The sequence below is a fragment of the Strix uralensis genome, chromosome 7, assembly GCF_047716275.1.
Source record: "Strix uralensis isolate ZFMK-TIS-50842 chromosome 7, bStrUra1, whole genome shotgun sequence".
Lineage (NCBI taxonomy): Eukaryota > Metazoa > Chordata > Aves > Strigiformes > Strigidae > Strix > Strix uralensis.
Genome location: NC_133978.1, coordinates 8,634,043 through 8,922,400, shown reverse-complemented (window position 1 = coordinate 8,922,400; position 288,358 = coordinate 8,634,043). Strand labels below are relative to the sequence as shown.

Here is a 288,358-nt window from a genome sequence, read left to right as displayed (position 1 = left end):
TATAATAGCCAATTGTAGCACGTCTGATGCATTTGGGAAAAGTTAAACCTCACTGTGCCCCCAGCACCAGTGACCTGCAGGAATAAGAAATCTGGCACTTCAAAAAGTTGTGCCACAGAATCTTTGCATGTGTATTTGTCTAATTTCTGATTTTAGGCTGAGTCACTATGCTGATTTCACTAAACAGACCCCATAACTGTCAGAAATCTGAAACTGCACCAGTTCCCAAGAAGAAACTAGGGTTGGAGATGGATCACAAGCTGAATGCAAGTCAGGGGTACCATGCCATTGTGAAATGGATGGGCACGCTAGTATCTAGCTACAGAACTGAAATCTGCAAAATGTCTGTTCTTCTCCATTTGGGAAGGCCTTTGCTGAAGTGCTGCCCTACTTTTGGTCAATGAGGGAGAATCCAGTGAAGTGCTAAAGCGTTTCTATAGTAGGCAATACATAAATTGCATAAACAAATAGTTCATTTTTAAATATTTAAAGTGACATCCTTATTAGGTTGCAGTACTTGTTGCATCAAAAGACCCCTGTTCAAGCACCTGGAAGACTCCAGTTTGGACAGGAATGCAGGAGTTGAAAATCCTGTGAGGAAGAGTTCCAGAACAGAAGTTGTGAGGGTTTTGGTGGTCATGTGCAGTGATTTTTGTTTGTTTGTTTGTTTTGGTTTTTTGAGAGGGAGCTCTGAACAAATGAGATAGTAAGTAAGCAATAGAAGTAAATTCTGGAATGTTTTGGCAGTGAAATTTAGGGGTAGTAACTATTTCCTATCTTCAGTTCAAGAGACATTGAAGTCTTTACAGTATTCATAAAGAAATAGTTACAAGGTATTAAGCAAGTAGCTGAAAGAGACTGGAGATGAGAATGGGTCATAAATTCAATGCAAGTGAGCAGTGTTGTTCTGCTATGAAGGAGACACACCGAGATATATAAACAGACCTGTAACATGCCAGATTTGAGTTATTACTTCCGCCTTCCTTGAAGCTGTGAAAGACCTCAGCTAAACTACCCTAATTCAGGTGATGCATTTTCAAGAGAAAACTGAGGGGATAGAGTGTCCAGAGAAGAACAAAACTGCTGAGGAAAGAAAAAGGGGGTGCTGTGATTTAGTCTAGAGAAGAGAAAACTGAGGAGAGATGGAAATGGCCAAGTGTTTAGGAAGCTGTTACAGGGAGGCCAGGAATAGCCCATTTCCTGGTCCCAAAGCATAGGAAAGGAAGTAAAAGGTTTAAACAGCAAGAAAGATTGCAATTAGATGTCTGGAGACATATCTTGATAGGAAGAACAGTGAAGAACTGAAATAGATTGCACAGAGATGTCGAACCTCCATTGTCGCCGGCTTTTAAGCACAGATGAGGGAAACATCTGTCAGGAGTGACAGCAGTTTAGCTGATCACACTGTGGGGCAGAGGGCTGACTACAAGATCTCTGGAGGTTTCTCCAAGTCTTACCTCCTAGGGCTCTAAGGTTTATTTCTTTATTAGCTGATCATTGTCTTGAGTCTCTGAGGAAGTCTCTTGCTTAAATTAAATCTGCTTAATTTTACTTCCAATAGGGTTCTTAGAGGAGGAAATTGTTCTGTTTTCTGAATGCTTGACTGCAAACTGTGGATAATTATGACAGCCTTATAGAGAGATCACAACATGTGGCAATTAACATACATGTTGAAACAAATGGAAATGATTCAGTTTTACATGTGAAACAAAAAAAATCTGATTCTGGCATAAGTGAAAGCCTGACTCTTGCCGATCAAATGCAAGAGGGGAAAGCCAAATTTTCAAAACATGATATGTGATAGAAGGTACTAGCTATAGCTCAGTAAGGGTGTGAAGGAAATGGATAAAGGAGTGAAAAAACAGAGTATAAAAAGATTAGCTCTCCAGTAAAGAGCCAATATGATTGCAGAAGCATTAAAATCCCTGCAGGAGATTTACTGAGGACTCTGCCCTGGATTAGAATTTGATATAAAATAACTTAACTGAAGTCATACAATTTCTGTGCCATTTGTAGCTGAGTTAATAGCATATGTTCCTGGAGGATTACAGTCAATGATTAAGGAAATTAGGTTTTGTTTGAATTTAATTTAGTTGTATAAAGCTGCTACAATAATTTACAGCTTTGATATTTAATATTTAATAACCCAGACCTTTAAAGAATCCGAGATATAGCAGTGTCATTATATATTGAAATATTATCCCCATAAGTCATTTATATTTGCTAGTTGATAAGAATGTTCATCAACTAAATGGGCTCAGCAGAAGCTACTTGATAAAAACCAATGCAGTTTTACAGGTGGTGGTGGTGGGGAAATCTTTCTGTATCTGTTATCTACTAAATCATAATTCACTTAAAGAACTTTGCAGCCTCAGTTTCAGTGATCATAAGAATATACCTCTTGATAGTTTTCTTTCATCCGATTTCCTAGCTTTTGGCTTCATGAACGTTACAAATCCTGTCTCTTCTTTCTTATAAGCCTGTTTCTGCTGCTCCTCCCTTCCTTTTTGAAAAAAAAAAAAAAAAAAGCTTTCCTCAGTCTCCAGTTTAGCAAGCCATCCTGCCTCTGTTCAGAGGAAAGGAAGCATGTAAAAGAACACCCCCATCTGAAAATACAGCCCCCAGTATTTTCAGACACCTTTCTGTTTGCCACTAAGTTTATAAGAGCCACAAGATGCGGTCTAAGTCCCATACTGTACCCATGCCACCAGCTGTAGAATCCAGTCTCAAAAAATACTTGTACAAGCTTAAAATCCAATGTGCACAACTGCACCATACAAAGGAAGAGAGCAAAAGGCTTCCCAGTGGCCAGCCTGTTCTCATTTTCTCTTTCCCCTCTATAACCTGGACATCATTTTCACTCCATGCTTCCCTTTTTGTGCTTGCAGTCATTTCTCTCCTCTCTACCTCTTTCTTGGAGGATGGGGCCCATCAAACGGTTGGCTGCTTTGGATAGCTACCACCTATTGTGGGCCACTGCCTTCCAAGACATAGATCTGATTCAGGAGAGTGAGCTTGGCACAAACTTCAGTTCATATTTTAGTGCACTGTGAGTACAGCCTTTTAGAAAGGAAGGTGAAAGCACTTACTACATGGAATTGTCACTTATTAGCAGGCACGGGTCTACAATGAGCACTAGGCCCCTGGCCACAGTGTCAGATGGTGCGAGCTGGCAGAGCTCCACTGGCATCAAAGCTTCTGCAGCCCCAAAATATGGCACAGAGGTGTATGTTTCCCCCCTGTTTAAAGCTGGGGGAAAGCATATGAGCAGTTTAGAGCTCTACAGTTATACATCTTTTCTGTTGGTTTTATAGTTCAGAAAAAAAGCCTTCTGGAAGGACCATTTTTCCTTAAAGAATTAGGAGGGAAAAAAAACCCAGTTTCAAGTATTTTATTAGGGTTTGTAATTCTTTCTCCAGTCTGGGCGTTCTTTTTAAGAAAACACAGGAGTTGTGCAGCACTGCATATTTCAAAGAAGAATAGAAGCAACCTTGTTCTGCAGGCACTATTTCAACCATGGTTGAAGTGGGATAGCTAAAGTTACAAACGCTGAAAAACCATAGCATTCATCCTCAGCAAAGAGGAGGACCTTCAATTTTTGGCTAGGAATCCTTTGAATGGTCTTTCTAGTTATTCTCTCTCCTGTTTTCTAGTGTAAGAATCATGTCATGACCCCACAGGAAAAATGTTCAGGTTTGCGGCACAGTGAAATGGTGGCTGGGTACACATTCCTGGTGCAATTATTCCTAGTGAAAAGGTCATCCCCCTTCATAGATGGAACACTAGGCATACAAGCAAAATATTTCAGGCTTTATAAGACAGTTGTCAAGAAAAGTTTGTAAGCTGAAAGCTAATGGCATTGCTTTTGTTTACACTGTGGGTACCTCTGCATAGTATCTTATAATTCAATTCTTCCTCTGTGATTTGAACTCGCTGGCGTTTCTATGAAAGTAATTTTTATGGCACTAAGTCTAAGCTAATGGGTCTGAGGCCAAGCTAATACAACCAGTGTCTGACTGTACCTTGATTTCTTTGGGTATGGTGTCTTGGTAATTACAATCATTTGCCTCTGATAAACTCAAAGCATAACTGAGTTTCATTAGTTGGCAAAATGTTGAATATATATAAAAAAAACCCCAAACTGTAATGTTAATACTGGGTACATGAGAAGTCAAGTCTCTCACAAAGCCAGGCTGTATCTCATTGGAGGAGTCGTGGAATGACACTGGCCTGATAAAATGTCTCTGTTGATATTTTTTTGATGTTTTCCATGATATGAAGGTTGTGTGTAGGCCTTTGCCATCATCACTCAGAACAGTTAAACAATGGTACGTGGCTATGGCCCTAATAAGCTACTTTCCTTCTGGGAATATTGGGGTCCATGATGACCTGCATATATGTGTATGTATATTTTTATGTATATATTTTGTCTGTCCCCTGACATGTTCAGGATTTAATGAAGAAAATAATACTGAAGCTGCATACAAAACTCCTTAATATTTCTACAAGCTAATTTGTTAAGCTGGTTTTTTAGTCTCTGTGTTGGAAAGGACTGAAAGATTGGACTGTACCACAGAATACAGGTTGGCAGATTGGGAAATTATTTCATGAATGCAGACAAGGGGAGGGGAAGCGTGTAAAGAAAACAACACTTCCCTCCACAAAAAAACCCTCAGTCACAATCTGCTAATCATATTCGTCATCACTGCAGTAGAAATATAATGACATGGGTCTTTGTCTGAGAGCAAGGCTTCCATAAAGCTGTCAAGATGCTTAATTATGTTCTTCTGTTGCATTTGACTGTCACAGACCTGCTAAGTAAAAAAAAAAAAAAAAATTAAGAAGTATGATTAGCAATACTCTTTTCAAACTGGAGTACTGTACTGACTTTCCTGTCCTCTTGTTATCAGGGAAAACTTCCTAAGGACAAAGATTTCTGCTTCTTTGTTGGTTGCAAAATATATTCAATTTTACAAACAAGCTTCTTCCCAAAGGCTGCAGTTTCTGAACAAACCATCTGCTCAATCATTTTATTTCCTGGCAAAAAGAGAAGCTGAGTGCCAGAACTTTTCTCTGTGATGTTTACCCATAAGTTATTAATACCTATCTGACACCCATAGAGATTTTCAACTTTTTTCTTTTATTGAGTAAAACAATATTGTTGAGTTGTCTGACAATATCAAAAAATAAGTGAGCATTGTTTCTGATCACCCCCACTGTACAGCTAACAATGCCAGCTTGTTTATAAATAATGTCATCTGTTGCCTCCTCTTGAGTGCTTTATCCCATTGACTATACTTCCCTTGTCCTTTATTTGAGACATCTGTCTCTGCTGGTCCTGGTACACATAATGACTTGAGAGACTTGAATAAAGAGAGCTTATATGGTGTAATAGGCACGTACAAATATCTTCTGGAGTTTAGACTCAGTAATGTCACATTATGTTCCTAGTGGTCTTTAAACTGCCTTGAAGTCAAATGTCATTTCTGAGTACTGCTGATGGGAAAAGTCACACATGGAAAAGTCAGTTTAAAAAACAAACAAAAAAAACAAAAATCCAACTAACAATCCCAGCAAATGGCTACTAGTTTTCACGAATTTGCTGAGTCTGATAAAACTCTTTTTGAAACAGCAAAACTTTACTTGACAGGAGAATCTTCAGTATCTGACAAGAAATACTAAGAAAAGGTTTTAGACTGAGTTTTGTAATTATCGGCTGACTTTTCCATATTTAGAATATACTAGTAACAGCACTACAGGATTCAAATGAGAAGACAAAAGGAAGGATCTGTTGTGATAGGTCTGGCATGTGTTTAGGGCAGCTTTACTCTCAAATTCCGCAGAGAAAAGTTTAAGAGTACATCAGAGTATTTACCATACTAAATGACAGTCAGAGGACAAAACCAATAAAGTCTCATCAGGCTTTCTTTCCTGTTTTTTTTTTTAAGAGCAAAAATTAACTATTTCATCCAAGAGTTTCCACTGCTGGCTTCTGTTAACAGTTTCAGTGGGGGAAGATAGTCCTATTGCTTTTTGAAATATCTTGATTAATACTCTCCAGTACCTCTGTTGACTAGGAGCTGTGGAGTCCCTGCTCAGGAAGTTTAATTGGAATCTTCTAATTTAGTGTTTTAACATTAACTTTGTAAAAATCAAAGTTTATCCTAAAGGTAGTATATTTTAAGAAATCCTACTAGTTGATTCTCTTTGTCTGTAATTGAATCAGAAAACAAGGGCGCTTCTATAACAGGATGCATAAGATTCTGTCAGTTTTCTACTTGAAAGTCCCTTTCAGTGTCTCAAAGACTGACAACACAGTTTTGACATGCTGTTGGAGGATTTGAGGAGAGAGATAACTTGTTCACAGAAGGAGTTTTTATTATTTTGACTGCGCCAAGTAAAACCAAAATCTTTTAGAATAAGTTCATTAAAATGTAGAGATCAGCCCAAAGAGAGCTGCTGTATTCAGAAGTTCTACAAAAATGGGCCACAATTAGTTACATGAGGAAAACTTTGCTTTATAATTACAGCTAGTCTGTGTGTCTTGAGTTTTGTGTGTTTGTTTTGGGTATGTGGCAAGGTTTTCTTGGAGTGTGTGTGCTTATTTGGTGGGGGTAAGAACCAGAAAAAAAGAGGTGAGCAAGGACATTGGAGGCTTGATCAAGCTGTCCAGAACTACTTTCATTGCACAGAGGTAGTATATCATATGGTAAGGTACGTTAGTTTGAAATGCAGCCAAAAATGCCTAGAAGCTCAGGATCCTGATTTACAGTACTCTAGGAGCTGAAGTCACTTGGTGAATTCTTTCAGTCCTGTGGTGAGTCAGGATCTATTTAGTACTTGAGAATATTGTGAAATCGTGGTCTTTTCTTAAAGTATGTCTAACTCTGGCAGGAGAAAACTTTGCAACTCTGAGATTCAGAAAAACCTTTATTCTTTAAATTCACAGAATGTGTGGTGAGGATCTGGATCCTGATCTTTGTAGCAGGGAATGCTGCCTTCTGTGACCCTGAATTGCCATGACTGTTGTAGAAGTCAGGTAAAGCTTACTCAGCTGTGGTAGATACACAGGAGTACTGAATAAAGTGAACCACTGGTGCTACAGAACTGGAAATTGAAATCAGTATGCCAAAACAAGCAGTAGTATGACAAAGTGAATGGCACATGAGCATGTGACTTATAAATTGTAATTTGGCATACCTGAGGAAACATAATACATGTAAATAATGTCCACATTCTGAGATACTGATGTTGCAATTTAGATGGGTGGTGCAGTAGGTTTGGACTGCTCCAGTTTCTGCATAAACTTTCTATATATATTTAGCTGGTTAACTCATCTTTATGGCTTGACAGGTGGCTTTTTTCTTTCTCTTAACTGTCTTATGCATGTTTGATGGCAACAATTAGCTACAAGTCTGAACTGTCATGCACAAATGAAATGGATAGTTTCCAAATATAATACATTTCTAGAATGGAGAAGGTTCTACCAAAAGAAAAAAACCCCACAGGTTTTTTTATTACTCATTGTTGTCATTATTTATTACATTGTACTTGTTTATTATATTGATAGCACAGTATGAGGAGGACTACACTGGTACTTCTCATGTTTTGTCATTGTATGTTAAAAGCTTTCTTGTGAGACCATTTTATTCTGCACAGTATGTTTAATGAAGCTATCCCAAACTGTTTTACTGCGGATCACCCATTCAGAGCATGAAAGGATACTGGGACTGTGATTTGAAATAAGATGCAAAGTTTAATAAACTTCCTGGCTGTTGCTACTGACTCTGAGAAGTAATCAGAGGAGAAAGTAGTTGTTCTAGCTGTAGAAATCAGGTGGTGTTAGTCTGTAATGAGAGGTCAGTCAGCTAAATTAGGAGCACCAAAACAGGCACAACTGTAAAGGAAGAAGTGAACCTGGACAAGGAGAGTTAGACTCTGAAATGACTCATGTGTTGTATTGTTGCTGCAAGTTCAAGAATATTCCAGTGTGGTGGCAGGATATGCATTCTTGAACTTGTAATAACAGTCAGTTCATGAGCCTGATGAGGAACCAGAAAGAAAAGATGTGGCTGAGATTTCAGATCAGGCAGATTTGAAACTGTATTGGAGATGTTGAAGGGCAGATTTACAAATGTAGCAGGGGGTGAAAGAGGGCGGCATTGTTTAGGGTTATGTCAGTAGTGAAGCATCAGTTAATATATCTAGCAATAAATGCAGTACGCTGTGCAGTATCCTAAAGGGACGTACTACCTACTCTGGAGGATGTGGATAAACTGTCCGCCCATTCTTGGCAAGCTCCATGGTTTTGAAGTCCTACATACCAAGGTTACAAAACCGAACATTTAAAGAATGAGGCATTTGGGAACTGAAACCAGAGCTGCATTATGCTGTAGATAAATATGTTTACAATCAAAGAGTCGAGTAAAATAAAGACAAAAAATAGAGTAGGTAGAGTTGATTTCTTATAATTTGGAGTCCCTGACTCTTCCTTTTGTATTTCAAGGCAGTTACCCAAAGGGAATAGAGAAGTCCTAGGATCACTGATTCAGTGCTAGCAGAGATGTTTTATAAACTCAGCTGGGGGAGGCTGTTTGGGGGTGGTTTGGGGGTTTTGGTTTGGTGGTGTTTGGGGTTTTTTGCTACCAGAGGTACTGCAGGTTCATGCAGGCCCTCAAACTCATCCTTTTCCATCTTCCTTCTCAGTAATATGAATAGCTTTCTAGTACCAGCTTTTTAAAATGTTTCTTTCAGTAGTGCACCTGACCTCTTCAATCTGTCACTACCAGAAGCTAGTGAGGGGGGAGGAGGTTATGCCAACACTTACTCTTGATGCCATTTACCTCTTAATTTGCATGAATATCACATTCCAAAATGAGGATTTTCTTTGTTTTAAGAACAAGATATTTAGTCACCATTATCCATGGATCATACACTAATAAAACTGGTGAGAGAAGAAATGTCACAGTAAAGCATATTAAGTAAGGGATACTTCATGGAATATGGAAAATATCATAAGTCAAAATAATTAGCCTTGAAAAACTGGCAACTGTTATTGCTATAAATACAGCTCCACCAAAGAGGTTAAAAAAGATGTCTCCATGGAGGTATTTAAAGGTATTTTAATACTTCTGTCACTACAGTAACTACACTCCATCCGTGGGTGCAGCCATAAAATGTTCACATGTGTGAGAAGAGCTAAATATGAAATATCTAATAATAACAAACTTAGGCATCTTTCTTGTGCCAGGTATTTATTATATAAAAAAGAAACATCCTTTAAAATATAAGGTCTGTATCCCTGACAAACTTGTAGGGACTTAAATTGGTGGCTCTGAGTGGGTTCATTCCATTTCTTGCATTAGCTTCCAAGGGCAAGTTGTTAATGTAATTTTGATCTCTTATATTTGCATGTAGGCAGCTTTGAGCCCTTGCAGCACGGTAGGCAGAGCTGGTCGATGGGTGTTGAACAGGGGCCTGTTCTAGACGTGATGTCTGCACGAGCAAAGCTACCAGCATAGGAAAGGCAGATGCACAGTAAAACTTTGGCAGAGAAACCATTGCTATGTCATGATGGTGTCTACTGGATTGAAAGTGGTTTAATGCATTGTTGCGTGCTGGTCTGAAGCCACTAAGGAAGGAAGCTAAACATCAGACTAAAAATAGGTAGATAAATCAAAAGCCTCTTCTGGCTCTTGAGGAGATGTAGACCAGGAAACCCCTGCAACTGTCTAGAGAAAAAAGCATCTGAGTGTAGCTTTGCTATTTGTCACAGATGATGGTGTATCACCCCAGATATTCAAGGGCAGTCCTGTATTTCCAACATTACATGTAACGAAGTGATCGGTTACTGTGAAATTACAGGCTGAGTCTGCACTGCTAAACCAGAGACCAGTTTTCAAACACTTCCTTACAAATAAAACACTTCTGGCCAAGTTTGATGATGTAATTGAAGCTTCATATTGCAGTCCTAGAACAATCTGGGTTTGGGCCAAGAGGTGAGACTGAACATGTCTTAGTAAAGCTGTCAGGATGATCCTATCAGGGAGGGACTCACCCTGATCTTTGACAAGCAGTCTTCAAGCTTAAGCAAGTCAGCTAGTCTGTGGCCTTCTTGGTGGATCTGGTGAGAGGCAGCACCTGCAAGTAGAGCAAACCCTTTGCGCTCCAATCCTTGTCCAGCTGTTGCCTGCAGAGGACTGGACTGGGTGATGCTATGAAGGTGATATGTGTCCTATCTGTCTTTTCCTACATATGACCAAGGATGGTGTCCCAATACCATGCCATGCCACAGCAACATGGCATAGTTAGCTTACGGTTGAAGAATAGATGGGAGAAGCTAAACTTGAGCAAGGTGGCAATGACTCCAGTTAGCTGACAAGAGCATCTGTAGATGCCCTTGTGATGAGACAGCTTTGTAGGGGAGCTCAGCAGTACCTCACCATAAAGCCTGGTGAGTCTCAGAAGCTCCAAGAGCACAGGAGTCTCCTCACTACCATGGGCTCCCTAAGCACATCAAGCCATCTTCTCCAGCATACTATTTGATACTGAATCAAATTCAGCTCCTCAGTCCTTCTATTTGGAGATCCATGGCTTAGGCTTAGGCCTGCTAAAAGGCAGCTGACAGCTCTGTGGTTGACAACTTTCTCCTCAGACCTAATGGAACATTCTTATGATCAAGATACAGGCCTGTGCCAGAGAGCAGGCTTTCCAAAGGGGGCAGCCTAAGACCATGTTATAAAATTCCCCAAGAGCTAGGGATCTTCACAGATATCATATCCTGCTCCAAGTGCAAAATACATCTCTTTGATCTTGGTTCCTCTAAGATAAACATGTAGCTGTGTGAAGTTTTTTCTTTTAATTTCCTACCAAAACAAAACACTTCATTGCAAATGCTTTTCCCCTTGAGGGACGAGAGTACTAATGACACATGACAGATGTTAGTCATGGTTGCTTCGTACACTACTGGAAGGCACTTGGGTGCTACAGAGATGTTTATGGCATAAGAAGTTTTAGAATAATGCCACTGAGCTGACGCTAGTATTTAAAGTTAATCACTGGCTTTCAGTTTTTTTTTAGCCACTGAGTTGACAATTATTTTCAAGCCATGTGAAGGGCAGATCTCAGGCAGGAAAATAAGTTATTTTCCTGCCTGAGATCAGTGCATTAGTAATAGATGATTTATGTTCAAGGGAATTTGAAATCCAGTCCTTAATGGCGAGGTATGAGAAGTGCATGTGTGTGAAGGGAGAGAGAAAATTCAAAGAATTACTGAGGGAAGCGAGTCTCTAATGTTCTTCCCTGGCCTACTTACAGTTTTGATAAAGATGCTAATGGACCTCTATTGTGCATGTATCTATTTTGATAACCATAATGCAGGGAAAAAAAGCATTAAGTTGAAGTGCTTCTTCTCCAGGGTATTTAATGAACTGTTCTACAAAAGCTAAATCTGGGCTCCTAGCTTAAACACTGGCTTCAGATACTAAATTCTAGATATTGCGCATGTAGCATGACCCTTGTCAGAGAGGAGTTTAGGGCCTCTAATTTTCACCTATTACAGCCATCTGACTGTACGTAGGCTTTAGTTTTATTTATTATAGACTGGGTAAATGCAAACACAGGCAAGATCCTTAGCATCCCAAAGGGAAGTTCCCATTGTAGTCACAAGGTTGAGCAATTCTTATATACAATGTAGTCTATACTGCATCTCTCTTTCCCAAAGCCTTTCAAAAGAAGATGGCTTAGCTACTAGCTAGCTGATTTGGACTGTTATTTTGGTTGAAGACATATAGCACAAAGTTTTGCATGCCTCGGCAAGAACATCTGTTTGGCAGCTGCTTCTGGTTTCAAATCAAATAGCACATCCTACTTCCCCACTGTTACTAAGAACTGCAGATGAGAGGAGTTAGCTGTGGCGTGCTTCCAGTTCTGTTTTGTGATCAGCTTACACACCAATGGGACAACCAGTAACGCATAGAGCACTTGCCAAGCTTGGCTTTTTAGCTGTCAAATAATCCACAATGTGAAATTCTATAAGAAAATTGAGTATATGGAGAAAGAATTTCCAAGTGTGTTTGAACTGACCATTCATTTCCGTGTTTTGAGAAGATAAGACCTCATCCAGTATCATGGAAGACACTTGAACATTTCTCAAGGCCAATAAATATTGAAGCAGGTCTTTAAATGCCCTGTGAAAAATCTGTTTCCTCCATATAGAATGATACAGTGTTGTTTGCTATTCTTATTTATCCTTTGTAAGCAGAGCTATCGCTGTAAAAAGGCATTGAAAAAAAGGACTTGTTGCTGGGAGTATTTTGATTTTGACTTGTTACCACATCCACAAGGACTTACTGCATGATCAAGGGATTTCCCAGGTCCCAGCTTGTAACAGCTCATAGGCAGTCCAGGCAAGAGCATCTCCCCCACTGCCAGCAGGGCTGTGCTGCCCCAGGGACTGCGGGCTGGGCAGGGCAAGAGTGAGCAGGGTGCTGAAGTCGGTGTCACTGGGCCTTGGCCATAAGTCGAGCCCAGCTCCCTCCTGCGCTGGAGCTATGGGATCACAGAGCACCGAGGTTCCTCTTTGTTCCAATCCCACTTGGCTCTAAGGTCTATCTGCATCATTTGTGACTCGTGGCTGTGTGAAACTTTTGCTGTGCTGGCTGATGCTGTCAGCAGTTATGATCATCCTTCTGCACTCTGCTGGGGTTGCTGTATTTTCATGCATGAAAACTGCATTTGGTATAACCTAACTCCTTCCTTTAAGTACTGTGTATCTAACCAGATCTTTGCCTGCCTAACACTAGGAGGAAGGAGGAATCCAAGACTGGGAGATGACTAGGGAATGGAAGGTGATTTAGAGAGAGAGAAGGAGGAGCTGGGGTGAATCTCCATCATATTTGCTATACATGGGTATGAACCCCAGTGCTATTGGTGCATGGTTTCAGATACCTCTCAGGTGGTACATATGAAAATATAGCAATTTCTGCCATGTACCACAGCTTGCTTGAAAAATACAATATTAAACGGTCTGTGCAATAATTTGGGAGTAAAGACTTTTTTTTTTTAAAGAACAAGAGCTGATATAGCTGATTTGCCCAAAGACCAACTGAACAAAAAAATACCACTGTTCACTTCTTTGGCTGTTGTAAGGAAGCACTTATTTGTCTAGTTGTTTGCTAACAGTTGTTTCCCCAGTAGCTTGAGTTTGTTTACCTCCATGAACCTCCTGAAAGTACAGTAACTGCAGAAATGGGTAACAGGTAGCTGAATGCAGCTTCTTCCACTGATTTTGTTCAGCCTCTGAGAGAAGTACTTGCTGTTTAAAGGAAACTTCAATTCAGAAAAGATAGGGATGCATACAATGGGATTGGGATTGAATTTCAGACTATGAGATTAGGGTAAATGTTATAATTAAAAGTATTTTAAAACAGAGCTATCTCTGCAACCAATTAGCAAGGGCTTTTAATTGGTGGGGGCATATCTTTAAAGACCTCTTCTTTAATCTTTTATGGTAATCAGGCTTTCACATTTACAATTCAGCAGTGTTCTCCATACAAACAACTAGTTAAAATTCTTAATTAGATTATAGTGACTATAGGAAAAAGTTGTTCTAAAAGTAAAATTACAGACTGTTATGCTGTACAAATTAGCACAAAGTAGCTCAAACCAAATTATCCCTGAGAATTTGCAATTTTGAGCACCTGCTATTAGTGCACTTGCTAAAATTTTATCAATTAATCATTACTTCCTTGAATAACAAGAACAAAACTGAATGTTGTGAATACTGTGAGAATGACTAATTGCTAGTGGTAAATTGCTGACTAGCTCTATTGTTTCTACTTTAAAGATTTTTCAGAAATGTGTCTATCAGTTTTACGAATGCATAAATTAAGCTAATGTACTCAGGATCAGTTGGATTTTTTTTTGGTTTTAGCTGGTAGCATCTGTTCTCAAACTGATCTAAGTTTCAGAGACTTTCAGAGCATGAACTATGTAACAGAACATTATTTTTACCTTGATTTCTTTTTCTCTTCTCTTTTCCAAAACAGACCCTAATCTCAGACTCCTAAATCCTAATGCTAGGAGACTAAATCAATGGCTTTGTGAATTCTTTCAAGTATTGGGTATAGGGTAATTCCCATCATCTGAAAACACTCACCTTTGACATGTGAAAAAATATTTACTGTTGTTAACATCATTGCCTAAACTTTCCTGTTTGTCCCAGCTTTATGGAACAGAATTCTCCTGATTCTTTTCCAGTATATAAATTAATATATGAGGGAGTATTGGGCTACTGGTGTGTTTTAGCCTTTCACTTTTCAAGAAGCCTGTCTCCATGGGTCTTAGACATTCTGAAAAAGTCACTGAAGTAGAATACTAAATAATGGTTCAATAAATGATGTTATTTGAAGCCTTTTTTTTTTTTTTCATATATATACTAACTGGGGGTTGGAATAGATCTTAAATTTTGCCAGTTCAGGAGTGCTTTTAGTCCTGTGTAATCAGAGGCATTGCAGCTTTAATATAAATTGGAAAAATCTAAATTGGGGAACACGTCATTACAGCTGCTGAGTGAAACAACAGCAGATGACTAAAATACATGATACTATGTTACCAGATTCATAAGAAATATAGGAAAATCTGGAAATTATCAAGAGATACATGAAATGCTATGAAATAGACAGAATTGTTTATCTTGGCTGTTCTGAGATGAAGTCACTACATGGATGGAACAACTCTGAAGTGGGGCTTGTGAAAACTGCCAGAAATTAAGATTTCACAAAGTTGGAAAAAAAGGTTGTAAATCAGCTAGCAGGAGCAGGAAAAAAAAAGAGGCTAGATATTTTTGACATGCCTCAGAGATGTAGAGAAGTTAAGGGTGAAAGAATCTCCTCATTCCCAGACCATTGGAGCTGTAAGGAAGAACCACTTTCTGATAACCCTTTAGCTTCCTAGAGAAACATGTATTCGTAAATTAAGTTTTTACTATATTACAATTTTTACTATATTGCTGATGAACAGGTAGTGCTAGTAAATATTGCTTAGATTACTTAGTCCCTTAAAGTAATATGGAGACAACAGAGGAGCAGCAGAAAACATGTAGCTACCATTTAAAACTAACCTAGCACCTGAAATGTTCTCAAAGCTTTATGAACATAATAGAAGAGAGAATAGTAGCCTTTGTCCTAAATGTTGCAATTAAGAGCCTTGATATGGTGCTGTGGAAATTCCTACTGAGAACTGTTGGTGAGACAAGCTTAGTGCCTTTCTATGAAGCACCCACTCATTTGGAGCACTGGGCTTCCAAGCAGAAGCCCAGCTGGAGACTGTGCTACTGCAGACAAGGATGGCAGGAAGGGAAGCAGGGAAGTTATGTCTGCAGGGCCTTTCTAGGGAGTAAAACCAGTAGGTTCTGGACCACTTCTCTCTGGTTTTTTAGACCTTAACCTGGGTTGAAAAGGAAATTAAGAGCAATGGGGTGTTTCTGTGCAGTTACAACAAGGCAACAACTGAAGTCAGGCTTAAGCAGCCATGTCATTTGAAGCCATGTTCCTCTTTTCTAATGCTGTTCTGTGCAAAGATCCACGTATCTTTAGGATCCTGTCAGAACAGGTCTGCTGTAATGAACTCTCCTTTATGATTAATTCCTACGTTGCTTAAAGTGACTATTTGAAGGCAAATATAATGCTTACCTGAGGTGCTTATCGTGTTCCAATAATATATACGCACCAATTTTAATTATTCTGTAATACAGTTATAGAAATTAATCTAAATACAAATACTCTTCCCCTCTACTCCTCTCTCGTGAGATCCCCCTGCAGTGCTGCATCCAGCTCTGGGGCCCCCAACATAAGAAGGACACGGACCTGCTTGAGCGGATCCAGAGGAGGCCATGAAGATGCTCAGGGGGCTGGAGCACCTCCCCTGTGAGGACAGGCTGAGAGAGTCGGGGTTGTTCAGCCTGGAGAAGAGAAGGCTCTGGGGAGACCTTGTAGTGGCCTTCCAGTACTTAAAGGGGCTACAGGAAAGAGGGAGAGGGACTCTTGATCAGGGGGTGTAGGGATAGGATGAGTGGCAACAGTTTTAAACTGAAAAAGGGCAGATTTAGATTAGATATAAGGAAGAAATTCTTCCCTGTGAGGGTGGTGAGACACTGGCACAGGTTGCCCAGAGCAGCTGTGGCTGCCCCCTCCCTGGCAGTGTTCAAGGCCAGGTTGGACGGGGCTTTGAGCAACCTGGTCTAGTGGAAGGTGTCCCTGCCCATGGCAGGGGGGTTGGGACTGGATGATCTTTAAGGTCCCTTCCAGCCCAAACCATGCTATGATTTTATCGGGAACTTAGACTTGAGGTGTGTGAACCATGGAGATGCACACTGGAGCTCTGCGGGGGAAGTCTGGTAATCACCACTACAGAGGTAGCCATGTAATTCATGAGCATAGTGAGGGGGTCACTAGCAACACCCCTAGGAAATGCAATGAGAACAAAATGTTGGCATCATGAAATGCAATATTCATCAGAGATTTCCCTTGATTATGTCTTCTGTGATTGATAAACTGGCCACAAGTATAGTTTCAGCAAACAGCAATGAAAATTACAGAGCACCTGATGATGATCATGCTCAAAAGCATAAAGATTTTTGCTGTTTCTCTTGCTGACATTTCCTTATCTCCCAGGTTAAAGGCCAGGTACTTCTGACATTAAAATTTTCTCCTTTCACACCTTATCAAACATTAGACAAACTGAATTTGTGTTTTTAAATGAGCCATTTGTACAAGGTGATTGTGTGCCTGCCCTCTCCTTTTCAGTAGCCTCAGGGTCTGTAAACTTGTTTTCTGCCTTTCTCTCCCTGTATTGACCTCACTCTTTCACTGCATACCTTTAGCAAATGAAGCTGGTTTATGTATGATACAGCGCTGAAGCCTAAGAAGAATCTCCCTGGTTACTTTGATACACCCCGGATCCCACTGATATTTGCACACTGCTGCAAGTAATAAATAGCTTTGGTCATGATGGGTGACTGTCACCATAACTCTTACTCACCTGAAGCTGCTACCACACCATAATGAAAAAAGTGGGTGCCACTGCCTCTGCTCAAAAGAAGCAAAAAATCTGAAATCATTGGGATAGATGCTGGACATAGCAGTGCTGATTTTAAAGAAGTTGCAGTGATTGACATGAGTATATAACCGCATAAGGATATATAGGTCACCAGGGAGCTGATGTATCAAACGCTTCTAGGCATTCTCTTTGGCAGTTTTGTTGACCTAGTTGGGAGCAAATAATGAGGAAAAATAAAGTGATTCAAGTGACCACTGTGTGACACTTTTCTCTGCTTCTCACTTCTCTATATTTACACAAATCATCAAATATTTAGTTTTAGTCATTTTAGATGCCTGTTCAGTCCCTTCTCTTCTAAACATGAGGCAGGAAGTGTCACAAGAGTAGATATTTCTCATGAGAGTTTCAGCATTTCCCCATTTGGACTTGGTTGAAAGCACTGCTACAAAAGCTATTCTTGTAATATTGTCACTAGACACTTTGCCAAAATCAGAAAGAAAACAAATAGGTATAAAAATATTTCCCCAACAATTGTAATGCATGTTCACTTTTGCTTTAGGTTTTAGACCAACGAATGCAGCTGCTCTCACTTTACTAAGCTAATTCCCCACATTCTGACTACTATAGGCTTCTCTTTTTAAACTGTGCTGCCATGTGGCTGCATTTGAGTTATGCTCGTAGCTCATTTGGAATGAATAAATTGTAGTTGAGAACTGGCCCCAAAATGCAGTACTAGAATGAGAGCTGTGCTTTGCTTTTTTTTTGTGTGTGTGTGATTCATACGCAGGGGGGAAAAAAAAGCTACATAAATGTTGGTGGGCACATACCCAAATATCAACTTCATGTGCCAATGCTTTTCTTGTTCAATTCTGTTTCTACTGATCTTGCAGCAAGTGGTAATATAAGAGTTCTTGTGTCTTCCCAGCAGACAAAGGGCTCACCTCTCTTGACACTACACCAGCACCTCCATTTCAAGTCATGATAGGAATGTAATTGGCGTCAGAGGTAGTTATGGTCCTCAGCTAGCTGGCCATACATTCAGATTAGAGCTAGTTGGCGTACGTTAGAACAGCCCCATCTGTATGCTAGACTGCTCCAACCCAATCTGTTGAGATGGATTGATCCAAACCATTAAGGACTGAGAGCAAACTCTTCTGCCTGGTCAGAGAGCATCTGAGTATGAAGGAAAAATTGTTGTACTTCAATGATTTGTTGAGAATATTCCTGATGGCTTGCAAACAATCATGTATAGGTTACCATTCATATATATGTTAATATTTTGTGAATCTAACCTCTGGAGTTCTTTCAAAAATTGCAGTGGTGTTTGTATCAGTTTTAGATTTATACAAACAAGTCTGTTTTTTATTGTTCTATACCAAATAACTGTTAGCCCATTTTAACCAAATTTAATGGAATGATGGAAGTTAGAGATCATCAAGTTTTTACGTATTTTGCCAACCAGAAGAAAATCTGTCATGTCACTTGCTAGATACCAGGGAAAGTCACGGAAAAGCAGGAACAGCTACAACCAAAGCTTGCATATACCTTCCTAAATACTGAAGTCAATTAATCACAACACACCAATCTTAAAGAAATCAGTTTTTTACCCTGCTAGTGTTCCTTGGGGCTGAATAAATTGGTTTCATAATTTCTGATACTTTCTGATCTTTTTCCTGTGATAATTAATTGTCGAAAAGTTGTTTTTCACAGAATGTCTCTTGGAGAATGTCAATTGCTTGGTATCACTATGTCTGAATTTGTGGGAATTTGAAGCGGTCTTTGAAATACTGTTGTAGTCGCTTAGGACACATTTCAAAGGCTTCCACGGCTCTGCAGAGACTGAAGTACATGACTTACTGAGCAAATGTAGCTCATGCTAATTGTCTGTGGACCTTAGTTTTAGCAATATATTGTGTTTCCTGCTCAGAGACATCAGTGTAGTCAATAAAAAGCTGGTTTCTTTGAATGTAGGAAATAACTGAAATCCAAAATTGGATATTGTTATAAAAGACATCTTAGGAACCCCACAGAACAAACGAGATTAGGTTATGTGCACAGGCATTGTTAGAGGTGACTGACTCTATTCCTTTCCCGAAAAAGTTTTACTTGCACACATGTGGTGCTAAGTAATTTCCTTGTATCATTCATCCATTTTTCAATACAGATTGGTCTCATTAAAATTGGCTAGTGAGAGTTAATATGGCAAACTCTTCTAGAGAAATATGTTGCTGCATGTAAACAGGCAGTCTTAGATCTGCCTTTGCTGGCTGGCAAGGCAAAAATTCCAAGTGCTGTGTTCCAGCAATAACAATTACACTGCATACCATGCAACAATATGTCATCACTCCTTACTTACAGCAACAGGGTAAGGCTCGCTGATATTACCAGACCTCTGAAAATACCCTGGAAATGGTTAAATTTCACAAGGACAAACTCTATTCCACTGTACCCCTCCAAGTCATAAACAACAAGAATGTTGTAATTTCTCAGGTGAGAGTCAAACTGTGGTGAGTGTCAATATGATTTATAGATCTTGATTTGTTTAGGCAAAGGGCAGTGTGTCTTTGTGTCATGTATAGGTTGTGCATATCTGCAGAGACAATCAGTATTTGACTTTACACTGTATTCCTGAGTAACTCCATGCTCGGTACTGTTTGCCTTTAGCAAACATTCTTCACTGTTTTGCATTAAGTATTTCCAGTGATTGATAGTTTTCTTGTTCCAGGATTGATAAATGTGAATCTGCTTTTCATCTTGGCCTAAAGGGACCCTTGATGGAGTGGAGCTTTTAGGGTTGTTTTTTCTATAAGCTTTGAAAAGAGACTGAAAGACTTGATGTTGAGTCACTGGGGAATGCGAGTTATAATGTGTGGCTCGGTCTATCACTCATTATGTAGCATAATCAACTAAGTGACCAGTTCTGATGGGAATAAAAATGCCGTCAGTTTTCTCGGAGAACATCAGTGGATGAATATCCTTTGGCATACTTCTAGTCAAACTCCAATCTGAGAAACAAACTATGCTGTCTTTATGAGTGAGGAGCAAAGTCATGGGAGGCTTGTAGAGAAGCAGTGTAAAAAAGAGCAGTGCAGAGAGGGCGTCTGTGTGCAGATCAGAGCAACCATTTTGCCAGGTCTTCAGTGGTAGTGGTTTTTGAAGTCTTCACTAAGAATAGTGATTTGAAAAGCACATCTGCAAGTTTAGGTATGTGTGAGATCTGTAAGTCAAACCAATGGGGTCTGTCCCCATCTGTATGTTACTGAGAAGGGAGCAATGAGGGAGGGCACACTGATACAGGGATTCCAGCACCAGCCTACAATGCACCTGGGCAGTGATTCTAGTTGTTGCCTCCTTGGCAAAAGGCGACTCCAAGCCTGACTGCTGCTTTCATCCTCTAGCTGTGCCCTGCTGTGTTTGCCTGGATGGCTCTGGAGCTCCAGGCCCCTGTTGCCTGCTGCTGTGTGAGGAAAGCATCCGGAGAGCAGGCCTGCAGCACCTCAGCTGTTCTCCCTGCAAGCCTCTGCTGCCCCTGGTCATGGTGGCCAGCCCAGCTGTGCTGTGGACCGTCACCTACTTCCAGAGACAGCTTGAGAATAATAAACTAGGAAAAATATGAGACAGACTTCTTTTGAATGTAAGGGCAAGGCAGATAACTGAGGTTCCGCAGTCCCTTGCCCAGAAGGAACATTTGAGGTATATAAGTATGTTTGGGGACTGTGAGCTTTTTATTTGTTGCCATACAGGGTTCAAAGGAAAATGACTTCTATCATACCCTATATGGACTTGTGTGACTTGAAAAAATCAAACAACAAAACCATCAGGAAAAAACGTAAGCTTTAACATGGTTAAAAAACTCCAAAACAAAATGAAAAGGGGTCCATATATCTGTGCCCTAAAACTGAAATATGCAGGCCCTGGGACATCTGAATACAGTTTGGAAACAGTGTTCAACATAAGAGGAAACAATCAAATAAATAAACATTAAAGCTTAACATATAAGATAATTATTTAAACCAAAACATCTAGGAAAACTCTAGCAATGAAAGTGTTAAGTGAAAGTGAAGGGAGAGCATTTAAAGGGAAAAAAAAATCTCTTATGAAGTTACCAGGATAATAATCAAAGCCTTCTGATGATCATATAGCTTTTGCATCATAAAAATGTAAATTAAGAGTATTTATCGCTAAGCCAATTTAGAGACTCAGCTGAACATTAAATACACTGTTACACTAACAAAAGAAAGTTAGCCATGTCACCAGTGGAGAACAACTATAATTCTTTAAGCTGAAAGTGGCAACTTTGCCTAATACCTGTAACCTCTTCCTTCTGCTCTGATGGATTCTGCTTTCCCTGCTGGCCTAAGAAATCTCACATCTCTTATTGTGAATCAGGAGGGAAAAAAGCAACCAGAGAGGGAAAAAAGTTGATTATACATATGAAAGAAACAGTGAGTAATGTGGCTGCTGGTGACAGTAGCAAAGTCAGAATATAATGAAAGGCTTAGTTTCAATATAATGCAAATGATATAAAACATATAAACAACAGGACCTGAAATGAAAACATCTTGAAAGGGAGCTAGGCAGGGGTGGGGAGAGAGGGAAAGAAAGTGTCTGATATGTACCATACTAGCTTAAATGGAAATGTTCCCCAAACTCATTCTGTTTCTCTTGTTTGACTTGTTCATTTTTTGGTTTTGTTTTTCCTTTTGTCCTCATCCTTATTTTCTGCTTTAACTTTGTGTTTGGAAGGAAGCAGTTATTACTGTAGTACTGTGATTGCCTTCTTGAAAGAGAAAAACAGCATATTAATGCAGGAGATACTCTGAGCCAAAGGAACCATGGTTATTGTGTGTGGGAATAGTGAATCACAGCAGCTGAGCCAGAAAACTAATATACATGTGTTTCTCATTTCCCAGATGAAGGGACACCTTTTCAGGTACTATTTGAATGGCAGTGATTAAAGAGGATTTAAATGCAGGTACTCCAGTTTCCTGTATACAATGGTGGATATTAATTTGTAGTGAGTATCTTGCCATCCATTAGATAGCAAACTTGTGTGCTGTGGAAGGAAAAAACATCTTCTGAACCCTTTTCAGTTGTCAAATACATGTCACGAGGTAAATAAAAGTTAAAGAAAAAAGTACTGATAGAAGTTATAGAAGAAATTTTATACAATAGGCATCTCAAAAGACGTTTTTGTTTTATGTAGCAGTGGCATTTGAATTTCTCAAAAAGCCATTTCCTTAAAATATTGGGTCTGAAAAACTTTTGGTATGGAATTTTAAAAATGCATCAAAACTGTGAAGTTTCACAGTGGATTTTCATGTGGGGGACAGGGGTTATTTAGATATTTACTTGACGAGAAACTAAGTGATGAGCTGCTTTTCATTGCAAGGAGCAAACATTGTGATCAAGGAAAGGAAAGACACATTTGCATTAGAACTAAGTAATGTCTGCTGTTATTGACTTTAAATCCAATCCAAACAAACAAAAATATTTCAACTATTATGTCTTAACGCAATACTAGTAGGGGAGCATGTTATATTTGCTATTATTGGCAAGCTGTGAAATAACACTTACAGATCAATTCATGTTACTTTAAACAAAATAGTTCCAAGAGACACTTTTAAAAAATAATTTCATTCCAACGTGGTACTTTTTTCTCTATAGCAATTCTTGCTAATATGTTTTTATGTTGGCATGGAAAGGTAGACTTTGCTAAAAACAGCATTGCTAAGGACAAGCTTTCATGCATGTACTCACATACATGCAAAATCTAATTGATTATTATCAGAAATAAGTTTAATACCACAGAAATCAGGGCAGCTATATAAGATGAAACTGGGAGGTGCCGCCCAACCCTTAAGCCTGTGAATAGAATCAAAAAAAGTAACACAAATGTGAAACACTGTCAGTCGGACTTTCTGTAGGTTTATGGTAAGAATGGCCATTTATTTGCATGCTTTGAGGTATCTTTTGTTCCCATGCAGGTAACATGGAGCTGGACACACTGCACTGTCTTTGTCCATCCCAGCACCTGACCTAGTAACCTGATATTTCCTCTCCCTACACTGACAAGGTGCTGAATTTATCCCCACACAGAGTGATAGCTCCTCTTTCTGTCTTTTGAGTTTTGGGGTTTTTTGTTGTTGTCCTACCAACAGTTCAAGTCTGACAAAGGCTCCTATATAAGTCCATCACTTCTTGGCCATTCATGATTTGAACAAGTGCAGTTCCAGTGATTCAACTGACCTTGCTCAGGCTGCGTCCCACGACCCAGGATGAATGTGGGCTGCCTAGTGTGCTACCATCCCAACTTTTTCTGGAGACTGAAATTTTACTATATATATCACAGAAAAGTGGAAGGAAAGTCCTGTTTCAGGACTTTTTTACTTCTTTTTTTTTTTTTTTTCCTTCCCTTGTAGCCTTTACCACTTTCCAGAGAAAAGAAGTTAAAATGACCAAAATGAATCTCTTGAAAGCTTTAATCAAAGTATTGGAATGAAAACAGGGAGCTTTAAAACTCAGAAGTCTTATCTGCAGGAGGCAGCTAATATCATCTATTCTTTAAAAAAAAAAAATTCATATCAAACTGTTGAAGTGAATTTTCTTTGGGAAAGGAATTAAAGCAAAGTAATAGCTTAGGGCCAAATGCACTCCTTTACATTCCTTGATTTTACAGAGAGGCAGGGCAGGTGCAAAGTAGGTGAATGATTACAGAAGATAAGAGCAGCAGTGGTTCAGGTCTGCGGCCTGCCATTTCATCTCAAGATCCAGCAAAAGCCTCTTGCTCTCTCACCTTTGATCTTTTAACAGGAACTAGGGAGGAGAGCTAGGGGTAAGGATATTGAGCATTTCTCCTGCAGATTTTAATTGCAAGAGCAGCAGATCCTGTTCCCCCCAAACTCTGTGGGGCCATTTCAGTCCTGTGCCTTTGGAGGGGAGATGAGGAGGGATGGGGGCTGCTGTGGGAGGCCACGCAGAGCCCTCTGGACAGTGAAACAAGCTGAGAGATACCAAGTCCTGCCAAATGGACAGAGTAAAACTGGAGCTGTGTGTGTGCAGGATGAGAATGTAGGCTAAAGTTACTGTAATGATCTTTGTCTCAAGATCATCAGTAGCAGATAAAACAGCTCATGGAAATGTGATATTTAATCAAATACCCCAATAGTTTTGGTTCAGTGCAGTCTGTATTTGGCTAGGGAGCACCATGCTGAACTAGTTATCCTAAGCTTGTGTTTTGTGCACTGCAGCTTAGGCAGGCCAGCAAATAGCTCAGTAACACCACCTGAAATATCCTGGCATATATCTGACAGCTCATTGAGAGAATATCCTGTAAAACTGATGACCTGACTCCATTACTCACGAATAAAATTGAGTTGGTGTAGTGAGGTAAACATTGGTTAAGGGTGTTTGGATGCTTTACAGGAAATGAAATCCTCTGCATATATGGCAATATTTATTTTACATTTTGTGTGCTTCAAAAGGAAATGAGCTCATATTTATCTTCTCTCTATAGTGAGAGAAATAGAGCTTCAGAGAAAGTACAGCAGCAGTATCCAAAAGTTTTAATCTTAAAAATCTCTATCCCTGAATCCCTGTTGCCTTGCCCTACACTTATGCTTCTGCATAGGATGGAGAGGGCAAAAGCTCTGAGATGCCCCTTCTGCTTACAGGCTTACTTGCTGCAGTGTTGTTGGGGGGAAAATGTGGGGGAAGAAAGAGTGTTCTTGCTGAGTAAGGAGCACAAGCTCATTCCTTTCCTTGTTTTTAGCAGTGGAGGCTGGTGCTATAGTCCAGGCACCACCTTCAGGAGGGTGGGCTGGGAGGGGAGCTCTGCTGTGGTGGATGGGCACAGACAGTATTCCAGTGCCTTGCACCATGCCACATACCGCTGCTCTTACGGAGGTTTACTACCCCAGTGGCTGTGATGTTGCCTTGGTCAAGTTCTGTGCCCCACATCTCTAGTGTGGATTGCCCCAACACAGGGATTTCTTTTTGTCTTTAGGGAGCTTTCATAAGCCAGCTCACTTGCCACATTCCAACAACAACAAAACACAGCTAAAAAAACTAGACTTCATAAACCATTTCTGCACTTAGCTGGAATAACTTACCCTCTTGACTCTCCTCAGCTGTTTGGCCAATAAGACTTTTCTGGATGCATCTTCAGTGTCATCAGAAATAAAAGTACATAATATATCAGGCGGGGACATAGACATCAGGTAAGCTTGTGACAATTCTGGACATCATTTGGTACGTGAATGAAATTGATGTTCGTTCTCACTAATCAATCTAAATAACACAGTAATACGGAAATAGGAGAAAGAAAAAAACAATTTTTGTAATTTATTTTCTTCATTTCCATCTTTCTGCATTAGAAATTAATATCACCTTTAAATACCTGTCTTGATCTGGTCCTGCTTAAGTGAACAGCTAATCGTAAACTGGAATGGAATATAAGACTATTTCTTATCTTGAACTCATTCATATACTGCACTTTATTCCTCATTCATATGACCATAGTGCCCAGGGCCTGAAATCTTTTCCCCAACAAAACACAGTTATCCTGTAGAGCAAGCTGTGCTTGAGAAAAGTTTGCAAGTTTGGATCTTAAAATGGAAAGCAATTAGTGGAATGGAAAATGTTTATAGAGATAATTGGGTAATTTGATTTGTCAGATATGTTAGAGTTGAATGACTTTTTTATTTTTCCTTACTGTAACACTCAAAAATGTGATAGTGGAGAAATTATCTTATGCTGTTTCTTTATTCCTAGCTCAATAGTTGTTTGAGCTGCAGAATTTAAAAAATACTTTCTCACAGAAAGCACTTATCTAACATATGGCCATCATTGCTGCAGTGACTGAATGCTTCATAAGCATAAATTGACTTTATTTTCATGATAGTAGCACCCTGAGCTGAGAAAGTTTTCAACCCTACTAAATAGGTGGGAAAGAGGGAGAGAGAGGAAATGAAGTGCTTTGCTTATTTTCCTCAGCTATCTGTTGCTGAGAAGCCAGTCCTTCCTTCCTTTGTCTATAAAGGGGCTGTGATTTTCATAAATGCCAGGAGGATTTTCCTCTCTATATGGTGGGGGAAGCTATGACAGGCCATCAGGGACATGGAACAAAAAGCCATTACTTTAAAAAGGGAATATTGACCCTGGTGATGGTATAGGCAAATGGGGCTGTAAAATATTTGGCCATTGAGGCTCAGATTGAAACTGGACACATTCCAGTTTAACCAGGTTTAGTGTTATAATCAAGTAGCAAACAGGAGCTAAGGCAAAAGAGATGTAGCTCATGCTCTTTTTTCCCTCCCAGCAGCACCTGCTGGCTAGTATTTTTCTTCTGATATTTTTTAGTCTACCCGCTATATTAAAAACATACCTTAGTTAGACTCTACATCATAAACCTTACCTGGTGGTTTAGCAACCGCTGTCTTAAGCATGAGAGTGAGGCATCTTGTCCTGGCCACGTGGAAGTGCACAGAGCCCAGGTGCATGTCCCAGTCACTCTTAGCCAAAATGCTGATGTCGGCGTTGCACCCAAGGACACATCTGCAGAAATGAAACAGTGCAAGTGGAATGTGTTCTGCATGCTACTGAAATTTGTTACTGAGCTCCTTTTATCTTCCAAAGAAAAGAATCTGGCCAAGAGCCTTCATGTTATCATTTTAAACAATCCACCACAAGAGGATGATCACCAGCTAGAGTTTCTCCTTGTGGCCAGTGGACTGAGAGCATTTGACTGTACAGCCAGTGTTTTTATAGTATGTCTTTTCTATATAAAAATAGGAGTACTCAGCATCAAATAGCTGTAATTAAGCACTTTTATATTTTTTTCCTGAAAGCTCTAAAGTATATTAGTATATATATATCCAAAATGTATTATAAGTAGGTTATACATTTGTTTCCATTATGCTAACAACATGTTTTCTTTAGGCCTCTCTTCAACTTTTCTTTTCTCTTCATAGCAGCTCCTAAGCATAACATGACTCTGTTTTCCAACCTGTCTGTACCATGGGTTTAATTTTTTTGTTTCCTTTGCTAATGAAAAGAAAAATCAAATCAATTTTATCAAGCTACTGGTAAAGTACAGAGAGCGTTTACTGTAATTAGGACATTGCATTACAGAAGTGATCTAAAGAATCCTGTTAAATGTCATTGCTCTTAGCAAAGAAACTGCAGAAGTTGAAATGGAAATGGAATTTTGAAAAGGAGAGTTGAGTGATTTACTTAGCTGTTCAATCACGTTCACTGATGTACTCATTGAATTTTAATTTAACAAGTTGGGTTTTCTTTCTGCAGTAAAAGATTAGGAGAAATCTTTGATATAAACCAGGTAATTCTACACTTGCCTGCTCTTTGGCAGCTGTTATGCCACTCTCCATTCCTTTCAGCAGCTGGCACAATGAAGGTAATGACAAGGTGCATGATGACCAATACCTTCATTGTCTCGTTTCCTATTGATTTCATGTGCCAGATTTTTCAGACTGCTACCGAGTAAACCCAGTGCTGATTAGTCTAATTCTCAATCCTTTTCAAGTTTACTTTTAAGGAATATAAATTTCTTTCAGAATAAGTCCAGTCCTTCAATCTTATCTATATGGATGTAGCCTGTGTCATTAATTCATTGGAACTAGGTGCCTGTGCTCTTGGACGTAAGAACTGCCACTGTTGATTGGATTACAAGATTGGAGCCTAAATAAGAACCCCTGTATTCTGCAGAGAGGAAGTATCATATGATGAAGACCTGCTCATATATAGCACTATTTGGGAATTAATCTTGCAATCAAATTGAATACAGGATTAGCTCTGAAGCCCCTTTCTTATATCTAACACACATTACACTAACCTGTATTTCTAAGAGCCAGGCAGCTCCTTCAGAAAAGTGTAGTCATTATTCAATTGCTATGACTTGGCAAAAATACAACAGTAAAGGCTTGTTGGCCCTGGCTCCTCCTTTTTTTGCTTCAGAACTGGTGAGAGCAAACCTGGCCTGTACTCAAGACAGAAATGATTACATAGTTCATGGAATCATTCAGACAAATTTATTTTGCTTATTCGTTCACCATGCCTGCTCTAGGCTTACTTGAACTCCTCACACGTTGGCTGTATGTGTGAAACCCCTTATTCTGCAGAGAGGAATTTAACCTTCTGTTCTTACTTTCCTCCGTAAGATTATATCCTCTTGTTAGCACAACTATGTAGCCACATAAGAGCCCCTGGGCAATGTACAATGTGGAGGTGGTGATTTTGTTTAAAGTATTTTATTTTTTCATCCCTTATAGAAACATTTCCTTAGATGCCGAACTGTCTGTATTTTATAACATAAAATCAAATGCAGGTTGGGTTGTGAAGGAACTTATCCCTATAGACATAGAGTACAATACTGAATATATCAACTGTATCTCTCCTCAATATGTGCAGAAAGGATCAAGCAGTTCTTTAAAGTTCAGATCCTGAAATCGATAAATTTTCATCTGCCTCCATCTGCCCTCCCCCACCTGCTATCTAATGATCTCTAAATATCTTTAGACAGAAATGCATTGTAGTATTTTGGACTGACCTGGTTTGAGGATAAAGTACACTCTGCAGAAGACACAGGAAAAGAAAGTGAAAAGAACACAAAGGCAAACATTCAGGGGTGATCAAACATACCATATTTGTAGACGGACAGGATGTCAGGGTGAAATAGATTATGAAAGCATTAAGGTCTGGCAATTGAAAAGAAAGTAAGGAGTGCTTTTGATACTTAAACATTGAAACTTTATTGAAAAGGGGTTGGGGTTGTAATGAAAACAACATCTGGCTGTGATTGCTAAAACTTGATTGCAAGAGGGAAAACTGAATGATGTTATCTCACACTGATTGACATAAAAAAAACTTGAAAAAATGGACATTAAAAAGGAAAGTTAGACAGATGTAGCAAAGCAACAGCTGCTGGAGATGGACAAGCTTTCCCTGGAGACACATTGCCAAGGAAAAATAAGAGCCTTATTCTGATTGCCTGCTGCTACAAATCAGCATTAGCTCCACTGAAATCAAACTAGTTGTGCCAGTGCAAAACTGGCATAAGATCAGAATCAGGTATTGAAAGCAAAGCAAAGTGATAGAATACAGCAAATTTCTATCAAGAATCTAATTAGCTTGTCATTATTGTCACATGTAGCTGAGTTTGTAACCAGGTTTATTTTTAATGATTGATGAACTTACTCAACTATTGGCAGCATGGTCAGGTGTTCAACCAGGTGAAACACTCAGAGGACTATTCCAGACATACAGAGCAGAGAAAATGATAGGCATGGCTTCCTTCTGTTGTACAGTATCTCACTGAGAGAAAATTGGTGCTTACCTAGTCTCAGGGATGTTTGGGGACAAGATGGGGGCAGAAGGAAGATGACTCAAACCTGCTGTGCTCTTCATCTTGTTGAAGACTCCTCAGCAATAGTTTCCACTGATGGAGGGCGGGTGTTCCCCAAACCAGGGTTGCCTGGCTTTGAGACATATCCAGATCTCCAGATCTGGCGTACTCTCTAAGCTCTGCAGCCCAACATGCTCATGCCTCCAGGCTGGAGGTGCACAGGTTCATGGCAGAGCCATCAGTCAGGTTCTGGGTGTGCTGCTTGGACTAGAAAACAGGCATGCCAGCTTTCTGCTGTTATCAGCAGTTACAGAACTGACACTGGTATGTGCTTTGTTGAGCTTCCCCCAGTGTGAGGAACTCCTCATGTGTATAAATTTCATCCCCAGCTGAGTTAAAATAAATAAACAAGTAAATAAAGCCTGCAAACAAGAAAACGTGCTTGCCAGCCAGCCTTTCATATTACATTTTTCTAAAGAGTTCTTGCATTTTATAGGCAGTTTTTATTTTTCACTCTGAATTGCGACCATGTGTTAAGGGAGAGCAGTCTCTTAACACCTTTCTTAACTTACTCTAAAGAGTATGGGTGGGGGCCACTGCATTCTGGTGAATAATCCCTTATCCTCTACATCACGAACAAACACTGGCTGTAAAACAAAGAATTAGAAGTGACTGTGAGCAGACTTATAAATCTGTGGTAGGGAAAGGGGGATATGACAGAATTAGAAAGGGACAAAGTATCGGAAAATCACAATGGATTTCCAAAATGGTCTTTTAAGAGGCTGCTGTTAAAGCAAATGTTTTAAGACAGTGTTTTGGTTTTATGTGACACAAAAATGAATGTGCACAGAGCACTCTGATGCAATTCAAAGAGGGTGGGAATAGAAATGGTTGGGAGAAGGTTGATACTTAGAGGAGAATTTGCATGGTCTGCTTTATACAGCTATCTTGCATTGGTAAAACTGAAATCAGGAACACACACACGTGCCGGTTCCAAGTAACTTATTGTGTCTTCTCTCCTACTTACTGGAAAACCATAAGGACCCTAGAGAGGCTAGCCCTCCAGCATGAGCGCAGAAAGTTAGCTGCCCCAAGCAGTGACAGTACCCTATTAGTGCTGCCCCACAGCACAGAATATAATGCCATTCAATTTTATCTGCTCTCAGAGAAAACACAAGATTAAATAAGTCTCACCATTGCTAACTATTGGCTCACAGAAGAAAGGATGAATGCGCTGCTTCCCTTTCTCATCAGGCAGTTAACTGCATGCTTCCTTTGCCAACTATATGTACTTTGTGCTTCAGCAAATTTCTTTAAGCTGACAGGAATAGAAGTAATGTGTCTCATCAATTGGGCTTTCATCCTGTTTCATCAAACTTCTTAGGCTTTTTTTCCCCTGGCTTTCTGATTTGTTTCTGAATCCATCTCTTCCTCTTAGACCTCCTCCAAAGAGCATGTTGTACAGTGGTTTCCTTCTACAGAAACTAGATTTATGGGATTTATAGTGTAGGGGAATCTGCTTTACAGTAACCGTTAGCCCTTGGGTATCAACATACGCTTTCTATGCTAAGGAAAAAGAAAATCTATTCACTTTTTGTATTGTGTGCTATTGTTCAAAGTGTGGTATCAAGATCAAGGGGGTCATCAAACTGAAAGCTATCACGTAGTGCTTTCTTGCTTTACAGACAGAATAATTTCCAAACAGATTATTGGCCCTGGCAAGAAACAGCAGAAGTGTGCACAAACACTTAATAAAAAATTATTTTCAGGAAACTAGTATCATCCAAGTAGTTCTGAGGTTTTAAGTGGTAAGGCAATGGCACAAAATTAATCTCCTCCCAATTTGAATCCATTTATGCTAATTGATTTTAAATCTGTTTTGTAATATCAGGAGGCGGCAATCATATCTGGAGGCCTGGGACTTGTGTTGGTTGTCTGTAAGTCTGCCCTTTCTGCTTCTCTGAACTCAGGAATTCTCATCTTAAGGTTTTTATCACCTTCAGAGAAATGTGCTGTAATTGGCGTTTTTCTAGGGTGGGGCACGCATGTGGGAATCTGTTGGCTGGTTATCTTAGAATGTATCAAAATGGCCAAGTGTAGGTAGGGTGTGCTTTCCCCACTGCCCAAACTGATGCTGAAGCAAATGCCAGTCTGGAAATCATAGATGGGTTTCCTCTCCATGGCCCTGATACCAAGCTGGCGCAACTGCCTGGAACTGACTTGCATCCAGCTGACTTGAAGTGCAACCAGAACTGCCTGTTTCCATAGATCTACCTTTGCACTGACCTTACATTGCTCTATGGTGGAAATAGGCCATTTTGATAGTGAATATTATTCATACAATGATATTTAAGACTCCATATTCTTTCAGACATTGCACGTTGCCTAATCATTTTCTTGGCGTTACAGAAAACTCCTTTTCTCTTTAACCATATATCAAAAGTACCTGTTTCCAATGAATTTGAATTCATGGTTCACTTGATCTTCATAGGAGTCTAAAGAAATGGTGGCTGCTCTTGAAGCATAGTTTCAGTATTTAGTTGCAATTCCAGTTTATTACAGCTGGTGTCAGTCATAAATTCTCTCAGGATTTCATCCCTAAGTAGAAAGCTCATCAAATTACTGATTTCCATTCACTGTGTTTAGTGTTTGCATCTAAAATAGTTTAGAACCTTGTAAATAGGTTCTAAGCAAAAATTCAGCTTAATTTCAGCAGGCTTGAAACACGGAGATGAGCCTTGCAAGACCTATAACACAGTCACCCAATGTTTGGAAGTAGTTTATTGCTTCTTGCTTGTCTTCCGTGTCATGTACTTGAGGTTTCACCCCTTTCAGAAAGTCAGCATTTTTCTGTCTGCCTGCAACCATAGGGACTTTTTTTTATGTGAGGGTAGTGACAGATATTGTGTCAGATTTCATTTGATGCTGCAGGGTTATCATTGGGGAATTTACCTGTGTGATGATCTAATTATTGTTTTAAAAAATTATTTCTTAAAATTTATCTTTTGTGGCAAAGGTTACCCCTTTTATTTCTGAGCAATGTATAAAGTAATGAATCCTTGAGCTGGCCTGGAGTGTCTTGCTTATATTTAAACATTAGTTGATAATTTATGCATCATGTAAATCTTTACATAATGAAGTGGTTTGGCATTCATCTCATGCAGTTATATTTGCTTTTTGATGACAAACTAAAGTGTCACCAGTGTATGTAGCATTCCAAGTGCCTTCTACCATTCCAGCCTGATTTGCTTCAAACTTGTGTGGTTGTATTTCAAATCAGGAATATAATATTAAAGCATTTATTGGAAATACCAACTTCTGAATACTTAACCCTTCCCAACTGGAATATCTGTGGGTTCAGTGTGGTTTTGATGTAAAGAAGTGCTACTTTCCTATTGTCTCTCAAAGGATTTGCTCCCTGTTATTCCACAACTGAATCTGACCCTCAGTTTGCAAGTCCCCACTCTTCTTTCCTTCTCATATGCAATGATCTGTGACAACGGAAATAATGTTCAACCTTGTTTTGTCTTGTTAACAGCATGTGGTTAGGATATTGTACTGTCATTTCAGTAATATTTTTACACTTGTCCCCTACTGTCTTGGCTTGTTGCCAGCACGGTGATTTATGCTTTGTTTGCCTCCAGATGTGATTATTGCTTTTCTTTCCTGGATGGGCTATCTGAATGAATTCTTCACAGATTAAAATGCTGGAGCTTTCAAATCAGGGACTTGCTTAAACTAATTTTCAGTGAAAATGAGCATAAAAATTCCTAAAGGAACAGAAAACACCTGGACAAAATTTTGATTTCAATAAAAATTTTGAAACTAAATTATCTTGGCTTTGAATGATGATGTAAGCTAGTAGAGATTCAAAATATGTAACCTCATCTTTTTAATAAAGGGAAACTTTTCTATGATATTTAGTATGTTTAATAAAAACTCACACCTTGATGGCCAAAAGACAGCTTAAACAAAACCTTTTTAGAAGCCTTTGATTTCTTTCTTCTTTCACTTTAAAAATTACTTTAACACCCACTCTAAGGTATGCTGAACTTCAAGGAAGTTAGAATTTTATATCCCTAATCAGTGCTGTATTCAGAGCACTTAACCTTATACCTTCTGTTTTGTGTAAGACTCCCTTTTCCCCCACCTTCCCCGTGTATCTGCAGACAATAGTTGACATAAACAAGTTAAGATCAGGTGTGTTCGAGGTGAACACAGAAGCAAAGAAAAGAATTATGAATTTAAAAAGCTATTAATTTTTATCCTTCTATGAAGCCTTCCCCAATAAACATGCTCCTGAGTTTCTTGGTTTTAATTGTGTATTGCCTCTGACTTTGGTATGAATGATATACAAGCATAGTTTTCCACAAGATGTAACAAGAAAATGAATTATTAATTTGGAATACATATGAACATCTTTAGAGAAAATGACTTGAATTCAGACATCTGGAAAATGAAAGTATTATGTATTGACCTAGTGTAATTTGCTATGATGCTAGTAATTTCCTATTCATTTGCCTTGGTAGCAGTGAAAAGACTACAGTATTTAAAACCAGAACTGTTCGTACTATGGTATTTAGAGCAGTACTCCAAAACCAAAAATGACTAAGGAGAACCACCGCAGCTATATCTGATCAAGCAAGACACGTTCCAGTTCTGTTGCTTTTAAGTGTACAGGGTCAACACGAATTCATTTGCGAAGGCATCTTTGCTTCTGTAGCAACATGAGGCAGATCACCTGTGTAAACTGATACCAGTTAGTGCTAAAATGCCCCACCATCTACAAGTAATCGGTGCTTTTTACAGAGTGATTGTACCAGTTAGCCTCTGAAAGTCCCTGACCCAAGGCAAAAAGGACTTTTAAAAATTAAATAAATAACTGAAGAAAAACATGAAATAGCAATGTACATGTCTAGCTTGCAATTCTTTTTATTAACAGAACTGTGTGCCGCTTGTTCTTTAGAATCTGTTTGCACTACCTTCAATTACTTTGAGAGCTGCTCAGATCTGGCCTCCATGTCATTGTTTGTATCGCACAGAAACATGAATCAAGTCTGTCAGTCTTTTGATGTGTACGCCAAGTCAACAGTGCAGTCATTGTAAGTACTTATCAAAAACCCCTCCGTGTTTTCTACCAATGAAGACAGAACGAATTTTGCCCCTTTGCTTGTTTTTATCACTCTGTGGAAGATTCCTTTAAAAGTGACATTTATTTGTCAGCTGGAAAAAAATAATCTTGTCAGGTGTTGTTCTAAATTATAGATTCTGAGATTTATGAAGTTTACATTTTATTTTTCACTTCAGGACATAATGTCTCAAAAAGCATAAAGTAAATATTAGCGCTCGCGTTGCATTTTTATGTTTTCTTGCTTTGGCAGTTACCTTACAAAATTCCGCTATTTGTGAGGAATCGGATCTAGCAATAGTCCTTACAGAAAGCAGAGGTTTGGACAGGTAGACATTTACTGGATCCCAAAATACAGATAAATACAAGCTATCCTAATCTCTTTATAGGAGAATATTAAGCTGACATTGTCAGTTTAGTTTCATCAAAGGAATAAATGTCCTGTTGCCCCAGGGACTCCAGGAAAAGGTATTTTGAGTTTTGGTCATTATGCCAGGCATAATAGTCTCTTTTCTTCTGAATCAGTGTTATGGTCTTAAAATAGGAGAAGCAGTAGCATACAGAAAATAATGTATCAAAAACCCCATACCCTTTAATTTGGGTTCCCTGTAATGGACAAAATCTCTGAGACAAGATAAAACTGTGGTAAAATTCCAGCACTGGAAATTAAGAAGTCTTTGTTTCTGTATCTAATACTATTAATCTGGCAGCTTTCATTGGACCCACAGGTTTGGTTCTACACTTTTTAAAGTTCAAAGCAGTCCTAATTGAATAGTTGATGCTGGTGTCACAGTTTAAGACCAAATGACAGTGCAGAGACTAAATGGATTCAGACACCAAAACACTTCGGTCATAGATATATGCAGTTTTTGGAATGACACATCTTCCCTGTTCTGTGGAAGAGGTGGCACAGTCCAGGAGAGAAATAAACAGCTTAGCTTAATCATTCCAGCCACGACACGTATCCTTCTTTAGTTATGACCATCCTCTTCCTTGCAGGCAACCCCAGAGGTTGAAGAGATGGTTCCAAGATCTGTTGCGGGGCCGTGGGTTCCCTGGTTTCTCTCCCTGCAGGACTCTACGTGCTGTGAGTAACAGCATGGGGCAGAGAACACCTGATTCTCGGCTGGCTCGTTCTTGTGCTCAGAGCCTGACGACTGGATCAGTCTTGCTGGTGCTCACAGTCTGCTCCTCTCAAAGGCTCCCCACCATAAGTGACTTCATTCTTATAACTAGATTACTCCCTTATGCTATAGGGTTAACCTGTTACAGCAGGTTATTTTCTTTAAAACAGGTCTGCAGTGAATTTCTCAAATGTGTACTCATTCATTAGGTGCTAGATATTAACCTTAGAATTACTGTATTTAGTTCTTACCTACAGCCCATTACTCTGATAGCTAATAATAACCATCAACTGTCAATTTTTTTATCTCTTTTATTACATTTAAAACAAACAAAAAAAGCTAACTGCATTGCAGCTAATGACATTTGCCGTAAAGCTTCAGCTGTATGCTTAGTGAAAAAATAAAAATCAACCACACCACAACCACCCCCACATCCCCAGCCCCACTGAAACAACAACAAAAAACCTTGTGGCTTTATATATAATGCAAAGATTTCTCAATTGGATTTGATCCAATTTATTTCCAGTAAGTTTCACAGTCAGGAGAAAAAAAAGAAGTTACTCTGTTTAAAGCATAATAAAAAAAATAAAATTTAATGGATTCATTTGCATTTTTCTATCAGTTATCTATGATTCATACTTACATCTTGGAATACAATACATAGATGAGTCATCCAGAGAAACAGCCTCTGCATAGGAAATTACACTGTCATTTTAGAGTAACACCGCCTTCCCAAACTGAAACAAAGATGGGCAACTAGTAATCACAGATAAATCTCCAGAGTTGGAGTACTTGTTTAGAAAACCTACTCCCCTCTGTGTATGCAATTCAGACCATACAGAGTACACAGTTACTAGTTCCCCTTAGCTCTGGTGGTCCTGGGACCCCCTCAGGCTCACCACTTCAGCTTGTGTTTTTCTAGGAACAAATCATCTTAAAGGACAGCTTGAACTTTGGTGTCCTGACTGACCCTCCTTCCAGGGCTGTTCCTCTCTCTTGGAGCTTTGTGTACATCTGAAGTCAGGTAGCTAGGTGTCAGACTTCATGTCTGGTACATGCAAACTGTTACAGAGCACACGCTTAGCAGTCTTTAAAGTGGCTTGCTAAGAACAGCCAAGTCAGATGTATGTGCCGTGACAAGGTCCCCCTGAAGTGGAACTGCTGGTGTGACAGCAAGTGGCTGTCCCAGATTCAACAGGAAGCTGAGCCTGAAGAACTGTGGTCATAGAAGCCCTCTGTCTAGGGAGATGGAATTCCTACTTCTAATATAAGACCTTTGATGAAGCAGTGTCCTTTGTACGTTAATGTGTCCTTTTAAAATTTCTGGAGGCTTGGAGAGTAGTCTCTTGTTCTCTTCTGTATGAGATCATCATTCAAGACAGAAGGAATTAAGCCCAAGAGCTTCCTAGTTTATCCAGGATGCTCTGAATATTCCTGAATGATGGAAGTGGGAAAGAGAGAGAAAATATCATATCAACAGCATCTGCTGACTGCCAAATGTGTTGTAATTCCCTAGCCTTTTAAATAAATGCTATTCATATGCATTGCAAAGCCTGCAAGAGGATGAACTAAACATACCAAGATTTGAAGCTCTGTACTCAAGAGCCTGGATATCATTCAGACTGTGGTTTCCAAGTCCAAATATGAGTAAAACGCAAATTTTCCCAAATCCTGGAAACAGACTGCACACCTTTAATCACTGGTATATAGTTTACCTGATTAGTGTTTTCAGAGCATTAGTAAAACTCACAGAGGGAAAACAGACATGAAAACTAGAGTGTATGCATGAAATATCAGTGATTATGTTATATATGCATCTGAGAATTGTACTTTATTCAAGTCAGGATCTAATCCAGCTCCCATTAAGTCAATGGGAATTTTGCCAATGAAAACAATAGTAACAGGATCTGGCCAAAATAATTTAATCCACCCTCTTCAGCTGCTGTGCTCACAGCAAGAATGTTGCCATTAAGAAGTTTATATGGACATAAATATTCACTTTAATTTCCTAGAGTTTGTCTACTTGCTTAAAATTGCATTTGTGATTAAAAAAAGAGCAACACAGTGTATTATGGCTGCATTTTAATCACTATACATTCAGGAATAAATAGAAAAACAGCTTAAATATTTTATACAGATTATATTGCAATCTTAAATTAACAATTCATTTTGGAGTTGTTTATTTCTTTTTCTTTCTCTGTTGGTTTATTTTTCTTCTGTTGGTTCAGGTTTCTAAGCTACTATATGAGAGTGACTGTGATGGGTTAGGATTTTTTTCTTCTATAATTGCATTCTGGAAAATTGTCACTATGCATGTTGTATCACTGAATCACATCTTGCCTCGTGCTGTGATTCCATTCCAAGAGAAGGAAAGGTTTAGGGGTGTATCATACTGAGACTATGTTTAATAGGCTGCTACAAACCTTAGGAGGATGCGAGACACTAACATGGGGGAGTCTCCAATAGCTGAAGAGTTTTTGAAAACAGTATTCAATGGTTTACAAAACAAGACCCTGCTTGTTAGTGCTGCCCATTGCCCACGAACTTCATTAGGAGCTGCCCAGATTGGGAATTGCTCAGGTTTACTTCCTTATCTTAGAATTTCCTCAGGAGAAGATGCCTCGTTTGGGGACCTGGTGGTTTGTCCCCCTGTGCCTGGCATCTGTTCTGAGCTGACTACACTTGTGTCATTCTGCAACTCTATGCTCTTCTTTTCCTCCCTTTCCTGAGTACCACACCGAGTTCTGAGCTGTGAAAACACTGCAGCTGCAGTCAGTCCTTCACAGAGAAAGTAAGCACTGACATGCTCCAATACAAGCGTCAAGATTTCGGAGGAATTTGGGAAAATGGAGCTCTACTATTGGCTGGACATAGAAGGGAAGACCTTGGGAATCTGTAGGGGCTGACCCGGAGTGGAAATGGGTGAGCTGGGGGCTGTGCCAGCTGCTTTTCCTGCTACCAGGATACTGCCTCACTTTACAACCCGCACCGTGCCCACCCACAGGCACTAGTGCAGGGATCAGGTACATCATGCCTCCTGAAATTGCCACTGAATGCATTCGGGATTTGCTTTGTTGCCATGACAGCTTGGGAGTGAAAGGAGGCAGAAGCAAACCAGACAGTATGCACAGTGGTTGCCATTTAAGAGTAACCATGTGTCTAACAGTACCTTGCACTTACATGGCCATTTCCTGTTTTAGCTAACTTCAACAAGGAGGATTAACTGTATCTTCCATGCTTCTCTTGCCTCTCTTTCCTTTTTTTCTCTTGATGCCCCCACAACCTTGTGATATCATCTTGTCCTTTGTTACTAAAATTAAAAAGTCACCAAAACTTCAACTCTTTTCCTCCTCCTGCCTCCCTTCTCTTTTTCTTCTTTCAGTCTAGCTGTACTTACTCCTGTTTCTGAAGCCTTGAAAATCTTTGGAGGTTAAACTAAGGCAAAAATGTACCATGAATCCATTTTAACATCCCTGTATGGCCCCACAACGATGTCTAGTATTCTAGTTCTTATTAGGAAACCTGTTGATTTTTCTGTCTTAGTTTTATGTACTAAGCAAAAGAAAACCTTGTCACTGAAGCCTAGGCCAGGTGGAGGGGAACGCCGGAAGCAATAACGTGCCTGCAGTGTGTGCCGTTGTATACACACGTTTTAGTTGCCCATTCATGCTACTGAGAAACTCTGTATCTAGACCCTACCTCCTCACAGGCCAAACTTCAAATTCACTTTTGGATTTGCTTTGTTTCTAATTCTTGCCAAGGTCTTGGATGTGGTCTTGGTGGTGGTATCCAAACCCTTCTCTCTGCCATTTCTGCTGACTTTGACATTGTGGCTCACTTTTGCTTTCTCCTCATTGTCTAATCTTGGTTTCTATGACTATCTCTGTACTGCAGTGCAAAGATATGTGCATTAACTATGTATTTTTTTAAAACATTGATATTATAACTGTAAAGGCTGTTACCCAGGAAATATTTGGATCATTTCACAGTGGATATCTGAATCCTATTAGTGGGTAGTGAAGGTTGCAAAATTCTCATACTCTCTCCTAAAAATATTTGAAAGGATTTTATGTGTGTCTCTGCAAAACTGCTCAATTCTGCATTCTGAATATCTGGTTATAAAGTTGATTGTATATTAGATTTGGTTTATGAAAGAGAGACAGTGAGAGTCAATGGATTGAATTAAAATCATGAATAGGAAACGAGATATTAAAAAATTCCTCCTGGATATACTGTCATGAGTTCTGTGACTGAACATGATTTTCTATTTATATTTAGTGAATTATTTATTCCAGCAGATTAATTACAAAGATGACTGAAAACAAAACAAGATCTCTCAACATATAGTTGCTTGATTTTGGGGGGAGGCAGAGGGTGTTGGTGGGTTTTTTTGATTACCTAACCTATTGAGAGAAGCCATGAATCTTTATTATACTACTTAATGGTCTGGAAACACATTACAACAGCATAGTAGCTTATTTATAGCTATATAAACTTGACTTACTTTTAATGAGACATTTGCATACAATTATTGCAATCACACTGAAATGGAACAGCTACCTCAGCACATTTTTGAGACTTCGAATGAAGAACTCTGAGGATTTCCCTTTGCAGCCGCTGGAAAAAGTAAAGTTCTGACCCATTCTCCAGAATGCGGTGCATGCACTACCACTGTTTCTGGGAGGAGGGAGCCCGTGCTGTTCCAGATTAAACTGTAAACACCGATTCCCCTGAGAAGTCCAATAGGCTCGTTGCAAAATATGAGTACCTAATGTTTTCATGGATGTCAGCTCTCATAGTAAGTCTGTTTTCTATTTCAATTAATATTTTGCATAAATCAATGTCTCAGTAAAATAAGCAATACCAGACTGAAAAGAACACAAGGCAACTGTAATTAAGCCACATGTTTAGTAATGTGCTGAACAAACAATGGAAAAAATTACTCTTTGGTTACTAAATCAATTGTAATCAACCTCATTCCGCCCACTCATCCACCTCTATGAGGGGATAATACAGCTGTAGATATCAGGAACAAATCCAGCAACTAAATTAATAAAACAAAATTGGTGGTTCAGCTACACGTGTTGGCATGAATGTATTACTCCCTACAGCTTTATCTCTACAAACATCTTTTTGCTCCCAGAGGGCACTTTAAAATACATACTATTAAAATAAATATAAAGAAATTACTCAGCCTTATAATTATAGCATCTTTTAAGAGTTTCTCTGCCTGTTGCCAAATAGTTTGAGATATGATGGGTTATTGCTAACAAACTATTTATCTCCAATAGTCAAATATAACCTATGTGCTTATATTGCTTTAATCTATATAAAGTGAATAAGGCTTTCAGATTATCTGGTGTCAGTTTGCTGTCAGGCAGCTTGTCAAGCTCAAAATAGTTGCATAAGATAGGGGATTCAGTGGTGCAGTGCTACCATCAAATGGTATGGGATAACAAGTCAATATGATTCTGCCACTTTGATGGAAATACAAGATAGTACAGGGTCATCATTCATCAAACCTTCCCTAATAGATGTGGCAGAGGAAAGACATTTCCTGCCTACCAGAGTGAGAAAGAAGATGCAAAGGGGTGGGTTTAACATCTTCTGTAGCCTGAAGCCAAAAATTACGTTCTTGTTAGCTACGTGGAAGGCTTGGCAACTGGTTATGGCTGCTGGCTGTTCTGCTGTGGTCTATTGTTTGTTCCTGCCAAAAAGAAGTGGTGCTGATAACTAGAAAAGCATAAAAAAGTGACTGCTCCACGTCCATGTGTTTGCAATAAGGTGCAAGGCAGCATCCTTGCCACAGGAGAGGGAAGTCATTGTTTAAGGCAGTGATACTCATGTACCCAAGGCAGCTCTGCTGTGCCTGGCTGGAAGCTAGTGTGAACAGAACTGGACCAGACTGAACCCTGACATTGATTTTAAAATATGTCGTAGCACACAAACGTTGGTGGAACACATACACAAGCTTTTGTAATCCTTGCTAACTGCCACAAGGGAAAGTCGGCTGAGTTACCAATGGCTCTTGATTTGGTTATCTGGAAGATTGCAGTATTCACGTATGGTATGAAGTGTTTGGGAATTCATCTCGGGTGAAAAGCATGTAGAAAGTGTGCTTTTATCTTATGAACCTGTAACTATTAGTCGATGAACTGTTTAAAGAGCTAAGTAGTATTTAAAAATAAAGGACTTCCCCTACGCAGCTATTTGGTAGTCTTCAAAGAGCAGAGATGGCTTATGGGCATGATAGAGAATGAAAGAGAGAAGCAAAAGTGTCCAATTCCTGGGCTGAAATTCCCTGGAGGTGCTTCTTCAAAAAGGAAAAATCCAGATCCCCAGAGCCTACTCCTAAAAGAATACAAAACTGCATTACTTTTCTATATTTCTTATGTAAGGTTCTACTAATCAGGATTTCCTGGATAAATGAATGTCAGCTAAATCTTAATTTTTGTGGGCTTCCCACAGAGTAGCGATTATTAAATCCAATAAATACCTCTTAGAAATATATATATGCAATGCTCAAAGAGTAATTCTTATTGTAGGAAAAAAGCTTTACAGCTTTACTTGTGGTTTATAAATATTAATGAAATAATTTTTAGTAGATCCTTGTGAACTTAGAAGAAATCTAGAAAGTGTATGTAATTATTACATAATGAAATCAAGAACTGAAGGAAGTGGAGACAAATCTTGAAAGAAAATTTAAGTTTGCATGACAGGTTCACATACACACCTTTGGTGATTTTGCAAAACACTCTGAGGTCTAAGTTACATTAATGCCTTGATGCTTTTGAAAATCTTGGGTGTCTACTTTTATATTGAAACCACCTTTCAATTCTGTTAGTGACTTGAACAAAACCACAAAAGTGAGTGGGAGACAAAGTTGAGCTGGAAATGAAAGTGCTTTTTTTTTTTTTAAGACCATTCTGCCATAACCAACCTGTGTGTGTGTGTTGGACTGATTTTGTTCCAGCTTTCTTGACTCCAAAGATATACAAATGTTGCCCATCTAACTGTCTTGAGGTGCCAGTGGATTCAGCTTTGAATATTCATGAAATTATGTTATAAGATCTGTGAATGACAGTGAGAGACCAGGCACAATCACTGGACCTTGTGATTATATGCAACCAAGTTAGCCTGTGCTCTCATGCACCTGCTTTGGTGATAGAGGCTACAGTAACAGCTGATCTTCAGTGGGAAGCAGAATAGGACAGGTGCCCTACAAGCCCATTTAATTCTTTCAGTGTTGTTATCTTATAAGGTAGTTGGAATAATATAGAGCATCCAAATAACCCTGGCATTGCAATGCAAAGCTACTTCCTTGGCACAGAATTCCTCTTCTAGGGAGGGATTTGGGTGCAATCATGGAGATGCTGCTGCACTAAGGAGGGACAGGTTTACTGATGAGAAGCAGCTGGCCAAAGCAAGAGCCCAGATAAATACCTCTTTCTGTACTGCATAGGCATTATAAGCAAAGGGTTAATGATAAGTCCAAGTATTCTCAGCAAACCTGAAGTCATTCCAGAGTGAACAGCAGCCTACCACTTCCTTCATTCCACCTCTTCTTTATTGGCAAATGGAGAGTACGTGAAATAAATATTGTGACCATATGAAATGAATCCAGGTGAACCTGTATCTACAAACTTGCCATATGGCAACTTGTTTGAGATGTCAGTTCTGTGAGTTGGTAGAAGCGGTCGCATTTGGTTTGGTGTCATCAGCTGGCAGGGGGCCAAATTTACTGCTAGCAGTCATTTACTGTTATATTTACAAAAGCAATGCCAAGGAGTGCTCACGCAACTCAGCTCAGGGAGGCTGAACGGGATGTGAGTCAGACCCTGAGTCAGCTATCCTCCAAACAGCCAAAAGCTGCTCTACCGTGTACTGCTGCCAGTGCACTTGAGAAGCGCACGCCACTCGAGGGACACGGGTTGCTGCTGGGGAAGGGGATGCCTGAGGAGCCGTTACACCCTGTTCCCTGGCACCCTGCTGGTGGGTGGCTGGAGGGCCACTGTACCACAGCTCCTCTTGGCTTTCTCAAGCTGTGCTTCAACCCATTTAAAATCTTTGTGTCCTATGGTGGTACAGGCACCATGGAGTGAGGGATGCCCAGCAGAGCCTCTGAGTCTCTCCCAGCTAGACTGGTGGGCTGAGATGCGGGGTATCAGCTACTGCCTAGGAGTGGAAATGTTGTCCTACTGAAATCACATAAAGCTCAGTGCTCTTACAGTGTGTTTATATGCATTTTAAGTAGAGTGGATCAAACGGAAGTAAAGGATAAAGAGAACAAATGTTGACTTCATCAAGATTTATAACATGTCAAAACCCAGGAGGAAAATTTGCAGTAATGATCTAGCGGATGAAAATAAGTTGCTTTGCATTACTAATGGACAGTTTACATTACAAAGCCACTATCCCATATTACACAATACGCATACATTATATAATGTCCTCCCTATCTTGAGTGGATAAAAAAACATTAGCACAAAGCCAAGAAGATTTATGGCAAGAATGAATCCCTCTCTATTACTCTTTTCCGACTAAGTTTCTGTAAGTATTTCTATCACATGTGAACTACTTCACTGGCCAAGCTAATTCCTAGAGTAACTCCCTTGGCTCCAGTGGAAGCACTCCAAAGATGATTTTGTAGCTGTACACTAAAATAGGTCGTACATCGAATAGATGGATGTTATAAAACAAAGTACTCATACTAATTGGCAATGACATCATCCCATCACCCCAGAACAAGTGGATTGCTTCTAGCCTTCATTACAGCTATCTCTATTACAGGCCTGTCATTTCTTTCTTTTCTTTTTCTGTTGTTTGTATTCTAAAGCAGTTAGCTCCTTGAAAACTATTTTTCCTTTCATCTGAAGACAGATTGTACTCCTGCTTATATTTTCTGTGTTACTAGAAGCTAATATGACTTTGCTTGTTCTGATAGAAGTGTACCATTGTACTTATACTGCCTGTCACCTTGCAACTGAAGATCTCAAAGCGCATAACCAAATCTTACGCCTCATAACACTCAGAAGATAAACAGGTACTTTTATAGATATTTGATAGACAAGAGAAGTTAAAACTCTGTCTTGACTTGAAAATGTTAATGGGTTTAGAGTGCTTACATGTTGGGTATGGTCCTTGTACATTCACATTCTAGTTGTTCCTTCTGGTGGAAATCTGAACGTTGCTTGGTGGACTGTGCATCTGAATGGACTTCATGTTGTGGGTGGAGGTTACATCAGCATACTGACAGTTTGTGAATGGTCCTGGATCTGCTGCAACAAGCTGTTACATTTCTTCCTAACATGTGTTTCAGATCACTGCAGAATTATCACATCATCATACCAATGATCAATGCTCTTTTGAATCCAAGAGGGAACCAAATATAAAAGGTAACTGCGCATATGCACAATTTCAGAATTTTAAATGGGAGTTGCTGCTAAAAGGCTCATAGGAAAATTCTGCTACATACTGAGGTGAGAAAAATGTCTTCATAGTTTTAAAATTTCAAATCCAATTTTTCCAGAGAGCTCAGCAGCATTAATCAAGATGAAAACAACCCCAAAGTTGTGTTAATTATGCATGTGCAAAAGTCTGGGAAATGTGGGAAATCTTGAAGTTTGATGTCCTAGTTAATATTTAATTTCACTGACACACCCTCATAATTAACAAAAAGCTATATTGTGCCTGAAATTTTTAAAATGCATATGGACTGACACTAAGTATGAACATTTTCAGTCTTAAAGGAATAAAACTGAGAAAATGGCAAGCAATCAGAAACAAAAGTTACATTACATGCCTAACTATCGTATCTATAGTGGCCACTACTACTCCTATTATAATACACAAGAGAATTTGAAAGCATTTAGATTTGCTTTTTCAGCTGACAATCTGCCGCAGGTGCTGTGCTATTATAAATAACTATTCAGCTGTTATGCATTATTGTCTAAATCACCATTTTGAACCTGAAGTATAAGCAGTACAACCCATAGATCAAATCTAAGAAATTGGCTCTTGTTTACAATGTAGTTATTTTAAAGGAAGAAAATACCCAGGAAATCAAACTCGCAAAGAATTTTAATTATGCTGCTTGTTCCTAGGAGCAGTATTACAGTTTTACATTCCAACACTGTGTGCATGGGAAATGAAATACACAACACCTGTTAACAATACGTACTCTGATGAATGCTTGGCTAAAAATTGGTTTCTGATTTTTTTTTTAATTATATAGGGTGGGGAGAAGGAAGATTGAGCCTGTTTTTTCCATAGCCAGACAAATATTATCAACTTAGTGTAATGATTTACATTTTATTAACATCAGATGAAATCATATAAAGATTTTTTTGACTGATACAGAAATAATTATGATTACTATTATTACATGAGTGATAATGGGATTCATGAATAGCAGCAAAAGGTATAGGTAAGACTGGAAAAATGGTTTCCATTATAAGCCCCTACTTGCAGCCTCTGATTTTTAGTTCTCATTTGGCATCAAAATTTTACAGGACTGAGTTCAACTTAAAAAATGCTTTATTTGGTTTGCATTCAATTTCTCTATATTTTCAACAAAATAACTTTTCACTGTGGCCATGAGAAAAAATATTTCTCTTATACGTATATAAAACATCCAGTTACAGTTCATACTTTAAAATGTGGCAGAGGCAGTTAAAATTTAAATAGTCATTTATCAAGAGTAATGTCTTTGGCTTGGGTAACATGGAAAAGCTAGTTACCAAATAGTAACGTGTCATCCCTGTGATAATGTAAAAGCAAGAGGTAGAAGAAAAATTGTGCTTGATAGACACAGGAGATAAAACTTAAGTCAGTTTTGTATAGGAAAGCCTATAATCATCTTTTGAAGCTAAATCTGGTTTTGGAGCTTGATCTTCTTTTCATCAAAGGGAGTTTCAAAATTTACATCAGAGGAAGTAAAGAGGAAGAAATCACAGTATCCCTGATCCTCCATTTTTGGGACTTGCCATTTTTACTGCATTCAGGTTCTAACTGGTAATTTTATAAATAAGTAATAGCTCAGTCCTACTATCCTTGTGTCCTGAACTCCTCTGGATTCTGCTGTAGACTGATGAGCTGCTGTCCTGCTCAGGTGGCTGCAGTGCTGAGTTATAGGAGCCCTGGCAAGGGATGACAAGGGGTGGGTGCATTGCTCGTTCTGAGCAAACCAAAGGGCTGAGGAGACCAGCTGGAAATATTACTCGTGCAGCCTAACAAAGCCGTGTGCTTCTGAAGACAAATGCTTTCACTGCAGGGTTCCCAGGGAACAAAGAGAGTCATGGCCTTTACAAAGTACACAAATGGAAGAAATACTTGTATACAAAGTCTGACTCACTGCTCATGTAAAGAATATGACAAACTTCTTAGTCTAATTCATTAACTCTAAATAATGTCCTTTCAAATGCCATCCCCAGAAGCACTTTCTATTGGAGCTATTTTTTCTCCTTTTGCCACAGATTGTTTTTAAAGAATTATGGGAAATGACAACAGTAGAACCAAAGTTCGATTTTTCACAGATGAAACTACAAAATACATGGAGTAATGTAATCCCTTCAGACAAGTGAGTAAATTATATCTTGGTTGCAACAGTGCACCACTTGCTGAATATCAATATGTTCCCTTCTTTAACAGCAAATATTATTTTTACTCTAATGTAAATGGTTCTGAATGTCCCTGGCAGTATACGCACAGATGCCAAGCAGCATTAAAACTCGAGCAGAATCTCACGTTTCGTTTGCGAGGAAGAGGAAGACTGTTCACAGATGTTAAAACAAGGAAGATGATTCATTTATACTGCTTTACCATAATGAAACTCGATTAACTTCTATCATCTTCCTTCAAATTTCTCTTTAAGTAAATGAGAAAAGCATAAGCTCCTGTTCAAGGAACATTGTCCAACAGTGCACTGAGGTTTTCATTCTGCTTCTAAATTTCCTGGGATAAGCATGTGAGTAACTCTGCTCCCTGTGGACCAAAATATGCCATTGTTCTTTATAACTCAACAGTCACAAGTATCACCAGAGTATGTCTGGGTGCTCAAGCTGAGGGAAGGACTGGTTGGTGTGAGCTGTGCCCCACCTCTGTCTTCCTTTGAAGTCTGAGTTCCAAGATACTGAAGAACTCAAGAATGGGTTAGACTAATTAGACTTTCACTCTCCAAGAGGCTAATTTTAGATTCTGCGTCAACTAACCCAATAAATTAATAAATATCTTACAGAAGCATTTGACCCCAGTTCTAGAAGAAATCCATGAATGTTCCTTATGACATCACAGGCAGAGCTAGTGTGCAGTTAAAGTGATATTCTTAGCACAAATATATGTGCTGGCCTCAGGTCCTCTGCTCAATGAGTTTTATTTTTACTAGGAGTAATATACTTAAGCTCTCTAGAGCTCTGCAAATTCATTTTTTACATGCAACTACATAATCTTTTTGGAGTGAATATGGACATTAACTCCTCCTTGCAGCTCTCTATAAACATCTGCTTGCACAGCAGATATTTCAAATTCAGAATCCAGGAAGGAAAGTGCTCCCAGGACTGATTACTGAGTTATATACCCTTTTATTTTAATGTACTCTGCCAAGATGAGTCTATAACCTCAAATGAGTCAGGGAAGAAAAGGGGAAGGGCAATAACAAACAGCTTCATCGTAATTTTAACCATATTGCCTAGTGATCACAGAATAACCTTTATGCTTAGATATTTAAGGAGACTACATGGACGCATTCTTCCTGAGCGTGCTCATCCACTCATTGGGATTTGTACTCTGTGATTCCAAGTACACAAGGAGAAGACACACGTGCCATCTACCCCAATTTTATTACTTGGTTCTGGTGGCAGGGACGCTTAGGAGTTTTTGCTAGACTGCACAGTGACAAATATCACTCTCTTGAATAGACCTCACCCTGTAAAGTGGTGATACGCTTGCCATACTGACTCTCCAGGTATTGCTGCTGTAGCTGTGATCCTGCTCCAAGACATCACTTAAACACTATGTTATGTCCCAGTAATTCAGGCTTGCCAGTCCATTTTAAACAAGTAAAGAAATATCGAGACACCTTGGAAGCTGTTTGTGTAGTCCAACAAGCAAACTGTTCACAAATATACAAAGAAAAAATACAGTCAATTTAAACTGAAAATAGTAACAAGCTTAAAGTTGCACACAGATCCAGGCTGGCATAAAAGTCAAAGGGCTTTTTTTTTTACAAAAGATGGTTTCGTAAGCTCCAGTATACAAGCCAACTTGTGTCTTGGGTAATTATAGTCTCTCTATTGAAAATCCCCTGTAACTTCAGCTGGATGTATTTTTTCACTTACTGCCCTAAATTGTTATACGTTATTCTAAAAGCTGGTTAACATCATATGGAGAAGGTGGCAAAAAATCAATAGAGCTTCACCACAAAGACATGAAAGAAGTAAAATATGAAATCTCTGAAAGAAATGATGTTCCCATTTGGGGGCAAAAGGGCAAGGACAATGGAATCAGTGAATTTATATTTTTTCTCAGGCTTTGCTACGTTATTAAGATGTAATAATAGTTTCAGGCTTTTACTTTACACAGTTGTGCCTTTCTATCTTCTTTGGTCTGCCAACAGAATGAAACAATAGTTCAAACTGAAAAGTCAAGTTTTGACTATCAAAATGAAATTTGAAGACAGTTTGCCCAAAAGATGAATGTCTTATCTTTTCCGTGGAGTTTAATATTCCAGTTCATGCAAACTTGTCAAGATTAATGGTAGTTTATATCTTTAGGAAATACATAGAGGAGATGGGAATGTGAGCTCAAAATGTAGCCTGAAGAAAGAATACATGCACATGTATTATATAAAAACAATACTTACATATATATGTTTAATATATAATATATATTTTGTATAATATAAATTCATGTAAAATTGTATTTAACAACTTTTATCTCTGTTTGCCATTATAATACATTTTGTGGTTCAATTTGGGTTATTCCTTCTGGTAATTTTCCTTCCTACATTAATTGGCAGGTTCTGTACTGAACAGCTTGTCCCCCTGAAGAATACAGCTCTGTCAGTGAAACAGTGCCTTCCTACACGCTCTCAATAAACCCGAAGACCTACATTAAGCTTACATTAAATGATTTGTTTGTTCATTGTCACCAGTGTACTCACAGCTGTATAAGACATAGAAAGACAATTCCTGTCCCGAGGGGCCTGGAGTAACTCAGTGGTCAGTGCTGTTCTTTTTGTCTCTTCTCCTGAATTTGGGAATTCTTAGTGGACTGTTCTGGTCTGAATGTTGACTGTGAGGACTCCTTTAGATCTACAGAGGTTTTGGTTTTGTTTTAGCAGTTGCTGACCTTGGGGGGGTAGGTAGTCTGAAATACCTGCACTCTATTAATATTGCTTTAGCTTGTGCATCAGGTCTCATAGTTTAGATTCTTGAAATAAAAGGTATCTAGAGGGGAGAAAATACTAAGCTTTCTTAGTTCCTATTGATAGCATACTGCAATGTTATATGCACATTTACACCGCTTCTACAATGTAAGACATAGTAAGGGACCGTCTTGAACTACGGGGTTAAATAAATTCGTATTTCATCATGAAGTTCTTGTTGGCAAGAAAAAGTATAGGTCCCTTGGAGATGGACTACATGTCCTTTTGAGGCTTTTCTATCTAATTTTTAGGATTTCTATGAACCTCAATTCAATTTCTTGGCACTAGATACAGCAGTTTTTGGCTAAGATCAAGAATAGAATCAATCTAATATTTGCTTTCATCCTCCATTGAGCCACTTCTCTTTATGGGGAGAGGATAATGGAATCATTGATAGAGTACATGTTTTACTTCTTTCATTTCTCTGTATGCATATTGTTTTGAATAATTGAAAATTTATGATTTATTAAATTTAACTTGTACTTTCTTATTGCTAGGCCAAGTACTAATGTTACAAGTCTGTCAAAATCACTATCAAATCGTATGGAAATGTTGCCTACCTATTAATTAAACAGACACGGAGAGATTCTGAGCTAGATTGTATTGAAGAATGGTGAGCTTGAAGCAGCACCTCTCCCTAAATAACTCAGGACTCTGTACATCCTACTGCTGATACACTGAAGCAGTTACCCTCATGTATCTTATTTTAATTGGATATTGCCTGAGAAACAACAGAATTATCTTTTTGTTTTAATAACAAGTTTCTCTGACAACCTGGGATTTATAGGTTTCTTTTTCTAGTACGTAATCATGCCCTGAATTTTTTTCTGAAGATATATGATATGTAAACCAGAAGAACCTTACCTAGGGGGAATACTGTTCCCTGGATAGAGTATCTGCAATGAATGTTATAAAGGAGCCAGGAGAAGATGATTAAGAGCTATGTTAATGCACCTACATACAATAATGCATGATCCTTATTAAGAGCCATGTAGCACTAACGTACTGTTGCTTTCACAAATTACCCATTTGTTACTAAGAGGGTCAAATGCAAATAGTCTGTGCAGGATCTCCATACGTGCCAGTGTTTTCTTGATCCTTGTCCCACAGGGCAAGAATATAAGCAGTTTGTTGTCATGAGAGCTGTCAGCCAGGGGAGCTATATGTCCACCTGATGTTGCAACAAGCGAGACTCCGCTAGGAATTTCCATCTGCTTTTCGTCCTCAATTTGCCTACGTATAATTATTGTGCTTGGTGATGCTTAACTAAAGGTGAATGGAAACATGTTTGCAACTGAACATTTTCATAGCATCTCCATCAATAGGAGGATGTGGTGGCAATAGGCTTGGAGTTTACAAAAACTTTGCTTTTTAAAAGAAGGCTTCTGAAAATTAATTCCTTTTCTTGAATTCATAAACTTCATCTGCTGCTGAAATGCAAGGATCTCTGCAAATGAGTAACAAAATCAGACTGAATCACCTTGGTTATTAAAACTTAGAGGGCTCAGTGAAATATTTTGGAGCCCTCTTGCAGCTGCTGTTTCTGTTCCAGTTGCAGGTGGCCTGCACCATCAAAACCCTGTAAAGCTTCATGTGCATCTGTGACCTTTCTTCCCCTTCCAACATGGACTTGTGTGATGCAGGTGAGCCTGCTCCCTCCCCAAAAGATGTAATATCATGAGGAAGAAGAAGGTACGTCTAGGAAGACAGCAGTGTAGTCCATTGTGCAGGGAGCAGCTTGGAATTGCTTATATTCATGATTCACTGCATCATCAGTAAAATGAAAATCTGAGGACTTGATGAAAATTGAGGAGAGCAACCAGCTCTTCACCCAGCCCCTGCCAGGGCTGAGTGTAAGTGAGCCACGTGGTTATCTTTAGTAGGTAAGAGGTTGCCCAGGCACCATGAGCTGAAGAGCTTTAATCAAAGACAGAAAGAAGAAGAGGAAAGCATTCCCTCTGGGGTACTCATGTGCTGGGTGATACCAGCCTTGGCAAAATAACCTCAGAAACCTGAGCTCTGGTTGCTTCTCAGGTAAGTAGAAGAGCACTTATTGTGTAACACTGTGTAAATCCAGATTTTCAAATATGGTCTGTTTAAATTACACATGCTGGAACAGACACTTTCAGGGAACCTTTGCATCTAATGCAGCTACACCAGTGGAGAAGGAGGAGCTCTATATAGCAGGAGCTGCTCTTCTCCTCTGACCTTGAGTGACCATTCATAGAAAATCTACTGTGGTTACCTGTAATAGGAAAGGACTAGATCAGAGTTTTAAAATCACTACTTCTGTGTTGCACTTAGAAGTCCTACATTTGAAGGAAATTAAAAAGCTGCCTTAAATACACATGCATATAAATGTAAACATGAAAGATCCACATGAAATTAGAAGGAATGGCTTAATACCACTGTTGAATCTTCTTTTGTTGCTGTCTTTTTTTATATCTAACCTTTGTGACACTGACTATCTAAAAATTTAAATTGAAAAGTAGGAAGTTTAGGAGCTCATTACTGGAAATGTGGGCTGAGCTTCAATCAGTGCTCAGCTTCAGTCACCCTGCTCAGTGCCGGTTTTGTGTAAGAAAGAATACAGTTCTTTAATATTGAGTAAGATAAATAGAATTAGCTCCTTCGAAGGGCTTTGAGCATCCATGTCTTTTACATTGAAAATGTTCATGGAAGTCAGTGGGCATTTTCAGTATCAGAGGAATGCAGGGTTAAGTCCAAAATCTACCTGTTACTGACTAGGTCACATCAGAATGAATGTACACGATGTTATATTGCATCCAAATCTCACATTTAATTCCCCTTTTTTTACACCTTACTGCATGCAGTGCTTGCAGCCCTGAATAATGTTCTTATTTGGTTAGATTTATATACACAGTAAAAGGGGAAGTAACTGCAGCTGTACTGCTGTCAGCTACAGAGCATGGCACAAATTGTAGGTATTCGCAGTGTGGGCTCTACATGGAGCTAAGCTATTCTTTGAAATACTATGAATAATTCCACAAAACACTGCAGGATCCAGCTCTCTGAACCTCATTCAGATTTCTGACTCCTTTTGGTAGCGCAGTTGGTGTTCGTGTGTCAGTGAGGGTCAGGATGTTTGTGCAGGAAGAGGAGTTACGTACATGTTGAATCTCACACTATAAATCAGAATCTTAGTGGGTAATGGGCAGGTTCTCATCTCTTGTGACCCAGCTAAGACACAGGTATTGCACTTAGTGGTTTGCACATTTTAAGAAACTGATGATAACAACCTTCAGAAAGTGGCAAACTGCTCAGAAACAGTAGCAGACCTTGAAACAGCTGCAGAAATCCCAGGATGTCCTTGCTTTATGTGGGGCACTGCAAAGAAATTGTTTTGTCATACCGGCTCCCTCAGCACATCAATAAACTTTGCAAAATAAGTTAGCTGCTTCTTTGTTCTCATTATTGTTCACCCACCAAATGCTTGCATTTTATTTGATCTTGCAGGTAAGCGCTATTACTCTGAATTGTTGCTGCTGCTGCGAGTCTGCATGCAACACAAAGCTGACAAAGAAAATGTTTCAGCATAGCTTAGTTTATTAGCCTTCCAACTTAAAAAAAAAAAAAAAATAGGACAAAGAGGAGAAACAAGAAATACTGATGTATATCGTAATGAAAATGCAGTTCAGTCTCTAAGTCTTCTTCCACTTACTATAGTTTGTAAATGATTCCTAAATTGTACATAAAATATGAACATTTGAGTCCAGTTCCTTAGCTGTGCTGATTTACACCTGCTGGCATCTGAGATATAGCCACTGGTGCATTGGACCGAACTTAAGTTTAGGTATTTAGTTTGAACACAGTTTTCAAGAAGCTGAAAACACTGGGATGTTGTTAGGGTAACTGCGGGCATAACTGCATGACGCTGTCCTTATAATTGTTATTCAAACAATGCTTACAGTAGTTACTGGCGCTATTTGGATTAGGAAAATGGTAAGATCTAAACTAAAACAGGCATGGAAACATTGCTTCATGGTGCATGATGTTCCTAAGATGTTGCCTCATAACGTCTCTCCACACAGGCCTTGAGGCGACGGTGAGTGGATGGGGAAGGCAGACACGGGCATTGCCCCTGAGGTGGCACAGCCCTCGGGGCGCAGGAGCGCCTCAGCCCTCCCCTGCCGCCCTCTCGCCCCGACTGGTCTCCTCACAGACTCCCTGGCACTGGTTTTAAGTACGCTCCTGTGCCCTCCTTACAACCGCCACCCGGGATGTCTGTTGTGTGAACTGTGCGCTTCTTCGATGCCGGTGCGACAGTGGCTGACTGGACGCACTGCAAAGAACCGAGAAGATCTGGAGGAGCCGTTCGGCTGACGGATCCCCCCTCACGCAGGCTCCTTCCTGCACAGGGTGCCACTGGGTACGCAAGGGCCCGGATCCTGCATCCTGGGCAGGGGCTGTGATGGCGGCCTGCCCCGAGCCCCATGGGCGACGCTGGCCTACTCTCAAGGCATCCGCTATAGAGGCCGGGCACGCCCCTGCTCCCGAGGCACCGCCGCTGTGCCGGTGCTGCACAGGGGGCAGCCTGCGGAGGGGAAAGGCCACCTGCTGCCCTCCACCTCGCAGCGCTGCGGCGACGGCGCCGGGCAGCCAAGATGGCGCCTGGCCAGGGCGAGAGCAGGCGACCGGGTCCCGGCGGGGGGGGGCTCCGCGCCCCGCCCCCCTGCCCGGGCCCCGCCCCCGTTCCCTGGGCGACGGCGACGCCGAGCCACGGGCAACATGGCAGCGCCGGGACAGGTACCGCCCTCCGCGCGGGTCGGCGGCGTGCGGCGGGGCTGGGGCAGCGGTGACCCGCCGCCTTCGCGCCCCTCTTGTTCTATTTTAAATGTCTTCACTAAGCTTCAGAGAAGGTAGAGAGGGTGGGGTGTCACAAACGCAGCGGGAGTGTGCGGACGCGTGTAACCTTCGTCCCCAAGGGAGAGACACCCGCCCGCCCCGGCGAGGCCGCTCCTCCGCCAGAAACCGGCCCGAACGGCGCCCGGGAGCGCCTCACCCACACCCTCCCCACCGCGCTCGTCAGTTTTCAGTCGCTTGCGGACTCTCATTTTTAAGCGTATAATTATTTCTGGGCTTATTCGTAGGAATCTCCGAATTTTTGATTGTTGAGGGGAAGGCTTACGGTTTCCCTTCAAAGAGCACCGAGGGGGTGGAAGCAAGCTCACACCTTGCTTCCAGCAGCAGCACGGTTGTATTTCTCACCTTTTGTTGCTTTAGATAGCCAGAGCACTCTAGAGGAATCCACAAATCCCCATCATTCTCTTTAATATTTGCTTTTTTCCTTGTCTTTGCTCTCCTCCATTTTTTCTTTTTCTTTTTTCATTGCGTTTTTTGACTTGGTTGACAGAGATGTGATTTCTGACAGTCAGGCAACTCATCGCATGCTGCACGTCAAAAGGAATAGAAGAATACAAGTTATTCCTCCCAAGAACGTATGAGGTGTTGCATCAGCTCAGAATTTCTCCCTCAAGCCTGTCTATATAGTTGTAGCTACTACGAGATAATTTTCTTCTGCTTGAACTGCTTTGTTGTCTTAGATGGCCGAGGAGTTATTCTCAGCCCCCATAATGGTTGCATCTGTTGGCACAGAGCTGCCCTAGTGATTGTCGGTACAAAAGCTTAACATTTACGTTTCCTTAAATAAATCGATCCTCTTACGTGTGAAATGTATTATCATGTATTCTAAATGCTTTATAAAAATATATGTATCTTTCACAGTATTCTCTGTTAGTGTTCTCTGTAAATGTTTTGGCAGTAGGAACAGCGTAACACTGGGGTAATGCAGTGAGATCATAGTGAAAGGATACAAGGTGTACTCTATGGGAAACAACAGGCTGTCAAAAATATATTGTACATCCATTTGAAATGTGCTAGTGACATTTTTGTCATTTGTATGGCTTTATAAAAGGAATTTTTAGAGAAATTCAGTCAACCTTTTTTTCCATGTGGTTTTTGTTCCTGATATATTCAAGTTTGTTCTAACACAATAGCTTACCTTTGTGATATTTCCTACTGTAAACTCTGCGTAATTGTGCGTTTTTATAAATTAAATTATATAGTCTCTAGTTTTGGCTGAAGCTAGCTTTGCATGGTCTATATGTAAGCTGCAGGGAACACCGTATTCTGCCACTGGTTTTGTTAAATTTTTTCTTCGGTCTTGAGACAATTCCATTTGATTTAAATTGAATACTTTTGTAATTGTTCCGACTTGTAATTACTTTCAGCAGAAAGCATGTTAGAAAATCTGAATCCTGATCTTAGCAAGTCTTGCCCTCCTTTATTTTTAACAACGTTTTTTCCAATAAGTAGTCTGCAGCTGTGAAAACATCAGTAAAGTTTAATGTCATAATACATTTGGGCATCCATAAATCTTGACGTTTGGATTGTGTCAAATATTTGAAACATATTTTGTTATTAAAAGGGCACTATCAGCATCTGTTGTTTACAATGGTCTCTGAAAGCTTTACTTCTGTATAGATTTTATCTTTTGCGTGACATATCTGCATATTTCTCTTTTGAATTTAGTTGAAATTAGCGTTACCATTTTTATTTTCTCATTTGTTTGACAACAAAAGAAATATTATGACTAAAAATAGCAACTATTGATTTTAACTTCCCATTGTGGGAGCGGACAAGTGGGGCCTTTTTAAAACAAACAGGAACAGTGGATGCATTTCTGCTTCTGCCTTAACTATTTATGTAGACAGCTTCAAGATTTTCTGCTTCTGCTGAAGTATTTGACAGCTTGATAACAAAATGCGTATAATAATACAAATAACAGCCTGTGTTGCTGGTGTGGGGTGTTGTGGTTTTTTTCTTTCCCATTTTGATTAAAGTTGTAACTGATATGCAACACTCTTTCAGGGTACATCTGTACTGCTGTCAGCAGTATCACTCAGAGGTAGCTGAGCTAGCTTTAGATGAACTAGCTCAGATTCTGGAAACTATCTAGCTGTGGCAGCAGACTTTTGTCCAGTCTAATTTCCCTGATGGAGTGAGGACAGGAGGATCTTGGGTTCCTTACACTTAGGGTATTTGCTATATTTTAAGAGAGCTGGTAAACTATTCCTTTGTGAATGTATTTTTGCAACTCATGATTTTGCAACGCATGGTGTTGTATTGTCAAACAAATGCAAATAATAACATCTTCAGCCACTGCAGAGGGCTCGTTCCTCTCCCTTGTGAAGACAAGCTTATTGTCCTTCAGGAACACTGGTGCTCATTTCCATTGCTGTGTTTCAAAGTTTTTTCCACTCCGGAAAGGCCCTCACCAAAACTGCAGGTAGTGGGGCATATTTTTTCTAGCCAGGGATGACTCACTTGGGATTTGGGTTTTTGAGAGATTTCTTCCCCACCCCCCCAAACACAGAGGGTTTTTTTTGCAATTTGCTATTAAACTATATCACTTTTCTGCTAGTATTTTCTTCTTCATGGTGGTTTGTGAACATTGGCGGAGAGATTCAAGGAAGCTCTTACTCTTTTGTTTTAGAATATCTGATTTGGTATTTTGATTTGATGCTGTTGACAAGGGTTGCCCAAAGCATTTGGAGTAACATATTGAACAGCCAGAAACATACTATACATTCAGAATAGCTAAAAATTCTTTGAAGGAAAATAAACCAGTAACAAATAATTCTCTAGTAGTAGTCTGTATTTAAATAGGTTAAGTCCACTGCTGGGAGTGTGTATTGGTAGGATTGGTTTGGGGTTTTTTTTTCCAAACACATGAGGATAGTGTTACCAGAATTAACTCACCTTGTATTACCTTGGTCAGTCTCTACAGTTAATGGTAAAATGAACATTCTTTGACATCAGTGAACATGTCATGACAGCAATCAGAAGACAAAACAGTATTCAATCAAAAGTATTATAAGCTCTTAGTCATGTGTGTGCAGAGGTTCTGCCCAAACAGAAACTTTCCACAAATATGGGACTATTCAAATGATTCATGGACTCTCAATACTTTTTAAAATTACATGAAAATTGATAATTAAAAAAATTAATTTTCTAAACTACGTACTTTCTCTCCCATAGTTTCTCATCAGTCATTTGGAACAGTATTTCTTATTATCTGATACCTGTGCTTGTTGTAGTGGGCAGTGGTGCCACAAATCCGTCCTTGTCACGAGCAGTAAGAAAGATACTAATGCACTGGTGGGGGGTGTTGCTGCTGGGACTGTCGTTACAGACGCTAGGTGATGAAATGGTGAAATGGGAAGTGAACACCTTGCCATGTAAACTGTCAGATTTTGATGTGCAGATTACAGAGCCATATCTGCAGTACTGACTCATGACAGCTTGAATATCTCTTAAGTTTAAACTGCAAACTTTAGTTGGTTAAAGAATATGTTTCTAATGCTAGAGGACCTTTAAATGTATTGAAAGAGATTATAGGTGACTGAGTGCAAGGCACCTGGAGTTATTTTTAAATTAATTTTTGTAATCTTATATAGTTTATATATTGCTGTAATGCCATGCTACATACTAAGACTTCAGCAAATTTTCCTGGAGGTCCTTCTTGCTGTGTTTGTAATTCAGAGAATGAGATGAGCCTTAGCATCAGCATGTTAAATGTGCTGTACCTGTCGATATGATGTAGGATAGAAAGCTTCATACTGTAGTAAGCCAGGTACATACTGGAGGCAGGAGAAAATTCCTTTTTGGACAAGCTTTTTCTGACATGATGGATGTTGCCTGATACCTTTCAAGAAGCAGTGAGGAATTAGTTTGGATAAGATTCTTGGGAATTCAGGTAAAAAGTTGCTTTCTAGAATGTTCAACTTTTTGCCTACTAACCTGCTTCTTACAGCACAAGATGTAAGCAGTCGGAGGAAAAAAAAAAAAACTGTTGATGCACCTCTGTTTACATGACTACTGCTGTGATCTTGAATGGTGGAGGTGTGTTGTGCAGGTAGTTGAGAGTGTTATGGGAGGGTCTTTGTTCTTACTCACACCTGGCCTGTAACCACAGAGGAGAAGCTGGAAGATAGCTTGATGAGAAAAAACCACTATGCCTTGAACTTTCTTATGGTTTGGTGGTGGTTTTTTTTTTTTTTTTTCTGATACAGTGCTAAATTGCTCATGCTATACTGATAAAGTCCATCTGGGGTGATACCTGTAAAATGTTAATATTTTGCCTTATTAAGAAGTATGGTCAGTAAGGTGTTGACTGACTGACTGGTAATATACCATTTATATAACAGTGCAAAAAATACATAGTAAAGTATTGTATGTATTGAACATCCTGAGAGAAAGAGATGAACAGGTATTATTAGTTCAGTTTCCAAAACATCGGTATCAGTTATTCTTTTAATTCAGCTCTTGCTGCTTCTAAAGAATCTCTTGTTCAACAGGTTTCTAACACCACTGGTCGCTTCAGGAAAGCATTCATGTTTTTCCTAATTATTCAAAAATATCTTTCAATAATTGTATAATACTAACATGTTGAGCTATTAATTATTTTTTTTTTTCCTAGCTAGGGCATGCATCTTACAATTATATCAACTTTACTGAATGTAGGAGTACTTCTTTTTATACTGTATGAATTATTGCTAATAAAGCAAAGGTATATTAATGTCATGCTGTTAATGATGTGAAGGAAGCCTTTATTTACTTAATTCCTGTTCTGATGAGACATTGTATCCGAGACTAACTTCTTTACAGTTGGGAACAATAATTTTTCATGTTAAAGTTCAGGTGAAAGTACTCTAGTACTTAATTGGAGGGAAAAAAATTAGTCTGTCCGCTAAATGTTCTTTGTTGCTCTCAAGTCTTGTTTCATCAGTCTTGAATGTTGTAATTCAGCTGGTCCGAGTTTTAAGTATATCTTGCAGTTTGGCAGCAGCAGGGGGAGTAGTGTACCTTTATTTGGGGGCTCTCCTTGACCAGTGCTAGAGTTTGTTAATTATTAGCTCAGAACAATGCTGTTCAGGCTCAAAAATCAGCTCATGTTAGGAAATCTTCCACTTTCTCTCTCTCTAGGTGAGCTAGAGGTTATTCTGCAAGGTTTGCCTTGCTGCACTTCTGTAAAGCCCATGTCCCACAGATGTAGAAGTGTATCTGCTACGATTGCGTTGTGATCAGTTTTTTGTGGCCTGGTGCAGAAGCAGGTCGTGAGGCTGGAAGGGATCTCTGGGGGACATGAGCTGGTTCAGCTGCCTGCTCAGAGCTGGGCCAGCACTGAACGCGGACCGGGGCTTTGTCCAGTTCGGTCTGGAAAACCTGCAAGGATAGAGATTCTTACACCTTTCTGGGTAACCTAGTCTAATGCTTAATTATCTTCATAGTGAAATATTTTTCTTTATGCTGTTCTGTGCTAATTTCTATTCTATTCTATTCTATTCTATTCTATTCTATTCTATTCTATTCTATTCTATTCTATTCTATTCTATTCTATTCTATTTTCATTGTCCCTTGTTCCCCTGCCATGCACCTCTGTAAAGAGTCTGCCTCATCTCACATTTGATAATGTGCTTTGATACCTTACTTTGTTGCCTACATATTCTATTGTAAAATAGGTTTTTTTCCTACTGTTTTATTTGCTTCATAGATTTCTCCTTGAAGTCTCTGGTCAAATGTTTTTGGTCAGTGACACACACTAAATAAAGTATCATCAAACGTTCCTATTTTTTGTAAGATCATTGCGTTGTTGGATCGTGCTCAGTTTGTTATCCCCTATAACACATACATCCTTCTTTTTCTTATAAGGAACTGCCTTCTGTGTTACAAATATACTGACCTTCCCTGAACAGTAGTGTCAGATCCTTGTATGTGTATCATTGTGTGGGAGCAAACATCTTGGACTTTTTTTTTTTCTGGTTAGGGAAGGAGTCAGTGTAGACAGTAAATTTGAAAATGCAATCAAGTAGAGGGTGGAGACCAAATATCATGATAATGTGTATGCATACTCATAATATCTTAAGCAGAAACTGATTTTAGAATTTAATTCGTGTGCAATCTAGTATCAAGTTGGTCAAATCTAGATTCATGGATTTTTTTGCACCTTTATATTTCCATTGTTTTTACTTGAAAGTTAATTTAATCTTGTGCTGCACATAATATGTCACTATGTTCCCACATGAATTTAGAATAAAAAATACTATTTTCCTTGTATTTGCCTAGCTTTTCTCTAGTGAAAATGTGTTAGGCTATTGTGTTGCTGCCATATCATTATAGCTGTGTTACATTTTTGGCATTTGTTGAATTAATCCCTTGCATACTTCCTCAAAATAAAAATGTTATTTAGATAAGTTATTGGCATACTAAAAGAAACCTTTAAAAATTATATTCCTATATGCATATGTGTGTGTAGGAAGAAGACCGAGATCAGGATGCCATGGGTGGAAAGAAGACTGTTAATCGGATGTTTCTTTCTCTTTCCCAAATTACTGCTTTGTCAGAACAAAATGTAGAAGGAGTTCAAAGGTAAGTGGCAGTGATAACAATGCTAGAACCAATATAATAATGAAATAAAAATTATAGGCAATGTTACATTTCTTTTGTGATGGCTACGTCACTAGTCTTTAATTGTTCAGTTAAATCATTGATAGTTAATACGATTCATGAAAATCAGGAGGAAATACTGTTGATCTCAGATCCACTTTGTTTTACTGTACTTCCTATATCTTGCTTTTTCTTTGACTTCTTTTTTTTTTTTTCCCACTGATATTTCACATTGATATGGTTTCTGAGTTTGCAATAGCATTAAATATGCTGTAAATGAAATAGTAAGTTGTAAATAAGAACAGGCCAATACTGAGCTTTTTTTGCAAGTCTCGCTTGCTAACTTTTTTGCTAAAACATTTAAGGTTCTGTACTATAACATGAGTTATTGAAAAGGTTTTAAAAGTTCAGAAAAGGATGGAAAGCTTAAGGAGGTATTAATAGGTAGCCGTTATGGTGCACTGGGGAGGCAGCCAAAGACTTCTGACGTAAGCCCATACTGTCTTTCCTGTAGGAACACTCTCCCTTGTTATTAGTGCTTCATAGCAGGTACATTTAGGAGACCAGGAGTTCAACCTGAGACTCTAGACTTGTACTTTAAGGATGGGACTTTTCAGAAGTACCCGAATTATTTAGGAGCACTTGTGTCCACTAGGAAATTCTTAGTGAATTGAAAGCCAAAGGGCTGGTTCACTGGACTAGTGGGGAGGGAGGTGTATGAGGGAATAGGAAAATCCAACTTTGTCCCTCTGAATAGATAAACCATTTAATAGAGATTAAAATATTATTCCTGAAATATAATCTCTTCCACCTATTTGTCACCGTTCTGAGGAAAAAAAATGGTTCTCTGGGATTTTTTTTTAAGAAAACTGGAAAGAAAATTTGTTCCCATCGAATAATGATAAAAAAAAAATCATTTACTGTTTTCTCTTGCACGATAGGCCTCTTATTTTAGACGGAACTGAAGCATACAGCTCACTGGAGACTAAAATGTGCTTAATGATGCAATTTATTGTGAAACTTTCTCATTAAGATTAATAAGAAAAGCACTGAAAGATCGTACGTTTCTTTTTAGTCTCAGCTGATCACATATGTATTTTTATATATATATTATACAAGTGGATCGTAAAGTATATACTGCATCTGACTGAAAAGCGGATAGTTACAGGATATTTTATGCACTCTAAGCGGTTTAGCAGCAGCATTGAAATTTTTTTAATTTACCACAGTGCATCGTGTTTATACACAAGAGCAGTTTGAAGGCCACAGCTAAGGTTAGAAAATCAGAATACATCTGATTGTATGAGTATGAGAATTTTGATGTCCTGCGGATGGAGTTTTATACTGCTGTCCGTCTCTGTAAGACTTAAGCACCTTCTGTGAAGGAAGAAATAGCAATCAGGGTAACTAGGAAATCTAAATGCTCCATCATTTCCCAATCATTTATAGATACTGTTGTCAGTGACATGCCTTACAGAATATTGAAAAGATGGGTACTGGCATTGTTAGCAGCATCAGAGAAAATCTAAATCCCTGAGAAGCTCTGATTATGAAAACATAGAGTTGGCAGAAGCTTCAGAAAGAGAGGATATGGACTGTTTCAAACCTTGGAAAGTTCAGCTGGCCACGTTCCACTTCTATTTCAGTACACAGTTAAGTGTTTTTAACCGACTTGCATGTGTGCAGCCATACAAATTTGTTATGCAGAACAAAGGAATACATGTTTTCAACAAAACTGATTGGATTATATGCTTTACTTTGTTAGCTATTGAGGCTTTAATTAAAAAAAAAGAAACTCATCTTACTTGGCGGTGTATCTCTACTGGTTCGGTGAAAACCCTGAAAAATTAATGGTTGCCTATGAGTAGATCTGAGATTAATGCCCTCCTTAGGAAGGAATGAGAAGCAGGGGGGTGAAAAAAAGACTGCTCTTTTAGGGGGGACAAGAAACTGCGGTCAGAACTGGCACCTGTATCATCAGGTATAGTTAAAAAGACAAGGATTGCTTAAATGTAAAACTTAACTACTTGAGACATGGCTGAAATTATATCAGAAGAACTGCAAACTGAAGTACTAGCCCTGATCCCCCCTCTTCATGTGGAAAAATGTGCACAGTTATTGTAAAAGACATAACTAATTCTGTGTTTGGATAGAGTAGACATAAATGTGTCAGCAACAGCGTGGTCTCCTTCAAGGGAGTGTATTTTTTCATTAATTTTTCAAGTAAAAGTAAGTGGAAAAATTTCCACAGTGTGCCAATAAAGTAGGATGAGGCTCTTCTTAAATGTCTTGACCATTATGAAAGTGGAATTTGAACTTCTAAATATTTTAGGTACTTTCAGTAATTTTATATTATATTATTTACATTAATTTTCAAATGTAACTTTTCTTCAGAGGCTACATGAAAAATAATCTTGAAAGAGAAGCAAGATCTTTTTAGTACTGTGAAATTGTCTCAATCTGGGTGAAAGAGTGGTAGTAGAAAGTGGAGACTATTTGTTCCATTTCATCCTACAAACCCCTTCCTGAACAAACACTGATTTTTCTCGGGGATTTTCAGTGTATTTCTCTTAGTTTTTTGTATGCTCTTATTTTTGTTATTTCATTAATCATACCTTAACATTTCACAGAATCACAGAATCGTTTAGGTTGGAAAAGACCTTGAAGATCATCCAGTCCAACCATTAACCTAACACTGACAGTTCCCAACTACATCATATCCCTCAGCGCTATGTCGACTCTATTTAAATAGTGTCTGTTAAAACCTCTAGGTGTTTGTTTATTTTTTCAGTTGATATGTGCTCTGATCATAAACATTCATATATAGAAATTGGTGTAGCTAAGTTCCAGGAAGATATTTACACATATATAAAATATAATAATAGTAAATATTATAGATATAATTACAAGCAGACTAGGCTAAACTTTGGAATCTGTAATTTATTTTTTAATTTTATTATGTTACTCTGCAATTTATTCTAGAAAGCTGGAAGAATTTCTGGATTTTAAACAATTAAAGACATCTTTGAAAGAAGCTATTTTGCTAGATTATTATACTGCAGGATTTTGGTGGGCTAAAGAAATGAACTTCAGTCTTATACAGCTCTCAGGATTCATGGATCTATTAAATTTCCTGTTGGAGAACCTCAGTGGTAAGTATAATTAAAAATTGTAAAATAAATATCTGAAGTGGAAGGCAAGAATGTTTTCCAGTCATTTTAATAAAGCGGTATTTAATTACAAGTAATTGTAAAATGATTTATTTTCCTCTTGAATGTTGGCATGTTATACCTTGTACCTGAAAATAATTCCTGTTGGCAGACATTAAACTTTTGCTAGAGAGAACTGTAGTCTTTTTAGGAGAATATCCCTCATTCTTTGTATGTACAGTATGTGGTACAAAAGGACCAGGTCCTGAAGAGACCTCATCTTTGCTATGGTAAAATAAATAATAATTACAGTAGAGTGAGAGCAAGGAGCTCCTGAATTCCAATTCCAGCTGTCTCAGTGACTCACTCACTGTAGCCTTGGGCACATTTCTCTGCTGTTTGAGATATTCAGTACATCCTGTAGCATTACAGCAGGTGAATTACATTTATTTTGTCCTTGGAGGTCAACTCTCAGGCAGCTTTCTATATGGCAAGTGCTCCACTTCTGGCACAAAATATATCAGTTAACTAAGGACTGGTGAGGGAAGTAAACTGGCATCACTGCTGAAGATGAAAAATGACAATGAAAGGACTGTAGCTCCTGTGGCTATGAGGAAATTTGCAACAAAGCATGTAGCTTGGGTCTAGTGGGAACAAAATAGCTAGAAAAAATGCTAGCAGCATCCTCTAAAACCCATTTTTCAGAGATCACAATGCTTACTTAACATTCACTTTGAAGGTGATTATGTCGAGAAAAGTCCATCCCAGAGGAAGAGTGAAAGGACACAGCAGTTCCATTCAAAGAGAAGATGAATATTTAAAATCAAGCTCATAATAGTTATTATACTCTTTCTTTCTAATTTAATTCAAGGGCCTTTCTGACTTGGAATTTTGACAGAATATGTACGTGCTTGATGATCATTGGAATTCCAGTTGTCCTTCCTGTCTCCAAAGAGAAAGTATCTTAACATATGCTAACTATATTAATATAACAATGGAGAAGAATGGAAACATGTCAGAAATTAGTTTTATGAGACTGTATGTAATGCACATGTACTAGACAGGCTGGTAGCACAACCAATTATTAAAGCTGTCTGACGTTTTTCAGGAATGTGATCTTAGTTTCATAAAGCCTTGCCAAACTTTAACTCTTTAAGCTGAAATTTTCCATGGCAGTGTCTGCCTCTGATTAATTTTTATATATAAAATTACAACTAAAACAGTTCAATGGGCTTGCAGACAGAGGCTGTGGAAAAAAAAAAAAAAAAGTATTATTTTTGTGCCTTTTTTTTAAGAGCTCTAATACCCCTATGCTTTGAAGTAAAGACATAAGGTTTGGCAAGCAAGTGTTGTGAATTTGCTTTTTGCTGTCCTGTGAAAATCCATTCAGATTTGGCTAAGATACATGGCTTTTAGGGAAAGAGAATGCAGTTTGTGAATGCTTACGGAAGCCTTCTTGTATTTTCTTCACAGCTAAGTTCCCTGAATAGTCCATCTTATAAAGCATGCTGTAGCCCAGGGCTGAGATGAATTTCCTTGTAATTACTGTTCTCAGCTGGTGCAAGTTCCAAGACCAAACATTTCAACTAAGAGCAAAATGCTAATGTCTTCTATATTAATGACCATTTGCTTTCCTTTCCCTACACTGGACTCAAGCACCCTGGAGAATTAAACTGGTTTGGTCATAATAGCAAGTATAGCATGGAGCAGGAAGAATGGATTTAGAGCAGGAGGGTAGTGGAAACTCATTTAAGGTTGGTAAAGGAGAGAGGAAAACTGAGGTTTGGAAACTGGAGTGTTTGGTTGTTTGGGAGCCAGAATGAATTAATTACATGATTTGATTCATCCTCTATACATTAAGGGTAAAGTGCTCCTTACCTCACAGAAGTACTGTGAGAGCCTTCCTGAGAGGTAACTGGGGCTGAAAATCAGGTGTGCAGAGGAAAGAGAAAATTTGGAGTAGCTGACAACAGAGCTGGACCTGGGCATTGTGACTTCTCATGATCTTGTTATGTTGCTTCACTTCCCTGCTAACTATGATATTTCTGGTTCTATTACTCTTTCTTATTTCCCATGGCTTCTATTTCCTCTGCATTCTCTGTATTTCTTTCTTGTTTCTTCCATTATGGTTATTTATATTGTGCTGCCTCTGTTACTGAAAACTGAGGTGAAATTTTCAGAGTTTTGATTGCTGTACCACTAAAGGGCAAAACTATAAAGACCAGAGTCTTGTAAGTTTTTTAATTTGTTTTCTGTACACAGAACCAAGGACTGGATCAGTAGAGAATTAAAACAATAAGGAAAATAAATCTATTTCACCACTGGTGGATGTTTCCCCATTTTCTACTCTAGATTTTTTAGACTTAGAAGGAACAAGTAAATTGTGTTCAAAACTTTTTTTTAAACTCTGCGATGGTTCTGGTGATGGCACACACTGTACGCAAATCAGAAAGATGAATCCTTTCTTTTTAAAGGTTCAGCAAACTGATATGTTTCAGATTTTCCTCTTCATCAAGACAGTTAACAAAAAGAATGTAAATTTTAATTCAAAGCTGTTTTGGCATTTGGTTTTGATTTCCAGGGTAAAAATGTAATTGTCTATTTTGGGGGGTGCAAAAATGTCTTCAAGTTTGATGATACACACAAAGTATTATGGGTATTCATGTTTAATCGATTATAACTGTAAGCACTTAAAAAAAAATTGGTTACCCTTTTTAATATCTGTTCCTGTATTAATGGTTTATGTTACAAGGATCATGGTTAGAAGAACAATCTTTTACAATACATAAACAGTAGTAAATTTATTTTAAATATAAGCATACTATGCAGCTTAAATTTACATACTCTTCTGCCTGTGGTTATCTCTACATAAGTTAGAGGCCAAGCCGTAGTATCCTAAACACCCGTTACTGGGATCCTTACATTATGAAGGTGGATTGGTGATTTTATGATGGAATTTTAATGCACATTTTATTGATAAGAATAACGGCAACAGACAAAAATGTTTGACTGCTGTTGCTTTTTACGTTTCTACATAACTCATAACTTCTTAAACGTCAAGAAGTCTTATAATTAAAATAGACCAAAAAAACCCCACCCTGTCATGTTTACACTTAGTTTTTGTTTTTTGGGCTTACTTTGCAGACAAACATATGACCTTAGTAGATAATTTAAAAGAACTTGGAAGAGCACTGGCTGGAATAGGAGAAACTGATTCAGAAAGAAGTGGTGACTTGAATTTCTTCAGCATTGAGCAAGCCAAAGCAGTCATTGATTACTTGAATATCAGGTATTTACTTCTACGAGATCTGTTATTTCTTATTTGAATAATTTAACATGGTGGGAAATCAGCTGATAAAATAAGTTGAAATTATTTAATTGGACACGTTCGTACTGTGCCAACATACTGCACGCACCAAACTTTAAGATATTAAAACATTAAAAAGAAGAGAGGATATGCAGATAGCAGTAAAGATCTGGCCTCAGGTGTCAAAGCCCAGGAAATAAATTTAGACTGAAAGTTTATTAAAATGTGAGATTATGCTGAAAAAGCTTCCTTGTGGGTTTTGTTTTGGGTGATAAAAGGAAAAGAGGAGAGTGTATAAAAAATATTCTTGGTTTGCTTTTAAAACATTCTGCTTTTAGAATCCAGCTGAACAAAATCCTGGGTCTTGTCTCTAGCCTTAAGTATTTGTCTGGCCTTGACAGCTGTAGTGGACTTTAAGTGGTTTGAAGTTATGTACTTTACAGAATTAAGGCTACGGTCATATATGAGTTATAAAAAATGTCTCATTTCAAAGTTAGCAAAAGTTCAGTATCTACATGAAAAGGATTTGTGGCAGGTCTCAGCTTTTAAACAAAGACACAGAAAGAGGTACAAACAGCAGTAATTCAGTAATTTATCTGAGAAAAAAATTAAGGGTTTGATAGCAGCCAATCACACCTCTCCATGTAAAGTTTTAACTATACAGTAATGTGTACAGACGTTTCTCCACTGAAATGCCATAATTAAGACAGTGGCTACACTCATATACCGCTGTTTCCAGTACATGATGGAAAGAATGGTTCTCAAGCTGTTGTATCACCTATGAATGTCGGGGACAAGGAGATGGAAAACGGAAAAGGTTCTACTGTAATATGTTCTTATACACTGAACTACATCTGTAGCCCTTCAGCCCATTTTCTGACCTGAATGGTGGTTAGAGGGAGAGATTTTGTGGCAGATGGGCATAAAAAGTGAGTGAGGTCATGACTGATCCATACATTGAATTGTTGGGAATTTTCTGACTCTTGCTAGGAAAAGTTTAACACATCAAAGAGGGTTTTTTTAAGTGTTTTCCTGGATGCAGAAAAGTATTTCCTCTTGAAGACAGACAAAAATACTAGGATAGTTGATAGCCTTCCAGTTTAGGGTACTCGGATTCAGACTGGGGATTTAAACCCATCACGGGCAATTTCTCTTACAATTGGGTTATAAGTTTGTCTCTTTCTGCTGCTCTCTGATTTTTTTCTTTTGCTTCTTTTTCATGGAAAATATAAAAAACTTCAGGTTCTTCCCATATGAAATGAGAGCATCTCTTTAAATCTTGAATTTCTGTAGTCAGGGCAAACCAATGTCCTGCCAAGTACTAGCCTTAAACTAAAAGGAAACTTGGCATTTAAGATGTCTCACTCAACTTCTTTTACTTCTCCTTTCCTGTCTCTGTCTTTTGTATAATTGTTTGGAACAAATATTCTTTCCAAATACCATGTCTATAGCTCTTGTATAAATTATCCATTGAGAGATATCTTGTCCATGAAGTAATTCCTTCACAGACACAAGAATTTCATCCAAGAGATTAGGTGCTCCATCCCACCACACCGAAGTATTAACTGGGCAGGAATACAATCAAGCCACAGGACTTTTGCAGCAGAATGGTATTTTGGCCACCAAATATGTGGTTGTATGTTCAAACTGCTCAATTTATTACAAGTACTTGCTGTTGCAAGGTCATGGATATATACACATACACTGAAATGTGTCATATGTGTCCAGTTTATACAATCCATTATTTCAGTCATTTGAATCTTTTTTTCTAAATAAGAACTAGATCAGCACACTTGTGTGGGTGTATTTTGAACTTTATGAACTCAGAAATAGGTTGACTGAGTTTTATTACAATTCAAATTAATGTATTACTTCAACATTTTTTCTTGTTCCTCACTTTTTTTTTGTTTAATTTTAAATGATAGGCCTATAGCTTTTTTTTCTACTCAAGGTAGTATGACATGTTTTAGTTCAGATCACATCTTTACAGATGAGCTATAAACCCGTGGGATTTATAATGGAAATGGGGACAAATGCTTAACCACATTGGCACAAACTGTGCAGCAACTATAATGACACCTTCAGGTTTGGTGGAAGGTGACAGTTATCATCTTTTTATCTTGTCTCCTTGGGCAAACACACATCAACATCGCTCTTGACATTTTGTTTCAGGAAGCAGTGGAGCTAGGGAAATATGTCATTGTTAATCACCTTCAGATTCTCATATGACATCATAAGAGGGTCTATTCTTAACAATCTTACTTGTATGAGTAAAATTATTTTTGTGTAATTACTAAAAACAGTGGTATGGAATTTTATAATTGTTCATGACAGATACAAACAAAAAAAAATTTTATATAATGCCTGATAGAAGAAAAAAACCTACACTGTTGTTTCAAAATAAATACTGATGTATAATTTACATGGTTTGATTTAAAGAGCATTAAATGGAGGAATTCTTTCTCTGATATAGGATTAAGGGTGCCAGGTTGAAGAGAGTTCTATTTAAAAATAAATAAATAAATAAAATATAGAAATGCCGAAAGTAATGACATATTTTTTTGAATATTATAAATTATCTGTACCTGTAACATAGTCCATAAAGAACATCATAACACATTCTAGAGGGGAAGGGGAAGAACTGATTTTCAGGTGCTGTAAATCTGGCTCCTTTCCAAGGCACTGGAATAAATATAAGAAAAGAGTTTGAAATGTTAAGTCCTGCCAATGCAGTTTGAAAAATACATATCTTATTTCTTCTGTGTGTGTGATGTTCATAAAATATTTTTGTCTTTTTCAAAGACAAAAAATTTTTTGCCAAACAATAGGTGTGTATGTGAGGGGACATATGTATTTTCATAAATTGGCATGAGTCATTTCCGGGTAAGTCCTCAAATCTGCTTAAACATAATTCCTGCATCTCCACTGAAACACGGCAGGACTTTTTTGATGAAGTACTGCAATAAAAATGTACTGCAAATGAAATGGCAAATATTGTAACAATTTAATTAATTGCCTATGTGCTTTGGGTTTGGGGGAAGGGAACTTGTAGTTTATGGTAACCAAATTTCTCATGCAGGTTGGTAAACAAATTTGTTTTTTAACTAATGGTAATTGAATGACTGAATTAAATATAACTGTAGAATAAAACTTTTATATGGCACTTAAAGAGCCAAATGTTCAGTGAGGCTGCCATAATACTTCTCACCAAATTAGGAAATGCATCTGTACATATGTGCAAAAACGTCTGTGCCTATTCGGGTGAAAATGTATTTGAAAGTTTCACAGATACACTTTGACTAAACTGCTGGAAGATGTAGTGTTGTCTTGTGAGAGAAGCAGGCCCTGCCACCATTTTATTCTCTTAATTCCAAGCTGCTTTCGTGAACTGGATGAACCACAGTTGTACATTAGTTGGCACTTCAGCACTGCTGAAATTAGAGCAAATCATCTCTGGTCTGCAGTATTTCGTGGAACCTCTGGTACTGTGGCAGTGGCCTGCGCAGCATGTAAGTACCAGTGGTGATTCAGGGAAGGACAGTCAGCTAAAATAATGTGTACAGAGCATCAACTCCCGCAGCTGGCTTCCCCATTGCCTCCCAGAGCCAGGATTGTATTTCGGACACCTCTGTCTCACTGCAGCAGCCTCTGGCTTTGCACACAGCTGGGGAAAAGCCTCAGCGCTGTGGGGCAGCCAGCCAGAGCGGCCCCTGGAGAGCCATGGGGAGCACCACATGTCAAAGAGCAACCTGTGCTGGGTTGTGTGGCCAGACACTGGTATTGTAAACACGCTTTCATAGCATTAGCAAGATACCCTGCAGCTAGTAGCAGGGTCTTTACCATTAGCTAGATAATTGCGCATGTTGGGTGTAGTAGTTACTTTCATAGACCCATAGAAAAATTGAGGTTATAAGGGACTTCTGGAGGCCACCTAGTCCAAAGCCCTCCTCACAGCAGGCCTCACTATTCCAGATGTGACCTCGATAGTGCCAATCGAAGAGGCATTGCTGTCCCAGTTGATGGCTGTCTTAAGAAAAGAAGCTGTGTCCTGTCCTTAGCCAGAAAGCACAGGAACCAGTTACAGATATCCCCTGCAAATATTGCTGTATCTTTCATGGGTACGTCAGGCAGTAGTGCGATTAAACTCCTGGAATCATTCTTCAACCTGGACTTGCTATGAAATCACAGAGCAGTGTTTTAAATCATATGTCAAAATTACGTGACAGAAGCCAGAAGTTCTGTACCATGATTTTAAGAGAACAAGTAATTGTAACAGATAGACTGTGACAAACCAAACCTTTGATTAAACAAATGTCATATCATTGATCATTAGGAAAGGGAACAAGAAAAATTATTTAAAACATGTGAAAAGGAAAGCCATATATGTTTTAAGGAAGATAAATATTTTAGGCTATTGAGAAAGTCTACTTAAAGTTACTTTTGTTGTAATAAACAAAAATCCAGTGTGCCAATCTAGTTTTTTAGTTTTTCTTGAGGAAATACTACACTGATTTTGAAACATGACCTTGAGAGAATAAACGCTTCCATTCTTTATTGTTTTGGTGTTCCAAGATCAAACTTGCTCCCTTGACTGGCAGCCCATCCTAGAATCTGAAAGCTGATTTGGCTTTGTTTCCTTCTAGTCCACTATTGCTGATATTAAAATCATAAGTATCCTGGTGATAAGTGTTTCAGGAATTACTTTTTTCAGAGTAGAACTTTGTCTTCTCAGAGTTCAATTTCATAAGGACAAAGCAGTTGTATCTTTAAGTATCATACTGTATTTTCTACAGCCGTCTGATAATAAATCCTCTAAATTAAATATTCTGCATATTGTACCTGAAGTTAAACAGTCTTTCTTCTTAGAATTTGGAGTATTATCGTGCTGGAGAGTAACTCTTAGTTTAACAGAATTTTTAATATAGTTACCTCTCCAAAGATTTACAGCTGTAATAGTACTATATTCTCTTGTTTTCCAGCTTATTTAAACACTATAAACTATATGAATACCTCTTCCACAGTCATGGAGAAGAACTTGTGATAAGTAATGAGGTAAGTCGTTTATATAGATGGAACTCATTATGCAGAGTTATTTAATGAGTGCACTGTGGCATATGTTTTGTATTGCTCAAAGCAACTTCATGTCAACATTACTGCATTACTAACGTAAAATGGCTGATTAAAGAATACAAGTTAGATGTTTTGATCCTCATATTCAAAATTAATTTTGGATTTCAAAAAAGTCTAAATGCATTGCTTGGTTAAGATGTTAGTTGTGTTAAATCAGGAATACTTTTGTGTATGTATTTTTAAGTTGATGCATGTAATTTGAATTAGAAATGCATGAGTCTGACTATTTTAAAATCAGCAATCAAAATCAGAAAAGGTTGTGTACCAAGCCTGGTTTGACCACAGTCCTAATATTTATGTATGCATGTGTATGTACAGAATTTTGTTTCTACTGTAGCCACCAACAGCTAATTATACTGACTGTAAAGAAAAAAGCTAGCTAGAAATTCAGACTTCTGAAAGCTTTCAGTTAATTATAGTGAATTGGCTTGACTGTAAACTTTGTCATGTATTCTAACTTATATGTGAAAAAATACATAGGAAAATGCATTGATGGAGGATGTGGCCTTTAATCAAATGGAATGGACAGATTCAATTCATCAAATAAACCTTCTTTTAGCCTGACTCTGCATTTTGAGAATATATGTTACAATACATTGAAAAGGATTTACATTTATAATTTATATTAGGAGACAACTGGTTGTTCAGAGAGACACAGTAGTGGAATTTTTTGATGGCACTTATATTTTAGTTTATCAGTACACAGTGAAGTTAAAACTAATGCACTGGAAAATTTTCTTTACACTTTAAGCTGGTGGTTTGACTCTATTTCTTTCCATGTTGCTTTTAAATAGCCATATGATAAAAAAGAAGGACTTTTCTTGACATGGATGCAAATATTTGGAAATTATTCTCACCATTTGTAAGGTGGGTTAAAATTCCACCTATGGTGAAATCAGTGACAAAACTGTTGTTACATAAGTAGAGCAGGACTTCAGCATTACTGTGGGTTGTTTTTTTGTATTAGCTAATCAGATCAATGGCTGGTTAGCGCTTTCTAATAGGTAAAATTATTTTTAATGAGGCTTTGATTAAGTAATTTCTTGTGTAAATTCGGGTAATGTATCTTATCAGTTGTAGACTAGCTTAGCAGAAATGTCTTTGTGTTTTCTTAAAACCCATTTCCGGGTGGCTGAGATCACTGTGCACCGTCCCAGCCATGGAAGAGTGGTTGCTCTGCACAGTCTGTCTGCTGGGGAGCACCACCTCTGCTGAGGGTACCACCTCCACTAGGGAAGGGCAGAAATGAGTGTCTGTGAATTACTTTGGTGATGATTCATCAAAGGAAGAAGTGCAATCTACAGTTATAACTGTCACAAAAACCTTAATGACAATTTTTAGCCATAAGTCTTTTACAGCCATTTCTTACCTATGCGCCAGTTTGGTTTAATCCATCTGTTTTGTATTCTGAGTTCCATGGCAGAGAGTCTTTAATTTGTCCAACCACCCTGCAATGCCCAAGCAAATCAATGCTTATATTCCTGTAGAGTTTATTTTGATAGGGTGATACATTGTTTTTCAATAAATAACAGTTTAAGGCATTGAAGCTACACATACAAATTTATGGCATTATTTGCCCTTGTTTTATGTGTTAAAATGTGATAAGACATGAACACAACGTAGAGTTCAAGTTCTTTTGCTACAAATTTGTTATATTTAGAAATGCTTATCCATAAAGGAGAGCATTACCTTCTGTGTTTGTGGGCCCTTGGATGGACAGCTCAAACCCTGACAAGTTAGTGGGGCTGATGTGGTTTGGTGTGTATAGCTACGGCAGAAGCACACCTGGAGTTGCATGCTCTGCAGTGCATCTGCTCAGGGAGCAGAAGGGGGCAGGAGATCGACTGGGAAGTCTGTGTGCTGAAAGTACGCGGTAAGTCTGTGCTGAAAGGCAGACTGCTGTCTTGCTATGTAGATCAATGTTTTACCAAAAAACCCCAAACAAACAGCCCATGTAGACATACCATGGCCCACAGCTGGATGTGATCCTTACTCTAAGCTGAATGTTGCTAATGTCTAAAAATGTTTCTTCTAGCTCCAGCAATAAAAGTCTGTTCTTTTGGAACGGGGGACTGTAAATTGTAATGGCCAGATGTGCCCAAATAACAAGAACCATGGTCTTCCAGGAGCTTAGCTTAATTACAATATTATCTCCTTTCGCAAATGAAGACTCTGAGACAAGTCAGTGAATGACTTACTTTAACTGAAATGATTTGCTTCAACTGAAATGTCTTCTTTTATCTCAGTGAGTAAATTTGTGCTCCACATGTGCTGAAAGTATTACCTACTGAATGAAAGTCCAATAGCCTAATGAGAAGACCTGCTTCTTTAAAAGAGATGCAGCTACAACAAATAAAAGCAGTACTTAGTGTTGTAATGGATATCCTTTTAGAGAGACTGCAGTATGTGTTTCCCAGAGAAATCTTATAGCAATGGATTGTAAACTCATTGGATTTTATTTTTTCTCTAGCACAGGCAATTATACGGTGTTCTAAATCAGATTTCCTTTTTGATCTTTCACTGCAGTTATTTCCAAATGACCCTGTCATTTCCTATGTAGAATAAAATCAGACAAGAAAAAGGAAAAGACTCAAAACTGAGTTAGATTATGCACAGAATAACTGTGGCCCTGCCACTTAACAAAATTTAAGTTACTGAAATGTGGCACATAATTAGTGGAGCTTCACAGTCTGATTAATATTCTGCGTTTGATGCAGCTATCATAATAGAACCACCTTTGTAAAACACAGACAGTATTTAAGTCTTTGTTTTAAAAAAAGTAACAAACGCCTGGCTAATTTAAATATATTTTTACATTGGCTAAAGCCTTTAAACCAAACTGCCTGAGGTGATCATATTGCCTAGGAAAAAAAAAAAAAAAAAGGTTAAAACTGAAAGACATGAATGCTTGGTTAGATGATAAAACACACATCATACATCTAACCTACTTTGGCAGTATTTAAAATTTAAAACTTGCCTTTCCAGCTATCAAATCCCTTCTCCTTCATTCCAGATCTACAAAGACCTATATATTATGTATGCATGAATACCTGTTAGAAAACATGACGGTACAAGGAATTACTGAGAAGTCTTAAGATTGCCAAGTAAAGTCGTTGCTTTTTTTCTGTTACTATTATGAGCAGTTCCCCACATTTAGAATGATTACAGAAGAAGCAGTGCTTTAGCTGTTCTGTGGCTATGATCCAAAATAAAATGCGTGTAGTGCTAACACACCAATGTTCTTCAGGAATATTGTTGTAAAAGATACTGGTTTTTTCCTTTTGCTTGTTCTGGAGGTTTTACTCTCTAGCTGTGATTTAGTACACCTGTATTAGCCTGCAATTTCAAAGAAAGCAAAAGGAGTACAGACTACATCTTGATGTGCAGGGATTCAGTGGAGCAATTCCTATTAACACACGTCAGATCTTATAAGAAAGGTTTAAATTGTTAATACATGAATTTTGTAGAAGTTTTTATTCTTTTCTGTTTCTATGTTCAGTTAATTTATTTTGCTTTGATAGGATGATATATTACAGCACATCTTGTATTTTTTTTCTCACATTTACAAATTGTACTTTATACTGCAGTTCATGTTTTTGCTGCTCTCTGTTGTGTATTTTTGGATGGAGTGAGGCTAAGGTCTTTTGGGATTATGTCTGCTTTGAAACATTTCCTAATAAAAATAATGTGGTTGGTAAATCTAGTTTTATTCCTAGTTGCTTTAGCCAGCCTGATGGAGTAATCTGCTATTTTATGGCCCAGATGACTAGCTAAGTTTGACTTCTTGAAATAGTAGTGTACAATGTAATTTTCTTTAGAGATGTCATAGTGGGTCAGGTTGCAATAAAAATATCGAAGATTAAGTTTAATGGCAGTGCAGATTCAGTATTATAGCAGTCACTAGATATCATCTTCTGTACTTAGAGTTCCAAAACAGTTTCCATTAATGCCTTCTTTCCATGTACTCCTTACTTTCTGAAACATTAAGCTTTCGGACTATGCCTGGTCTTTATCCAATTGTGGGTTGGGCTTTTTTTTGAAAGTTTGAACAAAATCCCTTCTGTGTTTGAATTTAAGTGGGTGGATAGGAAGAATATACTATTTGAAAGCTAATAAAGCTTTTTTTCTGATGGCAAAAGACCCGAAGTCTGGGATTTGACTTTGATATGTAATCCTCATTAGGTGCTGCGTGTTTAGATTGGTTAATCAATCATTGTTTAAACAAATTTACTCAATGATTTCTTGAGAACTGATTTTTAAAGATGTATAAAACCAGAACATTTCCATAAGCATATCAGTTCACACTAGAGAGACTCATTCCCCAGCTAATGGAGTGTATGCTTTTCAAAGCTTGGAGTTTTCAGATATTTGTAATGCTTAAAAACCACTGAGTTGATTTTTTTCTCGCTTTGTTTTGTAAATATCACCATGGCAAAGACATCAAGACTACTTTGAAGGAAATAAGAGCATAGGACTGGAAGGGACCTCTTTAATTGTCAGACCTATGCCACTTTCTCGTAGGAAAACATATATAATCCTCTTCAGAAACTTGTCAAGCTCCATTTTAAAAAGTTAACTTTTTTTGTCTTTGCTCTTCCAGATAGAAAGCTGCCCTGGTGCCTGGTTTCAGTAATGGTTATAAAACTTCTAATTTCCAGTCTAAGTGTATTCATGACAAGCTTATGTGCATTTGTCCTTGTGCCAGTTGTGCCAGTATTGACCTTTAGTTCTTGTTCCATCCCCAGTGTTTATTTTTCTAGTGTATAAAGAGACAGCAATCTTACTGTCAGCCTTCATTTAGCTAAACTAGAAAAGCCAGCCTTCTCTAATATTTGCTTTTAAGGTTGGCTTTTGATACATGCATTCTTACATATGTACCAGCCTCTAGTCATCCTGTTGGCCGCCTTCTATAGTTATTCCACTTCAGATCAGTTTTGTTTGAACATAAGTGACCAAACTGACATAATATTGTGGCTGAGATAAAAGCAAGGCCTTCTACAATATCAATAGTGCTTTCTTTTTCTCTATTGGGAATAGCCTACACGATAGGTTCTAGAAGCACATTTTATACCTGTATCATGTGGCTGTCTCATCGTAGGTCTGATATTCTGGTTCTCCTTTATTACTGTATTTTCCAGCTGAGGTACTCCCAGTGCACAGTAGGTTTTAAAAAAATTATGTCCCTACAATGTCACCTCACCATTTGTCATTGACTACAAGAGTGAATAGTCTTCAAGGTCATTTCCCATCTGTATGTTATTCCTACACTCTCATGAACTGATCATCTCTCACATTTCTTTTGTCTAGAAAATTAGTTATCTTATTAAATAAACTATGAAATTAGTCTGGCATCATTTATCTTTGATAAGCTGATGTGTTTCATCCCATTTTTCTTTAATTTCCATGTCCTTATTTATTTTTTTCTTCAAAACATATTCCTCAAGCCTTTACTGCTATGAAGATCAAAACTACAGCTTCAGGAGTAGGTTCATTATTTTACAATTATGAGTGTTTAAAACTAGCAAACTGGTACTTGGTCTTTTGATGTCTGAGGGGAAGTTTTTGATGTCCGTTACAGAAGTGTGTAGTACTCAAGACAGGATTACTGAAGTAAGCGGCTGGAGAGCCAGTGGGTTTTGTGACAAAAATCACTGATACTCAGCCACAGCTTGCTATGGCTATAACCAGAGACATCTTGAAGGTCTTGTGATTAGCCTGAATGAAAAGTGGAGCCTTCTGGAATTGTATACAGAATTACTTGAAATATTTTAAGCATATCTTGTGCAGTAGAAACTGCCCTTGTTTTTCAAAGATTGTCTTTGGTATACTCAGTTGCCAGTAGTGAAGATATACTGACCTTTAACAGTTACATTTCCGTGTAGTCACACGCTGGTGGCCTTCTACAGCAATTTTAACATTCCTGAGTTTTGGTAGCTGAACTGTGCTGCCCTGAAAGCCAGTGAGAGCTCCACAGAGTTAGTGGAATTCATAAGCTGGTGCTGAGTAGTTTTACAAATCTTGCTTTAGAGAATCACTGACAAAATGTTTTTTTTAATTATTTTCTTAGGAAACATCAAATACAAACCAAACCTGCTTTTTAATTCAGTAACATGTGTGAAGTCATGAAAGTAAAAATTTAGTCAGAAAAAATGCCAAATACCTGACATAGGCCTTCATACTGCCTTCAGTATGCTTGGCACTATGGTTCTGACCAGGCCAGCGTTTAAACAAGTGCCTCTTTTTAAGCACTTGGGAACTTTTATTTCAATGGACCTATTCACATACACAGAGTTAAACTGAGAAGTGACTGAGGTCATATTGCTTAGCACCCTGGAGGATGAAAAGCTAAAGACACTCGAGCAAAAAAAAAAGTTTTGAAGCTCATCATAACTTTTTATTTCAGTTGTACAGTTCACAAAGCACCACATTTTTTGACTGTATGATGTTAAATAGGAGAGAGAGAGGAAAAAAACTTGAATTGGCAGTAAAACATTTCTGGAACTGTGCAGGAATTAATATATACACAGATGTGCTCTTGTGAGTTTTTTATTTATTTAGAAAGTGGCTTGATTTCTGCATGCTTCTGCATGTGTGTGTAAACGTACATAGTTCTGATAACAGCAGTAATGGCTTACTTATTTGTTGGAGTGCAGGTCAGCTAGGAATTGTAGGCTTTGACTGGAAGGACAGACAGTATATTAATGACAGCATGTTTCTGCTATTCATCAGAATGTTGTAAGATCCAAATGACTAAGTGCTATATCAGAAAGCTATAGCACACGTTTAAAAATATTTATCAATCAATATGTAAATTTTCATGGAAGACGATGAGATTGGCAGAAATGTATTGACTTGGGGAAATTTTTAAGTGGTTAAGCAAAGTACCTGAAGGTAGACTATTAAGATATGAATTTTGTTTTACTTTTCTAGTATTCCTGAATAGCTTGCTCTGTTGATGCCCTTTGGGAGTTCTTGTTTTATTTGACCAGCATAAAACAAAATAATTGGACCTTAGCAAAGATCAGTAATTTTCTTTCATAGAATATTCTGAGATTTTTGCAGTTTGATTTAATTCCAGTTTAAAACAAAAAATAAACACTTTTCACAGAATTGCTATTCTTACATGTCTCTGTTTAAACTCCTTCACACCAAAGCAGTGCTCTTGAAGACCATTTCAGAGCCCAAGCTCTATCCTGGCACCGTACAGAGTAGTTGGCTCTGCTGGAGCAAGGCCCCCATGATTCTGGGGTCTACGATGTGCCCTCAGCTGTCCATAAGGTGTATTGTTGGGGAGCCAGGAATCCAGAAGGCAGGTTGCTAGGTCAGCCAACATGGCAAACTATGCTGGGCGAGCTTTTTATGTAAGCTGGTGAGAACCAGGTAGGCTGCTGCTGGCACATTGGTGGAAAGGAATTTACGCAAATTCTGTCCTAATTTTTTATGTAGTTCAAAGAACAACATTTGTAAGGAATCTGCCAAAAAAAATTGAATTAACCCAATGCATTATGTCAGCTGCAGAACAATACTATTTTCAGTGTTAAACTCTTCCGTGTAACATAGCATGAATCAAGAAGTTATTCAAGAAGGTGCTGTGTTTCATTTATGTTTTGCTGGTTCAAATTTAGCTGCGCTTTTTTTTTTTCTTTAAAATGTTTGCCAGCAGGTACCATTTTGGTACTTGCCGGTCCAGTGTGACTTACTGGAGACTGGTTTGCCAGAGCAATTGCTGTATTTCCAAAATTTACAGCATCATTTTTGTTAATTGGCAGACAGAGATCCATGAACTTATACTACAGTGGACAACTGGTTTTGTACTCCCTACCTTTATCTGCAGCTTTTCATCATCTTGAAGATTAAATTGTATTCATAAAAGTATCTGTGGAATGGACAAGTGATGTGATATTTCATGGGAAGGTATTCCCATGGGTGAATATTTATGTATCAAATTCATACATCTTGTGACCTTATGTTATGAATAACATGTTGACCTTATTCATATAAATAAACAGCATGACATTTCTTTACTGTGATGATTTATAATCAATATACATTTTTAGAAATTTATATCCTTTTAGTTGGTGTTATGAGGACAAGTATCTTCAAAGTCTAAATAACACAGTTTTGCAATCCTTTAAAGTCCCTTTTTAAAATGCACCAGAAAGTTTGTATGTTTTCTAATTTCACCTTGAATTTTACAACTTGTCATAAGATACAACATAAAGTATTTTTACTGAACATTGGATCTGATGTATTTGAATATTTAATTCATAAAACGTTATTTTGATTTCCTATAAATATGCTAGCTCAGCAAAATGCAGTGTTACTAATTAGAAAGCTGAGTTTTATAGGATGTCTGGTTGGTATGTGAGGTAACTTATATTGCTACTTAGGCTTACATTTAATAAACCTTAGCTAGGAAAATTGTTTAAATTTCAAAGAAAAGATAATAAATAAAATGAGGGCATAGAATATTAATGTGAACTGTGCCTTTATTTTGTTAAAGCATTCAAAGTTAAATAGTGGTGGTCTGTTAACAATCTAGGGCTATTTGGCAAGTCTTTAAACTTACTCAATAATCAAAACATAAAAGGACAATGGAAACTTTTCACAATAAAAGAAAAAGGAGTTGAGTACAGAAAGCAAACAAATTATTCTCTGCTTTTTCTTGGTGAGGAGGTGAACTTTATAGGAAGGGCAGCAAGCTCTGAGTTAGAGTTGCCTTTTCCTGTCTTTGTTATAAATTACATCTGTCTGTGAAGAATCCTCTCCAGTTACTTGGTGGTTCATGGCTACGGGGGAGGTGTGCGTGTCTATCTGGAATGGAGCAGAGAAAGACAGATTGGGGAGAGCTTTCGTTCAATTTTACTGTTTTGTTTTTTTTTTTTCACTTAGGAAAACGCAATTTTTTGCATTAATTTGCTTTGCTTACTAAATATACAGACGGATAAAATTCCTAAGATCCCAGCTGTGTAAATAGAATATTAACAAAACAACTGTTTTCTTCAACGTTTGTATTATTTGTTCTTTGTAGCTTGCTAGACTTTTGGAAGAGTTGAACACTGTTTACGTTCAGTGTAATCCTTCAAAATGTTTTTATTAGGGCTTAAATGGGGAAAACATTTGGCAAAGGGATGGACTTTATCCAAAACATAATGCTCAATTCTTTCATGAGACTCCGAATACACTGCAACAATATTATGAGGCACCAGAAATATGGGAAGAAGTTGCCACATGGTACTGGAAGGAGAGCTGTATACTTGGGCTTAGTGCACTCTTTGTCCTCCTTTCCCTGTACCTAGTGAACACCTAAAGAGAACAAGCCGAGGCAGCCCATGTGCAGCTATGCAGATAAGAGAAAAAGGGGCCATGACCAGGTTACTATACCATTTCTTTCACCATTTGATCCTGAAGCAAGACTCATTTACAGATTGTTAGCGACAGAGCAGAGGGGAAAATTTTGTACTTCCAATCCCTTTTCTCAGTGTAGTCTGATTGCCAGTTCCCACCACCTCAAGCCCACTGAGCTTCACTATCTCTTGTAGTTCTGTTTTGGGAAATAGGTTCCTATCTGTAACTTTCATCAGTCTTAACTAACTTCACAATTTGTGAGTCTCCCTCAAATCCACTGCATTGCTTATAGAAGCTAAGACTTCGTTATGTATTTCCAGCTATTGCACTCAGCAAACCAACATTGAATAGGTGGACTATATTGTATCTCCTCAGGGTGGGCTTGAGAAGACAGCAGCTGGAGCCTTTTAGAGTGCTTCATGATTAAGACTATTATCTGAAGTATTTTATGGTTTGGCTTGCCATTGCACTGTTGAAAATTTGGTAGTGAAGTCATCCTGAGTCTCCTCTTGACCAACTTCAAACAGCTGAGGAGGAATACTTAATTGTTTATACTTAATGTTTGCTTTTTTTTACTTGTAAGAGTGGGCAGAATCTTTGGCTGACCTTAAGATGCTAAGGTGGTGAGTATTTGTATGAACTTTATTTGCCTTTTTTTTTCTTCCCAGACTGATTTCACCTTCAAATTTTGTCTTCATCTCAGATTGCAAAGCTTATGCCAGAGGCCGCATAAGTTCTGCAGAGTTACACTGCAGATGGTGCTGTGTCCATGATAAAACCCAAACAAACATGGATGTTTTCAGCTGAAATACATTAACATTTGCTCTCTACTTTTTATGATGAGTGGTCCTTCTGATCTTTTTGGTTGGTTCTACAAGAATCCAACAATATTGTAAAAACATATTGCAAAAAATATTGTTACTGCTCTCACAACACAGAACATTTTGCATGAACTACATGCTAATACATGTAATACTCTATTTTCTTAGTGTTAGAATTCATGTGCTTGGTAAAAGTTTTGTTGACTTTGTGCTATTCAAATAACGCTAAACAAGGAACAATATCTTCTGTGCAGTTGCTCTGTAGTTTATTTTGACTGTGCATATCAAATTTGGCTTGTGAACACAGTCTAAGGAAATGGCATAGATTCTAAGTGACAAAGACGAATGTTGCGTGCTTCATTTATAGCAAGGCCATCCAAATATGGTCTCAGAGTTGTGAAAACATCCCGTGGTTGAGAAGTCTTGAATTTTGGATTGATCAAGGCTGTGGGCAAGTTTCAGGCACTAGCAGGCTGGAATTCAGGTCTATATCTTTAGATTCAGTGAATATTGTGTGTTGTGCAATACATTGCAACCACTGACAATGTGTGTAGTACTCTTGTTTAATAAAATGGAGGAGTGATAAGGGTGTTCCTTAGAACTTATTCTACTTTGAATATCTACCTAACATTCTCTCAGAGTTTTTCTTAGCATTCATTTTGTATTCATGACACCCATTTATCATTTTCATCTCTGTCTGTTATACATTTAGGACTCCTAATGATTTTCTTTAGTTCTAAGGAGGAGACTTTGCCAGCTTTTTGTATTCTTCAGGAGTTAGGATAGAGTTGAAGATTTACATTTGGAGAAATGTTAAATTACCTGTAATGATCATATTTCAAATGAAGTATTTAAAGCTTTTACCCTCACTTAGGCTTGTTGCAGGAAACTGTTTTCAATTTTTAGCATTACTGTTGTCCCTGCAGACCTAGATTAAACGAAAGCGAGGGCTAGTGGCTACATTGCTGACTTTTTTTTTCTTTTTTTTTTTTTTTATTTTAAAGCCCTACCAGGAGTGCATTGTGTTGTCCTCCACTGGGGTTTCTAAAACTGTCGTTACATTTCTGTCCATTTTGAGAATGACCCCTTGAGTCTATTGATAGGTGCATGCATGCTGGTATATAACTTGATACCGAACCATTCCTTTCTGTTTAATAATCACATTTTGTTTGAGAAATCTAGAAATTGTCAAGATGGAAATAAGGAGCCGAACGTTACTCATTTTGCCATGCCAGAGATTTTATCTTCTGTCTCTCCCTCCTTGCTGCACTTGCAAATATAGCTTCCTAAATTACTGAATATAAAATAATATCCTTTTCTTTGCAACCCTGGCACAGCAAAACACAATAGAAGTTAAAGACAGGATTTCAGTCTTATCTCTGTGTTTCCTTACTACTGCTGGTTTGACTTCAGTTCCTACTCTTGTTATTCATACTGTTTTTATTGCAGTGTATTTAATTGTATCTCTTTGTTCTGATCAATCCTCAGTTAAATGGGTAAAGAAAGAAAGAGGGTACATAATCAAATTACCAGAAGTAATTGGTCAGTCCAAGCATTACTGGAACCTTTTAATGAGCGGAAAGAACAGGGCTTTGGTATCAGAGTCATAAAGGCCAAGCCTTTAAAACTGACAATGCAAACACATTGCTACATTGGCACATTTTTTGTGAATTTAAATTACAAATTATTGTGTATAATCAGAATCAGAGCAACTGAAAAATCATACAGCATGGATAGACTTTATTAATTTTGGATACAAATGACAGACATTAGACAAGCTTAGAAGTCTGACAGACTAGGAGAATCTTAATATTTGACAAGTGCAAGATAAAATAAGAACTTGTCTTGTGGATTATTTTTTTTTCTTTCAGAGTAGCAGGAAAATTACACAAACTAATAAGCAGCAAACCATATGCATTAGAATAAAATGTAGAAATCTGTGGTAAGGGGGCTTATTTAGGAAACAGGAAAGTTTAAAGGCTCTGCATTAAAGGGCCAACAGGACATGGTATATTAAACAGGGGACTGTGGGTTGCTCTGGGAATTAGGTTTTCAGTGCTCGATTGCCATTTTAATACATTTACCACTTTGCAGACTATAACATGAATTATTCTTGTTCCACTTTGTAGTGAACAAATACAGTTAAAAAGACAACCTGCTATCTTCCTTAGCACTTATCTGTTAATGTACTACCAGTTTTAGAAGCAAAATTAATTGCTTAATCAGATAGGTGTCAATAACGCCAACCTATACATAAATATAGAATTTAATTTATTTTTATTTTCCCTTTTCTCTTTCTGCCAAATCAATTGGAGAAGAATGGATAAAGAGTAAAGGAAAGGTAGCATGACTATTAACAAGCTAAACCCTGCTCTGTGGAATTCAGTTGTATAAAAGGCTGTTTTTATAGATTTGTGCTACTTAACAGGATTCTGTGTGTCAAGTCCGGTAAAATCAGTATGGCAGGGGGAATAAATAAAGGTCCTCATTAAGAGTACACTAAACTTGCTCAATGCTACAACAACTAGTAGTGGTGCAGCGGGGTATTGCAGCTTCATTTTTACCTGGGGGTCATATAGACTCTGTCAACTAGTTCCCTGTTAAGACCCAATTTACTTGGACTGCTTAAAAAGTTCAATGTGATAATAAGATTCTATTGAAATATATCTTCAGGGAACAGTAATTTCTAGTAATCCATGACATCTTGAATTTGAAAATTAAACAAGTTGTTGAGATGGAGACTTTTGGACAAATTCATCATGTGATAACCCGTGAGAAGGCTTTCAGTCTGTGCTTCTTTTACTGCTGTGAGGTATAAATTTTGACTGTGTGGTTAGGATTTACAATCCAATTCAGGTACCCTCAATCCACTATACCCCAAGTAATTTCAGGAGATCTGCTAGGATTGTACGTAAAATAGCCACTACGTTACCATGGTGTGTAATGGTAGCAAAATTTGGCCTCAAACTGAAAACTATTAAATTCAAAACTATTCTTGCAAAAATGTAGACGTCCCATATTTACAGCTGTATAAAATACTGCTTTGTGATGTGTGTATGTATGAGTAGGAAGTGCTGTATTAGTTCATCTTGTGGATCATTCCCAAATAAGACTGTATTCAAAACATTTTAACTAATTTTGCTTTGTATTTTCTGTAGTAAATTAAGGAGCCTTGTTAGTTTTCAACATTAAGAGAAGGTTGCTGCAGTATTTCTGTAATATAACAGGAATTATATTTGTTAATATACTTTGGGAGCATTTAAATTCTAATCACGCAGACGAAAGGAAATTTCAAGTAATGGCAAGTAAATTTAAATTACACAACAGTAAAGACTTTCATACCTTTGAAAATATTTCAGCACTGGCTTTTTTTTCACTTGCTTTGATTATCCATGATCACAGCAGCAGAATTCTATTGCTGTTGCCATAATTTCTAAAGCATAACTGTGCTAACATGAAATATGTATATACAGGTACATTTGCCAAGTTGTTTTAATTTTTTTGTTCACTTTCCACCTCATGTACTGGGAGGGGCTGCTGATCAGTACACTGACTGAAGGAAAATGCAGAATTGTTGCAGGAGAAAATGGAGATATGCAGGCAACATTTGCAGAAAAAGTAAGCTTTTTTTACTGAGGTTTCAGAGTGAAGAAAATTAGGTTTCCATCCTATAAAGCCTGCCTCTTAGACCTCTGGGACCCCTCAGTATGCTAGCCAGCATTTGCTGGCCATGCACTTGCAAGTGTCTCACAAGCACTGTGTAAGAGAGTATTTTTATGCCACATAAACTTGCCAGCTTGGCACCCATTGAACATTACTCTGGATCAGGCCTTGCAAGCTATGTATGTCTAGTAATCTAATTCATATAGCTTGGCTCCTCCTGCAAGCTGGGTTTTGGCTAAGAGAACAACACAATACAAGACACTTAGTGACTGCAGAAGGGAGGAAGATTCTGTCCAAGCAAGCATTTTCCTACCCTTATCCAGCTTGATGCCCTCCTGCCATGAGACTTTCTACCTCTTCAGCAGCACCTGTTTATTGTAAAAATGAGAAGGGAGAGCTAAGCATCACTGTGACCAAAAATAGAATTCCCCAATTTTTTTTATTGTCGTGTTTAACCTCTGCTCTTTTAATCATATGCACAGCAGGAGAAAGGGGATGTGCTTTAACAACTTGTCAGGTATTAAGCAGTGCAAATTTTCAGCTAGAAATCATGCTATCAGTTGGAAATAAACAATAAGGCCACATATATTTAATTTTTAATAAATTTTGAGCTATGCTATTCTTTTAATTACAGTAATCAGGCAGGCTCCAACACTGCAAGCCTTAGGGCTTGAAGTGCAATTTCAATGCTTAGTAATAAATTTGCCGAACTTTGGAAAAAGATGAAATGGCTTAATATTAAACATTTGCTTGATTTAAATTTTACTAACCCATGCACTTTATAATTCATATTTTTTCAGTGCAATGTACTGCCACAGCAGAACGATCATAATAGTAATTGTGAGTAAGCGTTCCTTTTGCACACAGGTTTTGCTTATAAACTAGATGAATAAAGGGGCCTGGAGTATCGAGGGAACGCTAAAGATCTACAGAGCCTTTCACTTCAAGGTCATTGGTTCAAGCACACATCATTAAAGACAGAAAGTTAACATCTGACTGCTGCTTCATAATATATACGAAATGAGTTAGTGGTGTCAGTGGAGACAAGGAAAGGATACAACCAGTTTAATAACAAGGAAAGAGGTAGGGCTAATGCATAGGTCCAAAAAAGAGGAGGAATCAGAAGATACCCAATTTACCAGGCTCCTGTCTTGCCCTGCATGCAGTCCTAAGGGCTGTATTCATTCTTCAGTCTGGAAAGGTTAGAAAGGTTGTAGCCACCCTACTTGGTCTCATTTGATGTCGTAAGCTTAATTGAGTTGAGCTGGGTAAGTACTAGGTCGGAAAGGATCCAAGGAAAATTCAGGTAGGGGATGTTTGATGGTGAAGTAATAGTGAACCTTGTTGATGCTAGGGCACTGCACAACAGGCTCTTTGAAGGAAGCAGCAAAACTGATATCCTGACCACTTGTCATTACCTCAAGTATAAATCACAAGGAGAAAACTGTGGGCCATGGTGTCCTCATGACTGCCTTCCAAGTGAGCAATTACAGCCTGCCAATGTTAATTTTCCAGTAAAGTTAATCAAATGGGGTACTCTTTCTTTTGATCAGTTGTGCAATGTTATTGTTGTTTAAGGCTTTGTTAAAGTAGCTGCTTTTCAGTGATGTGATCCCTTTATGTGAAACCTCTAAGATTAGGTGTGTTTAGAGGAAGGAGTGTGTGTAGCATGGCAGTGATTTTTATTAGCCATTTTATATTTAGTTGTCAAAATGAAGTAAATTGCTTCTGTCTACTGTTGTAAAAAGTGCATTATTTTTCCCTTTTGTTCTATAAACCACTGAGATTTTAAAGGGTACTGTTCTGCAGCTGCCTTTTCTCTTCCTTTGGTGGTGGTGTTGTCGTTGATTGTTTTGAAATCTGGGCTGAGACTGGACCCAGCATGCCTTTGCTCGATGTACATGGGTTTTAGCGAAATAAATTGTTTCAACCATTATAAAAGAACCCTATAACTTCTGCTTTCCATAGTGGCTTTAGATAGGAACATATACAAAAGTTTAAAATAAAAAAAAGCTTCACATAAGTAGTTACTTTATTAATAAGATCTCTTGAAAACATTTTATAAGTAAGAAGGGAAATAAGGTGAGAAAGACAAGAGAAGAAGAAACTCAGCCTTCCAGACAAGGGGAGATACGAAAGAGCTTGCAGGAAAAATAGATATGCAACTCTGGCTTGGTTTGGTTTGTTTCTTTCTGCCCTTTAGCCCTTGTTACTTGTATACTTAAAGTTTTTATACCTTTGGAAGATGTTTTAGTCACAGGGTTTTTATGGTTTTAATATGTGTATACATTGAAAATATTTAGTCATTTTTTATATTCAGTGTGGGATTTTCTTTTTATTCTCAACACTTGTCTGGGGCAGAAAGCTTTTTTTTGAACTCTTACTCATCTGAGCCATTGAATTACTCTAATATAGCTTGATTTATAGGTGTTAATTTATAGGTGGTTTCACTTAATTGTAATGGGGAAATGCAGCTGGAACATTTTGTAATATAATTTTATGAATGAAATTGTGGGTTAGTAGTAAATAAGTATGTGATGCTCAATGAAAGGGTCTCTGGAACTTTCCTGAATTTTTCATTCAATAACCTTAACCCATGTTTGTTTTTATGAGGAAAGTGAAGTTCCAAGTATTTCACTGAAGAAGCTAGATGTCTTTTTGAGTTAATATGTCAAAAGCTTCTTTACAAGAAATACATTTCAACCTCTAGGTATTCGCACATTGCAAGAGTATTATTTCTTTCCATAAAAGATTCCATCTAAATTCACATCATAACTTTATTTTTGGCCATGACAGTTTTAAACCTAATCAGGGTTGAAAAAAGGAAGGAGTCAGAGGTCAGAAATTAGGTATTTTTGCAGTAGTCCAGTGGGAAGTGTGCATAGTATATGTCAATACTCTTCCTGAAAGAAAAAATTACAATTAATCCCTCACTTTGCACCTTGGGTTTTTTGCCTCCAAATTTGAATACAAAACTTTTTTGACATTAAAAACAATTAGGATTTAAAATTGTTGTCATCTCTGTAAGAAAATGACACAGACTTGAAGTAATTAAAAAAAAAATTCTTCAATCACAGGTTATGGCAACTTGTGATATTTGGTTGGAGGATTTTTAGAGTTTGAAAGAAAAAATAGATCCAACAGAACTTTTACATTTCAAAATATTAGTGCATCAGCTTTATTGGAAAAAGCTGAAATTGTTCAAATGACCTCAGTAAAACAATTTGGACTACGATTCCCGGAATGCTCATGAAACTGACATGTCTACATGTTCTTAAAAAGTCATAATCCATCATTCTGATGCTAGATCGATGGATTATGACTTTCTGATGTCAGATCTGTGAATTAAGGCTTTTTTGAGTACAGCCTGCTATCCAATTATTGCCCCTATTCATATATTATAAATCATTATTCCTTCACCAGGTAGTCAGCAGTTTCTATTTCCTAACGTTTCAGAGCCTTCTTTTTTTAGCCATCGTGGCGCTCCCATTGAGCAATCAAAAACAGAGAGTGCTGACCTGAAAAATAAAGCTTCTATCACAGCAAATTGTTGAGGGAACAACATTCATTTCTAGTTCTTGTAGTTTCTGTTGAAATAAAGGGAATTAGATTAGATTGAAACAAATCTCATCCCCTTCCTGCACAAACAAGCAATATAATAAATTAGCATGAAAGTTGTTGGCATGTATTGACTTCATTTTTAAGTGCTCATGTCTGAGTTTCTTAAAAATGATGCTTTCTTCTGATAAGTTGATTTTTTTTCTATGAAGACAGATCGGCTTCTGATTTAAAGCTGAAATTTGCCAGCATGCTACCTTAAGTGATTGTGTCTATTAGGTGCTGTTAAACTGAAGTTCCTTTGAATGAATTATTTATAGAGTAATAAACTCACTTCTAATGCAATGGAGTATATGATAAAAGTAGAAAATGCTTTACTGTAACCAGTTTAGGTGTGTCAAATCAAAATGCATATCAAACAGCTTTATTAAAAGATATTCAGAAAAAAAAGAGCTATTTTAGGACCTATCATGCATCCAGAGAAGTGATTAAATGAAATGTAATCATGCTATGTTGGAGAGTTATCTCGACAGATTTCTCAAGCTAAGGGAATTTACGTCTAGTCCATATGTGGATGGAGAAAATCAATAGCATGATCCTGTTGTTGTTTTTTATTGCATTTTGCTGTACTGATAGTTCTTCATTAGGATGCAGTTTTCACACTAGACGGCTGTGCATAAAATATGTCCAGTCAGTACATTGCTCGCGGAATTGTTGTCAAAAAGGATGGTAATCGATGAAAGGGAGGGTGGTGTAATGAATATGATAGAATTCATCTTTTATTAACTTATTAACTATTTGTTCTAGTCCCGTGTCTGTCATGAGAGAGCTGTCGCAGCACTGGCTTGTGCCTCAGTTTCTCTTTTGGGTGGTCACGTGGATTCTAAAATCTGTGCCCAAGGAACTGTTTCTATGGCACTTTCCTGAAAAATAGATTTGTGTATCTCATGTCACCACTGTTACTATTCAGTCAAGGATGTTATCTGAAACCACATGAGAAAGTTAATGTAGTATTTTGCATGTCCTGACATAGTCAGTGGGTTAATGCTTTAATATGTTGTAGTTTAATTCTTCTTAAAGGAAGACGTTATCTTGGTATATTCACCTCATTCCTTATTGTTTATTTTGGGACCTCTGGGCTTTAATGGCATCCTGGCTCTCACCTTCCTTCTCCTGTTCCTCTTCTAAATCTTCAAATTTTGGCCATTAAGACTTCCAGGGTGCTGCAGAGTGTTAGAAAGAGCTGCTTTGTTGGGAAAGCACAGAAACAGATATTCAATGAATGCTTCTGGAGAAAACATGATTTCAAGGGCAAGTGCCAGCACAGGGATGGAACCATCAGTGGGGCTTCAAAGCATTTCTTGTTTAAGATAGCTTTCCAATGTGATGTATCACAGCTTTAGAGCCCGATTCTGCTGATGAGGCGAATCTAGTGAAGCTCCTTCTGCCATCCACGGAAGTAGGCTCCAACCCATTTTCAAATTTCCTGTTAAATGCAGTTGCCCACTAGATGGAGACAAAATATTTTATACATTAGTGAATATACAGATGGTAATCAAACCCACCAGCTGCTGCCTGCTCTTTCCGGGCACCTTGCCAATTTACTGGCAGTATGTTGACTGGGAAGCAGACAGTGACACACTTTGATCGAAGAGCTTGTATGATGATTTTTTTTGTTGTAATATTATTGTTTTTTTTAAAAATGATAAAAAGAGATCAAGATGTGTATCTTGATCAAAGGGTACTGCTGTCTGCTTCCCCATCAGCAACTTCTAATTTATAGAAATCAGATTGCATGGAAAGCAATCAGCAAAGATTTGAGGTCTTTCTTGTTCTCATTGCCAAGACATGCTGACAAGTGAGAAAATTAAAATCAGAGAAGGTAGGGAGAGAACTAGTAAAACACTGGTTGAAATATAATTATTTAAAGTTCACAATAGTAATAATTTTAGGGCTGTAAAAAAATCCAGTTAAAGTGCTCAAATGGGCTATTGCTTGTATTATAAGAACACCTTAAGATCTTTCTCTGATGGAGGATGTTGCTTTGAGACTAATTTACCATTGAGAGACAAATATATCTGTTAAGTTACTTGTTGTCATGGAGAAATAACCTGACTTTGGTTTTGGGGCCAAGTTTTACAAAGGTATCTTCTATCAGTTTTATTTCTTCCACACGGAGCTGTGCATCCAGTATGATTTATTAGGGTGTATACATGATATCATGAACACCTGCAAAGAACACTTAAACCGGTCAGTCCATAAATGTGAAGATAGTGTGTGCAGAGGGACTATACTGAAAATTTGTCTATTGTATTTGGTAAGATCTTTTGTCTTTACGGTCTCTAGTAATGTCTTTTCTCTTTGCAGCTCTTGGTATCAATTCCTGCTTTAAAAGACATTTTTTGATTTGGATTTTTTAATCCTTCTAGGTTTAAACAACAATTAGAAGTTACATATATATGTGTGTGTGTGTGTGTGTGTATATGGATTGCGTCAGCTGGAGAAAGACTATGTTTTGGTGCATAGGTGAGTATTTCTGGCCAACATAAAAACACAAACCCAGTGGCAGTGGTGGGAGTTGCTTCACATTCTGCCAAATGCTAAAATCAAAATAAAGAATTATATGACAGGAGGACTTAGGATATGTGACAATTGGTCTAGATGTGGAGCAGGGGATTATTGGAGGGAAATAGCCTGACGTGATAAGGAAGTGAATAGGGCCCACTCCAGAAGTCTTTAGAGTGCCATCTTTGATATGATCTTCAGGTTATGAATCTATTGGAAAAGGAAGTTAAAATCTTGTTTTGGTGACAAGAGACACTGTTGGAGCCACCCTAGACATTCAGCTGCTTCATGCAGTCTGGCATGCTTGGCAGTTGGGGCCAAAGGGGAGTTTGAGACCGGAATAGTAAGTGTACAGTTCAGCACTGCACTCTGATACCAGAGTGGTGAAGATGGATCTGTTCAGCCTCGCTGCCTCTCCTCCATGTGTGAGACATTTTGACTCTGTTAGCTACCTCCCCTTGCTCCCTCTCTCTTCCTCTGCACGTTGACACATGCCTTTCCCTGAGCTGCTGAATAAGTCTTTCCTTCCACAGGACCAATTTAATTCCTGTGTCCCCATCCACGCTGCCTTTCTCTCTATTGCCAGCTAAGCTTTCCAGCCATTAGTGATTTTTCTACCCTCTCCTCAACTTCTCTGCTTGGCAATCCAGACATGTTTGATGTTCCTCATACGTGTTTTCTTCTGAGGGTTAGATCGAAAGACAGCAACTTCAGAGTAGGCAATATCATGTTTCTGGGTATAGCTGTGCATTCTTAAGAGAAGGTGCCGCTGTTTGGTGTTTGCTCCCTCTAGGTACTTATGATGCTATTTAGGAAAGCTGCCTGGGAAAAGGTGCTGCTAAAAGGAATAAGTAGATAGATTCCTTTGACATCATTGCTTCATTTTGTTCCATCAAAATCTGACACATTGTCTTTATCTCATCAGGCAAACAGTATGCAAATTTTATGATCACATTGTCTGCCTATTCTTGTAGAACTGAGTTTCTCAAAAAGACAAAACACGGGGAGGAGAGGAAAGCATATAGTGTACAATTGCATCCAGTACCCTTCATATTCACCTATTCTGTAGCCAACTCAGGATTTTCACTTCAAAGTTTGAAGCATTTGCTCTTCACCCTGACTTGCGTTAAAATTCCGTATGATTGTGGAAACCTTCTTTGAACAAATGTCAAATTTTTGTTGGTTCTGTTACTTGTGTGTGGTGAATTTCTAAAAAATGAAGTTAACTTAAGAGTTTATAAGTGATAAGGAGTTTATAAGTGATAAGGAGTTTAAGTGAGTGTTGGTTTGTTGTTTTGTTTTGGTTTGGTTTTTTTTTATTTAGGGAGAAATTATTCAGTAGAAATGCTTGTTTCCTCTCATGCTTTATTTAAACAAATATTTGAAATATCCACATTGAATTATACGATTTGTCATGAGCTCCCTAACAAGTTAAAGCAGAATGAGATTTATGTGCTTTTTCACCAGAAACCATTTCATGTCCCAACAGAAATGGAAATGACTCTTCTCAGAAACCTTCCAAGTCAAAGTGGGAGGAGATAATCTGTAAGGAGATGTTACCTTCTCAAAAACAACCTCACATCATCCAAGGTGTGGTTGGCAGTTTACCAAGAGGAAACCTGCTAGATTTCAAATCACCCACCAAGCCAAGCTATGCTGAAACAAAGCTTTGTTTAACTCTTGCATTCACCAGACTAACCCTGCCCCTATTCACAACTGCATTTTGTTTAATGTGAATGACGGTATTATAAGATAGAGTTAAAACTAACCCCAGAATTCAAGCTGAGATCCAGTATAAACAGATTTATGAACATGTACTGTAATAAGGAGAGCCTGTTTACAATGGGCATGAAATTCAAGTGTCATATAAGGAAATGGTGGTTTCTTTTGACTAACAGGGTATGGTTAGAATACTGCAGATTCAAATTCTATAGAAATGCAGTTGTAAAGAAGTACTGGTATCTTAGACTTATGTGGGTTTTGTGTGTGCTGATCAAATATTCTGGTGGTAAAATAGTCTAGTTTCACATAGAGAGGTGACTGAAAACTATAACTCTGAAATTTGAGAGAAAAATTGGCTTACTTTTGCATTCCCAAATTGGGAAATGTATGTTAATAACTTAATTTTGATGATAAAAACATGAAAAATAAGTCCCTAAAATAGCGTTGAGTCAATTTTCTGATAAAATAAATTTGTTTTCCTATTTGTGATTAAAATGACCTACAGTAAGATTTTTTTTTTGAACTAGGTGTTAATTAAAAATATGGAAATGGATTTAAAGAACATTGCAGTTCACAGTGGAAGAATTACCATAACTGATTTGTTCTCAGAGCCATGCCTGTTTTGAGATGTTTTTAAGATGTCTAAGTTACTGGTTGTTTTTCTGCATGATTGTTTCCAAAGCAAAATGTGATTCCAATAAAAACAGTAATTGAATTTACAGTCCACAGGACAAATTGTTGTTTTAACAGAAACTTACACACTCAGGCAAAGGCTTTATGTTTTAGGTCTAATAACAAAGAACACAAGCTCCCCATTTTTATGTGACCGTATATCCTGAAAAGTTTTCTGATGTAGCATATTTTAAAAAATCTATATTGTAGTTTTTAAATTGTGTGAACAATTTTTTTTCCTCTTAGCTAAGAATCAATATTCTTTAGGTTGTTTGTGTTGGGTTTTTTTTAATGCAACCTTTTAAATGTTAGAGCAGCTTTTTTCTGTAGCATCAGCTAGGGGTGAATCAATACAGACAAGCCTATTCACATCTAATGCACCTGATGACTGAGAGGACTTTAGAGAGATCTTGTTCCTTTGTCACTTGGTGGTGTGGGAATGTACAGAGTATGGGGCAGTTGTGTGAGGGGCTTGTCCATGACCAGACTTGCATGGAGAAAATGCTGGTTTCAGAGGAAATGAATAGGAAGGGAAAGCTGTTCAAGAGTGGTGGCAGACAACGGCAGGAGGTGGGACCTCTGTCCAGCTTGAGGCAGTGATTACACATTACTATATCAACAGCAAAAGATTATTTTTCTGCTGTCGGACTTTCTCAGCAGGAGCTCCTAATCACTTCTTGAACTCTGTTTGTTTCAAAAGTTTCTATTAAAGTTTTCCTAGGTTTTGGGGAATCTTCTTGGTGCCTTTCTTTCATGTACATTGTACTCCTGTGTAGATAAAGCCTGAAGACTCTTGCGTACTGAACTAAGAGAGATCTGGTGGGGTAACACGCAGGTCCCTAGACACAGGCCTGCTCTAACTGGTGTGTACACAGCATGAGACATGCCAGAGATAGACATACATGCTGGAGGTAGGCATGTCTACATTAGCATTTTTTTGGCAGTCTTAGGGCTGACCTATAGCCCTGTGGAACAGTAATAGTTGGTGAGACATTGCTGCATCTCAAATGTAACACCTGGAAAAAACAGCTGAGGATAGTGCCGACAGCCATGTGACTTTTACTGTACATGCTCAGGGCTGCAGGAGGAATGTGTGGTGCTGTTAATCCATGCTGAGTTTGTATAGTGGTCCTTTGAATTAAAAAAGGGAATATTTCAAGTTTCCCAGCACCAGGCAAACCGGGAAGCCTGAGTGAGGAACTCGGCTTTCCTAGGTTCCCCGTACAGTCAATGGGAGAGGTAACAGGCTGTGCTTGCTGTGATCCAGAGCAAGCATATTAAGCAATTGTTAGGTTCTTAATTTATCTTAGTTTCTCTGACTGTCTCTTAGGAGATGCGGTCTTCTTTGCTCTTACTACAAGGAGGGATTTAGGGGGTTGACAAAGCCCCTAAAGCAGGTGTGATGAATATCATCCCCCTAAGCAATTTAATTCTTATGGGCCATTTTGTTGCCAAAGGCACATGCTCTCATGCAAATTGATTTTCTTAGAGTATGAAACTGCAGCAAGTCTTTATAAAATATATGAAGCCACCTCACAGAAAGAGGTACCAAAATGCACCTGGCCAAGTATGCTTTCATATTTTTATCATAAGGTTTTCAGCATTCATATCAGATCTTTCCTGATTAAGTGATTTGCAAAAAGAGATGTACAACAAGGAAATGTAAAGCTCTGGCCTGATAAGGTGTGTGCCACCAAAATACTAGACTGACTGTTGTGCATTGGGTTCAACAGAACCTACTTTTATGGTTTTCTAATCTAATCACATGACTAATAAAAACAGCCTTACCTTTTTAAAAATATTTGTAGGTCCAGCTAGGTGATTACTGTGGGAAAAGTTGTGTTTTGTTTTTGGTTTTTTTTTAATGGCTATAGATCCCTGTTGAGTATAACTGTAGACCCAGAACAGGAGCTGCCTGCTCTTTGCTTGTTTGATGGGTGCCCTTGAAATGGAAAAGGGGGATTGGTACTTTGAAGAGTCTTGACGTATAAGAGTTGCACTTTCAGGTACTAAAAAAAAGTCCTTCACCCTTCCTCAAAATCTGTATGCATTGTTTTTAAATGGGTTTTGTTAACCTTAAGCATTTAAAGTGGTGAGACAGACCACAAAAAAACATGAGAGTTGCTTAAAAATAATTGTTGTTCAGTTGCTTTTGCTTGCAGCCTCGTTTTTGAGCTTTCAAGATTTATGTTTTCAATCTTTCCTCTGCAACCGTAAGAGCTAGACACTGACTTTATTTTTAAATGAAAGCTGAGATTCTCTTGTAATCCATAACTCTAGGAGATTTGGCAATGCTAAACACAATGTGAATTTAGAGTGACCATTCCAAGGTGAATCATTTAGTGATGTGTCCTCAGCGTGAAAGCCAACTGGGGATTTTTTTTTGGATGTCTCTTATTTTGTCTTTATAAATAATCTGCAAATTGGCAGTAATAATTGGAAGCCTGGTAAAAGCAGAAGTAGGTGCTTGCAGCGCAGTAAAGTCAGTTGGGGTTTTTTTTCTGGTATCTTAGGATATTCTTACAGAATCTAGGTATTAAGGGCATTCTGCATTAAGATATCTCTAGAGACGAAGGCTTTGGTTGTTTTTGTAGAAGCACCCTTTTCTACTCAGTCAAGCATTAAAATTGGCAGCAGTTCCTGAAGTAGCAAGAAAATCCTGGTTGTTGCCCTCATATAGTTACTGAAAACAGTAAGAGGATATGTAAAAGCTTTAACTCCAAGGAAAAATATTTATAATTGTGACAGTGTGTTTCCTTACAGTAATTTATGGGCAAAATGTAGGAAAGGAGGAACACAAGCTATAAATAATATTCCGTATGTAAACATAATGGCAGTAGCAAATTCTTTTTATTTAAAAATTAATATTGATGTTCATTAATATAAATTACCACATTTCAGATGACTCTGATGTCCTTGAGGCCAGATGTCACTGACTGATTTACAGCTTCCTGGGGGGAGGAGTAGATCCTGTTTTGTCAATGTAGGCACCAAATTGCTTCAGATAGCTATTTTGGACTAGATTAATTACTGATGTATTGTCAACAAAGTTGATTCACATCTCAGCTCAGAAACATGGAAAATTCTCTTTAAAATGTATTAACTTGAATTCTGAAAGGCAGGAAAAAGAGCATAAAGTGTACTTTTCAGACTTACTGAACTTTTGTCTCATTTAAGGAATAGTGGTTTGAAAGCTCCTGCCCAGGAACATGCACACAGAATTTCCATGTGCATCATTAGCAACTGGGGAACATACTTCAGAGGCCAAGTTTAGTCCCTCATTGATCTTAATTCTACTTTAAATATTAATACAAATGTGTACAATGAAGGCGTTCAGAAGGAAGCTCTGCCATCTTAGTCACACTGCACAGGTCATATATCTGGATTAAGTTTTTGAGCGCTTCGTAATATCCTTTGGTCCTGTGGACCTTGTGTATAGCACTGCTGCAAAATAGGATGGCAAATGTATTTGTAGAGCTATCAGCAGCCTTCCAGAAAACTCCTGTGGGAACACTGGTGGGGTGATGCCTCCGAAGGCAGGTAGGGCGGATTTCTTGTGTTTGCATATGCTGGCAGGTTAAAGAGGGAGGAAAAAAAGTCAGTGTGAGACAGTGCATCTCTGTCCATTAGTTATTCATTCAAATTCAACCACATGAAATACAGGCAACTAACAAACCATATCTTGTAAATGCCTTTTATTCCAGCAACTGAAATTCGACACATTTGTAGGTGTGCAGCTGGGCATGCTTAGCATGAATGGCAAACTAATGTAAATCCTGTATTAAATATTTTGTTTCACAGCAAATCTCACATATATATAAGAGAGAAGTCTGTGCAAGTCTCTGGTAGCATCGGGTCCTATGGCATACAATTAGAAACCACACAGATGATATAAATATAGAGAGTAACACACAAAGAACACCCTTTTTAAATGCATGTCATTCATATAAAATCAAATCCATATCCATGATGTTACAAGGCTTTAGAAATGGTCCATGCTGAACGTGGGATATTTTTTTCAATCCTTATAAATAATTATTTTCCTGTGTTTGGTAAGATTAGCTACAGAGAATTTATGTTAAGACTCTGTGGAGAGGAGTACAGAATTTCAGATACTATTAAGCTAAAAAGGTGGCTTTAAAATATTTCTGAGATACAAAAGCCTTGTATCAAAGAGGCAAATACACCACTCCCTCAGTCTCTTTTCTCATTTATGAAATAAGCAAGCATAAACTATAAATTCTAATTTTCAGCAAGTATGTTAGTAAATCCAAACTGACCTTGACCTTAGCTTTGCTAATTTCCAAACTCTGATATTTATTCCCAGAGTAGATTGTTTCCCTTCATACCACATACATAAATACTGCAAACCTTTCCAATGACTTGAATTAGAGTGTAAGTAAATAGCTGGTTTTAATCTACATAATATTTTGAGAGCAGACGTTCTGTGCTATGACTATTAAGATATACCCAGCAGCCATTTGTATAATACTAAAACCTCTTACATATATTATTAAAAGTAATGCTATCAGCCAGGGCTTGTTTTATGCCACAGAAACTTAAATAATAAAATACAGTGTGGATAAAATCTGCAATAATAGTAACTTAAGCAAAATTAATTTAAGTAACAGATAACATCTGGGGGAAAATGTAATGGTATATTGGTAAGTTATGCAAAGCTAATTTTATAATAACTACCACATCTGTGGAACTCATTTATTAGAACGCTTTACCAATCTTCTTTCCTGCCATTATTCTGTTTTAGAAATTTTCCTGTGTACTATTTTATTGTCTTTGCTCTGCCTACATTTGTAAAAAGGTAATTTGCTAGCTCTCAACAACAAGAAAAGGATGTAGGTTTATGTACAGAACAACATGACACTTTCTATACTTACCTCTCTTTATGCACACTTTTACTAGAAAGAATTCCAGAGAAAAATTGTGGCATGGGGCTGTACGTTGAGAGCAATGTTTGAACACCAGCTACAGTCCTCAGCTGTGACTACAGAGGCTTGATGCAACTGAAGTGGGAAAGTAAAGGTGATGCTGAATGATATTTCCCACATTAACTTCCGCTGAATGTTAGAGCAGCCTCTAGCCTGTTCTAACTTGTCCAGATTTAAGTGGCCTTTTGGCACCCCACCACACCTAGGAATTAATAAGAATATTGCATTTAACTTCTGCTCCCTCCAGTCTCTTTTGGCACATCCTTTTATCTGCAGCTGACACTGATATGCCATCTACATTTGTGCAACTGCCTTATGATTTCTTTATGTTTGAATTCTCATGGACCCATTGGACCGCAATGTGCAGGAAAATATTGCCAATTAATTTTAAGGCATTATCATCTTGCCAAACTTTCTCACATTTCAATAGTTACATTGATTCAAGAGGACACTTTGAGTAATACATCTTTGTCATAGTGAATAATGCTCACATAATGACAAATCTTCAGGAATTAAAAAAAGGAGGATGAATTTTTTAATGTAGGTCAGTGGAAGTAATTCACCATAAATTTACTCAGACTTCAGAAACTAGCAACATTTTTAAAGCCACTGTGACTGTATAAAACTTACTGTGTCTCCTCTGTTTTTAAATAGATTTTACTACAGAGCCATTGGTGCTATTAAACATGAGGTTTTGTTCAAAGGAAATACAAAGACTTAATTGTATTTTTTAAAGGAAAGTATTGCATCAGAAGGATTAATTTAAATACGTTTGTTGGCTTCAGGCTCTCACCACAATTCATTCGTTCTAATTTTCCCCTGGACTTGTTAAGGACACAATGTATAGGAAGGAGCAATGCAGAATGGCATTTTTAGGTCACTATATTTTGGCTGTAAACTGTAGTACTACTCATAAACTTATTATTACTAAACAAAATACTTCATATTCTACATTGAAGTTTCACAGTCTTTTAAAAAAACCTTTTGGCTGAATGTTGAGACTATTATGGCTCATTAAAGAGACTAGTTCTGCTGTAATTTAGTTATTTCTTAATGATCCAAGTGTTATTATTAGACACGGAACAGATGAGTAAAGAATGGCTGTCTTTAAAAGGATGCAGTGAAGTAAAAATATTATTCTAAAACAGAACCTCTGAAAATTTTATCCATGCTACAAAAATATATTTGATCAGCCAGGAATTGATTTTAAAAACCCAGTCTGGTTTTTTACATTATTTCATTTTCTGAAATTTAGACTGGAGGGAATAAATGAAATAATGATTTAATCTAAATAAAGAAAATATTTTGAGTGAATAGTTAACTAACTAACCAAAAAATGTTATTTTAAGGAAGCAGAAAGTAATTGTAAATTCTCATCCAATTCAGCTAATATTTTTTAAGAAGAAAATGTAAGGTAAGAAATCAGAGAACATGGAACTATTTGCTAAATCAAAAGAGCTCTAGTTTTTTTAAAAAAAAAGAATTTGAGAACAAAGCTTCTTTTTATTTTAGAAAGAATAACATTTAGCTCAGCTCAAGGCTTTTTCATTTTGATGTGAAGCTAAACTTTCTGACTATTCCTTTTGTGAGTCTGTAGGCACTAGCACAGTGCTGTAAAATTTGAGTCACAAGTGATACAGGAAAATGCTTCTGTAAAATCTGGTTTTCTCCTCATTTAAGTTCTGGAAATCTTTCTGTCAGCCTTTTGGGTTCTTATAAACATGGGCTAATACTGTCTACCTTTTTTAGTGAGCTTACACATGACATGGAATCTTTGAAGATAATGACAGAGTCCAAACATAACTTCTGAAAAGCTTTTAGGACTATGAAAGAGATTTTTGATGCAATAAGGTACAATGGCTAGGTCTCACTGTTTATTTTCAATTTTTGCTATCACTTTTGCAAATGTATAGAACCTTTAATATTTTCAGCAGAAGGATTTAACTGTAGCAAGTAACTAAATAAATCAAATATCAACCTAGCTATGATTTCAAAGGTATGAGAGAATTAATTTATGGGAGCTGCAATTACCCTGATGTGAATTAATGTAGTTGACTTACACCATCCAAGCAAAATCATGCTTGTAATAGCTGACTCAGAACTGGAACATCTGCCTGGTATTCTCAGTGGGCACTTCCCATTGTAGAGGCCCCAGACATACCATTTTAGTATTATACCCTGTTCCTTGCTTGCTCAAAAATGCCTTATGTCACCCTATTTGGCATGTATGTTTTCCATCATCCATTTTTTTAAAAAAACCCGACACAAACCTTGTCCCTTTAGAGGACGCAGGGCCACCTTCTGCATTGATGGCAGGAGCCTGAGCATGGGCTAAATGCTACATCCAGCTCCTCCTGGGGGGAAAAGCCATTTCCTTGTCAGAGCATTCCTGGAGCCGCAGTTCACACACCGGCAGAATACCAGTGAGGTTCCCGTGTTCACAGGAAAGAGAAATAAGAGCAAGCTGATGAAGCAGCAAAACTTGGACCATTACAACTCTTAAATTATAGTCACATATTAAAGTATTTTTCTTAGGACCTTATTTGATGCAGTGTCACTGCAACTTTGCTCCAGCTGACTCCTTTGATAGGATACCTTAGTGGCCAGCTGGGCCCTTTAATTCCAAAAAGCAACAAGATCCCTGTTCAGAAGTGACAAATGTGCATTGGGAAGACTGCATGTTACCTAAGCACTGTGTTTTCTAAACTTAATTATCCACATGAGTAAAAAGCTGTAGTGTTACAAAATTATGAAAATCATCTGTTCTTTCCAAGTATTATAAAGAGGGCCTCTTGAGATACAGCTAGAAATTAAAGCTGATCTATAATCATTTTCAGTATGCTTTCCAGTTCTGAGCACCTGGATAGTAACAAAAAAGGTATTGTTTTTTGTTGTTTGCCAGCCATTTCATTTCAATTTAAAAAAATCTGCAATAAACCTCTGAGCAATAATTAAACCTGAATTACCTTTTTTTTTCTTTTTTCTTTTCTTTTTTTTTTCTAATACTGCCAGAATGTGATTGAACTTGCCCAACCTGCAGTTCCCCCCTTCCCTGCTCTGCTGGAAGAAGGCATACCTTTGGATACCTATTCGTCATTCATAGTATCACTAACAGCTGCAGAGACAGAATTGAAGGTAAAGAATTTTGTACCTTTTTTTTTTTTTAAAAGCTATTTTTCTATGAGTCTCCTACCTCATTTATTCCCATTGGAGCCCAGCCACTAATGACATTTATTCTCCAGAATCTAGCCTGCATTCTCTTCTAAGGTTGCATGAATTACTTTTAATGCATTAATCAGTCAGCAGAGGACATTTATTTGAGTCAGCACCTCTGGGCTCTCACCCCGTGCAACTTCATAACCTCAGGATCTGCCAGGGCTGGGCAGTGAAAGGCAGATGCTGGCGGCCTCTGTCAGAGCAGGAGTTCTCAAAAGCAGGCTTCATGTGTTGTCACATGTCTGTGGACTGATGCTGTTTGATCTTGTAGAGAGCAGGAGGATGTTCTAACTCATACCTTTCCTGTGGTTGGTTGCTGCTAGGGGTCTGATCAAGAGGGTTACCTGGAGGACTCCTGTCCAGAAGCAGAGTCCTTCGAGGCAGATGCTGTGCCTGATGTCACTGCTGAAGATCAGAAGCCCGCAGTGGGTGAAATCCCAAATGAAATTATTGGCAACCTTGAGGTACTATTACTAGAAAGCTATTCACTAATTCTGTCTATGGTTAATTAGCTAGCTCAGCCTTAATGAATATAAACTGTATTCATGCTAAAGCTGGCAAAAAGCACATCCATATGCTGTAAAAATGTGAATTAGCCTCTATAAATAACTCCTAGTTTAGTCAGCTTACATGTGATAAGATAAAAAATATTCAGTAATATAACAACATATATTTTCAGCATTACTATGTGTTAAGAAACATGGGCCAAATCCTGCTCTCAGTGATGTCAGTGATAAAATCCCTTTTCAGGGGTTCAGGATCAGCTGCTGTGATGGAGCATATGCAATGTGTGCTTAATATAGATTGTTAGATGCATCTATGTTACACATCCTTCAATCTGTGTAAGAAATAACACATTTATGCCAATTCTAGACTTCATTTGGTAGGTGCATAACTATACAAGAGCTGCCTTAATGGAACAGATCAGGTTTCAGAATGTGATCTGCAGACTCTGAGCTTAGAGTACATGAGTTCTTTCTATGGGGTTCTTGAAAGGGAAGGCAGCTATTGTCAGTTGACTTAAATTTGTTGTAGGGCGATCTGCTTCTCCACAGGGAGGTCTGTAAATTGAAACATGTGGAAAGCCAGCAGAGTAGATCATTGTTATTTTGTAAACTGCTCCCTCAAGCATATGAAATTATTGAAAGCAAACCAGCTAGAACTCAGTTCCACCAAGGAGGGTGGAATTTGGTCTTATTTGCAACAACCAGGTGACATTAGGCACTTTAAACTTTAGATGCAGCACATTGGACACTGTTGACCAAGCAGCAGTTTATTAAATATCTAATGTTATCTGAAATTAGTGTGATATTGATAAATTGCTTTACATGATTTATGTATGAATAATAAATTAGAATAATGATGCTCTCATTAGATCTACCTATTTGATTTCATATTCCATTTTGACATGTCTTTAGAAACAGGAAGGAACCGGGCTATGTTGTCTTATTTGTGTCCCTACCTACAGAAAAAACGGAATGCCTGGTTTTCACTTGACCTTGATTTCATTAGGATCAGTGCTAAGAACTTTTTTTTCTTTACAAAAACTGCAGAGATGACAAAAATGCTTTTTTTTTTCCTTCTTTTGCAACTTTGGCTATATACAAAGAAAATAATTTCCTTTTAGTTTTTAAAAGTCTTCCACCAATGTATCTTTTTCACCTGATTTCTCAGTTTCTTGACCTCTGAGGTAATTTTATCATTAGATTTTTACCTGATACACGGTCAGACTCATACCATTTTGTTGTTAAGTGTGAGCCGTGATTTCACGATATACATTATGTCTCCAGGGAACATAAGGCAGCTGTTGCTGTAGATGAGTCTAGAAAATAATTTTTAGCCTGAAATCACAGTGCTGACACTCAGTGATCACAACAGCAGGCATAGTGAAGTATGGTGGCAGCTGATTTTCACTGAAGGTAGAATTGGAGACAGAGGGATGTGAAAACTGGAGAAAAAAGGGCAGCTGGGGTGGCTGGGAGAGGATTAGCCTGGAGGATCAGTGTTTCACAGCAAAGCAACTAAGTATACATATAATGTGAAGGGATAGGGACAGATTTGTTGATACTGGAGGATGGATTGAATATGGTGAAGGCCACCTCCAAAGATAGAAAGCTGAGATAGAAATTCCAGCTTTTCGATGCTAAGCTGAGCTACTGAGAACTTTGAAAACATTTTAGCTGTGGTTGTCCATTGAGAGGTTGCAGTGTAGCACTAATAGGGATTTCTAGGACTGGCAAAACAAAAAGTTCCTGAAATGGCAAGTTACTGCAAGTTTTTCTGGGTCAAATCTATTCACTTTGTCAAAATTACATGAAGTCCATTAAGAATGTAACTCTAAGTTTTGGAACTGTTTATGTGGAGCTGTAAAGCACCTTTGAGCCTGTTCCAGTTGTTTGAACAAAACTCTGCAACTCTTGGAAAGACTGTCATTGTACTCCTTCCATTTCTCATGTATTTTTGCTGATATTGAAAAATATACATAAATTCCCCATAAATGCTGATATTGAGAAATATACATAAATTCCCCATAAAACCCCAGTATTTGTGGCCTTTTTTCCAGTGATCCCACATTTCCAAATGCCATAGAAGATAGCTACACATTATCACTGCCAAAGATTTCAAGGTCCCTTCCAACCTAGATGATTCTGTGATTCTGTGAACCTTTGTACCTTCCCCACGAATGTTACACTGTAAATTAAACACTCAATATCTACTGCAGTCTGGATTTCCAGAATGAGACACACATACATAATTGTGTTTGTAATTAAGAAAGACAAGCAACATCACAGAAATATGTTTTTTTATTGTTCATTTTCAGTAATGCTTTCTAATTCCAGCAATGTTTCAATAAAATGTATTACACTCGAGAACAAACATCTGCAGCAAAGGAAAACAGTGGCAATGACCAAATCCCAAAGCAATTTTTCTGATTTGGTGTTTATTGGTAAAGGCTGTCTGAGAATACAGGCAAATTAGCCTATCTCCCAAGACAAGGTTACATGAGGAATGGCTGTCCCAGCTCACTTCCCGTTCATGGCAGTCATACCATACATCGCAATTGTGCACAGTAATATGATAAAGTGTTATCACGTAAGTACAGGCTGAAACACGGTTATGTCTGCAAAACAGGAAGGTGTGTAGGATAATGTCTGTCTTACTGCACTACAGTGTGTCAAAACCACAAAGACAATGTGCAGCCTAAGATAGCTCCATCATAACCACTTTTTTCTTCTGATTTTCTTTACAGGCAGAGATAAATGAAAAGCTGCAAATGCAAGAAGAAGCTTATACTTTGAGAACAGAAAAATTAAAAAGTCCAAAATAGCCAGATAAGAAAGGTGATGTTGAACTTTACAGAAATTGGACAGTAGGGGATGGCACGCACAGAAGACTGGCTCCCTGCCTGAACGTAATTATTTTTGTATAAAGGAAAATGGTTCTGTTAACATTTACCTGGAAATAGTTCATCCCAGTTCCTCAAATTTACTGTGCTCTGCCAGTGTTGTTATTTAGTTTAGACTTAAGTAGAAGATTATAAACAGAAGGATATGTAATTAAAACATGTTGAAGTTCAGTTTATTTCTGAATAGAAATCCCAGTTTTTAAAAAAGTCGCTGTAGTTTCATTCTCTTTCCTTTTTCCAGTTGTGAAATATTTAACAGTTTCTGCTTTACACCTTTTTTTCTTTTCAGGAAATTTTGCTAGAAGGAGAATACATAGAGAGAAAACATCATTCTGAGGCACTGCAGATATAATAAGGAGAGAATTTAATTAACATGTAATTACACACTTTTCACTGTAGTTATTCATTAGCAACATGTATGTTTTTTCATTTTAAATTGCTTCCTAAGCTTTAAAACAAATTTAATATCTTGCACTTCTTTATTTCCACCATATTAAAATTGCGTAAATGAAGAGTTTGCACTTTTCTTGGGAATACTGTAAGAGTTGCTTTTGATTTCAGTGGAAATTTTTTTGGAATGCATGTAACATTTCATCTCAGGTTTCCATATTTTGTCTGATGTTATAGAAATGTTTCAAACTCAAAAGGAATCTAACCTTCTCTTCTCCAGACTGAACACCCCCAACTCTCTCAGCCTGTCCTCACAGGGGAGGTGCTCCAGCCCCCCGAGCATCTTCGTGGCCTCCTCTGGACCTGCTCAAGCAGGTCCGTGTCCTTCTGATGTTGGTGCCCCAGAGCTGGACACAGCACTGCAGGGGGGGTCTCACGAGAGCAGAGTAGAGGGGGGGAATCCCCTCCCTCGCCCTGCTGGACATGCTTGAATGTTTCGAAATTGTGGCCTGTATTGATTGTTGTGTTACAGAACTCTGTGCCCTGGAAATCATGTCAAATACAAGTCATGCTTTCAAGCATAAAGGCAGGATGGGATTACATGTTTAGTGGAATATTTGAGAAATAGAATGTTTAATTCATTACAATTTCATATTTGTTTAGGTTTTGTTTCATTTCATCCTCATGTTTTTATGATGATGATGAAAAAAAGTTTTCAAGCCTGACTCAGCCCAGCCAGGAAGGAAAAAAAAAAAAAAAAAAAAAAGCGAAAATAGCTGGAAAACGGCTTTTCCTAAAAGGTCCCGTTTGGCGCCGGGTGACGGGCCGGGGCCCGCGGCCGGGAGGGGGCGCTGCCCGCCCGTGGGAGCCCTGCGCGGGGCGCGGAGCCGGCGCGGAGCCCCGCGCGGGCAGCCCCGGCGCGCAGAGCCCGGTACCGGGTCCCGCGGCGGGGGAGGGGTCTTCCCCGGAGCGCGATGGGGAGCAGCCGGCTCGGGAACGCCCCGCTGCCAGGTTGTCTTGACTGCGCTTCCCAGCGCCGGGCAGCACAGCAGCGAGAGCTTCCTTTCCGCTCTTAAAAGCTAACTGCTCTGCCTTGAACGCCGACGGAATTCATGAAGAATTATTAGTCTTACCTTTAAAAAAATCTTTTGAAAATATTTTAATCTTTTAAGATTGTTAAGATTCCCGGTTATGTTGTTTTATTGCTTTGAAATATGATTTTTATTGTTATCAAAACTTTCTGAAACCAAAATGTCCTTTATTTTGATACATAAATTCATCTCCCAACACATTATGCTAATGTCACAAGTTTCCCTGGTTCTGAACTCAAAGGTGAGAACAGAACTTCGGAAGAGAGCTGTCCGTATGAAAAAAAAAAAAGAGTATTTTAAATACTTTTTAGTGAAAACGTGTTATTGGCAATTTAGCATTGTTTAGCACTTCAGACTTAAATCTGAAAACTACAATGTTCCTGCTATAGTGCTAAGCAGAAAGGGACTAACTATGATTTATGTTAAGACCAATGCTAAACAAAGGCTTTTGCCCATATCTCTTCCTCCCTCTCCCAGATTTTGTAGAACCTCTGGGAAATTTTAAAGTGCTTTGAAGATGAGAAATTGTATATGAACATCAAGTATTACTGCAATGATTTGTTAGCATTCAGTCTTAGTACATATGCATAACAGCTGAGGTATTGCAGAAATCCAGAGTGAAGTTCAAATCCCACAAACCATACTTGTAACTATCTTCCTGCTGAACTAAATAATGCTACCAATAAAAATAGCCCCAGTGATGTTTTGGGAGTGGGAGGCAGAATGGTTAGGAGGCTGAAGGAGGGAAGATGAGTAAAAGGTAGACATAGCATCTCTCTAAGCAGTCAGAGTGCGTGTTCTGACACAGCATATGAACATCAAATTGAAGAATCCTTTAATGTCTTCAGAATGTTAATATGAAATGCAAAACGTCATGCTTTGGATAGATGGGTAGGAACAAAATGTTCAGATGCAATATGGTGCATTAAGAACAGTCTCCATTCTGCATTCCTGGCTTTTCCATTGGTTTAAATCAGGCTTGCTGTTTCTCAGGTCTCTCGTGTCATGTTGAGTTACTGCTATAGTCATCTCTAAAAATAATTATACTGTCATTCCTGGGACCTACAGTTGAGGCTTTGGTATAACAATATTTGATATATTTTTTTTGCAACACTGTTGATGTAACATAGTTCTTTACAATACACATACTTAACGTGGTTCCTAACGGGTTCCCACCCTACAGAGCTTTCAATTTAAATCAGACGGATCTTGTAGAAAGGAAGGAAAGAGGTGTTATGTTCTACCTTGTCTGCCAGAGAAGTGGTGGTTTTCCAGGGGAGAGAGGACAGATGAAATAGTATAGTTTTTCCTATATAAGGTATAATATTGATGCTTTTTAGCATCTTCATGGTAAAATGCTGGTCTGCGCTAGGCTTTTATAATGAGACAGTGAACAACTAGTAATTATCCTCTAGTATAAGAAAAGCCTTGTTTTCAGGCAGTGCTTTCCTGCATTATACTGACAAGAGTGATGGAAGTTTAGAAGAGATTGAAAGCAGCTTTTCTAGTAAGAAGCTGGCTTGAAAAAGGTGGGAAAGGAGACAAAAAGAGAAAACATTTTTTTACCTGTTTTGTAGTGTTTTGCCATGACCTTTTCTTCTCAAGCCTTGCTTCTCTTCTTCAGTGCCAAAACTTGATCTGAATTTGAAAATTACCACATTGTTTCCTTCCTAAAATTGTAACTGGCATTCCTAGAAAATTTGCTTTCCCAGAAAAGCCACTGTGCGTAGGCTTCAAATTCAGCTTTTCACAAGTGAGAAAAAGACATTTTCTTCAGTAACCTACACTGTCAACCTGACCACAAAATGTGTGCCAAGTCAGCATTGGTCCATTTAAATCAGACTCTGAAGCACATGATTCAGTTGACCACCAAAACACGTTCATCCAGATGTACATATCGTACATGTCTGAAAAGCCCCCGGAGCCTAGGTTTGATCCTGGGCTAACCCAGAAGTGTGTAGAAGAAAGGATGCTCACATGGGCTGTACCCTCTCATCTGCAGCTTGCACCTCTTCACAGTGGAGTGTGGATGTGGCAGGTGAACTTTAACATGGGTTACGTAGGTAACAAGGCTGGTAAAGAATTCATAGCTAACACCTATAGATTTACTGGGGTGTGAAAGGGACATTTGTATTCTCAGTAGCACTAGCCAGTATGGCATGTCATCCAGCAGCAAGAGATACTGCAGGTAACTGGACAATTCACCCTCTTTCTTCTCCCTCCTCCCTCATCTTAGGACAGTGTTACACCTGTCCCTGCCACAATATGCAGCCACATAGTTCTCCTGTACGCTGGCAGCCTAGGGAGGGGTTGGGTTCAAGGTGAAATCACCTCCACTTCTCTGCCATGGCTCACATTGCTTGCCTTGAGCAACTCAAAACTGAATGTAACATTTCAGCCCGTTTTGTTGTGGCACTTTGAGTGTGCAGAGCAAGCTTCAGGCTCCAACAGTTGTGGATTCAGATTACACGTACGTGACAAAAAAAAAAAAAGAAAAAAATCAAAGGATAGTTGCAGTGACTCATGTAATTGAGAGTCCTATTCAGATGCAGAGCATTAAACAGAACTTGGAATTAGTAATACTGCAGAAAGAACAGAATGTAAAATATTTTGAGGGTAGAAACAACCTGACTTTTTGCATAGTAGACTGCTTTAAAGCATAGTATCACTGCTTTAACACCTGTGCTGTCACTGACGCAACAAAGACTGCGTTAAACGTGAGGTTTCCGTTCGTGCAGAATTGTGCCCTCAGTGTTGCCTAGGCCTGCTGGTATGTATTTTGCATGTTTATGCAGCTGATTCAAAGAACAAAAAAAGGAAAAGGTGAGTTGCTACAAGCACCTCGGCCAGGTGGGGTAGGGGGAGCAAGAGGGGAGACCTGTGGCCTGGCAGAAGATCGTTTAGAGGCTACAAGGAAGAATGGTCCATAAAAGTTATTCACCTAAAATGAGTATGGTACTTCTCCATTCCTGGTAAAAGCCTACTGGAGCTGTATCAGTCTGGGATGCTGATGTGGATGGTGATTCATGATGGGAGCTTCTGCAGCATGCTCTGAAGCACCTTCTACATAAGTCAGTTCCTTCAGGGACTGCAAAGAAGGCCTCAGGATTTTGCCTCCCTCCACTGAGGTTGGTCTATATCAATATGTCAGTTTTCATTTAGCTCTTTTTAACCCTTTCTGAAGATGTCTCATACAACATTTTCTTAAAATTTGAATCTTATATCTTCTAAACTCCAGCCAAGACAATTTTCTTGTCTAAACAGTCTATTTTTATGATTGCATTGATTATAGCGTAAGAAATGTCATGTCCAGACAGAGCAGGATCCAAATGTCCTAGGGTTGTTCCTTTGGCACTGGCTATGGGAGATGCTTAGGGAAGCGTACAGGAATGGGGCACGCCTAGAGTGGGCCACATGAAGGCATAGGCTTCCATCGATCAGTGCTTTAGAAACTTGTGGAGCCAAAGTATGCGCCCAGACCCAACGGTGGTTTGAAATCAAAGGACATCTTCTCCATGGATTTGTCTCATCCTTTTCTGAATGCAGTTGTACTCCTGGTCACCATATTATGCAATGACAATAAGTTCCACTCTTTAATTTTGTAGTGTTGATTAACCCCAGCTGGAACGGATACAGGAGGCTCAAGATTCCTCATCTCAGAGGCTCTCAAGATCCTCAGTTTTGATGGTCGTTTGTGTGTGTTGAGGTGCTGTAAGTGGTTAACCACGAAGATGCTGACTTTTCGCATACACCAGGAGCAGCTGAGATCCAGGTAAGAGAAAGCATGTGTTATTCTCTGCAAGATGGAGCCTAAATTTCTGCCACCTGCCCTGTTACTTTTTGTCATATCATTTCATGCCATATCTAATTTAGATTATAGTCTTCCTGAGCACACACGGATAAACAGTCTTTATCTGTCTGTAGAGGGACACACATGTGGCCCCGCCTGAACAGAAAGAGAGGAAAAATGACCATCTTTGGTCTGTCAGGCAGACAGTGAATATTTTGCTATCCTGATCATCAGAGTAGCAAGTTTCTTTGGAGCATATAAGTCATGAATTACCATGCAGCTCCAAGAGGAAAAAATTGCCCTTTGATTGTTTTCCAAAGAAATGTTCTCAATTTCTTTTCTGCCAAATTCATATTACAGATCATACTAACAAATTTTCCCAAGCCTTCTTGACCTCCTCCCTTCTTCACAGTAGTAAAAGATATTTCACTCATCGCAGAGGGATGTTGAAGATTGCTAAATTTTGCTGATTTAGGAACTGAGTGAATGAAATGAGCTTACAGAAATGTAGATACCACATTGCAGAATGCACTTAGCTCCACTAATAAGAAAAATGGAACTTGCGATATTTCTGCTATTTCACAGTGCATTAGGAAATTGCCTGCTAACGCGTTATTAGGTTGGGGGTCTGCAGGTGCTCCCTCATGTCAAGGCCAGAAGTGTGCATATGGCACGGGGGAGTCCTAATTTGGGAGAATTCTTTTTTTTTTTTTTTTCTCCTCCTTTTCCTCAGCAAATCTGTGCTTGGTCTTACTGAAGTAAGACAAGGTAACAGCGATGCTTACTGCATTGCTTTGAATGAGGTGTTTTATTTTGATTGGAGTTCAGAGTTCTCAATGTTTAGTAGCACCAGTTCCTTTGCTACTAAATCAGTCGTAACCTGAGTGAGCCTGCCAAGCCTCTAGCCTGAGTAAGGATTTTTGGGTTGTTTTTCTGAATGAGCAAGGTGAGAGAAAGCCACCTCTTTACTGTTCTTCCCTGCTATTCACAATTACAATCATGCATAATTGTCACAGGATGATTTTTCCACTAACACCATTTTTTCACTGGCGTTTTCTTACCAGGTGGCCATTGGGATAAAAGCAGGATTCAGATTTTGTGTTGGTTTTGCTCTGAGATCATTCTTTTTTTGAAATGTCACATTTCAACTTAACAAATTGCCCATTCATGCAGCTCCGATACCCTAGAAACCATTTCCAATGACGTACTTTAAAAGCAGGATTGATACAGTGCTCTTGACTGCATTTCAGAGACATACCTTTGGATTACAGCGTTGCAGATGAGACTTTAATTCTGTGGAACTCAGAGGAGAGATGTTAATTTGCTACCAAAGAATGACGCTTTAATTTTTTTTTCTTCTACTCCAATTTTCTGTGAGTAATACAGATATGGGGGCTGATCTTCTATTGAAGTAGTCGAATCAATTATTCAACTGAATTCAATTACTATCAATGCCAATATTTCTGTGAAATTATTATTGTGTAGGGCTATATGAAGGTATGTCTTTGTTATATATGACAGCTTTCGATACCATCTCCCAAATATAAATTATGGGGCTGATTTTTAAGCCCTTAATCTCATTCTTACTAACTCCCTACTCAGGCAAAATGCTTCTTGATCTCAACAGGCATATTTACCTTGGCGTGACTCAAGTATAGCAGAGGCGTGCTTGGGCTGCTTGAGGCTGTCAGGCTTGGCGAGCAGCAGCAGCCTGTGAGGAGCTGGGCTGAGCTAGGCATGAACCAGTGCTCAGGAACTGGAGACCTGGGCTGAGCCCCCTGCTTCTCCCGCCGCACCTTTGCCTGCACCCACCACGCGGTGTAAGGCGGGTGCAGGTTGCTCACATGCAGTGGGGGAGTCTCGCAGCCACTGGTGGTTTTCTCTGAGTAAACACAGAGCTTTAAGCATGAGCCCATCAGGCTGGAAGACGGAATTAGGATCTGTTTGCACATCTCTGCACTGTGCTCCTAACAGGTTAAACGTGTATGTGTGTTAAGTTATTGAGAAACAGAGTGATTTAGATGGAAGCACATTATTCCTCAGCTCTGTGTCAACAATCAAAAATGAGCTTTTGGATTTATATGTTCCCAATCTTGCACCTATCTTAAATCATTACCATATAATAAGGACTCTATATGGTGCATTGTCAATAAAACCTAATATTGAGAAGATTACTGATCGTCTAGTGCAAATGGAGAGCACTGTAAATGATTTAGAGAATACGTGTCAAACGTTAAAGCTATCTAATACCTTCTAAAGTAGGTTGATACTCATAAATCTAAGATAAACGACCTGTAAAACCACTTAAGAAGAAATAATACTCATTTAATCAGGCTTCCAGTGGAAAGATCTAGCTAGGAGAGAAATTCATAAGGAATTATGAAATCTCTTCTAATTCAGTACTTTGTTGACAGAGAATGCAAACCTACATTTGATAATCAATTTTAGTTACCTAAAACAGTTGTTGTAATACCACTAAATTATGACCCCCTGGAAAAAGAAGAGACCAAAGGGCATCTCTTTTATGGTTTCTTGAGCTCTCATTTTTCCAGATTCAAGACTGTGTGTATCATATGGAGATATAAAGGGTATTTATTGGAATTACTGTTTTGCTGGATGGGGTGTTGGATTGGCTTCTGTCGGTGTGGCTGTTCCCATTCACTGGTAACAGTAGGTTTGTTTAATGCATTCCTCTGGGAGGAGCAAGACATCATTTTTTGGGATGAGCCTGGTTAAAATTATACTGAAACAAACTCCATGTTGTCACGTAGTTGAGTGGTAACTTGTACAAACTTAGTCTATTGAGCTTAGTGGTATTTTCTGCACTTTGATTCGAAGAAAATTCTGTTTCCTTTTCTAGGTTGGCTTTTTTTCCCAGACCTATTTGAAAGGTGGCTAAACATGGGTGGCGGAAAAATTAGGTCATGATTTTCATTACCAAAGGTCTGATTCTTCAGTTCTTCTGCAGACAAAATTGCCATTCTCTTCAATAGGTTTTTAAGGCCACTTGTTAATTCTTGTTCCTCCTTTTGGCTTTACAACTGCTCAGAGCTCAGCATCACTGCCAGCATTTATTAGAATTTGACGCAGAGCTTTTCTTGAAGCAACTGTAATATTATATTTAGCCATGGAGAAATCTTTCCGAAGAGCAGTGTGCTGTGACTCATGTGACTCCGCTGCTGCTCTGTTGACCCTAGAAGACTTACTCATCATTTACATAGTGGCAACAAGACCAGATCCTGGCTTGATGCCTTATTGCACTTGATCCAATAAACATGCAACTTGCAAATGCATTTTACTTCAATTCACATTTTTAAGATAAACTGGGTATCTCCTCTTATTGTCAAAAGTAAGGATGCTTAGATGCTGCTCTGAGTGGAATAAGCAAATGCATCTGATCCATATATAACTAATTTATACTGTAAAAATAACAGGGCATGACATGGTTGTGGTCAAAATGTATTACCACCTGCTTTATTCTTGCTTGCCCGCACAGAGAGCAAAACATACATGCAAGCATACATATGCTTGCTACACAATGGCTGTAGTCACACCAAGTTGTAGCAGCAGTGTTTGAATTGGTTGGTTTTTTAATGGGGTGCAACCTTGGTAGAAAATTTCCATTGGTCGTGAATTTTTGAGATACTAAGTCTATCCAAAAAAAAAGCTTGTTGATTTACTTTCTACTTTCTCTTCAGCTGGCATACAGCTAGAGTCATTTTACTAAAATACCAGTTAAACTGAGCATACATTAAAGAAAGATCATTTCAGAAATCTGTCTGCCTTGGGAACATTGCTTTTCAATTTCCTGAGAATACCTAGGAGTAATGGGGTTTGCTACTCTGAGGCGGAGAAGCTGTTGCATGTATATGTTGTATGTGCATTGTGTGTGTGGTGTATTTCTTATTAGTTTAAAAACATAAAAACCAGAGGCAACAGCTGGAGTGACTTTTACCTGGTGGCTCGTGGGTTACAGGAACTGGAGCGTCTGGCTGTTGCCAGAGAGCAGGGAAAACCGCATGATTGAGAACAGGAGAAGCCTCTGAGAACTGGAAGCTGAAGCCTTCAGTCATGCAAAATGGCTTGTGAAGGGCAGAATTGCTTGGAGTCAATCAATTTTTATTTTGATGTCAGTGTTTTGTAAAATCTATGTTTTGGGGCTGTTTTTTTTTTAAACAAACAGTAAGGAATGATAGAAAGAGGATGATGTCAGGTAACTAGTTATTAGTCATTTTATGGCAGCCAGTGACAGCTATTTTATGGATGTCAGGTAACTAGTTAATGAGCTATTTTATGGTAGTTAATTTGTTGACAAGTCTGGGCGATGCGGATGGCTCAGACCAGTTGGAAATGGAAGGTCACTGGGAGCTGATTGGATATCAAGAGTTTGCGTTGTTGAACCGTAAAGGGCAGCTAAACAAGCAAACAGGACTGTGGAGCACATCCTTGACTTACGTCAGCTGCAAAAACAGCATCAGGGGGCCCTTAGCAAGGCTTACACCAGCTGAGGACCTGCCTCCTCTTCCACACTATGTGTGGGACAGACCCTCATTCCTCACTTATAAGCAGGCAAATCACACATGCACACACACTCCTCTGTTATAATTAAATTAAAATCTCACTAATTTGAAAGCATACATATCACGTTCTCTCCTAGGAAGAAACTATTATTTTTTCTTTTATTCTTTTCTGCTTGAATCCCAAGCTATCAATGGCTTTCAAAGAAAAAGGAGGGTTTCTTTAGAAAAAAGTCTATTCAAATTATTCATGATTTATATCAAGAAGGGACCTTTTCTCTTTCAACTAGCAAAAAAAGGGGAGTTTGATCTTCCTCAAAATCATTTGAGAACCTTGTATGTTTCTTTCCAGAACTAAAACTTTCTTACAAAGCTTCGGATATTCAACAGAATAATGACTATTACATAATTGAAGCTCAATACAATACCATGGGGCTAATAAATGGTCTCCTGGTTCCATAGAAAATGTAACAAATCACAATAGCACTTACTGGGACTAGGCCAGGCACAAATGACAAAGCTGCTTTTGAAAGTGAGTTGTGACCAGAAATACTCTTGGACCAAAATCATTCTCTTAACTGTCAGGGGGACATTTACTCTCTTTAATTTTCAGCCTAGATTTTTATGTTGATCCTGCCACACTGAATAAAATCAAGCCCGACGGAGCTGCTACTGCAGCTGTTACAGATGTAAATGTGAAGAAGGCCATTTAAGACAACTCTGTTTCCCTGAATATGTTATCTGGAAAGTATGCAGATTATATTAAAAATGGCTTGATATGTCCTTATTGTGTGTTTTTTAAAGGAAGAAAAAGATGCTATACTATTAAGTGGTGTATTAACATTTCTCATCACAGCTCTTTTACTTAGAAAATAATTGTTCTATTGTGTGCTGCTAAGATGCCTGTAAACAACTGGCAAAGGGGTATACTTCTTTGTATTCTCCATGGAGAAAATATCAAATTCAATTGATTAATCAAAGGGGACATTCTTTGATGGAAGGGAACCTTTTCAAACTTTATTAAAAATATTGAATAAACCATGAGCAATCAAAGTTCATAATCTGAACTCCTGCTCTTCTTTCTCGGATACAGTAAACCTTCAAAATAACTCATAAAGCAGAAGATGAGATGTCTGTAATAAAAAAAACCCTCAGAGCAGCATATTCTGAAACCTCTATCTTGATCTGGATCTTAGCTACACCACTGCGGCTCCACTGGAGTCACTCTGTGTTTCCACTAGAGAGACTGTTAAAGAATTGAGCCTTGGACCTTTTTTCAGTGACTAATTCAGAAGCATCCTCACACCCTCTGTCTTTTCGTGGAGGGTTTTTCCCTTATTCTGAAAGAAGAAATGAGATTGCTATCAGTGAAGCTGCCTAGTGATTAAAGATAATCTAGGTGTGACCTGCAGGCTGAATGACTGTCCCCTCTGTTCCAGGAGGAAAGCAATCATATGGCAAAATGCAGGATGGCTGATGGGAATGAAGACAAGTGAAATAGAAATTCCCAGAGCTGAGGAGAAAACAGAACTCAAACAAGTGGGACTAGCATGTCTCTATCTTGTAGTCGGCCCTGACCCTGAAATCATGGGCCCTGTATGAAATACTATGTGTAGGCCATTGTGCTGTTCAAGATCAAATTCAAGTGGACATTAGGAAATAAAATGCTCATATTTAGCAGCAGGAAAAAGTTATTGGAATGCTTCCAGGTATTTTGATGGGAAGAGAAGAACAATTGAAGGAAGGAATAATTGAATGTATACAAGCAAAGACTGACTGAGAGGAAGTGAACACACTGATTGATCATGGCACAGTACTCTGATGGCATTTTTGGTTAAGTCACAAGGTAGAGCAAGCTCAGAATAAGAAGCATCAAGACAGCACTGAGTGAGAGAAAGGTGTCCTGAGCAAAACCCCCAGCAAGCAGTTAGCCCAGGTGGCTATCTAGGTCAGAAACAACAACAAATGTGAGGATTTGATGGGCATCCTCTGCAATCTTTTTTTGCAGTGCCTTCCTCTATTGTCCTCTCTGTGCCCATATTCCAAGCAGAGGTGGAAGGACAGAGCTGATGGCTATGCCTCAGTCAACACACAGGCTGAACCTCACAGGGGTATTTTCACAACCACACCAGACAAGGAGGTGAGGGTGGGTAAGGTGCAGCTCACAGCCTGGGGTAACCTCTAGCTGAAAGGTGGGATGGAGAGCAGGTGAGGGGAGGACATCTGATGGTACCCAGCAGAGGCTGTTGAAGACCTTTGCTCTGAAGGGAGTAATTCCTAATTTCCTTAGAGTAGCACCCCTGACCCAATGGGGGTAAAAAACGCAAAAAAAAAACCCCAAACCAAAAAAACCCGTAACCCACCCTGAGAGCTTTTGGGCCAACACTCTTGCCTGAAAGAACTGTTGGTGATCTGTCAGCAAGGCCTCTGTCTCTGGTTGAGTCCTCCTTTGCTCTGGAAATGAAGACTGTCCTTGGGAGCAGAGAGATTTGCAGTGAAGCCCCTTGCCAGTCCCCAGTCAGGGTAAATGCAAAGCCTCTAAAACTCTGATTAGTTGTTTGGGTCAAAAGAAATCATGCTATATAAAAAGCAGCCTTCCTACATGTCACCTCATCCTGTGCAGCACTGCTGTTGAAAGGGCTTACCCTAAATACTCCATTCTGGTACAGCAGCACATTAAAAAGAAAAAAAGACACTTTATTTAAAAAAGAAGCCCCTTCACAGAGTGACAAGTGAATGTAGTGACAGATTAATATAAATTTTAAAACCTGAACGTTATCCTCCAAGGGGAAAAAGCTCCTAAATACACATGTAAAACAAAAATGGCAGAGAAAAGTCTCTGACAATGAATTGCACGGAATCATTTATTAGGTCTCTGTAAGTGATCATTTACATGAAACTTGCATTTAATCTAGTATTCAACCATTTCATTTTATCTTCTGGCTGCATGTGTTTGTGGAGACAGTGGTCCCTCATCCTTTCTCATCTCCCTTCCTGTACCGAGCTGCTTTTTTTTTTGCTAGTGTATATCTGCAGGGGGACATAGGGCAAAGAAGGGAATTTGAATATCCTGGTTTCAAACTCACGTCTCTCTGATTCTGGCTTAGACCAAAAGAGGAGAATGACCACCTCTGCTTTAGAGGTGAGCAAGTTCTTTCAAAACAAATAAAACCTCAATTGTTCTCTTGGCAGTACAGCCCTTTTGGGTCAAAGCACAGGGGAACAGTCTGTAAGCTATAATGTGGTCTAGGGTGCACAGAAATATTAGCTTCATTACGCTGTGCAGATGTACGCTTTCTGGGATGGTATGTGGGCTAGCTACAAAAATTATTTACTTGTGCTGCTATTGCTAAAGCACCCAAGCAAGGCATTTCAAAACTAGCTCCGTGTATCTGCATGTGTGGCAGCCACTGAAATCATTGCACTGTGAACTCAATACCCTGGATTTCTTCTTTAAACTGTTGCACACCTGGATTGAAATCTAAAGCTATCTCCCTGACCTTCTCCTAGGAGTATCTTGCTCAGGAAAATCGGCAGGATGTGAAATTGTCTCCCCTCTCACAAGAACGTGGCTCACTGCTTCCCTAGACCATGTTGACACCTCTTGACAAACACGAGTTGGTGGCACAGGTATAATATTCGCTTTGGAGATCTCCGAAAATCTGAGTGCTTCTTTCATCATGTATCCCCTTGTGGTGCAGGCCCAGCTGCCCTGCTAGTCTCCACCACTGATTTCAGTGAATGACAACTAAAGGCATTTCAAACTGAAAGGAGGTATTTAAATACTGTCAGGAACAACAGATAAAATGACCTCAAATAATTCCACATAAAGTCCTTTGTTATTTTCAAAGCACTTTCCCAGCTTGACACCTTTGCTTTTTTATATCCAATGTAAAATTCAAAATGTTTTATTCCAGTGCAGTACAGGAATATAAAATATAAATATATCAAACTTCACACTACCTTTTTTGTGCTACTGCTTTGAAAAAGGACCTGAACTAAACTCAGTGTAAAGATTGAAGAAAATTCAAGAAAATTCTGCTTCTCAAACTTTTGTTCCCTGTTGCCTTGTATGTATTTAGAACAACTTTTTCCAAGCAAGCTTACAGCAGTAAGGAGCCTGGACACTCTGGGCGACAGCTCAGGACTGCTGGGGGATGAGCACAGGGAGCTATTTCAGGTATCCCTTGCACTGGGGTTCCACACAGACAGACTGCTGTCCATTACCTCCCCTAAAACATCATCCCCCGACACCTGCGCTGCTGCTCCCCTTGGCCACGGCTGCTTTCCTTTACACGTCTTGTCGTCACCACACACCCATTGTTGCCAACTTCTTGCCAAAGCCAGAAGTAGTTCTTATGCAGCTGCCGAAGAGGCAGAACCTGTTCCACGCACCTTCACATCCTCCTAGGCTCTGTATTGCTCCAATATGACCCTCAACACCACCTCTCTCTTAATTACTCTAATTACTTGTGTTATTGACATTACTGGAGAACTTATTTCCACACTGCTGCTACCCTCATGTCAGGTGAACATCCTGCTGCTGCTTGCTGTTTTACCAAGTTTCTTCTTACCTGATCAGTACACAGGTGAGCTCAAGAAGCAGCACAATGACCTTCATGCTGTGCACGGCTCAGCACAAGTTGGTCCTGCTGGTCAGGAGCAGGGGTGAGATCTGGAGTGAAGAAACGCAGTCCCATTTCTCAGAAGAGCATCTGGGTTTGCACAGTGAGGACCAACACAAAGGTGCAGGGGCTGACAACCCCTCCTGGTTTCCTGACACCCTTTCTCTAGGATGCAAAAGGTCAGTAGAAATGGTCTGGTTTGGTACTATGCCCGAAAGGTTGGTAGCTGATTTGTGCTTTCTCTTCTGCTAATTGCTGTTATTAAATGGCTTTGACATTACCTCAGAGTAACTGGGTAGAGGTCTGGGGCCCATGTGTACACAGAAATTTAAGTAAATCTGTTCAGAGATGTTTGGAATAGGCATAGCTGGCAGCACGCAGCAAAGCAAATAGTTGGGTGAATTTGCATCTTATTTAGTACGTCAAAAAAAGTTTTAAGCTGTGACTTGGAGAAGTCAAGCCAGGAACAATAAGCTTGTCTGGAGAATTCTGGTATTAGAAACTAAAGGATATGGAACTGTGTCCAAGGTAAATATTGACGTGACTCAAGATGAACTAGTAAAACATTTAATGAAGCTGAAAATAAGGCATCTGGGATAGATGTTTATTGTTAAAAATGAAACATTTGAGCAAAAGTAGCATAGTGATGATGGAGGTTATTCACAGGGAAGCCAAGTTGGGGAAACAGCATTATCTGAAAGAAACTGACTCTAGCTATTTGTGAAACATGGAAAAAATTAGAATTATAACAGAGCTAAAAATGTAAGTGAATAGCAAACGGTCGTTATGAACATTGAGTGGATTTTGGAGACTGAATCATACCAAGGGACAAATTACTCAGGTGTCCAGAATAACTCTATTGACTTTGACAGATTTCTCTGTATTTGCCTTTGTACTCCCTTACGCCATATGAGGACTGAATACTAAGAAACTTTGAGAAAAAATATTGACTTTCATAAATTCCAGTATCATTCTCTTGATGATAGAGAATAAGTCACATTAACTTCACAAGGCATTTCAGGAACGCATTAGGAGCTTCTCCCTTTCGTGCAGCAGGAAAAAAAAAGCCTTTGCACAATGCTGTGAAAATAATCAGAAAGGCTCCATTAATCTGGAAATGGGAATAAATTGTGCTGCTATATTAGAAGTCTTACTCACATGTAAGTCTACGGTGTTATCAGAATGTTGTGTTGCAAAATCCATTGAGCCAGGCTGTAGTGAGCCAACATTACATTCACACGTTTGCCAGTGGCGGAGATATTGGGGAACAGAAGCCAAAAGTTGAAATTGCCTGCTTAGGTGTGCTCTACAAACCAGCTTTTTTCTGCCTCAGAAATGCAACACTAATGCGCAAGGTCTGATTACATACAAAAGGTACACTTGATCTGTTCCCATGTAACATGCTTATAGCTGAAGTGGCATTGCCATGTTAGATAGATAGATAGATAGATAGATAGATAGATAGATAGATAGATAGATAGATAGATAGATAGATATCAATTCAATAAACTATCTGGTGATTACGCACATGTAGCTGCAGTCCCCCGGATGGCTTCGTAGTGCAATACCAGGGCACCCATTTTCCCAGCCCCAGGGCACAGGATAATCCATACGGCTGACCATGTGGCAGAAGGAATAGAGGCAGTGCAGGAGATGCAGCAGGGAGGGATGCCCAGGAAAGAGAGTGATTAGGAGAGCCTGCCACGTGCACTGCATCCATCCTTGCTCCTTGGCTGCTTCTGATGGATTCAGGAAAACAGCAGTTGTAGTGTTTGGCTCTGCTCCATCTCTCAAAACCTTTATCCTAGGAAGAGGCTAGTGCTACAGTCTCTCTTTGTCCTCCAAGCAATCTTTTGGAAAGCTGGGGTCCAAAATAATTTAAGACTTTTAAGCATAACCATCAGCTTCTTGGACTAGATTTAGAAAATTCACAGACAACCCATCCGCTTCCTTCATCTCCTATTTATCGAGAAGGTTTCCTTTGGCTAGCCTTCTTGTGAAGGCCATGATCAAATCATAGTTGCCAGTAGATTTTATTACTAACATAAACAAATAGCAGGTTATTTTGTTATTGTCCCGAGCTTCAAAGCTGAAGCTGGTCTTAGCATCAGTAGGTTCTACCAGTACTGACATGCAACTGGAATACAAAGAAGATGTTGATAATATAAAACACATGTTGCTTCTGTAGATACTTGAGCGTCACTTAAATGCTCTCTGCAAAGTACCTCAGCATGTTGATTGACCAGCAACCTCAGCCAAAATAATGCTAGAGCTGCAGATTCTTTGAGATGCTGCACAGCAGCACAGTGGCATCCCAAAGGGTGCCCTTCACAGTGCTGCTCGCCCCAGAGAAGGGTGGTGACAAAGTGGCAGATATGTATGATCACTGCTGGCATTGCTCACTGAAACTCACATGCAGCAAAGGTCTTCTCTGGATGTAGCAAGAAGGATTTAGTAAATACAAAAATACATCAAAAGCAAATAAGGGGGTTTTGTTGGCTTTCCCCCCACACTATTCTATTGTTTCTGTGCTCATAAAAACATTACCTGATTAACTCACTATCAGAAATGCAAAGCTGCTAACTAAAAGATGTGTACAAAACCAGGTACATGTAATGCCTTGATAGTGGTAAGGTGACATTTTTCTTTTTCCTGCTTTCTTACTTTTAAAACACAGCCGATATAAACTTTTTTCTGTCATTGTAACATTTGGCGCTATTCCCATATGTACAGGTTGCAACATCTGCAAGTTTTAAAAATTAATATAAGTTCTGTAATTGTATAAGCCTTGATTATTTTAATGGTCCTATACAAGGAACTTAGCTTTGATGCAAACCAAGACACAGGCAGTAGATAAAACACTCTGCTTATACAAAGCAAGCTGCTCTAATGGAGCTGGTATGTCCATGTAGTTGACACTTGTGTGGATGATGATCACAGCGTAAATTATGTTGTTGAAGAACAGAATGCGGACTTAAGTCACTGGCACACAGAAACTTTGTAGGTTACTAGTAAGTGGAATCATGGATGACAAATTTCAAAGCAATTGCATTTATTAGAGCTTATTTCTGTCACCCACTGTCCGTGGAGATCCAGCAGGAAGGTGCTCACAAGTAGAGGGAGACCTGTCTTTGGCAGTGCTAGAGATTTTGTCATCATTGTGTGATGATCACAAGGTGATGCACAAGCAATGGAAGGCTTTGTAGGGGAGAGACAGTCGTGCAGGAGGTGAAGGAGCAGGCTGTGTGTGTCCAAGTCAAGACATTAGCCCAAGTCAAGGCACTGAGTAGTGTTGTACTGATTACAGGGGAGCTTGCCCAACATGAAGGGAGAGAAACCTCATAGTCTTCCTGTTTGCACGTTACCAGTTGTTATCCATGCTTCTTTTTGCCATGTGGCTGTGGTGTTAAAAACTGGAAGTTAAACATTTAAGATGTCTTTTAATTGTGTCTAAAAATATGGTGGCCACATTGTGGGTGAGAATTTGCCACAAGAGAGGGATTCCTGGAGCTGCCTGTTTATCTGTGGCTGTGGCCAGTTAGCATCCTACACCGGCAGCTTGTTGCTGTGACACATGCTCTGGAAGCAGACAGGCTGCAGTGTCAGACTCCGCTTCCCAAGAGCAGCTGCCCCTGAATTTGCAGCTCTAGCACTAGTTTTTGGTACTGTGGTCCATGTACTTTCCTCTAGGGTCTTCCTGTGAAGAGGGGGCATAGTATCAATGTGGCTGATGTTACGGTCCAGATGCCTAAGAAGTTAAATAAGAGCATAAATTGTGGTCCATGCGAGACACAGCACAAGTAATCACTGCTGATATATTCCAAGGAGCCAGCCATCCATCTCTCAGCTTCTTTTTTTCCTTTAATTTCTGTATTTCTGGGCTTAGTGGGTGAGGTTTCATTTTGTCCATTTGAAAAACACATTGTATGTGGATGTGTACTTGACTTTGCATGTATCTTGTTGAAGGCCGTAAAATGACCTAGTCATTACAGATTCAGAGATGTTGGAAGTATGGTTCAGTATTTCCAGGTTTATTGAAATAATGGTCCCTTGTTTGTTTTTCTAGAGACAGGCAAAGTAGAAACATAGCTGTGAACAATAATATAAACCTTGCTGTTACCAAGCACTTGGCAAGCAGTTTTAGGAATGCTTCTGCTTTTCTTATGTGTATATAAAGCCTTAGAAAACTCTCTGACTGCAACATATTTCAGAGTAAAGAAAGCAAAAATAAAATCAGGCCTGATATTTCATGTGTTCAGTAATGGAGGACCGGAGCAGGACGAGACAGGTGCTTTTCTGAAAAGAATGAAAGATCTGAGCAGCTGATTCATGGTGAAGTAATATGCTTTTAGCTGAGAAGGTTTATTGTAGCTGAACCTCATGCCATCCCTCTAGCCGATATCTTAGATGAATCAGCAACTTGCTATTTTTATCTCAGCTGTACCAATAGAGTTTATAATATTGTTCTGTCAGTGCTATTTATACATCATCACATGCCTGACTACTCCAGGCTGTGCTTTTTTTCCACAGTCTTGGATGATGTCATCGTGAAGTAGGCAGTTGTATTGAACAAAGGCTTTCTTCAGAACAGCGACAATTAAAGCTTATGGCAGAGCACAACACCAGACGCCATTGAAATACAGAGATAAGCTCCCCAGTTTTAAGGTAGCTCTAGACAGGGCTTTCAATGTTTTGGTAGCTTGTCCCCTTGGGGAATGGCTTGAAGAGAAGGTCCTACAGCTGTCAGTGCCACACCTGGCCTTGGAGATGTGTAGGGAGCAGTGTGCTCTGAAGCCTGGGACTGCTCTGCGCAGAGGAGTCACTAATGGTGTAATTACTCAGGGAAAATAAAAAGAAAAAAAGCTCCTCCAAGAAGGGAGATTTTCTACTGTGAACCCATTCTACACCTTCTCCTTTCTGCTGTCTGAAGATATTCATCCATCTTAAATGTTTTTGCTGTATTGGGAGGTTCTGAGGATGCCTGTGTGGGCCTGGCCAGCCTGGAAGCCTGCAGCCTTGACATGTGCATCTTCCTGAAGCCAGGGGACTGAAGCCTATTGTAGTATGAAGCAGTAAAAGATCTACAAATGATTTGCAAAGGAAGAATTCCACGTCCTCAGTTGATCGCCTTTTCATTTGTGATGTTCCAGCGAGCCTGAAATTCTTCACTCCATCCTTTTCCCCAGTGCATCACGTGCATTTCCAGCTGGTTATCATCATTCCATAAGGCCAGCAACATGTCAACATCAACAGCTGTGTTCTTCTCATCTGCTACTTGTATTTGAGCTCTCAGAGTTTTAACCACCAAAACTGTCGATCAGCGCTGTTCAGACACGGCGTGTATCGCTTTTCCCTAGAAGCTGTTTCTCAGGAGCCCCATATGTCCTCCAGCCAAGCCATGACAAGCGTGTCACTGGGTCACAGATGGAGGCAAAGGAAAGAAAGTGTTACCCCCCACCCTCTGCCTATGCTTTGCAGTATGATCACAGTAACTAAGCAATTATTTCAGAAGTACTCCTCAGTTGGACACAATTACTAGCTACCCCAGAGACAGAGCCTGGGACATGCTTATGCTGTGGTTTTCAACCTCTTGATTTGCAGACCTCTACCTCCATTTTCCAATGGAGGTTCAGACCCAGGTGTGGAAAGCTGCTGTCAACAAGGTTAGTTTTTTGCCCATTAGTCTCCACAGACTCTCCAGTATATTCCACAGACCCTCATGGACCTCCCTCCCCTAGGCAGGACAGCTCTAGCCTAGCCCTGGGGAAAACTGGCCCAATTGCCTTTTTGCAGGTACAGTGGCCACCCCTTGCTTGGGAGTGGTCCTTCCCCGTGCTCTGACATTTTTAAGCCCCCTTTAAATGACTTCTTTCCAAAGCCTCCTTCCAAAGTTTGGTTCTGTACAAAACATGTCAGCATCTGATAAAGGCTCAAAACAGAAACAGAATGGTATAAATAGAAATTAAGTAAATTAGGAAGAGGTGCCAAAGCAGCAAAACCCTAATGATAGCTGTGGCTGCGTGTACATGTGCAGTGCAGCTTCCAGCACTTGCCAGAGTGCCAGGCTGCCCCTCAGTATTCTTAGAAACATATGCATCTGCTGTGTCACTGGCACTGCCTGCTCAGCCTTGGATGGGCTTTCGCATCTTCTCGCAGACTCTTTAGAAAGCTTGGGTTCGTGCAGAGATTTGGTGCCAGAGCCCCAGCCAAGCCAGCAGCAACCTCTCTGTGGCTGGATATTTTTTCCACACTTGGTAAATTGTGCTTGTGCCATCTGGTCAATGAAAATAGCCTTACCCTCCCTCCAGCCAAATCTGCGGAATTTGTGGTTTACCTGCGTTGTCGACTCAGCCGTGATACTATGTGGTTTATTTCCCTCATGCACCAGATGAAACCTGGGCCAGATTCCCAGCTGGTAAGAATCAACATGACTAAGGTGAAGTAATTTGTACCACCTGATAGTCTTCATTATAGACAGGGCTGGAAAGATAGAGCACATCATTTGCTATTTATTGATGCCATTTTTCCATAGGACCATTGATCACAAATGAACAGGAGATAAATGGATGAGAGCCATTCCCTGTAAACAGCATAACAACAATGGCTTCCAGGTTGAGATCCTTCCAGAAATGGCAAGCTGTTTTAAAACTGTGTGTGTGGTGCTGGGCCTGCTCAGCAGCCCTGAGCCCCTCAGCTGGGCTCCTGACATTTTTTGCTTTTCCACAGAGGGCACCTTGCAGTTTGGTCCCACCAGAGCTATGCTGGAGGTCACTCACCCCAGCCCTTTCTCAGTCTCATTTTTCATCCCCAGTTCTCTTAATTCTGCAAATTAGGACATTCTTAGTTTGAAAATATAGTCTAGGTGTTAGAAAACTTTCAGGATGGAAAGAGGATATGGAGTCAGGGGAAGACGGATGAAACATATCACTCTTGGGCTGCTTAGCCTATACATATATTTTGGCCCTACCATATACTGAATTGAGGACCTGTGCTTTTGAGGGAAGAAACCAGAAAGGTAAGTCTATCAGGTCTTTATGTGACGTTGTCTTGCTCGAATTTATGCTGATACAGATTGCTTTTTGCTGAATCTTTCTTGCCTTTTGCTGTGTCCTGATGCCCCTCCTTGCCAGCTTGGCTTGCAGATATGTAGATCCTGGGGCAAGGGAGAGATAGTATTTGCTCTTTCATGAAGACCTGTTGGTCTCCTGAAGCTCAGGGGAACTGCCAAGTACGAGCACAGTCAAACTGGAGGTCTTCTTTGATGCCACAAAACAAATAGTGAAGCTCTAAATTGGTGTTTTAGGGAAAGGTAACATCTCCTGTTAGACTAACTGATACACTCAGGAAAAAGTGGACAAGGTTTTGGGCACGTGGTTCTGTGTAATTAAAAGGAACACACTGAATGAATGGGCCTGGAGTAAGGGAGGCAAAAATAGAAAGAGCCATCTGTCAGTACACTACTGGATGGCTAATTGGGAAGCCTCAGGTCTCAACTGCTAAATGTCCTGCCTCATTTCCTTACAAAATAGAGACAGCAATAGCAGTCTCTCCTCGGGGACTGGGCACAGCTCAGTGCAATGGGGTGTCTGGGTGAGCTCCCCTAATGCACTTCTGCAGCAGGAAAGGTGCTGCTGCACGTGCCAGGAGGCTTTTCTGACCTGAGGACCACCATCTTCCTGTAGCCAGGCAACAGGAAAAGTCCTCATGGCAGAAAAGGTAGGGAAAGGACTTGAGGTAGGTTCACATCTGTCGTCTCTGTCTGCTTGGGCAGGAGAATTTCCTTCCCAGCGATCAGCCCAGCTGCAAAGCCTGAAACAGAGAGGAGGCATCCCAGCTGGGGTGGTTAGATTTATCAAGATGAGATCCTCACATTACTTTGAGGTGTTACCTCTACAAATGGTATTTGAACGTTATAAATATATATGTAACGTGTACATAATGATTGATTTCATAGTCACCACACGTTGGAAACATTGTTAATGCGATGCTATAGACAGGAGTTAGTCCAAATTAAAGGCAGGAAATTCCAAGGTATTGTTCTTATGGAAACTGTGACAGCTGAATTATATGGGCTTGTTAAGGAACTAAAGATAACCCCATTCAGAGTAGATAAAAATGTTATGTATGAGCAAGGAAACTGAATTACAATTGCAGTGGGAGCCGTAAGTCTGAATATCTTGACTGTTGTGTGCAGTAAATGGAAACTCCACTATGCTGTTATATTAATTTGGTACTTTTTATTTAGGGACAAATCTTGAAATTCTTCTCCTTAAAACTCCAGTGGAGGTAATGGAGAGTTTTAAATCCAGAAGGATTCAGACATGGGGATTCAACACCCAGTTCATATAGGTAGGATGAACGTCCATCTTGGTTGTTTCTTCTGTTGTGGTTTGGTGGCGGGTGTAACTGTGGAAAGCATCCTGAGTTGTCTTCAGATTTGCCAGGAGGAAACTGCATCACTTGTCAACAAATAATGGAATTCATTTCTTGCTGATGACAGCCTCTTCTTCTGAGACAAAACCATGGCAGGATCCTGGACAGTAAATGCCATCTGACAACATCCATGGCACACCTCAAGGGCCCAGTACCCCTTCCCACCACAGCACGTGTCTGCTCAGTTAGGGGCACTCACAGGCTGTGTACGGCTTCTCAGCACCTCTCAGGATGACCATTGGGATGAAGGACCCAACATATCTGGCTGCCATCAGCCACGCTGTGCCCTTGCAGCTTCCAGGCAGTTGGCTTGGCAGAGGATCTCGTGGGAGCACTTTGGGCTGAGGAGAGCATCCTCAGTCGAGTTCACCATTACCTTTGTTTGGGGACCACTGAAAGAGGCAGTGGGGTTTGGTATGGGCTGCCCCGGCCAAGGGAGCATCCTGGCAGCCGCTGACCCCTGCTGCAGGCAGCAAAGGGAAGGGACACCTCTGCCGGCAGGTTTGGGAGGGGGTGCTCTCCTTTTAGCATCAAGTCAGAATTTTACAGTATGAAAATGCAATAAAAAAATGTATTTTAGCTGGTCGTTCTTCATCCAGTATTTGAAACCTGGCATCCATGCTCTGGCTGCACTTCTGAGACCCAGGGGAGCAGCCGGTCAGTCGGGTTTCTCTCTGGGCTGGGGCTCGGCTCAGGCTCTGCCCCAGCTCTGGCAGAAAATGACGGCTGGGTTTTCCAGGGTGGCTATGGGAGAAGTTTTTCTGTAATTTTATTGCAACATCCCTACCTTGCCACTAGTTTTCCTACTCTGAGACAGTAATCGGTCTAAGTTTTGTTGCCATAATGTTACACACGTGGAATTTGAGACATTTTGCTTTGTTTTAATCAGGCTTGCTTGAAATGTCATATTTAAATGAGAAAAACAGCAAGGCTGTAGAAATCTCAGCCATAGACTGTAAGGCAGCAACTGTGTACAGACTGCATGAGGCACTGGGACTACCTGAGATCTCCAATTGTCACCTATAAATATCAAATATCAGTATGTGTAGAGAAGGTGAGTGCAGAGGACAGAAAATAGTTTTACTCTATGCTGTAGTATGATTCATGCTTTTAAGATCAAGATTAAAAGTCTCTGTTAGGTTCCAGACTATGATTTTATTTTCATTTACATCAAAGGATTTAAGAGCCTTCAAAACCCAGCATTTTTAAAAATAGCTGAAAACATACTGTCTGGCAATGTGAGTCCCAGTTAGCGCAGAAGCAGCCAGGCTCTCCTCATATAAAGCAAATAACTGAAAAATCAGAATTAAATAAATACCTTGTCCTTAATTTAACTCTGACAGATTGTTTTGTATTTTTGTTTCAGGAAAAAGACTTTATGAAACATGGGCCCTTGTAGCCAGGACATAGCCCTGGGTGATAAGCCCTACAGATCAGCAGAAACCATGTACCATAAAAGCTTGTGCAAATGTTCAGAGCCCTGATTTGAATTTTTGGGCTTGTTTGTATTTCAAAAGCAAAGCTAGTGATTGCATCTTGAAAACCATATTCCAGTGCAGGTTTCCTCAAAACACGGCCCAGGTTTGATCAAAAGGTTCTCAAGTCTGCAAACCTTTTGACAAACCTGACGAATGTTTATGCTTTCTAAGTAAACCCCAAACCAAGTGCATTTGCATGGGCTGGCATCTTGCTATGGAGACCTTTTTATTTTTTTTTCCCCCCAGTTCTTGCCAAAATCTCATCCGTGCCCTGGAACTGGGCTTTTGAGGCTGGCATTCTAATATTTTTATTGATAAACATGCCAGCAGGCACAAAAAATAAATATCTACACCCAAACAAAATATTTAGCTGTATTTGTAAAACCACAAATTAAAAGCAATTTTGTATTTTGGTTTAATGTCTGTTCGTGTGGATCAGACTGCACAGTGTTCGCTTGTCCAAACCACTACGATAATCCTTACTGCATATAGAAATACATTTTAATTATGGAGCAATAAATACTGTGCCTTTTTTTGCTGTATGCATTTTTTTATCAGCAGACAAAAGCTGACATTTATTTTACTGATAGCCCTATATTTCCCCTCCCGCTACCACCACAGCAGAATTTCCCTTGCCCAAGGAAATTGAGAGGATCAGAGCACATCTGATGTTCCATTAATTTAAAACGGCTGCCAGGACTTGCATATTGTAGCAGCTTTAAAGTGATTGAATTTGGATTATTTCAAACTCGGGAAAGTCCTGCCTTGCCTGACAGAGGCATATCAAGTGACAAAATAAAATACAACCCTGGTACGAGAATATCTGTGCTTACATACATTCTCTTCCTTGCACACACAGCCTTGCAACAGGCAGATTAGAAGCAATGGAAAGAAAAACCCTAATTTTTTTTCCTTTTTGGTTTTTCTTTTTTTTTGATAGCAGGCCCCTTTTTTAAGCTGTAGCCCAGCTAAGTGGAGACACCTGGTGTTTGTTGTAGCAAATTCACTAAAAACACGTGAAAGGGGGAGAGGAGAGCAGGGGTGTCCGGGGTGCCCTGTCCGGTGTGCAGGGCTCAGCGGTCCAGCGGAAAAATTCCTCTCCCCTGCCAGGGTCTGGCACCAGCCTGCTGCCTTCCTCCGCTCACCCTCCTGCAAATATAACTGCCCAAACACAGGAGGGCTGTTACACACAAGCTGTGGGGGTTTGAGGGGGGGAAGCTTCACCCTGTCAGGTGTTAAATTAAAGCGCTAACTTTTGGGTAATAACTGTTTTGTAATGCTTAGTGAGTGGCTTTTGTAACATAGTTCCAAAAGCAGAAAAAGTTTACACACGGCCAAAGGAATATTAAAGTTTCACTACAAAAGAAATACTGTGGCTGCCAAGGCCTGATTACTCATAAAATCCACAGCATTATCACCATCCATCACTGCCGTTCTTTTAATGACCAAACTAAAAAGAGAGACATCAAAGTTGGGGTGGTGGTGTCGTCGTCGTTTTTCGAGAGTAAGGTTCCCTAAATATAGGACAAATACTAGAGCTCAACATATTTTTTGACCAAAAAAAATGAAAAATCATTTGAATGAATCACAAAACATATGTTATGTTTTGCTGTAAAAGCCATGAAGTTTATGCAGTGCTCTATTATGGTGACTGCTTGGCTTTTCATGCATTCCTAAATTACCATGTAATCTAAAACCTTGTTTTCAGCTGCTCTATATTGGAAAGTCCCTTGCAATAATCAGGATGATTACAGGCTAGTGCAGAGAACAAAACTTGTTTGTATTATTGCAAATAAAAATGTAGTTTATCAGAAATTTTACCTTTCAAGGGAAAAATAAAAAAAATAATAATAATAATAAACTTTTGCTTTTCCCTTGCTGGAAATATTTTAAGCATGGAATTAATTTTGGCCACTCTATGACTTAAAAACACATGGATACTTGGTGTAAAAATATGTTTCTTTCCTGTAGGGACTTGACTCTAATTGGTGTGCCAAAACTATCTCACAGAGATTTCATTGTCTTATCTACTTACATCATCTTAATGCGATTTTATTTTACTTTGTCAAAGTCATATTAATGTAAATGTGTTCTTGATAGCAAACAGAGTTCTTTTTTATGCTAAACAGGATTCAGCTGACTCTAATAAAACAGCTTGCAATCCATTAGACTATAACTGTAATATAGTTATTTTGTTTCCCAAATAAAGACTGTGTCAGAAAGCTGTATAAGGATTTTTGTCTTGTTTTTCCACAATAATTGCTTGGGTGGGGTTACATTCTGATCTTTAAATGAATAGTATCGCTTGGAACAAACACTTCATATATCTTTTATCTTCCCCTTGCAATACAGTTCTGAGTTTTCTTTGAAAATGCAAAGCTACTTTTCCAGATAAGTCATCAAAATGTTTCCAAAGTATTTTAACTGCCAGATTAACTATATCTTGAATACAAAGATAGATGGCTTACATTCTTTATGCAGAAATCCTGCCAATGCATAGCAACTAGCAACAAATTAATTTCTTTTGCAACAGTGGGAAAAAAAAAAAAAAAAAAAAAAAAAAAGAAACCCTGCTTTGCTATGCAAAGCTCAAAAAGGTAAATAGATATTTTAAAAGAAAATAAGGTTACTCGTTCTGAAAGGGTAATCTGTAAGCCAAGAATAGAGGATTAAACATACATTTGCTCTCTTTATGGAATCTAGCCTTTTCTTAATGTATTCAGCTAATTAAGGACTGCAGTGACCTTGTAGCAGATTTTGAAATCTAGGAATTTCTATTTTTTATATTATTTTTGTTTCTTTAAATGCTGCCTCCCCCACAGAGCTTAATACAATCTGTTTCAGGTCAAAGTCTGTTTATGTCAGCAATGTTCATACTACACAACTAAAATGTTTTAATGCATTTATCAACTGGAAAATATTGCAAACATTTCATTTCCTTTGATACAGACACAAAAAACCCTCTGCCTTCATTGCAAATTCTTGTTCATATGAATCACTCTGAGTAATATTTGCTTTAACTTTCGTGTGGTTCTACAAACAGCCTTTATATGGCTGGACTTCAAAGCTGGTAGAAATAAAGGTTAGAAATGTGATAGGAGTAATCTATTATTAGGCATGAAACATTAAACCACTTTTAGTTATAAGCTTTAAAACCTGAATAATCTGGGTTTTTAACTTGCTGCATATTTATTGTGTTTTCAGTTACTTAAGTCATTTAGCGTGGAGGGACTGTTTTGAACAGAAATATTTTCCATAGGAATACGAACCACAATTGGGTTTAATTTTTCCTAATATTTAATTTAGAAAAACTGCAATATTATAACAGACGTCTCATATGTCAAAGTTGAAATACTCTGCTTGGTGTTTCTTGCAGTGTAAAATTAATCTCTTACCAGCACGCTGACCCGAAAGGCAGGTTTTAGTGAAATAGGCACTGGGTGAAGAGAGGGGGTGGGAAAGGAAGATAAAATCTCGTTCTTCAAATAGCAGGGAGGGAAAAAAAATAACACAGTGGAATGTCACAGCCTGCCATTGACATCAAATGACAAAATCCGACTCAAATGTGTGTGTGTGAGAAGTTTCTTTGACCGAAACACCCCACGCCATCCACGGTTCATCCTTCGCTGTCCCCGTGGTGGGAATGTTGGTTGTTAGCTCTGCACAGGGGCGTTGCTCGGGAGGGAGCGCGTTGTGCCCATGCGTCCTTCTCGCCTTCACCCCTTCCCTCCCCTCAGCATGTTTACAGCGCGAAGAACACGCTAACGGTCTGAGAGGAGCCCCATGTTGCGGGGGGATTGCAATGGGTTTGGGGGACTTCAAACTGTTCGGCTGATGGAGGGGTAGGAATGACACTCCGTGCTGGTAATGGTCTGTTCTTGGTTAAGTTTGTGTACTAATACAGTAGATTAAAAATAAGCCCAACAGTCAGAAACACGTAACAGTTCAAGCCAAACAGATCAGCCAGAAATAAACTGTCATTTGAAATCCAGAATTTTAAACCCTCATGAGCCTGGGAAAGCACAGGGGTGCAGCCTGGGCCCGATCCTGGTCCCACCAGCACCAGTGGGAATTCTACCATTGACAACACAGGCCCCATTTCCTTTCTCTGTTGTTTTCAAGCCTAAAAAATTAATTTTGTTTCCTTAGGTCCTGCTGTGCCAAGTTACTACGGCTGATGGCTTTCCGGCTGCCCCACGCAGGGTGAGATGGGGGGGCTCACTCACCCCTTCCCACAGAGGCACGGGGGGGCTCAGTTCCCCTAGCCCCTCACGGGGACAGCGGCTGCTGTGGGTTGCATTGCCAAGGAGACCTCAGCAACATGGAAAACGAACCCAAAACATCATGCAGAGCCGTTAATATTCAGATTGACATTATGTGCATGGGGAAGGCAGCATCTCCAGGCTGCCCTGCTGTCCCATCGGTATCACGGGGTTTTGAAGCACAGGGGCAGAGCCCAGGGTCCCACCTGGGCTGGGTCTGAAGGAGGGAGGGGTCTCAGGACCTCGGGACCTTCACATGGGTGAAATCACCCATGTGTGGAAACTGGAGAACCCAAGCGAGTCCCCCACGGCATGGTGTTGGGAATGGCTCACTTGGCAGCAATTTGCCCATTGGAGAGTGGAAAATACTAAATGGCTATTTATATTTTGGTCTGTGGAAGAAAGGGGCCATACCCACCCACCTCATTAGTATAAAAAAGGTATTGACAACACTGTAGTCTCCACCTTTCCTTCTCCTGTGCTTCTCTAGCACTCCTGGTCCTGAGCCAGCGTGGTTTAATAGGTTACCCTGCAAACACTGAGACTGCGGCACTGTGCAAGGTTGCACATTCACAGGAAGCGTATGTGCACAAAGCCGTAACAGTTGCAGACTAAGGAGCGATAGCCCTGGCCAGCAACGGCGAGAGATGTTAATATTGCTGGGGAAGGTGAAAACATAATTGAAACCGTTTATTGGGGGGGCATGTGGAACTGAATAAGGCGATAGTTTCTGAGCAACAAATACCTGTAATTCTCTTGTCCTGATCTTACAGACTTGTAGCAAATTTGGTTAATCGGAGAACATGTAAACACCAAGAACTGTACAGGGCAATCCATTAAACATTAACTTATTGTAGACTTAAACACACACCCCCCCACCCCAGTCTTATGATATTAAAAACATAAGGGGAAAGAGATGCCAGGCTAGCAAATGAAGCCAGCTGACTGCTGAGAAGAGGCTATGGTTTTGCTCCGTAGCCTTGCCGTTTTCAGTAATGTGACTCACTGAGATATTTTTAGACACGGTAACAACTTCCATTGTTAAGTAATTTTTCATTTGAATTTTCCTCAAATTATGCCGTCCTCTTGGCCCCCAAATTCCTTTCTTCAGCAAGGCAGTGCTGCCCTCCATGCCCCAAGGAGGAAGGGGAGCCATGGAGGACTCTGATGATTCGGACCACGTGGTGGAACAAGATAGATCTCAGCAGCAGGTTGGCAGGATATTTCCCTTTCTTCAAAGGTCTCCAAACCCAGCAAGCTTTTCTTTGATATCTTTCCAAATGGATTTATCAGCATTGGGGCATACATTTGTTTAGATTGTTCCTGTAGGGTGGGACTTTCAAAAGAGCAGAAGAGTGCCAAGTGCCAAATTCTCACCAAGTTCTCCATAAAGATTTCCTTAGTTTCCTTTGAAAATCCTAGCTGTGCTCCCCATCTCTCTGCGCATCCCTGCTGGAAAGGTGCCCATGGTACCATCACAATGTGGGCACAAGGGATACAGGAAAGATTATGACATTTCAAAAAACAGGCGGAGGAAGAACTGGCTTTAGTCAGAGGAAATGCAGGAAAATGTGGACGTTGGGGAGGAAACAAAGAGGGAAATAGAGACCAAATTCCCTAGACCCATCATGATTCTTTCTCTCTTTTTTAATCCTTCCTCTCTATTTACTATTTCTCTCAGGTTTTCCCTGATGTGTCTTAGTTAAAAAAAAGGTGAGTGTACGCTGTGTATCAAGAGCATGGGCAGAACTTGGGCCCCACAGTCAACTTCTGCTCCTGCTCTGGGCTTGAGACACCTTGGAACAGATGCAGGTGACCCAACAGCACCAGGCATTAGTCTGGCCGTCCTCTGGGCTCCTAAAGAAAAGGCAGAGGCTGCTGCCCTAGGACAGAGGTTGTAGGGAAGTTAGAGGTTTGGCAGCTGGTCATCTTATGTACTTTTCATAAAGCAGTAGCTAAGACCTCACTAATTTTATTGCACTACCTCAGAAGTAAGCAAGAGATCTATAGGGAGCTGCATAGAAACTTTCAGGCTAGTAGCTACTGAATAACAAATGCACTGATGGCCGAGCAAGGAGTGCCAGAGCTGTTTGTTTTCCTGCCCTGGGGAAAGGGCCTGGTGAGGGTTGTTGGGAAAGGATGCCAGAAAATGAAATTTTATTTTATGAGTAAGGAGATACAGAGGCTATTTCTGATCTGTTATAGGTGTGTTAATGATTCGTGAGCTACAGCAGGGTTTGTGCATCCTCTGTTTTTTTTTCAGACTGAGATGATCCTTCCAAGTTCTCTAATACCATATTTGTAGTCATGTACCTGGCTGTTTTTTTAAAATGGTAAGTACCTAGAGATTGTTGAGAGCCACCATGTGTCTTAAATCTAGTTTTTCCTTACTGTCTCTTGGTTTTCAGATAGAATCTAAGCTGTTGATTTGGCTCCCAAACCCCATAGCTTGGTCTTGGCAAGGAAAAGTGGTTCTGTTAAGGTTGATCTTGCATCACCAGCTAATTAAGCCTCAGTACATCCTTTCTGATCCCATGTGGATCCAATGATTAGATGTCGACTCCCTAATTCAGGGAGGTCGGGCACAGACCTGCTGAAGGAGCTGTGCCTGGTGCTTCTGAGGGCAGTGGGGTGTGGGGGCAGGGAGGCCCCGGGGCCCTGGGGTCTGTGTCACTCGCAGAGAGCCAGGGGGTCAAAAGGGAGAGCCTGGGGGGAGCTCTTGGAGAGACTCCCGAGTTTGTTACTGGGGTGCTGGATGGGGCCAGCATCTGACCTGGGAGGTCCTTAGGTCTCAGCACAGGAATTGGGTTTTGAAAGGAGCTTGGTTAGGCACTCCTGACTGTAAGCTTTGGGAAATCAGTTTCCCTTTGATTTATTTCAATCATTCAGCTACCAAGAATAAGATAGGGACCTTTCTTACCTGTTTTGGAGATCTAATAAAATATAGAAGTCTGCAAAAGTCCTTTGCTGTGCGCAATCAAATCAGCATTGCAAATCTATCTGAACGTGGCGCTTTGGCATCAGCCTTCAGATGACATGTAACGTGCTTGTGGTTTGATGGTCTTCACTCAAAATGCCGGCTAAAATATTTTTATCTTTAGATTTATTTTCAGAGTTTATGGTTTAAAGATTTCAACTCTGGGCAGCCCTTCCTGAGGCTTTTAGCAGCGACACTTGCAATTGTGTTTCACGTAATTAAACAGCCAACAATACTTAATGAAGAAATAAATAACATCAATAAAGTAGTAAATAATTATATGCAGGCAAACACCAAAGACATTATCCATCAGGCAACAGCTGTGAGCATTAGTTTTGATTAATCAATAATGTTGTACAATAGGAGCAGGAATGCTGGCCAGGCCTCTGGGGGAATCACCTACGCTTTTCTAAGCAGCAAGCTTTGTGATTTTAAGCAGAACTTTCAGCAGAATCCTTAATTAAATTTAACAGCCACGAGCTCCTCCACCAGCAAATGCCCCACTTCTCAAAGCAGACTGAGTGGCGGGAGTTTAACCAAGACCAATTTAAGGCCTTGTCTGTAGTTTGGAAGGTTTGCTAGTACATCTGTGTCAGGGGGATGCTAATGGGGTACCCCATCCATCAGCGAAGGTGCTGTTTGGTTGAGGGCACTTCGGTGGAGTTTAGATAAACCTCCCGGCAAGGGGCCAACAGTACCTGGCTTGTGCCGCATGGGAAAAATGAGCCAGTGCTTTTTGCCTCTGCCTTCAGAAAGGCAGCAGCAGGGCATGCCTGCCTAGCCTGCAGCTGGTGGCTACGGCACCTTGTCCTAGCTCGGGCAGCTATCTGAGCAAGCGCCTGCTCTGTATTTTGTTTCAAAACGTAAATACGGTTGAAATTTCTCACAGGTGCTGCGGCAACTCTGGAACTCGGTGTGGGCGGATTCATGCTGAAGTCGGAGAAGTCTGGTTCATCTTTAACCATACCTCCTGGACGGAGGAGCCTTAACAAACCTTTCAGGAGAAATGGACTCCTCCAGAGCACATCCCTCTTCCCGAGCACTCCTGCCACCAGCCCATTGATTTCTGCGGCACCGCCGCCTCCTCAGGCAGCAGCCCTGAATGGTGCTGAGAAGCTCCTCTCCAATTGGTCAGCCGGACTGCAGGCTTCTTCCTTTCCTTTTTATTTTTTTCCCTTCTTTAACATATAAAGAGCTTAAAAGAATGCAAACCTTTCAGAAAGACTGATCACGTCACTAGATCCCAGACTAGATAACATGCACAAGGTTTTATAGCCCTTACCCCATTAAAAGAGAAAGAGGAGAAGGGACAAGAAGGGTTTCTGGCGTGTCAGGGACAGGTTTCCACAACACGTGCTCACATCTTGATGGCTTGTTCCTCATAGAGCCAATCGCTGATTTCTTCCTGGCATCTGAATAAACAACAGCACCGCATCGCTTCCACCATAAATCCAATTCTGGTGATACCTCTCCACCAGCAGAGACTGGAGCACAGGGAGAAAGAGGGGAGCGAAGCAAAGGGCTGTAGCTTGGCTTGAAAGATGTGAACAAAACAGACGTGCAGACCCACATCTGAAGGGTTATTTTAATTCTCTGCGGTGGCAGATGCATGCAGGAATTTTGCAAGCATGAGGCACACAGGTTTGTTGAGCTAGAAATGGCAAGGCTTCAGAGATGTATGGACAGGGAAAGCCCTCAGCTCCTGTTTGAGAAATGGAGGTTTGCAGAAGGCAATGGAGGAAATATCCACACTACTTACTTGGAGCCTTTTTTTCCAAAACATTCGCACTACTTGGAGCCTTTTTTTCCAAACCCTATCAGAGGGAGGACCAGGAACAGAAATCTTCTTGCATGATAATTGCTGATGGCGCGACAAAACCCAGAGGGTTTCCTTACCCACTCCTCAACATGCAGGCACTAATAAACTTCTGTTATAACATTAATATTCCTGATAGCCTCCATGGGCTCCTTCTCCCAAACGTGAATCTCATTACCGTCTGCAAAACCCAAAGTAAATTTGTGGGTGATTAAAGGTGTAGCCTGTAAATTGTGGCAATGCTGCCTGTTCTCAACCCCTCATACGACTCATTTTCAAAGCACCTGCCAGCCGGGTACTGTAGTGCTGACTGCACTCCTGGGGTCTGGCATGGCAATAGGTATTGCCAAATCTACGCGAATCTGGTTCGGTCCCAGACAAACGATACCAAGTGAAAAGCACTCACAGTTCCTCTTCAGGATCGGAAAATATGATCATGGGTCTCCTCCTTCACCTGCGAAGTCTATTTGGCTTGCTTATCCCAGCACTGTGCAGAGCCCACATTTGGTTAATCATCCCCCACGATATCTATTGTGCATCCAGAGTCACAGGGTACACACATACATTTCTCTGTATGGACGCTAAGACTGGTGAGGATAAATCGAGTATGTTTCCTGCAAAACAAAATCTCAGTTGCATGTTTTTAAATAATTAATACAATGTAGGTAACCTATAAAACTCATGGCTTTTCTTTTCCCTAGAAAACAGGAAAGCATATCAATAAGCCAAATGTAAGGGCAGGGTTTGAGGCTTTTTTTTTGAGTACTTGGTCAAATTCTTTCACAGAGTACCCACACTGGCTTCAAGGTCAGTATTTATGGGAGGTATTAATTTGTTTAATGAGATAAATTTTAAAAATACAGAGGAAGAATAAGCTTTTGGTAAGAAACAGATCTCTCTCCAGAAAAGCAGTGTCTTAATAACAGATTGACATGACTTCAGAATAAATCCCTATTCTAGGTCCAATTATGAAATACCTTGAATAACACTTTTTCTTAACTGGAAAAAGGTTTCTGCAGACCTTTTTTCCCAAGCAGACAATATTTGGCATCTTATGCACCACATCAGATAAGACAAGTGGATGATATTCAGGTATTTCTCTGCAGGCCTGTTATTCCTGCTTTGTTTTATTGAGATGAAGTCCTGTATTTCTAAACTTGGGAAGGGCAGATCTCAGCAGAACACCTCCTTTCTCACTGTCCTGAGCCTGCAGTTCCCATTGACTCTGCTCAAAACAGGTTTTCCCTCAGGTTACTGTTTTCTGCTGATTTTCGTACAGGGTGGAACTGATCCCCCCAGGTGTGCAGCGCCAGGCAACCAGCTCTCACCTTGCCCTCGGCAGCTGACCCTAGGGCTGCCACCGTGGACCTAACTGTCCTCTGATTTCACCAAAATTCAGGAGTTGGGAGTGAGGTCTCTTTGGAGGACTGCAATTTTTCAGAGCCCTTTTTATTGCAAAGCTAGGTAAAGCACCTCTCAAAATCATTATTCAAATGTGGCATATGTTTTGCTGCGAATTTTCAGTAGAACTCTTCCCAGTGATTTCCAAAATAAATGAGACTTTGCATAGTACTTTTTCCGTATTTAACATTGCCTTCCCGGCGTTGCAGCCAAGGCTTCCTTTTAAAGGCATGTGCATGAGATTATGCAATCGTAGTATTCCGGATACCCAGAGCAATTAAAATAAATCAGGCTAGGTATAATGAAGATGAGCCAAAGCATCTGTTTCTCAAGAGGATTTTAAAAAAACACACCAACTCTATCATCCCCAGAGGCTTGGATCCATGGTGGTTAGACCTCAGAGATTCTTGTACTTCAAAAACGTGTCCAACGCTCACTTGGGTAAGAAAAGGAGGAGCTGGAAAGGAGGAGAAGAAAGACTCTCTGGTATGGCAGATATCCATGTTCCCTGGAAACAGCGGCTGGATAACCCCATGTGTTTGGCAAAGCTGGACTTGCAGATCAATTCCTTTTCCCTTCTAGTATTTTAGTTTGTACCTGAATTCAGAGGAGGAGGAATGATTTCTGTGTCCTCTGCAGTGTTTACCAGACAAGTCTTGTGTTTATAATCTGTAGCTACTTCAGCCCAACTGTAAGGCCAGTTCAGCAGGACGTGCAGAAATTGCCGCCCCCCCCCCCCGCCCCCCCCGCCTCGACGCCAGCACCAGGGACCACAGCGACCCGGGACAGAGGAGCACTTGCTTATCGAGCCAGTTGTCCTGCAAGGCAAGCATCAGCCTTCAGGCCGTAGAGTTGAGGTACCAGAAGCTATTTTGCTTTGTTTCTCCCCCACTGCCACTTGGCACCAGATGCCAAAAGCCTTTTCCAGGCAAAATTCGGGAGGAGGCGAGTTGCAGGGCAGTCCCCAGCAGATTGTTTGCTGAGCTGCCTCGAGTATGTACTTAGGTAGCAATGACTTGAAGACAGCTTAGCCAAAGGTTAAACGGTGCTAAACCATGCTAGATGATTGACTCATCAGTTTTGTTGCATTTGTAACTCAGATAAAGGATGAAGCCATGGGAATAAATGTATAGAAACGACTGCTAGAGCTTACAGGGGAAAAAATCTGCATGCAAAGGGAAGAGCAAGGTCGTGGTGGTGGACACACCAGCCCTGCCTCCTCCAGCTGCAAGCGCAGGACTGGCCAGCAGCCCTGCAGGGACTTGGAGGGGCTTCAGGAGCCCTTTGTCACTGCATCTCATCCCAGCACTGTTAAAAAAGATCTCAATAACAGAGAGGTCAAATGTCCTTGCACAAACCAAACTGGGAAAAACGGGAAAACTCAGTCCCAAAATAGGAGAGCGAGAGTTGCCGTAAGCACTTAGATATGGGCAAGGCATTCAAAGACAACGAGGAGGCGAAGTCCCCTGCTTTCAAATGAAGGCAAGGCAGAAAAAGGCAAATTTTGAGTTTGTCTGGTGCATCCCTTGCCTGGGAAACCCGCCTCGCCCTCCCTGGCTTGCTCCCCAGCAGCACTGGCTGCTCACTCTGAGATAGCTGCTTACCCTCCTCTGGGGCCCACCAAATTCATAAAAAAAAAAGAATTTTCTCAGAAAAAAAGCCATGATGGCCAAGACCTGATAAGTGGAAAGAGGTCAGCTTGTTTACTTAAACCAATTTAAATCTGGCACACTGAGAATAGCAACTTGCTTTGACCACTGACTTGGGTAAATATGGTCTGGCATTCTTATGATGGTATTTCCAGCTCCAGCTATCCCCATCATGCAGGGATATATATATACATATGTATATTTTCACTAAAAACAGTTGAGGTAAATTATTTGACAGGATCTGGATGTGAAATGGCTGGTGTGTGTGTTTCCTGCACACCGTTTGAAAACTGAAGCCCATCTAAAGCCCTACCAGGTGATGTCCCCTTCTGAGCTTTATGATTAAAAAAGAAATAGTTTGGTTGCATTTAGGATCATTTCCAGTGGAGAGATTTTATTCAGGATTTTGTGAGAAGGCAGCTATTTTTAGTAGATAAATTAGCATGTTTTCTGAGTGATATAGGCAAGAAAGGATAGTTGGGCATAGCTCACTGGACAGTGATGGTGTTTCAGCTTTGAAATGACAATTCATCCCTTCCGACACGAGATGAAATGATCTCTGTGGCCTCAGCTCCCTCTTTCTTTTGCAGACGTCCACGCTACCACCGCACATAACAAGGCATAATTTTACATAAGTAGAAGACCGTGCTCTGAGCCAATATACAAGTCATACCTGATTGAATATTGCCATTTCAGAGCTGCCATCTAATCACATTTTTCAGGCTGTGTGAACAAAATAATGTTGTTATAATTACACACACTGTTTGTGTGTATGCGCGCGTGTGTATTATATACGTATAATGACATTAGGATGATAATATAGCTGTTTCTATTAGCTCTGTGGTATTAATAAGGTATGACAGAAAGTTATTTGATACCATTTGAAATCCCACTTGCATTTTCATATTGCTCTCAGATGTAATTCAGGGACTTGATTTTTATGAGTTACGGCTCTGATGTCACTTGTATTTTTGCCCGTAATAGGTCCCACTGGAGCAAAATTCATCAGACTCAATTAACAGCATCTGAAAAGTGTATCTTGGTTAGCAACCGATCAGGCAGAATCTGCGTGGGCTCTGTTTTAGCTGACCCATCACCCTGTGCCACTACACAAAACCAGCTTTCCAGGCAGCAGGTAGCAGCCGCCTCAGCTTACTGTTACCGGAAGAGTTAAGCAAATATTTTTGGGGCTGCCAAACGCCAGCTCTTCCCACCCCGTGGCTGCACCCCTTTTACGGGGCTCATAACGCTCTACAACCATCTGGGCACCCTCCTAGTTTCTGCATTTGCAGGTGATCTGTCCCAACACAGCCACTTTTTTACTGTTAAATCTCTCAATACTCAGTGATGATTATTTTTCTTAACCGGCCTGGTCCGGGAGCCCTGGGGCAGTGGGGTGGTTGTTCCAGGCGAGCTGCTGGCAATCATACAGGGGAGCTTAAAAACATGATGCCAGGACGACAAAAAAAAATACAAGGTAAATAAAAGTAACTCCAAATGCACGTATGAATTAAAGGCTGGGATTTGAAATCTAATCTCACGTGGGGTTTTATGCTCGGTTAGGTCACTGATTGGGGCTGGTGGATTTTTCGAAGGGAAGACAAATGCTCCTGGTATATTTAATGCTTCGAGCTGGTGATTCAAACGTCTGATCTAAAGGGCTCCCAAAGCAAAAGACTGATCCCAAAACCTGCTAAAGTGAACACCGGGTCTCCCGGCAACTTCAAAGGGCTTTGCATCCTGCCCCATGTGCCAAGGGGGAGCAGGGGCTGGCATCACCCTCGCAGCTCCACTATGGCTCCATCTCCCACCCTGAGAGCTCCCCGTAAAACTCCTCCGTGTGTTAAAAGCCTGGAAGAGAAAAGCTGCAAGTAGAAAATCCGTAAGTGAACTAAAGCACCCCAGAGCAATGCTGGCTCGCCAGCCCCCGCGCAGGCACAGCCCAACTCGCAGAGTGGGTCAGGCTGGGTTTCCTTCCAAGCATAAAACCGGGCTTGAAGACTCCAATTGCTTCCTGTCTCCCAACATGCCTGACCACAACTATTTTTAATTGTAAGGCATGAAAATAAAGTTATTTAATAAATTAACGCTTTGAATGCTTTTTGGTTCAACTTTGGCTGTTTATTAGGTCTGGTCTTATTGTGGCTTCTATGCATTCATTTCCAGCTACTGCTCTGTCTGATCCCCATCTTATTTCCTTCGTAATCTACTGATCTTCTGTTGTTATCATTGCTGCGTTTTATGGTTTTGCATTACTTTATTGACTCGGCATACTGTAGGCTGTTTCTTTTTTTTTCTCCCTTCACTGAAAATAGCCTTTTATGAGAAGCTTAAGCAAAAGCCTGGAATGTCCAAAGGAAAGCACAGAAACATTACAACATTTTGCACATTTCTTTTGGCCAGAGAAAGTTACAAAATATTCATACAAAGAAACTTATCCAGTGCCTGCAGGACAAAATCCAACTTTTGATTATATGTGGAATTTCAATTTCTGCTATAAACAGGCTGAGTATTTTTTTTTATATTATTATTATTTTGAAGTATAAAGAGTTTTGGAGAGGGAGAAGGCTCCCATACAACTGATGTCGGAGCAACAATGAATACGCATACCCTTGCTGCTGGGAATATGTACTCTTCTGCACCGCCACAGCCGCTGTTGCTTATCCCATTCAAAATACTACCAACATTGAGAAACTTAAGCAGGGTGCTGATGGTCCTACCAGCCAGCAGCACTGGCTGAAGAGACACCATGGGCTGGGGGCTGGAGCCATAAGGATGGAGGGTGAACCCCTCCTTTTGCCCATGCTGGGCCCCCTCCCCTGCCCCACGGATGTGGGGGTGTGGCAGGGGAGGGACCTGTGGGGCGCTGGGCAGATGGCCACACACACCTCGTCCTCTTCTGATGGCTCTGTGCACCTTTGCTTTGAGTGAAGCGAATCTACACCTGCGGGAGACTGGGTGTCCCCTGCAAGTGGCGACTGGCCCTTGGAACTTGCCTTTTGCTGGTGTCTAAGGCGTGAAGCCAAGCCACCAGCTCACACTGGACACCAAACCTTAAGATAATCAAAGTTCAGTGAGAAGAAGCCTACCTACTCAGGGGACCTTTCAGACGTTAGAGCTCTGGGTCTTGAAGTGAACATCAGATTGTCCCACCATCTGAATTCTGGCTTCAGATGTAACCCTCACAGACGTAAACTCACGTATGGACTTTGGAGTTGAGCCCCCTCCAGATTCTGGAGGTGATACTGAGCCCTGCAGGAGCTCAATGCATGGAGTGGTGGCTGGGGTCATCATGCATAACCCCTGCCTCCCAGCCTGCTGAACAGATAAGCAATCCCTGCTGAGAGGATCAAAATGCACCCTTGTGTGGTTATCCAGCCTCACTGCCTTCTTGGTAGCAGTTATAACGCCATGGCTTGGAGGGATGCTCACTTCCCGAGGAGCAAGATTGTGGCTGGTGGGAAGGATGGGGCTCTGCAACGATCAGAGCCATGAGTAATGCTCCGTGCAGGAGCTTGGGGCCAGCATCGGGGCTGACGATGGTGCCAGGGTCCCGGTTGCTGGGGCAGAAGCAGAGGGATTTGCCCACAAACGGAGATGGGAAGTTCTCTTTGCTACTTAATTATGTATTGTGGGAAAGGAGCAGCCCCTACCTGCCTGAGATAAAGAAAATGAATAAACAAATAAAAACCTGTTTGTGCCCAATATATTGTAACAATCGTTTGAGGACGGTTTTATCTGTGTGAGAATATAACCCTGATTAAACATGCCAAGGTCAGTGAAAACAAAGGTGAATTGCTGAAGAAATGCGAGTTATTCTGGCTGGGAGTTCACTGGGGGGTGAAATGGAGCAGCACTCCCCGTTCTATGTGTCCAGGTGTGGGTCTCCCTTGCATCACCTCCCATACCTACCCAGCCCCTGCAAAACAGGGGGATTGAGCTCCCGAGCACAAAGCGTCAGAATTTAGTGGTCAAAAGAGCTGCTATCCACAACTCTCCTGAGCTGTTCTGCTGGTTTTGCCCATCCAAATCGCACACTGGCGCCGGGTGAAAGCCCAAGCACTGGTACCTGCTGGCTTCCTGCCTGCCCCATCCAGCGTCCCAGCCCAGCCCCGCTGCTCACAGCCCAGCGCCTCGTGCCTGGCCTGCTGCACCCGCCTTCTGAAGCCCTGGGAGAGCCCGTCAGCTTTCCCGCAGCCTGAGCCCCAGTGCCTCCATTTCTGGCACGCCAAACCCTGGAAGCAAATTCCCCTTCCCTGGCACTGAAGATGCCTTTCTTCCACCCTGCTGCAGGATGAGCTGAGTAGGGCTGCAGACGGGACAGACACTGGGGTCATCTTGGAAGGATGTAGGGCAGGAAAGGTGAGACCTTTTACAAACTGGAAGGAATTGGGTATTCCCTCCAGAGGAACCAAAAGAAAAGCAGCCTCCCCCTGGAGAAGCACCCAACATCCCGAGGGATCCCGGAGCAGCTGCCCAGCCAGACGCGAGCGCCAAGGATGTCGGGGTGCAAGTCCCTCACCCCCATGGCGCCAGTGCGAGCGCTGCCCAAATTCCCGTGCCTGCCCCGCGCCTTCTGCCCGGGGCCGAGCGACCCTTCGCCCGCGCCTGGCGCAGGGGTGGCCCCACATTCCCAGTCACCACAACTCAGCCCCCACGGCTCCCAGCGGGGCTGCGGGCACGTCACGCCCCGCTTTCCCAAAGCCGTGCGGGCCACACGCGCAACACGTCAGGCTGGTTCCGTGACGCGGAGGGCGCGTTTCTAGCCTAAAAGCGTCCAAAAGCAGCGGGGATTCGCGGGCGCGGGGCCGCGCTATAGGCGGGGCGGCGGCGGGCGCCAGGGGTCGCCCCGGCGGCAGCGGCGCCGCCGCCCGCACTTGTTGCTGCCCCCCGCGCCGCGCTGTGTCGTGATGCACGCAGGGCTGACGTCACCGCTGTCGTCATTATTAAGGATATTTATTTATTTATTTGCTTACGTATTTATTTATCTCCGTCCCCGCCGTTTCGCGGCGGCGGGGCCGGACCTGCCCCGCTGGGGCGGCTTCGAGCGTGTGTGTGTCCGCGCCGCCCCCCCCCGCCCCCCCCCCCCGGCAGCAGGGTCCGCGGAGGGGGCTTTGGGGGAATAAGCCAAAACAAGGGGGAGAAAAAAAAGGGGGGGGCAGGTCCCCGCGGAGCAGCGGTTGGCTGCGCTGGTGCGGAGTGAGGGAGCACCCGGGGAAATGAATGGAAAAGACAGACATCCCTCGCCCCCCCCCGCCCCGAAGTGACCCGCCCGTCACTGTCCGGGGGTGGGTGGGGGCTCCGCGGGCGCGGAGGGCCGCGCACCGCCGCCGGCCCCAGCGGCATCTACCTGAGGGGCTGCAGCTCATGGGGCCCCGGTGGAAACTTTCCGTGCCCGGCGCTGCGGGCGGCTCTTGCGCGGGTGCGGTGCCGGGAGCGGCCCCCCGTCGCGGCCGCTTGCCCCCGCGGAGCCGGTGCTGCCCCCCACTCCCTCGCCGGGGCTGTCCGCGGCTACGGCTCCGCGGCGGCGCCCCGAACTGCCCGCGTTAGCGCGGGGTCGCGGAGGCTCCGCGGGACGCGCAGAGCCCACGGCTCTCCCCGACGTGCGGCGCCGCTGCTGGGGGGGGCGGGGGGGGGGGGCGCAGGTGAGAGGCCGCCACCTCCGCGGGGCGCGTAGCCGCACTGCCCGCTATCCCGCGCCCCTCCGCGCCCGCGGAGCCATCCCGCCCCCGGTGTGGCGGCTCCGGCAGCGCCCGGCGGATCAGCAGTGCCGGCACGTCCCGCTGCGCGCTCCGCGGGCGCGGAGGGAGCGCGCCCTGCCCCGCCGCCGCGGGACGCGCCTCCCCGCGCCCCCTCCCCCCGTTTGTTCTGGCCGAGCCGCGTCTCTCCGCGCAGCGCGGCGGCGCATGAATATTGATGTGTTTATATAATCGATAACCCACTTTCCTCCTTTCCCGGGGAAAAACGATAAATAAATTAAGGACGAGCCGCCCGCCCTCAGAGGGCCGCCGGGGCGGCCGGCCGGGCCCGCCGGGGCCGGGGGGGGTGCGGCGGGGCAGCCCCCGCTCTCCGCCCCGCTCCGCGCCGCTCCGCAGGGCCCGGCGGTGGGAGCGCGGCGGCCCCGCCGGGCGCGCGCGGGGACGAGCAGCGCCCCTCGCGCCGCAGGAAATGGTCTTTATATTAGACATATACAGGCAGGTCCTGTCAGATCCGCAGCGCGCCCGGCCGCCCTTTCGGCCCCCCAAAAATCGCCGGGCGCCGCGAGGTCCCCCGCCGCCGCCCCGCCGCACCCGCGCCGCCCCCCCGGGGCCCGCCGCCGCCCCGCGGCATTTTTGCCGAGCCGGGGCGGGCGTCGGGGGGCCGGCCGGCGGCGGGCGTCGGCGTCGGCGGGGCGCGGCGGGGCGTCGGCGGGGCGGCAGGGCGGGGGGCGGGCGGCGGGGGGGGGCGTCGCCGCGCGCGGCGGGGCGGGGGGCGGCGGCGGCGGCGGGGCGGCGCGGGGGCGGCGGCGGCGGGGGGCGGCGGGCGGCGGGGCCGGCTTTGCCCTGCCAGGACCTGCCGGGCTCCATTCACGCCAACAAGTTTGGGAGAATGTTGAGTTCAATCACGCCGGAGCCGCGATGGAGCGCAGCGCACTGCAGGTACCGCGCCGCCCCGCGCCGCCCCGCGCGCCCCGCCCCGCCCCCGCGGAGCCTCCGCGCCGCTGCGCGCCCCCTCCCCTCCCCACCGCCCTCCTCCCTCCCTCCCTCCCTCCCGCCCTCCCTCCCTCTCTCCGCCCGCCCTCCCTCCTCCTGCGCGGCGCTGCGCGGCGCGGCGCGGAGCCGGCGCTGATGCCGCTGCCGTGTTGTTGTTCCCCGCAGTGGGTCGGCGCCCCGTGCGGCTCGCACGGCCCCTACGTCTTCTACAGGGCGTTCCGCTTCCAGCGCCGCGGCGGCGGCCGGGCGCGGGTCCTCTCCCTCGGCGACTTCTTCTTCGTGCGGTGCCGCGCGGAGGAGCCCGCCTGCATCGCGGAGCTGCAGCTGCTCTGGGAGGAGCGCACCAGCCGGCAACTTCTCTCCAGCGCCAAACTTTATTTTCTCCCCGAGGACACCCCCCAGGGCAGGACCAGTGACCATGGCGAGGTGGTAAACGCAGCGCCGGCCCCCCCTCCGCGCCCGTCCCCCTCCGCGCCCGTCCCCACCTGCATGCCCGGGCTCGGCTATGCCTTCCCCCCCCCCGACACACACTCCCCCACCCGTGTCTCCCCTCCCGCTGTGCGTGGCGGGGCAGCGCGGAGGGGCCGCGCCGTCGGGGCGCTCCGGTGCGCGCTGCCCGGGAACTTGTGCGGGCGGGGGGGGGTGGGGGGGTGGGGGGGGTGTCGGGGTGCGGGGCGCCCCCCGGCCCGGGTGGCAGCGGAGTGCGTGCGGGGCTCGCCCTGCCCTTCTCCGGCTTCGTTAACAAAAAAAAACCCAAAACACACAGAAAAGAAAAAAAAAAAAAAGCGTTGGGGGGGGATTTCGATATTGTTCGGGGCTTTTTTTTAGTATTCGATATGTTTAAGAGGGCGGAAATTACGAAATGGAGGCTGAGGGAGATCAAAAGCTATTGAGCTGGCAGGGACGTGTTGAATAAAGTGATAAATGACAGGTACGGGAATAATACATTCAAATAACTTGCAGATATGCCTGGGCGGATTTCGGAGCCGCCGGGCGGCCGGCGCAAACACGCTGCCCGCCGGCACCCACCGCCGGCACCCACCGCCGGCACCCACCGCCGGCACCCACCGCCGGCACCCACCGCCGGCACCCACCGCCGGCGCCCGCGCAGCCCCGCCGCGGCTCCTCGCCCGCCCCGCACCGCCCGGGATGGGGCCGCGGAGCCGCGCAGGTTGCGCCCCCCCTCCCCGCCCCGGGCCGCTCCCCCCGCCCCATCCCCGCTCCCTCCCGTTATTTGCTTTTCAAATTGATTGCTTCAGCGCGGCCCGTGGGCTGGGGAGGGGGAAGGATGGGGCACCCAGACAGGGCTGCGGGGATGGAGAGGGTCCCCGAGAGGGGCTGGAAAGCAGGCGAGGCGGGGGGGGGGGGGGGGGGGGGAACACACGACATGTTTTGGGGTAACTTCTGTTGGAGATGCTGGGGGGGGTGTAGGTACGACGGGAGGTGGCTGTCCGCGGGGGCTGTTTTGGGAGGCACGCGTGGCTATAGGTGCCGGCGTAGCCGTGTACCCGTACACATGCGTACGCAGTCGAAAAGCGTTTCCGAGCCACCTTCGCTCGCTGCCACCTCTTCACTTTAATTTTCTGTGCGTGCCACTGAGATAAGGGAGCCTTTTCCTAAGAATCAGGGAGATGACAGTGAGCAATGGATGCTCTGGAATTGCCCGTGGTGACTATTTAAAACTGTGCCTCTGTGTGTCTCGTGCGTGTGTGTGTGTAAAATGAAAGATATTTGGAAGGGAGGGGGGTGGGGAAAGGGACACAAATCATTTTAATACGCCTTAATGATCAGCTCATGTTACTGTGGTAGGAACATCAGAGAAAATTAATCCTACCATTACGAGTAAAATGCTGCTCCAGTACGAGAGTTCTCAGCTGCATGTACCTTCCTAATAATATGCACAATTTTATTTATTTTTACATGCAAACACCGCTAGTAATTAGCCGCGTGATTATACTTGTGCATTTCATTGGGGCTTTAACTGATGTCATTCTGCATTATTCAACCATATGAAAACAATTTTCAATTAAGATAATGGCACGCCTTGAAATTATGCAAATGCCAGTCGTATTGTGTAGAATAATTATGACAAATGTAAAGCAGGTAAAAAGTTTCCTAATGCAGTTGTGTTTTACACCCCGGTGATGTCATTTCCCCTCTGGCCTAAGTTAGTCATTCATTAGCAGAGTAGCAGCAGCAGCAGCAGCAACAGCAACAGCTCTGAGTGATACTTCTCTGGCAGGGAGCCTACAGAAACCGGCACTGAGAGCCAGGGCCTAGAGAGGGCAACATAACACTCCCATTAAGAAATGTACTTTGTTTTCACTTACTCCATTAACTTGTTTATAGACATCGGGATGATTTTTTATTATCGATTTTTAATAGTTTGGAACGATCCGAATTGTGCTCAGGAACGCGCAGGCAGCCGAGAGACAAAAGGCTGGGTGCCGGCTGGCGCTCTGCAAAGTGCTGGCTGGGTGGGGGTAACCGGCTCTGTGGGCGTGCAGGGTGGCTGTTCACCTAACCACCCCTCAGTCGTGGTTCCTTACACAAATGACGCTGTATCTGTCCCCAAAGCGGCGGCAGGGCCACCTCTGGGGTCGTGGGGCTTCCTAACTCCGGGCTGGGCTCCTTCTGAGGGAGGAGGCGCAGCTTTTGAGTCAGAGGCGGCTTATAGCCATCAGGGTAGACCTTATTTGTGGCATGGGACTGCCGTCGGGGTGAAACACCTTGTCTTGCATTCAGGGAGCGGGGATGAAGAGAGCCGGTGCTTAAACGTGTTGCAGATCCGCGGTGTCTGAAGCAAAGGGTGACAGGGGCGCTCGCTGTCAGTAAAATTGTTGGTGAGGGGGGTGAGCAGTCGAACCGCTGGCTTGTGATCGAGCCCACGGGAGATTTAGGCATAGTCGCTAGCAGCTACCTGCGCTAGCGGCATGATTAATAGAAGCAGCTTGCTGCCTGTTTTCCGTAATAGCAGCATTGACACTATGACAATATTCAGCTAGTGGCTGTGAGGAGGGAGGAGAAGCGAGGAGGTATGTAATGCTTCTGTTACTCAGAAATTTCTGATGGCGTATTTTATCTGATTGCCAAACGTTTGAGCTAATCAGCAATAAGTGTAAATATAAGTCTTTTTATAGCTAGCTGAATTCATCATCCAGATTTAAATATAACCCCGACTGCTGCTAAAACCGGATGTTTCCATACGCTGGGGCCCAGACCTAGTGAAGGGTTCAAGCCCAGGTGTGCTTCCACCAAGGCACCCCTCCCTCTACCTAAGGCTCAGCTTCCCCGTAAGCACGGTGGAGAAACTCTCCTTTGGCCCCTGGAGCCAGCCAGAGATTGCTTCCCAGGGAGTCTCAATGGATGGCAAACGTGGGATAGGGCTGGTCACACTGCAGGTATGAGTGCTCCCGGCCTCCATGCTCATCACATCCCGGAGCGATGTGCGTGAGGAGGCTGGGACCAGCTCTGGCGTCACCCTCGGGCCAGGGGTCTTGCTGCGTGGGAGCAGCAGAGACATTTTTGTGAGAGCGATGGTGCCTTTGGGGATGCTGTTAGATGAGCTAGAAGAGTTTTGCTCCACTTCACTGAAAACTTTGTTGCTGCTTTTGAAACATGGGACTGGGTGTGCTCCGGCTGGCCTCACCATCGAATCCAAACAGTGCAGCAGGTGCAGCGCTGGTCAGAGAGTGGGAGCAGCCTTCTCCCCCTTCCCTCCAGCAGGGAAGAAGTGGCTGTCCTCCGTTCCTGAGAGGGCCACCACCAAAATGGAGAAAGCGTCTGTTTGGTCAGAGGAAGACGCCACCTTGCCCTGGTTTTCTTAGCCACTCCTGGGCTGGTGCGGTCCCCGTATCACCTCTCATGGGATGGAAAGACCTCTGCAATGGCAGGCGCCTCATGCAGGGCTCAGAGAAGGATGTTTGGGGGGCTGCGAAAGTCTGGAGGGAGCAGCTGTAAGATCACGTTGTCGCACTCAAAACAGTTTCATGGGGTGCACACGGGAAGCAGCCCCCCAGCTTTTCCAGCACCTGACTGTGAGAAGTAGATGCTGGCTGACTGCCAGCAGAAAGCCCCTGCCCAGTTCGCTCGTGCGGTACCCTGGATCCGCAGCACTCGGGGCGTGCAAGGCGGGCTCAGCCCCCAAGCCCTGCAGCCCACGGGCTCCTGGCCAAGCCCTCCTCCAGCTCATTTACTCCTCTCAGCTCCAAAGGGTCGCGTGGGGCTATGGAACGACTGACCTTTGCAGAAGCAGTTCTAGAGCAAAATGCTTGTTAGTGCCGTGTATTTTCATGTTTTTAAAGGTGTTGGCATTAATTAGACCGGGCTTAAAAATATATATCAAAGCCAGTGCTTGTTAAATCCAGGGATGGTATTTGATGTGATGTGTACAATTCCTAAAAAAACCCAAACAAGCAACTAATTCATTTTGCATGGTGTGACATTCCCTGCATTGCCCTGCGTTGCTGTGAATGCTGCTTCCGCTGAGGCTGGACTGTCAGTGGGGATCTGCCTTTGGTTCATTCAGCAGCAGCAAAGTTTACTACGAACTCATGTTGATTTCATCTCTTCTCCCAAACTGGGGATCTGATGCAATGCTTTTCGCCTTGCAAATAATCCTTACTCATGCAAGTAATTTACATGAGTAAGCGTTGCTCATACAGAGGAGAGGAGAGAGCTAGTTTCCTGTAATTATTTCCCTAGCAGTATTTTGCATTTTCAGACTAATTGGGGGAAAGAAAAAAAAAAAAATGAAGTCACTCCATAAATGTATGTCATTTATAATTGCAGAAGAGATTCTTCCAGAAAGTTAAGGCAGGCAGAGGGTTTGTTCTCTCTTCATTCCGGGACAGATGCTCACAGCATCCCTCGAAAGCCTGCTTCATTTCCAAGGGGCTCTCCGTGTGCGGAGCTCCTAGCCCAGTGCGTAAAGGTAGCGCAGGCTGGCCCGAGCGTGGTCTCTTACGCCGCTAGTGCTTTATTGCCACCCCCCTTGAAAAATGTGCTACTCTCTTTGCACAGTAATAGATTTTTTTGAGAGACGTAGGAATCTGTACGCTCTCATTTGAAATGAGAACAGCCCCGTTTTAGTCTCCACGGTGTGTGCCTTATGCTCGTATCTGTCAACACTGGTAGTGACAACACGTTTCAAACATGCAGATTATGATTATTAAAGGGTGCTTTAAAAATCATGCTAATAGCATCAATCTCCAATGTACACTTGCTCAAATTAATTCAGCTTTGGAAATCAGGCGCACTGTAATAGCAGTGTTAGAGAAATGGCATTTGTCATAAAATATCATGGTTTTGGTAATTGCATATCCACTCTGTATATTTTTATCTCTCACCACCAGTAGCATATGCTGGCAAAGGAAGGAGAGGGCAATGATATTACTCAGAGAAGCCACATGTTGCTAGCCATTAGCCAGCAATCTGGCATATCTGGTCACTTAAGGCAGATTCCCTTCTTTAATTTTTTTAAAATTTTTTTGTTTTTTTTTCCCTTTCCCCTTTCCCTCTGCTTCCCCGTGCATTCAGACTGTAAAATACACCCACTGCTCTCCAGAGTTGCTGTTCCCAGTCTGATCAGTGGCACTAAACATTAAACTCTTGTCTTTGGAGAATAATAGGCCTCACATGGTACACCCTCAAGCATGTTGAGATACTGTGCAGGCTGGAAAATAAAAATGTTCTAATTGTGTCTTTTAAATAAGCATAGGAGTGAATTAATTAGACTATATTTTGTCTTTAGTTGCTTAGTTACACAATAGTATTCCTAAGCACAAGTAAGATAAATTGGCTCTTTTTGTGCTGCTTGTCCCTTAATCATAATTACTGTATTGCTCAGGAGAGTAACGCATACATAGATTTTGCATTTTTAATAATATTCAAACAATATGCGAATGATATAGAAAGTATGTTCTGATTCAAGCTCTTATATGCTTTTATTCAGGAAGAAGTTCTTCTGCTATGGGAGCAATATTTGCATTAGTTGCTCAGAGATGTAGTTCTGGGAAATACATAATTGAAATATTCTTGCAATGCTTGTTCTGGCCCTTTCATTCGCATTCAAAATAACAATGCCTTAAGTCTCCGAACAGTCATCCACTCTTGATTTAAGAGCTTTTTTCTTTGTGTGTGTGTGTGTGTGTGTGTCTGTGTTTGTGCATGTGCAGTGTGGGTTCACACCCAGCATTAACCCTGCAGAGCCTAGATGCTCGTGTGATTCATAGTGTCGTATCAAGTTGAGCTTTTTATTTTGTAGCTAAAATGCAGTCAGAAGGTCAGATGAACATCGGCATTTTATGGCATTAATCCAATGACCTTAATGCTTGGCAGGCGTCCATGTTTCTATGTGAAGGTGCCAGGGTTATAGATAATAAAAGAGTTTGTTTTCATTTTCTGGATATTTTAATCTTTCTTTGCAAAGCACAGCCTCGGGTTTGGGGGGGCTTGGGGCTGCTCCCGGGGGCCAAAACTTTAATGTCTTCCTGGGTTGTTTAATGTTGCTGCTAATGATGGGCAGATTGATACAGATGCTGAACAATGGAAGGTTCTGGCAAGAAACTCCCTAGACATGCTCAGTGGATGTATGTGAAAATTGGCTCCATTGTTCTGCTGTATGAAAAGCAAGTAAATTATTTACAGATATTTGCTAATTAAAGCACATATTGTTTTACCAGCACAATAGAACACAATATAACAAAGGACAAAAGAATAAGCTTGCATAATTTAAACCTGCTAATGCAATGTACTCCTTGGTAAGAAAAATATAATTATGTAATCTACGAGGAAAGCTTTTCGTACTGTAACTGTAGTAGGCAAAATTAGGAATGAATTGCTTGTCAACTTGCCTAAACTAAAACAGCTCTTCGAGATCTGTGAGCTATCTGACGGGAAAACATTTTGACTGAAGCCTATTTTCTCTTTGGTCAGAACTTCTATCTGCAATGACAGATATAAATTCAATTTGAACCTCTGCTCAGGAGTGGGAGAAGGGAGAAAAAACCATCCCAGAAATGGAGGAAGCTCTCGGTAGAAATGTCAAGTCTAGCTGCTCGCAGCTGTCCCTCTGTGCGCTCCATCTCCACCCCACTTCTGGCCCAGATGTACCTGTACCCCACAAAGCATCCTACAAAAACGTGGTGCTGTCCTGCCCCAGGACATTCTGTGTGTCTGGCTTCGGAAATACTGAGTCACGTGGCAAAAGCTGCTTGCTAATACACGGGAAAGTGAATACCGCAGGACTTCACATGCTTCACCTCTGTCCTTTATCTTGGTCTTTTGGGTTTTGGACCCCAGCAGATGGGATGAACTTGTCAGGATGTAGCGTTCTCCATCGACATGAGTTTCAGACAGCTATGTGTGGCTGTGCTTAGACTGGGGAAATAGCGCGGTAGGCTGGGGAAATACCTGTCACCTGAATTTAACGAGATCATTATAGCCCTTTAAAGTAATTAGTGAAGGATTAATAGATGAAAGGTTCTGCCTTGGCCTCTTTAAAATTCTCCTGTGTGCCAGGTAAATTCTTGGGCTGTGTGAGTTTTCATTCTCAAGGCTCTCCCTGTAGGTTCATGGGTGGAGAGCAGTGGTCTCTGTAGGTCCCTGCACGCTGGCATCTCCAGGGAGCATTGCAGGTCCAGACCCCACTGGTCAGTTCCGTTCCACGCAACTTTTGAGATGCCTCCATCTGCCCTGGGCTAGGGGATGCAGGAGGAAACAGCACCAAATGAGGCACTCAGGGCAGGGAAAGGGGAAAAAAAGCTGCCCCTGCCCATGCCAAGCACTGGAGCCTCCTGTGAGGCTTCCGTGTCACTTGGTGATCCCACCTGCAGAATGGGAGCTGCTGTTCCCACCTGGCAGAGCTGTGCCCTGGCTCCCCAGGTCTGCAGCCTGCTTGGAAAGGTTGTACTGGAAGAGCAACATGTAGTAAGGGAGTGGATGGCAGGAGAGTCCTTCGTGTGCCTTGTAGGGGGCTGAACAGCGCGCTTCCCAGAGACAGACCTCTTCTGTGATGCAGCTGTTTTTTAGCTAGTCTGTCATCCTGCAGTCTTAAAAAACCCATGTATGCCCTCAGTCCACAGCAGGTGACAGGGAGGTGGGACCTTCTTACTCTGGAGAAGGATTCTGAGAACAAGGCAGTCTTGTACATTTGTTCTCTGTCCCTTTAGGGCTGAATATGGTCCCTGGAGGAAAGCTTGGGTGAGGTGCTGCTTGTAGGAGATGACTCTGGAGACCCAGGTTCAGATTTCCAAGTGACTTTTGGCAAGTGGGTTAGGGCTGAATTGAAATGACCTGGTTTCCACCACTGTCCCAAAGCCCTGGTAGCATCTGTATAGCCGAGAAGAGCTCTGGGCTGTAGACTCTGCTAATAGGGCCTTTTGATTTGACTATGCTGTCAAGTAAGGGTGATGGTACTTTCCTCAAACACCCAGATAAATGCATTGCTACAGGAGAGGTGCTTACTGGAAACAAGCCCCCTCCTTACCTTCTCCACTTCCGCAACACAACCTTCCGCTCCTCGAAGGGATCTAGAGCAGGGAACCAGATTGCTGGGGCGAGAACTGCAGTGTTGCACAAGGTATGGCAAGGTCCTTTTCACCTAAATTGCAAAAACCTAAAAAATACATGGGATGTAAAAAAAAGCCCAGAATAATAGAGGCCTTTATGCCCAAATGAAATATGCAGTTCTATTATCCTTGGTGAATACAGTCTGTAAGAGTCGCACTGTATTTTTTGCTCCCATGGATGAATGTGTTTTCATCAGCAATGTACTGGGTTGTAAAATATGCATCCCCAGCTATCTACCGTGCTAAAGGTTTCAGTAAAAAGGCTTGAAGATGTTTTCTAATGCAAATCGTACTGATCAGATAAATGACACGCCATGTCTCCTGTAATTATCGGCAAGAGTTTTTACAGTACGTCTCCTGTTTCTCTCTAGGCCACGTATTTGATGTTAGGAGACAGCCAAGCAGGTGTTCGACTCACTCGTGCCCTCCAGAATTCCTTAAATGACCTCTGGAAGCACTGGAGTGAAAACAGTCTCAGCACGTCAAAATTTTGAGATATCTCAGTTGCCATAATTCTTTTAAGGCTGCCTCGGCATCTCTAAAATATAAATCTTTCCTAGTTATTGGCAATGAGTGAGGAGTTGTGACGTACTGTATGCGGGCGTGCAATCAAGATGTACGACCTCCCTGTGCTGCCCTGTGACTCCCTGCCTTGTAAGAGTTAATATTTCTTCTAAAAAATAATTATCTGCTTTAAACTATTATAACTACCTGACCTCTTTCCCTGAATGTAAGTATTTCAACCATCTGCTGAGTCAGGCAATATAGCATTCTGTGCTTTCGGGAGGCTGTGATGGTTGCTTAGACAACAGTGACATAATATTTAAGCATAACGGCTCTCAAGAAGATACTGTCCCCTTCTCCCTGGACGACTTCTCTGAAAATGCAAATCCGATATGCTCTTAAAAAAACCAAGAGAGGGATGAGAAGGGTTTGTATCGCCATCTTTCTTAACTATCTCCCCATTTCTCACTTGATAGGTGAAAGTATTGTACTTTGCTCAGGAGTCTTGTAAGATGTAGTAAAATTATAGGCTGACTAGATACCTGCTTTTATAGAAACAGAAGAAAAAGTGTGCCTTATTATAGTCAGTGCTTATTTTGAGATTTAGACAACTTTGTGGCTGGGAAAAGTGTTGTCACTGGTTGGTCAGTGTCCAAAAAGGCCCATCTGAGATAAATCTCATTCCTGAGCAGAGCTGAAATCAGCACTGGCTGTTTCCTCCTGCAAACCTCATCTTGCTGTAGCAGGAAAAAAAGCAATTAAAGATTTAACCACGCAATGGAGACCTCATAAACATATCACTTCAGAGCATAGCTAATACACGATGAGTTGATTTTTGTATAGATATATATATGCACTGTATGCGACGTGGGTGGTTTTTCATGTTTACACAGAGATATAATTATGAATGACATGAAGGTTATACAGCAGATTTCTTTAATCTTCTAAAGGTTTGTTAGTCATGTGTCACCGTGTACCTGTTTTTTATTTATTCAACATCTGTATTCCTTTGTCATCTTGTTGAAAGGGTTTCTCTGCAAGGGCTGTGGTGGTAGGTGCGCAGAAGTGGTTACGGAATGGCTACGGGGTCTCCTCTGGCTGGCAGAGCCCTGCAGATCCCAAGCAACTTTCGTTGTGACACACAGCTGCAAGACATTTTTGCTTAACAAAAAAGGAGAGGGACCCTTTTGTCACCTGCTGTTTAAAAAAAGTAATAAAAAGCCTCCTTGACTCATAGTTTGGGTCTGAGCACTTGGAAAGGTTGCTTGAGGATGTGTGTGAAAGCTTGGCAAGGTGCATCGAAATCCCAAAGCTGATGAAATAGTTGGGTGACCTCTGTTTGGGTGGCGTTGGGGCAGATGACCTCTTGTGTTAGCAAACTGCCAAGACGTGGGGAAGACAGCCTCTCTGGAATCTTCCTGTGGCTTGGGCTCCTCAGAAAGAAAGGACTACCCACTACATTTTGCTGGGTGACAGTTTTTGTACGATGAGGTGCCAGGGTAAGAAGTTACCTGGAGATGCGGTCCCTTGCTGGCGAGATTGGTGTTGGCAGCAACACTCAGAGGAGGACTGTAGTCTGACCTGTGACCACTGTGGTATGTGGGGAGTTGGGGTGGACGTGGCCTGTTGTCTCTGAATTGGGCTGAAAGGGAGCAACAGCTCAAAAAATGAGCAGTGCGAGAGAGCAGGTCTACCCAGTCCCACTGTGTGTAGCGCAAGGCGACCCAAGGCAGGCCCTGAAATATATAGGGTAATTTTTCTGTTTTCTGGCTAAAAGTGAGCTTGGCCATGCTTCCCTGGTGCAGCCATGGTGATCGGTACAAGGGGAGGACACGAGGCCAGTGCTGGTGTGGAGGATGGTTGGGTGCTCCCAGACGCTGGAGAGGTGGCGCCGCCCATCCTCCCTCACAAGGGGCTCGTCCTGCGGCTGTTGCCTCTGCAGGTCAGGCCCGGCCTTGGCCCTGCTTCCTTCAGGGCAACGCCAAAACCCCACAGTGGTGTCTTTAAGGTTAAGAACAGGTCTGGCTTTTGGGTGCCTTGACAACAGTGGAGCTGCAGTCACAGCAGGTGCAAGATGGGCTCTCTTGACCCGGCAGCCGTGAGGCGGGTGTTGCCATTGCTCGGCAGTGGCACAAGGCCCAGCCTAACAGCCATGAGTGCAAGGCCTCTGGTCAGCTGCCCTTCTCAGGCAATCCCAGCCGATTTGGGAGCCAGCCTGGCTCCCTTAGGGACGTAGCTGCCACAATGGGGTGATGGGGACCGGGTGCCCTTGGGGCACAGCTGCTGCAGGGGTGACAGGGTGGTCCCGACAAGGGGCCATCACCTAGCACTGCCTGCAAAAGGGGGTTTTGGCCCACAGCCTCTGTCATGGCATAGTGACAGCCTGAATTTCTTCTATATTTTAAGTTCATGCACTCCATTGTGTGCTCAGCCACTCTGTAGTGCCATTCTGGGTGCCCCTTTGCACCGCGGTGGCTGTATTTAGGCTCACAGTGCCATTTTGTGAAGGGCTGAGGTGAGTGCACAATGGTCTTTTCTCAGGGTCTTTTCCTGGCCCCTCATATCAGTGTGGGGATGCTAAACACCATGTTTTCATGGACACGGCCGTGCTGCTACCACAGAAAGCATATGGCTGGGGTATGCTCTCCCCTGCCCCCCCAAATCCACCTCTCCCACTGTTCCTGCCTTTCCGTTTCCCCCTCCACGGCAGCCTGAGCAGAGCCGGTGAGTGCGCCAGCATTGCTTCACCCTTGTTACAGTACGGTTTCTTTTTTTTCTTCCCTTTTTTTTTTTCCTGTGTACACATCATGTGTGTGTGTGCGAAGGTTGTATTCTCAAAAACAAGTTTATTCATTGATGATGTAATAGTGATTGTACTTTTCTTTTGGTTAATAAATTGTCTGCTCAGCTTACTTTGTATGCCAGCCAAAATTAGTCATACCAGTTCTTGGAAAGGATATGAAGAAACTAGTAATTGAAATCATAATCATTTGATCATGAGAGCTATTTGGAAAATAATATTTGAACCAAAAACACATCTGATCTCCAAGTCAGTTTTATTTTAAAACTGCTGCTAAATAGATTTCTCTAGTGTTGAGTATTAGAAATTGTGTAGTAGCTGGTGGTGGTATTCAACATCCTAAAAGAGGACTTCATCCAGAAATTGCTGAGACTGTCTGCAGGCAGGCTGATATTTATATATATGTTGGGTTTTTTTCCATCCTGACATTTAATAATCACCATGTAATAGCTATAAAATGCATAGCAACTACAGCTTTTTTATTTCAAGTGGATGGTGTAATGAAATTGGGTGAAACCATCCATTGAAATTGTACTTTGTAGTACCCAGTGCTTGTTTACAAAGTATTGACGTTTGTCATAAACAGAGATTTAAAACATCACTGTTACTGTTTGTTGTTCGGTGGAAGCTCTTACGCTGTGCAATGATAAAGGAAAAGATTTTATTACAAGCTTGTTTAGCATATAAGCATGCTGTTCGTTTCTGACCAAATATTTGTTATTGCACTAAATGTAATGAAGGTGCCTGCTTATAAAACGATTGTGTATTATATAAGGGAGAGTGGAATATCAGATCTGCTTTTTTTACTAGAGATACTTCAGGTTTTGTATTGTGTGTAACTTATCACAATAAAGCTTTTTTTTTTCCTATTGAGCAGTATTTTATTTCCTGAGGAATGTGTTCAGTGGAAGAAAAAAACACACAGAGAGAATCAATCGTGCTTTTCTCTTTGTTTAATAACTCAAAGAATTTCTCTCCCATTTGCAAATACTTGTGTTTATTTGAGAGGAAAATTGGATTCTGGTTTATTTATTTCAAGAACCTGTAACCTTATTTAGTACTAGAAATGTGCGATGTGCAAGGTGTGGTGTGCAGCTAGCTCTCATTGCAACATAAATGATTTCTGCTATTTTACTATAAAATCTGGAGTATATCTTGCTGGATATGTGTGTATGTTTGTTTGTTTATTTTTTTGAGGCTTTCTTGAGCCCTTGCTCACTGGAGTCAGCTATAAAACATTCTGCTTATTCATCATGACTGAGAGGAGTTGATTGTTTCCTGGAAGGATAAAATTCAGCAATTAGAGCTGTTTAATTTGAGTATATGTTCTGGAGGCTAAACTAAGTTTAAGTGCTTTTCTTAGAATATATATTTAAGAAGGGAAAAAAAATTACAGTTCTGATCTTGAAAAAGGTTTTAAGAAACATGAGAATGTGCAAGTTTCTTTTGGTGGGAAGCACATAACATTTATGTAGTATTTCTTTTGGGATTACATCACAGTTTTATTTAATTTTTAGGACAAAAGTTAAATTCAATATTTGTGTATAAGCCAAGGGAAAATGTACCATAAACACAGGAATTTTCTGGTGAGTCAGAGTTCCAAGAATCTGAGATTTACTTAGTCCATTTATTCCAGGACTAGCTATAACCATTAGTCATCCAGCCATGAATTTTTACATTTGCAGCTAATTGCACCTAAAAAACAAACTTTCCCTCAAGGCTTTGGGTTATACAGAATGTGATTTGGCAACCTGCATTTCAAATGCCTTTTAGGATCATTGCCCTGGTCCTAGAAATTGTCTTTAGATCTTGTGTATTTGCTTCAAGTAAACAACTAATATTTCCACTTCGGTGTCAAGAGGAATAAATTAAGTACTAGATATTCGGTATTACAGAAAAATTAATCTGCCAACAGCAAGATAGGCTCTTCCAGTAGCCTGTGGGGGATGGCGTTACGGGTTGTATCAGTCATTGCGAAGCTCCGCGTGACGTGTTGTATTCTCATTTGACCGCTTCTTGCAGGATGAAGTTATTGCTGTTTCAGAGAAGGTTACTGTGAAGCTTGAGGACTTGGCAAAATGGGCACAGTCCGATTTCTCCAAGTGGAAGTGTGGTTTCCGGGCTGAGCCGGTTAAGCCGATGCATGTGGGGAAGAATGGGCAGAAGGAGGCCTTGACGAGATACAGACAATCCACGCTCAACAGCGGCTTGAACTTCAAAGACATCCTGAAGGAAAAGGCTGACCTTGGTGAGTATCCCTTACTTTCTCCTGTGGGGAAGGGCCCGTGGGTGAGCGTCTTTCGAAGGCAGATGAGCCTGATCCTGCCAAGCCGTCGCCGCTTCCCAAGGTATGTCTGTGCTTCGGGCGGAGGTGTGGTGATGAGGTACCCGAGTGGAATGGGTGGTGGTGAGCTCATCACAGCCTCCTTTGACAGTAGCGTGGGATAACTGCGATACCTGTCTGCTCCGTAGACATGACCCTGAGCACTGAAGCTCAAACCCTGAAGATACACGTGCAAGTAATTGTCAAGGGCTCTCCCTGGAGCTCTGCAGACCAGGGGATCAGGTCAGAGCTGTGCACTGTGGGGAGAGGAGCATGACACATCTTTCCAAGGCCTCCTCTGACAGGCAGGGGAGAGCAAAGACCTTTCACTTCTCATGTTCCATCTTCTGGAAGTGCAGGATTGCCACCCATGTCTGGTGCTTATCCTGTCTCCATACCGTCAGCTTTGTGTCTCATTTGGTAGGGAGATGTCCCTTCCGTAGCCTTCTGTAGCGTTTTCTTGTGAGCTTTATGCTTTATGCAGTGTAGGCCCCCTGCAAGCACCCTGCTGTTCTCTCCAGACCGACCTGTGCTTTTTTTCCCTGTCCATTTTTAGGGAGGGAAACGGTAGTTCTGCTGCTGTGGATGGTTGCAGACAGGCTTGCAGCTCTGGGGCTGCTTTGGTGCGCAGACACTGACACCTCTAAAATCCGTGGTGGAGGCGCAGGGTCTGAGGAAGATGGGTCTCCTGTTGGTAAACATGCCTGTTGTGGTATTAGGACCTTGGATGCATAATAGCTGCCAGAGAGGGCACTTTGAAGTGCATCCCAGGGACATTTCTCTGTTGTACCAAGCTTTTAACAAATATTCCAAGTTTGAAGGGCATCAAATTTAGGCCATAATGTGTGGAAAGGTAAGAAATTAAAAGCTAAAGCTGATGCACGTGAGGAAATGCTTTTGCACCTACATGAACAGGAGATGCAGGGCCAAGTTGTTTTATGATGGCGTGACCGCGTTGGCATCAAAGCCAAGTTACACTAAGCTGAAGATCTGTCTTGGAGGATTTATCTTCTGCATCTCTTTTTTCTGATCTTAGCAAATGGTGATTTTGTCAGTCTTGCATTTCACCATTAGATATGTAGGTTGGAAGTTTAAAGTACAGTTGGAAGTTGATCTTATTTTTCATTACATCTCCAGGAAAAAAAATAACCCATGCAATTCTTTCTCTTTTCCTTTGCTTTTCTGTGTGGTTTCTTCTGGTTCATAATTACATGCAGTAATTTTCTCTGCTATTGCCCTGGCATCTTCTTTACGCACTACATTTATTTGCATTTGTTTGTTGTGTCAGAAGAATCTTAATTTTTTTTCAGAAAGAACGTTTGTGTATTAATGTTTTCTCGGTTTTGTTTTTAACAAATAAAAAAATCTTCGTGGTAAGTTGTGAAATTGCTATTATCTACCCTAGGAGCCAAAGAAAATTATCTTTAAGCCTAAAGCTTATAGTTGCATGTTAAGCCTTTGAAAGTAGGGGTTTTGCTGAAAATGTTTGTGGAATGCAAACTGTATGGTACAGTTTTGATAACCCACATTCTGATGTTGCTCATTTTCGGTTGGTGGCTCTGGCTTTATTGTTGGGTCTTTCTTTTCAGTAGAAAAGTGTATTTTGACTAATGTTTGATACGATTGTCTTTTTCTTCGTCATGACCAGTTGGCGGGAGTGAAACCAAAGGTTCAAGAAGACCTATAGCTGATTAGGCAGGTTGATACAGACAACTGATCTAGCCTGTGGAAGGCAATCAAAGAAATTCCTTAAATCTAGCACTAAGATTTTTTTTTTTTTACTATTTGAAAGACCCAAGAATTTAAGCATAGTTTGCTTCCTGGATCTGAGAAAAACTCAGAATGGTGATCTTCATTGCCTGTGAAGCAGCCCTCGTTGGTTGTGTCCTGTAGGCAATCCGCGAGCTCTGGTGTTTGGCTTAACTATGGGATGGAAGTTTAACACCCACCTGGTAAAGAAGATTTGTGTCTCTTATTCTGAGTGGTTGGTCAGGGTTGATATTGTGCTGTCTCTATTGTGCTGGGAATTGCTGTCTCCCTACTGTAGGCAAAGGCAGTAGCATAACATGCAGTGTCCAAGGCATAGAGATTTAAGCTGCCGGTGTTGTATCTTCTCTGCTGTCAAAATGGCAGGTTTAGTTCCTGTTACAACGTGTGCCCACAGACCTTTTCCAGTACTCAGCATCTTGCCAACAGAGCAACGCTCAGCTGCAGTGGTCAAAGATTTATTAGCAATAACTTCTGCAGTAGGTCTCTAGCACAATGGGATGGGGTGGATTTTCTCTTAAAATGGGGTTATAAACTGTGAGCGAACACGATGCGCTGTCATGCAAAGGTCCCTCTGGGTGAGAGCATCAGCACAGCTATATTAGCAAGGCCAATCAGCCCAAATGGAGGGGTGATCTCCCACACATCCACCACTTCCCACCACGGTAGCACAGCTCTCCTCCTAATCAGGTACTCAATGCTGGTGCCCATGGGGCTGTTTCATGGAGGGCTTCCCCACCAGGCAGAGTGGAGTGGCTGTGATGGGGCAGACCACTTCATACAGAACTTGGGTCTGAAGGGAACAAATCGCTTCTTGTGCTGATCAGATAGACCATGCATGAGTCTGTAGTGATGCCCACGTTTAACCCTGGCTGTAGACAAGGAAGTTGCTGAACCAGATGTTGAAAAGGCCTAGATAAACAAGCTGATCTCCTGGACCCCTTCTTTCCTATGTAACAGCATGTTTCCATTACAGAAAAATCCCATAAAAGTGAGTAGATTCTGAAATTTTTCCTATTAGATGTTTTTGAACCAAGCTGTAGAAGGCAATAGGAAATTATATGCCTACCAAAGAGCTCAAAAAATTTTACAGAAGAAACAAAATCAGTTTTCATACACTATGCAGGAGTGGTGAAGGGTGAAACAACCGATGAAATGAAAACATGGCTGATACAGAACCACAGAAGTGGCACTGCACAAACATACTTAATTAAACACGTTGCTGCTGGGAGCAGGGCAGCTTTAAACAATAACCAGGCAAAGTGGGGCCTCGTGTGAGCAGTGTCTACCCTGTGCCATACGCTCTGTGGCACTTCCTTAGCCAAAACTAAGGCAACACCTGGTTAACCACAACCTGGAGAAAGCATGCACCCATAATTGAAAGTTGACCCTAATTCAAATTCGGTACTTCTGTCTCCTTTTTTGTTCTATGTTTTTTCTCTTTTTTTTTTTTTTTCTCTTTTTGTCTCTTTTTTTTCCTCATCTCTTTTTTCTTCTTTCTTCTTTTCTCTTTTTCTTTTCTCATTGCCTTTCTTCTCTGCAGAAATGGGTTTTTTTTCTGTAAAATGCCATTGTTTTTATCACTAGTGAATTATGCAGAACTTTTCCTTAGGACTGTATTAAATAAAAGATCTAGCAATAGCATTTTCTGTGTGCGCTTCAAGATTTCAGCTTGAAAAATGATTTTTAAGAATTATTTCTTTCTGCCTGTTGAGATATTTATGTTATACATTCTGTCCCTTTCTACAAATATGTCAATATTGAATGTTAGCAGTTTATGTCTTAAGACTATTTATAGCTTTCTGAATATTTCTTTCAAATGCTGAGAAAAATAGAGAATAACAACAATGCAGCATATAAAAATAGAGTTGCTCAGGAATGTATTATTCATAATGAACATGAGAACCTGTTTTTCCAGAAGAATTGGTCTGATTAAATCATTCACTACTAAGGCCGCTAGTTATTTATTTTTGTCTTTAGAATTATTTAGGGGATTTTTCTTTGTAATGAATGGACTCGTATACCCATATTTGGTAAACCAGTGGGAAGTCACCAAATGAGGAATTATTTCATTTTACAAAATTTTTAGCAACTAAGCAATGTAAACACTATTGGTTAAATATGGCAAAGTTGCATATTTGTATTCCTTGGGCTATAGTTCGAAAAAAATTCAAATTATTTTATATAACACTGCTTCTTACAGACTTCCTTTAAGTGAAGTATGAAAGCTGCAGTGTAAGCTTTATTGGCCTATAAATATGTCATTATAGTTGGACTACATTTATATGCTTTGGATTGTTGTTTAAGCCAAGAAAATATGTCTCTACAGGTTGACTTTTTATTGAAACCCTTTGAGGCATACAACAGAATGTATTTTAGGCCAAGGTTATTAAAACAGCATTTTCATTTTTGCAGCAGACTCATTGTCAATTATGCTGCCACAAACTGTCTGTGGATAGGCAGTTATGAATGGTTTCATCTCTAAATGTGTCTTTAGAAAAAGAAATAAAAGATAGAGGAGTCAGAGCTGAAATTGAGAGAAGAGACTGAGGGGAAAATGACTGAATTTAGTGCTCACCAGCTCTGTTGGTTTGGGTTAGGCTGGGCTGCGGTGCTGCCTGGGTTTAGCTGAGGCATAAATGGTCCCTGTGCCTGCATCGGGCTGGGGAGCTGGGAGCCACTGCTGCCCTGGCTGGGCAATCTGCATCCCTCTGGCTCACGAATCTGTCATGACAGAGCTCTGGGTTTGATCCCCCAACTGTCGTTGCCATTCTTTCTATCCATCCTTTAGGAGTCTTCATCATGCCAAAATGGATGGTTGAGGTTGCCACGTGGTGGGCGCTTTACCGGCAGCATTAGTAATGGGGATGAGCAAGTTCTGGTGCTTCCTGAAGGGGTTTTTGCCACAGTTACTGCATGTTTGTTTGGGTCCAGTGAGGGGGAACCCAAAGAAAATTTAGCAATCAATCAGCTCTGTCCTGTCTTTTATTCCCCACAGTCATATATTTGGGGGTGCACAATCTGAATCTTTGTTCTCTGTGAAATCTGGGAAAATCAAGTACTATTTCTAGCTGAGGTTTATATTTTAGCAGTCACCGTTTTCCAGTCCATAGGTTGTTTTCCAGCAGTTGTTTCCTACTTCACTCTTTTGAACCCTCCAGCAGAGCTTGCCGGGCAGGGGCTGGATGTTGCAGGACTGGCTCACCCTCTCATTTCCTTCTCTTCTTTACCAGTTTCATAATTTGCATAGCTTCACACAGGTGATCACAGCTCCTCATCAGATCTTGTGTTGCCGTATAAATTGGCCCATCCATGGCAGATTGCAGTGAGTTTGGAAGGAAAAGCAGAGCAGGGATGAGCAGCAATCTTGCAGGAAGGTGCTGCCCCCTCAGTGCCCAGGCAGCCACAGTGCCTGGCCCCAGCGGGAACTGGGCTGGTGCATTGCCCTTCTGTTTTCACTAACCAGTGGCCTTGCAACAGGCTTGACTTCTCCAGATGAAGGTTATCAAGTCGTAATGTAGTCAAACTGTAGTATTATCGAAACTGATAATCTGCAGCTGTAGTGTGCTCAGACACTTGCGGTGACTTCTGAACTGACGCCGACTCTCTTTGTTCATTGTTTGTCACGTGCTGCTGAGTTCAGGCTCGCCTGGCTTAACTTGGTGCAATAATTTTCTGACCAACTAATTGTTAGCTATTCAGAGTACAGCTACTTTGGATACTTTGTGCCTAAGTCATGCTTCTAATTCTTTTCCCCTCCCCTTCTTCTCTGTTTGTCTGCACTCTTTGCCTCTTCCTTGTGCCTTCCTGTCCCCATCGCCCTAGCTGAATGCCATTTTGATCTTGATAAAGCTCCTGTAAGTGTCCCATTATCCCATTTTCCCCTCTCTGCCCTTGTGCACCGTATGTTGTTTTTTGTCTCATGGGTCAGAGTGACCTCTCTAACTCATTTTAACCAACCCAATTGATACAGCTCTTTTGCTGTAGATGAGGCTATTACATGACTTGTCTGTTGTGCTCCATGGAGCCTGAATGGAGGAGGACGGCTCCCTTGGGAAAAAAAGACTGTGGCCTGGCATTTTCTTCTGTGTTTGTGCAGCTCCTAGCACATGCTGGCACTGCTGCAGCTGAACGAGAGCACCAGCAGGCTGCGGAGCAGTGCTGTTGGGGTTGCTGTTCAGAGAGGCCATGGAGCAGAAAGGCTTCCTTTCATTGTACATCTTCTTTTGGTTTAATTACTGCTTACCTTTAGTGTTAACATGTTTGGGATCGGAGATAACCTGAGGTGCTGAGCAGACAGACAGTTTTGTCTGGCCTTGCTTGAAGAGGGCAAGATAGATGTTTATTTTATTATTTGCCAGCCAGTTGGTTTAAGATAGCTAATACTTGTTCACTTATTGGCTTCAGTTGCTGGCTGCCTTTTAAATGCTGAGAGGTGATGCTGTTGTTGGGTGCAGTGTACCCCCAGTAATCCTGTGATAATGACATATTTTCTCCTGGAGGTGACACTATCTCCAGTAGCATTTTGGGGCTCCCCCTCCTCACTTGCCCCTCTCTCTTGAGCCACTGCTGCTCTCCTCTGCACCTTCCCCAGCCTTCCTGGGAGGAGGTTGGCGGCGACCTCAGGAGGTTGTCTGTAGCCACCTGGTCCTTCCCGAGGCCACGTGTTTGCCCGAGCAATACTGGGATGATTTAAGTGCTGTTAATTTCTTCCATTCTCTGGGGACAGCCTACTTCATTACAGAGGAAGCGTATGGGGGTGACAAAAACATTTTAATATGCAGCACTAGCTATGGAAGCCTTTCATTCACCACTGGATTGTGTTGAGCCTCATCTATTTGTGGCTCTTGAAAGGAGTTTTAACACCACACATCTCAAACTTCAAGCGTGCCTTATCAAAGAGATAAAATTTGGATTTCTTCTCAAACTTTGACCTGCCTTTGAGCTCTTCTAAAAGGGGGTGGTAGCATTGCCCCTGGGAATTGAGGAGGTGGGTATTTTGTTCTTTGAAATGCAGAAGATCTGCCAAGAAATGTAAACAAAATCCCACGTAACTTCTCTCTAGGTAGCCCCTAAATCACAGTGCCTGTACCCCACCCCCACCGGTTCCTGCAGCAGGAGCAAGCTAACATGATTATCAGAATTGTGCTGATAGCAGTTGTCACTGTGTCAGCGTTTTCAATTATGTATTGGTATGACAGGGCACTTTGTCGTTGGTGTAGAGCACAGCCATTTGCAATTGCAGTTCTGGTCTATTCAGAAACATCAGGGAAGGAATCACTGCTGCAAAACGAGAGGAGGAAGAGTTAAATTTTACTGCCTTGTGAAGCTAGAGGGAACTGCCCCATGTTCTCCTAAAGCCGAAGTTGCAGCAGTTTGCACCATCAATAAGAGTTTTGTTGCAGCCTCTGGTTGGAACAGGAGTAGCCTACATAATTACAAAATAAGTAGATAAAAAATAAGGACCATTCACAGACAGTGTCAAAGCAGCCAGTGTGGGACAGTGTCCCTTTAAAAATGTTTGACGGCTTTTTTTATTTTTGTCTGTTTTTAGCACTGAGATTGACCTTGCCAGGCTGTGTAATAACCCACATGTGTCTGCTCTCCAGGATTTTTTCCCTTCTAGTCACTGTTGGATCTTGCATTTAATTCTTACTGACCATGAGGTTTTGTTCCAGTAACTGGAAACGTGTGCCTCCTGGTGCAGCGCTGCTGTGCTCTGAATCTGACTTTATCTCAATGTCTGCTTCCCCCCCCCCCCCCCTTTTTTTTTTTTTTCTCTTTTTTTAACTTCTGGGTTAAGAGGGTGCTGTTTTCCTCCCTCTAGTTTCCATCCCTGCCCATATTGTTTCAGGGTCCCAGGGGGGCCCAGTTTGAGACATCTATTGTTTTGTGTCCCTGCACTTCCCTTGCCCAGCGCCATGGAGAGAGGTGATCAGCGGTCTCTGTGTGTCGTGGTTGCTGGTTAGAGCTGTTGGTCCCTCACAGGTCATCAATACCTTTTTCCTGCATTGTATCCTTTCCACACAGCCAGCCAAAAATTGGCTGAGTCCCGAGATCTGTAAACCAAGTACCTATATAACATTGTGATATAGTTGGGTGAGCCCTGAGGATGTCCTTTTTTTCCTGCCTGGCTGCTTTCTTGTGCTGTAATTCTGTGCTGCTGAAGCCCAGGACTTGAAGTCCTGCAGTCATCTTTGACTCCGAGTGCTCCGTTAATCAAGTCAAAGCTGTCTTCGTACCAGCTCGTGAATCATTCGGGCTTGTGACCTGTGCTGCAGTGCTGAGATGCTCGGGCTCTTCTGTGAGTGCTGTTGACACTATGGCCAGATCTAGGTGTCAGTTCCATTCCGAGGGGAAGGAGAAAAGCCAGACCCAACTTATTCACCACCTCCCTTCCAAGTTGCTCTTCCGAGTTGCTCTTTGTTACTCCTATGCCCAGAAAGACGACTTGCCTTTTGTTTACAGGCGCACTGCAACATGCCTGGCCTGTCATCGTCTGTCTTCCTAAATATCTTAGTCCATTTCTGACTGCCGTGTTGCAGAAAGGCTAGCGCTTGTTCTCTGAGATACAATATTCATCTTCTTATAGATGACCCATCTTCTGCCATGGGAGTTTGTCAGAGAAAGCATCCTTTGTGCATCTGAAATTGAAGGAGGAGACTTGCTTTTTCTCCCCCTTCTCTTTTCACAAAACCATTTGCTAGAACAGAGGCACACAGGAGCAAAAGCCAGGCTGCCCCCCAAGTTGTGTGGGGCTGTAATGCCAGCGAATGGCCGGCTGTGTCAGCATTTATGGCGACCTCAGCAACAGGAGGTGATGGGCCCTCAGCTTGCCAAGGTGGAGCTTTGCTTGGGCAGGCAAGGGAAGGTGGGAGATGGGTAGGCTAGAAAGAAAAGGAAGGTGTTCGGCAAGAGTGTGGGAAGGGGCTTGGCTCCAGTGGCTGAGTGGTCTGTAGTAAACCTGCCTTCCCAATGTAGGCAGCCCAGGGACCTTCCACAGTGTTGGGTGTCACCTTTGTGAGCACCAAGAGGGTCTAAATGGGTACACAGGAGAAGACTGTGGTTTGGGCATCCTTGCCCTTGTTAAACTGAGTTTTAAGACTCTCGGTATCAATATTCTGACTGCTTAATCTTTTTTGGTTAATTTGGTTCATGCTTGTCTTTGCTGGCTTGGTGATCTTTGTATGATGAGACCATTGATAGATGAGGGTGTTTGGGAAGGGAAGGGTTAAACCTAGTACATGTATAAATTGGAGTGCAGTTTGTAGGAGTGGGTGATAGAGAAAGCCTATATTTAAAAAATGTAACAGCATGAATTGTAACTTACCAGGTAGGTTTTGTATTGGAGAGCATTGTGGCAGAACCTTTATTTACTTCATTTAGTAAAATCTGTACCATGTGAAGTAAGTTTCTCCTTAATTTTACTGCTAATAATAATTTGCTTGTAAAAATGAATCCTCAGCACTGTAAACCTTCAGCTTGGGTCTCTCTTGCTTTGTTATATTGTGAAGGACAAATAGTTAACGCCATGAAGAAGCTTTTGTTAGTGATAGATAATGTGTATTATTTTAGCAGGAGTATATTTTAGCTATTTAGTGAAAAATCAAGGTGAATTTTTACATCTGCGCACTGCTGCATAATTGATATATGTAGAAGCTGAAATTCAAAATAAGCTTCTAGAAGAGCACACATTTGATTTTCCTAAACATTTAAATATATGTATCACACCCTCATTTTAAGATGCTGGTTAATGACTTTATGAGCATGTTGGCAGCCAGAGCATTACATGTGGTTTGAGAAATGTGTCTGGATATGCTTGGTAAGCAGTATTGTTCTGACAGTGTACTAAAGGCCATCTTCAATTTGACTGTGCTCTACTTTGTTATGCTGTGAAAGAAAAAGATAATTCAGCAGAGCATTGTGCTGTCGGCTGGAGACGCCACACTTCAGAATACAAATATTACTAAGGATAAATGAATCATTAAAAGAACAGTAGCATAAAATATCTGATGAATGAACTCCAGGAGTCTGTGCTGGAATAAATTTAGCATTCACGGACAGTACTATAATATGTGAAATAATAGTATCAGTTCTACATTCAGATGCCAAAAACATTTATGGACCCAGAATAATTGTGAATTACAAGGCTATAAATACATAGAGGGGATTTGGTGATATCATAATAAACCATGAGAAAGACGCTAGGCTGGTTTCTAATGTTACCAGAACCTTGAGATATATTTACAACCTTGTTCACACTCCTGCAGTTTTAGGGGGCAATTCTCCTCTCACAACACGTTCGTCATTCCCGTTAGTGCCAAGGGGAGTTATGCATGTGTGTCATGAGTGGAATAGATCCCTACATGTTGTACAATTCAAGGATCCTATAACAAATCGAAAATCTAATTTAAGAAAAAAGTGGGAAACGTTCCCTCTCGTCCTCCTCCAAGTTCCCCCATGTCCTGTTCTGCTCCTATGAACGAGGCTAGTGAAGGGAAAATAGGTAAAGGATGACAAGGTAGCCTCTGTGTTCCTGAACATTTTATTCACAGCTGCATCATTTTTTTCACTTTTTATTACTGAGAAACAAAAAAAAAAAAACAAAGCCCATATGTTCTGGTCCCGGGTTTCTTTAAAGTGCAGGCTAATGCATTTTAAAAGCGTGTTGTAAATACCCAGGGAAGGCTGGAATTGTCAGCCTCTCCACCGAAAGAAGGCTCCGCTGTGGTGATACCAGATCTGTGCCTGATAAGAACAGTTAATTAGGAGCTGGGGCCGAATCTGACGTGATATTCAAGAGTATGTTCAGCTTTCAGCATGTCCCACATCACCTGTTTGTAATTAAGCGTGGTGTCCTCCGCCTTCCTGAATTGGGGCAGTGACGGAGTCTCCGCAGGTACTTAGTGTCAGTTCACACATCTCAATATTAGATGGGTTCCAGCCCCGACGCTACAGGACCCCTTCCCCTCCTAGCGTCTTCCCCGGCCAGCTGTACGGTGTTACTGGCCTCATCCTCCGTGTAAGTCATCGGCAAAATATGCATGTTCAGCGTGGTGCAGAGCAAGTCTGCTCAGTAATTCCACATTCCTTAGTGTTGCAGGAGGTCTCTTGACTGACCAAGCTGCAGTCTTTCTGCTCATCCTTCTTTCAGGTTTACGCTTCTGGCTGTACATCCAGGCCTTCCGTCCATTTGTGGTATTTGCCGTGGGAAGGGTCTATGGCTTGGTTTACGTCCCTCCCTGCAGTCCTTGTTTGACTTTTTGTGTCTTGGTAGACTAACCCCTTGATATCAGCTGATGAATCACGTCCTTGAGATACATCCTGGACCTTCCATCCTTGTCAGCTGATGAAGCAAAGAGAAGATAATTACAGGACCAAAAAACTAGCAACAGTGGTCATCAGCAGGAGGGGGCTGCTTAGCAGCCTTGTAGGTGACTTTAAGCGTGTGTCAGTGGTGGGACCTCACCCAGCTAGTCACTGAGCCTGCATTTGTTTTGATCACTGCCAGTTTATTTCACTGTCTTTCTCTCTTGAATTTGTGCATGTTTTTGCTATGACAAGGTCACGGGATTATTGATTATTTGTTTTAGTTAATTACTAGTGACTTTAACTTGATATTCTTAGCAGTATCTCTGTGAGCTCTTGTGGCAAACCCAGTAGGCAGGGTGTAATGCAATCTTAATGTATGTTTTTCTCTTTAATTATTTTAAAACCACAGTCTCCACTTTTCTTCCACACTGAGTATTTCCAGATTAAAAGCTTTGTGGGATGAAAATTAAATGATAAGGTACTATAAAAATCTATTTCAAGAATCTCAAATGTTTCAGCTCCATCTGTATTTTTAGTTTTCTTACTCCCTGAATGACCCTTACTTGTGACAGTGTTTGTCACTCTACACTTCTAGTTTTGTTGCACAGAGAAAATAGCTGAAAAAGTCCTTTTACGCTTATGTTTTTAATACTCTGTTCAGATACATAAAAATGTGGCCCCATAAATTCTGAGGTACAGTTAAAAAAAACCCAACCCAAATAATTTTGGCAGTTCAAATGCAGAAACTAAAAATAATTTAATCTGCAGTGTGAACATAGTTTCATATTTATACTAGCATCTGGCCTCAGGAATTGAATACTCCATTCTTTAAATAGCTTTACTCTGGCTCCTGCATGCTTTGTGACTAGAACATTACCCTACAGTCATACACCTTGTTTACATATTTCTGTTAAAAGGCAAAAGAACTTACAGTACTTCAAAACATCAGTACAAGCTCCCTCCTCCCCTCTCGCCTTGGAAAAGGGAAGTTAAAAAGAAAAAAATGAGAGTGGTCTGAAAGTGCGTTTTAAATTTAGTTCTCTCATTTTGCTGCTGGGTACATATTCTACTGTCATTTGTATAAAAAACTGGAAGAAAAATTTTCCAAAGAAAATGCGTGCCATTCCAGATGCCCACCAGTAGTCAAACACAAATTTATGTCCACCTTGTTTGTATGTTTGCTTTTAATCCGGCAAATGTCTTTGTCTTTAAAAACACTTTGCCTAGAGGCCGTGGATCTTTTTTGTTACCCATATGGTAGAAATAAGGAGTAGGTCCCTGTGAAGGAAAAATACCAGAATAATGTAATAAAAAGGTAAACACTGTAAGCGGGTGGCTAATGATTAGCTTCTTGCAATCTTTAGGGACAAAGTATCTTTTTATAGTTTTATGATCCTTGCCCAGCCCATCTTGAGGAGGAATTGCATTTTCAGAATTACATATTTAAAACTTCAGCTGAGCTTTACAAATTTAGTAGATCCCTATTTAGTGTCTGTTGGTGAATGTAAGTCCAGCCTAATATTCTTACTGCTATTTTTTCATTCACATGTCTTGAGGTGAACCTAGGAGCAGGAGAGAAAATATCCCATTTTTAAACCTTAATCCAGAATCCATTTGTATGAGTCACTAAAAGAAAATCATAGTGGTTTGGCTAAAAAAGGCTTCATGTCCAAAGGGAATGTTCCTTAAAATGCTGGCGTGTTTCCCACAATGTTTCTTGAATGTGTTTTATATGTTGTCTTTGTGCTATTGTAAAACATCAAAGATTAGATCCTGTAGTTTTGTGTGTGGGAGGCTCCTGGTATTTCAGTGGACTGGTCAGCTTGAACGAGGGCAGGGGGCTTGCTCTCTTGAGAGGTGTTCAGCCCTGTCAGCTGCCTGCTCCACTCCTCCCTTAGGGGAGCCTTCCAGCTCAGGTAGGGAGAACTTGAAGGAGCATTTCTTTTTCTTGTGGTAACTATTCAGTGTTGTACCACGGGCTTAGGCTTGCTGCTGTGACGCTCAGTGGCAAACCTTGCAGCAGTGTGAGAGGCAGGAAAATCGTGTCCTGTCTGCCTTTGTGAAAAACTTCGAGAGAGACTGAGTTGTTTTGTTTTTTCCTACCCAGCTATTATATCCCTCAACAGGAAAGAGCCTCTGGGATAATCATCCCGCTTGGGTTTTGGGTGGTCAGTGCCATTTTCTCTAGGCTTCAGACTAGCCTGGGATGCTTGAGAAGGTCAGTGACAAGGCCATACGTCACCAGGACCTCCAGCTTTGATCCTCCCGTAATGGAGCAAGAGAGAGGTGGTACAAAGCTGGAATGGGAGCAGGGATGAGGATTGCTGGAGATAGCAGTAAGGGCTGCTTCTCTACCTTGCCACTGGGGTTTTTAGGTGTGCGTGGCTTGGGGTTTTTTGTTAGCCTTCCCTGCAGGGAAGGTTGGTGCTCAGTTTTTACTTTGTTTTTTAGACCTGGGCCCTCTGACTTGCATATAATGAATATGAATGGCCCAGGATTTAGCCTTTGGTGTTTTCAGATACCATGTGATTCCAAGGCACAAAACATGTGATTTATGGGGTAAAGCCTATTTAATATCTTAAAAGCATAGAGTAGGAGATCGAATGTGAGCATAGCAGCCTTAAAATATATTCCCTGACAACATACTTAAGAACGTTTAGGTCTATATGAAATATGCAGGAAATGAGGCCAATTTTGTCCCTGCTATTTTGATGGCAGGGTGCAGAGGAGAGACAGAGAGAGTGTGGACAGGAATTCATGTGTTTGATAACATGAGCTCAGCATATTTGCACAAATGGAATAGGAGCATTTTTCACCCTCTGCAGCAGGGTGAAACTACTCTATTGGTAGTTTCTCTGCCTCATTGAGAGACTTTTAACTGATCAGACATATCAGCAAATCCATATAAGTTAATATGAAGAGTCATTCCCTCATCCCTGTCCAGCTGTGTACAGTGTTTGCACAAAGCAGTACTGCTTTGCCATCTCTGTTGGCTTGGGGAAGCATAGGGAGCTGATTCTTAACAACCAGAGATGAAGAAAGGGTGCTACTCTGTATTAGACCCTTTTTCCCTACTCTGTATTAGACCCTTTTTCCCTCATCACCTTGTAGACAAAGTCAGTATAACAGTAAGAAAAGGTTTACGTACTTTTTACCAGGAGAATACTTGTTAAGTGTTGTTTCTAAAATAAGACACCTTCACGAACAGTGAAGCAGAACAGCAGTTGCCAGAAGGACCTGTAATGATTTCTGATCATGCTAATGACTGACCATTGTCTTCTGATGCACAAACGAATTTTTTTTTTCCCAAGAATGTCAGACTACTTAGCGTATGGCTGGTTTTCTTAAATAAGCACTTCACTTTCTACTTTTTAGGAAAAGAATGCAATTAAAGTTCTTATTTGAAGAGGAAGATTGTGACAACAGTGCTTGGAAATTTTATTTTCTGGGCTCTGAAAACATTTTGAGTGCATTTGTCTAAAAGCATCATTTATACCTTGCTGGGCATGTGGCAGATTTCTTACTTAGAGTCATGTAACATTTCTTGGACAGCAGGTATTTTAGTTGGGCGTATAACTAAAGGTTTTGCACATGTTTGGCTGGGTGAGTAGAAACTTGGAAAATACACTGTGGTTCAGTTTTCTTTTGTTTTTACAGTGGTTTTGTCACTTGTGCTTCTTATGGTCATAGCATCTCCATCTGGAGCCCAAGCTCTCAGGAAGCAGGAGTCCTTGGGCCCAGTTCCACAATGTCCTGAGTGTCACAGGTGGTGTAAGGAATGCTCTGAGCTCTGTGTAGCTGACAGGGCACTTCGTCTTCATCACTGAAGGTTATCAAGACATGACAGAATGGGATGGTGTTCATAGGAAAAATGGGACTGCAGTTTCCATTTTGGTGCTTCTTTTCCTTCAGAGCGTGTCTCTGTGGATTGCGTGTAGGACTGGAGTTTTGTGTGTGCCTCATTAAGATCTTTGCCTCAATTATCCGTAAGAATTTCCTACCATCTCCATTTCCCAGTCAGCTCACTAGCCAGATTGCCCAAACCGAAATAGGACACAAAGCTCCTTGGAGGAGTAGCTACAGCAACAACTTTCTTTGTCCTGTGCATTCCGTTTCACCGGATGAAGTGACACCAGTTCCATGTCAATGACTGCTGACTCTAAAGCCAAGAAGCCCTCTCATGTGTGACAGCCTGAACACAGAGACCAGATTTATACTAGAATGAATCCTCAGTTTGATCTGGTGCGGGAACCATTTTGATATCTCTACCTAAGATGTAGAGGCATCATGGTACCAGCAACAGAACTATAGTAAATCCCTCCCATTGCTTCCCCCATTTGCAAACTTGTAGGGATAACGGGTACCTTATGGGTACTGTCCTCCCAGCTGTTGACAGCTTCCTCCGTGGTCAGAAAATGCAGGTGTCGAGCACAAGAATGTGAACAAGAAACAAGAATTGCTCATCTAACTGGAAGCAGTTTTTGACATTGGCAATGCGAGGTGGCCAGGTCTGGTGAGGATAACGAGGATGCTGTGCTCTTGGAACAGCCTGTCCCTTCCTTCCTTTTTTTTTTTTTTTTTACAAGTTCCTTTGCAGGTCTTTCTCTTATGCCACCTCATCTGTCACTTTGGTCAGAAGACAAGAGCTTCAGATACCTATATCTGAACTCACCTATACAGCTTTTTGTGAAGATGTGGTGGTGCTAAAACTTCACAGCAAAATCTGTCTTCAGAATGACTTTAAGCTTTCCTTTTAAAACAATTAGTTTGCCTACAGAGCTGGCATCAGAAGAAATGTAATTGCACATAGTAGACTTGATTTTCCTTTCCAGGATCAAAATGTTGAGATGACAGTCACTGCTAGGCAATCTGAAGCTCAGGCCATCCTGCCACAGTGTCTTAAAATGAATGTCCTGGTGTATCATTACATGCTGCTGGCTAAGTCTTGTGTAATTCCCCTTGAGCTTGGAGAGCTGCTGCAGCAGAGCTCAGGTGATGCACTCTTCCAGTATCAGGAATCCACAGAGCAGCAAAGAAGAGCAGCTTCTCCAAGATCACTCCTGGACTTGGTTGTGAGGTCGGGAGTTTGGGAGAGCATTTTTTCAATCACTGTTTAACTGACAGAGATAAAGCTTCTTCGTCCTATCAGGTGGAAAGGTGTGGCTTGGCAGTCACAGTGGGGACCTCGCTGTGGCACACACTGGGTTGAGTAAGAAAAGATCGGTTATTTGCCCTTCCCCTACTAATTGTGACTTTTTCAGATTTTACTCTCTGGATACCATCCCTCCCTTTTTTTCAAAGCCCTCTGATATCGCAGACTTGAATTGCAGAGGGGCTGTAGCGTCCCCAGGCTTGTCCTGGTGCTGTTGCAGGAGGAGACAACCCGTGGGCCAGAAACAAAATGCTTTGCGTCTCTCAGAAATGCCTATCTCACTTGCATCTGGCCTAAATGCACCCTGCAATTTATTGAGTTGCTCATCATGAACACCGTGGTTACTGTGCCATAAGTAACTATGCTTTTGCATATTCTGTTCTTCCTGGGCATTATAGGAACTAGTGCATCAGTTGAGTAGTGACGAGAATGACTAGACGAGAATGAAGTGTTGTGGATCATTAAACAAACAAACAACCCCACCTTCATTTTATTGAAGGTACCTATAAATCTTCAGTTTTCTTCTTTACAGCTAGTTGACCCGAGGATCTGTGTGAAAGATCAGGCTGTTGGCTTAGGCAACTTAGATTGCCATAAGCAGCTGTGAACTAGTTTTATAGTGCTACCAGCCTATTTCGTTTCCAGAAAGTGAAAGTTTGAAGTAGGTCCCAAATCTGGTTTCTCACATGCGAGATCGTTTTGCTACCCGTGACCTAGAAACCAACAATGAATGTATAAATTACAGGCAAGAAGAAAATTCTGAATTGACTGTAAGGTGAATGGAAGTTGAATAATTCCCTGAACTTTAACTGGGAAAAGAAGAAAAGATCACTGAATTCTAAAACAGACTTCAATATAGACAAAGAAAATGTTATTTTAGTATAGATTAAACTTATGACTAAGATATAGAGGGATTATTGTGTCTGTTTCAGATGTAATTTCATGCCTGAGAATTTACATTGAAGGCGAACTGGTCTGGATCACATTAGCAAGGGCCCTGTTTTGCTGTCAGTTTAATTAAATGGAAACTGCTGGCAAGGAGACGCGAGTAGGTTTATAGAAGCAATACTATTTTGTATGTTGGAACAGAAAACTGTTAGGTCTTCCAGTCTGAAAGGGACACAAAAATGAAACCTGTGATTCATTCTTGTTTACAAACTCCCAGCTAGTATACAGTGACCTTAGTGATAAATTAACTGCAATTACACATTATATGTAGTGAGCTTTACAATAGCTGCAGACTTCGTAGTTATGAATACCATGACCTTTGACAGGGAGGTTAGAACATGAAGTTTTTCCAAACAGTGTCTAGATCTTCAAAAGTATTCACGTTTCCTTCCCCATTTAATGTGAGTAGATTGACAAGATGTGCGGTGGGTGTTCTGTTTGCTTGCCGCAAGATTGTTGTCAGGCAGAAAGCCCCCAAAACAAAAAAGCCCGCCCTTCGGGAACATTGATTTATCTGTTAACTGTGCCTGGCATGCTGCCTTTTGGCTTTGATTTCAGAGAGAAACATATTTGGTTACTTTAATAGGCAAAAGCACTGAACCTGACTTGTAGGGGAAAAATTGTTTTCTTTCCCTTTTTCAGTTCTGTTTATCATATCCTGAAGTTCTGTATCATAATTGTGCAACAGTTCCAAGTTGGAGTAAAGAAAAGTAGAGCTGGATCTCAGGCTTCATCAGCCTCATTATTTGAGAGCCAGCTTTTCTGGGTGACTCAGTGGGACTGAAAATGAATGTTTATGCTGTTTAATAGCCACCCTGTGACACCAACTCTGATGATATCAAATGCTTTTTTGTTCTTGAGAATTGTTCACATCCCCTATTTATATCTCCTCTTTTTATTTATACTTGTTTTCATCTTTTAGAAATTTTTGCTGAGCTTGACTTGACTTGCCTCTTCCCCCCCCCAAATCTGTTTGTTCACCCTTTTTTGCTTCTTTTAGATATAATGAAAGAGAAGGGGGTTTTCTTCCTCTTTGACTGACAAAATTCAGGTCTTAACTTATTTTCAGCTGCTCTCCAATTTATGTCATAGTGTGCGAGAGTAAAAGTTGAAAATTTGAGAAAGTAAAGTTTTTAACCATGTTACAGTAATTGTATAATTTATTCTGTATGTATATACATGTAGTCATCTGTGGTGAAACTGCACGTATATGTGTGTGTATATGTTGCTGAGTATATGTCCAGTATATACGTTGCTGAGGTCTGATACTCATAAAGCACTTGGCCAAAAGAGTATCTTTATGAAAGACTTAATATTCTTCACATAAGTATCAGAAGTAATAAAATACATTGTTTGAGACCTACAAAGATCAAAAGAGAAAGAAGGGAGAAAAAGAGATTTTTAAGAAAATGTAATAGCAGCGAGAAAAACAGAACAAGAAGGTTCTTGGAGATCTCTGTCCCTGTAAATGCAATGGTTTTTTTCAGTGAAGCTGTAGGAGGAATCCATGTTTTAATATTAACTTCAGTCATGCTGTAGCCCAGTGCCTCCAGTGAGCATGAAGCTGTGCATGGCTGGAAGGTAGGTGGAGATGAGATTTGGAGAACTGTTGCGTAACTGTAGGTGAGGGGAGGGAAGAAATGCCTCAACCACTGTCAGTGCTTTTGCCTCTTACAGTAACATGATGCAGCCCATCCCAAAGCACTTCGTGGTGTTTTCGTATGCTGTGGGGAGGCACTGGAGGGTCATGTGTGCTTACCTCTGCTTGGTCCTCTGCCTCAACTGGCCACTGGTCTCCCGAGGGCCAGCTCCTGATGGCAGTTACTTAGCAATAATTAAAAATAAACCAACATGCAGTAAACGCTCTTCAAATCCAGGGGCTGTCCGTCAAAACTGTCCCCTGGCTCTTGCTTATGTGTCCTGAGGGTAGAAAAAGAGCAAGAAAGGGTCAGTTAGTTTTGATCCTGACTGTGGTGAGGTAAGAAGTGCAGGAGTTGGTAAATTATTTTGTGCAGATGAGTAGCAAAATATTTCACAAGCTGGGATAAAAAATGCTCAGTTGACTCTGCTTCCGCAGCAAGGAGGGACTTCAGCTATCTCCTTCCAGGGCTCCTAGCACGACCAGCTGCCCCAGCAGCAGCGGCTGATACTCAGCCCCTGAACCCGTGGCCCACCAGGCGTTCGGCTGGTTGCGGGGAGCTCAGGTCTCTTTGTCTCTTCTGGCCCCAGCTCCCCGTTACCCTGGTCTCAACGGCTGCAGATGCATCCATCGTACTACGGAGTTGCGAGAGTCCTCAGTGCAGCCCTGCCAGTTGTGTTGGAAAGCTGTAAGGAAGCAAAGTCCTTCTGGAGGAGGTGCCTTTCAACCTAGAAAGGAGAAAGACTTTCCCAGTTGTAGTGGTGGTGAGACTCAAAGCTAGTAAAAACTTTCAGTCTCTAGAAAGTAAAATGAGATTCTTTACCAGCTAGTTTATTTTAATTTTTCTTTTCCTCTTCTGCTTCATGACAGAACTTCAAATAATTATGTTGATTTATGATTACAGGTATTTTAAAGCTGTAGTATGCTGTAACAAAGCAATGCCAGCTTATTGTTTCTGGCCCTATCCAATTATACAATTGAGTTTAGGCATGTAATAATGTTATAACAGAAATATCCATCATGATGGATTGAATTTCATGAAGTACGACACAAGAATATTTATAGCTCCATTCTTAAAGCCACTTTTGGGTCAGAATATGCCTCCTTGGTATGGCCTTTAAAAACAAGAGAAAATCTGAAACTTTTCTCAGTCCAGCCCCAAACCTACCACAACCCTTTGCCTATATGGAGAGGGGGGTGTAGGTTGATGATAAGCAGAAAATGATAGAATAGAGTAATTATTTCCGCTAGAAAATGAGGATCCGGCATTATTTGTACAGTAACACAAAGTCATTATTTGGCTATGCCACTGTAATGAAACAATAAAGATCCTACTTAATTTAAGTATCATCTCCCAAGAGACTTTTTGCTCTCCTTCTACCATTTTGGCTATTAAAACAAATTTAAATTGCTGGTCTAGTTTCCCACTGCTTTTTAGAGAGCGGAGTGGGCAAAGCCTCCCCTCCTCCCAGCTCTGTTTAAATGTAGACCTTTGGCATTCCAGAAATCTGACCTTGTTTGTAGGGAATGGCTCATTTTTCTATAATGTAATATGAAGCACTCTTGTGTTTTGATTCCATGAACTAGAGAGTTTAATGTTCCAGCTTGCCATGATAAGGATATGATCTGGTTGAGATAGAAACACTAAAGGAAATTAGCTATTGTACTATTCTTTAACGTATTGTTTGCCTAGCAGTTTCATTTAGAATCATTTGGAATAATCTTGGAGTACCTTTTAGAAAGGATTTTTTTTTTTAATTTTTTTTTTGTTGTTGGCCCGGATAAAAAGTGGGGCTTTAAGATATTTCTCCTAAAATAAATGTGAGGCCGCCTCATTTATAGTCAGCATGCCTTGATTACTTGCAGACATGCTGGAAATTTACATGCGCTTTTCTCCATTATAAAACACTGATCTGTTCAGATCATTAGCTCCCTCATGACTAGAGTTTGGCAGCAAGCCAAGGCAGGCTAAATCTGTAGCTGTAAATCGTGAGTTGAAATAGCAGAAAGTGGATTTGTAACTTAAAAAGTGTAAACAGTTTGGAAAATGAAGTAATTTTAGAGTATGATTGATTGCCTTAAGATTGCACTTTAAATTAGCGTAGGGTCTCCAATGCAGATATAGGCACTAACTGCTTATTATATATTTTCACTTTTCTTTGGAACAATAGCATTGTTGGTAGGCTTCTAAACAATGTATGCTTCTCCTAGAGTGACCTTTGAGGAAATGAATAGTTTTATTGTGTGTCCATTACTTTGCCTGAAACAACATTTTTGAGTTATTAATTTGGCGTGGTCTATAAATAAAGGAATCAAAATGCAAAGCAGCTGTATTATGCTGCATATAGTTCATCAAACTTGTGCTTAAACATCACCATTTGAGATTGATAATGCACTGTATAAATAACTTCTTTCCCCTCTGAAAAGTAAGTAATGTTTTGCATAGCCTGTAGTTGCTGGAGATTGGTCCTTGAATCCCATAGAAGCAAAAATTAAAATTATTTTTAGCACAAACAATTAGTGAATGTTCTGGGGGACCGGCACACTGCGTTCACTTTTTCAAGGACCCTGGTTCACTTGTGTAGTTGAGAGTCAGAAATGCACTGACAAGGGTGTCTGGAATAAGAAATGTGGGACTTGTATGGTCAGTACTGTTACTCTCTTGTCTCCACGTGGATCCTGTGTGTGTTGGCTCTCTCAGCCCCTCTCTGGAATAGGAGTGGTCCATGCAGCACCCTGCACCACAAGGGTCCTCCATCCTGGCTGGTGCTGGGATGTTCCCATGGAGGAAACATCACTGGCCTGCCTGTATGAACAGGGGGGTACACGCCAGCGTAGCCTTCTCCCTGGCAGAAATGAGAGAAAGGTAATCCCATTCCCTTGCAGGGGAATGTTGGTTCGAGGAAGCGTGTGCCATTTAATATCTGGTGTCTTGTGAGTTCTGGCTGTTCGCAAATGGTGGCTGAAACCATTTACTGCTCTTTCCCAAAGAGATCTAAAATCCATCGTTTATGTGTTCCTGACTACCAGGGCAGCATGGTATGTAAAGCCACAAAGGTCTCTAGCGTGGAACAACACCTCAGCGTAACTTTGTGGGTGTGGGCATGTAACTTACATGCATGTATTAAGCATATATATTCTGTGCGTCCAGGACTGCTGCCTGCTGCCCTTGCGCATTCTTTAACACTTGTGGCCATGCTAGAAATGAGGAGACTAAAACTATTTAACTGACATGAGCAGTGGTTACAAATCACAATAAACAGCTGTGACTGCTTGAAGAGAGTATATAACAAAAACTCTTACAATTTTGTATCAGAGTCTCTTTTTCATCTCTCTCCTTGTCCTAGATTTAGTATCTAGCATTCAGTAGATACAAGGCTCTGTTTTGTCCTTCTTCTGGAAGCTCCTTTCCCAGAGAGTATTTTTTCCCAGTGTTATCACCCCTCCTTGATCTTCTTTCCTCTCTCCCTCCACGTTTGAAATGAAGATTTTGCACTTGTGAAAGAGGTATGGCTGAGAGGTCTGAGCACAGGTCTGAGAGCCAGGACCTGCTGAGAGCTGAGCTCAGTGACTCATTCGGTGGCCTTAAGCAAGTCAGAACATCTCTGATGAGGTTATTTCATATGTAAAACAGGGGAAATAATACTTATCTATCTACCTGCCTTATAGGAATGCCCTGAGGAGTAATTAGCGACCATTAAGTGCTTTGAAATAGACAGTACTATCTATTATTAGAGCATGTTCCAGACTAGTAGATAGTACATAAGGATTGTTTTCTTCTTGGGAGCCTTCCTCTCTGCTGGGTGTCGGACCAAAGCCCGTCGGGAGCCGCCGAGCACAAGCAGCCTGGTGTTTTCTGGAAGATTGGCAGTGCTCTGCCGGGCCCTTCCTGTGCAGATTTACTGGAGACCGACTCTCTCGCTGAAAACTTGGAAAGAGAGTTTGCCTAGAGAAAAGAGTGGGAGGATACTTGCTTTGTCTCCTCAGCTCATAGGCATAACTTGTCCTGAAATCCTTTCTCACCCTGCCTCCACCTGAGGCCTTTTCAGATAATTCAGGTAGCACAGCTTCTCCTCTTCTCCAGGAATAGTTTCCTGGTCCTGCAGAAGAGGAAGAGAAATCCTGTATTAGTTCTCAGGAGGAGCATGAGGCTGGGCTGGTAGGTTCCCATCGCAGGGAGCCTTTTTTATTCAAAAGGCCATTCCTCTTACTTGAAGAGCAAATGCTTGTATTCTTTTCCTTCACCAGGTAACAGACTTCTCTGCAAAGCCCTCAGAAGGCAAAATCTAATTTTGGGGGTAGGACTCTGCAGGTGTGTGTCTGCTGAAGTCTGTGCATCTTTTCGTCATTGTAACGAGGAGGGTTGTCATTTGACCGTCAGCTCCTTTTGTTCTCTGGTGCATCTTCTCTCACCATATACTTTTGTACCTCTCTTACAGATGCCATAATAATCTAGTTCAAAGGACCCAGCCCTTTTCTCAGTGAAGCCCACAAGCCTGGTCTTTCTACCAGTGAGACTAGGACTCAGTCCAAATTGACTGGAGAGAAGCTTTATTTCTCTCCATTTGCTCCTCACGCGTCTCTCGGGCCATGAGTAATGTACAACGAGACGGGAAAGCCCGTGTGAAATTTTCCAAGGGAATTTTCTACGTTTTAATAACGTTAATGAAATTGCTTAACACTTCATCAGATTTTTCAGCTTATGTTGCTGGGATTTTGATGCCTCCCTATTTGGGCACTCTGACTTTTCTTCAGTACCAGAAGCCGCTTTCCTTAGAAATGGGACTGAGGGCTCGTATGAGCATTTGGTCCAACAGTTGAACCTTAGCCCTGCAGAAACCTTTTGGCACAGGTATCGGTAGATACCTCTTTGAGGAGGCTCTCAGCACCTCGTCTTGTGCCTGCAGGAAGGGAAAGGGATCAGGAGCAACTGGCCCACAAGATCTCACATGCCTGTGACTGATTCCTTTTCCACAGAAATGAGCCTCTGCCACAGAAAGACCTTATAATAGGACCCTGCTCACACAGAAAGGCTCTGGCATTGCTGAACTTCAGCACAGTTGGTTTGCTCGTCTTGTCGTCCATAACGCTCAGGTTTTGGTCCTCATATTCTAGACGGGGGAGTACATTAACTCCCTTTTCCTTTACACTTTCTTCCTGTTGCTCCTTTTCAGCTTGAATCTACTTTGTTGTGATAGAGAATTGGATTAAATGAGCAGTCACAGACTTACTCATATACCTGTAACATCTATTGAAGCTACATTTAGTTTGTTTTTCAGAGCAACAATTTGGGGGTTATTTAGTGCAACATGAGAAGTTCAGTTAGGAGGTAAGACTCCCTGAGTAGCTGGGGGAGCGTGGTGTGGAGGAGTTGGGTCAGTGGCCTGGAGTTTGGCAACTCCTTTCTTCACGGTAGTCCTCATGTTAAGTTTCACCTCGTCACGAGGAAGGAGGAGAACCAGAATAAGGTTGTATTGGGGAACAGGTATGTACTACATTGGGATGAGATAAAGGACAGCAAATTCTTAGGAAAAAATATATGGCACTAGCATTTTTGTAATTGCTTTTTTTTTAAAAAAAAAAGAAATGGCATCATGCTGATTCTAATTCTGTGCCACTCCTGGATTTAAGCATTATTACACTGCAGATGATAACACAAGTTTATCTGTAAAATTCTTTAACTGTGGTTTTTGTTTCCCAGCTTGACTTCTTTTTCTCTTCTTGTCTTTGATTGGCTTCCAAAAAAGTTATTAACATGTTGCAAAACAAATAGAAGGGGCCGCTGAAGCTTATTAAAAATGGTTTCTTTTGTTCATATCTGGCAGTTGACAAATTGTCTTGTGCTCTATCTTACCTGCTCCCATGTGAAAGGTTACATGAGAAAATGGCTGCAAATAAATTGCCATTGAATGTTGTTGAAGATTAAGCATACAGCTTCTCTATTAAGGACCTCTTTTAAAGCTCTCTATTCAGGCTCCCCCCTGCATGTCTCTCTAACACTTGTCTGTTATATTATGTTTGGCACAGAAGGAAACATTAAATAGAAAAGCAACGTCTGACTGTGGTGTTTCTAGACCCTATTATCCCTCTGTCAAATGTCCACATGAGAAGGGTACAATTTTTGTCCATATTGATGATGATTTCTGAAGGTTTTACTAACTGTCTTCTGAGTGAATTGCTAGAAACAAATGAAATCGAAAAGCATATTTTTGCAGCTTTGGAAATCTTACTTAAATCAGTGTAATGAGACGCACTCAGTAAAATGTAATTATTCTCACTTCTCCATGTGTCAAAGAAATCAGCAGTATGGTTAGGGAGCGGAGGGTTACAGTGAGCTTGTTATTTTTATACAGAGCCAGATACTGCTTGTGTGTAGTAAATTGTAAATAGTAGATAATGCAGTTTTTATGTGTACTAAATACCCTGCAAGAATTAACGGGGCTGTTACTTCATTAAGGGTTTCAAAGAGGGCATAAATGTCAAAAGCGGAGCTTGACTGTTTAAATCACTGGACCATTTCCACCCTCCACCCCTCATGTCACAGCTCTGGGGCCGGCAGCTTTTGCTGTTGCTATTTCGAGGAGGGCACAGTTCCTCTGAATTTTCAGAATGATAGTGAAAGGGCCCCGTGTGAAACACCAAGATAAGGCTTTTGACTCATACTTTTGGGGGCAATGGAAAATGAAGGCGGTTGATTCTGCCACGTGGAAGAGGTGGTGTAACAGTCCCTTATAAGTATGGCTGCGCATGCTTCTCTCTCATTTGTGTTTGAATGGTGTGCAGAGGTGAGAGAGGAAACAACAGGAGACCCAGTTACTCTGATATTAAGCCCAGTAACTCAGTTTAAGTTTCAGTGGCTTTCCATTTTCTTTCTGTTTTTCATGCCTTAAAATTTTCCCAAGCAAGTATGGATTTGTCGTGGACCTCTTCAGCACGGACCACAGTTTAAAACTCATCAGACTGGAGAATATCTTCAGGAAAAAAGTTTCAGTCTTGAGCACTGGATTGGGCAACCTGTTGTGTCCTTGGGCTCATTGTTCCAGTGGTTAATTGTCATCCCTGTAAAAACGTGTGCCCCTTTCTCGCCAACCACTCTAGTTGTGTGTTTCTCTGCGAAAGCAGAGTTTTTAATTCTCCAGTATTTTCTCTGTGCGGTGCTATACTTCAGAAGAAAGGCAGACTAAGACACATAATCATAGTAATAATAATAATAATCAAGATAATGAGAAGGTGTTGTAGGAAAAGTTACTGGATGTGACCCCTCTCATGAAGGCACTTTAGGGAATGTGTAACTTCAGCTACAGCAGCAGTAGAAGTACTTGTGTTTGTAGCATAGCTCCCATGCTCAAGTATTTGCAGGATCAGGCTTTATGTGTAAGTACTGAAGCGTAGTTCAGTGGTATGTTGGATGGTGTTCAGAGATTGCTGAAAACGGTGCATTAAATAGCACTTTGAATTGCAAAGTGCTGGTTCAGTTTTGTCTATGAGAATGATAACACTTATTATCTGATTGTTCCCTGTGCAAATCTCACCTCAGGAAAAATTAAATTATGTTTGAATTCAGCTAAAGCAAAGTATATCATTATTTCCTTTCGTTATTAAAAGGGATTTTTACTGTTTGTTTGTTAAAACTGAAGCAGCTGCCATGTTAGAGCCTTAGATGATTTAAAAGCAAATACAGAAGCAGAGCCATTTACAGTACAATTGGCTTGTTTAATGTGATTTAATTCCTCTTCTTGGCTTCGTCATATTACCAAATTATGTTTTCAGCCCCCCTCCCCTTTTTAATTCTTTTTTTCTTTTTGTTATCAGCAGAATTGAAGCTGCTTATCAGTAACCACGACAACCAGGATAAATACTTGTTTTAAAGCTGATGCACATTCAACCTGAATGGTCCACATGACCCAGAACATTCAAGAGGACAGGCAGCATGTGCTCCCTTCTACAATCAATCTCCCCCTTCCCCCCATCTCCATCTGCTTTAGAAAGCTAATAGGGCAGTTTAAAAACCTTTTATATCAGTTATTTTCTGTAGCCATCCATGGCTGTCTGGACATGGGATGGCCCATGCCTGTGACCTGAGGAGTAAGGAGAGAAGGAAATTTTGGGAGGCGGGGAGACAATTTCACAGCCCAGCTCGGTACTTGGCCGCATCCCCAGCATCGGCTCACTTTTCTCGTGCTCCTCCAGCTATCATTACAGCAGTCACCTGCCATTCAGCGGGAGGACGAACTGCTGCTTTGCAAACCCTCCATGAAGGGGGAGGATAATCCCAGCTGGGCAGCAGCTAAATAAGATGAAGGGGTGGCTGGGATTGTGCGGGACAGGAAAAACGATTGTGGTAGGAGAGAATCCTCAACACAGAGCCCCTGGCTTGTCCATTGCCTGTCTCTGGTGGAGGCAGGCAGGCTGACGGGTGGCCAGAGTCGGCCACTTGCCTTTTGAGGAAACTTAGGAAACTCTCACCCAGGAATCCCTTCAACACAGATTTCTGCTTGGCCTGTTTGCTCTCTCCCTTACTAAATTGCTTGGTGCTGTAGAATAAATCCCTTAAGCTCTCTCTGTCTCAGTTTCTCTGTCTGTGTAATGGGGGTAATAATTTTTACTCATCTCCATAAAGCAGTTTGAGGCCTGTGGATGGAAGGGTTATGTAAAAGCTGGAAATGACGATTGTCAGTCACTCTTCTTTTGAGTCCAGAGACACCTCATAAACCTGCTTCCTAAGGCGCAGGAGGATCCTGGGAGCACAGAGTAGGAGCTGCCGTTATGAGGAGCTGAATATTGGATTAGGGTCTGAAAAAGGATGTTGAATGCCTGGTTGGAAACTTTTTCAGAATTACATTTCTTCGTCTTCTTCAAAAATTGGATTTATGGTTTGAATTCAAAGTGATTTAATGAGATAAATATTATGGAAGATTTGATTATACAGACGTACTGTCAGTCATCGATCACCATACTTGGTTTCATCCCCGTTAAGAAGGACTAGAACAACTCAGATCCAAATCACTGACTGTAAAATGTTCTTCAGCCATGGGTTTTAAGTACATATTAGATGGTGCTGTCTTTTTTCTTTTTTTTCTTAATGACTGTATTGCTGTTGGGTTGAACAGTAGTTTCAATCTCCAGTAGATTTGTAAGTATTCTCTTTCTTTCAAATGTTAAACTAATCTTAGGAATTCTTTGAATGGCTGATGCTCTGCTGGCACTGTGACAGAAACGGAGGGCTGGGGAAGTGGCACAAAATTCTGAGAATTAGCTCTGTCTCCTTCTTACAAGGGAAGCAATATCTGGTACATGCAGAAAGGCTGCATATTTTATTCTCTATATTGGCAGAAATAGCTTTTGCCTTTTGATCAATTTAAAAGCAAAATCAGGCAGGCAAACGTCCACGTAAGAATTACAGGCAACTTGTTAACATCATCATTATCTGGTAAACATAAATGTAATCACTGTGTTCCGTATCCTGCAACACGTTGCCTTTGTTCTTGATTGCATTAGCATTCAAATAGAGGGGGGTTCTCAGAGCAAGGATGAGTAGCATGGGTCCTGCCAACAAAGCGGTATCCCTGTTGTGTCAATAATTTACCCAAATTTATTTAAACTCAAAAACACAGATTTCCTGTCCCATCTCATGGGGCTAAATCTTTACAGTATTTGCATTTATCTGTGAGAGAAATACAATTCTTAGATTAATATTTTTAGGTCTTGTGATTAATTAGCCCGCCAAGGCACACCAAGTGGCATTATTAGAGTGAACAAAGACTGGGGGAATGAAAAGGCAAGGTGGATTGGAAGAGTTGTGTTTGGTAAGTCATCCCTGATCACTGGAGAGAGAGTGGATTGGTGTGCTAGAGCATGCAGATGTAGTTTTGTGATGATGATGCAGGTACCTGAACTCCTCAGCTGTTGCTCCTAGATCACAGCAACCTGGTGCAAAGGGACGTCGATTCCTCCTGGGATTCTTAGCCTTGTGTGTGCGCAGAGGATTCAGGTGAGAAGTGGTCAAGCAAGGAGCCAGACAATTCTCCCATGAAGGTTATTTCATTGGGAGAGATATCCTTTCTCTCACAGGAGTACCAGAGATGTAGGTGATGACTGTCATTGCTTCTTGGCCAGCTGCAGTTACCCAGGTGATTTGGGGGTATTTGGCAGGTTATGAATGGATGGTGATATGGGAACATGTTCTTACTGCACGATTCCTCTTAAAGGTGTTTAGATCATTAAGACCTACTTTCTTCTTCCTCTCGGCTACTCTTTCATTGTTCTGCGGTTTCTGTTGCTTTTGGACTTTTTGAGAGGTTCGGAGTTTTTAGGTAATTGTTTAGTAAGTTTCTGTCTGCTGGAAAGCTGTGCTATCTCCCTTTGGGTTGTTACTAGAACAGGCAGCTTTGAGATATCCAGAGCCTGTCTGACCTGCAGTCGTTGGTTTTGAAGGGCCAGCCACGCACATCTTTGTCTCATCTACACCTGTGTGTTCATACCCATACTGCAGAAAGTCCTTGCCAAAGGAGTAGAACAAGGGAAGGAGAACTGGATCCTGTCTTAAGAGCCAGAAGAGACAAAGTCCGTTGCCACAGCAGAGTTCAACCTTTTTTATCTCGATGGCAAGTGTATCAGCTGGGAGGGGGTTTTTTAGCACGCATTTGGACCACTGCTTTGGCATAGGGCAGACTGCTTTGTCACTTAGGTGGAATTCATTTCACTCACTTAATTTGATCTGCAAGTTAAGCCTCGAGACTAAGCTAGTTGTCATTCATGAGAGAGTAGTAGCTCCAGAGAGTGAGTTGATCCATGTCTTACAAAACAGGAGGTTGGAAGGAGATCTCTCTGACTACAGAGGGATCTGCACAACTGTTGTAGACTAAAACTGCATTATTAGATGAAACGAATCCCATCATGTGTGCTCCAGTGAGGTGCTGAGGGTCTTGGGAGGGCAGTGATACCTGAACACTGTCCTGGCATCGTCAAGAGATGTCTCATCTTGGGAGTCACAGCCATGTTCATTCAGCACAGCTAACCTGTGCTGTTCCCAGTCCCTCTGGACATCCAGATGCATCCTCTATTACCTCTGTGTCTGCTACATATTGGTGATATGGTCAAAGCCATGCATACAAGCAATGATAAACTAATTGTGATACGTACATCCTCTGGGAGACCCCCTTAGTAACTGAGGGTAATGAAAGAAGGCAGAGTAGCGAGGGCACCATGCAGAAGAGGAGCCTGACGGACAGAGCCCTGCAACTTCCTTCATTTTCACTCTATATTCCAAATAACTCCCTTGCTCAATTTGCTACCCACACACCAAAGCATTGTCCCATTTTATCTGGTTCCCCTGATACTTCCATTGCTTATCTTATGAAGATCTGTGTTAACATTTATCAAAACAAATGGCAAGCCTGGGACCTTTTAAGTAGTTTTTTTAGTTAATAAAACCAATCTTCTACTTCTGTTATGTTAAAAGTACATTATCTTTTTATTACAAACTCTCCACAGCTCTGTCTGTTTTCCTTCTTGGCAATTTCATGACTGCTCCAGTTGATTGCTGTATGGAGAATTACAAAATCATTAAGGGTGGGGTTTTACCAGCTGACTTACAGTACAAGCCATTTCTCAAAATAACCACAACAGTGCAATACTGATGTGTAATTTACGTCACAGTATGTTTTTATGAAATAGTTTGTGGCTTATTCATTTAGATTTAGAACTGAATATCTCTTCTCTCGCTTTTTAATCAAGCTTTCTTCTTTCTTTTTTTTTTTTTTTTTACTTTTTAATATTTTCCACTCCTAGGCTTGGCTTGCCTCCAGTTTACCAGCTACAGTGAGGAGGAAAAAAAAGATTTTCTTTTTTTCTTTTGCCTGCAGTTTAACTGCAAGTGTGTTTTCCTCTTTGATGTATACATTTGTGTTAACTGCCTCGGAAGAGATGGTAGATTTGTGGTAGAATATACTGCACAAAGGTAGAGCAGCGAATTGATAAAAGAGATGCAAAAGTTTGGAATTTCAAACCATACCAAGCTAGTGACGCTATTTAGCCTCCTGCTCTAGTACATTTCCTTTTTAAAAATGACTTTCTGTATAATGTCTTGTAATTAGAACAGGAAATCATTGAGTAACTGTAAGAAGAATAAGAGCACTTAAACTGAAAAGAAAATTACCTTCCAAGAAATTATATTCACAATTTTTTTTCCTTTAAATTTTTTTTTCTTCCCTTCACATTACTGTGTTGGTAATGATAGTAACAGATGTACATACCCTTATCTGTATCATTGTTCTGCTTATGTTTTCTGGGGAAAGAAAATCATTTTCAGTAATACAAAAAATGAATGGACAGAAAATGGGAAATGCCTAATTACAAAAAATATTCTGTGTCACAACAGAGTAGCAATTAAATTGAAACTTCAATATAATTATCAATAACAGTCGAGCCTGGAAGGGTGCCAGGCGTGTAAAGTTGGTGCTCAGCCTTTATGTGGTTGCTAGGAGCACGGCGAAAAGTATAAAGCTTAGAGAAAGGAATGTCTAATGTAATAAAGTAACAGAAGGTAGCATAAATCATTGTGAGAGCAGTTCATATTGACATTATTTTACTTAAATTGGGTCGAAACTAGACATTTAGTCCTACAAGAGGCACAAATTCATATTTCTTCCGCAGAAATAACTCTGTGCTTTCTGGGAAGGAGTGGAGTGTGCTTTCCTAGCACCAGCCTCGTACATATTTGGAATCTTTTAAGCAAAAATCTTTAAATGTTTGTTTCTGTTGGCATCCAAATGCATTTGCACTAATACGATTAAAAGAACTAAAGGGCAAAATACTTGGCAGCTTTTGCAGTTGAGGTAATTAGGTACAGGAAGGAACATGCATAGTTTTTCCATCAAGCTCTATAAAATCCTGGTGTGAAGGTCTTTTTAAAGAAAAAACTGCTTACTGATGTTGAGAGTAGATTATGGCGGTTAGCAATAACATTATAGGCTGATGTTTCCGAAACAAGCAAACAAAAAGCGAGTTACAGTTTTGTATTTCTCTGCTCTCTGTGTAAATAGTTCTGGCTCTAGATGGATTTGTTAGGAATTTGTGCTTTTAGTGGGCTTTATTTTTTTTTCTTTTGGGGCTTTTAATTGTCTTGCGTTACATATTAAAAATGGTTGTGCTGATTTGAAAAGTCAGTCCTTGCATAGATTCATTGTGTTTGGCATTTCATGCATCTCTTACTTACAAAGACAACTTGAAGAACATGTAATCCAACATAAATGCCAGGCTGTGCCAAATCCCAGCTCTCTTTACCCCTCACAAAGAGAACTGTTGGATTACATCTATACATATATAGGCAGCGCTAGGAAGGCAGGGGTGGAACCTTGCCTCCTAATTACAGTTTCTCTGTTTTCAGCCCTGAAATATATAAATAAATGAAAAATTTGCATTGAAGGGGGTTATTAAAACACACAATTATGATATAAGCATGGGATTAGAGTAATTTCAGTTGAGCCTTACAAGCGACGTAGTGTAGGTATTATCTTTTCCCGTGTTCTCTCTCTTGAAGCTAAAATGAGATTCAGAAATACAGCATCTCGGTTTTTTAAGATCTCAGTTAAATGTTTTTAGAAATTATGTTGTTTTTCTTGATTTTAATGGAATATGATCCACAGTTTGATCTCTGCTCCTCCTAAGAGTAAACTCTTTCTGATCATATTTATGAAAAATATTCAGCAATGTACACTAAGCCCACTATTAAATGGCACATGTTAGATTTTGCTAGAAGAAAAAAATAGTTTTTCTTTGAGCTTGCATTTTATTAGGGATTGGTCTACTTTGATTTCTTTTTTCTCATGTGGGCGTGGTTGAGAAAAAAAGTCTTTGTTCCAGGAACACTCTGTTTGTCTTTCACTAAACAAATCTTCAGTTTATTCAGCCTTTGTTCATTCTTAGATTTATCTATTGAACCTGGAGTGAATAAGGAAAGGAAACAAATGCATCATAAAGTACTCATTGGAGTTGCACAAGCATGTATAAAAGTGATCCTGTAAAAAATGACTTGATTTTAATTTATGCCAGGGTTTGAGTTAAGTCGTCAGTTGTCAGGGGTAGAAAGTTTGTGTAATTCTGTGCAGGGACTTACAGCACATTTGTCTAGAAACTAATGGTTTACTACAAAGGCACAAGGGACATACATTTATATACACCCTGTTTAAAAAGCTGACCACATCCTGGCACAAGAAAAGTGCTGTCAGATCAACAGATTCAGCTCACCACTATCTACACAAAGGTATAAAGTAGTAATAACTGTCAGGCAGGCGTATATGAAACTCTCAGAGGAGCTAAAGGATGGATCATGTGCTTGTTAATTCCTAGAACAGTTTTCCTGATCTGATTTTTAGAGTTTCCTAATAAAGACGAGAGACCCTTATTCCCAGGAGCAATCGGCTCAATCGTGCTGTTGTGTAGGCTTATGGGATACTTTCTTGTTGAAAACAAAAGCATGACCACATCCTTACTGACCAAAAGAAGTTTCAGGGCCATAAATTTTATTTTCTTAGAGAAGTAATGTCAGTGCTGTTTACCAAAATGTATTACTCTTACTTTTTTACACAAATTGTTTGATCTCCCCACCTACGTCAGGGTAGTGGGGAAAGTTCTGAGTTTTTAGAAATGATGGCTTTCAGGAGCTGTGCTTGTAAAAACAGTACTTCCCAAGTCCGTCAGCCGTGTTCATTTTTTTTGCAGCATTGCATTTGTCTGCAGTGGTGACATTCTAGGTGATATATCTGCTTCCAGAGACTTCTTAAAATTTAGCCTTTTATGTGTCAACATTTCCATTGCCTCACGCGAATCAAGATGAGTTGTGCCATCGTATTTAGTTGGGGAGAACTGATCTGACATTTCTTTCAATATCTGAAGTGATTTTTACTTAAGGGTAAGAAAGATGATTTCAGTATTGGTAATGGGATTAAATAGTAGACCTTTTGTCTCTGACAGAAGAAATAGCTGAGTTATTCAGTAATCAGAGTACAACAGAAAATGTAAAGTGGATGCTCTTGCTTTGTCTTCATTGGCATGCATGGGAAGCCATGTTCAGTTACCCCACCTGAGGAGATAAATGAGCATAAAAAGAAGTGCTGTTAAGTACTGGCTGCATACCTGCAAATGAATAATTTCTCATGTTTGCATCTCGTTGGGTTTTTTTTGCTGTTAGGTTTCCTGCTGGTTATCATATGATGAAGCTTGATTGTGATATTTCAAAATCTGCCGCCTTTATGCCTAATATCATCTAAAACCTGGGGGAATGGAAAGGTCTGAACTCTAGATTGCTTTATATTTTGAGCCCACATTTCGACAGTATGAGCTGTTTGAAAATTCATTTGCTCGTTGTGCTCTGTAGGTGTTTTATTGAGTCCTGCTGCATTTTCAGTTAATGTGAGGAAAGTTATTTCCACCTGTTGGGGTAGCTTAGCATCAATAACCAGGTCGGATCAGCCCACCTCCCTGGCCCAGGGGCCCTTTGGTAGTTGCCAGTATCAGATACTTCAAAGGAGAATTAATAGCTGTATGCTCTGGGGCTTGTATATTATTATTTTTAAAAGACGTTAGCTGGTGTAAACATGACTTCAGTAAGGCTGTATAGGGAGCTGAGTAAAAATGACAGATAATATTTCTATGAAAGCAGCCAAGCTGGCAAAGTATGGAGAGCACTGATTCAGGCCGTTGGCCAACTTCTGCAAAGCAGTGTTTTCTTACTCATCCAGGTAGAGTCCTTGTGGGTAAGCATGGGAGAAATGAACAGAAAGCCAGAAAAGAAGCTGTTTCAATAAACTTTTTTAAAATTTCTATTTTTAACCTTTCTTTCGTAAACTACTGTGCTATAAAAGATAGGTCTTGAGAAAAGACTGAACCAGTGGGCCATGGATTTTCTGAGATGCTTGAGTTACAGCTCTTGTTTTGAATTTTTCTGACATACTAAGAGGTGGGTTTTTTTCTTTTCTTCTTCCAGGTGAGGATGATGAAGATTCAAACCTGCTAATTCTCAGCTACCCACAGTACTGTCGATATCGTTCCATGTTAAAGCGCATTCAGGACAAGCCTTCTTCAATACTAACAGACCAGTTTGTTTTAGCCCTGGGAGGCATTGCAGTAACAAGCAAGAACCCCCAAATCTTCTACTGTCGGGATACATTTGATCACCCTACTCTAATAGAAAATGAAAGTATATGTGATGAGTTTGGTAAGTAACGTTACAGCTATTTTCTTTTTCTCACAAGTGAAGACATTTTTCTTCTTTTCAAGTGTCCACTGACTTCCAAGGGGAAGATGTGACTCCTTTGAAGTGAACCAATGCTGTTTATGTTTGAAATGTTAAGTACCAAATGTGCTCTTTCTTCTGTGAGACTGAAGGCTTCTAGCCACTGGTGATCTCGGTATTGCAGCTTGAGTTTATCACAATCAAAGATAATGTTACATGGGTAGAGTGTGTAGCACAATTACTTGGTATGAGTGAAAGGATCCCTTGTCTGGGTTTGAAATTTATCTACCTTAACCATTCCCCTATAGCCTATGTCTTTCCAGAAGCTTTACAAAGGGTGTTGGGTTTTTTTTGAAGCCCTTGTTGGTGCAATATGCTAACAAATGCAAAATAGGAGAGACTCCCTGCGCGCCCCATTGCTGTTGCAGAGCACTCATCAACCGTGTGTGTGCTCCCAGGGCCCTGAACAAATGTCAGCTGTAGCTGGTGTGTTTCTGGCCTTCCTGGAATGTGGGATTTTTCAGCGGGGGCTTTGCCAGTGCTAGGAGCTTGATTTTTACAAGTGCAGAGGCACTTCTGGGAGGTGACCTCTTAATTCAGAGGGTGTAGAGAATACTCTGCAGCTCCAGAGGAGTATGCAGCCCCGTATAGCTGGGAGAGAGGGCTGCAAGATTCAACTCCTGATAGCTGCCAGGTGATTTCACACCTTTTTTTTGTGTCAGATCAACTCAAGGACAGCGGATATGCTGCTGAATGTGTGGCAGAATGCATGTTGTGTACACACCCAGTGTAACTGTAGTAATGGGTCTAGTGTAATTTCTTTAGCAGTGTACCTGTGCTGTGAGAATTAAGTTTTATTACCCATATCACCAGATGGATGAGTGCTGCAGTTAATGCTAGCAAAGTCTGTTTGCATAGCAGTGGGTACACCTTTGTTGTGCGAGCCCCCTACATCTCTGCAAGGAAGCTCTTGTGTTCTCTTAGGGAATTTCTGATTATGCGTTTAACATATAATAATGGGGGTGAGAGGGAAGGGGTTCAACGATGCCTGTGATGGGAGAATCACCTCACCCTTTTAGGAAAAAGCACACTGGCTTTGAGCTTGGCACCCGGTCCAGGCCTTGTTGTGTTGGCAGAGAAACACCAACCCAACTGGTGGCACTGGGGCATTTTGTAAGGTAGTGCAGGACTGCTCCTCTGCTGCTGCACCAATCAGCTCCCGACAGGAAGGAGAGATCCTTCCTCCTGTGGTGTTGTCACTGAAGCACATTACTGCTGTGAATAGTTTTAATGTTGTGATGTCAAGCTTTTGCAGGATCAGGCCCAAACTGTCAAGTCTGCTCACACACAAAACATTACAGGCTTGGAATGAACTATGAATAAAAGTGTTGATTGCTCTTAGGGGGTGGGGATGATGAAAAAATGAATGAAATGCCCTGGAAGTTTGGTCCAGTAACACAATAGTATCATGTTGATTTTTATTTACTCTGAGCTCCAGCTCAGAATATAAAGTTCAGTTTTAATTGACTATTCTTTTTATATGGGAAAGGTTATTTTAGGCTTGAAGGCGTTTGATGAGCGTACCATCTGCTTTCTATGGAGTATTTTATTCAGGGTCATCCCTTGATTACAGGTTTGTTGAAATAGTTGGATCCATAATGTAAGTGTATCATGGAATATTAGTAATAGATGAATCAAAGAGATGTGGAGTGATGCAGAAACTACGCTTAGTGAACCAGAGCAAGTGCTTTGTTCAGTCTCTCAAAGCTAACTATGCCATTCTCTTGACCTTTGCGAGGCAATTATCTCATTATCAAACCAGAGCCACAGAAATCTTAGCCATATAAATTAATAATGTGTACTTAAAATTTAGTTTGATTTAAGAAGCAGATTTTTTTAAATGCCTATAAAACCAAAAAATACTACTCTTTAAAAGTATTTCTTATGAAAATAATGATGTGGTAAAATTTGCAAGCCCTGCTGTGTTAGGAAGAAAAAACTGGCCAATGTATGGTTCCGTTTCTGTATTGCAAAATGTATGGTGTCAATTATACTACCTTTGTCGAAGGCAACAGGCAAAGTGCTATTTTATCCTTTTCTTTGCTGGCAGGACAATAAAATGTACAACACTTCGTTATACAAACAGTTTACATTGATATCATGTAGATTGATGTCACACATGGAAAGTGATGACTGCTAAAGCTAAACAGAGGCAGGGTGGTACAGCAGATAAATGGATTACTCTAAGTCACTGTTATTTATCAGTCAAATCTGAGGGGAGACCAGATTACAGAAATGCGACTAAAATTCTTAAAAGTTGTCTATTAGGAGACCCAGGCACATTTAATTTGAAGGGCTTGGCTATTTCTTATCTTGCACATGAAAGAAGTGTGCAGAAGGAACAAGATAGGAACATGTGTATTTCCCCATCACCTGAAATTCTCCAAACTCTAAGGTGAGTACGGAATTTGGGAAATAGAGTCTACTAATGTCTTTATGGGGGAAGCACTGGCTTCTGATACAGATGCCAGGTCTTCAGAAATGTTACTGTTGGGGAAGGTGTTACACGTTCTCTGCACATTGGGAGTACTGTGCAACAGATACAGCATGTCACAAGTGAGACACCAGAAACACCTTTACAAAGAGCGTGTAAGCTGTTGTCCTTGTTAGGTAGTTTTAATAGAGAATAATAGAGAGTTTTTCTAGGAAGTATTCTCTCTACTTTTATTATATGCTCATAACAAAAACATTTTGTTCAGCTCTGACTCCTTCTCATACTCCCCTCTTTTTTTCCCCACTCTGTAGGGTTTAACAAAAATAAAGCAGGAAATGAGGAAGAAAAATTAAGTTTCGTTGACAATAAATAATGGGTTTTTTGGTGTGGAATTTTTTTCTTTTTTAAGTAGGAGAGGTATGTAGATGCTGTCTGTGAGCTCCTGCAGACATGGCTGGAAGAGATGCTTTGATGCTTGGAGCAGTCCTTTGTGGATGGCCTCTGTATTTCCATAGAGCTTCTGTAATATTTAGGCTGTGGTAGGCTTCCCCTCCGGCTCTAGTGTGGGCTACCACAGCCAGTACCTGCTACTGACACTGTGGCTACCTATATCTGCCTCTGTCTTGCCTGTGCACTGCCATATGGCATGTGCCCAAGTGGTTTGGACAGGAATATTCAGGACCGATTTTCTTGCAGAGTTCTTCTCTGATTCTCCTCTAACTTGGTTCAATGTACCACAACGTCCCATCGAAGAGGCTAGTGGAGAAGCGGGCTGCTGAGGAATCGGCTCAGCAGCTGGAAGGCTCAAACATTTGCATCTATTTCTTTGCAGCCTGCCAGGGAAGGACTTTCTCTCCATTTACAGAGGAAAGACGGCTCTGAGTGGGAAGCCTCCTGCTCCCATTCTTGATGTAACTACTGATTAGTTAATCTAACTGCCTTGGAGGGTTCCCCTCCAGAATGCAAATAGGCTCAAAAGCTTGCTTCTGTTCAGAAGGCAGAAGATGTGAGCCAAGCTTGGATGTCTTGACAGCCAAAGTTCACGGATATGACCACAGTGAGACTGCATATCTCTTCCCCTCCTGAAGTAAGAGCAATTAGAGGTCCTCAGCAGCACGAAACTGTCCAGGTGGATAATGAAATGCTGGTGTTGCCTGCTAGCAACAAGAAATCAGAGAATTTGAACCTGCACAGGAGGCTGGAGTGGAGTTGTCCACAGTCAAACTGAAGCACAAAGGCTTGAACCCTGCCTGGCGGTGCTGCCAGTCCATGCAGTCTTGCAGGTGACACTGAGCAAGGGCCATGGGGAGACCTCGGACTAGACCTGGGCAGCAGTGACAGCAGAGTCCCTGCTGCAGCCCCGTGGACTGTGTCTGCCTGCCCAAGGGAAAGACCCGTTAGACGTAGCAGAGTGAGCAAACAGGATCTGTTCTCCTAATGGCCTCGACTTAGGTCTCTGTGCAAACTAGAGTTCATCTGTGCATTCCTTTATCTAACTGTTCCTATTAATTGGCATGTGGAAAAAAACAGAACCCTATTTCCTCATTCCCCTGCTCCCTTGAAATAAAAATAATATGTGCCAGCTGAACAATTCATTTCTCTTCAACTCAGGATCATTGGTAAAGACATTTTTCAAAGTCTTTAAGGATCCGAATAGTTTTCATTACAGACCGAAGAGATCTAGCTGGAGGCAAAGCTGCCTGTGCAGTGTCCAGAAGGTGTATCTGAGGGTCACTGGGCAGAAATCAGTGTTCAGTTGTTGCTGGAGCAGCACATATCCTCTGCGCTTGCTTGTCTGAAGAAGGTGACTTGGCCTTCTACCAGACCCGTGGCTGCTCCACTGCATGGAGTGACTTCCAGGGTACATTGATGAGCATGGATCCTTTTGCAACCAACTTCTGGGCTGCGTTGCCAAATACATGTGGGCCCCTGCAGCAAGGGAGCATACAGATGTGTCTGTCAGCATGACCCCCACCTTCTCCAGGCTTGGGGACTCGCAGAGCGGCAGGAGCAGACGCGCAGCTTAGAAGCAGGAGGGTCAGGTGCTTGGGTGATGGTGGATTTCTACAGCTCCATCAGCTTCTCCAGGTGAAAATCTCACACAGAAGGATTTGTCATGATGCTTTGCTAGATAAATATTAAAAATACTGCCTACCGAAGATGAATCAGAAGACTCTCATTTTGTGAACATTTTTCTATAAACAGGAGTGTGAGAGAAAACTGAGTACCTTATTTCTTCTTGATTTTTAAAATCTATCTGGTAAATTTTAAATCATTCTGGATTATTTTTACAGCACGCTGGGACCAATATGCCATTAAATAAGCTGTTTGGTCCCTGGGGTACTGTAAACACTTGTTCACCCCCCAAAAAAGGTTAAAAGTTTTATTTTTGCGTGTAAAGGCCAATTTTTTGTGAAACATTTCCTACCAGAAAGTGAGAGAACTACATCCTGAGGTGGTATTAATATAATTTTTTTCTCTGAAAAATAAAATTTCTTCGTTTTACCATAATATAAGCAATACGGAAGGAAACTGCTCATTGAAAAAAATGATGTGTAAAGGGCATTGCATTTCCCACTTTCCTTCTCTCCCCTTCCCCCCCCCCCAAAAAAAAAAAAATTAACAATATATTGCTTGAGTTGGGAAAAATCAGCTACATTAAAACCAGAACAAAACCCAAAACCTTCAACAACTTGGATGTCCCTGTACAACAATGCAGAAAGGAGACTCTCACTTCCAGGGCTGGCAGGGGGTGATTAGGAGTGAGGGATGACTTACCCATCCTCCCAGCCACTGGGGTTTCTGAGTCAACAATTTCAAAAGCACTTACCTTCCGTCTTGTGATTGACCAGGGAAGCCGTGGCAGGACAGCGCTATGAAGAAGAAGGAACTTTTTAGGGGTAGGTCATGTGCCAGAAAAAATGTGTAGACTGAAAACTGGTGACTTCAGGGTAACAGAGTGGTACCGTTACTCCTTGTATAGCTGAAATTTGGTCTCTGCTTTTGTTATACATCTCAGTTTACAGAAGTTTGTGACTCAGATAAAATCAGTTGTTTAGGGGAAAAATATAACCAAACAAAACCTTGGCAGGGAATGAGGGGAAAAAAAAAAAAAAAAAGAAGAAAGAATGTTTCCAGTCTAAATGAAATAGTTTTCCTGTTGCTGACTATTTGTGTGAGTCAAAGTTGGCTTTTCTTTTTAAACCAACTCTAGTACAAAAATTGTGCTTAGGCCTGAAAGGGTGTTTTTTAAATGCTTTTCAGATGACGTAAAGTGTCAGCATTATTGCTATTGCCTATTTTGGCTACCTGCAAGATAATTTATATCAGTGAAATTCAGAAAACCCTGAAGTTTCCAGATAGATGCTTCTGGCTTCTTTGTTTTAACACAAATGTGATGTTAGAGTGGGATCAGTGTTAGTGCTCCTCTGCTAAGACTAGAACATTCAAGCATTTAGAAATGCGATAAGATGGGTATGGAGGCTTTTTATTAGCGTGGATACTGGGACCTCCTTAGATGGAGCTTTATGGTGGCATCTCCAATAGTCTGAAAAATATGCAAATCTTTTCCAAGGTCCTGGGCAGGGTGGCTTAGCTAAATATTTCAAATTTTACCTCTCTCAAAACAAAAACAGGACATAGCTGGAGGGGAAGTAATGATTAATGCATAATAGTGCTATATACAATATAGATAAATGTACATTTCCTCTTCCCTCCCACCCCACCTCTGCAAACATAAGCTTTTAGCTTGAAAAAGCGAATCTGGAAATGTTCTGAATTCTGGTCAGACTTCTTTCTTATTTTGTTAATTCAACTGTAGAGTAAGATATTAATGATCCCCAGATGTTGTTTATAATGATTGATTTTTCAGTTGTGAAAAAATACTTGCAGTTTTTTTAAACAATTGATATTTTCTAGTGTGCTCTGCAGTGTTTGAATAAAATGGCTGAAGGCAGAGCTGTTTATGTGCCCAACATAATTGCTTCTGTTAAGTGATTTCTTCATTCTTAACATTTTTAGCTCTAATTGCTTTTTCCCCATACATCTAAAAATAAATATTTGCAAGTTTTGCATTCTGTCACTCATTGAAATGCATAAAATATTTGTATACTCAAAGCAAAAAGGCACTGATAAGGGGTCACATTCTGTCTCACTTAGTGGCGTAAATCCAAAATAACTCGATCCACTTCAGTGTCTGTTACTCAACATTTTCACCAGTTAACCAAGGGCAGAATCTCACCCAATGTTAACAGCAAGCTGTTAAGTGAACATAAGTAATGTGTGGTAAAGTAAGATAAAATACATTCCTGTCTGCAAGAGCTTCAATAGAAACAAACGCTGTTAGCTTCTACTTTTTTTTTTTTTTGTACATTTTCACTGGCAACCATAGCTGTAACCAGGATAAATATTAAGATAGATTATTTTTCACTTTATAATCAAAACTCTTTTATAGACAATGCTGATTTTATTCGGGTTGCAAGTTCCCACTGCGCTCACAAAGGCAGCAGATGCTGGGTGGAGGGGCAGATGCTGCTTGAAAAGCTGCTTCTGCCCATTTCCTCTAGCCCCTTGGCATCACTTGTCAGCTGGGGCTGGTGGTGGCCGTCTGTCCTGCGTGGAGTAGCAGGGTAGCTGCCCAAGAAGCCTGCAGCAGCCGGCCGGCACCACTGCAAGAGCACAGCTCCTGTAGCGAGGGCACTTGTGAAAATGGTGTAGCTCCTTACTTCTTTGGGTGCCCTTGGGTAGCAGTCCAGGAGGGAGGGGAGCTCACGCTCCAAATGCACAGTGCTGTGTACTGGCAGTGCTCCTGGGCTGTGCCTGGCCCTGACCTGGCTGCTCGAGGAAGCATCAGGGCTGTGAACCATGGGGTGGTTGGTACGGCCTCCCTGCTGGGACAGCCCAGGCTTTGGGGCTCTCATGGGACAGGAGGTGAGATACCCTCCCTCCTGAGAGTGCCCGAGGCAGAGCGGAGAGCTTGGGTGTGCCCACTTCCAGTCTGGTGCTTTTAACTACTTCTCTTTTTTAATTTTTAATTGAAGGGTGAATATGTGATGGTATTGTGGAGTTTACATGTTTTATCAGCCAGAGTTTGGCAGAGATTTAACGTGTGGTTCCAGCAAACAAAGGGTTAGCGAGTGAGCTGTTCTTCTGTGCCTGATAAATGTAAGTTATCACATGGGCTTTGTCATCTGTTACACACATATCTGTTTTATTGGTGTCCATTCACTAGATGACTGTAGATATAAATGACTAATTCCTCCTATATAAGATATCCACTCAATGGCTAGTTTTATGATTTAGCTATCAAAATCACTTTTTGTCATTATAGTGAAAAGTAAGCCAAGCTGCGTTCATCATGAGTGTGAGCCATGTCTATCATACATGTTCTTATTTCTGGAGCCATCTTTTTTTTTTTTTTTTCTTTGCCTTCATTAGAGCATCCTCATTTGACTCTTCCTTTGGTTTTCATGCCTCTCTTGGACCACCGGGCCTGCCCAGACTCTTGAGGTTTGTTTAGGGAGAGCTTTTAGTCCACCAGCATCCCAAACCTTACAAGCAGTGTCCCCGAGGTGCCAGGGCTCAGTGGTGGCTGGGAGCAGGGGAGACCTTTGCAGCCAGGAAGGGCCCCCGTTCCTGCGCCCATACAATGGAAAAGAGAAGTGGTTTATGTCAGAATATGGTCACATTCTTCTGATTAAACCCACTCAAAAAAGACAACATTGTAATATTTTCCAATGACTGTTTATCATGTATTACGTCAGCCTTAGTTTAAATTGCTATTATTTCTCCTTAATGCTTCTTGGTGCCTGCATAATTTACAGCATTGGCAGCTGCGGGACTATGAAATAACCTTTCACAACCACCATACAATAGTAAAGAACATGAAGTTTTTGTTGTTAATTATTATGAGACTCCTTTAACTTTTTTACAAAGTGACATAAAATATTGTTGAGGTATTTATGGTTAAAGCTACTTTTACATGGACCTATTTTGCTTCTGGCTAGTTCTTAACTAAAGCAGTCATTTGTGGTTATTATGCCTTGGGAGATATTATGTCAGAACTGGTTTAAGAGTATTATTATGTATCACATGTCATATATTACATGTCAGCACTTGAGGCTGTCTTTCAATAAAAACAAATGTAATTTTAGTTAATGGTCTTTTAGGTATAGGCCATTTGTAAACTTACCTGAGTTCATTTGAAGGTATACTAAAAAGCTTTGTTCTCCCAGAGTGCACTTGAGTAATTTCATTTTGGCTTTGGATGGAATTTCCAAAATATTTATCATTATTTCAATCAGAGGGTGCTGCCTCTAAAAAGCAAATAGTTTCCCAATACCGAGGTTAATGTACACATTTTAAGAAGCTGTAACTGTTACTCATTACTTTGTTTACTTTTCCCCCCTTTGGAGCTCACGCTTCCCAGGTTCCCTACTGGTCAGACTGATAGTAGTATCCCAGGCAACTAAGCCACCTAATGATGATACTTCACTGTGCTGCTTAAATGAATAGTTTATACCTTCCAGATAATCCGTGGGTGAAGGGGAGTATAAATTAAAGGTTTGCAGGCGAGTTTTAGGTTTCCTTGAAGTTTCATTTAAAATCTGGAAAATGCGAACTTACACAAAGCAAACTTCAAATTAATATGTCATTCCCCTTGGTTCCAAATACTATGCATATTTTCCAGTACTTACTTATTTAAAGCAAGAAATGAAGCATATAGGGTGTGCCAGAAAGTTTACAAAGAATGAAAACACATAAATGACTCATGTGAACTTTTTCTTAAGATTTTTTTTCTTAACATGTAATTATTACTGCTAGGCAAAAAAAAAAAAAAAAAAAAAGGAGGCATGATTTCTCTCCCCACCAATCTATGTTTGAGCACAATAAAAATGATCAAAGCCTCTATTTGTCTCTAGTTACATTTTCCTCCATGGGACTGCTGGTTTTGGTGACTCTACTGTAGGGAGCGGAAGCCCTGCTGGGCAAAAAATCAGTCTCTATCCCTCCACAAATGCTCAGGCTGAAGATGTGAAGATGCAAATGTGAAATTAAAAAAGCAAGCAAAGAGCAGGGTGAGCCTTTCGTGTGTTGCTAAGTTGGAGTTTAATAAGAGGAACATAAAATGGAGCTAAAGTTGCCTGGATGCCGCAAGATTTTTTTTAATATTAGGCAGCATGCTTGATTTCCCTGGAAATGAGTGAGCAATCTGAATTTAGAGTTGTTTGGTGGGGGGAAGGGGTATTTCGTTCTCTTTTTTAATCAAAGGCATTTCACAAGCCGATTGCAAGTGAAAGAGGAATCTATCATTACGTAAGAATGTAGCAAACTTTTCCATTTAATGAATGAATATTAGGTATTTTGGGAGCAGATAAAAGATGGTAAAAGAGGGATACAGAGCTGACGTCTTAAAGATTTTAATAAAGATTGAAGTTAGTAGTGAAAAGGTCAAAGTGCCATTTGTTGAGCCCCTGCTTCTGGCATGGTTTCAAAGCTTGCAGTGCTGGCTGGGGGGCTGTGATGTGTGTTAATGAACAGTTGTGGCACTTAACTGAGATCATGGGTTGGTCACATGAATATATATAAAAGATATGAGTGAAGATTTCCCCCCCCCCCCCCCCCCAATCCCTTTTTGCTGCAGTTTGGCTGTTGGAAGGACTAAACAATTAAAAGAAATGTTTGAAATGTTTGAACACCACATTAAGTCCCCTAGTCTGTAAGGAAAATGAGCTATGAATAATAGAATACTGCTCTAGTTAAATATAGTTATTCAAAATTGTTTTTAGCTACAGATGTTATGCCATTTTACAAACTTAGACTAAATAATGTCAGATCTTGTTTGCTTTTTTAGTATGTTATTCATTTATTGGGAAATTCAAAATTTAAAACAGCTGGGAAAGGGTTTGGTGTTCACTAAGTAATCTCTAAAATGTGTACATTTCAGACTTACTCTTATAGAGCTGTTTAGAAATGACTGAATTGTATATTATAGTTACAAAGTTCTGTAAACATGCTCTACCATGTAGATGACAGGGAAACATGAAATGAAAAAATGAGATAATTCTAGAGCCAAATTTTATGTATTACAGACTTGATAAAATAGCAAATGGCTTTCTCAATTTAAATAATTTGTAACTTTCCAGGAACATGCATGGGTGTTATGAACAGTATGTCTAAAATAGCAGCAGAAAATAATGTTCATTCTCCTTTAATTCTCCCTTTGATGTTTATGTCAAAACGAAGGAGTTAATTTATCTAAGAGTTTCACTGCATGAGTTGGACTGTACAAAACCAATCATGTAGAAATAATAGACTACCATTGGAAGTGCTGTACTATTGCAGTTTTAATAGCTCTTCAGTTCTGCTCAACAATTAGTCCATACATTTTATAGCTGTGTCTTTAAGAAACTGGCACACTCAGCAAAATCACAGTAATTGGGAGATGATGCAATGTGGAGAGAAATCAGAGGAAGAAAATTAATTGAAAAATAGTGTTTTGTTCAGGTTTGGGTTTGTTTTCTTTTAAAATTTTAAACACTGCAGTAGTAATTGCTGGTGGGTGAGACTTCTGCAGAATTTAAACTCCACGTGGCTGGGTTTTTGTGAATTTGTTTTTAAATCAAATTGCGAAAGAGGCAAAATAAGGCATTAAAATTCTTGCTGTGGGGGCATTAAGGGTGATCCAGAGGAGAGTTTTTTTCCCTCTATTGACACTAGTGCTGTTTGAGTAAGGTCTCATTACTTGTCAACATCTTGGTAAACCTGATCAGACAGATCACGGACAATATGTGAATTAGTTTATTAATTAACACAAACAGATAAAGAGGCCTCAGCAATCCCTTTTTGCTTGTGTATCTGGTGAAGGTGCCAATGCGTTATGGTGTGAGCATCCATCTTCCCCATGATAGCCAGTGGATGCTGGTAGTTTCTTCATAACACGTTGTTTTTATGTGTAAGTACTGAATATGAAGGCAAACTTTAAAAAAAAAAAAAAAAAAGTGTTGCTTTTTTGTAGGTTTATTATTGGCAGTTAGGACTTTGTAATTTTTTTAACTGATTTATTGTCCATTATGGGCCAAAGGCCAGTGAAGCAGTGAGAGTTTACATTTCAGCTGAAGTATCGGCCTTGGTCTTATATATAGCTGTATCTTGGTCTTTTAGTGATCAGACAAGAATTTCCTTGTGCCTAAGGGCTGCTATGTTGGTCTTAATGCCATAAATTGCTTGAGGGTAATGATAGATAACCAATTGACTAGAGTAGGAGAGCAAACCTGGTTCTTAGATGAATAAGCAGGGGAATAGTGAGAAGAAATAGAGGGGTGTTACTACTGCTGCATATAATGCTAGAGGAAATCATTATCAAACCCCCTAAGAGCTAACATTTTTGGTAAGTCAGTCAAATGATGATGGCTTCCTGCAAAAAGGGTGATACAATTTCATGGAATAAGTGCACTAGTAATAGTCAAAAGTATTATTCTGAACTATGGGCTGCAGAGGAACATGGAAGAGCAGGAAGAGTTTATTAGAGAGATTTTTCCCCACTTTCAGCTTTGTGCCCAGTTCTGATGCCCGTGCTTTGCACATTGTATTGAAATACAGGATGGTTAAGGAAGGACCCAAGAAACAATCCATGGCACAGAAAACTCGCCTTCAAGTGAAAGACTAAAGAATGTCAATCCATTTAGTCTGTGGGGGAGAAGACTGAGAAAGGAGCTGATCACAGTCTGTTAGTATGTCCATCAGGAGAAGACCTGTGATGGTAGAGGCCTCTCTAATTTAGCAGACACATAGTGGGACCCCATGCTTCAAAGTGCATGCTGACAAGTTAATGCACTAAGGCACAGTTATCTAGCAGCAAGGGGTAATTAACCATGGGAACAACTTAGCTAGGAGTAACATTATTTATTACTTGAATCTTTTAAATCAAGATTGCTTTCCAAAACACATGATCCTTACTCAAGGAAGAGTAGTCTTCACCCAGTGGTTACTCTGACATAGTATCGAATAGGAAGTACTTGCAGAAAGTAAATAAGGTGTTAATATCCTACCAATTCCTTCTGGCCTTTAAAACTGTTACTGTATTAATATATGTAATTTGTAGCATCTGGGGCAGTAAAGGCTAGATTGTGCTGGATCTTGTGTCCATTATACAGTAAAACAAACCTTCCTAAAATTTGCTTACACTCTTAAGTAGACAAGGCAGAGCTTCGCATCCGCTCTGTGGACCAGAGGCTGAGGAACAGGGTTATGGAGGAAGCTGGTGCATTAAGGAGCTAAATGCCAGTGTCTTCACTGGTCCACCTTGGTGGCTGTTGTTACCCTATGTCCTCTTTGTTCTCCCTAACAGTCTTCATCCACCATGAACAGTTGCCTGTCTCAGAGCAGCGACTGGGCAGCGTGCTCCTCTGCTCTGGTCTCTGGGGGCTCATCAGTCCCTTGCCTGTTCTCTGTTGGGGAGATCAGCTAAGGGTGAATTGGATCTGGTCTGTTTTAGGCCACTTCAGTAACCCCTACAAAGGGCTGTTTCCTCAGTTGAAGTATGGAAAATGTAACTCAATAGCATCTCATTTATAGACTTACTGTACTGACTTCATGAATCTTCCTGATGGGCCCTTCACAGATGTCTCCAGTCACCTTACCTTTTTGTGTAATAGCTTTAAAGAGCATGTTAATTAAAAAGCAGGTGTTAGCAACAAGTGAGTAATAGAAGAGGAGGAATTTATTTGAAATCAGCAGTTTCAGCCCACAGAAAGGGTAAGAGAATATGTGAAAAGGCTAATGGTGATCATCCTGCTAACATGGGTGACATTCACAGATGCTGCTGCTGCTTCAACAGAAAGGTACTCTGCAACCTTCCAGCTCTGTCGTCACCCTCCCCTGTTTCACTCTGGATTTGCAAGTGTAGTAGAAGTTAAACTCCCAGTGAAAACAGCTCTTTGCTGTGGGGTGGCATGTTTACTTTAAGTAGGTGTTGATGATTCTACTTCTCACTTCGTTGATTAAATAAGTCACTTCATCTTCATCTTAAAGTCTTATAAACCTCAGCTGAACTTTGCTGAGAGGAGCCTGTGTCCCATTACATACTTTCACAGAGGTAGAGCACAAGTTTGAAAAATGAAAAAGATTATTCCCGGGGTCTTTAGCAGCTCTTAGCTCAGAATACCATGTTCAAAATTAGCAGTATAGTTGCCCTCATTCTTTTATAGGATCCCAATTTTGCAATGAACCATAATCGTTTGGCTGATTTGCCAAAAAAATGATGGTTCTTCAGAGTTTTTTTGGTGCTGGTTGTTTTGAAAGGCGGCCTGTAATTAAGATGAATACATGTACATTGTGAATGTTTAGTTATGGTAGAGATGGGTTTGTTATAAAACAAAAAAAACCCAAAAATTACCTAGCTGCAAATCCTTGCAGTTGTTTAGTTTAGAAGTTTAAGTCAATTTATGGAAGTCTGTGTTTACTGTCTTTAGAGCTTGATCATGACATTGGAATGCATTTTGGAAAAAAAGACCCTATAAAATGAAATCCACATTTACGGGTAAGGAGCACAGAGCACTTAGGATCAGCAGTGAGACGACAGTATTTCTTTGAAGTGTAGCGGAGTACTTGCCGGTGCCATTTTGGGTTTAGAAGGTAGTGAATTGATACACTCAGTAAGTTCTAACACTGTCTGTAACAGCAGCTGAACCCAATGCCATTAATTTCATGAAAATGTGGACTGCGTTATCCCAATGACAGCAGTCAGAAGATAAAACTGTATCTGAAGCACTTCATTTAAAATAAAACTTTATAATAAAGTCAGGTCTCCTAAGACCCTTCTTTTGTGCTGCACTGCATGTGAGTAATCTCGGTGACTCATCTAGCCTCTGACATACTGCAGCCATCAACATTCCCAGCCATGAGTGTTGCCCTTCATAAAGGAAATATCCTATTTTTGGTATGGCAATGTCCTCAGTTTTAAAGAATTTTCCTCTTTTAAAGTGCTCAGACAATTAATGCCTCATGCATGTATTCAACAATAGTTGCCTAGCAACCATCAGAAATATTCAGTAGAGCAAAGAAAGCTGAGATGAATGAGCAGAAACATCAGCTCCCATTTCAGGTGAGCTGGAGAAGGCATCAGGGCTGCGCTGACTCTTTGGATCTAAGCATGAATATCCATGAAAATCGGACAGTCCCGAAGTAGCAAATATGAGCTCCAACTTGCGCGCCAGTCAGATGCAGAGATGAGACGAGTCACGCAGCCAGAAGCTGTTACAGGCGGTTGCAATTGGTTGGGCTTTCTTAGTTTCAGAAGACTAGACCAAAACAGTGTAGCGATGGTTAAAATAAATTATAGAAAGTCAACAAACACTCCTTAATGGTTGAAGAAAGTTTTGCCACCTTGTGTTGTATTCCAGCTGCAGCTAGAGAATGGGTAAAGTTCCCGCTTCCTTCGGTGGAGATTCTCAGGCATGAGTCTAAGTGCCAGGCAATCCCCTTGCATGGGGTTTGGCTTCAGCCCTTCTCTTGCATTGCCACCTGGTTCCCACTTCTTCTTGTTTTACATTTTAATTCTGACATGACTTTTACCTCACAGGAGGTTTTCTCACTCTTCTAAGTCCTTGATGTCTTTTTTAGCACTGGAAGATGCCATTTGAATAAAACGGAAATCTTTTCCACAGTAACAGCCCACAGCCACTATATGTCTGTTTGGATTTTGGTCTTTTCTCCTTTTTCTTTTTTTTTTCATCAGAGAGGTGGAAATGAAATGCTTGGTCTAGGGTTGGAAGGACTGAATGCTATCATGCTAGGTTGACATACTCTTGGGGACAACTCTGCCACAACGATGCTAGTGCAGCCATGTCCTGTGCCTGTTCCTTTCTCTGGATGAGGTTTGGTGCTGCTCCATAGTCTCCCCGGTGGTTGTACCATCGCAGCGGCTCAGGGCGCTTGGTGCTCGGTGTGGTGGAGCGTGGGAGCACAGGGCCCTGGGACCCATGGTTTGGTGGGACACACTTTAAAGTCAAAACCATTTGAGACAAAAGCGTTTTGATATGTAGAAGTATTTTCAATTGGTTTCTTTTCATTAGACATGTTAAAATTAAAGAGCCTTATAGCTGCCCATTAGTGTTGCTCAGAACTTTCTTTACTGCCTGCCCTGATTTGAAGAAAATAATGAAATTCTGACATTTTCCTGTTGGATAGAAAAATCGGATTTATGACCATCTCTACTTCAAAGGTAAAGGTTAAAAGCAAGATTATGATCTCCTTTCCACTCATGTAAATCCAGAGGAGTCAATTACTTTGGACTGACAGTGATGTGATTTGGATCAGAATCTAGCATTAAAGCTTTTTGGGGTTTGCTCCTACACCCACTGACTTCAGTGCCACTTGACTGCCGACTCTTGTGCTATGTGGTGGTGGTATTTGCATGTGGAAGTGCCTCAGGGGCCCCACATAAAACATTGGTTCGCTAGCTTTAGTGGCATTTTTTAGATTAGATGTTAAAATGTTGAAATCAAAATATGTAGGGGGTGGCCGGGAAGTAGCAGATGCACAATGGTAATTAGAATAATGTGATTTTTGAGGTTGATATCTCATGACTTAGAGCTGAAAAAAAACCCCTTATGTATCTTGGAGGTCTGAGGCTTTTACTCTTTCTGATTATAAAAGGCATTTATTTCTGGCCTTGATGGCTGATGAGATATCAAACTTAAAATATGCCATGATCCTATAGTCTGGTAGTGCTTTCTGGCACTGGTCAGCAACTAAATATAGCCAGTTTTGAACTGCTGTGATAAACCTGGAAATAATGTTCAGCAGAAAATTCTCAGACAATTCCATAGACAAATGTGGAATATGAAATGACTTTTCTGGATTGCATCTGGTTCGTACTGTATATGCTTTTGTGTCCTGTCTCTCTCATCCCCATGTTTTCCAATTGCTATCCTACAAATGTTTTGTGGTACAGATAAATCTTAACTGAAGCATCTCAGTGGTTCATGTTGGTTCATGCTAAAGCAACGAATAACATAAAGGATTTTTAAACCCCAGCTATTTCACGCATTCCTTCTGGCTTTGTAAACCATTTTGCCTTGTTTTTACGAAAAGAAGGTGTATTAAAAAAAAATAAAAAGCACACATTTCCAAAAAGCGCTGATTGTCTTCAAACAAACATAGTCCAGGAACATGCAGATTCTTGCATTGTATTATGGGATTAGTGGTATTCATCTGTCATGCATAATGTGAAGGTGATATTCAGAGGAGGAAAAGAGCCTTTTTGAAAGGATTTTTTTCTTTTTTTTTTTTTGTTTTGTTTTTAATGATATACTCGCATTTGTTTTATTTATTTATTTTTAAAACTCATATATACTTCTACCAGGCTATGTTTAATTTCAAGATGGTGTCTTTGCTAGAAAGATAATCGAATGTAATGTCTTCCACAACCTCTTCATATGCATGACTGCATAAAGCTTGTGTAACAGTTTATTATTATAAAATTAGTATAGCATAGCATAGAGCAAACCGGGCCCCTGGCCAGATGAACTAGACAATGAATAGTTATATAAGGTTTTGAAGCACATGTATTAGAACACAAGCGCCCTGTATTTTCTTCTCAATTGTCTGCTGTTTGTTAATGTTTCCCTTTCAACGTGATTGCATCTCAATTTAATAGCACTTGCCATTCCAGGGTTTACTGTGCCAAAGCTCGCATAGTTACATCCCCTCTGTGCTGCAAAGCCCTGCATGTATATTAAAACTGAACTAGGCATGGTTAGCTAATGGGTACTTCGAGAGATACGCACTTATAGAATTAAGTGATGTATGTAATTGTTAATTTTGTGTTAACAAGTATGAAAAATGTGTTTCACCAATAATTGTAATGCTCCATTCTGTGCAAAGTGTGACATTTTAATTCTTGTTGAACAGTTTCCTACCTCTGCTCTGTGTTTTCATGGCAGGGTATTATTTTGCAATCAAGATAAAAGCATTATTTATTAAAGTTCTAAAACACTACATTACTGGAAGTTTTAAGCTGCAGATCAATCTCCTGTTTCATAAAAGCATTTCATTGATTTTATTTTTTTTTAATTGGTCTTTGAATTTAAACTTGAGTTCCACATTATGGATTGCATATGATTCCAGAAGCAGAGGGATGTTTTAGTGGAGACTTGATGCTGTTTTAAAGGCAATGATGTACCTGTCACAGAACTGTGGGAAAGGCTTGCGTTTGGCATATGCGTCTTTGGGACTGTCAGATCCCAGCCTGCTGCATTTTTGGCACAGGGAGCCCATTGACTTGGGCTGTGGGAAACCTACATTCAGCACTATCGGTCCTTGTGTCTTTTTCTGTGCCTCCAAAGGAACTTCTGTTAGAGACTTCACGTCTTTGGGAGTCAAATAACAACTCCTCCATGCTTTCAGTGGCGCAGGACAGCCTTTCCATGGTGAGGGGGTGCTCAGTAGCCTCTGGCTGCAGTAGCCCAGGTGTCACCCAGTGGAACAGTGACGCTTGCACCTAGCTTCGTGGTGCTGGATTTATTTGCTTTCTATGTGTAATCCGAACAGCCCAGAAGTCTGGCTTCCCCCACTCCATATTGCATCAGCCCTCCTGTTCCTCAGTTCCTCGTGCCAGGCACTCGCCTTTTGCCCCCCTTTGCTGCACAGTCCCATCCCCATCCTGGTCTCTGTTTGTTACACCAGAATAATGCCATTTGTCTTGTGGCAGCCCTTGGTGGTTCATTTATGCCATTGGAGACATGAGACTGAGGCCTATCTATTATTCCCTCTTGTGGAGAATGAATTAATTCTTCCATCCCTAGTAGGCCTAACTATGAAATTGCAAAGAGCAAGGCTCACGTTTTTCTTCCAGCTAACAGGGACTTCATTTGCACGTTCTGTGTCATCTCATTTGTGGAGTCTGGCCTCGTGCAGACTTACTGGTTGCCAACCAGCGAGGGAAGGCAATTGAGAATGGGGAACCACTGCCGTCCCCCACTGAGTTCAGGAGCAGCTGTGGCTAGGATCTGACTTCCCAATAAAGTAAGATTTTCTTCTTTACCAGTAAAGAAAGGGCAGGGTGGGAGGAGCATAATAGGCTCAAAACACAATAAAAATAGCAAAGGAAACAAACAGTTTGTGCCTAATTTGAAACCAACTGATCTCCATGGTGATTGAAACAAATCTGTGCTATGTTTGACTGTTTAGTGAAGACAAAGGTTAGAAATATGAGTTCACCCGCCATGCTAGATCCTTTAATGAACAGGGGGGAGTAGGAGGGTTGGTACCTTCCCAATCATTGAGTGGCCATGTGAAGGTGCCGAGGGAAATTTAGGGAATAACCTCATTCAAACTCCAGAGGATTCTAGTGTCTTCCTTCCTCATGCATCTTCAGAAAGATCAGCCTTTATAAATTTCCTGGAATATTTGTTTCTAACAGTGCTGTTCTATGGAAAGAAGAGTCCGTGGTGCTGTGGCTTCAGACAAAAATAGCATGGTAGAAGACCTTCAGAAACCACGTAGTAAGCTTGAACCTTAGATAAATAATAGGACTAATATACTTGCCACAGTAAATAAGAAGGCTAAAACTCCCCAAAACTCTTGACTGGCATTGTCTCAAAGTAATTCCTTATGTGAAGTAGAAGCCTGAGATAAAATTTCAGCCTTAATTTACAGATATTTGAGACAGAGGGAGAAGGGAGTGCATTAATCCTTACAAAGAAGAAATTCCTGTTCATGGTAGTCTGAAGTACTGTCATGTGATGAGTCAGAAAGTTTTTATTGTTCACATCTTCAGAGATCAGGGCTACTGAGTTTTGGCATGCAGACAGGGCAGATAGCATTTGCAAATCAACGAATCTCCTTTTGCTGAGGCCATAGGCATGGAAAGCTTCCTATGTGCAGTAGGTGTGTGTGAGGTTGTTTTTGCATATGAATTTTAGAGGGGAGATTATACTTTTGAAATTCCTAGTCATAATGAAAAGATCTCCAGAGGTAGCTGATGAAGACATTCAGAGTATATGTTACACTGCATCAGGAGTTAGAGTGTCTTGAGTAAATATTGACCAATTTGACCTTTGCTTTTCCACAGTCAATATTTATCTCTTGGGACAATGAATCTTCATATTCACCTTAGTTGAAGTCCAAGTCTACTTAATAGTGTACTTGGAAATCCAGGAGAGAGGGACTGATTTGTCTCACTACTTTTATCTGTTTAAAATTAGATATACAGAAGGTTTGGCTACTCATGTCACTTTGTCAGGTTTCCTAAACAAAGCAGTGTCAAGTCATGTCTGGTGTGGAGGCTTCTAGGAAAAACCTAAATCTGGCAGCAGGCAGAGCGAGTGAATCTCGGAGTGGAGCAATCCCTTTATTGGAAATGAGGATGAGGATTCCCGCACAATGTGAAAGCCCTTCCAGATGCTGTCAGGAGGAGGGGACTGACCGGGATTTGTCAATAAAATTCTTGCTGTGTAGTTCATGAGGCAGAGAAAAGAAGTTTTTGAGCTTTCTGAACCTCCCACAGTCTTCCAGCAGCCTAATCTCACAGAGCACAACATTAGGTATTGTGCAGAACTAAAGAAAGGCACAGCCCAAGAGACCAGTCTGCAGGCAAGGGGGACAGTGGCTTGCCAGGGGTCCCACCCTTCCCTAGAGATACGGGTGTGGGAGCAGGTGAGCCTCAACACAGCCAGATGATGCTGGGTTCATCAGCCAGTTGTGTCCCTTATTGCAGTGGCCTTCTACAGGTCAGTATTAAAGTTACTCCCCAGACCCTGCTCCCCGCTGCTGGGCTTGTTATGTCCCCTTAGCTTGGGAGCTGGGCTTGGAAACCCTACAAGCTTCCTGTGACTTGAGAGGCAGGGTTCGTTCACTAGGAGTGTAGAGCAAATAGCGTAGTCTGACTGAGCCCTGTCAAATAGGACTGTAAAACCCCCTTTATTATTTCAGTAGCAATTTCAGTATTTCATGGCCCTGTCTTAGGTTGAAGCTGAGAGACAGCCTTTCCCTGAAAACTGGGGATGCTGGGGCAGCGCGTGTGGCTGGAGCCACTGGGTCAGGCTCTGTGGACAGGGGGTCCTGGCATCTCACCGCTGCTTCCTTGCCTGGCTACACCGTGTCTCCTCTTCACAGTATCCCACAGCATCGCTGGGTGCTGCCAGCAAAAGCCTCCTGTCACCAACAGGGGCAACACTTTGGGGTAGAAAGCGCAATTATTGTGCTTGTGAGCTACACCGTGAGAGCGAGAGCAACTGGAAAGTGCTATTCAGGCAGTGGAGAAAGGCGGTGCCTTACAAATATCTGCTTATGCAAATCAAATCGTTTGTTTTTTCAAATGTTCGTTTCGCCTTTTCCCTGATTATATTTTCTGAATTGCCACGTGTACTTCTTGTGATATTTCAGTCTTGTCAAATTAAGAAGAGAAAGCCTTATAATTAACTTAGGATATATACCAAATAAAGTAATGTTTGTCATTTTTACTGTGTAATCACTCAATAATATTACAGGTAGCCTGTAACTTTAAAAAAAAAAAAAGTCTTAACTTGTTTTTGTAATCTGATAACTATCAAAGGTATTTGTTTGAGGAAAAGGCATTGAGAAAGAAGAGAATTTTAAAATTGCACAATTACAGTTGAAAAGACCAGAGCAGGCAACGTCATGTGTTTCTGAAGAGCATGCTGTTTAATTTTATAGTAACAGTATTTTAAGAATGCTGATGGTACACAGGAAAGAAGTGAATAATTTGTATTGCAAAACCCTGATGTTTTGGTGTTTTCAAAATGTTAAGACTTAATCAGTCCTGAATTTCTCTTAGGAAAAGCAGGACTTGGGGGGGGTGGGGGGGGTTGGGGGGTGGAAGTCGGCTGAAGCAGTAGTGATTTATCAAAGCAGCATTCGAATAAAATAAATGTTTGGCATCCTTACTTAGGATAGGCTGGAAAATGCATTTATGTTTTCATGTACCTTTTTTTTTTTCCTGATGTGCCTGATTGACTTGTTTTAATACCAGTGTTATTTACATTTCAGGGATGGGCCTCTATTATGCAGGAAATTGTCCAAACCCCTACAGCTGTATTTTAAATTGGAATGATTTTTTTTATGAAGTGATTGTGCAGACTTAATTTAGTAATCTATTATTAAATTTATAGTTTCAGGCTGTATAAAGTCTTTATATAGAACCAAAATGGGCACATATGAAGATCTAGGCTATATATACACCTGGTTCTGTATATTAAATCTTTTACATATGTTGTCCATTTTCAGAAACAAATAAACTGCTGCTTTTGAAAAGTCAGCTTCTCTTCCATATTAGGGAATTCTGCAGACTCCCTGTGTTCCTTAGCTTCAGTATAATGCTAAATCAGTTTGTACATTAGTCTATTTTTAGTTATGAATGAACTTTATGGAGTGCAGCACACAGAGTGATTTCAGAGATTCTCGCTCATAAAACCCGTGTGTCATGTGCTGCAATTACAGTGGTAAACATTATGCAAGCTCTGGGCTTCCAGGGGCCCAAGCCCTGAAATTTCCAGGAGGGAAGAGCATCCCCCCCTCGCCCTTTTATACAAAATATTACACATATAGTAAATCTCATCACATGAAATCAGGTTAAATTTTGTGACCTTGGCTGCGGCGAGTGGCGGGCGGGCTGCCTGGCATGGCAGCTGGGTGACACTAGAGGGCAACTGAGAGTTTTCTTTAAACCAACCAAGCTGGAGATGGTTTTAATATCAACTAAGTGTTTAAACTCGGTAAGGATTTATTTTCCTGTCTGCAGATTTCGCATATGTAACCTCTGAATTTCCATTGACAGCAAATAATAATCCAACTTAAGTTCTTCTGGGGGAAAATACAGCAGGAACGGGTCAGAAGGCTGCTTTGCCCAAATAAGGCTTTTTTTGCAGACCCCATGTGTTAGATAATGATCAACTGACAGTCGGTCATGAGTTAATAATGCTGGATGCTGAAATATGCATACCATGTGGTATACAACAGTTCTGCGGGGAGAGACAAACACAGCTATAATTAGACATCTGAAACACAAGGAAGTGTGTAAATTGTTTAATAGTCCTGCCACTTAATTCACTCAGATAATTTCCTAAGAACCGGTATTGACTACGAAAGAATATTGCACAACCGGCTTCATATTTAGTTTAAACCCTGCCCTGCTCAGATAAATTAATGAATACAACTTGGATTTATTTGGATTTCTCTGAGTGCTAGAGATTTACTGGGACTGCGACACAGAGATGGGCTCAGTTCTGTTTGTGTTGATGTTTGGGACAATTACACCAAGTTCACGGGATTTACGCTCGTTTAAACTGGGCACGTGATCTTACCACTAGGACTTTAAAACCACCATTTTTCAGGGGTTTTAATGGTTGTACAGATTTCCTTTCTACTCGTACACAACCTGACAAAGTTACCAGAGTTCCACCGCTGTGTTTTACCAGTGAAAAAGTGCAGATCCCTCCTCTGCTCAGCAGTGCTGAGCAGCACCACCTCCACATCCCAGCATTAAAGCGCTGTGTCAGGTGTATTCAGGTCCCCAGGGGTGCGAGGGCTTTGTCCCAAGCTCTCTGCGGAAGCAGAGTTATTCCTGAACCTCTTTACGGCTGTGTGCGCTGCGATGGGGCGCCTGGCAAACCAACTGCTGCTGGTGAAGTTTGTTATGACTGATCACAGAGATGTGAATGGGAGCAGGGCTTAGGCTACGGCTGCTGCTCCTGTCTCCACCTAACGCCTTGTGTAGTCCTTGTGGTGGCAGCTGAATGTAGGCATAGAGTTTCTGCCTGTCACTTTACTAATATCTTCATGCAGGTTGATTATGCCTAACAAATTTTGATTACTTCACAGTGCAGTGATCAAGTGCAAAGAAAAAAAGTGAAAGAAAATTATAATATTCATACACTAAAAAAAATATAAATTCTTTCTTATATAATCAGTTACAAATCAGAAATGCAAGAGATTTAAATAATATATTTGTCATTTTCCTGTTGTGCACAACTAGATGATCATTGCTTCCTATCTGCTGTTGTCATTCCAAAAAGCAAGGTCTCAGGAAACCGTCCATTTTATGCTTCTTGCATGAATTTCTGCCTGTTTAGATTCATGCACAGTGTCCATTCTTTACCAGTCAATTAGCCCATCTCATCTGTCTGTCTACATGGATATGACTGGCTACATATCTATTGTATTTCCGAGATATGTAGGTCACGTCTCCATTGGGTACTGCTGACTCTGCTAGACAGCAATTCCACAAACGCTGGCTTTTACTGGAGAGAAAAGGAAATACTGCTAGGAAAGCTGCCTTAAGATTTGCTGTGTGTTCCTGTTTGCCTTTGTTTTCTAAGGCCCTCTAATGGGAAGTCTACCTTGGGTGTTCTGCTGAGTTTTGATGAGATAGGCTGACTTGGATGGGTTTGCTGTGCGTTTTCACTTCTCACTGCCGTGTTTGCGCTGCTTTTGTCTTGGCTATTACATAATCCATTTGTGCCTGCTCACTCTTTCCTCTCTTTGCTTTTTTCCTTTTTTCTTTTTTTTTTTAACCCACACTATTCTGAGAAATCAGATGTGCACTTCTTGAGTGTTGCTGTGACCCTCTTACAGAAAGTGAAGCCCCTGTCCTCCGGGTGCAGCTTCCCAGGAGGTGACCTTTGGGGGCGGGAGGGCTTGAAGGCTGGAGATTGACTGCAGATTTCTGAGGGAAAGGGAAACTTGATGAACCCATGTCTGATCCTGTGATGCTGCCCAAGCACATGGTGTTTCATGATGAGATACGACGATTTCTTTGTTCAGGGCTTGAATGCGTCTTTCCCATTAGTGACAGAAAGAGTCATGCTGACTTGGTCGTGTTCGATGCTTAACACAGGCTCAGCCTCAAAGATGTGAATAGCCCCAGTGAGGTCATCAGAGGTCTTTGCATGCTCCAGGTCTTTACAAGTTAGGCATGTACTTTGCTGAATCAAGGCTACAGCTCTTCATGTTCCTTGTCCTGCATAGCACAGTACTTTACTGTAGTTGGTCCTATACTCAATGCAGTTTCTCACCAGAAGAACCACTGAGTCATCTAATCTGGTGTGAACCCCAAGTAGTGGCTCATCAGCCAAAATTACCGGCAAATGCTTTCATCCAGTTCACCACCTTTTTTTCTGAAGGAGAAGGGAAACAGCTGTTTGAGCAAGGACCACAGCCAGACAGCTGGACGCCTCCTCCCTGCAGCCAGCCAGGCTGCTGCAGCCGCCCGCAGCGGCAAGGCTCTCCCGGCAGCAGCCTGGACCCGGCCCTCACTGTGCCTGAGGCAGGACACCCTACTCCAGTCTGATATCTTGACAAAGACCCTCAAATTGTATGCATTTCTTCCTGTACTGTGCACACCAGCTTGTGTCTGGCTCAGGCTTTTCCTGAAAGGTCTTCTGAAAGCTGGTCATACGCATGCATCTGCATTAGATCATATATGTGGACTGCAGTGCCTAGGCATGCCTGACTATGCCTCCTCGCTTCTGAGTACCAGCTTTTTCTCACCTTTGAGGCACTCATATTACTTGGTGAAGTCACTTCTCAGTCATTTTTGCTCAAACCCAGCACAGCTTGAGTTATTCAGACCTCCTCCTTGAAGGCAGACCTCCCTTTGGCCACAGCATCTTCCTATCAGGGTACGTTGAATGTCCAGTGGGTGATGGCCAGTGAAGTGAAACCCTTGGCTTGGTCAGTGGGACCTGTAGTCCTTGCTCACAGGTTTCATGCTTGAGCTGTACTGAAGAGCATTGTGTTTGCGTGGTCCATTTTTCCTTCTGATTACTCATTTGTATGACTCAGTTTTAGCATTGTGCCAGTCCTTGTGTCAGTATGAATGTTATTGTCAGGGACCTTATATTTATTTCACTCATGAAAATGCTGAATACTAGTAAGGCTAAGACCAACCCCTGTGGAATCCCACTAGAAATATATTCATTTGATAGAAATTCCCCACTGATGCCTGCTTTTAGCTCTATCATTTAGCCCGTTCTTAATTTATTTAATATATGCTTGAGTAAAATTATGTAGTGCTGTTTTTTAATCAAAGTGTTATCTAGTATTAAATCAGCTGTCTTACCAAAATGCAGGTAAGTTAGGTAAGTTCCATGCATGCAGCTAGTTTCTCTAACCAAGCTTGTAGTTTCAAAGTATAAAATAAGGTGCTTTGTTTGTTTTTCTTTTCTGTTGTTTTAAGATCTGGTTTCTGTAAAACCAAGTCAATTGACTGGCTTTAATTATATTCTTTTGCAAGCATATCATCTGGCTTCTTTGCAAATACGGAACAAATATTTACCAAACACCTCTGCCTCTTTTTGAATCATTAATAACAATCCTGTAATCTGTAGCCAGTAATAGACCTACACTGGATTTTTTAATTAGTATTATTTTAATTTGCTCTAAGGTCTACTTGAATGTCACATATTTGTCAGACATAGATTTTTCTCTGAAGTCTTCAGCTTCCCTTTTTCAGTTTACCACACTTCATAATTTCTAACACATGTATAGATTTTGTCCCAAAAAACCCCCCAACTTTTTCCATTTTTTTAAAACCTAGATTAGTCAGCAGGACATAAAGAAGCCCAGATCAAGCAAAAGTCTTAACCTCCAACCATGCTGAAATGCAGAAAACAAGACTCCAAGCCTCATCCTGAGTCTTGTCCCTGTCTTCCATGGAAACGAAAAACATTCAATTTTTGGCATAATTGGCCAACCTGATATTTGCAATGCCTCTAACTTTTCTATTAAAAGCAATGCTAGTCTGAACTGTAATCCATGAAAAATACTACCTTTTTACTTTTTTCATAGATTGTCTGGTCAGGAGGGGGGTCAAAACAACAGTCTGCAGAAAGTCATATGTCTCCACATTAATCCACACAAGGAAGTGTCTGTTTCACTTATTTCCAAATGAGGAATGTTTTCTTTAGAGAGGTAGCAAATTGATTTTCCCCACATGGAGCATGGGATATCTCATTTCCAAAACAAAACTCTCAGAAATGGCTACACAAGTCCTCTCTTTCTCTGTGTGGGTTAGAAAGCAGCGTGAATCCTTAGTGTTCCCTGCAAGGTTGTTTGCTACTGTACTCCAGAGTTCCCAGGTCAGGTCTGGCATGTTCAGGTATAAAGAAAGGAATAAACAAGTATTTGCATTTAGAAAAAGTCTAGTAAAAATAGTTTTAATATTCAAATCGGTTTATGTGCAGCTTGAGTAAGCAAGAGGTGTGTGTTTGTGAAGAGGTGGTGTGACCTTCAGAGCTCAATGAGAGCTTTAGTTGTTGGTAGGTGCTCATCACTGACTTCCATAGGTCTCCTGTAGAGAGTTTCCCCAAATTCAGATGATACTGTTGTTTCCTAAACAAAGGTCTGGGTTTTTTAGTGTAGTCGGATCTTTTGATTTATTTTCTGGCCACTTTAATTTCTGACCCTTTAATGCAATACTAGGTTGGTTGCAACTTGCTTCTCTTCACCAGCTCCCTCAGTGCACTTGGGCAATAAACGTCCCAGGGCCTCCTTCTTGGACCCTGTTTCCAGGAGGCAGAAGCTTTTAAATAAACTTTGAGGGGTGAAAGGAAAATAAATGAAATGTAAGAGCCTGAACTCAGGATGCAGAAAAGGGAATGAGGTGAAGGAGAGAAAACAAAGAGATGGAGGCGATGAGGAAATCAAAGAAGCAGCTGGGACTCCAGAACAGTATGTCAGATTAACTAACCTTTGAACAGTTTTTGAGACCATGCTTAAGTTTAGCAATATGCTTTTCTTAACTTTCAGATATTGCAGAATGCCAGAAGCCCCCTAGAGGGGTAAGTGTTAAAACCATTAAAACTGTTAACTTTCTATTCATTACATTTTAAAAGGTGCAACATATAAGCGTGTTTTTCAGCCAAGAGCTAACTTTTGCCAGGCTGTTTTAGGGGTGTCCTCAGCAACCAGCTATTTGCCACCTGCTAGCAGGCATGGTCAGTTCATGGATTTTCTGGAGATCTGGGACCATTCTTCTCACCTTGACTTTGATGACCAGGCATCTCCGTATGCCACCTCCAGCTTCTGTTTGGCACCTGAATCATGAGTAGCTCTGTGATCTGACACATCCTGCCATTTCCACCTGCCTACGAGGGAAAGTCTCCTAGTCTGTTCTGTTATCTACTGATGGTTTTGCAGCTTTGGGCCAAGCATTCTGGTATCGCAGCTTTTGTGTGTCTGTGTGAAAACTGGAAGATGTATGAAGGACTGGAACAGAGCAAAAGGATTCTGTGAGGTGTCCTACAGGAAGGAGAGGCTGTTGAAGCATTTAGCAGGTGTGCTGCACCTTGCCTCATGTGAGCACACTTCTCTTCTAAACCTAGCACCACAGTACATCCCTGTTTATTAACTTCTTGCACCTTCCAGTGCTCCACCTTAATCCTGGCTTTGTGATGACCTCACTCTGGTGCACTCATACCTCTCTTGTTTAGAGCTCACCTGACTCTGTAAGCCCACCCTAAATGTAGACCCAGATTTTCCACTGGCCCTTCTTTACTGATGGCTCTGGACATTTTTACAAGCTCAATTGTTTTGTTTGTGTTGTCGTACGCTTGCAGTTGGCAAAAATGCTGTTGTTCCTTCCTTTTCCCTCATCTTTCCACAGGACAGAAACATGATCACAAAAACAACAGGCAGGCAGAATCTGGTTGGCAGTGTAAGTTTTAAGTGCATTAGCAATGCTGAGCAGCTATCCTGGTACATTCCTCAGCAAAATATGGCAATGGCCGTCCTTCCCTTTTCTTCTTCTTTTTTCTTTTTTCTCCCTCTTTTGAAGTGTTTCTGAGAACCTGGAGCACCAGCAAGGCAGAATCAAAAGTCGTATCAGGAAATAGTTATGCAGATCAGAGAGGCCTGGAAAAGGCAAGAACTTTGATCATGGGCATTACAATTGCTTAGATGTTTTCTAGAGTAAGTAATGTGGAGCAAGCAAGAAAAAGGTACATGTTTTAGGCATGAGTACAGTACTGTTTACTTACATGGTTTGTTGAGCAGCCAACAAGGTCCAAGGTTATTTTGGACTCAGCGTGAGTAAGTGATCCAGGTATGACAAATGAGGTAATGCATTCCAAGCTCATTAAAAACTCTTGGCCACACCACTGATTTTGACAAAGTGCCAACATAGCTTGACCTCAGCTGTGTGAAGGCCACTATTTTTTTTAACACCCTCCCTATAACAACACAGCTTTTACATCAGCCAAAATATGTGCATCTAGAGAACAATGTTATGGGGGGGGGTTAACTTATTGGACTTCCAATGATAATCCAACTCCTAAAAAAAGAGATAATTCTACTGTAACTAACCTGCTGAAGTCAGGTACCCCAAAACCACAGCCATTGTCTCTTGACTTATTTGTGCATCTAGGGGTGTACATAGTACATTGCATTCTCGTCATGGACAGGTCTCAAGTGAAGCTGATGCGATGACAGGGAGGTGGTAAGTCCAGCCATCACTTCCCCTTCCTGGGGATGCAGGTAAAGAAGGTGGCTGGTAGAGGTGCTGTCTTGTGGTGGCCTATGCTTTTCCACCATATGTAGTGTTTAATTATGGCAGACCTCAGCGGCTCAGGTTCTTGGGTACTTCTCTTTCCCCTGCGTAGAACTTGCCATCCTTGGGTTTAACCCAGAGCTGGGAGTTGTACTAGGCAGCAAGGCTTGGAAATACTCCTGTTTCCCGTGTCCTGCTGAGCAGACAGTGTCCCTGAAGGTTGAGCAGCTGAGGGTGGTAGTGACAGGAGAGCAGTGGCCACAAGCTTGTGAATTTTCTGAGTGAGTGGGCAGTGTAGCCATCTCCTTTCTCACCTTCTGGCCCTCTCCTGATCACCACAATATCCAGGCTTATGAGAGTGCTGGAGGGGAAATGTAATTTCTGAGCAATGATGCTGTTTCATGGCTTCATGAACAGAGAGGACCTCTAGCTTCAAGGAAGCATCTAGCTGGTCTGAGCAGCATTCACCCTGAGCTCCTTTCTTTTCCGTGTGGCTCTCCTACTTTGTGGGTCAGAGTCTGCTACTGAGCTTATCTCCAACACCTGGTCTTTAATTCTCTGCTGCAGGTGCCTCTGGATTGTCCTCGTTCGATTCAAACATGGAGGGGAAGAAAACATTCCTGTCTCTGGGCAGATTCCTATAAATAATTTTCTTTTCCCTGAGAATTCACAATGAAGATGGAAATAAGATGTATTCCAGAATGGGAAGAGTTGTTAAGATATGGTCGTCATCGTGGCTTCTGTAACTCTTGATATTCATGACATAGCCATTTCACATGCTTTCACTTAATCAGGAGCACAAGACTTTTAGCACCAAGTAGTAGTCAGCTGAAAACCAAAGTCCACACCACATGCATACTTATTAATAATCACACCTTTTGTTCTTTACAGTCACAAATGCTTGCATTTGAATTAGATCTTCGTTCATCTTGGATTCTTGCTTGATTCCTTGTGAAACCCCATGTTACAGCCTCAGCATCCTCTGCAGTAGCAGGCAGTTGCAAGTGGTGGTGGTTGCATTACGGGGCCAGCCAGATTGGTAGGCTCTGAGGGACAGGTCTGTTTAAATGACACAGCTGGATCTGCTGCTCAGGGAAACAAGCAACATGCTGATATAAAACTGGCGTCCAAGGAGTGCTGAAATGATCCCTCTGAACTCCTGTTGACGGGTAAAGGTAACAGGCACAATGGTGACATGTGTGGGAAAGATAACCAGCCCAAGGTGGGACGCACGCCCTCGTGCTCCTCCAGCTCTCCAAACATGACGAGTGTTACCTTGTGCTGTGTGCATTTTGCAGCTGGCTGTGTTTTACCTGGTCATACCAGAAATGTGTACCAGGACTCAGCAGGTGAAGTGGCTTTCCCTGCTGGGCTCTAGATTGCTATCGCACCTACAGATTTTGCAGGGAAGATAATTTCTTGTGTGCTGCCATTTTCTAAATGAACTTGCCCTTTGTGATGACTAGCAAGTTTGGGATGAACTGTAATCTCAAGAAGAGGCTCCTTGAGTCAGCAACACACAGGCATGTGTGGACTTCAAGTGAATGAATGTCCTTTGGCTTCCAGAGGTCTGAACTCAAAGGTTTGGGCCATTTGTATTGTACTGGGTGTACGTCTCTGCTGACAGCCCTTCCGTGCCTGCCTGCCTTGAACAGCAGCAGCTCTGCTCTCCCGGGGCGTTGTCACCTGCAGATTACAGGCATGGGGGTGTTGTGGTTTGCATCCCAAACCTCGAACGTACAGGGCACCTATGCTGTGCTAATATTGATCCTTTGAATCACACCTAAGTAGAGGCAAAAAAAGTTCTCAGCAGACCATCCAGGGTCCCAGTGTATATTTCAGTAGCTGAGTTTTCCCCTCTACCAGGTATGTCAGGAAGCAGAAAGAAAGGAAAAAAACCCACAAATTGCAAAAGCAAACATCAAATGCACAGAAAAGAAACTATTTAAACTGGTAATATGTCATACCTCTCATTCTCCTGTTTCAGGCACTTGGACTAAAGAGGTGGGCAAATAAATGCAAACTTTTTTTCTGTATTTATTCATTCAATTTTTTAGTTTAATTTGCTTTGCTTATGTTCTCACCTTCCAGGAATGTACAAGTTATCAGGTCTCACTGCCACAAATGCTTTCAGAAAATGAATTTGAAAGGCGTATGCACAAACATGTGAAGAAATTGAATTGTTTCAGATATTCTCAGGTAGTCATGCCAGAAGCCCTTCTCCACCAGAAAGCAGAAGAAGACATGGGATATTCATTGAGCTGTCCAGTACATACTGAACATCCAATGTCATCTGGAAAGCTGACTGGGTGTCAGCTGAATGTGTGTAAAATTGCTTTAAAATAATTATGAATAACAAATTCAAGAAGTCTGCAGTGTGCTCATGAATATGTCATAAATGAAACAAAAAATGAAAAAAATTAAAACAAGTATGTGACTTGTAAATTATTCCTTTGGTCCTAGTCATATTTCCTAGCTCAACAGAACAAAATGGGTATAGCTGAAATATAAATAATCTTCAAATAATGCATTTATTTATAATGATTTAGGGAGCAAATGTTAATGGCTTTGTTTCAAGTGTGACTGGAACTATTTCAAATGTTTCCTTTTACAGAGTAGATACTAGAGGCAAGGACCTTCTCTTCTGGTATTAATTCCTATTGCTGCTTTTTTGTTAATTGTGCATCTGATCTGGAATGGCTTAAAGTGATTTAAAGTTGTACCATAGGGCGTGTGGGATGGTCCTCGTGTGCGCAGCAGACAGACCTTCCCGGCTGCAGGTCCTGAGCCACGGGGAGAATGCAAATACCCAATTTCGTTGTGGGTTTGTGCCAGTTCTGCCGTGGAAGGCTCCAATTCAAACAGTGTTTATATGCAAGCTCAATATACCTGGAATTTAGGAACAAATACCTTCTTGCTTTTAAAGCTTTTAGCAAAGCATTAGGAGTGCTTTATAGTGTGATACAAAGTACAGTGCCAAAACTCAGGATAACAAGTATGTTTGGAAAACATTGAGCCTTGAACTACTAGTTTCTTTATTTAAAAAAAAAAAAAAAAAAAAGAAAGAAAGAAAAAGTAATTCACATGCAAGTGCATTTGATCCTAGCTGAACCACATCTCTCTCCGGCCGTTGGTTGGACCGGGTCAGGGGATCCATTCATTTGAAGGTTAATGTTTTAACACATGTGCCAGGCTATTTCTATTTTCTTCAGTACCTCTTTAAAGAAGGTGTGTCTGCTGGGGCTGACCATGGTCCATAATCTGTCCATCTCATCCAGGTTGTGCAAAAAAAAGCAGGCATCAGAAAGACATTAAAGGCAGAGGGATGAGCGGGGTTTATAAATAAGGCAGGGTGGCGTGGCCAGGGCTGGCAGTCTGGCAGCCGGCGCTGGAGTCCTCGGAGCTCATCCCACGCTCCCGCCGAGTCGCTCATCTCTGTTTATATGAGTAATGGAGCGGCTGGGGGAGGGGATTTGTAAGCACGGAGCAAATACTCTTAGTGTTCATTTTGTGTAAGACTGACATCCACACCAAGTCGAGACTTCCAGCGACGTAGTGTGCAGTCACATGCTGTAGCATTCATGAGTACAGATATAAATCAGGCAGATGTTTGTCGACTGGAATGGGTAATAATTTCTTTCTCTCTTTGTTTGATTTTGCATGTTAGCCTCAGATGACAATTTCAGAATTGCTTTCTGCAGTACTTTTCAATAAGCAGAATGTGCTTCACTGGAGATAGATGGAGATATTTTTATAGGGAGATAAACATATTTTTATATAGACACAAATATGGACTTACACACATATGCACATGCATATATATATATGTATGTATATATATATTTTCCATGTGCCAGTGCTGGGGGAAGAAAAAGGATGTGTCTTTTGGACTTTTGGTTTTAAACCCATGGTTCTTCTTTTTCTCTGAACAGACCAAATATGACACTGTTACTCAAACTATAAAATCAAATTAGCACCCTTTATTGTGTTTGCAAACTAATTAAAATGTAAAATGTCCTGAAACCACTGGCTTACTGTGTGACAAATGTAAGATTAGAAACAATTAGAAGGCACTCAAGAGGTTTGTGGTGTTTAGATTTCTGACATTGTTCTAATCATCCCTTTAAGTAATGAAAACAATGGTTACCTAGAAATTAAAGGTTTAAAGGAAATTATCTTCTTCGGTACAGTCATTAGTTAATGGTTGTTTATCATTTTAAATGTTGCCATAGTAGTCGGAGGCTGATTTTTAAATCTGAAAGCAGGCAGGACACGTAATAATGAGCAAACATCTGCTTCATCTGTTATTTCTATATGTGATCATAATTTATATTGTAATACCACTATTGAAAGATGAGTCTGATATTTTTTATGATGATCCATATCCAATTCTATGTATGGCTCAGCACAGTTAGGATTTAGTCACTGTGTTATTTCAGAGCTGTTTTATCTTAAGAATTGGACAAAACTGAAAGTGATTCATGTTAATTTATATGTGTGGTATGTAACCCTTATGAAACAATCAATCACTTATTTCAGTACTTGTCAACTTCCAGAACTAGTTGTTAAGGGGTTTTTTGATCCATTTCAGGACTCGGGGGTGATTTTTTTTTTTTTTAACTTTTTTAGAAGAACTTTCACAAGAATGACAGGATATATAAACATTTCTTGGAGCTGTAAGGAATTTCAATATTTCAGAACATTTCCAAAACCAGATGTTTCCCAAAGTTGGAAATAGCAGTTAGTACTCTTACATGAAGATTAGAAATAATAAATGCAGCAGCCTGATTAATGCAAAATTGCCTATTAATATTCTATTTTGTTCTTTTTTGTACCATGGAGAAATATTTGTGCTTTCTCTCTGAGTCCTTTGGAGACCAGTGTTTGACTTTATATTAATTAGTTATGTGAAAGTAGAATAGATTAGCCTTGGGGGATATTCTATAGAAATGTATAGTGTGTCAAGATGTAACCCATGGAGGATGGGAATCTCATAATAAGCATTTACTGTAGACAGATGTGTACATTTCTGTGACTGATTGTAGAGGAATTATTTATTATGCTTTCAGCTGTTAAGAATCCAGTATAAGACAATGTGCTCAAATTGTTCTCCATTAATTTTCAGCGCCAAATCTTAAAGGCAGACCGCGCAAAAAGAAGCCTTGCCCACAGAGAAGAGATTCATTAAATGGCATTAAGGATTCCAACAATAATTCTGAAAGCAAAGCTGTTGCCAAGGTAAATCACTTAATAATACTCTTTTCAGTACGCTCTCCTTTTTTTAGGTACAGCCCTGCCTTTGTTTCCCAGCATGCTGTTTCAAGTTTAGAATGTAACTTATTTTCTAGGGGAGGTAAATGTAATTTTTTTCAATAGTTTTATTCTTCACTTTAAATCATGTCTGTGTTCAAAGTTACCAGCAACTATAATCACCTAACAACCTAATGCTATCAGCTTTTTGGTAACTGGTAGTGCTTAAGCTTTCTTGGCATCTAGTGTTGATTTTCACATTCTGTGACACACAAACATAGTTTGTGACAGTATCTCTGAATTAAAAATAAACCTGGGAGCAGCTCACCCTGTTACAATGTACTTCTAAATATAAGTTTGAAGATAAACAGACTATGAAACAAGAGCCGCTTCAGTAATGGTTTCTAAGAAGCACACACAAACGACATTACTCTGATGTTAAGATCTCAACTTTTTTTAATTAAAAAAAAAGAAGAGAAAGGCAGAAGTTCAGTACGAAAGCTTAAAAAAAAAATCTGGGCTGTTTCTTTAATGCTTAGTGCTGAGCTGCATGTTCCATGGTTTGTTGAATAGTGCAGACTTTTACAGAGTCTTCTGTATGTGCTGCAGTGCTTAGCCCATACTGCAAGTAAAAACTGGATCGATTTGTGTTTATAGACTTAATCTTTTAGATATTTATGGGTTTGTATCTTTTCCTTAAAATATTTTAAAATGGAGTTTCTGTAGTGTAATTTACATGCTATTTTCTATGTTGTCTGTGTGGTTTAAAATAGGAATTTGGTTTTCTCTTTTAAAAAAAAGCAGCACAAATGGCTCCTTTCAAGATGATTTAATTTGAAACTGTAAGATGCAAAGATGGAAAATTACTTAGAGCAATACTTGTAGATTTTTATCTGAGGCAGAACTTTGTCACTGTGATACTTTTGAGCTAAACAACTAAACAGGTTTGCATAGACTGAATTTTTAGGCCAACTCCTCCCATATCCATTGTTTCAATAAATTAGATGGATGTGTATCTGAAAAACGCTTCCATTGCTGTGACCATCTCTTTAGGAAATACGGTGAATCTATAGATCCATTTGCGTTGGTATTGTTGTATGCAGTGAATGTCCTGGGAGATTAGGAGGTTAAAGAGGTCAAGTGGAAGTGTTCTGCTCTCAGTTTCTCATAGGAAGGCAAATTAAATTCCACCTCCTCCTCCTCCCTAGGAGTTCAGTTAAAATTGTGCCTTCTGTTGATGACGATAAAAGAGGCTGAAGTTCATGATGAAGCTCTCCCCTTAAGTCACTGTTTCTCTTCTTTTTGTATCCTATTGTGCTCAGTTGGAGACTGTACTATCGTATTAGACAGGCATGGTAAAAGACGATGGAGCCTGGTGTGTTGAGTTGCAAGGTCCTGCTGGATACTGTAGAATTTGCCTATATGTTTTTGCTCTGTGGAAGAACGTGCAAAATCCACAATGTGAAAATGTCTCAATTTGCCTCAATTCCCTCTTTCCCCAAGCCATTTTTCGTGTTAAAATACTACCAGCAAACTGCAGCATGGACCGTGTTGTCAAAGCACCCCAGACAGAGTAGCATGAGTAGTTCTGCCTCTTCAGCACCTGATATATAGGTATTAGAAAATTAAAAACAACAGTAACACTTCATACCAAATTGTTTATCCTCTCTGTTTATATTTGGGTTCACCCTACTAGTCAAATGGGAGGATATTTCAGATAAGAAGTAATTCCGTCTATTTATCTAGTCATACTGTGCTCATCATTGTGCAGATATTAATAGCATTAATTATCTTGGCCAGCTTAATTTCATTATAAATAATAGACATGCTCATGATATAATGTCCTTGCATGTAGTTACACTGACTTCACTGTGGCTCTTCACATCAATCTGTCTCAGGGCTGTGGATATACTTTGATAAGAGGAGGACAGTGAATCAGAATCCCTCTACATCAGAGGTATTGCACTTTGTACAGACCCTGCCTGTGGGTTTCAGGGAAAGGAGGGGAAGTGTATTTGGGCAAGGGGGGAATGGACATCCTCTCATTGTTGGGAACAGTTGGGGTGTTAAGTCATCATCTTAGGCTTCACGTTGGGCTTCACTATCGCTTTTCCTCCTCTGTCTGTGCTCCATCTCCAACTAATGCTGACAATGGATCCATGGAGAGCAAGGTTGAACACTGCTAGTGTAAACAGGACAAATCCACTTGTGTCAGATGCTGCAACATTTTGGCAGTGGTCCTGGCTGTATTCCTGTTCCAGCTAAAATCCCTTTTGACCAGAAGTTATGCTGCTTTCATCCTCAGATCATGGCCCCCAGTATCTGACAGCAGCTTCATTTCTTCAGGTGGCAGGGCGGTGGCTCCAGCGGAGACGCGGTGACTGTACAGTTTGGGTCGGGAAGTGGCAGAAGTATTCTGAAGACTGGGGTTTTGAGCATATCAAGACCAACACAAGCCACATGGTTGTAATGACTTGCTGCATGTCATGTTCTGAGCTGCCAATGACTAGAACGCTTTGTATCTTCTTACAACTTAGTTCTTATTAGGCATGTTTACCTTGAACCATCAGCAGATCATTTTGTAGGCTTTTACTGTTACCTGACACAGAAGAGCATTTGGTTGGGTAGGAGCAGCTCTGAGTGAATTCCAGTGTAGGTGGCTTATTAAAAATAAAGCAATAGTGGGACAGACAACATGGTCCTGAACCTGCAGGTGCTGCTAGGGGAAATGGGTCTTTCGTGTACCACTTCTTGGTTTTGATCCCCTTGCTGGTCACTTCATCCATTTTAGTACCTCCTGGGGAAGATCCCAGGGGAGTTCCCTCCCAGGCTGGGAATGTAAAAATCACAAAAATACGAGGCCATCTACTGAGGCGGGATCCGTTCTCCTGGAGAGGCATATATCAAGCTCTTCTCTCCAGACACTTCTGGGACTCGGGAGACTTTCATACTTCACGTGTCATCAGTGCTGGACAGGCTTTGGGACTTGCAGGCTCCAGCGTGACCCTCATCATACCTGCTTCATGCTCCCAAAGAGCATTCCCATTCAAAGTGTGCAGAATTGCACTGTGAGGCTTTTTAAAACTGGCTGATCTGACCATTTCAAAGAGCTGACAGGATTAACTTGTTAAACACGGAAATTGTCCCCAAATGCATCTACTCATTACATCTCCTAGTGCTAATGCTGAAGTAAATCTCTCACTTCATTTCTACAGCAAGATCTGGGAAATTAGTTTAAAAGTTGCCAGGATATGCTTTTCCTGTGGCCACAGGTGGCCTGGCATGCTCTCAGACCTGGAGATTTATTCCGAGCACCTCAGCCATTATCTGATTGAAACTTTAAAATGCAGGTCTGTAGTGGTCTGTGTTGTGTGTGACCTCTGGCAGGAGAAGACAAACACGGGTGTACCCATGAGCGTTCACCATGGATCATACGCCTCTGATGGAACACACATCAGGAGGTGGTCAGATGTTTACAGAGCCCATCTCAGTACACCCCCAGCTTATCCACACTGCGGTGCTGGGTTGCCTGTCAGGGCCTTAGCCCTCATTTTCATTTTGGAGGTGTTACACACACTGAGGCTACAGAGAAAGAGCTTTAACTCCTCCTATGGAAGCTGAACTCTCGCTTTATAATGGAGCCATTCAGGCTCTCTGAGCAGACCAGAAAAGAGAGCAGAGCCAAGCAGAGCTCTGCATTCAGGACCTTCCTCCAGATCTTTGCCCTCTAGGAAGATTCAAACTCATGTTTTGCGAGAGAAGGGCAGTTTGTGGTGCCTGGTGCAATCTGGCATTGCTTTCACTGACTTTGATACGTTTATGCTGGATTTACACCGATGTTACCCAAAATGGCATTTCACCCTTTTGGTTCTCATTAATCATTGGTCATGACATTCATCCACATCTCCTGTCAGACAGTGGGGAGGTTCCAAAAGTGAGGCTCTTGCCTTGAATGCTGAGTGCATGAAGCATTGCAGTGTTCGTCAAAGCTTCGTTGAACCTGACACTGCTTGGAGTCCATCCTTGCGTTTTGGCACCTTCAAGTTCCACTAGCTCCATTGAGTTTTGGATGAAACCCAGGATCTTTACAGAAGTTTAATCAATGAGCATATCTGTACTAATAGGCAAAGCATGGTGTCTTGTGCCATAGGAAGACAACATCTCTTTGAGTCATCCAGCCAGAGAATATTGAGCCGTACAGTGGACATACTTCAGCAGCAAGTGATCAAGAAAAATCCCACAGGAAGTCCATTTCCCAGTCCGTGCTGCATTGCCCGGGAAGAGTGAGTCTGTACCCTGCAGTGTCCAACATGGAGATTTTCAGCAGCATTGATTACCTTGGAGAACTGTGGCCACTTCTCCCCTCTGGTTAGGAGCTAGCATTGCTTTGTCCAACATCTGTGGAAAACTGTGGAGGCAGCTAACCTTAAGTCAGTGCTTTCTGCAAAGTTAATACCCTGGAGGAGTATAAAAGAAAAGATTTTGCTTTTCCTGAGCCGGAAACACAGGGTAGCTTTATTGAGATAAAATAAGCATATCATAGTCTTCCCAGTGATACGTTTGTTGTTTGTTTACAAGCACTTACATAATGCTCTTCATAGCACTTACATCCAAAATTTGAAGTACCCAGGAAGCACCTGGTTTAGAAGTGAGGAGAAGTCAATGTCTTACTTGACCAAGAGCTCCTGCCTTCCTGTTCAGCGAGATACCCTGCTCCCCTCTGCTATCCTCCTAAAATACCAAATACTGCCTCTTACAGTCTCTCTGCTCCCTCTGGGAGCACAAAGGACATGTCCTGGATGGGGTATGGAGCTGCCAGAAGGCTCCTCACAGCACTCAAAAGCCTTGGAGGGACAGTGCAAATTGAAAATACGTGTAACTGCCTCCACTACCTTGTATTAGAGGACTTGCAGTATTTCACTAGAAATGTACTGATCCCGTCTTGGTCATGGAGAGCTTTTAAACTCTTTGCAAGGTTCGTTTGCAAGGTTCTGCTCTTTTGTTTTTTGTATACATAAATTACGGGAATGCTCAAGTTGTAATTTGCTTGATTCAATGAGAGGATTATCTTCAGGAGGACTGCAGGATTAAGCTGGTCTCACTGGATATTTTTCCCCATGTTTGAATACTGATGAGAAGTGGTTCCAATTTGTTGACTTTGTGACTGGCACACGTCTGCCGGGGAGGCCAGTGGGAGACCTGGAGCTCTGGGACTCGTGTGCATTGGGGCTGCCAGTGTCTACCAGGAAAGGCTCTGGCTACCAGCCTCTTCCTTCTGCTAAATACTTAGAGTTGTGCTTAAGTTTAAGCAGATGCTCAAACTCACTTGACTTAAGTCCATGCTACAGCATAACCTCCACTCCTGTGTGCTGAGAGCTCTGCCTGGGTAAGGCTTGCCAAGGTTTGCGTCTATTTTGGTGGGCCAAAAGAGAGAAAAATGTGTCATTTCAGAGCTGACTGCTGAGCGTTCCTGGAAGGGGCTGAGCACCCTCAGCTCCCAGGGTTGTGTACGGGAGTTGACAATGCTGAGTGTCAATCCTAGAACGAAGGTTATTATTAGACTTGCTAATGGCAAGTGTATGTGAGAGATGGGAGCTGTCTGTGACATAGCAATGTATAGTCATAAAAATGCAGATCTGGAGAGCATTACCAATGGGTTATAATGATTTAAAGATGTGGCTATTTAAAAATGTTGTGACTAAGATTCAGAACAAGACATTTAGCTCTATAAATAGCTTCCTTTGTTTCCCCTCAAACACAGTTGCATGGTTTGGCCTTCATTTTTTCAACAATCCATTCTGCTAGGAGAGGATATTTATTTCTTAAGTGAAAATTAAAGATTACCCAGATCTGATATGACATCTTTTCTTTTCCCAGGTAAAATGTGAGGCTAAGTCAGCTTTGCCCAAACCCAAGAGTAACAACAGCAACTGTAAAAAAGGCTCAAGTGAGGATAAATCAAAGATTGCCGTAGGTGAAGAATGCAGAGCTGATGAGCAGGCTTTCCTTGTGGCTCTTTATAAATATATGAAAGAAAGGAAAACACCAATTGAACGAATACCCTATTTAGGTTTTAAGCAGAGTAAGTATCCTTTTTCTCACTTTCTTGTTGACATTTTAGAATGGTTTGGCTTCTCTGGAGAAAGCATTTGCACATGAAGCCTATTTTAAATCCTTATGGATGGGGGGACCATGTTTATATCTACACATTTTCCAGTCCAGGCATTTCACTGTCTTATGCCTAGATTTGCATCTCTTCCTTCTGGGGTAGTTGCTGCCAGATATTTATAGGTTTAAATCCGCTGATTATGACTAGAAATAGGCATGTTGAAAACTCTCTAGTTTTCTGTTTTGTAAATCTGCAGCGTCTGTAATGCCTTTCTTCTGAGTTAATAATATGACGTATCTTTATTGTGCCCAGATGTTCTTTATGAAAGGACAAATATTAAAGGAAGACATTTAAAGGTGGTCAAGAAAGGCACAAAAGGGATCGTATTTTTAAGCCCCAAAATGTGTTTATAGTTAATAAATTACTGACTTCGGAGAATATAAAACCAGACTGTATCTGTTTAATACAGAATGCAATGTTTAGAATTGCTTTGGCATGTACAGTTTGTAGTGCCACAATCTGTAAAGCAATTGTAGGTGGAGAAGATACAGTTGTAACTAAATTTTACATAAATATTGCAGCGCAATGTAGATCTTTCAGAGTTTCCAACAAAAGCTGTAAATGGTGGTATTTTTCCTCCTTATCTATAAATTGAATGATACTTTATTTCCTTAAAGGGAAAACTCCATGGATTGAAATATTATTTACTCTAATTTATCTCCCAGATTAAAACCATGTGTTATTTTGATGAAGAATGTCAAACCTGTATGTTTTACATAACAATTTACATACCTAATAGCAATTGGCACTGATTGCAACAGGCCTCCAGCAGCCATTATAAACTTATATAACTCCAAATGATTACAGTGTTTGTCTGAAAACTGGCTGCTTGAAATGGAAGTAAAATTAATGTACTATGAACAGCTTCGTTGCATTATGCATTGATTCAGATTAAATCTAGGCCTAAGCAAAGCTCTTGATAGCTTTGAAACAGTACAAGATTCAATGAGGCTTTCAGAACGTTTTGTGTTGAAGAGAGGATTTACCCCCCCCGCCATTTTATTCTGCATTTCTTCAAGCATGGGGACAGAGTGGGCTTGAAAGACAAGCTAAAGTATTATTTCTAAAATTTCCCACTGGGGGTAGAGCCCTCTGCTAACATTTAGCTGAAATAAACTGAAAGTTGCCTGACATTCATTATAAATTAGGGGCCTGATCCGGCAAATACTTAAATGCCAAGAGTAAGTATGCTGAGAAGAGTAGAAATGTTTGCAGGATGGGACTGTGTATTTGTCCAGCAAGACTTGTGCAAACATTGCCAATATAAATAGGTTAGTGGGAAGAAGCAGTGTGTACACTACAACAGAGCATCCCCCCCATGGAGGAGGAGATCCTCACCTCTGTGGTCCACAGCGTTATTGCTGAGTCTAGCCTGAAGTATTTGTAGTATGTCTATGGAGGATCACTATTTGCTGGTGGAATAGTGCGTACACCCTTCATAGAGCTAAGACATCAATTTTTCTTCTAGCAATTAAAATAAGATAAAAATTAAAATAAAATAAAAATAAATACATGAAATAAAGTGAGACATCAGCAGCAAGTGGTGGCCCCATGGAACAGTGGGCCAGGATGAAAAGCGTGTGAGAGGGGACGAGTTCTGCAAGAAGCATCTCCCAACACATCTTTTGAATTGAGTTGCCTCTGTTCCTCCGACCCCACAGCTGTGGTCAAGACACAACCACCCATACCATAATTATTATGGTAATTCTCATTTGTGCTCCCTCTGGGTTCATTCACACAGGACCTGTTAGAGCACAGCTTATTGTTTATTGATTATGGAGGCCATTATCTGAGCTGCAGTAAATATTGGATATTGTTGTTTAATCAATAGGCTTTCTCTGTGAGCCAGTATGTGGCTCATGCTTGCTTGCTAATGAAATCAGTATTAAACAAACAATTAAAAGCAACATTCTTCCCAATAAGTAATTTTTGTTATCAAAGTTATGGAAACATGCTAAGTCATTATACTGTGCCTCTTATCAGCAAAGTCAAATGAGCCCATTACCTTTGTCTCAGTGTATTTTTCCAGTCCTGTTAAGGAATCTAAGTGTGTTCTCTTATATGTGATTAAAAATATATATAGTATGGGCTAATATTTACTCTTCAGATTATGTAAATACCTCTTTGGAAAATGTTTCACAGGAGCTTTTTCAGGGGCTGTGAGCTTTTTTTCTCTATTTTTCTTTTTTTAAAACTGTTTAATTTACATTTCTTTGAAATATGTTGGTTAATGCAATGCTTATCTAAATACTTATTGTCCCTCTAACAGTTAACCTTTGGACTATGTTTCAAGCTGCTCAAAAACTGGGAGGATATGAAACAGTAAGTGTTTAAGTAACTTAAATGAAATAATTGTGCAATCTAACTTTTCCCTGTTAGAAAAAAAATGTAAAAGCAAACAATCATTTGCTGCATTTTAGGCTAGCTGTACACATTGTGGGTTTATTGGACCATTTTTGGAAACGGTCCCAATTAGTTCCAGGTTTGGCAAAATTGTAAACTTGTCGTAAAAACTACAAGTGGAAAACATATGTAACTCTTCCCTGTCAAGGAAATTAGTTGGGTCTGTAATTTTTTCCCATGTTGAGAAAGGGCTATTATTGTACAACAAGCCAAGATTGCATAAAAGAAATTTCACTTGGCAACATCCCTGACATCTGTTCATGTCTAATATGGGAAATGTATTAAAGGCTTTCAAAAGTAATCAGCATTGTCCATTAAGGAATAGTATGCTGCAGTATCTTCTCTTATTCCAAGTGTAAAAGATCTTTATTAGACAAGGGTCAGTACCACATAAACAGGAAGTTATCAAAGTAATTCAGAAAAGTCTCTGACACTTTTTATCAGCTAACCATATCTGACAAGAGCAGTTTATTTTTAGCTCACAGGAAAATTTGATGGCCATGGATTTTACAGCATGTATTTTGAACCAATAAAATATTAGAGCAACAAACTTAGATTAAAATCTTGAAATGAGAAGAAAGAGCTGCATTAATATGGCACATTGAGATGACATCTGTAATAAAAACCAATTGACATAGGAAGATGTCGTCATTGGAAATATTTCTTTGCACACAATGATCAGATTAAGTTGTTCAGTTCCTGCCGCAGTTGGATGAAAGAAATTATTTTTGCTTTGTTTACGAAGTAATCTGGGACATATCTGTGCTGTAGAGAAATTACAAGAAGAAATGACTATCAAGAAACTGAAAGTCATTTGAACCAAAATACAAAACTCACTGTTTTCCTTCCATACAATAAAGCATATTGTTCTGCAAATCAGCAACCTGAGTTGATCAGCATGGGTGTGGCTGGGATTTTGTGAAACATGATCTAACATTCTTAACAAAAATATATGCTTGATTTGGCTTTTATTGTTCCTCTATCTTTCATTAATCAGCACATACCATGCTTATGTACAGGGGTGTGTGTAGGTGTGCTCATGGGTATATATGAATGAATAGCTACCATAGATCGTTACAGCAATTATGAGCCAACAGTAATTGCCGTAAGTTGTAAAGTGCAATGAAAATGAGGCCTAAAATCTTGAACTTGATCCAGAGCACCAGGGAAGGCCGGAAGGGAGATTGAAAGGAGAGTGGCGTGTTCAGTGCTCAGGGAGGCAGGAGATTTTCACAGCAACATTTCATATCTACTTGAAGGGACTGAGTATAGAAACAGAGATGCCAAAGTGGTGCCTTGCTGGAGAGAGCTGAGTTTTAGTGCCAGAATGAGAGGGAGAGGGATGGATTTAGAGATGCTGGAGAAGGTGAACCTCTGTGCCTGGGGCAGAGCAGGAATAGAATGGTGAGTTTGTGAACACAAGACCAGAGAGCCAGGTCTACCAACAGTAGCAGAAACGTGAGAGGATCAGAGGAGAAGGATCACGTACATGAGAATGTCATCCAGAGTAGCACCAGTCTACCCTTGTCTCAAAGCCCCTGTCCTTTTCTCAGTGACAGATGTTCTGTGTTGTTTAGGGGCATTTGTCACCTTTGATGAAAATGTACCATTTCATCATTGGTGCTTATTCTTCATAGAGAAGAAACTAAGAGATTGCTGCCTGGTCAGTAAATGGCAAGGCAAGCATAGCTCACACCCTCTGACATACCTGGGAGCGCAGCTTTGGTTTGAGAGTGACTCTGGCTGAAGTGATGGCCCTGATCCTGTCCTTATGATGTGAGTGACATCTGTGCTCTCTGCAGAAGAGCTGAAATTGGAAGGACCATTGTGATGCAGTTTAAGTAGTACATGAGCGTGAGGTTGCCTGACCTCATTCTCTTCTGTTAACAGTCTTATCCTCAATATGGATCTGCCCTTGCTTCACATTCCCTGAAAGCTAAACCAATAGCTGTTGCAGTACTTTGACCTGTGCACACCCTAGTTTTTATTATTTTATTGCCGGTTGATATTCATTGAGTTTGCCAAGCTGCATTTGTTTGTGTATATTTTATCATAGTGAGCATTGCTGAGAGGCTTTTGTGTTTGATTCATGTTTCATTCTTCAGCAAGGCAGTGGATGACTGGGGTGACATGGACCTCAGTATCAGTTCCAGAATCTTAGGCAGGTCTGCTTAGATTGAGTGAGTGCTGTAACTCAATATCTACCAGTATCTACCACTCACACGCACAGTGCCTATATCTATTGATGATGAGAAGTCATGTGCAGAGCAAAGGCTTTCTCAAACCTACCCTGTTTAATACACATTTATCTATATGGACCCTTCCATCTAACTTGGTTTAAGTCATGTGTCCATTATAAGGGCTTCATCATCTTTAACTTGTTTTAAAATTTCACAAGTTTCTGGTTTGTGCATTGAGATAAAAATGGGTCTTTTCTCTTGGAAGTATTGTAAAAAAAAGAATATTTAAAAGTAGATACTTGGCTTCAGCGTGTGACAGCCATTTTATGAACAGGAAACAAATGAAAGTTGGTTAAAATCACATATGGGAATTTAGAGTGGTCAGATGACTATTTTTTTGCTAGTAAGTGTAGAAACCTTCCCAGTTAAAGCAGCTGCCAACTTTACATCCGTGTGTTTGGCAGAACAATGATAGTCAGCCCAATTTCAGTTTCATCCCCTGCCCTGTCCACCTTGTCCATGTATAGATGCTTCCATGGGGCTTGAAAAACATCTTTGAGAAACAAGCAGAGATCATGTATGGTGTTTTCCAGCTTCTGCCCAGATTCACAGAACAATGCAAGACCTCTGAGTCCAGTCCTGTTGGTTAAGGATCTAAAAGTGAATGAAATCAGCCAGGGATTGGATTTGAGATGCAGAGAACAACCTTCTTGCCATCTGTCTGACTTTTCTTTATTGTCATGTGTCAGGGGCTGGCATGGATCCAGTGAGGCTTGACAGAGAGTATTACCTGTACATATGGGATATCTAGTAGTGTCAAGTCATGATTTTGTGTCATATGTCATATTTTAAGAGCTCTTCAGTTAGAGTACTTGTGACGGTTATTTCTCATCTCTCTATTGTCTGCTTGATTACTAATTCTTAGTTAGTTGTCATCTGTAACTGTGTAATACCACACTCCCATGTACTTCTTGTTCGACATAATACAGGCTTAATAAAAATAGCAACCTGTACAAATTGGTTTAAGTCCTTAACAGATGAAGCTGTCTCTTTGGAATTGGTGGAATCATGTTTCTCTTAAACAAAGATACATGAAATGAACATCTTTGTTACTAATAATAGGAGAATGCATTGGAAAGCACTCGTATAGCAGACCTTCACAGTATGAAGGATTTAAAATGTCCCCAAATCCCTGGATTAAATACAAAACAATGTCACATTCTAGGGGGCTCAGCTGCGGTGGCATTTAACAGCCATTGACTGGAATTTTCTCAGTCACCCTAAGTCAAGTGAGTAAAAGGTGCAGATGTTCATAGATGGGAAACTTCCAGGACTCAGCTAAAGAGTTGTCCTTGGCAAGTCATGAAATGGCATCTTGCCTTTTAAGCCAACACCAAAGGAGTGCCTTGGCATGTTTGCAGAAGGCTGTGGTGCTGAATGGACTCTACCTGGAGATGTCTTAGAAAGATAAAAGGGTAAAAAGAAAATTAGGTGGAGCTTAACCTTTGGTGTGTAGCGGTTTAAATTTTGCCAAAGGTCGGTGAGATCCCATTTAGCTGCTGCCTCCTGGAAGCAACAATAAAGTGCTTTAGTTTTTAAAAATTAATGACTGACATGTACAGCAGTCCTGTGTCTGGGCAGGCCCAAAGAAACTGATATATCACTGGAATGCAAAGCTACCTGGATTTGTTTCATACAGAGCTAATACGCAGAGCTCTGTTTTGAAGAGCATTGAGAACATCACATACCATGACCAGAAAATCCCCCATTAGATTTGCAACGAGAAGAAGATTTGCAAGAAGCCTTTTCATGAGGATGGGAGCTGGAATTGCAGTGCAGAAGACCTTAAGATTTCTCAGAGCAGAAGACACTATTAAAAGCATGTGTATAAACAGTCCTTTACTTCAGTAGATAAGATCATTGTTTTTATTTGGTTGTTCTTGAGTACTAGTCACTGTCTAATACTGTACTTACAGGAACCAGATCAGATCTGCTCTCAGGTCCCCGGGCAGACCAGTCTCTTGCTTAACTCCAAATTTTGCTGATTGGGAAAGATGTCACAGAGTTTTTCAAAGCTCTTGAGTTCCAGTGGGCCCAGCTCTAGGATTGTGAAGCTGTAGGTTGGAGCAAATTGTGAGAGGGATCTGCAAACCAGAAGACTACTGTAAAACTAAAGGCAGCATTGGAATGGGAAGCTGTCAGAGATGAGACTGGCCTGTTCAATTGCCTTGATTAATGGGTGAGCCTGGAGCATCCTGCACTTTTAGAATGTGACAGGCACTGGGAGGGATGTATATACTGCTAGGAGCAGGGAAAAACAAATTGGAGAACTAAAGCATCAAAAGTTCTTTGTCTTCTGTATGTTTTCTACTGGAGCAGGTCAATTTACATCAGGAAACCGAAGCTTAATTAATCAAAAGTGTGAAATGAAAGTGCTCAGGACATTTGTTAAAGCTTTTGTAGGATCTTGGTTTTCTTGTGCCACTATAGCTCCATGCCCTTAAAAAACCTCCAACACTTTGCTCCTGAATGTTTATGGGAAATCCCCTGCCCAGGCAGCTAAAATATTTTATCATTTTCATACCTTTTGTTAATCTGCCTTTTTGTTCCTCGTGTGCCCAGTCATGGGCATGTTACTAACTGGGAGCACATGTGAGCCCTTTCAGAGTTAAAACCACTGTGTAAAAGTAGCCAAGGCAGGCATTTTTGGTAGGAACAGCAAAGCATTGCCAAGCACTGCCCTTTCCTGGCTTCTCAGGAAGTTCCCAGTCACTGAGGTGGCTGAGAGGGACTTGTATGAGAAAAGCAAGCAGTCCTCGGTTTGGATATGGCCAGCATGAGCATCCAGCTTGAGCAGTGCTGCTCTGCATGACAACTGTGAAGTTTCCACAGTGCAGCATTTTGTTCAGATTGTTTGAGGATGTAATTTATCAGTTACTTTAGTCCTTTGAAGTTTATTAAGCATAAAAACTAAACTTTCCAGAGCAGGGGAAAACTCAACCCCAGGCTTTGTTAGAATAACAATTGTTTCAGGGGGTATAGAATTTAAACTTAGCTCTGTATGTGGGAGGGTGCAGCTCTGCTAATTGCTAAGGAGTTCTGGTCCATTGCAGGGGCAGAATTGGATAAAGCTGGGCAAATGTTTGTGTAAATGCTATTATTCTAAGCAGCACAGAGGAAAGAGACACCAAAAATGATCCAAGGATTTCAAAGGGATTCCCTTTTCCCCTTGAAGTTGGTTGTATTTACTGGTGTTCCAGCTTGAGTATCAACTCTTGAGTCAGCTCATAGTTAATGAGACTTGGGCTCTAAGGTTAACATTTTCCTTTTGAAAATGGAGACCATGCTTCTTAGTCACATCGGGATGTTTAAGAAGGGGACCTGCAGTAGTCCTCTTGCTGACTAATCCTTTGCTTTCATTTATAGCTTCTGCTCAGCATCACTGTGCTTAGCCAAAGCATCAGGTCCTGGCCCCCAGCCTTGCAAGCCAGCCAGGCTGTGCTTGCCAGAGGGCCAGAGCACAGTCCCCAGACTGGCTTTGTGCATCTTTGTTCCCCTAGTCTGTGAGGCTGACAGAGACTTAATTTAATATAAGCCACTTGCAGTAGTCCTCAGGGGATCTGTGATTTTGGGGAGCTACCAGAAGGCAAGGGCTGTCTGGCCATGCCTCTATCCTTTGGCCATCCCAAGGACTGGTGGAATAGGTATGGGAGGCAGGACCGGAGGTAGCTTCCCATCCAGGCATTCCTCCACAGCAGGGTACTTGGTCCAACTCTTTTCCTGACCTTTCAGGTTGCAGAGTTCTCAGGAGGTGATGTTCTTTATGGCTTGTTAGGACTCCAGTTCTTCAAGCCCTTTAGTAGTAATAATAGGTAGAAATGTGGGAAAGAGACAGCATAAGAACTTAAACAAAATAGACTTAAAATGAACCTTATCCTCAGATGAGTGCTTGATTTGTATTTAAATAATTCATTTGTGCAGAATTTATCTTTGAATTGCAGTCTGTCTTGCGCCTGTGGTCTTTGAGTTGGTTACAGAAGACAGAAAATAAAATTAGTGAATGCAGTCTGTCCATTTTGCTTTAAATAAGGTTTAAGATAAAATACGCCTTTTTTTTTTCAAGTATCTATAGGTGCAAACTAGGCACAGATGCTAATAGTGAGTTGGAGATGCTGATGTTTTCTAAGGACAACTGTACAAACAATAAACTTGAAAAAATTGTAACATTATCAAATGATAAGTCTCCAGCCATGCTTTTGGCTTTGGAGAATAATTTCTGCAAAGGAAGGATTTTCCTTTTATATTGAGCAAAAAAGACACACCTCTTACCCTGTATTATTTAATGACAGTAGCTATCTCCTCTTGTTTAGATTAAAATTACAGGCCTCAGATTACAAGTTGTAATATTTGTTTTCTTCTGATTGCTGCCTTTAGCTCCTCAGTAAACGCCATTGACTGCTCTGTGGGTAACTCCGAAGAAGCCTCCGGGGCTGAATATATTAAAATCCACAGCATTCCACAGAAAATGACAAAATTCTCCCCAAATTGCCCCCACAGTTTTCCACTGGCCTTCTTTATGAGCTTCAGGCAAAAGAGGGTTATCTGTTGTGCTTGTCCTATTCCTGTTTTTCTTCCTGTTTTAAATATAGCAGAATATATAAAATAATGAAGTGGTATTCAGAAACAATTCTTTTGCCAGGTCTTCCATCTGTTATTCTGTATAATCCTAATTTTTGTACAAAAAAACCAGAGCCATGGTATGCAATTCAATATGTTACAAGATGTTTATTTTCATCAGCGTGGTCCAATAAAGTACATAGCTCAAATATTAACATTGGAGTATGTTAAAATTTCATTACTATTTGATCTATATATTTTACTGACATAAATGGATAAAAATAAACAGCTTGTAACATATAGAGTTACGGACTATGCTTTTGTGGATTTACAGAATTCTGTGGTGGATTTGGGTTTTGCAGCAGATTTATTTTCTCTAATTCAGTTAAAATAACTATGTAATCATTATTTGTGCTGAGTATGGTTTGAGCTTCATTTTCATAATTCACCGTGGGATTTGTCTGCATAACTTCTGATGGTTAATGACCCTATATTGATTGAGATTCTCTTTTGTGAGGCCATATTGCTTGTGACTTGATAATGAATCAGTCAGATCACTCCATTTTAGAGAGAAAGAAAATAGACATAGTGTTAACTTACAAAAAAAAAAAAAAAGACACCCAAAGCTCTGTGCACTCAATATATTCTGTAGGGGCTTTTATAGTGCTTGTAGTACATGCTGTTCTGAAAGTGTCACACATGCATTTGTTGTTGTGAACTCAAACACTGTAGAATCTGTAAAGATGCAAGATTAAATTTTCCATTGCCATTTTTACAGATAACAGCCCGTCGACAATGGAAACATATTTATGATGAATTAGGTGGTAACCCTGGAAGCACAAGTGCTGCTACATGTACTCGCAGACATTATGAAAGGTAAGATAACAAATCTGAAATGCTTGTTTAATAATGAAAAAATTAATTTGGAGAGCCTTCAAAGCGTTTTATAAAGAATTAGAGAAAGAGAGAGAGAGGCTTCTTAAAGATACAGTAAATATTCCCCCAACAGTTTAGTCAGATAATCTATTGTAATTTAAACCAGAGTGTATGTCTCCAGTGACTAAATAAATAAAACAAGCATCTGATTTTTCTTTGGTACATATCTTAATTTTTACAACAGCTTTCTGGTTAAAGAAGCTGAAAAAATGAGCAAAACATACTCATGGAAAAATAAGAAATGACAGCTAATTGATGCAAACACTTGTCTTCTGTCATTTTTTAGGAATACCAATTAAGCAAATTGTGGTTGTGATCAAAATAATGGGGTGGCCCACAATGCAGGGTGCTGTTAATGTTGTAGGTCATGCAGAGCGTTGCATTCCTCTTCTTCATTGCATTCCTTCCCTCCTCCCTGCCTGCGAGCTGCTGCCAAACACTCTTTCTCTGCAGCCATTGTTGCTGGTCAGAACTGTTGATTTCTTATTCTTCCCATGTAGATAATAACTTCCAGGGCTTGTGAAGCCAGCACGCATTGAATAAAATACTGGAGCTGGAATGTTGTTTTGGTTTGATATGGTTTTTAGAAACAACTCTTTTTTCTTTTTTTCTTTTCCCTTATTTTTCTTTTTTTTTTCATAGACAAGCAAATGTTAATAAAAGCTTTGCAATTTCAGGCTCAGATATAGAAAGTCCAGTCTCTTGTTTGTGAGCATGAGCAAGTTACTTTGCTGGGGTCAGGAAGAGATTGCACTTGCCTGTGCACAAGGCAGCACAGCAGAGTTGTGCATAGTGGGCACTTTTTCACCTTCTGTTAGTGCCTTACATGTTGGCTACTCCAAGGGAGATGCTGCCTTCCTCATGGAGGGGGAGGTTGATCACCCTTATTTACAGGAGACATCTCCAACATAAGGACTTGGGTGCACAAAGACATTGCATGTAGTGCCACTATAAAAGTTAAGAGTTAGAAGCTTTCTGGAGATTGAGCCAAGCAGCAGAGCAAATTGAATGAGTTGCTGTGTGTGTCAGATGGGGCTTTTCCCTGCCTTTGCACTGTGGACAAATGCTGTAGATTGTTTTAATTGACTCATCAGATTGTGGATATTCGGCTCTTCCCCTCCATCATTACACCCCTGAGCGTCTCAGGGCTTCCTCTTGCACCAAAGCCAGCTGATGGGTTTCAAACTGGCAGTCTGGGTCTTCCCTCACCAGATGTGCTTTATAGGATGTTGTTTATTTGACAGAGGAGACCCAGGCACGCATGAGAGTTAGGTCTCTGCGGGCTTAGGTTTCACAGGCAGCAAGCGTTGCTGGGCTCTGTGTTGAAATCCTAGAGTCACTGAGAGAGTGCGTCTCTTGTAGTTGTGGAAAAATAAATGAGCCATTCACAAATACTCCATGAACCCCTGTCTCTCTCTTCTGTGTTCATGCTAGTGGTTTATTTTTTTATATTGAAAACCCTTGAATTGCACTCCTCTTCGATGCATAGACTCGTCCTTGTGACTTACTCAGCAGTTACTCTGGGGTATGCTATGAAGTGCCACAAGGCCCATTGTGCTCACTAGAAAACCTGAGCAGACTCACGATGCTGTCAAGTTTGAAAAGCCTTTCCAGGCTACCCAAAAGAAGTTCTGCTTGCCTTGAGCCAGTCTGAGGAAAGAGCCTTTTAGTTTATGGTTAGATTGCTCTTAGCACACCGAAATGCTCAAGTCTGGGTCCTTGGATGCCAGTCTATTGTGTAGTTCTGGGTTAGGTCTGATATGAGGCACACCTATTTTCCAGGTCTCTGGCAGGCTGTCAAAAGATGGCATTTGGAGAAAAAGTCTTGTAGGATTTTTAGATTAGCCCTGAGCTTACCTAAAATATGCTTTACCAAGTGTGGTCTGGAAAACCAAAACACATATACAAAAAACCATCACTGACTGGTCCAATCTCTAGATATCTAGTGTTAGCCACTTCTTTTTCCACCACAGGAAAGCTGTATTAAGCCTCAGACTTGGAAAAAAGTAAATGAAATTGTCATGGTTTGTTTCAGCTGGTAATTCTAACTACAGCACCTGTAAATGTAATGCTCATTTATAGCCAAAGTGCTCAGATGACATCTAATCTAAAACTAGAACTGCAGTGCAGGAATACACATTCATGATTCAGGACACACATACATTTTCTAACTTGAAGGTGAGCTGTAGAGCTAAACTGGAAATTGAATTAAGCTGGGAAGTAAATGCTGAATAAACCTCATGATTTTTCCTTTCTGAATCCCACTGGCCTTTTCTTTCTTACTGGAGGCAGATCAGGCAGTTCCTGATCCTGCTGCTGTTTGACTTAGCCTTGCCATTCATCTCTACAACTAGATCTCAATGGCATCCATGTTGTGTTAACTAGCTTTCTTCCAAGATGACAGAGAAGCTGCTAGCTGTTTGCACTGGCTTTAGCATATCAAGGCTGCTTAGGTGACGGTGACCTTTTGGTGACATCCTTAGGATGCTGAGGAGTGGAGTGGCATGTATGTCCCATTCAGGTACTGCATCCCACCTTCCTGCCCTCTCCAAGGTCCCCTCTGCGAGGTGGAGTTTCACACACAACTTCAAAGGACAAAAAGAAAAACCAACAACAACAAAAGCCAAACAACAGAGAAAAAACCAAAAAAACCCCAAACAAACAAAAAAAAACCAACCAAAAAATGGAGAGGGCAGAATTTCCTCTCTGTCTAGTGAATCCCATGAAGAAATGTTGTTTTTCTCAAGAGGTGTTTATAACCTCTGAAAAGCCAGCATGTTGCTGCAGACCCGTGGTACCAAGGATGGCAAAAGCTGAAACAAAGCCAGATGTAAAGGCTGTGGGGAATGCTTTCCTCCCCTCTCTGTGCCTCCCTGTTTGGAGCAGGGGTTGTAGTGGTTGCTGCTGCTGTGCTATAAGTAGACAGAGTGCTTCAGTTGGTGTGGTGTTTGCTTTGTTTCCCTGGTAAAAGGGAAAGAAAGATTTTGTGTGCATTATCAACTGATTCATTTTTCATGTAGTATGGTTTGTGTTTCCAGTAACTGGTTTCATTTTAAAACAAGGCGAGGCTGCCAGTGTTTCAGTAAGTGTTATTTGTATATTAGTTAGACAACTTTTGTTTTATTAATGAGTATAATAATGAAAGTGCAGGTTGCTGAGTAGAAGCAATGGGTGTTTTTATTTAAAGCATAGCAGGCATCGTATAATGCCAATGAATGCGTTATTGTCACTGTAGGCATGGCTGGTCTGAACCTGCCTCTGATTGGGTTATTCCAAATAGGCCCAAGCACTTCATAAAAATGTCTTTGTCAGCCTAGTTTTCCTTCCAAACCTATTCATCTCTGTCAGTTTTTAATATTAGTACCAGGCTCTTGGCTATAGTCCATTAGTACTGTACTTAATTGCTCATGTTACAGATGATTACCAATATAAAAAGCATTAATGTTTTCCCGTTGTGGGGCTGTTGCTCTGTGCACAACTCGGACCGTACGGAGCTTATGAGTTGTTGTTGTTTTGGTCATTACTTTCTTCATTTGTGCTCCTTTAATGCACTTACCTTGCATGATCACAGAGAGCTAGAGGCGTGTGTGGTTGATATGAGCTGATTCAGCCTGAACCTTTCCTGTGAAACTCTTACAGCCCTTGTCAATACCCTACATCTCCCTCTCTTATCAAGAAACCCTCAGAAACAGCTACTTTTCTGCGAAGTACTCTTCTCCAGGCTGCCTTCCCCTATAATGTAGATGTGGTTTTCACATGCAGGGTTTGAGGTTTCTTTCGCTTTTACACAAAACACATGATCGGCAGCTTTAATTTTCCGGCGTGAATGATAGGCAGTGTTTCTGCAGTGCTGATGATGTTGTTAGGGATTTTTCATAAATATTACAGCACCACCACCACCCCCCCCCCCAAAAAAAAAAAGACCAAAACAAAACACCAAACGAAAAAGCCCAACCTGCTATTTTGCAAGGTATATAAAGTTCCCAATAAAATGCATTGAACAAAACAAAAATACAAGCAATTGCCTGTTGGGGCCTTCTCTGCCTCCAAGTCTGGCTGTGGTTCATCTTGGTTTCCTCCAAAGCAAGCCTTGTGCACGAGCTATGCACGAACACGCACAGACCCCATGGGGAACAGTGGTGTGCAACGGCATGCAGTAACACTCCTTGGCTGCTTGGGTGGAGAGACGTGTCAGTGTTCAGAGGTGTCATGGCAGGCAGCTGGACAGTCCCATAGAGCAGTAGCCCTCCTGGCATCTTCGGGTGCTGCGGGGAGCCCGGTTCCCTTAGCATCTCCAGCAGGGATGGACCCAGAGCATCCCACAGGCTGTGTCCTGCCCTTCAGCAGTGTGTCTCATATCCTGGACCTCACGAGTCACTAGCACCTTGAAAACCTGTCAAACGCAGCTGGAGGGGGGTTTATTAGGCTTCATACTCTCATCAAATTCAGACAGCTGAGTGAGAAAGAGTTCTGCAGAGCCATAACCACCCAGGACTTGATAAGGAGCAGATAGGTGAGATGGGTCCCCAGAGTGGGTCGTGGTTCTTCACAGTCTGGCAGGGTGGCTGTGCCCGCGCTTTGGACACAGACCTGCTGAGGGTTTTATTCCAGCTGTGACTGTGGCCCCTGGGCACTTGTAGGGCACTTTGCACATCTGTCCCTTACCAGAGGACTAAATCCCAGGAGTGTCTTGTACCGTTCAGAGCCTGTTCTGCTATTTTTTTCTGTCTAAATCGCTCACATAAATATTCTATATTATCAGAAACACAAGGCGGGTCAAAATAAGTCCCTTACATGGTTTCCCTTTAACAGCCGTAAAGTCTCTCTACCCTAAGGATATTGTGCAGTAATTCAATATGCAAGAGAGCCCCACGTTCCATGCAAATGCTGTTTGGTTTTGTTAAAGCATTTGGATAACTTAGGTAACGTGCAAGCATTTCAGTGGAGTTTTGTAAGAAATAGCAGCCAATCTTTTAGAGGGAACGAAAAATAGGAGGCTAGTATAGCATCTACATGAAAATGCTTATGGTTATCTTTTAATACACATTGTAATTAATAGAAGGTTTTGATTTACACTGTTAAGTGTGAAAACATCCTCAGGCAAAAATTAATCAAATATTATGTCATGCTGTAAACTACAGCTAGTTCTTTGTTTGACCCAAAAAAACTTGCCAAGCAGCAGTTTTTTTCTTGTTGTACTAAGTTGGTTGTTTTATTTTTGTCTTCACCCCACTTTCCTGCCCCCCTCCCACTTCAGCTAGTCCCAGATGCCCAGAAAACTCTGCAAGTTGCAAATTGTCTCAATAGTTTTCCATCAAGCACGAATTTAAGCCTGAAGATAGATGAGGTGTCTCAGTTCTCTCTTTCTTTTCCTGGGTTTTTGGTTTGGGTTTTTTTTTTTTTTCTTTTTGATAAATAACAAGAGGTTTCTACTTATGATTTTCTGCCCTCAGGGCTTTATCATTAAGATTAAATAACTGTACTCTCAAGCATACCACTGAACAAACATCTTTTCAATTATGTGAGTAACAGATGCTTTAACAAAGGAACTATTGAAAATTCAGAAAGCTTCCCCCCTCCCCAAAATTTAAAAAGTATCAGATGACAGAGGAATGTAATTGTTTACTATTAAAACAGATCCTTAGCTGTCCATTCAAAACATCTGAGAACACACAGTTTTTTCCAAATTTCTGGGGTTTCAGCCTCGGAGACTTACTGGCCAGCACTGGAGTCAGCAGGAGTCCTTGGGTGCAAGACTGCTGGACAGTCAGGCACTGCCTTCCAGTGCATGGAAACAGATGATCTCTCTCCTCTCAGGGAGTTGCTTTCCCAGCCACATCCTTCTTTCCAGCCAGGAGTTTGTTCCAGCAGAATTGGGAGATTCCGTGTGCTACCCAGTACTCCCGGGTGGGTTGTCACCCAAGCAGAGGGAAACTTCCCAGGCGTGCCTGCCATACACACGTGTGTCAACGCTTACTGGGCGCTGAGGCTGTGCAGTGTGCCCAGTGCTCTTGGGGTACCGGCGCTCCTAGCAGCTGAGCTGAGTGCTCACGGTTGGTCAACATCAGATGTGGCTCAGAGCTCCTAGGGAGGATGGGCAGGATTTTGGAGTCCCTCCAGGAGACCTGCACCCCACAGGCAGTGCAAAATGGCATCTGTAAGCTTGTCCTGAGCATAGGGACCAAGCACTGCAGGGACTGTAGGGACCTGCCAGACAAAATGCATGTCTGCCTTTAGATGCAGAAATGGTGACTGTGGCCAAAACAGAGGCTTGTAGCAGTTTTGGTAGAGTGACCTGGGGAAGCTGCTCTGTCCCTGTCACCCTTCCTTTGAATCTTTCCCATGCGGTAAATCTGCACCAAAGGCAAAAGGCTGGGGTTGTTCATCTCCCCGTGCTGAGCCGTAGGATCGAGAGTGCCTGAGCTTCCCTCGCCTGGCTGTGCAGCTAAATCAACAGCTGTGTTTGTAATGTCACTAATTTCCAGTTTACTTAAAACAAAGTGTCTGAATTCTCTTACAGCAGCGCAGTTCCCACCTTTCAGCAGTGAGCCATTCTCATTACCCACCAGCACTCCCAGTGGGCTGTGAGGAAAGTTGTTGATGAAAGGATGAAAGAGCCATTTCTTTAAGGAAGGAAAGTTCTTTGGGAAGAAAATTGAACTCAAATATATTTTGTCTTTGCTGATAAAATACATGCCAGTTTTGTACTTCAGGCAAATGCAAATAAACCTATTGCTGTAGTGTTCTGCGCAAAAGCACGTGAGGCTTGCTTTTGTAACCCCTGGATTGTACAATGCAGTCCAGGGAAATCAGGCTTGAGGAACGCACTCCTTGTGTTCCTCAGTGTATTTTATATTCCCATTTCAGAAAGCAGGCTGAGGCCTTGAAGTTTGGGTTATTCCTCTCCCCTCTTATCTGCTGGGAATTTGTCACTGGTGCCCAGGAGAGGTGCCTTCTGCTCCTGGCCATCCCCACCAGCTGATTGCTGTTGAAGGTGGCTTGTTTCCTGTGCTGACATTGACAGCATTGCTCCAAGATTTATCCCTTTTGAAGAGCATCAGGGTAAAAAAAGGCAAGACTTCACTTGGGATCAGAGCTGGTCCTGATGGTTCCTTAATACAACTGAATGTTTTGCCATGGACTTTCTGGGGAACAAGAATCGGGTTTCTCTCACTGAGGTTATCGATAGGGGCCCCTTTGCACTGCCGGGGCTGTTGCTGGAGGTGTCCCAAGTTGCCCCTGCTCGGTGGGTGCTCGTCCCGGTCCTGTGCTCAGACCCACTGTCTGCAGGGGGTGCAGGCAGCCCTGCCCGGCTGCTGTGAGGACCTACTGAACCAGCTGGTTGCCCTGTGGAACCAGGCAGACCAGCTGTCTCGTCCCCCAGTGCCTTCAGAGGAAGGAGCAAGAGCCACTGTGGCATAATGTGCCCAGGAGGGAAGTGTTTTCCAGACTCCTTCCAGTAAAGAGATTTATTGCCTGTCCCTTTTCAGTGTTTTTGAAACTCTAAGAGCTTAATGTTCTCATGATTTACATTAGCATCTAATCCTTTCGTAATCTCACTAATCCGTTGGCCCCAAGATATCCATTGGCAGTGAGTTCCACAGGTTAACCAGTTGCTGTATGCATGTAGTGGAGCAGATTTAAATCTTTTTCTATTCCCATTGCAGTCAACCTCCTTAACCTTCTCATCAAGCTTGGGAATGGGGCAGCATCTCCCAAGAAAAGGGCTTCAGTATTTTAAGTACTTCCAAGATTATTCTTGTGGCTGAGAGGCTCCATTGCACAGTTTTGCGTTGGGCTTGAAGCCCTTTAGAAAGCAAGATTATGTCAATGGGAGACATGCTGGAATATTTTATTCTGCCAGAAAGGAAACAAAAATAAACACTGAAACAAGCAATATAAAAAGTATTGTAGAGGTTGTGCTGAACTGCCTCCTTCTCTCCTTCATCCTATGTGTCCTGGGCATATGGTTCCTCCCCGGCCTGAGAGCACCGTAATATCCATACACAGTGGGGAGAATTAAAGAGGAAACTGGCAGCCTTAACATTTAATTTCCTTCCTCTTTCTGGGCTGGTCAGATCCTTTGCATTATTGTAACTACTTTTTTTATCATGTCTATAAATAGATGTGCTCTCATGTGTCCCGTGAAGCAGAGTCGGGCCAAAAAAGTCATTCATTCTGCATAATCAATACATGAAAATGTAGTGGTTACTGGCTTGGATGAGATCTTGTATTGTTAGTTCTGTAGCTGGGAAAAAAAATGTTGACTAATAAAGATTAAGGGCTTTTTTTTCTTTTTATGAAATGCTAATGATGAAGACATGTTTGATATACTGTGAAATACATTTCTCTAATGTGAAGTTTCTGCTTTTTGTTGGGAAAGAGATTCAGTCCCTGGAGGATTTTAGAATTTGTAAATATAAAATTATCTGCTTCAGTGTTTTTTAAAAAAAGGTTGGCAGACAGCCAGATTACTTACATTACTGTAATAGATTTGCTGACCTCTGACATCTGCTGCAGAGAAGTACATTGAATTTTTCATAATATCAGATGATGCAGATCTAAAAACTCAGTACACTCTGCACCATTATTTAATTCAGGACTTAGTAAAGCAAAATCTTTTTTTGAGTAGCAGTTTATACGTGATTAAACTTAATATTGCCGATTGTAATAAATCAGGATTAGTATAGTACTGATTTGTTAATCTAACTTGTATTGATTTTAAGTTGTCTTTATTTAAAAAAGAAAAAAAAAAAAAAAGACTGGCTTTTCACAGTGACTGAATTTAATAAGAAGCCCTGTGATAGCAAAGACTCCCCTACTGTTTCTGCTCTTGGCTGGAAAATGTTATTCTTGTATTATTCCAGGGAAAAAAAAAAAAAAAACCTCATGCTGCTAAAAATCTGCTGCCTGTGGAAAGATTTTTTAATACACTAGTGCTTACATATTCTATTTATGTTAATTGACTTATAAATAATACATTTTATTAATCTTAATATTGGAATCTTGATCATGATAAAGACCCTTTTATTTGGTCTCCTCGCAGGCTTTACAAGTAAATATTCTTTAGACCACAAAATATTCCCCCTCTTTTCCTTTTTTATGAATACTTTGATACTTCCCCCCTGCCGTGAAATACAGCCACAGTTCAAAGCGACTGAAAACGTGGTTGTTGTTTCCAAAGTGCGATACATTTGAGGTATCTGGCTCCATTTTTTGGACGTCGTCTTTACCTCTCCTTGTGCAAAGATTGATTAAATCTTACCTGCGCTGCAAATATTTGACCAAAAAAAAAAAAAAAAAAAAAACCTTGTGCTGGTTTCAGACATGTCACATTCTGCTAAACTATTTGGCTAACAGCAGATCGCATTCTTCCTGTGTTGGGCAATATTGACCTTAAATTGGCTAAGCCGGCTGCTTTCATGGCATGTGAGCCGGCTGCTTACATGTTCTGAGAGCTGTATTAGCTTTATTACTCCTGCGCTATAAAAACTTCTAATAATCAAATGATAAGATCATATCCTGTGGGTAATTGTGTTGTACCACGACAGGATAACTGAAAAAACATTCAGTGAAAACTGCAACCGACGGAAATCTCTACGTGAAGCGGCAATTGTTGGTGTTGCTCGACTCGGTGCTGCTCCCCAGGGTCTCACAGCCCGTGTTCCTGCCCAGCTCCTCTCCAGCTGCCCCCCGTGGCCCCCAAAAGCCACCTCGGCAGCGGCAGGGAACGGCAGCCCGCTGGCCCTCGTTTCCAGTGAGGAGGGGAAAATCCTAGAACAAGCCATCCTTGTGTTTTGATTCAGTTTTACCTTAGTCATGCCGCCTCCCTGATACACGAAACATTTAATTCCAGATTTCCTGCCGCTGGCTCCGGGCCTTTGACCGGCTATGTGAAATGTATTTTTACTGCTGTCGGCCTGCCAACTGCTGAGCTCAGTGAAAAATAACTAAAATGAAAACCTTGTACTCCCACATGAACCCTTAAGATCAGAAAAGGAAATTTAAGGCACGGTTACTAATTAGCGCCAAAGCTAATGAGTTCTGGTGAGGTGCAGCAGGAGGAGGAGGAGTTTGCGTCCCACGTTACCCTACAAGGCTCGGTGGAGAGCATGCGAGTGGTGATTAATCCTGTCGGCCCCGGGCCTTGCTCCTGTCCCGGCTGGAGCCACGGGGTTAATCACGTGGCATCTTTCATGGAAAGGCCCGCTCGTGGGCCGTGGGCCGGAGCGTCTGTCTCCCATGGGGCATGGGACAGCGTCTGAAACCTTTACGGATGGAATATGTAGATTTTTAATGGGCGACGCGTTCCCATGGAAACAAAACAAAGTCAAACCTCCCCTCGCAGTGCTAACAATTACTGTAATAAAATGTGTTTTTATTAAAAGCGATTTTAAATATTTAACACATGGCAGAGCGTCCTCAGCACTGCCCTGTGTGAAACCCAACCTTGCCTCTAGTGAAGTCCAAAGCGCTTTGTGCAGCATGGGGAGGAATTCGATGTTTTCGCTAATATTTGCGCTTTGCGAATGAAATGTAGCAGCCTCAAGTATGAACAAGATTATTTTTTTCTTATTCTGCTTAGTTATGCTTTTTATTATATAAACATTAACTGTAATATTACAGTGGGAAGCAGGTATTTGGCAACTACGTATTATTTTGCTAAGTTTGCATAGAGGGAGCAGTTTCCAGTTTTAGCAGCTGTAACATGTTTAAACTCAGTTTGTAATGGGATCTGAAGATGAATATTCCCTGTGGGCTCTGCTTAGCTTCATTACTGGAGCCCTGCCAAATTCAGGGCTAGAAAGTATTATTCACGCCTCTTTGCACATACCATGTCAGAGCATGCTCAGTTAATGAATTTTGTTTCTAATATAGCATAAATTAGGTTTATATTTTAACATAATTTATGTTGTATTTTATTAAAATGTAAAATATTATGATCACGAGCAATCTAATTTCTGCGCTCTTAAGCCCAAACTGTGTTTGAACATCTAAGTATGTAAATCAAAATTGCATGCTTAGAAACTGATTCTAGGATAACAAACGAATATTTGAACCAAAGAGGTTTCTGCCTTGGAGTCTTAGATTAAAGATAATTAAGGATTCCTGGTATTTGAACAGATTTATGTTGTTTATAAGCAAAGTACATTTTCTTCATAGAGTCAGCTCGTCTTTTTTTTTTTAAACAAATTATGTTTGCTGTATTAAAGTTCATATTTTTAAAGTCTGAGTCTTGTATTAATCCCACAGTGAGTCATTAATCATACCAAATGCATTATAAAAACTTTAATCACTGAAGTTGAAACTGAGATTGTAATGCAATCCATCCCTTTTAATTATATCAGTTATTTTTCCTTTCAGATCAAGAATTGCAAAGGGAAAACAGATAGATTAAAACTCAGTGTGTTTGATGCTTTTGGAGGAGGATATTTTTTGTTTGTGTTTCTTCCTTGCTTTTTTAAAGTGATTTCGAGGACAGTTCCACAGAGAAAAATTCCTTTTCCCCTCTCCTTCTTCCTTAAAAAAGCCTCCCTGGTGAAGGCAGGGAGCGTGGTGACTGTCACTGTATGGGTGCGTTGCAAGGGCGGTGGTGGGCTGGTGCCGATGGCAGCGTGCCAGGCGCTGTGCCCACCGCCGCAGGTTTCCTGCAGCCCTACTCTCTTCGTCTTCTGCCGAGTTCCTGGCACTCGCCCTTGCACTCAGGGGAACCACCAGCCTGGAAATTGTGTAGCTGTTATCAGGTTGGCTGTGGCTTTGTAGGTGTTTTCCTGGGGTTTGCTGCATGCTTTTAAGGGTAGGGAGGGAGAATAAAAATAAATGGTAGATTTTTTTAAAAAATCAGTCTGAAGCATAGTGGCTCATATCTTCATCTGGTACAAATTGGTGTAGCTGCACAAACCACTGCAGCATTACCGACAACTGATCCACACCAACTCCACTGAATTTATGCCACATGATAATCTTGCCAAATAAATTGATTTATCATACTTGGATTTATAGATGTAGAGTTTACACTGTTGCATTTATGGCATGGAAGAAAATGGATTTATTAAGTAAACTGCTCGTAGTGGATACATTTTGTTCTTTGCTAGAATGGCAAAACCTGATCAATTATTTGTTCCTTAATCCCCTAGATTAATCCTGCCATATGAAAGATTTATTAAAGGAGAGGAAGATAAGCCACTGCCTCCAGTGAAACCTCGAAAACAGGATAACAGTTCCCAGGAGGGTGAAGCGAAAACAAAAGTGTCTGGAACAAAACGCATCAAAAATGAAAACCAAAAGAGCAAGAAGGAAAAAGATAATGCACAGAAACCCCAAGATGCATCTGAGGTTAGTTGCTTTCCTGCTTTTCAACTTTTCAATTAAAAATGTACAGCTTTAATCACGTGAAATCCAATGATAAAATACATAATCTGAACTGGAGAATTCCAACCAGTTGGCCTTAGAGTTTGCTTGGCAATGGAAATTCAGTTGTTGTGGTACTGTCTGTGTTGAGATTTTTCTGGGCTACAAACAGCAACCGGTTAGCTCCATATTGCGTAGCAGTGATGGCAGAAGACCAAGCGCTGGATGTAACAAGTACCATTTCTGCTCATTGTATTATACAGTGGTCACCACTAAAAGATCAGCAGCTGCCAAAAGGAAACCACACAACTACCACAGTTATTTCCTAATCTAAGTATAGGGTGCGGGAACCTCTAATACTGTTGATAATACTGTGGTAACTGTTGGACACAGCTGATTTTTATAATAGTAACCTCTGGATCAGCCCTTCTGTGCTCACATATGTATGTATGTCTGTCAAAAAACATATCACTCCCCAGGATTTTTATTGTGTTATACTCAATTTCTCTTTGGACTAAAGGGTCAGATTTTGAGGGAACCACCTTCCAAGCCCTAACTGAGACCGACTTCCCTCTCACATGCCACAGATGGTTTTCAGCTGAGAGAGGTTCTTACTCTGTTACCTGTTTCACATGGGCAGGCCCCGGTTTCCACATAGAGCCATGTTACCTGCGGGCATAGGACAGCCCTCACAGAAGAGATTTTATGTTCACAACCCAGGGTAAGATAGATCAGTAGAATTCATACTTGTCTGCAAATAAGAGTAAATTTCACATGTTGCTAAGTGATATAAAATCAGTGGCGGTTTTGCTCCACTGTTACTTAAGCACTTTCTTTTGCACATCCTGCCCACTCTCTCCTGTGCCCTGCTTGCACCCTGTGTGAACGAGGCGGTAAAGCTCCTCGCACACAACCCCTACACAAGACGTTGCTTTTCCTGTCTCAGTCTGCCAGATCACAGCAGCCTTCAAGGCGTTGCAGTGAAAGTAAGTATTTAAAGAATGTCGAAACACATGATGTGCCCGGCAGACTATGGCTGCTCCTTTGACTTCATTTGGTCTGGCAGGTACATAAGTCCTGTTTCTAAACCAGTTTGGAAATTGGTAGAGTCAGCTACCAGCAATCCTCCTCCGCATTGTTTAAAAAAACAATGCAGGACCAGTAAACACAGATGCCTCTGAGACTTAGCGTACACAGTTTTGAGAACAGAAAATTTTAATTTTTGTGTCCCACTACCTCTTTACAAGGTTTCATCTCCCATCCAAAACAGAATTTGTGTTTTAAATTGCCTTGATCAACAATACCTTTAGTATCTAAAGAGCACTCCACAGAGAAGACAGGGTTTTTTGTTTTCCCTCACACTGTAATTTTGAAGCAGGGAACCCTGTTGGGGGAACACCCCTCCACTTCTAATGAAAAATACATAGAGAGGAGAGTGCACACAAACCTGCTTCAGCCCCTGGAAGGTTGCAACACATATTGCCCAAAGCAAAGAGATGCGAAGTGAAGGCTTGTGCTCCCTTCCCCTGTCATTCCTTCATGTCTGGTTATTTATTGAGGGGTCTTGGATCAGCAAGATATATTACACAGTATCCGTACCGCTGCTGCTAAACACAACATAACAAGTCAGCAACAGAACGTCAGCCTTAACTTTGAATTTCCTTGCTTTTGTTGTTCCCTATCTCAAACTTCCTGCTGCTTAAACTGCAGTTATTTTTGTGTGGTTTGCAGGAAGAGTTCTTAAGCTGCGCTTATCGGAAATGTAGGGAGCCTAGACGAGACAATAAAAACGTACAATTACAGCAGTTTCCTATTGTAAAATGGTACCTTTTATAGCAGAATTAATGTCTCCTCCCTGACTGGGATGGAAGACGTGTCCTGCCCCTGTTTAATCATGGTGGGCGATTAAGGACCTCAGCCTTCATGCAGGTCACCGCACGGGTAGGTGGTCACGCGAAACCCAAGCGGTGAAGGGGCCTGCAGGGATGGATGCTTCCACCCAGGGTGAGTGCAGAGCTGCAGAGCTCATCCATGCTCTGCCATAGGGAGGGCTTCATGCCCAGGACGTGGCCCTTACAGGGCCAGCAGAAAGGAGATGTCCTGCTCCTTTGGGTGGAGCAAAATCCAAGTCTGCTGGAGCCAGGCAGAAGGTTGCATGTCCCTCTCACCCCAGCCGTCCCCCAGCAGTGGAGCCCCGTGCCAGGCTCCACATTTGGGTGCAGTCCTCATCCAGGCATAGCAGGGGTCGTGTGCTGCTCACAGGGAGCCTCTGCAGCCGCATGGCCCCAACCAAGCCACCTCCTAAACCATTTCTGCATGTGACCTAGAAACTGGCCATAGCTGTGAGCTGTAAAAGCGTAGTCAAGTTACAAGCGTGAGGTCCTCTCAGTTGCATGTTCAACTCACACGCCATAAGAAGTATGCAGGGAGAGAATATAACTTTAATTTATTAGGGTTGCATTTGCTTTTGTGCTCTTCAGTGTTTTCCTGCTGTCACAATGACATTGTCAATGTAACGAGATACCAGACAAAATGCTATTAGCCTTAGACTGCACATTTCCTCACAATAGCTGAAACTTCAATCAAAATGTTGCTTAACAGAAACAAAGAGCAGAATGTACAGTTATTAAATATGATTTCTCTTTTTTTTTTTCCTCCTCCTTGCTTTGCTCATCTGTCTGGTATTTTCCTGTAATTTTGTAAGCTCGAGAGACTAGCGATGGTACTTTGTAAAGGACCTAATGATGGTATTTGGCTGCAAAAGGCAGCTATGAGTTTAAAAAGAAGAAGTTAGGATGACTAACAGACACTGTAACTAATAGGCCAACCAAATAGACAGGAATATTTAAAAGCAGCTGTGAAGAAATAAATCTCTGAGAGGGTTAGATTCGTTAGGACCTTCTCCGATCCCCCGCTCCTATGACAGACCATAAAGCAGCATTTAGATAATAACTTTCTCGATGCGTCTTATCTTTACAACGAAGAAAGAAAGAAAACAATAATAATAAAGGACTCACACAATGCTGCTGTTTTATGACTGTCTTCTACCACGACATGTCAGAGGAGAGTGACAGCAGTTTTGAAAAGGGCTGTCAGTCAGCTGGATCGCAGATGGGACGCCCTGGTGACCTCTGTGGGTCACAGTTCAGCCGGCTACATAATGGGATGAATAGTGTGAATTGTGCACACAAGCTTTATTAATGGGGGAGCAGAAAGAGCTGCGGCCCCATTGACGATAACGTATAAAAGCCATGTTTGTAATAGCAGGCTCACACACTTACTGAATGTTGACAACTTCATTTTAATCCGTTAATAAAAAAATGTGTGTCCTAGTTAAGCTGTGGCAGTGATTTGCTGCCTACAATAGGGATTCCTAGTATGCCATTTCTATCATTTTCACACTTTAATGCAGAACTGGGTGTGAATGATCTCCTCTGTGATCACTGAATTTTAAGATAGCTACGCTGGAGAGACTTTATGTAAGAAAAAACATGGGAATTGTGTCATTTTTGTAGGTGAAGTTGGCTAGCAGGAGAAATTTCTATAGCCTTATCATTTGTGTTATGAAATCTGCTTTCCTGCATTTGCCTAATTAATTGCAAAAGAGTATAACCTCAGCGTTTAGCTATCTGGTCAAGCCGCCAGTGCCTCTCGTCAGGTTACAAACATCTGCTGTTTTGAAGTGCCTTATTGTGGCCCTGGCAGGGATGGTATATTTCTTAATATTTCCAGGAGGTATGTCTCCTTGTTTGAGTCCAATACCTGGTGTTAGAGCCTTCATGTTCCAGCATGGTGATTGACAAGTACTTCTCTAAAAGTAACCGGCGGTGTACTGTGTATAATCTCATGAACAGTGTGCCGAAACACACCACATTCTTATTACCATCTGTTGAATCGTTTCATTAGGTTTCATCAGAACAAGAGAAGGATCAAGAATCAGCAGACCAGAAAAATTTCCCTGAACATCCTGCAGTGGGAGAGATGAAACAGCCAGTACAAGGTCCTCCATCTCTTTTACCAGAGACAGCTCGGCCACTGCCTCTGGAAAAGACAGACCTGACAGAAAACAGCACGAACAGTGAGAAAGCCAAGGAGGAGGTTCAGCACCCGAACTCTTTCTCAAGTATATCTGTGCCCCCAGAAGAAGACACCGTGCTGGATGCCACTGTCACAAAACGATTACACCCCCCGGCAGATGCCCTGGAAGACACAAAGCCTGAACAAAGACTACACAAAGCTTTTACTGACAGCTTAGAAAGTGAACCTCCAGAAATGCCCTTCACAGCTTTCCCAGTCCAGCTGCCCACTCAGAGCGACTTGGAAGATGACAAATTGCCAGAGATGGCTGATTACATCGCAAACTGCACTGTGAAAGTGGACCAGCTGGGAAACGAAGACATCCACAACGCACTAAAGCAAACGCCCAAAGTACTGGTGGTCCAGAACTTCGACATGTTCAAGGAAAAGGAGTTGCCTGGGTCCATGAACGATGACTCCACTTTCGGTTATACACCGCTGCTCTACTCAAAGGGCAATCCAGGCATCATGTCACCCCTGGCAAAGAAGAAGCTGCTGTCGCAGGTCAGTGGGGCAGCCCTGTCGTGTAGCTATCCTTATGGTTCTCCTCCACCTTTGATCAGCAAAAAGAAACTGAACGGCAGAGATGAACTGTCCTCAAGCATATCACAAGGTCCCCATGCCCCTAATTCTGATCCTGTAGCAATTAATAGGCCCTCAGTCATACAACATGTACAGAGTTTCAAAACCAAGGAAGAAAGGAAATCGATTAATGACGTTTTTAAGCATGACGTGCTAAGTAAACCGGATCCTCAGCGCTGTGATTTTTCAAAACATCACCTCAGTTCTCTTGCCGAATCGTACGTACCGAAGATGGATATCCAAGACTGCAAAGATAAAATGAGTGAGAAAAGGGCACTGCAGCATTCCCACGTGCCCACTTTCTTGGCAGATTTTTATTCATCACCTCATCTGCACAGCCTTTATAGGCACACAGAACACCACCTTAATAATGAGCAGACATCAAAGTACCTCCCCCGGGACATGTTCAGAGAGTCTGAAAATATTTCTACTTTTACTCAACACAAACACCAAGAAAAACTAAATTTAAATTATCGCCCATCTTTGCATCAGCAAGAAAAAAAGGCAGCAGTGGAGGCCTCTTCAGATGATCAGCCAACAGATTTGAGTCTTCCAAAGAGCATACACAAACAGACTGCAAAGGCTCCGGGCTCCAGCCTCCCTCATTCATCCATGGCCCAGCAAGAAGGCAAAGGTATCTCCCCGTTCCAGGCTGCGAGCAACCAGGCGGTGAGCCTAGACTGTAATCCCAAAGCTTGCCGCGTGTCCCCCATGGCCATGACAGCCCCCAAAAAACACAGCGAGTTGCTCCACAGGTCTGGGAAGCAGCAGGCCCAGAGGCTGGAGAATCTGAGGAAGATGGAGGGGATGGTGCATCCTATCATCAGCCGCAGAACGAGCCCTCAAAATGTGGGGGCTGCCCGGCCTTTGAAACGGAGCCTGGAGGATTTGGACAAAGTCATTTCTGAAAAAAAAATCCGAGCTGTCTCTCCTCTGCATTTAACAAAGGAGACCCAGGTGAAAGACAAGGTTCCCGACCCAGAGGGGGAAGGCAGCAAGCCGGTGCATGGCCTCCATTCTGGCAGCATGCTGGAAAGCCACAAGTTTCCCCTTTCAGCCCCCATCTTCCCAGGCTTGTATCCGGGAAGCCTGTGCACGGGGCTGAACAATCGCCTCCCGCCCGGGTATTCTCATCCCCTGCAGTACTTGAAAAATCAGACCGTGCTCTCCCCACTAATGCAGCCTTTGGCTCTTCACTCCTTCATGGTGCAAAGACAATTCCTCACGTCCCCTGCAAACTCTCAGCAACTGTACAGACACTTAGCTGCAGCAACACCTGTAGGAAGTTCCTACGGTGACCTCTTGCATAACAGCATTTATCCTTTAGCTGCTATAAACCCTCAAGCTGCATTCCCACCTTCCCAGCTATCCTCTGTACATCCCAGCACAAAACTGTAAACCCCCTTGCTCACAAAAAAAGGTCTGAGGAGAAAAGTTAGCGACATTCCTCCCCCCTGTGATGATGTCTCTCAGATTTAGCGATCTGTATTTTTGTCAACCAGGATGCAGTTGTATCCTGCTAGAGGAGCGCTTCAGAGTTTGATGGAGACAGGACTGCTTCTTTAATTCTGGCTCCCACATCAGCCCCCTCACCCCTTATCCCTGCCCCCGCAAAACAGAAAACCGAACAAAAAAAAAAAAACAAAAAAAAAAAAAAGAAAAATTCATTGGATTTTGCATATGTGTTCTCTGAAAGGACTTGTATATGGTAAGAGCAAACGTTCAAAGGGAGCCGTGGAAATGCAGGCCCAGTCCTGAGCTCACTGAAATCCCAGGTGAGGGCTGCGTTTGCCTTTCACTGAGCCAAGGACCAGAGGCCGTGCGTTGTTGCAAATGAGTCAAGGACTCGAGATGAACCTGGAAAGGAGAAGCGGGCCGAGAATCCGTACAATCAGTGGATGTGCTTTTTTGGGTAACTTTTCCTGACTTTTAAGATTCAATCAATGCAATGTATAGTAAAACGGCAATAGATTTTTCATTTTAACACTATTAGAACAGAAGGGTAAACACTGTTTAATTTGACTGTACATATCCACTTCGTAAACTACCAGTGTCACATTTGGTCACAATAATTTATATAGATTTGTTTGTCCAGTATATTCTGTGCTCTTTATGTTGTTTTTTTGTTTTGGGTTTCTTTTTTTAAATTAAACAGTATCATTTTATCTGTAACTTTTTTTAAAGGCTGTGGCTGTCCTAATTTTTTTTTTTTTATGTGTTTGTAATTTTTCCAGTTTCTTTATACTTTTGAGCACCGTTTTTGTTTTGTTTTTGTGGTAACGTTTACTGTTTACAAACTGAAGCAACTGGTTCAGATTAATCTTAATGGTTATAAACATACTGTAGGTGATGTTATGGTGCAAGGATGCAAGCAAGGTTCCTTTCCCCACGGTCTGCCCCTGTAAGGTGCTGAGCACCATTCGCCCTCCTCCTGTTGTTGCGATGGCTCTTACGCCGCTTCTCCCCTCCCACCGAACTTTGCTTTCCCGTATCGTGGTCCGTGAATTTGTCGAGCGTTGTACTTAACCTTACCTAGGCTGTGAAACCCTGCTGCCTACCAGAGAAACGGTCTAGAAAACAAAACCTCCCTGGCACAAGCTGCTGGATGACAAAGGAGTCCAGAAAATGGATTTGTGGTTTGCGAGAATGTCGACAATTTCAGAAATTAGGACGGGAGCCAGTGTTGATTTGGATCAGAGGCTTACGGGTCCTGCGCCTCGCGAGGGGGCTGGGCTCGGTAGGGTGGGTAGGGGGTTGCGTGCAGTGGTTGGGACAGTCCTTCCACACCCCCACGGGGACCTCAGCCTCTGCCTGGGCTTCCTTTTGCAGGGGGAAAGCCTGGGCGTGGAGGGGCTGGGTTTTCCTAACAAAAGAGCTTCCCTACGGATGTATATTCACTTTGCAGGACATCACCACCATGCAGCTGAGCATAGACATCGATAAAGCGAAGTGTGACTTGGAGGCTTTTTACAATGTGAAAATTGGTTGTGATTCAAACCATCTCAGTTACTGTTCAAAGACAGCATAATCAATACGAAATGAAAAATGGAAACTACTAAGAAACACCTTGCATGCTAGGCATGTCATTAAATTTTCCCATGATATGAAGCCAAATACAGTATATAATGTATCATACTTAATATCCAAAGGTGGAAACCAGAATAATATACTCGTCTACTGTTAAAGATCCAGCTTCTTCAATTAAATACTTTATATTCCTGTGGTAAAACTATATTTAATTGATTGATAAACAGACTAGTAGAACTTAGAACATGGATGTGCCAGTGCAGAGCATCCTGCTGCTCCACAAATCGCACAGGAAACAGAACTGCAGGCTCATCTGGGCAGAGGCCGCAGTGTGGAGGACATCTCTAGTAAAGTTGCACTAGATCTGAATCACATGAGAATCAGGGGTTTGGGGATGGGGGGGGGAAGAGGGTGGGGGGAAGGGGAGAGAATATAAAAATCTACAGCAAATGCAAACAGAAGCTTGTTGTGTGTTTGGCAAAGCAAACGCTTCTCTTCCTTGTTTTGGTTGTGTGTCCCGAAGTCGTGCATTTGTTTACGCGAAGTGTCCGATTTCCCTTTTGGTTACGTCCTGTTGGAGTTTGATGGTAGGCTTTTTGGAGCCGTGCTGAGGCAGCGCGGGGCTGGGGGACGCGGAGAGGGGAGGAAGGCTCCTCGATTGCCCCACGAGGAGACTGGCTGCTGCTGGCCGGGGAAGCTCATAATATACTGGGCAAAACATCAGGGTGAGGAAAAGAAATGGTAGCATAAACCCCCAACAGAAGCGGTGCATTATTTGTTTAAAAACTCTTAACAGAAATCTTGGAAATCTTTCAAAAGACTATTGAATTCTCAATTGGCTGAAAAGTCTTTTTTTTTTTTAAATGTCTTAAATGGGGCTTTGTTTGCATTGTTTGAGTTCAAGGGGCCTTATTATTGAATGAAATTGCACAAGCCTTTCTTTGTGCAATCAAACCATTGTTATTGGTAGGTTTGTAAAGGAAACTGTGGAATCTAATTGGCAATAGAGTCATAAATCTATTTACCAGGAGCCAGTTCCAAGAAATGTTGCAATTCAAACGCACTATGTCCAGGATTCATTAGGGATGCTAAAGGTTGTGAGATTCAAAGGAAAAGGCCCGGCAGCAAACAGCTCGCGTGTAGCTTCTGGCCACACGCTGAGCCGGACTTCGCGAAACGCGTGGGAAGGAGGGTCTGGCTCCCAGTACAGTCCGTAACCCCTAGCAAGGCTGGACGGGAGCAAGCCGGCGTTTTGCAGCAGGTCCGTCTTGGCCACGTGCTGGCCTAGAGCGAGGAGTTTGCCTGGTGTGTCGATGCCTAGGGAGTAGTTTGTCCCAGCTGCCAAGAAGTCGGCTGGGCAGCTCCTGGAACTGGTGCGCCGAGGAGGCGAGTGCTGCGCCTGCCTCCGCCGCCACCTCGGCCCTGTTCGGGGAGCGTGGGGCTGCTGCCTCCGGAGACCACCGCTGGGGTCCCCTCGCCGCTCCCCGCCTGGTCCCTTCCTTCGCGGTGCTCAGTGAGGTCGCATCTGGTCCGGTTTTGCAGTTGTCGTGGCTTTAATGAGCAGTGGGAGTTCTTGCGCTGGTGTGAGGCGGGCGGCACTGGCGGTGCTACCATGAGCGCTTCCTGCGGTGTTTGCTGTACACGTGGTTGATATTTCGCTCGTTCTCTTCCTCCTCCTCCCCTCTCCCCCCAGCCCCGCAGTTTTAAATATGTTCTAATAATGGCAGCATAATCTACTAGCTGTTTATACTTTTTTAACTTTCTTTTGTTGTAAATATTGTATACTTTTTGTGATTCAAGTTATGTAGCCTATATGCTCTGTAAGGTGATGATTTGTATATATAAAAATGGCCCAGTAATATTATATAGTTTCCCATTTAAAAGGTTATTGAGTAACCTTTGCGTTAGTTTAAACACTACCAGAAATAAAGCTGAGCCAACTATAAACACTCAATTTTTGTATGTTTTCCAAATTGTACTTATTAATGCTTTTGATACTGTATTATGTGCCAATAGTTTCCCAATCACATAGCAGGCAAAAGATATTTTGTACTTTTTGATCCACTGTAATATTTAATAAAAAATGTTACTATCTGTTCCCTTTTGTGTTTGATTAATAATTCTGTAAACAGCCCTTATCACAATGGATTACATATTATCCCATCCGACCTTTCAGCCCTCTTATATTGGCTTTTCTGCAGAAAGTATCTCCTCCTGCAAATGATTAGATTAAAGAAATGGAAGTTTGCAATTTCCTAAAGGAGGAAGAGACAAGATCTTCAGTCAGTGCCCCTCTATTTTTTGCAGTGCTCATGTTGAAGTGTGACTTTGGTCAGGCTGACTATAGGAATAGCTTTTGAGGGGATAACATCCATGCTTAGCCAGTGGCTCCAGTAGCACATTTGCTGCATTTGCATCTCAGAGCAGGATTTTTTTCTGCCAGTACTACAGGCTCGAGCTGGGATCTGAAAATCACCCGCTGTTCTTCCCAGCTCGACCATGAATAAGGTTTTGGAGTCTCATGCTAACTAGTAATTTTGCTGATGACAGTAAACAACCATCCAGTAAAATTAATTTGTACTCTGGTCCCTGATGGGTCCAAACAGCCCCCCTAAACCTGGTGGCCCTTTGAGAAGCTGTTATCACAGCGAGCGCTGTCGGAGCGCTGTTACGCTCCTGGTCTCCAGAGATGAGAAAATCGTTTGCCTGCATGTAGGTCAGGACTGGGCACTGCCCTCGCCTGGCACGGCTCGGCAGCGGGGCAGGCATGCCCAGTGGCTGGGGCCACCCGCTAAGCCCACAGCCCGGCTTAACTCCGCTGTCCTGGGCGGGAGCCATCCCTGTCCCTGGGGGTCCCAGGAGCTGAAGCCGTGAGTGGTCCCGGAGGCTGCTGCGGCTTCGTGCCTTCGCCCTGCGGCGGGCATGGGGCTGAGGCTGTTGGCAGTGCTGGCGTTCACCAGCACCTAAGTTGCTCCTTCCCGCTCAGCGTCTCCGAGGGCGGCGCCGAGGCGGGGTGCGGTTACGGTACGCGCTGCTGTTGGCAACGTAACCCCCCGCCTGCAGGGAGGTACGGGAGCACGGCACACCACGGGGGAGTTGCTCCCCTAACCGTGCTGCAGCTGGGTAAGCACGGACCAGGTTGACGTCACCGTTAGATGAGGCTTCCAGATACACACTGTGGTTGAGGGAAAGTCTCAAAAAAAAGCATTTCTTGTGTGTGCTGGGAAATAAGGGGAAATACCAGCTCAGGGGAAGAGGCGGCCATGGGGCACATGTGACGCCTCCCCAGTGGGGACGGTCTGGGAGCAGGCATGAGGGCAGGATGGGCACCCATGGCATATCCCCCCAACATGGCTCCCAGTGAGGCGAGAGGGTACTGCTGCACTTAACTGCCCTTGACAAGCTCCCTCCTCTTTTGATGTCTGGGTCATCCTTCAGTCATTTGCTCTTCAGAGCAGGCTGTGCAAGGACATCCATGGTTTCAGTATGCACTGTGTATGAGCAGACAGAATAGACCTTCCTCTGGTTTAACCTGCTGCCTGATAATTTCCTTTGCTGCTTAATTATTCTTGTATTGTGAGAAACAATAAATAATCACGCCATATGTGCTGTCCCCACATCAGCTGTGAAGCTATGGGAGAAGATGGGACCCTTTAGCAAACCTCTTCCCCCATCTACTTCTGTCTTTGCCAAGCTGAGGCATTTTATTCTTCTCGTATTGAAAATATTGCCTACTGGTGAACACCTGAAGGAGGTGGGGAGAAATGTGGACCCATATGGATGCTGGCCTTTGCAGTAGCTGCAGAGGTGGCCAGTGCAGCTTGGTTTCCAGCACCATGCTTGCTTCCTTGCCTTTTTTAGCCCTTCCTGTCTGTGGAAAGCCAACACTGCGTGTTCCTGCTGTGCCAGGGGTGCCTGTTGGGCTCCCCTACCCACCCAGCAGAGCATGGCCAGGAGGAAGACCCCCCAGGAGCAGCACGCTGGAGCTTTTCACACCCAGACAAGCCTGGCCCATGAGTGGGTGGCACTGAGGAGTCGCAGCACCCTCCCTTGGCTGGGCTGGGCACATCCCAGTGGGTTTGTCGGGGTCACTTGGGTGTTGTTGCACCCCTGTGCAATGGATGGAGCGGAGGATTCTGTGCTAACATCACCCAGAGGGCTTCCAGGGGAACGTGGGCACCGCCTCAGGGCTCAGTGGTCTCCTCTGTGTGCTGGTGAGGTCTGCAGGAGGTCCAAGCTACACCTGAGAAGAGTTTGTTACAGCATTAGTGACTCACAACCGCTTCTGGTTTTGAAAGCGAAATGTCCTGTGATCTGAGTGAGGACAAGGGACACTGTGCTGGTGGCTAGCTGCGGCTGAGGGGTTTGTCACCTATCACACCATTTTTGTCACACCAAATGAACAGTTTTGGGGGTCTGAAGCAATGCGGAGATGCAAAAGGTGGTGGTGGTGCCAGCAGTTTAGTTCTCCTGGCTGAGGGCTCTCGGTTCTGTCTCCTGCTGTCTTGCCTTTCTGTGATTACACAGCAATGCCCCGTGCCGTGCAACCAACGTGCAAGAAAGAACAGGAGCAGTGCTGCTGGTTTTCTCTGGTTTCTGGGCCACAGCAGCCTCCTGAGCACCTCGTGGGCCCTTTGCAAGCCTTCCACCAGCAGGCAGGGCACAGAAGGCTGGCAGTAGATGGAGGTCCTGGGGCAGGAGCCCCCAGCCCTGGATGGATCCCAGGGTGTGTGGCTGGTTGCAGATGCTTGGCCAGCAGCTGGATCTCCTGGCAGGCTCTTGGGGCTGACCTTAACCCTGTGGTGACACCAGCCCGTTGGGAACGGGGCCTTTCCTCTGCCTCTCTGCTGCACCAGCAGTGTCTCTGCTCCAGAAGTTTTCAGGAACATTTCTAGGAAAGTTTCTGCCGCTGGGAGGAGCAGATCACACACAGACATCACTGGTGATCCTCACGGGCACCATAATTGCTCTGGGAAACATAGTGCTCATCCACAGACTCTCCAGGAATATCCAACACCTTTGGCTCTTCCCGGAGCAGAAAACCAGAGCCTGTATCTTTGCCTTCTCCAGTTTGGGTAGGCTCACAAATGAAGTGCTATCAGAGCGTATTGCCTCCCCAGCTGAAGAGAAACCGGGGAGGGCTGGATGGCCTCAAGGAAAGCAGAAGGAGTGACCACCAAAGCATCTCCCATCTCCCCTGTGTGCACCTGGACCTGTGACTACTGGAGGTTTGCATTTCTGCAGGAGAAAGCCATAGCTGTGGCCAGGGCCCAGGCAGTGCCTCCTCCTGCCCCCTGCACGGGTGCCTGCTTTTGAGGCGGCCTATGTCCAGTGAGCAGACAGGGACGCGAGGGCTGCTGGATACAACTTAATCTGTGTTTTCATTTAGCTTTTCAATTTATCCTTTATGGGATTAAAAAAAAAAAAAATATTCGCGATGTTAGATGCTCCATCTAGTGTCTCACCTGGGGAATGAGCCCCCGGTGTCATGGACAAAGCCTCTGCTGGGGATGTCCACTGTCCTTATGGTTGGTGCGTCGGGGACTGGACCCTCCTTCCGTGCAGCACCAGCACCGTGAGGGCCAGCAGGTTGGGCTGCTGGGGTCAAACACGTTCAAAACTGGATTAGACAAATTCCTGAAGATTTGTGTGGCTGCTGAAAACCAACAGCTCAGGTACAAATGATGCACTGAGGAGACCTGAAAGTCCTGAGACGCAGCAGCTGCAAAGACCTCCCCGTGGTCACCAGTGGGCAGGAGGTGCTGGGAGGGGTGGCCATGGGGCCGGCGTGTGTGCCTTGTCCTTGGGTGCTGCGCCCTGCGCCTCGGCTCCCACACCAGCACAAAAATCCTGGTAGCTCCCTCCTCCTCCTGCTGCTCCTGGAGATGGAGCTGCTCCACAGCTGCTTTTTTTTGGTGATGAGCATAAAAGCGTTTAACAAATTGCTGATTAGCCAATTAGTCATCTCATGGCAATCACTGTGACTCCCAGCCCCAAGCCTGGTCCCATGGGGCGCTGGGGGCACCAGCACTCGGCCACCCTGCCCCACAGCCGGGGTGCAAACCTTGCCTGCCCACGTCCCAGGTGCCCCCCCAGCCCCGAGTCTGACCGAGGTGGGGCTGCTCTCCCAGGAAAGGAGGTGGCTGAGGGTGCCCAGCCCGTGGGGGTCTTCTTTAAGAAAGGAAGAATGGGAGGCAAAAAACACAGACCTTGCAAATTTTATTCCGTTTGCTCTGAGATTTACTCAGGAAAGAAAAAAGAAACTTCCCCCCCTACCCAATGTCTGAGGCAATCCCATCCCCCAGAGCACATGTGTAGGGGGCTCTCCACCTCCCCCCAGGTGCCCCTCCTCTGCCACAGGCCTGTTAGAAAGCAACGCTGTGCCATGAGGTGACGCTGGGAGGTGAGGTGATGCCATGCTGTGAGGCGATGCCATGAGGTGATGCTGTGAGGCGATGCCATGCCCTGAGGTGATGCCATGCCCTGAGGTGATGCCATGAGGCGATGCCATGCCATGAGGCGATGCCATGCGGCGGTGCCATGCCGTGAGGGGATGCCATGCCATGTGGTGATGCCAGTCTGGGATGCAATGCTGCAGAACTTCGCATCTTGGTCAAGACAGTAAGAGATGTTCTTTAGCCATTTTGGCACCAAAACTGTTTGTTGAAACAGGCAGTTTGTGACCTCCAAGTGCTTGTGCATGCAGCAAATGCCCCCTCACGCTGGGTGAGCAACAGCCCCTGTTTATCTAGGGCCCACCATACTGGGGTGCGGGAGCTGCAGTGCCAGTGGGCAATGTCGTGTTCCCAGTGCCAGACACTGTGTCCCTCATGTCAGGAAGCCACAAGCCAGGCGTCGTGGCAGGGCTGAGCTGTGTAAGTACCACCGGGAGGGGGGTGGTTTGCCTGGGCGGGGGGAGCGGGGGAAGAGGCGGAGGGCAGCCTTGCCGTGCCCTCAGCACATACCCAAAGTATTAAGGTATGTGTAATGGATATGGTGGGATCCCACGCCAGGAGGGTGAAACTCTCTCTCAGAGGGTTCATGGCTATGCCTAAATACAATTTAACTGAATGTACAGGCAGTCCAGATGTGTTTAAGCACAGATAAAGTGAGAATCTGCAATAAGTGGTGCTGACTGGCATTGCTTGGAGCAGACTTCAGCTCTTGTAATTTATACATTATGTGTGCATCTAGTTGAGGTTTAGCTACTGGTGGTCTGGGGTGGGAAGCCCAGGAAGCGCTAAACCCCTCAACTGCCCTGCACGTGGGTCTCTAAACCCCACTCTGGCTCCCACTGAGGCGTCTGGGGCCTCGGTGTGAGTGGCACATGTGGTTACACAGGCAGGCGACGGCTGTGCAGCTTTCCTGGGCCAGTGCCCCGCTCTGTCCCCCCCCCCCCACTCACAAAGCAGGCGCACACAGGGTGCCTCATCCCCCCCCGCCATGCACTGCTTCCCACACCAAACCCTCTGTCCTCTGCAGAGAGCGCAAGGCACTCTCCTCATCTTGCAGGGCTTCCTCAGGTTTTTCTAGCAGTGTTTTTGTCTGCAAGCTCCCCAAAAACCAGCCAGGCAAAGCAAGCTCTCCCCCCTCTGCCCCCTCAATGTCTGTGGAGCTCTCAAATGAGGAATAAAGCCATTTGTTTCTAATTATATTTGGCAGCCACTCAGAGAATTTAGGACTAAAGCACGCAAATTTTTTGCTCCTGATTAAAGCACTTGACCTCATAAGCAAAAGGCAAAGATTTCAACACACACCCACAAGTAGGCTAGGAACAAACTGCAGAGAAAAGACCAAAAAGAAAACCCCCTTTGCTTAGATACACAAAATAATTCATTATGAAACAAAAGGCAGAATATTTAGTGCATAACTCGAACTTGCCTAGGGCTCAGCTAACCACCCAATTACTGCTTTTAAAGCAGAGAGCTCTTACGCCGAGCTCAGGCGCACGCGGCAAAGGCCCACATGCCCCATTGAGCCGCCGGCGCACGCATGACCAAGTCCCATTTGCTGCCTGTGGGAAGAAAGCATCCTTCCTGGGCCCGCACCAGCTCACCTGGTCCCCCACACCCAGCCAGTGGGACAGCCGGTACACGGCCCCATGGCAGGGCATACCTGAATTGCCATCATCTTTTTTTCTTTTCCCATATTCCCAGGCTGAAATAGCTTCTGCCCATCAGAAGAACAATGCAGCATCCTCGGTGCCTAATTTCAAGCCGTGGATGCTCTGGGGTGCCCTGGGGTGCCCAGGACAGCAAGGCAGACCCTCTTTTCTTCCTTCTTTCCACCTATTGGCACAGGGTGACGCAGTGTCCAGCTCTTGTGTTTACTATTTTCCTTGGTTTTAATAACATCACAAGCATGTGTCGCAACTGCAGAAGAGTCAGCTGGCTCCCAACCAAGAGAAATAGCAATGATCTTGATGGCACCCTTTAAAATAGCAGAGAAACCAGCTCAAACAGAAATTAACTACCCTGTGAGGCTCTGTGGTCCATAAAATACTTCCCCCGGCTCCATGGTTTTAAAATAACATGAAAGAAATACTTTCCATAAAAAGTAGTTAACTAGCATACAGATTTTTTTTTTTAGTCGTAATTCTGAGAGTCATACCCAAACAAAATAGTTATACAAGCGTTAAATTATACATTAAAGAAGGCTGATAAAGACAGTGAATTACAGAGCTACCATATAAGATTTCAGATATACAGATAGCAAGCATTATTAACATTTCTATTAAAGGTGACCTACAAAAGAGGGACAAAAATAATCTGTGCCACTTCTGATTTCTTGTGATGCAGGAGAAAGTGAATGTGAAAGGGCTCCAGCCCAACTGCCATCTAGTTCCTCTGTTGTCATCCCTGTCTGCTTCCCCTCCCCATCCTCCCTCCCAAAAATTAATGAAGGAGAGCAGAGGAGTGCTTTCTGCTGGGACTGCAAATATCTAGCCTGATGTTCTCTGGTTTAGCTGGGAAACTTCCTTGAAGGGCATAAAGTGGATATTTTGCTCAGTGCTCACCTGAAACAGGGAGATGTTGAATTTTTAGCAGAAAAGTGTTTTTTTCTCTCTTTGACAGGGTACCAGGGGTTTGACCATGTGAGCAAAGGCAGCAACAGGCAGAGCTGGTTGCAGCGGGGTCGGGGAGGCTGCCGTCTGGTGGAGGGGTCCTTATGGAGGGTCTATTCTGCATCTCCTCTCCAGCGGCTCTTCCCCTGGGGTTTCCCAGTGCCTGTGAGGGTTGGTCCTGTGCTTCAGCTCTCCCTGGGATGGGGGTACCACCTGTCTCACCCCTCCAGCCACCTGCAGGGTTTCATAATGCCTGTGGGCATTATGAAATATAGAATTATTAAAATATATAATGGAATATATTATCTATATACTTATATAGATAAAAATATATATACTTTCATTATATAAATATATAATGAAATATGTGATTACCTCCGAGACTGCTGTTCCTCCATCCCTGGTGGTTGGGATTGTTTAACAGGTTATTTGGTTGATGTTAGTTTCAAAATTTATTTGGAAGAAACTGATGAACAAATTGAAATACACAGGCGCGCACACACAGAAACACCCCATGGCTGCCTAAGCAGCCTGTCTGTCGGTGATCAAGCTTACAAAATGAGGATGCCCAATGTATTTGCTTTTTCCTGCAGCCGCTGGGCTTGGCTGTCAGGGCACTGCCACTTCCCTGGCCAGGTCCCCCCCCAGGCACCCGTGGTGTTTGAGGAACTATTGCTAGATGGGAGCTGAATTTCTGGTGGAGAAAACAGACAGTGGAGAGTAGAAAATATTGATTTATATACAACATTAACATATAAAGAGTGTGTGTCTTCAGTGCTGCTACTGCACGTCTGCAAGACCGAGTCCCTGTCAGAGTCAGGGGCTGCTGTTCTTGGCTCATGTCAGCTGGCTGTAAGGGACAAGTCATTTTCTAAATGTCCCATAAGCAAGGAAGTGAAACCCATACAAAATAATGCAGAAAAGATGTCTGTTAACCTCTAAAGTACCAAGGACTCAGCATTTGCCATGAGGGCAATGAGGTTAACAGGACCACTGATGTTTTTGTGCTGGAGTGGCTTTCCATGAGGAGCTGGTGATGGCTTCTTGTGGTGATATTATCCAGAAATGAAGACTTCAGCTCTATTATTCCTGATCTTTCAGTTCAATTTTAGTGGGGCTAGGGTTGGGAAAAAGCAAGTAAGGAGGAGGGTTGGAGAGAGGCAGGTTCCCATGTGGGGCAGCTGTTGGCAGAGCCCAGCTCTGTCCTTGCAGGGCTGTGGGATCAAACACCAACACTTCAGCATCACACGCCCATCTGTGAGCGGTGTCAGTCCTGCTCTGCCGCTGCAAACTGAACACCTTTGGCCCATCAGGGCTGTGCTTGAAGCTGGTATCTTGCTCTTGTGCATGGTCTTTGGCAGCACTGATCCTGCCCATATAACCTGTCTGTAGCCAGGGTTAGGGGGGGTTTGCAGGAGGGTTACAGGTGGGTGATTTTATATCAGCTTCTCTGTGGAATGCAGAGCATTTGGGCTTTAACTCTAGGTTATTAATATACAACGACTCCAGATTTCCAACTGTAGCCTGTTTTCCTGTGCCATTAGTATCTGATTTGTGGTGAGCAGAGCACTTCATGCAATAACAGTGGTTGTTTTCATCAGAATTTCTTCAATCCCATCATTCCCCGATTTTCATCAGAATCTCCCAAATATTTCTAATGCCTAGATGGGCTCCTAAAAGGCAAGGCTTGATTGCCTCTCATTAAAAGTATGTTCCTCTTTCCACAGTTGTTGTAAAACGTTATTTTAGCCTTGTCTGTGAAGGCCTTTGTCAAAGGGCAGTAAGAAGACGGACACTCTGCTGCAGTCAGCTGTCCCGTGTGTCTCTGAGCCTTGCCAAAGGTTGCTAGATTGTTCCTCAGCTTCTGCCTCAGATAGACTGGAGGTGTTAGTTTTAAGAAGTAAATGCTGGATATCTCCATTCCTAGGAGCATAGTTTGGTTTAGATCACTCCTTGTGCTTGTGGGAGGGCACAAAGTGTGGGCAGCAGCCTCCGGGCAGCTGCCAAAGCACATGGGTTCCCCAGGGGCCGCACAGACCCTCCCGCGGCAGCCCCTGGAGTGCTCATCCTGGGAGCTGGGTGGCCACAGGGTGGCCGTGGGGACCATCCAGCAGCCTGCCCTCAACCAGCATGAGAGGCCCTTGGAGAAAGACTTTGTGAAGTGTTTTGTCAACCACTTCATCTTTTAATGCTTACAAAAAAGTATCCCCCATCAGCAAAACCAGAAAAGGCTGCTGAAGCGAGTTGCGGCTGAGCATCCATCTGCTCTGCCATCACGGACGTCTTGTCTCAGGACGTGATAATTGCACAGTAAAATCCTGGTCCCTACTGAAAAGGAGGATGGGGGGTGGTGTATGGTAAAAACTGCCATACAGTCCTCTTTCCATTCACAGTAGCTTTTGAATTAGGTAGAGCAGATCATTCACTCAGCCACAATTTCATCTGATATGAAAGCGAGAATCCAGCACTTCTCCATCAAGGGATGGAAGAGAGTGGATTACATTTTCCCACCTGGAGCTATATTGCAGCCCAGTCAAACACTACCCAATAACTGATATAAAATCAACTCAAAATAAATAAAGCCTGACAACAATGCGTTTACCTCGGTGAGATCAGCCAAATCTGTTTCAGTGTGGACAGGTCTCCAATCTGAACCAGATCTCCTGTAAGGGTGCTGCTGATGCTACTCTTCTCCAAACAAGTACAAAACATCTGAAAAAGGAAGACAAAAGAGTCTGGACTGCAGTGAAGGGACTGGCCTCTAAAGCAGATATGGGAAGACAGGTGTGTCAATTCATTAAAGCGCTAAGTATGTCAATGGTAAGGGGATTTTGCTTCCAGTAACTTAAAAATGTGGCATGAAAGGCATTCAGGTTTCACCCCTCAGAGTACCACCACCCCTCACAGAGGCAGACCCTGACCCCCCCCCTTAGTCTCCATCCACCATGCCCTGAGCTGCCGGCTCTCCAGGGTTACAGGGGAGCTCTGGGAAAGCAGCCGTTACCCCAACAGTCCCACCATCTGCCCCTGCATTTTCTGCTTTCAGCTGCTAATGGAGACGGAGGAACAACTCCAGGAGTGGAGCCACCAGTTGTATTTTCCGCTGGCTGCAGAGTGTGTGTTTGTTTGTTTGTTTATCCCCTTCGCTCTCCACTGGTGCATGATAGCTCTGCTCAGAAGAAGCATCTGTTCTTCATTTAGAGCCAGCGTAAAGCTACTTTTGCAATGAGATTGATGGAGGCAGAAGGAGGTCAAATGATTTATCCAAGTTCAGAGGGAGTGCCACTAAAAAGCTTGTCTGTAGCACCTATCGATTATCAGTCCTTCTCCGTTCAGAGGAAGTACATGGATCAAAGGATTGAAATCGCCACGGTAGGAAACAGCAATTCCCAACTCTGTCCAACTTCGGCTTTTCGGACAGGCCCTTATAAGGCGATGTAATGAAAATCTTGGAGAGGGCAGAAGGAGCTGTACGCTGTTAGAATTAGGCTACATCTCCATATGGATCAGACACAAGGGAGTTACAGCTGCACACTGGATACTTCAAGCAAACCAACAAGGTTACTCGGACTAGAAATCCAGCAGTCCCTCCATCTCTGGTGGGCTGACTGGGGCACTGCGCTCCTGCTGCGCCCTGCCGGCGCCACCCCTCGCCGTGGTGCCATCCTGCTCTCCAACGCTGCTCCTCTCTCTAGCGGAGCAGGGTTTGGATATGTTATTAATTTTCACTTTTATTATTCTTTCCAGACCCAACACTTTTTAAAAATTCCACTGCGTGTCTGTATGCGTGGTTGCTTTGCTGTCTCACTACACAGTGACGCTGTCACTGCAGGGTGGTACGGCCGTGCATGCGTGCTAGAGGCAGGTAGGATGACCAGAAACTTCCCCAAAGATACCCGTGTCCTAAGCAGGCACAATAAACCACCAGTATCCTCTGGATACTGAGAAAGAGGTGGGGGACCAAGAGCACAGGCAGCGAGGTCAAATTAATGAATTGTCGTGGAATACTTCAGCAATGGAAAATAACTTGGCCAGGCGTCATGGGCAGTGGTGGTTTCCTTGTACCGTCCGTGCCTTCCCCAGGCAGACACGCACCCTCTGAGTTTAATGGGCAGTAGAAATGGGCACTGCCTAGTGGTTTTGTAGCTGAAGGGGCTCTTGTCCTGGCTGATCTTTCTGTTCACCAAAAAATGCATACTCTCCAATTTTCTGCCCTCTGAGGGCTTCCTTTTTCTCTATGTTGGTTTTTTTTTTTTTTTTTTTTGCTTGTGTGCCACATCACTTTTTTGTTTTAATCCTAATTCTTATTTACTGCCAAAAGAAGGTTTGTCATTTTTGGCAGATGAACATGTCTCCTTGGAGCAGGCAGACCAGTACCTGCTGCTCTGAGAGTGCCCGGAGCCGCTTTGCCTGGTGGGAGCAGCCAGTGCCAAGGGCTGCATGTCACTTGCTCTGTAGGACAGGGGTGCACCCACACCCACGCCCCTGCCCTGGGATCCGGCACTGAGCCCTCTCCATAAGATCCTCTTGGGTAATGGAGCTGTGCAGCATAACTTTGCCGCAACTGCATTAACCAGGCAGAGGAGCTCCTGCTTGAGCTCATCAGGCCTCCTGAAAGCAAGCTGTGTTTGCTGGAACGATGCGATACATGATGCCGTGATGGCTACACTGCTTCTCCTGCCCAGGCTGGTTGAGCTGCAGGGCCGTAGCTATGGCCATGTACCACATCATCCGGAGCCGAAGCGGGCATCGCCGCGCAGCACCCTGCTGCAGCGTGGGGACGTTGCCTCACCTCGACCAGCACAGAAAATACAGCCAGCACATCAGCAACAGTGGCCCACAGCCAAGTGAGAATTGCTTCATCGACATGGCTGTCTTCACCAGGTGAGCAGCCCTCAGGTTTGACATTGGTGCAATCTAGATAGATAGTCATAAGAATTGGAAAAATTCTGCTCGTGCCATTTTCTTTTATTTTATTTTCCTTATCCAGTTGAGAAAGCAGGAGGCAGGAAAGGAATTAACGTGTCACTTCTTGGATTCATCTAGCTGAGAAGCAACAGGCAGATGCAGAAGTTGGGTGTCACATTTTACAAACACTGGGACTGTGTGGCAGGGCAGCCTGCGCCCCACCAGCCCCGGCTGCCCGGCTCACACCGTGTGTGTTCTAATAGGCTGCTGACAGTGATAAAACTTACACAGACACACATGTGCACATATGCATGAGCACACAACAGGCAGCACAAAGGCTTTAAAATTTCAACCTCAAGTTAATGGTATGATTATTATCTAGAATAAGTATGGATGCAATCTGTTCCTCCATCCCTCCTCTTCACAGCCCCTGAATTACATTCTTCATAGTGGAGTGGCAGCTTCTTAAACACTCTGGCTTAGGTCATACTAACCTGTAAGATCTTGATCTGGCTTTTGAACCTGTTCAGAAAGGTTTGCAGTCTTTGGATAGTTGCACTGAGGAGAGTGACCATGCTACAAACCTCAGCTCCTCTGAGGAGTTCAGATGTGACCTCTGTCTGCAAGGGCTGAGACATTTCTGGGCTCAGGTATCATCGATTGTAACAAATTCTTCTGTCAGTTATCCTGCAACATGTCACATGGGAGAGCTGCTGTGATCCACCCTGAACAAACCTGAGGTTGCGCTGTCTACAAAGATAATCATGTAAGAGCTGTGCTTTGTAATGACCTGACTTCTCCCAGCTTGTGCCGTCCAAGGTAGCCTGGTGATAACACCCTTATCCGCCCACAGTGATAGAGGGAGTTTGGTGGTGAAGGGACACACAAGGGGTGCAAAGTTGTGCTATTAGAAGAAAAATGCTCAAACACCTACTACTACTGTCAAGGAGAGTGGAGGGATATTATTCAAGTTCAGTATGTCGTACAAAGATAGTTCATTGAAAATGTCTCACAGCTGAACCGGGCACTTCTCCTCTGCTGGACACCCTTCAGAAAAGATCTGCTAAAGTACATGTGCTCCAATGATTTCTAATTCCAGGCAGTTTGGAGGCACCCTTAATGCTGTTTGGCTTGTGCTTACTGCTGTAGGAGTGTGGGAAGACTTTGTGTCCACAGCTGTGGTGAGAAATCTGACCGGCAACATTTCATTGACTTCCATCAAAGCTGTGAAGGCGATGGAAGGAAAACAAGCGCTTGACAAATCTCTCCAGGGCTATGGTGAACACTGCTGGATGCGAGCTAGTTGGCTTTCCCGGGGAAACTTGAATTTATCCAAATACCATGCTTCGTGGAGTCATGAAAAACCAGATTTCGCTGTAGTGCCCTGCTCCACGTCCCCCCCCTCCCCAGCTGTCCCTGCGCCAGGAGCTGCTGTCCTGTGTGGCCCCTCCAAGCTGTGCTGCAGGCAGGACCCACCCTTCACAGCCAAAAACCTTCCAGCTGGTCCTTAGTTACTCAGGCCCGGCTTTCTGTTTTTTCCTTACGTGTGCGAACAGGCCTCATGCTTGGAGCCTCCGGGCATGAAGGCGGTGTAAATGAAAGCATAAACATGGCTATTCTCATTAATAGATGTGTTGAGTGCGGTGTGCTGCAACTTATGCATTCCTGCTTTGAATGAGTGTGAGGAATTCATAGAATTCTCATAAATCTTGATCATTTCACTTTCATTGAGGGTTTTTATTATTCCGTTTTTAATTTTGTTTGCTCCCCCCCCCCCCCATTAATCATTCTCTTGTTCAGAAGTTTCCTCTCTCCAGCAAGGGAGAATTAAAAAGCTCTGCTTGGCAGAGCTGGTGAACCGCACCAGCTGCATACTAACGAGGACAAGGATGGCTCTCGAGCGATGTATGGGCAAAGAAGGGATGCAGCCACTTGATCCAGCATGTAGCCTTCAAGAAAAACCTGGATGCACTTTGTGACTACTGTGGTTATCCGAAGGAGTAACCTGGTCCTAACCCTGGTCTCACCGGCTTGGGGAAAACCACTGTGAGCATCATGACATTTGGCCATCTATGTCATGCTCCAGCTGCTAGATTCCTGCACTTAACCAGATTTTTATGTGTACGATCTACCCTTTGGCTAACCTGCTCACTTTTAAAAGGCCCAGTACTTTGAAACACTCTCTTAGGTAACCACTGTCCTTAGATACCACACCAAGAAAAGCAGAGGTGGGGGTGGGAGGAAGGAGGGGATCAGAAGATGCTGTTGTGACACTGGGAGTCAGCTGGGAGGGAGAAGATGGGTGGGACAGGCCCTCAAGTAAGCTACAGAGGAGATGGGGCTGGAGGGATGCTGGAGACAAACCATGGGGTAAAGCTGTAAGTGTGCCAGCACTGAAGCATAGCAGGTATTGCTTTAAACATGCAACTTGTGGGCTTGTGACTAAAAACACCATAATCATTGAGTCTCAGTTTTCATTATAAAATAGCCTTGGAGGAGAAAAGCCCTTGAAGTGCGACCTACTGGACTGAATAGCCAAAATGTCAATACAAATAACATTCCATGACTTTTTTAAAGCCAGCTGCCTCAGTATTAGGCTCTGGGATTGGCAAAGAGGAATATTCTTAGCAAAGAGTTGTACTTACAAACCTCCTTTACCAGCACATACCTGGTAGCCTGTAGTCCCAGACAAACACTTGTCTTGTGAAGAACATCAAGGAAGGTGCATCAAACTTGAGTCCTGCAGAAACTCAGAGCCATCAACCCTCATGCTGGTGGCTCACCCCCAAGGGTAGGAGTAAGGCTGTGAGGGAGCCCACAGACCGTGACTGGCCCTGGGGCAAGGACCCTGGTAACCCCCTGCCACTGCAGCTCTTGGGGCCAGGAGAGTGTCAGCCCACTCCTAAATTTCTGCCTTCAGGGTCCGTGTGCCTCAGGGATGCGAGGACTGGCAGCGTGAAGGGGTCTTGTCCTGGCAGACATCAGAGGAGCTGTTCCCCCCTGAGCTTATGAAGGTTTTGCCTCCCTCATCCTCCAAAAAGCAAACAAAAAAAGAGCAGGCTTGGGCTGTAAGCAATGACCCCACAGCCTCTGACCACACAGCATGTCACCGGTGAAGCAGCTTCGACATGTCCGCTGCCCCAGCATTATGTGCCCTGATTATTTTTTTTAATAGTAGCTAGGTGGTTAATTACCTCAAGGTTGCAAGCTGAAGTCTTATTTTTCATACGTGACTTAGTAATTAAATTACCCCAGTTGCTATTACATAATGTAAGTAACAACTACATGATTTTAAAAGAATAGTCAAATTTGGCAGACAGTTTGGAGTAATTTTGTTTTATACTGGAGCCTAATACTAAGAGATTGCACAGAAAGCAGAAGGCAGCTGCCTGGAATAGTTTGAAATTAGCGTGTGGTAACCAACAACTATTATTATTGTATTACTGCTTGTAATTCCCAAATGGAGAATTAAATTTCTATAATAGATACAGCTTTTTAACAAAAAAAATAAAAAAGTTATTTTCTTTTTCTGGCAGGGGAAACTCTTTTAGGGAATTATAACTGTTCAATGTACATTTCCCAAGTGAGGGGGGGAAAAACCCCAACCTTGCAAAATTCCTTTGCACAGGGCATTGGCTTTCCAGAGATGCTACTGCAGAATTGTCTGAAATTTATTCTAAAGGGCTGGCAGAAAGGTAGATTCATTATTTCGAGAGAAAACAAGCTAATTAGCTTTTTGAGCTATAATGCACATTCGCTGCAACTCCATTTAGCTTGGAATTAGCATTCACTTGCCAAAAAAATGAGACGTTCCCTCTCCTCCATGAACCAACAAGCCCAAGTGCTTCATTTCTGCTTCTTAACACACATCTGACCAAGAACAGTCCAGTGAATTACAGAGCTGGTGACTAGCAACATAGGATCACATTTCAGGCTCTTGGAGCTTAATATTGGCCAGTAAATTTTTTACCTTAATTTTAACAGGTATTTTTACATCTGCGTATCAGTTTACATGGGAAGGCTGGCTCAGGCACAGGGACCCGGGCACTAACTTGATCTCCCAGACAGACCTAAAAGTAATTCAAACAATCAATGCATCTTTAATTTGAAATGCTTGATGACTAATCTCTTGTTTTCTTTAATTAATGATCTACAGTTAATCATTATGAATGGCAAATAGTCTCTTTCAGCATTGATAGGAAGATTTCCTACGGGAAAATCTTCCCCTATAGCTTTGATTTAAATATGCATTTTCACATCACACTTACCAAATCCTTACCTTTATGCTATTGCATGATTACAGGTCCATTAACTAATCACATTTGACAACTTGTTTATTGAGGGGAGCAACTATTTTAC

At 41.6% G+C, this 288,358-nt stretch overlaps 2 protein-coding genes across 4 annotated transcripts; both read left to right on the top strand.

Annotated features, from left to right (window-relative positions):
- The first annotated feature begins 54,525 nt into the window (after positions 1-54,525).
- CABCOCO1 (ciliary associated calcium binding coiled-coil 1) lies at positions 54,526-107,577 on the top strand. The gene is made up of 10 exons (XM_074875671.1): positions 54,526-54,860; positions 55,468-55,552; positions 60,224-60,373; positions 61,432-61,544; positions 64,545-64,714; positions 67,856-68,000; positions 72,998-73,070; positions 103,456-103,578; positions 103,983-104,123; positions 106,910-107,577. The coding sequence occupies exons 1-10, from the start codon at positions 54,526-54,528 to the stop codon at positions 106,985-106,987; spliced, it is 1,413 nt and encodes a 470-aa protein (XP_074731772.1). The 3' UTR covers positions 106,988-107,577.
- A 42,466-nt stretch (positions 107,578-150,043) lies between these two features.
- ARID5B (AT-rich interaction domain 5B) lies at positions 150,044-269,172 on the top strand. Of its 3 annotated transcripts, XM_074874336.1 has the most exons (10): positions 150,044-150,132; positions 150,352-150,612; positions 164,083-164,308; positions 199,187-199,417; positions 233,561-233,673; positions 239,563-239,767; positions 242,124-242,176; positions 249,833-249,930; positions 262,128-262,326; positions 266,248-269,172. In XM_074874336.1, the coding sequence occupies exons 1-10, from the start codon at positions 150,112-150,114 to the stop codon at positions 268,396-268,398; spliced, it is 3,558 nt and encodes a 1,185-aa protein (XP_074730437.1). In that variant the 5' UTR covers positions 150,044-150,111; the 3' UTR covers positions 268,399-269,172. The 3 variants fall into 3 exon arrangements, with proteins under 3 accessions (XP_074730437.1, XP_074730438.1, XP_074730436.1); XM_074874337.1 differs by lacking the exon at positions 150,044-150,132 and having other exon boundaries at positions 150,304-150,612; positions 242,148-242,176; XM_074874335.1 differs by lacking the exon at positions 150,044-150,132 and having other exon boundaries at positions 150,304-150,612.
- The last annotated feature ends 19,186 nt before the right edge of the window (positions 269,173-288,358 follow it).

What these genes read in the sequence shown, in the direction of transcription:
- ARID5B (XM_074874335.1), top strand. Translation starts at nt 150,322, where the DNA reads ATGCCGCTGCCGTGTTGTTGTTCCCCGCAGTGGGTCGGCGCCCCGTGC. An exon ending in AAGTATATGTGATGAGTTTG is followed by an intron (nt 199,418 to 233,560) that starts GTAAGTAACGTT and finishes ATTAATTTTCAG; the next exon opens with CGCCAAATCTTAAAGGCAGA. An exon ending in AAAGCAAAGCTGTTGCCAAG is followed by an intron (nt 233,674 to 239,562) that starts GTAAATCACTTA and finishes TTCTTTTCCCAG; the next exon opens with GTAAAATGTGAGGCTAAGTC.
- CABCOCO1 (XM_074875671.1), top strand. Translation starts at nt 54,526, where the DNA reads ATGGCGGCCTGCCCCGAGCCCCATGGGCGACGCTGGCCTACTCTCAAG. An exon ending in CCTGTTGGAGAACCTCAGTG is followed by an intron (nt 64,715 to 67,855) that starts GTAAGTATAATT and finishes CTTACTTTGCAG; the next exon opens with ACAAACATATGACCTTAGTA. An exon ending in AACTTGTGATAAGTAATGAG is followed by an intron (nt 73,071 to 103,455) that starts GTAAGTCGTTTA and finishes TAATACTGCCAG; the next exon opens with AATGTGATTGAACTTGCCCA.